The 288,358-nt window shown below is 43.7% G+C and overlaps 1 protein-coding gene across 1 annotated transcript; it reads right to left on the bottom strand.

Annotated features, from left to right (window-relative positions):
- Positions 1-195,927: 195,927 nt before the first annotated feature.
- LOC122926203 (leptin) lies at positions 195,928-198,398 on the bottom strand. Its single transcript, XM_044277584.1, has 2 exons — positions 198,249-198,398; positions 195,928-196,651 (listed from the first exon to the last, which is right to left on the bottom strand). Exons 1-2 carry the CDS (start codon positions 198,396-198,398, stop codon positions 196,292-196,294), a joined length of 510 nt encoding a protein of 169 aa, XP_044133519.1. The 3' UTR covers positions 195,928-196,291.
- Positions 198,399-288,358: the final 89,960 nt, after the last annotated feature.

Consider the following 288,358-nt stretch of genomic DNA (forward strand, 5'->3'; position numbering starts at 1 on the left):
TCGGTATGTTGTGTATGTTTGCTTGTTCTGTATGTTGTTTGTTGTGTATGTTTGCTTGTTCTGTATGTTGTGTATGTTTTCTTGTTCTGTTTGTTGTTTGTTGTGTATGTTTGCTTGTTCTATTTGTTGTATGTTGTGTATGCTTGCCTTTTTATATGTATGTTGTATGTTATGTATGTTTGCTTGTTCTGTATGTTGTATATTGTGTATGTTTGCTTGTTCTGTATGTTGTATGTTGTGTATGTTTGTTGTGTATGTTGTATATTGTGTATGTTTGCTTGTTCTATATGTTGTGTATCTTTGCATGTTCTGTATGTTGTATGTTGTGTATGTTTGTTCTGTATGTTGTATATTGTGTACATTTGCTTATTCTGTATGTTGTATATGTTTGCTTGTTCTGTATGTTGTGTATGTTTACTTGTTCTGTATGTTGCATGTTGTGTATGTTTGCTTGTTCTGTATGTTGTATGTTGTGTATGTTTGCTTGTTCCATATGTTGTGTATTTTTGCTTGTTCTGTTTGTTGTGTATGTTTGCTTGTTGTGTATGTTGTGTATGTTTGCTTGTTGTGTATGTTGTGTATGTTTCCTTGTTCTGTATGTTGTGTATGTTTGCTTGTTCTGTTTGTGTATGTTTGCTTGTTGTGTATGTTGTGTATGTTTCCTTGTTCTGTATGTTGTATATTGTTTTTGTTTGTTGTGTATGTTTGCTTGTTATGTATGTTGTGTATGTTTGCTTGTTCTGTATGTTGTGTATGTTTGCTTGTTCTGTTTGTGTGTGTTTGCTTGTTGTGTATGTTGTGTATGTTTCCTTGTTCTGTATGTTGTATATTGTTTTTGTTTGTTGTGTATGTTTGCTTGTTATGTATGTTGTGTATGTTTGCTTGTTATGTATGTTGTGTATGTTTGCTTGTTCTGTATGTTGTGTATGATTGCTAGTTCTGTATGTTGTATCTTGTGCATGTTTGCTTGTTCTGTATGTTGTGTATGTTTGCTAGTTCTGTATGTTGTATCTTGTGCATGTTTGCTTGTTCTGTATGTTGTGTATGTTTGCTTGTTGTGTATTTTGTATTTTGTTTGTTTGCTTGTTCCTTATGCTGTATATTGTGTATGTTTGCTTGTTCTGTATGCTGTATATTGTGTATGTTTGCTTGTTAGGGTCTTTTCACACTTCCCTGTTTTGTCTGTTTATTGTATGCACCAGGAGGACTTACAGCGCATGTGTTAAACAGACCCATAAAACAGATGTCACCGAGTGGAATCTGTCTCCCATTGGAGCCTTTGTTAATTATAAAACCTCACTATAGACTTCTGAAAGGAGGGCATAAAAATACTCTTTTGGCCTTCATTGGTATAATGAAAGACTATGGATCCATTTAAGACCTCATGCACCTAATCATATGTATCTTCAAGTCCACAAATTGCAGATGCACAAAATACCAATATCATCCATGTTGCATCTGCCTTTTATGCGGACCCATTGATTTCAATAGGTCCATTGTCTGCATGGTTCTATCTCTTTGTGGAACTGACATACGGATACGGATAACACACAGGTCATTTGTGTGCTTTCTGCATGGGTATGTCTATTCCGCCAAAAAATAGAAAATGTCTGCAAAGTGCTTATGACTTAATAGGATGGAAGAATCTCCTCCGGCTACACAACCTACCCTGTTACCCCTTTAAAATAACCACTCCAACACTTACTTGCTTGGTAAAATGACCATGGTGGCCAACTTTATTATTCCACGCATAACAAACCACATCGTACACCATATAATCATTAATAATAATAATAATAACAATAATAACAATAACCATAATAACATACGGCATTTCCACACATAACAAGGATCCTGGAGGGCAACCCTCACGAGCCGTATCCTCCTTCACCGCCTCACTTCAAGACTTACCCTTGGCCACACTCACCGACCCAAGGGCACCAACTCCTTGAAGTATACTAGTATCCCCCCCTGTAGGCCTTGTAGCCCAACAGGGGACCCATCCTCGGCATTAACAAACCATCTGAGATGCAGGCTCCAACATGTCCTGCACCTCTTAACCATTGAATTGCTCCCCAGGATCCTATTTCCTTCAGCCATACTAATACCACCAATCTTCAAACGATCGCCAACAAAAAAGGGGTGGGAGGGAGGGAAATTTCACTCTGAAGAGGCTGCAACTGACCCAAAGCTCCACCTCCCCTTCTTTTAACTTCCCGCCGTAAAACCAACTCCTCCCCACCTAACTCCAACCCAGCCCCTAACATACCCAGCAATTTAACCCTCTCCTAGCCTGCGGTCTTCCCCCTAAGTCAGCTCGCCCTGCGCTATGGCTGCGCCCCCGCTCCGTTGCTTTTATGACTTAATAGGATGGAAGAATCTCCTCCGGCTACACAACCTACCCTGTTACCCCTTTAAAATAACCACTCCAACACTTACTTGCTTGGTAAAATGACCATGGTGGCCAACTTTATTATTCCACGCATAACAAACCACATCGTACACCATATAATCATTAATAATAATAATAATAATAATAACAATAATAACAATAACCATAATAACATACGGCATTTCCACACATAACAAGGATCCTGGAGGGCAACCCTCACGAGCCGTATCCTCCTTCACCGCCTCACTTCAAGACTTACCCTTGGCCGCACTCACCGACCCAAGGGCACCAACTCCTTGAAGTATACTAGTATCCCCCCCTGTAGGCCTTGTAGCCCAACAGGGGACCCATCCTCGGCATTAACAAACCATCTGAGATGCAGGCTCCAACATGTCCTGCACCTCTTAACCATTGAATTGCTCCCCAGGATCCTATTTCCTTCAGCCACAGACAACCACCGGTGACACCTCACCTGTGGGCGTCACGCCACACCCTAAAGGCAGTCTCCAAACCCTCCTGGATACCCAAAGCCCACATATCTATGCCCACATCATTCAGGTGTACACCATCATCCCTTAAGAACTGAGGCGACGCCGCCTCCAATTCCCGATGACGAACCACAATCCCACCTTGCCTGCGCACAAAACGCCCCACCTCCTTATTCAACTTAGCCCGGGCTTTGTTAATCCGCTCCACCGACCTCGCAAAACGCCAGCAACGCCGCGCAACCACCTCCGACCAGACCAACAACAAATCCGGAAATTCCGACAATAGGCGTAGCACATCCAATTTTACATCCCGAATAACATCCCGGGAACGCCGCACCCCCAAATCATTGCCGCCAACGTGAAGCACCAATATATCAGGAGGCCGATCCAAAGTGGCATTCATGTGAATTTCAGGAAGAACCCGCCCCCACAGAAGCCCCCTCAAACCGATCCAACGAACTAGCAATTCCTCCACCGGGAAACCCAACTGGCGTCCATTCCTTCTAACATCTGCGCGTAAGGCCCCCCAGTAGACGTAGGAATGCCCGAAGATCCATGCGAGACACGGAGCCGCCCCTAAAACAAGATAAAATAATTATGACAACACGTCCAAATACACCGAATTCCGCCAACCAACACCACCCACCAACCCTCACAACAGATGAGGCCGAATATAAGAATGAAAACAATCCGACTCCCAACGCCCAATACGTTTTATAACCTCCTCCCCGAGCCCCCACTTAGACGCCTCCGTGGCGGCCCCTATCCGGAAAGAATGAGACGCATACTCATTAACAGGGAGACCAGCTGCACCCAGACATTTCCTAAATACCGCAATAAATTGAAAACGCGACAACCGCGAACCGTCCTGGTGAATCAACAAAGAACCCCTACCATCAGGCCGCACCTCCAAATACTCCTCAACACAACGCACCGGACAAAGCACCGACCCAACCAAAGGCCTAAGCCACAAAACTGCACCCTTACCTGACTGATCCGTTTTCGACCTGCGGATCACACACCGTAAACCGCCATCCCCCAACCAAACATCCTCCCTCAACAAACCGCCATCCCCCGCACGACTAGCAGAAACCAATTCAGAAATCCGAAAGGCTCCGAAAAAGGCCAACGAAAAAGCCGTCCTAAACAACAGCGCTTCAAATCCAGACACACAAACCATACCTGCCTTTTCCCACAGGACTCGTAACACCTCAAAAGAAACCGGCCGTCTGCCATCCCTACGAATCGAACCCCGCCTGTAACCTTTCAGCGCCTGCCGAACCATAAAACATGAGACACATCTGCAATTCCCCGCAAACGCAACCAGAAGGCAACAGCCGCCACCCTCCTAGATGCCACAGAAAAAGACAAACCATCCGCATAACAGGAACCTACCCAAAAAACCAATAACGTCCGAAGTTCCTCAACCGAACTATACCCCCCAACACGCTCTATCAGCTCCTCCCACAACAACCATACTGACGAATAGGCCGACCACGTACCTCTACTGAGCGACTGCCCAATCAGACCCGCCGACACCCCAAGGCCACGCTCCAGAGCCACTGGGGACAAGGTAAGCCCTGAACTTCGGCGCCCGGCGCCAGGCTGCGGAAGCGATCCCACTGAAAACGAGAAAGGGAATCCGCGAGTGAGTTATCCACACCTGGCACATGCACCGCAACAAAACATGCATTCAAACGCAGCCCCCGCAACACCAAATGCCTGAGTAAATTCAACACCGGCGGAGAATTAGCTGTCTGGCTATTAATCGCCTGCACTACCCCCATGTTGTCACAATAAAAACGAACCCGCCGATTCCTGAGCCAATCCCCCCACAACTCCGTAGCCAAAACTATGGGAAAAAGCTCCAGCAAAACCAAGTTGCTAAGGAAAACAGCACGCTCCCACTCCACCGGCCACGCCCCCGCGCTCCATTGCCCCTGGCAAAAAACACCATAACCACACAAACCCGCAGCATCAGAAAACAACTCCAGATCCACACTACTGATCGCTTCCTCCATCCATATCGACCGCCCATTATACTCCCCCAAAAAACTCTCCCACACCGCCAAATCCTCTTTCACCGCAACAGGTAAACGTAAATAATGAAAAGGGGCCACCACCCCCGCCGTTGATAACGCCAAACGCCGACAAAAAACCCTCCCCATCGGCAAAATCCGACAAGCGAAATTCAATTTACCCAATACAGACTGAACCCGCTTAAGCTGAACCTTCTTAGCTTTGCGCAGAAAAACAACCTCTCCCAACAGATCAGACACCTAAGGCTGGGTTCACACGGGCGTGTCCGGATTAGGTCCGGATGCGTCCCGGTGTATTGCGGCAAACCCGCGCGATTAGGTACGCAATTGCAGTCAGTTTTGACTGCGATTGCGTTCCGATGTTCAGTTTTTATCACGCGGGTGCAATGTGTTTTGCACTCGCGTGATAAAAAACCGACTGTGGTACCCAGACCCGAACTTCTTCACAGAAGTTCAGGTTTGGGTTAGTTGTAGTGTAGATTGTATTATTTTCCCTTATAACATGGTTATAAGGGAAAATAATAGCATTCTGAATACAGAATGCTTAGTACAAGGTCAATTGAGGGTTAAAAAAAATAAAAGAAATTAACTCACCTTGTCCTCTTCATCGCGCAGTTCCCGGTCTCTTCTGATGAGCTGTCGGCTAAAGGACCTTTGGTGACGTCAGATCACATGCTCCAATCACATGGTACATCACCACGGTGATGTACCATGTGATTGGAGCATGTGATCTGACGTCACCAAAGGTCCTTTAGCCGACAGCTCATCAGAAGAGACCGGGAACTGCGCGATGAAGAGGACAAGGTGAGTTAATTTCTTTTATTTTTTTTAACCCTCAATTGACCTTGTACTAAGCATTCTGTATTCAGAATGCTATTATTTTCCCTTATAACCATGTTAGAAGGGAAAATAATACAGTGAATAGACTGTCACCTAGCAACCATGAGTGAAAATCGCACCGCATCCGCACTTGCTTGCGGATGCTTGCGATTTTCACTCAGCCCCATTCATTTCTATGGGGCCTGTCCTGCGTTACAAACGCAGAATATAGAGCATGCTGCGATTTTAAAGCATTGCAGAAGTGATGCGTGAAAAAAATCGCTCATGTGCACAGCCCCATAGAAATGAATGGTGCCGGATTCAGTGCGGGTGCAATACGTTCACCTACCGCATTGCACCCGCGCGGAAATCTCGCCCGTGTGAACTCAGCCTTATCGTCCGGTAACCGACACTCCATGGCCATGCTGTCAATTTCAATCCCCAGAAACGTAATGACCGTGGAAGGCCCTTCCGTTTTTTCCGCCGCTAAAGGAACACCAAACCTCGCCGCCACACGCTCCATCGTGTGCAACAACACAGGACACACCTTAGATCCGGCCGGACCTAAGAACAAGAAATCGTCCAAATAATGTAGCACCGAGTTCCATCCCGACTCCTGCTTCACCACCCACTCCAGAAAAGAACTGAACGACTCAAACAGTGAACAAGAAATTGCACAGCCCATAGGCAAACAACAATCCACATAATAACAACCGTCCCATTGAAATCCCAGCAAATGCAAACTATCTGGGTGAATGGGCAACAACCGAAAAGCAGCCTCAATGTCCGTCTTAGCAAGCAAGGCCCCCTGCCCAAAACGCCTAACCCAACGCACCGCCGCATCAAAGGACGTGTAAGACACAGAACACAACTCATCAGCTATTCCATCATTCAACGACCCCCCTTCCGGATATGACAAATGATGAATAAGTCTAAACTTATTGGGTTCTTTCTTAGGCACCAATCCCAATGGGGACACCCACAAGTCAGGCAAGGGGCGCTCACTAAAGGGACCTACCACTCTGCCTGCCGCAACCTCCTTCTCAATCTTATCTCTCACCACCTCCGGATGACGCAATGCCGAGGACAAGTTCCGCACCGACAAACACGGCACAACCGAACTACACGGGATCACAAAACCGTCAGTAAACCCCGCCAACAAAAAACGCCCAACCTCCCTATTTGGATAAATCTTTAAATAGGGCTCCATCTCTTCCACCCTCACCGGAGTCACCCCTCTTCTGCACAGCCTCGGGTCCCTTACCTTTCCCCCGTTTGAAGCAGCGCGACAAACTATGGGAGCCACCGCAACCGGAAAACTCGTGCTTGTACCGGCAATCGGACAAGAACCTGCAATGTCCCTCATTGTATTGCCAACAACAGCCCTTCCTACCTCCTCCCTGCGATTCAGAAGCCGAGGAACCCCCGGCCGATCCCCGAAAGGGCTGGGGGCCACCCCTAGGAGCCGCCATCAATCTCATCCATAGACCTATGTCTTTATGGTCCCACCGTATGGTAGGCCTGACCGCCTTCCGTTGCCGGAACTGCTCATCATACCTGAGCCACGCCACGCCCCCATACGTCCGATGCGCCTCCCCCACCGCATCCATATAACAGAACAGAGCTGAGCAATGTTCAGGCGCTTTCTCCCCAACCACGCTGGCCAAAATCGCAAATGCCTGAAGCCAATTCTGAAAAGTACGTGGGATCAACCTGTACCGCCTCCTCTCCTCATCCTCCTTTTTACTGTCATCAGGCCTCCCACGATCCAAATTAAATTTCTCCAAAGGAAGCAAGGAAAATATTTCCACATATTCATCCCTCCATATCTTTTCCCTGACTTCTTGCTTTAAATGAGACCCCAGTGGCCCTTCAAAGCACACATAAATTTCCCCTTTAGCTGCATCCGACAGTCGAACGCCATCCCCCACCTCACTCCTGCCTCCGGTCCCAGACCCAGAAGCCTGCACACCACCCGTAACCCCGCCATCACCAACACCCACCGCACCTTGCACCGTCCCCTGCTCCAAGGTCCCGCCAGCCTGCCCAGGCGCCCAGACCGCCGCCGGTGATGAAGGCGCTCCTGACCCCAACCGTGACAGCAAGGACAACATCCCCGACAGAACTTCCCGGGCCAACACATCAGAACCCCCCCCACTACCCTGAACAGCCCCCCCAGATGGCGTCTGACACGTCGTCACCTCACCTGGCCGTCCCCGGACAGATCCTCCGGCAGCCGCCTCTTCCCTCCTGGATGTCCGCACCGGCGAGCTAGGTCCACATGGCACGGCCTCCTCCAGAATCGCGTTGTCCCTTCCGCCTGCCACGACGTCCTCTCCCGACTCCAACTCCCCTTCCTCCAGAAGCGCCACCTCCCCCTCAGGACACCGACGTGAGGAGAGGGTAACAGTCCGCACCCCAGCCGGGCGGGCCTCACACTCCGGCCGCGATTCCACCATACCTCCTGCTCCACTAGGCCCCGACTCAGCTGCCGTCCGACAGCCAGCCGCCACACCACGCCTCCGGTCCGGGTACACAGCCACCACCTCTTCCCCTTCAGTCCTCTGGCCGCCATGTCGCCGACCCGCCACACGAGGGCGCGACGCACCAACATCACGTCCCGCCGCAGCGCTCCGATCCTCTTCACACTGCAGCTGCCGGCCCGAATCCCCCAGCCGCAGCGCCAGACACTCCAGCTCCTCCCGAACAGGTAGGCCCGAGCCGGAAGACGACCCGGCCGCCCCACTCCTTCTCTCCACCGGCGACCCCGGCGCGGAGCATCTCACGGGGCCGTCGCCGCCCGGGAACGGTCCCTCCCCCATGCTGCAAGGGAGACGGGTCTAGGGGAAGCCTGACCCTCTCCCGCCGGCCCGCCACGCGGTGCGGAATTCCTCCCGCTGCGTCTGGGGACCCGGGAGGCCAAGGACACCACAGACCGCAGCGGAGGGTCCCGGACGGGGCTTCCAACGCGCCGGCGGACCCGGGGAGTAGCTTCTGGGCTCAACCGCTCAGGGGGGACAGATCTCCTGGCCCTGACCGCGCGAGCTACAGCAACTGGAGGGGCGGGAGGGAGAAGGGCAGCCTGGATAGATTGCTGCATGAAATCCACCCCATGTACCTGCACCGCGTCCCTCACCGCCGCCAGCAACTCATCTAAGGAGGCCATGTCGCCACAAATTTCACTCTGAAGAGGCTGCAACTGACCAAAAGCTCCACCTCCCCTTCTTTTAACTTCCCGCCGTAAAACCAACTCCTCCCCACCTAACTCCAACCCAGCCCCTAACATACCCAGCAATTTAACCCTCTCCTAGCCTGCGGTCTTCCCCCTAAGTCAGCTCGCCCTGCGCTATGGCTGCGCCCCCGCTCCGTTGCTTTTATTTTGCGGATCTGCGATTTTAGGACCACAAAACAAATACGGTTGTGTATATGACGCTGAATGCATGCACCAGGAGCTTTTCCAGAGCATCTGTTACACAGACACTGCAGATGCACTGCAAAAGGATCATTAGAGAATTCTATACTTTCTATAAAAAAAGGTGGCTACATTACGTAGGCAGAAGGAATAGGGCGGCAACTTTACATCTAACACTTGGAGACAGTCTAGTGACGTACCTGGCAACCTTTTCTATATGACTATATGACCACATGTAGAGAGAAGACCTTATTACTGAGTGAGAGAAATAGACCTAAGAGACACCAGCAATGCCAGCTATCTGCTACATCACTTTCTATAAAACAATATATCAAAGTGTTCAGCTTCTCCTGCGCTGTCAAATACTGCTCATAAACAGCACAGCAGAATCTGGATGATAAGTGACCTTTAATAGCTTATATCTATACTGACTTATCAGCGATTGATGTTACAGGCCCAGAGCCTGTGACTGGTGATTAAGATGCATAGATGTCATGAAGTTACACAAGCACTGCAGCCTCAGGCTTCTGGACTACTTAACACAGCACTGGGGAAAATAGATAGATATGGTTTATAAGATAGATAGATAGATAGATAGATAGATAGATAGATAGATATTACACCTACAAGAGCTTTTAGGATAATTAGAGATGAGCAAAGTTTGATTTGGATGTTTTGCCGAATTTTTTCAAGAAATTAAAATCAGCTCTTTAGATAGAATGGAACTTACCATTCCATTCTCCTCCTTTTGAGCAGAAGTGGGCTAGTCCTGCTTCTTACCAAGGGAGGGGCAGCAGGAAGTATTCAGTCAGTCTAAGGCCTATTGCACACGGCCGTTTTTTTTTCCAGTTTACTGGCCGTTTTTTGCGTTCCGTATACGGTCCGTATACGGAACCATTCATTTCAATGGTTCCGCAAAAAAAACGGAATGTACTCCGTATGCATTCCGTTTCCGTATTTCCGTTTTTCCGTTCCGTTTTAACATAGAACATGTCCTATTATTGCCCGCAAATCACAGTCCGTGGCTCCATTCAAGTCAATGGATCCGCAAAAAAAACGGAACACATACGGAAATGCATCCGTATGTCTTCCGTTTCCGTTCCGTTTTTTCCTGAACCATCTATTGAAAATGTTATGCCCAGCCCAATTTTATCTATGTAATTACTGTATACTAAATATGCCATACGGAAAAACGGAACGGAAAAACGGAACAGAAACGGAAACACAACGGAAACAAAAAACGGAACAACGGATCCATGAAAAACGGACTGCAAAACACTGAAAAAGCCATACGGTCGTGTGCAATAGGCCTAAGCCAGGGTAGAATCTGATGCAGATGTGCCAAGATGTACAGATGTAGCAGGGTTAACACACAAACTCTTAACTCAAATTTCTTAACTCATCGTGTTATCTTGAAACAAAGCCATTGAAAAACTTAACGCATTTAAAGGGAACCTGTCACCGGGATTTTGTGTATAGAGCTGAGGACATGGGTTGCTAGATGGTCGCTAGCAAATCCGCAATACCCTGTCCCCATAGCTCTGTGTGCTTTTATTGTGTCAAAAAAAACTATTTGATACATATGCTAATTAACCTGAGATGAGTCCTGTCCCTAAGATCAGTCAGGGACAGGACTCATCTCAGGTTCATTTGCATATGTATCAAATATTTTTTTTAATAAAAGCACACAGAGCTATGGGGGCTGGGTATTGCGGATGTGCTAGCGGCCATCTAGCAACTCATGTCCTCAGCTCTATACACAAAATCCTGGTGACAGGTTCCCTTTAAGTTTAGATAACACGTCTCAGAAAGCATGTGTGTTAACTCTACTACATCTGTAGCAGCGAGGGGGCGAGGCCCCCCTCCTGCAGCAGAAGTCTCTTCAGAGGGAAGCAGTTCATAGAGCACCATGACTCCTTACAGATTTACAGACATAATATTGTGAGGGGGTCAATGGCCAAAGGCACCCGACTACAGTGATACCAGAACAGTCCTAAAGTCCAGCTGCTAGACTAAAGCAGAGTTTAGCACAGTAGAGAGAGAGACAAAGCAGAATATTCAAGTTTTCCTGCCAGTTTATGCCAAAACCTGCTAGAACCAAGAGAGAGACCGAATATTGTCTGGATGCAAGTTTATTCAAGTAAAGCTGTAGAACATTATAAAGTCTGGACTCAACTTATTTCTACACCTCCACTATTACTCTCCCCTTAATTGCTTCGGAGTCTAATCCCAGGGAGTGACGGTATCCTGGTAGGAGCATCGTGACACACAGAAAACTATTGAGGATGCACCACACCACTTTGCATTCCAATAAACCTGGGACAAGATCGGCCCTGGGGGGCGGCTGGTTGCAAAAGCTTTTAGCAACACTGTCCCTAGCACTTGTCACGTCTCTCCCTATGCTCAGCTCACAGTGAAATGGCAGAGACCGCACGGGATGATGTTTTAAAGGGCTTTGATATCACAGGGGATGGCTAACTGCTGATGACTACACGGCATTATTGGTGATCTTGTGTTCCCCGGCTTCTTACTTTCACTTTGTAACACATGTACTCGCCATTTTAGGGAAAAAAACAATTAGTTACCACGAAGCGCAAGGAAATTCAGATTTGTTGTTAATCAAATATTTCTAAAATTCGGATTCAATTCCACTTTGGATGCTTCGATTCGCTCAACACTAATGATAATTATATGGAGTTGGCCCCCCTTTACAGTTAAACAACGTCCACTCTGGGAAGACAAAAACTTTCTACAAGAGTGTCACAGCCTTTGCAAAACCAAGTACCACATTGCAGTACAAAATACTGCAGTCAGCGCCACAGGATAAAACTGTTTCTTTGTCCTGAGAATGGCAATACAGTTTAATTCAGGTGGGACCTGCAGGTTATACCTGATGCTCCTACATCAATGATAAGAGAATCAGATCTTTATGTACCTGGCTGGCGGCCATGAGGAGACCTAGGATGGTGCCCTGGTTATCGGCACACCAGGAAATTTCCCTGTAGTATCTATGGTCAGTCCGCCCCTGTGCACTGGGCACAGTCATGCTGGGACAGAAAAGGACCTTTGAAGCATACAAATTTCCAACATGTCTTGATATTTTTGGGGTCTAATGTGGCCCCTCGGTATGCAAATGCCTATATGATGGCCTACGAAGAAGATCACGTATGTACACACCCTTTATTCCACCAATTCTCTGTCACATGGCTTCGCTTCATTGATGACATTTTTTGCATATGAAGGGGCCCCACCTTCACTATTGAGGAATTTGTCCAGAACCTCAATAAAAACTACCCAGAATTGTTTCACTATGCATGTTAACCATGTTAATCAGCTTCCTGGACACGATGGTCAAATTTGACCCAATGGGCAACAGAACACTGGATCTCTTCAACAAACCTACAGACTACAATAGTCTCCTCCATTACAATAGTTGCCACACCAGGGCCACCAAAAATTCCCTCCCTAAGTCACAATTCATACGAGTTAACCGTATCGTCTCCAGTAGCGACGTGAAAGAAATCAGACTTAAAGAAACAACTGGCATGCGTAACGACATATCATCCCCTCATCCCCAAAATTCATCAGGCACTGAGGAAACATTGGCCACTACTAACAAAAGCTTACCTTAATATCGTGGAATTTAGCCAACACCCTCTCACCTTCTACAAAAGACCCCACAACATCAGAGACAAACTCGTTCTTGAGGAGCCAGTGACAAGGAACATGCCCCTGTCTACATTGCGCAGAATGTTTTAGTGTCATCAGAGGTGAACATGTCACTCACCCAAGAACAGGACGACTATATCCTATTAAGGGATTCTATACGTGTGACTCCAGTTTTGTGATTTATTTACTGAAGTTCCTATGCGGCCTGGCATATGTGGGCGAGACAACATATCGAGTTAGGAAACATAAATCCACAATCAGACTTGGACACACCATGTTATCCGTTCCACACCTCTTCAGTGAAAAAAAGCACCGGGTATCGCAACTACGATTTCAAGTGTTGGAACAAATCGATTCCCCAAGACGCGGCGGTAACCGGATCCTACACTTAAAACAAAGAGAGGCATTCTGGATCCACACATTGGGAACTTTATCACCACACGGTCTCAACCGGGAATGCGACTTCTTTATAAATGTTTAATGTGACTGTCAAAAGTTATTGACTCAATGAGACTAACACATTTTCTATTTCCTTTTCAGACTCGTTGAAATCACAACTTGTAAGGGTGAGATAACATTTTCCCCCCTCTTCTCCCACCTCCCCCTGTTCCCCCAAACCCCCCCCCCCCCCCTTTTCCACCCAACCCCCCTCATCCCCCTCCCCTTCTCTCTTTCCTTTATAACCATAGTTTAGGGATATGATCCAATTATTTATTTCTTAATGGGTCAATGAATATTATCAGTTTAATGATTACACATTCCTTCTTAATGTACTAATTATTCTATCTCTTGATGTATTACATAAGATGATTTATTATTTGATAATTTAATTATGCACTGAGATGCTGATTATCCCAAATATTTAACATTCATAACATGCGTTTCTTTATTGGTTACCAAATATTAATTATGTTATTATCTGATCATGCACCTGTACCAAATGTATATACCGATCATTCCGATATGCATAGGTATATACGCATCATCCAAATATGGTATTTATATTTCCATATCTCATACAATGTCTGTCATGTAGCCCAAATCCCATCGCACTAAGACATGCTGGCTAGGTGACAATAGAACTTCCCCTGAGACATGTGACGTAAACATTACATGACCCGACATTTCCCTGCTTCTTAAGACCAGGTAGCACGACGCACGTCCGGCTTGAGCGCTTGACACGCAGGTGGAACGCATGCCGGCTCCGACCGTGTCACGTGACTCACGCCACACGTGACCAGCATCCCCGGCGGCCCTCACTGTTATACGGGGGCGCGCTTTCAAAGACATGGCCCAGCATCCAGCGCCACCCACTATAGGAAGCCAGCTACAGGTAAATGCCAGCAGTGTGTTAACCCTTTGCCGCCCGAGCAATTTCTCCACCACTTTAATATATGCATAATAAGATTGTCTCTACCTGTACATGTTTCCATGATATGTCTACCTAGCTGCTCTTCCTGTTAGCTCTGTTATTTGCATCAGACTACCACTGGACATGCAGGCATATGTGTATACCACCACTATATTTATATTGGCCCAACTGTGAGATGAGTCAGTAAGGTCTCTCGACTTACCATGATAAAACCAGACCGCGTTAATATATATCACCATTTCATTATTGAAACACCAATACCATACACTTCTGGACTCTAACGAGCTGTCCCTTGTTTTTAGTTCCTTTACCCCTCTGTATTTGTTCACTATGTCCTCTACAAAAAATTGTTGTTGATTTTCATTCTTTTGATCTCAATGCATGTACCCTACTGTTCACGGAAGTACGTATTGCTTTATTCTAGATTATAGACCGCTGAAGAAGGCCCTGACAGGCCGAAACGTCCGGTCGCCACATTGATTTGTACATGACTGCCTTATATACCCTGTATTTGCACTGGATCATGATAATCATATGATGATATACGATTAAAACATAACCTAACTGCAAAGAATAATACTGTGTGCTGCAATTTTCTACTACTTGATATTTTGAAGCATTAAGATTCCTTGTACAAAGGGACCTAGACCAAACCCCTGACAAAGAAACAACCTTAGCATTCTGCCTCCTCCACAACTTTACAGTTGGCACAATGCAGTCCTGCAGGTAACATTCTCCTGGCATTCTCCAGAGCCAGACTTATCCATCAGGTTGCCAGATATAGAAGTGTGATTCGTCACTCCATGTTTATCTCTCCCCATTGACAACTCATATGTACTTCTTATGCATGTCCATGAAAATGCAAATGTAGCAGAGTTAACACACAGACTTGGTGAGTTACCACATCTAGTTAACATGTTATGACTGCGACTGTTAACTCCCAACTGCCCAACTGAACATGTATGTGTAAATGGGAGTCGAGGAAGATAGCTATCAACGAAGGATCATTCGGTCAACAGCTATTAAATGTGTATAGCCGGCTTAAAGGGTTTGTTTCACTTCAGTAAGTGGCATTTATCATGTAGAGAAAGTTAATACAAGGCACTTACTAATATATTGTGATTGTCCATATTGCTTCCTTTGCTGGCTGGATTAATTTTTCCATCAATTGTACACTGCTCGTTTCCATGGTTACGACCACCCTGCAATCCATCAGTGGTGGTCGTGCTTGCACAATATAGGAAAAAGCACCAGTTTATGTGCGCTCCCATGGTCCCACCAGAGCACAACCACCAATGATAGATCGCAGGATGGTCATAACCATGGAAACAAGCAGTGTACAATGTGATGGAAAAGTAAATCCAGCCAGCAAAGGAGGAAGTATGGATAATAACAATACATTAGTAAGTGCCTTGAATTAACTTTATCTACATGGTAAATGCCATTTGCTGAAGTGATAAAACCCCTTTAACTCTCCTTGAGCTCCCATGTCAATGGTAACCTTTTAGTGCAGGGTCACCTCTCACAGATAGACACTCTGACATAAGGGAGACAAGTAAATTAGTTTGTAACTGCTAACTTTAGACTGGTGTTAACCACAGCAGCACTGGTATGCAGTGGCATATATAGGGAGGTAAGGGCCCCATAACAAAGATTAAACCAGGCCCCCCACACAGGACAGAAGGGTTTCTGCCTAAACCCCTTTCAATGACCCGTGGGCCATTTTTCCACTGCTGCATTTGCTAAAAGTTGTTCCTTTAGAGCAGGGATGCTCAACCTGCGGCCCTCCAGCTGTTGCAAAACTATAACTTCCAGCATGTGCTAATAGCTGTAGGCTGTGCAGGCAAGCTGGGAGTTGTAGTTTTACAACAACTGGATGACTGCAAGTTGGGCATCCCTGCTCTAAAGGAACAACTTTCAGCAAATGAGGCAGTGGAAAAAATGGCCCAAGGGTCATTGAAAAGGGTTTAGACAGAAACCCTTCTGTCCTATGTGGGGGGCCTGGATTGATCTGTGCGTTACAGGGTAGAGGCCTGACCAAGTTTTCAGCCCCAGTAGAAGAGGGAATGATCCCAACTGGGCCGCCTCTTGCCCTGGGCCCCAGGGAAGCTCCTTAACTGACCTGCACCTCCCCTGCTCTGCTGCTCTATGCACCACATGGGAGCTCTGCATCTTTAGCTAGTTATCTGGCTGTGTCTTTGGACGTCAGCAGCTGATCATTGGCTGACCTAGTAAATTAGATACAGTAAGTGGTTCACATACTACAATATAATCGAATATACTTAAGCCAATCTAGAAAATATGTATTTTTTCAAAAATGTGACACATTTAATTTAAGAATCATAGTTCATTAACTTGTATTCGTGCCATTTCAAATGAACTGGTGCAAAACACTGAAACTGTATATAAGTAAGTGTCAGAGATGACAGATTTCTCCAGACTGGCATTTATAGAAGAAAATTACATATTGTGCCATCACCTAAATCTAGAACAGTGGACAGCAGCAGCGTTCTGAAACCGACCTACATAACTGTCATGTAGTTTCTTTGCAGATCCAGCAGCAGAATACGGACAGTGTGTAGTCTCTTGGAGATGTGCAGAATACAGGCTTTTATACAATAGGCTGTAGCTTTTTATGAGTCTGCAGGCCAACCATTTTTATTCGAATGCTGCCACGCCTCAGTAATAAGATTATTTTAGATAAATACTATAGCGTATTTCCCAACCAAATTCTCTAAATTCTCTTTTCATATTTTTTTAAATGCAGAATATTAGTCATCTTAAAAAATACACTACTATCGAACCTGACATGTAAGGATGGAACAATTGCTTTGGTTACTGAGCCACAAAATTTGTGTGATGATTATAGGTTGGATTTTACAAAGATAATGATAAGAAACATATTGTATGGTGAATAAAACTGTCAGATTGATATAGACGGATGAATGAGAAATTACAGAATATTGAAATATCAGTGTTGTTGTTTATTAGAAAGAATAGTCATTACTTTTATCATCACAGTAATTCCTAGCTGGCATAGTATATACACACGTCCATGATATATATTTGTCACAGATGGTGTTGCAGAAAGCTGGAACTTATAAATAAACATCCGACTGTCTTGATCCCAAACTAAGGAGCATATAGGTGAGCCCTATAAAACCCCTAGAGCTCTCCCTGACTGCTATGCCCATGCAAAGGTCTTTATGGTAGACGATTGCATGTCCACGTACCTAATACTATGTGACACCTGAAAACCCTATAATAGTGAGGGGACACGACCACCGGCTCCCTGCACTAAATACAGACGGAGTCAGGGTCACCCAGAATCAAGCCAGCAAGGAAACACAAATAAAGGAAACAGTCTTATCTGAGGAATCAGCAGAAGCAGGCTCCAGCAGTGAACAACTCATCCAGGAAGAAGTATAAACCGCAAAGTGAGGCAGTATGGGAGGGAATATAAAGGGAGACAATTAGTGTAAATAGGTGACAGCTGGGAGAAGGAAAGGAGATGACAAAGTGAAACCAAAACAAAGAACGTCATGCAAGAGGTATAGAAGAATGTATAACAGACCTTCTCACAGACCTGGCGGTGACAATATTATAGATATAAGGCTTTATACCTGTAAACAGCACACCACTTATTATACATCATTGCATTGACGGGCTTTCAAGGATTTCGATATTGATGACTTTTGATACTCATATTGATACTCAGAGTAGGCCCTCAATATCTGATCAGCGGGTGCCAACACCCACCAGTCTGATATTTCCTTGTAGTTCCTGGCCAGAAATTGGTGCTGGAACTACACTGCTCCATCCATTGTGTAGTGGATGGAGACGGTTACTGCAGTGCTGCTACCAATGAAGGGAAAGAGAAATCCAGCACAGTAAAGAACTGTTTCATAAAAATCTTTTCTTGAAAACGTTCATAAAATCCATTCAAAAGTACAAGATCTCCCCAAGAACAGGTCTACGCATTTTGTGTTTACTCAAGACATAACAAAATCATTATACCCATCCCCTTTATATATATTAAACATCAGCTAACACACCTGAGCCATATGGCTTAAAATTTAAAAGGGCAACACAACATGATATAACAGGAGAAACAGACAAATCTAAAGAGGCTACAATCTATAGTGTGTGGCTCTCTCCCTTTAAACCCGTAGCTCTATTTTTTTTGCTTTTTAATCAATGTACTTGTATGAGGTCTTATTTTTTGCAGGACAAGTTATAGTTTTTAATGCACCATTTTGGGTACATGTAATGATTGATTAAGACCAGGAAATTTCCACATATTCAGGAGACACAATCAAGAGCTTATTGTTTCTTCTAGTATTCATAATACTGGAATAATGATAAATGAGAAATTGATATTTATTCAATCCTAATGGCTTGCTAGTCTGCAATAAAAAAAAATAATCTAGTATGTGTCCTGGTTAGGGTTGAGAGTACCCGAACTGTAAAGTTCGGTTTTGTACTGAACTTTAGGATTTTTGGACCCCGGACCCGAACCGAACATTTTCAATAAAAGTTTAGGTTCGGTGTTCGGCTATTTTATGGTGCTTTTTGAAAGGCCAATCAACAAGCGTTTAACTCTGTGCCCTTAGAAGCCATCACAGCCATGCCTACTAATGTGAAATTCAAGCGTTATGAAATTCAAGCGTTATGCCCTTCAGTGTGAAATTCAAGCGTTATGCCCTGCAGCCGGTGTATTGTCTGAACATGTGTTTAGCACGACTGGAGGGGGTTATCACAGGTTATATTTTCCAGTGTTTTGGGGTGTACCCTAATTTAAAAAAATCTAAATAAAACCAAAAAAAACAGTGTAGGCTCCTCCTCCACCGCCGCTTCCACCTACAGTACACCGCCACATCCACTGCCTCCTCAACCTCCTACTCCATATGATGTACCTCATCCTCCTAGATCAAGATTATTATTTTTTATTTTTATGTATTTTATGTTATTTAAAGTCATTTCCCTATCCACATTTGTTTGCAGAGCACTTGCTATGCTCTTAACCACATGTTGATGCTATTTGCAGCTCTCGACCCCTTTCCATGACATTTTTAGAGCCATTTTAGTGCTCAAAAGTTCGGGTCCCCATTGACTTCAATGGGATTCGGGTTCGAGGTCAAGTTCGGGTCAAGTCTGGGTCCTGAACTCGAACTTCTTTTTGAAGTTTGGCCGAACCCCATTATCCAGGTGTCCGCTTAACTCTACTACTGGTATAAAAGTTTTGTGGCATGATCTCTTCCCTTGCAGGGACAGAAAACCTTCTTTGTCCCCTGATAAGAAAAACTTTAAAAATCACTGTTATGTACATCTCTGAAATGTTTCGTTTATTATTGCATGTGTGGGGATTCGCTCTGGTAGACAGGACAAGTGGACACAGTATAGAGGCAAAGACCAGTTTGTAACCCCAAAACTTCAGTGTTTTATTAACACTTATGGCTTTGGCAACAAAACAGTACAACAGTCTATTTGCAGTTTTGGTGTTCGTTCACACCTAGACAGTTCATACAGCAAAAGAGTCACCTGTTATCCTAGGTGTTAGTTCACACCAGATCGGCATTGCTCATGACAGAGCAGACCTCCCAAACTCAGGCCTCCAGCCTAGCACACGGCTCAGATCCCAATCCAGCAATTGTCAGAGCTCCTCTATCAGAGAGAGAGGTAATTACCACCAGCTGACACAGCTTTTTTTTTTTTATATAGGCCAGTCAAGACCCGGCCTGGAACATAGGGAGCAGTCACCCACCCAGCACTTTGACTACTCCCAGTAAGAGCCGCCATGGATCAGCTATTACAGCTATACTAAACATCAAGGTGTCAATCAGCAACTGCTGCTGACACATGAAAACTGGCTCTTACTCCACAGAGGCCAGGAACATCGGTGCCACGTACCTTCTTTCAACAACGGTCCCTTGCGCTTTCTTACATACCTCCCACCTTTGTTCAACCCTAAAGGGGGTGAACACTTGCCAGATAGTGTACCTGGGACAGGGCATCCACGTTTCCCTGCATGTGGCCTGCCCTGTGTTCCACTGAGAACTTGAAGTTCTGTAATGACAAGAACCATCTGGTGACCCGAGCATTCCTCTCTTTGGCCTGGCTTATCCACTTAAGAGGGGAGTGGTCAGTCACCAGACGGAACTTTCTCCCCAACAGATAATAGCGGAGATACTTGAGTGCCCACTTGATGGCCAGGCACTCTTTCTCCACTATACTGTACCTGGTCTTGGCTGGGGTGAATTTGCGGCTCAGGAAAACAACAGGATGTTCCTCGCTATTGATTTCCTGATAGAGTACAGCTCCGAGGCCTACTTCAGAGCTATCGGACTGTACCACAAACTCCCTCTTGAAGTCAGGCATCACCAAAAGCGGTGATTCGCACAGGACCGACTTCAACGCGGAAAAAGACTCTTCCGCCTGGTCATTCCAGCGGACCATCACGGACTTACGTCCCTTCAAGAGCCCTGTCAATGGAGCCGCTAAAGTGGCAAAATGGGGAACGAACCTCATATAATAGCCCACCTTTCCCAGGAACGGCTTTACTTGCCTCGTGGTGACAGGTTGGGGCCAATTCCGAATCGCCTCAATTTAGTCACTTGGGGTTTGATAACTCCACGTCCAAATACATACCCCAGGTACTTAGTCCCCTTTAACCCTATCGCACATTTTTATTTGGGTTAGCGGTCAGTCCAGCCTGCAATTTGGGTAGATGACTTTCCCAGTCGGTACTGTGGATGACAATATCGTCCAGGTGAGCCAAAGACCTCAGACCTCAGATCAGCCCAGAGACCCCCACTCAGCCCCCATTCAGACCTCATATAAGCCCCCCAAAAAAAACACTCAGCCCCCAATGCCCCCTATCAAAACTTAAATCATCGAGGCAGGCAGAACTAACTACATACTACAATACTTATCTAGAATACCGCAGCTCCTCTTCCTCGTGCTACCATCTTCCCGCAGGTGCTACACTGTCACCTGACAGCGTGCAGCATCAGGTCATAGTGCGCACACTACGTCCTGACGCTGTACGCACTCAGGAGAGTAGTGCAGCGCCGGGGCCGCCACCACCAGGGAGCTGGGACATTGTACGTTTAAAGGGCTGGGCTGGCTGCGCAGACGTGCGTGTTGGGTCCGGACCGGGATCATCCCATCAGACATGTCACTCGGTGCGGCCCACACTCATTGCACACCCCTCGCAATGCCACTGCTAGTAGCAGTCCGCTACTGTTACTTCTATTGTCGCCATACTCCAGAGCTTCGGCGCCCCCAGCAAGAGTGCACTCTATGCAGTGGCCAACTCTGCTTATGGGTGGCGCTGGCCCTGGGCGCCATGCAACCCAAAGGGTAAAACCTTATATTGGTACAGCCCCTCTGGTTTGATGAAGGCAGTTTTCTCTTTGGCAGCCTCCGTCAAGGGTACCTGCCAGTACCCTTTGGTGAGGTCCAAAACAGAAAAATATTGGGCTTGGCCTAACCTCTCAACAAGCTCATCCACCCGATGCATGGGATATGCATCAAACAGAGATCTCGTTTAGTTTTTGGAAATCGTTACAAAACCGGAGTGTCCCATCTGGCTTGGGTAATAGGGAGATCCGAAAACACATCCGTGTTCCAGCTAATAAACTCCCTGGCCTCCTGAATCTGCTTAGAGGAGAGGCTGTCAGCAATTCTTACTGTGGCAGCCACTTCCCTTGCTTCAGACAGAGGGGCCGAAACCGCTTTCCCTAGAAAACCTGTCCGCGGGCTGTCTTCAGTACAGGTTTCCCTATCTTTCCACGGTTTGAGTAGATTCACATGGTACACCTGCTCCGGCTTTCGCTTCCCTGGCTGGTGTACCGCGTAATTTAACACTCCAATTTTTTCAAGTACCTCATAGGGCCCCTGCCACTTGGCCAGGAACTTACTGTCCACTGTGGGCACCAGAACCAAAACCCGATCACCCAGGTTAAAGATCCGGACCTGAGCCTGCCGATTATAGATTCGTCTCAGGGCTAGCTGAGCTCCCTGACAAGAGGCAAAATGGTCTATATCCGCTGTTGCATCTTGGTAACATACTCAAGGACACTTTTATGCAGAGTGGGTTGCTGTTTCCACTCCTCTTTGCCTACAAACCACAAGGATGACTGCCATATAGCAATTCGAAGGGCAAGAACCCAGTAAAGGCCAGGAGCAGCTTTGGCACAGCAAGCATGAGATAGGGCAGAAGAAAGTCCCAGTCCTTCCCATCTTTAGACACCACCCTTTTTAACATGGTTTTTAGTGTTTTGCTAAACCTTTCAACTGTTTGCGGATGGTAAATGGACGTCCGTAACAGTTTGATATGCAGCAACTTACAGAGTTCCCTGATGGCCTTGGAGATAAAAGGGGTCCCCTGGTCATTCAGAACCTCTTTAGATAGCCCCACTTGGATGAACATCTCCATTAGCTCCATAGCTATAAGTTTAGCCGATGTATGTCACAGTGGCACCGCCTCCGGGTACCGAGTGGCATAGTCTAGGACGACCAAGATGTGTTGGTGTCCTCTAGCGGACTTCGGTACTGCGCCTATGAGGTCCAAAGAGATTCGCTCAAACTGAACCTCGATGATCGGGAGAGGTACCAAGGGACTGCGGAAAAGGTGCTGTGAGCTAGTTGCATGGCAGGTCGGGCAAGACTTACAGAATTTAAAAACACAGAAATATAGTGGCAAATCTGGGGGAGCTGTTCAACCCCTAACACTGTAGCGTGTTTTTCATTGGGGGAGCAGCCCCACCGCATGTGGACCGCAGCAAACGACTATCCCCAGCAAATAAATTTTTGCATACGGTGGAGGATGTCGGCGCGGTCCACATGCACCACAAAGGCATCCTACACAAAACGGAGCATTGTGCGGATGAAAGTATAATCATATAAATCACAGAAGAAATGCACCAAACGGATATGCCACTGACTATACTGGCTAGTCATAAATGCAGATATTAAAAGCTGAGACTTTTGCCAATATATTCCTGTCAGGAAGATATCGGAGCCCACATGCACCACGTCACGGTTCTCAGCATGGCAAGGGGTCCTACCACTAAGCTACCTATGGTGTGAACAAGGTCTGAAGGTGATGTAATCCAGCTCACAGCCAAGCTTCCACACAACCGCCCAGCAGGACAACTAGTGCAATGTGAACAAAGCCAGACTGTGAGCCACACCCATATCAGACCATGTGATGGAGGTTACCAGGTGCAAAGGAGAGTGTTTGAATGCCAGGTAAAGGCACATACACTACATATAAAACAAGACAAAAACACAGAAATATAGTGGCAAATCTGGGGGAGCTGTTCAACCCCTAACACTGTAGCGTGTTTTTCATTGGGGGAGCAGCCCCACCGCATGTGGACCGCAGCAAACGACTATCCCCAGCAAAAAAAATTTTGCATACAGTGGAGGATGTCGGCGCGGTCCACATGCACCACAAAGGCATCCTACACAAAACGGAGCATTGTGCGGATGAAAGTATAATCATATAAATCACAGAAGAAATGCACCAAACGGATATGCCACTGACTATACTGGCTAGTCATAAATGCAGATATTAAAAGCTGAGACTTTTGCCAATATATTCCTGTCAGGAAGACTTACAGAATTTGTCCACCTCCCTAAACACACTGGGCCAGTAAAACCGTTGTAGAATCCAGTCCTGTGTTTTCTGCATTCCCAGATGACTCCCGAGAACATGTTGGTGGGCTAACTTTAACACGAGTTTGCGATAAGCCTGAGGCACCACCACCTTTTTAATGGGTTCACCCCGCATCTGGTTTACCCAATACAACATATTCTGATGAACCACAAAACGGGGGAACACCGACTCTGCCCCAGCTTGTTGTGGTTCACCATCTACTATTAGTACATTTTCCCAGGCTCGGGATAGGGTTGGGTCCCAGTGTTGTGCAGTACCAAAATTATCCCCGGAGACATTGATGTCTGCCAGCTCAGGCCCCGGAGGCAAGTCCTCCACATCTCCCACCATTACACTCAGCGGGGTTGTCTCCCCCTCTTCCAAAGAAGTGGCGGTCACCCCTACCACTGGCCCTTCGGCCTCAGGTTCCCAGGGTTCTGGCCTCCCCCCGGAGCAAGACCACTCTGCTGGGGTTACTCCTGTCTCATGGGTATCAGTCACCTTCGTAGCAGGCCACAGCGCTGTTGTGAGTTCGTATTGTAACCTGCCAGACCCCGTAGTTAGAGACAACAGGGCAGTGGGATAGTCTTTTAAGTCCCCATGAATGCACATGCCCTCAACTTTCTGGCTAGTATACTCAGCAGACTGTACCACGGGAGCACTTACTAGGGACAACAGACTCCCTAAGTCCTGCAGGGCCTCCGCTGGAGTGTCTCCCACCACCGCCTAGCGCAAGTGATTTAGAGTTTCTGGGGTACTCACTGCACACAGCTTCCTGGCATATAACAACTGACAGAAGCCATAGGTTGTGTCCATGGGTTCCACCTGATGTGGACAGTCAGCTCATACATGGCCAGGTTCCTGAAACCGCAAGCAGAGCCGGGTCCACAGGTGGCACATCCCGGCGGGTTTGGATGGTACAAGTCACCGGGTCTGGGGTGGAGATTTACAGAAAATTGACTGCCCCCTCCTAAAAGAACCCCCCTGTAAATTCCGGGTAGCCTCATAGCGTTTTACCAGGTCGACCATCTCAAGGCCATTACCTGGAAAGACCTGACCGATCCATTGCTGGAGAGGGAGTGGCAAACATATCAGCCGATATTCTGTCCAGCATAGCCATGGGACTCAGCACATCGGGCTGTAGCCACTTTTGCAAAAGGTAAGTGTCAGAGTCAGAGTAAGTCATAATACTGGGGTCTTGTGGGCTCAGTCGGCTTAAACCAGCACTGATGTACCCGCTGGGTGCGGACCAACACATTCACCCCCAGTCTTGCTAAAATCTCACCCTTTACTTTGTGGTAGTTGGCCGATTGATCCTCCGGCAAGTTGAAATACACCCGCTGGGAATTGGATGCCAGAAACGGAGTGACAACCTCAGCCCACTGGTCTCGGGGTATCTTCTCCCTTGTGGACACTTTCTCGTACATTGCCAGGTAGGTTTCGATGTCGTCTGCGGGTGTCATCTTAGAAATCGCTGCACGAACTGCCTTCCGGGCATTGTGGACGATCAGGGGTGCTTCTGCTGTCTGCAAAGCCATCACATGTTGTAACAGCAACTGGTTGGTCTCTTGCTGCTGCTTGTTAGCCTCCCATTTCAGGTTTGTCTCTCACTACTGCAGATTAGCCTCCATGAGGGCCTTCACAACAGCCTCCATTTTGTCGTGGGACACGGGTTGTAATACCACTGGTTTGATGTAGGACATACAACCAGGGCCCAAAAATGCAAACCAAAATATATTTCGGCGTTCACGCCAGCCTCACTGCTCTTGCCCGCATCCTCCACCAATTGTGGGCATTCGCTCTGGTAAACAAGACAAGCGGACGCAGTATAGAGTCAAAGACCAGTTTGTAAATCAGAAACTTCAGTGTTTTATTCACACTTATAGCAACAAAACAGTACGACAGTCCATTTGCAGTTTTGGTGTTCGTTCACACCTAGACAGTTCATACAGAAAGAGTCACCTGTTATCCTAGGTGTTAGTTCACACCTGATTGGAATTGCTTAGGACAGAGCAGACGTCCCAAACTCAGGCCTCCAGCCCAGAACACGGCTCAGATCCCAATCCAGCAATTGCCAGACCTCCTCTGTCAGAGGGAGAGTTAATTACCACCAGCTGACACTGCTGGCTAGGTTTTTTATATAGGCCAGTCAAGACCCGGCCTGGAACATAGGGAGTAGTCACCCACCCAGCACTTTGATTACTCCCAGTAAGAGCCGTCCCGGATCAGCTATTACAGCTATACTAAATAGCAAGGTGTCAAACAGCAACTGCTGCTGACACATGAAAACTGGCTCTTACTCCACCAAGGAGTCAACGATGGTCCCTTGCGCCTTCCTACACATCTTACTAATTTTTGGTTAAAAATAATATTTTCAATTGGCCTTTAATAAAAATATTCAGCCATTCTGTTACAAACTGAGCTATAATCAGTGTTTATAATATGAGAAAGCAGAGATAAGGAGTCCAAAGAGTCCTACTAAAGCATCTCAGCTATGTAAAAGGGGCTCCGTTTTTTTTTTATAAAGGCCATGTGAAAAAATGATTTTTAGCTCAAAATAAGTACAATGCAAAACTTTAAAAAAAATGTCTCTAAAGGTGTACATAGCCTTTAAGCTTATTAGAAGTGGAATCTGACATATGGCATCTGATACGTGCTTTCAGGAGTCTGTCCCATATATTAGAGATTGCAGGAATTGCAGGTAGACAAATACACATTGTTTCTTTGACAGTTAATATAAGTACGTATATTATATTTCTGAAGGGTGACACTAGATTGAAAGAATCAGACACTTTGGTATAACTACTGTACATCCCTTACATATGTGGTGACTGCACCTATATGAACGCAGATACGTCAACCAGGTTTTTTACATTCCTTTTTCAGACACAAACAAGCTAGGGAAAGGGATATTGCCTAGTGTGTGTGCCTTACGGGATGTAAAGTAAACTCCATTTTTCACAATATTGCCCAACACGTCATCATACAATAGTTAGATATTCACTTATGATTTTAGTGATTTGATGGAAGTAGTGGTGAAAGTAACTGATTGTGTAAACCGTGCTATTGCATAATCCCCATTGCTCTCTGTCAAGAGGACATCCTCAGTTAAATCCTGAACTCTAGATACAGTTTCTTTTAGGGTCCCTTCACAAGACCGTAGTCCGTAGAGTTACCGACAGTTTTCTTTCTAAAGTCCACATTGATCACTTCTATGATATACATTTTAGATATAAGGCTTTATACTGTAAACAGCATGCCAGTATTATACATCATTGCTGGGTGCTAAAATAGCACAGAGGGGTTGTCAGGGATTTTTATATTAATGACCTATACTCAGTAGGTAATCAAGAGCAGATCAGCAATGGGCCAACACCCCACCAGTCTGATGTTTACTTGTAGTTCCTGGCTAAAAATTCCTACTGGATCTACACCGCTCCATCCATTAGTAGTGGGTGGAGACGGTTACTGCAGTCCTGGTGTCAATAAAGCAGTGCTACAGTAACCAGCTCCATCCAATATACAATGGACTTACCTGTGTAGTTGTAGAGCCAACTTCCAGCAGCAGAGCTATAAAGAAGTAGCTGATCACCAGTGGTGCAGGATCTCAGGCCCCACAGATCTGACATCTGAGGATAACTCAAAAATGGACTGATATCAGCACCGCTATCCCATTGGAGTACAGATACGTTGTATTGCAGTAAATTCATTTATTGTCAGTGTATAAAAGCAATGTGTTTCAGGACAGTATTATGTCCTTCTTCAGGCATAAAGGTGAGTAACCACTGAAAACTAAGTACCTGAATAGCTTGGTTTTCTATGAAAGCTATTTCTCCCTGCTATCTTCTCAAGCATTTCTCTATTACTGCATGCCACCTGCTCCCCGCTGTGGAGACCCTCTGTATCTCCCCTTTCCATGACAAATTGTGTCCCCTCCACCTTGTGTCACCACACTGCTTTCCTCCCCCAGACTCCCTAAAGATGTTAATAATATCTTATATATTATATATCTTAGTGGATTGTGTAGAATACTCGCAGCTTCTCATTCTTACCTGCTTCCGTTGTTCCGGACTAAGTCCTGATGTATATGGTGGGCCAATGCTGGGAAGAATTATATGATAAGGACACCATTGAGAGCGACTTGAATAATTCTTCTCTGTCACTAGTTGGTGTATTTAAAAACACAAAAACAAAATTGCTACTTTATCTTTTAACCTCTTCTTTACAATAAAGCAGTGCATCCACTTGAATAATTTCAAATCTCAGAGGAAACACATGATGACTAATACTATGCACTTTTCAAGCATGTATACATGTTTATGACTTCTCGCAGGTTAACTCAGCCACTTTATTTCTGACATACTTTGATTGTCCATGTCACCTCTCCTTTTTCTCTAGACAACTGATCCATCTCTCTTCTGTAGGCTGTCCCTATATCAAAGACAATCCTTCTGTCTGACTGCCATCTTTTTAAGTGACTCTCTCTCTCTCTTCGCTGTCACTTTTCTCTCCCTGACTGTTAGTCTCTCTCTTAACACTCACCCACTTCCTCTATGTGGTTGCTTCCACACATCCTCAGCTGTGCTCCTGCACCCCCTACACCCAACCTCACCCAGGTGGTTCTAGGGTGACAAAAATACTTTAGTCCAGGCAGTGGCGTACATAGAGAAGTAAGAGCCGCATAGCAAGGATCAAATGCCCCCCCTCCGGGAAAGAAGAGTTTCTGCCTAAACCCTTTTCAATGACCCTTGGGCCATTTTTCCACTGCCTCATGTTAAGCATCCCTGCTTTAGAGGGTAGAGTCCTGACCAAGTTTTCACCTCCAATAGAAGAGGAGATGATTCCAACTAAGACTGGCACTCCTCTTGCCCTGGGCCCTGCCGCTATTGGTAGTTACGCCCCTGAGTCCAGGCTAGGTGCTATCTCTATCCAAGCTCCTCTGTACATACACACACACACACACACACACACACGAATGTACAGGTCCAGTCACAACCATACAAACAATAAATGTACTCTGCCCTCTTGTAGAACTACAACATGGGGTCACTTTTAGATTATTTTTTCCCCCCGGACCAATTAAAGGGGTTATCCATGCAACAGATACGAATCAGTATCAGATCTGTGGGGGTCTGAAATACAGCATCCCTACAATCAGCCATTTCAGGCAGCCATGGCACAGAAAACAGTATAGTGTATGAGTGTATGTAGCAGAAGCATAAAGTACCATACGCCAGTCTTTATCCCCTGTGCGCCAGAGTGAGATGTGCCTAATTTATTAGGTAGATGCCTCTTAATAAATTAGGTGCATATCTACCACTCTGTGCACCACAAACTCTAACCTATGCCTACCGGGTACTGGCGTAGACTTCAGCTATACCTTACACCAGTTTCTGGCGTAAGCAATAGTCAATAAGGCAGACCTCGATAAGCTGCATCCTGCCCCTTTTCTTGACACTTCAGAAAAGTGGTGAGAAGCTCCAAAAGCAGAACTTATGGTGCAAATATGGTATAGACCAATTTATTACTTTTTTTAATCCACAATAGTGGCATATCCAATACAAAAAAGAGAATCCATCTTCTTGTGGAGTAAAAAATAGTTATTTATTGGCTCATCGTATAAAATCCACCAAAATCACAGGAAAAATTTGTACAGCAACATGTTTCGGGCTACAGAATCCAGCCCTTCAGGGCTGTACACCTTTTTCCTGTGATTTTAGTGGATTTTATGCGATAAGCCAATAAAGAACTATTTTTTACTCCACAAGAAGCTGGATTCTCTTTTTCTATTGGATATTCTATTTGGCCCAGTTCTAGCCTTTTTCCGTGCTTTGTGGATTAAAGTCAGAGGTGAGAGCTGCAGCTATTTCTCTCATTGTTTTGGACAATAGTGGCATAAAACTTTAATAAATGTCCCCTACCGTGTAGTTTCTGGAGTCTCTTCAGAAGGGAAGATGTATGATAAGTATACTAAACTAAATCAAAACCTTTAATATTGGAAGAGTGAATCTTCTATTTATCAAGCTCTGTTCACATTTTTTTTTGTGCATATGTTGTGTTATGTTTGTCCGAGGATGTGAAATTATGTTCCTAGTTTTGGAGTTTATGCAATAATAATAACACCAAAATGCCATACACAGGGACAATATTTATCAAGGTAGTACGGCAGAGCCATGCCCATGGCACCTGTACAGCAGCACACATGGTCCCTACAGCTCTGTAGTATGGAGCCATGCCTCCAAAGAAAGTGGTACCTCATGATTAGCACCATATTTTGTAGATATTCTCCACCAGAAGAAATACTTCAAAGAAAGAATGCCTCCAAAGCAAGTGGCGCCTCACTATTGGCACCACATTTTGTAGATATTCTCCACCAGAAGAAATACTTCAAGGAAAGAATGCCTCCAAAGCAAGTGGCGCCTCACTATTGGCACCACACATTTTGTAGATATTCTCCCCCAGAAGCAATGCTTCTAGGACCGATTACCTCTATAAGGTGAAGAATGGCACATTTTTTTTCTGTTGTATGCATACAGAATGCATAAAAAACATCCATATAACTTCTAATAAATTTGAGGTCTACATATGTATAGCAGGGTCCTATAAGACACTGAGGATACTATGTTATGATTTGGTACTGAATTTGTAAGGGATGTAATTCCAGCACTTTAGGTGGATTCTGGACTGAGAATGTATTGCACTCTGTACAATAACATGAAACATTATACTATATTTGCTATGGTTTCACTCAAAAATGTATTTCAAACTTTAACTTTTCCAGCAGGTTAATTTCCATGCAGATATGAACAGTGCTGTTTATTATTTCAGCACCACAAGCAGGGACAACTCTTCTTCTTGATGTTGCTGCCAAAATGACAGGTGCTGGTAGTAACATATATTTAACCCCATAAAGGGAATGTGTCATCAGAAAATTACCTGCTGTATAAATCACTTTTTTATGTTTAAAAACATATTTTAAATAATGTTTGATAATATTATTTTAAATTTTCCATGTCACTTTTTATATTTAAACAAAAATAAAAAAATCCAGCAGTTTTTGCACTGGCCACCAGTGATGGCCGGTTTGCATGGTTCGCCCGCGAACATATGTGGGCTGCCATCTTTTTTCACAAGTCCAGCGAGTCACAGGTAAGCCCTTAAGTCTGAAAACAAATGCGGTCACCAGGAGCAGGCAGTTCCGAGAACAGCCCGATTAAGGCCCCCGGTGGCTGTTCTCAGAACTGTCTGCTCCCGGTGACCGCATTTGTTTTCAGACCGGCTCGCGCCTAGGTAGGACTTGTGAAAAAAGATGGCAGCCTGCATGTGTTCGCGGGCGAACCATGCGAACTGGCCATCACTGTTAGCCACTATATCTAATAATTGGCGCCACTTCTTGGTCTGTACAGATCACTTTACTGCAGTATTCTAATCCTGCCTGTAATGATACCACCTCAGTGTATAGATAATACAGGATCCACCATTCACAATAGGTGATTGTCAGAGCTTATCTATTCTTCCCTTGTACAATGCACAGGTCACAGAGCATGCCTAGAAAACTCTCCCATAGAAGTCACTGAGGTCAGCTCCAGACCATTGTGTAGTGCTGTTAAGAACAGCTCAGGCAAGATGTCCGCCTCCATAATAATGTTCAGGAAATAGAATTTAAAAAATCTACAATCAGAAAATAAAAACAGATTAGAAAAAAAATATATTTGTTACTATATGGTTTTAACACGCAGATACAAATTTTGGTGATACATTTCCTTTAATGATAGAGCCAATTTTATTTTCAATTTTCGTTCTTTCCTGTCCCCTTCACCTTCCAAGGTCCATGTGTTTTGAATGGGACTATGGCCCACATTTTGAAGACATATTCTATCTTTTGCCGGACTGGACGTATGGATGCAGAAAGCTCATGAATGACCTGTTTGCATCCGTATATCCATCCGGCAAATGATAAAACCTGTGCTATACATGTCTGCAAAATGAGGACAAAGGACCCATTGAAATCAATGGGTCTGCTTTGCCATGCAAATGTTTGTTCGGAAATGTAATTATTTGATGCCATATTTGTTATCGTTGATATCTCTGGTATCTTAGTTGATTTCCAAAGTTTGGTTATCGATATTCTCGTAGTAATACAATCTTTTCAACATAAAATTTGAAAAACCCAATAAAAATAATTTGGATGGAAATCAATGGGTCTGCAAAATATGTGTCTGTGTTAGACAGCATCCATATTTTGCAGATCCACAAGTTGCATGAAAAAAATTCTCTGTGGGAATTCTTGAAATTGAGAAAAAATCCAATTCCTTCATGGCTTTTGGGGTTCAGTGTTTACGGAGTTCACTGTGCACTAAAAATAACTTGAGAACTTTATTTTGTAAGTTAGTGGTACAATTACAGCAATACCAAATTTATGTAGTTTCTACTACGTTTTACTACAAAAAAATAAATAAAAACCTTTAGCATTTTTTCTTTGCATCACCATATTCAGACAGTCGTTTATATTTTTCCATCTACAGAGCTCTGTGAGGGCTAATTTTTTGTGCTGTAATTTCTATTGGTACCATTTTGATGTGTTTCATTCAAAACGCATAGCTTTTTTAGGTCTTTTTATTTATTTTTTTGTATTGCAAAAAAAAATGCAATTATGCTTTTGAAATAAAATTTTTAGTTTTTAACCACAAGTGCCAGAAGAGGTGCGGTACTGCTGTAAAAGAGTGAGCGAATAAATATCTATTTACGTTTTTTACTTTAATATTTTTGGGTTCATATGACTTTTTATTAAATTTTTACCTGACAAAAAACAGCAGATTAGCTATTTTTATTTTTCTCGTTCTTGTTCCCCGTTCTGATGCTGTCCATGCATCATCGATAGCATCAGAGCAGCCTGCTGCAGCAAACTGTTCCCATATTTTAATATGGTGACAGGTTCTCTTTAATGTCACAGTGCTAAAGATTTCCAGTGTTGACACAGAATACTTCAGAAACGCTCATCGTGCACAGCTAATATGACTAGAGAAGAGCCAGGCTCTAATAATTTCCCCAATATGCTCTATGGATGTTTTCTCTATTATAATTCTCTTCCTCCTTCTATCTTCCTGATCAAAAACTAATGCACAGGAGATACACACCGCTGTAATATCACTTGATAACACTGAAAATAAGAAAATGTCTCATTTTCTTACCAGCAATTTAAAGGCAAAATGAATATGATCTATCAGGATGATGATCAGAGCCAGCCTCACTGATTACTGTGTAAGCAGATCTTCCTTGCTTTGATATTGTTTTCATAATTTATTAAAGAAGGATGTAGGAGGCAGGCTTGCCGTTTAGCTCCACAGTGCACATGTAGTCAGGGAACTAACTCATTTACAAATGTCAGACTTTATCATGAGACTGCCTGCTGTTTTTACAAGACATCCAGACCATCAGATTACAAATCAACTAGAATACCTTTTCTATTTGTTTTTGCAACAAGAACATTTTATTGCACATACGGTATATGGACATCAGAGAAAAGCAAATTTGTTGAAATTCATTTTGTGTCCAGTAAATTTGACTTGGGTCCGAATCAATTCTACCCAAATCGAAGGGTCTCCAATTAACCTGAAAATGTGTGTATGGCACTCTGAACTCTGGATTTTTTTTTCTCTTGTCTTTGGCCCCTTTTACATGGGCGAATTTTCCACGCGGGTGCAATGCGTGACGTGAACTCATTGCACCCGCACTGAATCCTGACCCATTCATTTCAATGGGGCTGTGCAGATAAGGGATGATTTTCACGCATCACTTGTGCGTTGCGTGAAAATCGCAGCATGTTCTATATTCTGTGTTTTTTACGCAACGCAGGACCCATAGAAATGAATGTCAGGAAGTATTACTTTACTGAGAGAGTAGTGGATGCATGGAATAGCCTTCCTGTAGAAGCAATAGCTGCAAATAAAGTGGAGGAGTTTAAGCATGCATGGGATAGGCATAAGGCCATCCTTCATATAAGATAGGGCCAGGGGCTATTCATAGTATTCAGTATATTGGGCAGACTAGATGGGCCAAATGGTTCTTATCTGCCGATACATTCTATGTTTCTTTGAATGGGGCTGCGTGAAAAAAACAAGCATCCGCAAGCAAGTGCGGATGAGCAACCCCATTAAAGTCTAATCACGGATCTTCTATCTTCATTCAGCAGGACCTGCGCTGGTGAGCGCAATTACATCACCAAAGGTCCTTTTGCTGCGCGATCAATTGGATGAGGAGAGTTAATAATTGTTTTATTTTTAATCCCCTCAAGGCACATTTTAGTAAGCATTCTGTATTCAGAATGCTATTATTTTCCCTTATAACCATGTTATAAGGGAAAATAATTAAATCTACACAACACCTAAACCAAACCCGAACTTCAGTGAAGAAGTCCGGGATCGGGTCTGGGTACCACATTCAGTTGTTTATCACGCGCGTGCAAAATGCATTGCACCCACCTGATAAAAACTGAACAACGCAACGCAATCGCAGTCAAAACTGACTGAAACTGTGTGCGCACTCGCGCGGGTTTCCCGCAATGCACACGCGACGCATCTGGAGCAAATCCGGGAAGCCCATGTGAAAGAGGCCTTTCTCTTTTTTTTTTTTTTTTTTTTTCACTGCCTCTCCCCTTTAAGCTCTAGTAAATATGGGTGAACACATGGTTCATCTTGTTAACAAAAAGCCTGTTTAAAAACACATCTCCTGGCTGTGATCAAACTATTCACTGATTCTTATTTGTATTTATAAACTATGGACGGTCAAAAAATTGCAACAGGTTTTTGGGAACAGCAAAAGGCTCAATTGAACATCCCCTGAGTGCGACAAAAATATACACTATTACGCTGCAGTTGATGCATTAAAATGCAGGACTTTTTTTTCCGTCTTACATAACGGAACAAGACGGAACCGTTATTTGTGCCCACAGAACTGTATTAAGACGGATCAAAACAAAATGCCTTTAAAGGGTTCCATTTTGCATTCCACCCTTCAATTCCGTTATATTCCTTTATAACCCTGTTATAACAGAACGGTATAACGGAATATACAATGCATATGTGAACCCACCCTAAAACATGCTGCAAAAAATAACCCAGTATGCTTACACATTTCAATGCACACAATTTTTAACCCCTTAAAGCAAAATGTCATGTATGTACAGCGTTAGCATGTAGGAGATGTATAGAGCAGGCACCCACCAGTACCTGCCGGCAGATAATGCTGTCAATAGCAACCATGGCATCTGTTGGATTAGACAGAGAAAGAGGGCTTTCTCTGTCCTTTGATCGGAGCCCCTGCGGCAAAATTGTGGGGCTCTGATTGTTTGCCATGACAGCCCGGGGATTTCTGAAGGTTCCTAGAACTGTCATCACTAGCTACCTGAAAAGTTTTAGGCATGGCAGCCTGTCAGAATTCCATAGACTGCAATATCATTGTATTGCTATTATGGCAGGCAGGAACGCTGCGCAGAGCTATTATTGCTGTAAAAATGGATATACTGTAGCTAGGTTCGCTTCCTCATATGCATTTTAATTCCTCTGTTCCATCACAGGAATAAAACAAAATAAAAGTGATGGCAGTGTCAGATCCATGGCATAACGGACACCAGTGGCACACAACAGATTACATTGACTTATGATGGGTTCAGTACAGGGGTCGAGTCCAGGGGGAACGCGTGGGAACGGCGTTCCTGCACTTTTTTCATGGCAGGAACGCCGTTCCCTTTCATCTGTGTGCGGCGGGGCAGGCACTGAGATGAGCGCTTCCATTGTGGATGGGAAATGCTCATCTCCATGGTGATCTGTTTCTGTTTATATCGCTGTCCTCAGGTCAGCGATTCAAACAGAAGGGTAGTGTCTAAATTCCATACACCAAACGGACCTTCTGACGTCACACTATCATGTGACATTTCTAGGTCACGTGGGTCGGCAGCCAGCGCGCGCTTCAGAACTTCTATTACAGCAGGAAGGTCAGGCATGGCTGCTCTGCGCACCAGCGTCTTTAGCACTGACAGGGGAGAGTGTCTGCCTGGGAGGGACATGTGAAGCCTGTGGAGGGGGCTGACAATTCTCTGAGGTGTGCCATATGTGGACTATGGTGTGGGATTGTTTGATGGGGGGACTATGGTGTGGGATTGTATGATGGGGGGGGACTATGTGTGGGATTGTATGATGGGGGGGACTATGGTGTGGGATTGTATGATGGGGGGGGACTATGGTGTGGGATTGTATGCGGGGGGGGCTATGGTGTGGGATTGTATGATGGGGTGGGGGGACTATGGTGTGGGATTGTATGATGGGGGGGGACTATGTTGTGGGATTGTATGATGGGGGGGACTATGGTGTGGGATTGTATGATGGGGGGGGGACTATGGTGTGGGATTGTATGATGGGGGGGGACTATGTGTGGGATTGTATGATGGGGGGGACTATGGTGTGGGATTGTATGATGGGGGGGGACTATGGTGTTGGATTGTATGATGGGGGGGACTATGGTGTGGGATTGTATGATGGGGTGGGGGAACTATGGTGTGGGATTGTATGATGGGGGGACTATGGTGTGGGATTGTATGATGGGGGGACTATGGTGTGGGATTGTATGATGGGGGGGCTATGGTGTGGGATTGTATGCGGGGGGGGCGCTGCTGTGTGGGATTGTATGCGGGGGGAGCGCTGCTGTGTGGGATTGTATGGGGGGGGTGCTGCTGTGTGGGATTGTATGCGGGGGGGGGCGCTGCTGTGTGGGATTGTATGGGGGGGGCGCTGCTGTGTGGGATTGTATGCGGGGGGGGGGGTTTGCATTGCATCTTGGGTGAGTTCCCACACTTTTTTTCCCAGGACTTGACCCCTGGTTCAGTAGTGGTGTTGCAGCAAATTTGACAGACTGCTATGGAGGCAGATCATAACTTACAGTACAGACCAAAAGTTTGGACACACCTTCTCATTCAAAGAGTTTTCTTTATTTTCATGACTATGAAAATTGTAGATTCACACTGAAGGCATCAAAACTATGAAGTAACACATGTGGAATTATATACATAACAAAAAAGTGTGAAAGAACAGAAAATATGTCATATTCTAGGTTCTTCAAAGTAGCCACCTTTTGCTTTGATTACTGCTTGGCACACTCTTGGCATTCTCTTGATGAGCTTCAAGAGGTAGTCACCTGAAATGGTCTTCCAACAGTCTTGAAGGAGTTCCCAGAGATGCTTAGCACTTGTTGGCCCTTTTGCCTTCACTCTGCGGTCCAACTCACCCCAAACCATCTCGATTGGGTTCAGGTCCGGTGAATGTGGACGCCAGGTCATCTGGCGCAGCACCCTATCACTCTCCTTCATGGTCAAATAGCCCTTACACAGCCTAGAGGTGTGTTTGGGGTCATTGTCCTGTTGAAAAATAAATGATGGTCCAACTAAACGCAAACCGGATGGAATAGCATGCTGCTGCAAGATGCTGTGGTAGCCATGCTGGTTCAGTATGCCTTCAATTTTGAATAAATGCCAAACAGTGTCACCAGCAAAGCACCCTCACACCATCACACCTCCTCCTCCATGCTTCACGGTAGGAACCAGGCATGTAGAGTCCATCCGTTCACCTTTTCTGCGTCGCACAAAGAACGGTGGTTGGAACCAAAGATCTCAAATTTAGACTCATCAGACCAAAGCACAGATTTCCACTGGTCTAATGTCCATTCCTTGTGTTCTTGTCACCACCAGACATCTGAGAAGCTCTAACAGATGCCTTTCAGAACCTCCTCCTTGAGCTTCCTTTGTTTTGGTTTTCAGTTCCTCATCTCGTTAGCCTCTCTCAGCTGTCATGTAGTTGGACTGATTGCATCCCTTTAAATTCCTCCCCATAATGCATTAGTGTGTGGTTTATACAACTTCCTGGAGTGTGTGTGCATGCTGATCCTATTTCCCAGTCTTCTACAAGATAAGTGTACATTCATTTGTGATTATCTGTTTGCTGGATCCCAGGTGACCCTGACTCCCTCCGTGTCTAGTGTAGGGAGACGGTGGTTGTGTCCCCTCACTATTATAGGGTATTCAGGTGTTATACAGTCGAGGTACGAGGATATGCGATCATCTACCATTGGGATTTCCGCATAGGCTGAGCAGTCAGGGAGAGTGCCAGGTCTGATGCAGGGGCCTCCCTTTTTGTTCCTTAGTTTTGGATCCAGTGAGTCATATATTCATTTTGTGTTGTCTTGTTTCCTGTACACCTTCCGTGACAGTTCTTTAGCCCAAACAAGTCTCTTCTGCTTGTTGCCTGTCCTTAGCAGTGGTTTCCTAGCAGATATTCTACCATGAAGGCCTGATTCACACAGTCTCCTCCTAACAGTTGTTCTAGAGATGTGTCTGCTGCTAGAACTCTGTGTGGCATTGACCTGGTCTCTAATCTGAGCTGCTGTTAACCTGCGATTTCTGAGGCTGGTGACTCTGATGAACTTATCCTCCGCAGCAGAGGTGACTCTTGGTCTTCCTTTCCTGGGGCGGTCCGAATGTGAGCCAGTTTCTTTGTAGCGCTTGATGGTTTTTGTGACTGCACTTGGGGACACTTTCAAAGTTTTCCCAATTTTTCGGACTGACTGACCTTCATTTCAAGTAATGATGGTCACTCGTTTTTCTTTACTTAGCTGCTTTATTCTTGCCATAATACAAATTCTAACAGTCTATTCAGTAGGACTATCAGCTGTGTATCCACCTGACTTCTCCACAACGCAACTGATGGTCCCAACCCCATTTATAAGGCAAGAAATCCCACTTATTAAACCTGACAGGGCACACCTGTGAAGTGAAAACCATTTTAGGTGACTACCTCTTGAAGCTCATCAAGAGAATGCCAAGAGTGTGCAAAGCAGTAATCAAAGCAAAAGGTGGCTACTTTGAAGAACCTAGAATATGACATATTTTCAGTTTTCACACTTTTTTGTTATGTATATAATTCCACATGTGTTAATTCATAGTTTTGATGCCTTCAGTGTGAATCTACAATTTGCATAGTCATGAAAATAAAGTAAACTCTTTGAATGAGAAGGTGAGTCCAAACTTTTGGTCTGCACTGTATCTTTCATATATTCAATCTGTTTCACAATGGAAAAGATGGCAAGGCTTCATTAATAACAAAGGCTAATATGCTAGTGTGAACAAAGCCTTAGAATAACTGTACCAAGTGGCTATAAGTGAAAGCGTCCGTAGTTCTGGGTCCGTATCCGTTCCTCAATTTTGCGTTTATCCGTTCCTCAACGGTTGCAAACCCATTCATTTCAATGGGGCCACAAAAGATGCGGACAGCTGTGTGCTGTCCGCATCCCTAGTTCCGTTCCGCAGCTCCGCAAAAAAGATAGAGCATGTCCTGTTTTTGTCTGCAATTGTGGACAAGAATAGGCATTTCTATCATAGGGCCGGTCATATGCGGTCTATGCTCTCTGACCTGTGCAGAGGTCATTGTATAAGGAAAAAATAGATAAGGTTTGATAATTAGTGATGAGCGGCAGGGGCAATATTCGAATTCTCAATATTTCGTGAATATTTTGTAGAATATTTGTCATATATTCGCATATTCGAGATTATATTCTTGATTGCGAAAATGCGTAATGGGCGTGAAATACAGGTGTGGGTCACTTAAGCAACATTTTTCAAGCTGGTATAAGTTTCCTGAGACTGGAGAAAATGGTTTGCACGGCAGAACATTAGAATAGCTTTATATGCAGATAGAGGGCTCCAATATATTTGCGCTCGCGAATTTCTTGTCAATTAATGATGCGCTTATTTTTTCGCAATACGTGCAACTTGTGACATCACAGCACTATGTCTGTAGCAGGTATGTATGGACAGCAGAACCTATCAGCTGCACTATAGATCAAGCTAAGCTACACTGACTATCTCCTCCTAACTATCTGAATTATATATATAAGTTAACTGTCTAATGTAATAACACAAAGCACAGAGCACAGCAATGACACTGCTGTCCCTTTATAACTGCAATAAACTTTCGAAAAAAGCTGCTGGGGAGGTTCTTATATAGTAAGGGGTAGGCAACTTTTCTATTGGTTGCTGAGCTGTAACAAAGCCTTCTCATTGGCCCACAAGCTAGAAGAAGGGAGGGATGATCACACGATGTGTTAAAAGAAAAAAAAAAAAAAGAATATTCATCTTATGAATATATAGCACTATATTCTAAATATTCGCAAATTCTCAAAGTGCCGATATTCGCAATAAAAATTTGCTTTTCAAATATTTGTGCTCAACACTATTGACAATCACCTATTCTAAACGAGGGATCCCGTGTTATCTATGTATATATATGATATTTGTCATTGCTATCCGACCTGTAATGATAAGCAGATAACTGCAGTAAAGTGATCTGTACAAACCAAGAAGTGGCTCATTATTAGGCTCAGTGGTCAGTGCAGAATTTTATGGTTTTTGTTTAAATATATGTAGATATTGGCATGGAAATGTAAGAATAATATCACAAATTCTTTAACAATTTGTTTAACATAAAAACATGATTTAAACAATAGGTCATTTTCTGGTGACACATTTCCCTTTAAACTCATAGTTTACTATTACATGATAATGCTATCATTTTCTGCATGTAGATATATAGTACATTTTACATAAATATACTGTGAAGGCAAAATGTATGCAATTATTATTTCATATATATGAGTGCCTAAATGTGCTCCGACAAAGAGGTTATCCCACAAAAAATATTGTACAATTTTCAAACCATCTTTTTGCTTGTAATTACGTGTATTTAAAAAATTATTAAATTATTCACTGAAATGTGTCTGTATAGTGACACTTGCTGTTTGTTTATTTCTTTGTCCTGCTCACTGAGAAGGCCACACATGCTCAGTTTCATTCTTCATCCTGAGCTGTGATAGGAAGAGCTGCAGCAGAATGGACACGCCCCCTTAGCTGCAGCAGAATGGACACGCCCCCTTAGCTGCAGCAGAATGGACACGCCCTTTAGCTGCAGCAGAATGGACATGCCCCCTTAGCTGCAGCAGAAAAGACACTCCCATTGAGCTTTCAGCTTGATATAAATCCAGCAGAGCAATGAATGGGGAGATCTCTGGATCCATGGGAGGTACAGGGCTGGTTCTAGCTTTGTTGGAAATATGTTGTCATGTACTATATGATGTTGGTCTTTTTTCTTTTTACATTAGTCATGGGATAACCCCTTTAATTAGAACTGACCATCTCTCTCACAATCAGCTGATATGACCTTGGACCCTAATTGTAATCTCTTGGTTCCTCTGCAATGCCACTGCAAGAAAACTAAAGACAGTAGACCATACCCTTACCAAACCCTGGCATATTATTACAAGCAATGTTTCATTACGGCAGGGGATAGAGCCAACTCTGTATGTCTGAAAGGTGCAAATGATGGTCTTTAGCCCAACCCCTTTAATCTAGTATTTTTTCCTTTTAACTCCTTTATTATAAGTGATATCTTAGTCATGTATGTAATCCTATTCTGTTTTTAGAAGAAATTTCCATATAGAATAATAATCACATGGAAGAACAATGCAGATCCGAACCCAGTAACCTCAGGTAGTGGGAACTAAATGCTCAGCATAGGCTGCATGTAATACTGCAATATTAACCTACTTACAGCTTTGTTACCACTCCATCAGATATGATTTCCTAAAAGTGTTACAATGTTTCTTATGCTATAGTAAAAGCAAACCATGTGCACGTCTGCTACATTGAACTTTATAAGCTGTGACTCTACATTATGGTGCCATAGTAATGGTTACTTTAATAAATGACTCAGTACTAAAACATAACATTGCACAACAAATTGAGCTTGAAATACTAGCCAGGAGCTTCAAAAGCTTCAAAAGCTGGCTAGGTTTAAAAAAAGAATTTCCCTCAGCCTGAAACGCAGACGCATAGCTGAGCCCACAGAAGCCATATTGTTTTATAACATGCACTTAACCAATGCTTAGAAAAGGCTTTGTAATAAAAAGGAACAAATCTAATTAATTTTATATATATACATGCCCAATATTCACAGAACTTTACAGTCGAACAGCAATTTATAATTTTTTTCAAGTTGAAGAAAATATGAATAGGTTAAAGGGTTGTCTTAACACAGTAACATAGTATATAAGGCCGAAAAAAGAAATTTGTCCATCCAGTTCGGCCTGTTATCCTGCAAGTTGATCCAGAGGAAGGCAACAAAAAAAAGCCTGTGAGGTAGAAGCCAATTTTCCCCACTTAAAGGGAACCTGTCATGTGGATATTTGATTATAATCTAACTAATTATATACAATCATTAAGTACTAAAAAGTACCTTAGATGTATTCACTTACTGGTGTGACAGATGGTTACCTCATAATATACACACAAAGATGCCGCATGCTAATGAGCTGATTCGAGTCCAGCGTGATGTCATTGAGTCCAGCGTATATTTAATTCAGAGCTATAGCCACTCCCCTGCCCACCTGCTGCTGATTCATAGAGAAAAAAAACTGTCAATCTGCAGCCAGTAGGCGGGGAGAGTCAGCTCATGAATATTCATGACTCATCATTATCAGCTGGAGCTTTTCAATACAAGATGTTGGCAGATTGACTGGGTCATTTAAAGAAAGTGACCCAGCATTTCGCTAAGAGAATCAGTCACTTATTTATGTTGCTCTTAGTTAGGACACCACAAAACTGGTGACAGGTTCCCTTTAAGGGGGGAAAAATTCCTTCCCGACTCCAATCAGGCAATCAGAATAATTCCCTTGATCAACGACCCCTCTCTAGTAGCTATAGCCTGTAATATTATTACGCTCCAGAAATACATCCAGGCCCCTCTTGAACTCTTTTAGTGAACTCACCATCACCACCTCCTCAGGCAGAGAGTTCCATAGTCTCACTGCTCTTACCGTAAAGAATCCTCTTCTATGTTTGTGTACAAACCTTCTTACTTCAGCAAATGACATTTGCCATGTAGAGAAAGTTACTACAAGCCACTTACTAATGTATTGTTATTATCCATATTGCTTCCTTTGCTGGCTGGATTCATTTTTCTATCACATTATTCACTGCTCGTTTCTATGGTTACGACCACCCTGCAATCCAGCAGAGGTGTTCATGCTTGTTCGATATAGGAAAATGCGCTCCCATGGTCCTGGTCTCCAGAGAGGACCATTCCTTTCCTATAATATGCAAGCACGGCCACCGCTGATGCATTGCAGGGTGGTTGTAAGCCCTAGAAACGAGCAGTGTATAATGTGATGGAAAGATTAATCCAGCCAGCAAAGGAAGCAATATGGACAATCACAATACATTAGTAAGTGCCTTGTAGTAACTTTCTCTACATGATTAATGCCATTTGCTGAAGTGAGACAGCTCCTTTAAAGGGACATGTTGACAAAGCCAGCAGAATAGATAAACACTAGTGTTCAGCTAATCGAAGCACCCAATGTGGAATTCGAGCCGAAGTTCAGGACAAATTTTATTCTCCACGAAGCTGAATTTCCTGGCGCTTCGTGGTAACATAGTAACATAGTATATAAGGCCAAAAAAAATACATTTGCCATCCAGTTCAGCCTGTTATCCTGCAAGTTGATCCAGAGGAAGGCAAAAAAAAACTGAGGTAGAAGCCAATTTTCCCCACTTTAGGGGAATAAAAAATTCATTCCCGACTCCAATCGGGCAATAAGAATAACTCCCTGGATCAACGACCCCTCTCTAGTAGCTATAGCCTGTAATATTATTACACTCCAGAAATACATCCAGGCCCCTCTTGAATTCCTTTATTGTACTCACCATCACCACCTCCTCAGGCAGAGAGTTCCATAGTCTCACTGCTCTTACCGTAAAGAATCCTCTTCTATGTTTGTGTACAAATCTTCTTTCCTCCAGACGCAGAGGATGTCCCCTCGTCACAGGTAATTAATCATTTATCCTAAAATAGCGGTTAGAGTTGTCTTGGAAGGAACGGAAAAAAAATACTTGATCCACTTGCTCGTGCAGAGGCACTCCGCTCTTCTCTTCAGTGGAAAAGTCCTGCCGACGGACTTTCGTTGAGCGTGATGACGTCACCGTGCTCTCCCAGGACAAGCAAGCAGAGCAAAATGTTATAACTATAGTCATAGAACACAATAGACCATTTATTGTAGCGTACAACATGGTGTTGTCCCATTTCTCCTAAAAACAAAGTGGCTTCCATCCAGACATCATGGGGGAGATTTATCAGTGTTCTAAAGGAAAACTGACTTAGCTTCCTGTAGCAACCAACCAGATTCCACCTTTCATGTTTCAGAGCTCCTTTAGAAAATGAAAGGTAGAATCGGATTGGTTGGTATGGGCAGTTTTTCTTTACGCCCCCTTGTCTCCCCCTATATTTGCATGTACGTCTGTCCTGTTTTGCTCTCCATTTTCACCGCCTTTGCTTAACCTAGTTTCACACTAGCGCTAAAAAGATCCAGCCTGTTGGTTCGGCAGCCTGCCGGTGTTCATTGCATCAGGCATAGCGCGAAGAGCACCACCAGACCCTATTGACTAGATTGGGACCCAGCGGGGATCAGGCCTGTTTCCGGCATTAGTGCCCAGATGGATGCAACTGCAAGCAGCAGTTTTTGCCCGGCCGGGTCCCATTATAGTCAATGGGCTCTGGCTGGGAAAGTTTGGCTCTGGCATTGCTGATTACAGGCTGTACCTCTAGCGGAACAAATTGCCGGATCATTTTAGTGCTAGTGTGAAACTAACTATGTGCACTGACATATCACATATGTTTGTAGTACAGATCAGTATGGAACCAACTGAAATACCCATCATTGTGCCCATCTACCCCCAGCCTGCCGATGACGTATAAAAAGACTGAGCTACTTGACGGCTCCTATTTGTTTTCTGAAGATACAGTTCTAGTAAATGATATCAAATATTCATCCAGAAATACAGGTATGTAACATGCAATAATATTACGCCCCACTCAATCTGCTGCTAATTAGCCTAATACATATTTGATGCTTGTGAAAAGAAATCTTGATGTCATTTTACGTATTATCCTTAATTCCTAATTCATTTCCTGCTGGATGCGATATTGGATGGAGAAATTCCCTGGGCACGAACGCTCTACAGAACCAAGCGCCTTCCTCGTCGCCTTCATTCCTGACAGCTAGCTGCTAAGCATCTTCTATTTTTAGGTCTATGGCTCTGTTCCTACACAGGGAAAGACTAGAGTCTGGAAAAACAAAAGTGAAATCCCAACGCCATGTACCTTTCTGTATTTCATCTCCACGTACGTACGTATAGAGAGCTCTAAATATAGATATATAGATATACACAGGACTTGTTTGTGTTCTGAGAATAGCCTGCACAGAGAAGATAAAGCAGTTCCTGGCAGGGAAGTGGAAGAAGGGGGCGTTCAAATCAGAGTTTAATGCTGAGCTTCAGATAGATCCTTCACTGGCAGAATTAATGTGCTGCTATATATAGAAGCCTAGTGTTCCTGGGGGGAAACTTAATGATGCAATGACGTCACTGCAGGTCAGCTCCAGACTGGTGGAAGTCAGTTGCATGCATCTGGCTGCAGAATATTAGCAGGATGGGAAGGCACTGGGAAGGAATCACAGCCTGTACACCTAGAAACAAGCAGCTTTGCTATGCAATGCCCTGCAGCAAGACCCAGAAAGCACAGATTTGCCTTCACTATGCTCCTATTAATCATACGCTTTCTTTATTTGGATACAGGAGCTTGAAAAGGAGAAGGGATCCCATCTGCACACATCAATACTATCCTTTTTTTCCGGATGATCTTTTAACGTAAGGTATGTAGGATGTGTTATTATTTATTGCATTTGTTATGGGTGATGTGATTGTGTGATCTGGCCCTTGACAAGTACAGCAACCCTGTCTTTAAATGACATTCCATCTTCGTTTCTTAATGTATAGTCCTCAGGTTGATCATAAGTAGAACCATATCATAGGTGAATACTGCCATACGGCGTTTTCAGCTTGACCTGTTGTTTTTCACACTACAGTTTTCCACCAGTTGCAACATCAACACTGTTATCAAATAAAGGCAAACATCACAAGGGCTTTTAACCCGTCTCCCATGATGCCACACCAAACAGATTGCTTCCAAAGGGATATTTCCCTTTGATAAATCAGAAGCTCTTCATAAAAGCTCTCATCGTATTTTAGAAATCTGCTACCGGCCATAATGAAAAAAACATAAAGTAACACGAGTTGTTAGTAAACCTCACATATGGGTTCACCAGAAACCCAGGACAGTTAAAAAATTGGGTGATTTTATTTTATTTTTTATCTACTCTCGATGGAAAAAAATATAAATGTATTGTTACGATAAGGGACTTCACTGCAACATTCAGTGTCTACACCTTAATGTCTGCAGAATGAAAGCTACATTTTTGTACCGAGCCCACTTGTTCCTGTTCTATGGCTGACATGTTAGTCTCGTCCTTTGCATATTTCATATATTAAGTTGTGTTTTTCCCATGAATGAACAGCTGGGCTTCCTACCTCATGCCTGGCTCTACAGACCCTGGACAGCTCTCTTTGCTATTTATGGTGTCGTTAATGATAAGCGATGACACAGTTGTCACCCTGATAGAAAATTATCTTTTTAAGCTTTGCGGGAACAAAAAAAACAAAAAAAAAAAATATAGAATCTGTGTGCTGTAAAATATATCGTGCAGCAGTTAATGAGCTTCACGTCCCACTGGGTATAATTCAGATATGTTCATATTTTTTTTTAGCCATTATTCATGAAGACGTGTCTTGAACTTTGATATAAACCAGTTCTTAATGTAGGAATCATCAACGTGCTTGGCGCAATATCTCCATGTTTTGTAGCTGACGGAGATGAGAGAATGCGTTCTAATTCTGACTCCGATTCTTCTCGGATTTCCCAAGAATTTAGATTCCAGCTGAATCAGATTTTTTAGCGATTAACTTCGGACAAATTTCTCAAAATGGTGGCCTCCAGAAGACAGGGAAGTAAGAGTCTGTCGCCAAAAAGGGATAATTTGTGGCCCATGTTTGAAATTAAAAATAAAATCTGACAGTGCAGTGTGTTTTTAAACCTGCTGTTTGTTACCACCCACTACCGCTTACGGTCACCCATAGCCAAATATCGCTGTCATTTTTACATTACTAATGCTGTCTTGGTGTCTGAGTGAATGTCACCCTGAGTTTGGACCATTATCTACAGTAATATATGAGTCGCTCTGCAAATAAGGAGTCCAGATCAATACTTTTTATCCTCCTACTGCCCCTTGTTCCCCCCACTGTCAGCGCTTAGAGCTGTATTGAAATACATTGTCAGGACTGCAGTGCATGCACACAAGAGTCCTCTCCTTTATGTTACAGCAGCTCAGCAGTCTGGACTGTGCATTTCACTGCAGCTTTGAGTGCTGACAGCGGAGGAACTGGAGGCAGTGGGAAAATAAAAAAATAGTGATCACATGACTTACTGTAGATAATAGTCCAAAATCGGGTGACAGATTCCCTTCAAAAAGCTTGGAAGTTGTTGCATACAGTCCTATGAGACCTCAGAGTGTCCTTCACAACTTTACAGAGCAATTTATGCACTTTCGAGAATTCATGCAAATGAAACCCAAAATGAATTTCAAAAGATTTACTCATCTCTTTTCACTGACGTCCGGCAATGTCACCCCAGATATTACAAGTTTATTGTGTTTATTAATTTTTTGAGGGATGTTTTGGAAATCCTTTGAACATCTTTAGAGAATTTTGGCAGCCATTACTAATTAAGAGATTGTTTTGCAAGTGTAAACAAAAAATAAATAAACCAAAAAAATAAATAAATAAACACCAGCATTATATAAGTCAGGGGATGAAGTTCTGAGGGCATTTTGACTCCTCTAGTATAGCTGTGATTTGTGACCGTCACCCTGTGTTTAAATCCCAGCACTTTGCTCAATAGTAGCATCAGGTCTTTATCCCCTCTAAAGCTGGAACATCACAGATCCAAGCCTGCTTGAAGCCCTACTGCAAAAACCGTGCCCTAAGGCATGGCATCATTGCTGAAATCACATCAATAGGGCAGGGCCCAGGAAAATGAACAGAACACCACCCTCATAGTCAAAGTCATTGCTGATGTTGCGTTGACAGGGCAGAGACTTACGTACAAGCCTCGCCATCAGGACAGGGAACCAACAGAGTGTAAAACGTCACGTGACTGCGATGGAGTGTAGGGAAATGGAGCATTATAGCTATACAATCACTATTATAAGTGAAAAAGTATTTTTTTCAGTAAAATTTGCAAAACTGGAATACCCCTTTAACTTATTCATGATGTGCCTTTAAAGAGGACCAGTCAGGGCATATTTAGTTTTGATACATCAATTGTCCTACAAAAAAAAAATGATATTTTTCTAAATACATATTATTAATAAATACCATTAAAGAAAATGGAATTCGATTTGCAAAATACCTGTGCTCTATTTGAAAATACCCTAACTACCAGGGTAGGTGATTTCTGGCCTGTTCAGCTTCCCACAGCCCAAATTGGGAGCATATGGAGTCAAAATGCGTGATTTCACTGGTTATCACCATTGACCCATAGAAGTAAATAGAGTGGTGGACTGATATGCACTACCACTCCATTCAAAGATGGGACTTGGGAAACCCTCGTTCTCAGGACTGAGGAGGGTCCCTGCAGTTAGACCCCCACAATATACTGTACAAACTTAAAGAAAGGTAAAGTTATACATGCCATGCACACAGTTACATGTAAAACCTAGGATAAAATGGACATGAAATGTATCTGTCGATATTAGAATTAGTAGGCATTAGTGGACAGTATTAACTGTAGAGATCAATGCCAGACAGCTGCTGCCAAGACAAATGAATGGAATCCACCAAAAGAAGCCTAGATGTGTGTGATGAGAATACTAGAATCCGTAGTCAAGGTTTGGCAAGAAAGCTGGGCGCTGTTATCAGTAAAGGGGTTTACGCAGTTTTTCCCCTATTTGGAGAAATCCGCTTCTCACCCTGGGAGCGCAAAGGAGTGAGATATTTATGTCAACTTCAGAGTGCTGCTGTTTTCAAGACCTTTGAACAGTTGAGAAATGAATTTGGTCTCCCGCACACGGCCTTCTATCAATTTTTACAACTTCGTCATGCCTTTCAGACACAGGCTAAATCTGTGTCGTTGAAATGCACTGTGGTCCCGTTGTTTCAGCAACTTCTCACAAACAGCTCCTCGAGCGGTCTGATATCCTCTATCTACAGGAACTTGTATGTGAAGTCACTGAAGCAAGAGGTCTTAGCAGTCAAATCTAAATGGGAAAGGGAGGTCGGGCTGATCTCAGAAGAGCAGTGGAAATCGCTTTTGGCGCTCACTCCACAACTGTCAGTTTGCGAGGGGCAGCGTATGTCCCAGCTGTTTTTAATACACCGGGTGTATAGGACGCCAGAGTTTTTATGCCGGTTAGGTTTTCGGGAAGATGCGGATTGTCCTAGATGTGGCAGGGGCCCTGCATCCTTGTTACACATGTTCTGGGATTGTGCGGAGCTCCAGAACTTTTGGTCCGCGGTTTTGGCCCTAATAAAAGACGCATAACTGGGCTTTTTATTTGGGTAGGGAGGGTTGGTTTCCTGTTTATAAATTATTGGATGGGAAATGTGGTTCTGGACCAGGTATACTTTGTAACTAGAATACGTGATTTTATGTGCTTCTTGTACCATGGTTTATGCTACTTGAGATAATCATGTAAGTAACTATTTGTCCGATCGTGTAATGCTATGGTATTTTTGTCATCAACTGCTGCATGTATGCTGTACAGACTGTCTTCCTTTGTTTTTTTGTGATTTTCGGAAAAATCAAATAAAAATTATCTGATTTAAAAGAATCCGTAGTCAGACATTACATGTGTCGCAGATGCTATCATACTATAGCATCTGTCAGCTTTTTCATGCTATCCTATAACTGAAAAATGTTTCTGAGTAAATACAGAGACTATCAGGTTGTCAATTTAGGAGTTATCAAGAGCTTGAGGGTGACCTAATCACAATATATGAATATATCAAGAGCCTTTCCTAATGTAACTTTAATACCCAGACATAGGTCTTCAATTATGTCTAAAGATGTTTTTATTTTACTATAAGAGTAGTTAGAACATAGACAGAGGTGTAACTTGAACACAAAATCTGTCATAGAGTCCCATTTACCATTAATCAGTAATAATATTGGTTACTAGTGTTGGGCAAGCATGCTCGGCCGAACACTAATTTTACTCGGGCCAAACACCACGTGTGCTCGAGTCTCCTCCCCGCTTATTTGTTGGCTGCTACGCTGCCAATAAACGTGCACGTAAGTACTGCCATTCACTGTAATTCCATAGCCATGTAGCACCTAACACATACATACCTTCTCCCTCTGAAGAAGCTTTGCGTGAAACGCGCGTTGGGGTTTCGGTTCACCACTCAGGTACTTATGCCACGGCTCCATTGTGGGCAGTTTTTCTGATGAATTTACCAGTCTGGATATTCCTAACTATATGTACATACGTGTATATTAGTGGTGCCGTGCTTATATATATATTTTTTTTTTCCAGTGTGCTCTATATCCACCTCAATATTGTTTCTTACCTGTATTCTGTTTTTATTGTCTCGTGTTGAGACCTCAATAAAGTTTATATTTATCTATATTCTTTTGTGCCACCCTTTTTTCCCTTTCTTTTGGTGTTCTACTTAGTCAGGGAGAGTTGTGCTCAAGAAGGGACAGATAGTGTAGAGAGTGAAATACTAATATTTTTTATTGAAAAAATTGTTAGAGGCCCAAAAGTCCTTTTAAGGACTATTGTTGTATCTGGCAGCAATATAAATTTTTAGCGCAACCTTCGCTAAATAGATTGCAATTGTTTGGCCGCTGTAGACAGCGACATTATCTGCGCTATATCTCTAACGTGTCTAACGTGTGCGCAGCCTAAAAATATCTGACATCCAGTGTACTTTTCCGTAGACGATGTCCGCTGTGGACAGTTACATTAGCTGCGTTACATCTCCTGTATAACGTTTGCGTATCCGAAATATCAGTGACATTCAGTGTAATTTTTTTCGCAGCTGGTGACAGCGACGTTATCTGGCTACATCTCCTGTGTAACTTGTGCGCAGCCTAAAAATATCAGTGACATTCAGTGTACTTTTTCTGTAGACGGTGTCGGCTGTGGACAGTTACATTATCTGCTCTACATCTCCTCTATAACGTTTGCGTATTCGAAATATCAGTGACATTCAGTCAAATTTTTTTGCTGCTGGTGACATCGACATTACTTGCGCTATACCTCCTGTATAACATTTGTGCATCCTAAAATTATCTGTGACATTTAGTGTCCTTTGTTCATAGAGGCTGCGGACAGCGACATTATCTGTGCTACATCTCCTGTTTAACATGTGCGCATCCTAAAAATATCTGCGATATTCTGTGTACTTTATTTGCGCATACACTTACAAAACCTGCCCTACTGTACGTGTGACATACTTGCAAGCTTATATACCATTTATTATGTGCAAAGGCGAGCAGTAAGGAACGGGGAAGTGGCCATGCTGCTGATGGTGCACGCAGAGGCCGTGGCCCTGGGCACGGTGAAACTGTGCCTGCTACCAGAGCACAAGAAACGCAATCATCCACGATACCTAGTTTCATGTCCCAGTTTGCAAGACGGCGCAGACACCACTCTCGAAGTCAGATCAGTGCGACCAGGTGGACAGTTGGATTGCAGCACATAATGCTTCCAGTCGGTTAAGTACCACCCTGTCTTCCACAAAGACCAGTCTCAGTAGCCAAGACTCTGGTCAACAGAATCCTCAACCCTGATCCTCCTTCCTCCCACCATGGAGAGTCTTGCCAAACAATTGATCCCACACATATTCCGAGGAGCTCTTTTCATCACCATTCCTTAATTTGGGCCTCTAGCCAAGCCCGCTTGAAGAGAAAAATGAGGAGATCTTGTGCCCTGATTCCCAAATTCTGGAGAATCCACAGTCAGAAGAAGATCATGGTGGGGAACGGCAATTAGTGTTTCACGAGGTGGATAATGATGATGAGATACAGCTGCCAATAAGTCAACTGCAATTAGTGTCTCAATAGGTTCATGATGAGGATGAGACACAGTTGTCAATAACTGAGGTTGTTGTTAGGTCAACAAGTCAGAAGGATGACCAGAGTGAGGAAGTGGAAGAGGAGGTGCTGGACGATGAAATCACTGACCCAACTTGGGAAGGTGGCAAGCCGAGCGAGGACAGCAGTACAGAGGGGTAGGGATCTGCAGCACCACAACAGCCTGGAAGAGGCAGTGGGGTGGCAAAAGGGAGAAGGTGGGCAACACCAAACAGGCCTGCAACTGTTCCCCGGAGCACCCCCTTGCGGCAATCTTCCCTTGCCAAGGGGTAGGTGTTCCACAGTCTGGTGCTTTTTTGAGGAAAGTGCGGACAATAAAAGAATTGTCATTCGCAATCTGTGCTGTTTGTGTTGCTGAGCTCACCTATGCGTTCCTACTTTTTAAGAATGTTTGAAACAGCTGTTTTGGTCACGCCTAATGTTTTTGCTATCTCTCTGATGGGTTTGTTTTGTTTTTTTCAGCCTAATGATGGCTTGCTTCACTGATTGTGACAGCTCTTTGGATCTCATCTTGAGAGTTGACAGCAACAGATACCAAATGCAAATAGCACACTTGAAATGAACTCTGGACCTTTTATCTGCTCATTGCAATTGGGACAATGAGGGAATAACACACACCTGGCCATGGAACAGCTGAGAAGCCAATTGTCCCATTACTTTCGGTCCTTTAACAAGTGGGAGGCACATATACAAACTGTTGTAATTCCTACACCTGATTTGGATGTAAATACCCTTAAATTAAAGCTGACAGTCTGCAGTTAAAGCAAATCTTGTTTGTTTAATTTCAAATCCATTGTGGTGGTGTATATAGCCAACAATGTTAGAATTGTGTAGATGTCCCAATATTTATGGACCTGACTGTATGTATGTATGTATGTATGTATATATAGAATATGGGGGACATTTATCATTTTAAGCTCTGGTCTTCATTATTCTGTGCTGTCAGAGGATGTAACAAATTGATGTTGAGGCCTTTTATGAATTTGTTACATCCTCCGGCAGTCCATGTTACACAATTATAGGGGTTGTGCAGCCTGTTTGTATTGATGATATCAGTACTTATAATTTACTCTGCGCTTCCGAGACAACATGCAGTGTAATGAAGAGGAAGCAGCATCAGCATGGATCGCCACCTCCTATTCAAGCAACTGATCGGCAGGGGTGGGGGGAGTCAGACCCCCACCAATCAGATAGTGATTACCTATTCAGAGGATAGGGGGCGTTATTTCGGTTATCGCCTCAGGCAGCAGAAAGGCTAGGTGCAGCCCTTGGAAGCAAAGGAACATAAAGATACATTAGGGCCCCTTCACATATATTCTGCAATCGGACTCACTTTTCCTCCAGTTTGCTGCCAAAAACACTAGAGGAAAGCTGAAGATACAGCTGATCCCATAGTTTTTATGGGATTATTACTATTCATCAGGTGCATCAGTTGAGATCCCGGATGTCAAATAGCAATGGACAAAACAATGCTGCATGCTATGTTTTTACATCTGGAGCTATCAGTGTATAGTCCCTGTAGTATCCCCCTCGCCTTCCAAAAATCATAAAATCAAGCAACCAAAAAGTCTTATCCACCCCAAAATAGTACTAATTAAAAAATCTACTTAACCCACAAAACAGCCCTCACACAAGAGAAAAAAAAACAATAGCACCATGACATGGTGTGTCTCAAATGGCACCAGCTGGGCACAACATATTGGGCACTGAAATGCGATATTTGTAGAAAACTTGCAATCTTCACTTTGCACGGTCCACTTCGTATTAATTTCTGTGAAATACTTGTTGCTTCAAAATTCTCACTCTACCAATTAATACCTTGAGGGGCAAAGTTTCCAAAATGGGGTCAGTTCTCAGGGGTTCACTTTATTATTTCACCCCAGGGCCTGTACAGTTGTCAGCACAAGTTGTGTCAAAACATTGGGCCTCAAAATGTGCATTGTGCTCTTTTAGTCCTGAGCCCCCTCATATGTTCAGACAACAGTTGGTGTTATATTGGGTGTTTTTAAAACCAGTAAACACAGCATAGAAAAAAGAGGGCTGACTTTCACACTGAAATGGTATATCAGTGGAAAAAAAAAATCAATTTTCACTTCTGCTGTGCATTACTTTTTGTAAAAAACCTGTGCTAATTATACCCCTTTAAAAATTCCTTGGGAGTGTAGTTTCCAAAATAGGGATACTTTTTGGGGTTTTACTTTCAATAAGTTTTTATTATCAGAGAGAGTGTTCACATCCGTAATATACAATTAACATGTACCAAGAATATGGGTCAACACACTTCTCCAACATTTTCCATTAGATTAAATGATGACATAAATCATTAATACAGCAAATAATGTGTAACCAAATCAAATCAAATCATATTAAATCAAATAAAAACAAAGTCATGTCTATACTGAGTCAATTCAGTGTTGAGATGCTTTCAGAGCATTAAGTGGTCGGAGCTCAACATGCAAATTCAGAGAATCCCGCTCACTTAAGCCCCCCAAGACCCCCACACAATCCTAATCTTTCCGGAACCGTTGGACTCAGACCCCTCCAGACCCCCCACACCTGAAGGTGATGTTTCACCTGGAACCTTTGGTGTGCCAAGATATATTCATACGATCTGGTTGTATCCACAGACCTGACTATTTCTTGTACATCAGGAATAGATGCACTCTTCCAGTTTCTTGTAATTGCTAACTTGGTATGTATCAATAGATGGGCTACCATCACCCTAAATTTGCCAGGCAATTTGTCAAGATCAATCAGCAATAAGGCCAAGGCCGGGTCTGGAGTAATCCTATGCCCAACTATCCCAGAAATCTCATGAAACACTTGGTTCCAAAGGGAACAAACCCGCTGGCATGACCATAGGATATGAAAAAGTGTCCCACGTCCGCCACATCCTCTCCAGCAATGTACGCTTGTGCTGGGGAAAAACATATGTAACCTGACTGGGGTGTAATACCACCTAAGTGTCGTCTTTATGAATGCTTCCAAATGTGAGGAACATCTAAAGGTGGCAATTGCTGTCTTGTATGCGGATAACCACTGTGCCAAAGTAAACGTCCTATCTAGGTCTTTTTCCCAAGATATAAGTGGAGCCGTTTTCGCAAACTTATCCTTTTCCCCTAAGTACATATATAAGAATCTAATCCCAGTATGTACCTGATTTGCTGCCGACCAGCGGATTAATAACTGAATATGTCCAGTCAGTCTGAAGGATGGATTATTCCCCAACGCATGTTTTATTTTAATATAAGAAAAGGCTTCTTTTGGGGAAATGTCAAAATTCTGCTTAAGGATGTCAAAGGGTTTTAATGCTGATCCTACCACTAAGTCCGCTACCGTGTTTACACCCTTGTCTTTCCAAGCTTTTAGATTCAGGCCATCAGATAGGTGTTGGAGAGAATCAATTGGCACTAGGTGTGCCATTGAAGTAGGTGATTCCTTTCCTCTATCATGGTATATCTTCCATAAAGCCAGAGACGTAGAGACATAATAAGCAGGATGTATATTTGAGTAGTCATCATGTAGTGCGGCCATGAGTAAGGCGCGTAAGCTATGACCTGCCGTTTGTGACTGTTCAATATGCACCCAATGCTTCTCTGTCTCCTCTTTCCACCAATCTCTCAGCTGATTAACTCTAGAAGCTAGATAATAGTCATATAGGTTTGGCAGTCCTACCCCTCCACTCCTCTTATGTCTATACATTATACTTTTCGCCACTCTTGGCCTGGACCTATGCCAAATGAAAGCATTTAACATTTTATTTGCCAAGTTAAAAAAGGAACTCGGAATGGGAATAGGGATAGTGCAGAATAAGTACAATAGTTTAGGGAGCGTATGTTGCTGAAAGGCAGCGATACGGCCTAGCCAGGACAGTTCTGCTTTTGCCATGTTATCAATCTCGGGTTGTATTGAGGATAGTAAAGATGGAAAATTTGCCTTATATAACTCCTGGGGGGTAGCAGTCACATTAAACCCTAAGTATTGAATCTTAGATTTCTGCCAGTCTAAAGTGAAATCCTCCTTCAATTTTGATAGGGTTTTCTCTGGAATTCCCAATGGGAGAGCTTGAGATTTACTCTCATTTATTTTATAATACGAGACAGCCCCGTAAGAACGGATAATATCCATTACCGTCATCAAGGACACCTGGGGGTTAGATAGGGACAGAATTATGTCGTCTGCATACAAAGATATGCAGTGTTGCCTATTCCCTATACTGACTCCACTTATTGCTTCCTCTTGACGTATCGCCTGCGCCAAAGGTTCTAAAGATAGAATAAATATTAAAGGCGACAAAGGACAGCCCTGTCTAGTGCCGTTGGATAAGGCAAATGGGTCAGATAGCACTCCATTTGCTAATACTCGGGCTGAGGGGTTTGAGTAGAGAACCTTTATGGCTTGCACAATAAAGTCAGGGAATTCCATTTTACGGAGTACTGAGAAGACCCACTCCCAATTAACTCGGTCGAAGGCCTTCTCGGCATCCAAAGTAACCAAAACTGTTGGGGTTCTTGATCTGTTGGCGAAGTCAATTATATTCAACACTCTTCTGGAGTTATCAGTAATCTGGCGTCCTTTCACAAACCCTACTTGGTCAGGGGCTATTAAAGTGGGGATTATGTCAGCAAGCCGCGTTGCTAGAATCTTCGCGTAGATCTTTAGATCAGTATTGAGTAGGGAAATGGGACGGAAATTTTGCGGGATGGAGGGTTCTTTACCAGGTTTAGGCAGGGTGACAATGACCGCCTCCAACATTTCCTTAGGCAGTATACCATTTGTCATGGCACTAGACAGGGCTGCATGAAGATGAGGGAGCAAAGTATCGGAAAATATTTTATAGTAAGAGTTTGATAGACCGTCTGGACCAGGGCTCTTTTGATTCGGCAAGTCTCTTATTATTCTAGAGATTTCTTCCTGCGATATGGGGTTACAAAGGGATTCCTTCTGGGACGAGTCCAAGGAAGGGATGTTTAAGGACCTCAGGAAGTTTTCCATAGCGTCTGGGGATGCAGGAGAAAAACCAGGATCCTCCTTCAGGTTATACAATTGCGAATAATAGGTCATAAACCTATTTGCAATATCTTTAGGGTCATATAACTTGTGTGATTTAGAAGGGTTCCACAGATAAGGGATCTTGGATTTAAGAGCTCTTGCTTTCACCCTATTTGCTAGGAGTTTTCCTGCCTTATTGGCTTGAGAATAGTATTTGGCTTTAACCTGCTTAAGGGAAAGTTCATACGAGTGTAAAAAGCTTTCTCTAAGCTGGTTCCTAAGCAATCTAATCTTTTCAGACAGCTCTGCCATAGGTGTGAGTTTGTTTTGCGCTTCTAATTTTTGAATTTGCGTTATAAGATCATTCTGATGTTTGTCCCTTAACTTTTTATGCCTGTGCCCTAGTTTTAGTAGGATACCTCTTATGTATGCCTTGTGGGCGGTCCAGACAATGGTGGAGTCTGGTCCAGACTTAGCATTAAATTTGAAATATTCCACCAAAGCTGCGGATATCTCTTCCTGGTACTTGTTATTAGCTAATATAAATTCGTTAGCTCTCCACAGAGAATTTGGAGGGGAGACAAACTCTTCTACCAATTCTAACGATACCGGAGCATGGTCCGACCACGTGATTGTCCCAATAGAGGAGCTTTTACACGCTGTCAGTGAGGCTCTATCTGCTAAGAACATATCAATGCGAGAATAGGAATTATGTGCTGGAGAAAAATAAGAAAAATCCCTTTTCCGAAGCATGATGAATACGCCATACATCAAATAGGGAATTCGCCAATAGGGATTGGGCAAGGGCATTGGAACCAGACCTTGATGTAGAAGATGAATCCTGATGCGGATCAGGAACCATGTTAAAATCCCCGCAAATAATAAGTCTGCCTTCCTTCAGGGACTGTACTTTTTTAAAAACTTTGTTTAAGAACTTTATAGGTCTAACATTTGGGGCATACACCACCACTAGTGTGTATGTAATATTGTTTATGGAGCAGATGTGTATAATATATCGACCCCCTGAATCTATCACTGTCTTTTTCTCTGTATGAGCCACCGAGTTCCTAACTGCTAGTAGTACCCCTCTCTTCTTCTTTGGACCATGTGACTGAAAAATAACTGGAAAAGCTGGGTTTTTCAACCTTTCTGCCTCCCCACTTATAACATGGGTCTCCTGTGCACAAAAAACATCACATTTGGTTGAGACCGCTTCCCTCCACATCATCCGCCTCTTGTATGGGCTGTTAAGGCCTCGAACATTTAGTGAGACTATTTTAAGTACCATCTTTCTAGTAATAGAGTAGCCAGAAAATAATCACACGGATGACATGGAGGGACGACCACAACATCTTTTCGTACCATATTTGTACCTATTATTCGAAAGTGACATGACATATAAAAGAAAAAATAGAAAAAATAAAATGAGAACAAAAACAATTGAAATCTAAACTGTCTGCCCATTATACGGGGCAGTAGTGAGAAAATACAAGGGTTAGAGCTCACACCCTTGTGAACAATGCAGGGGAAAAAACAGTCCTGCCTACCACCAGGAGACTCCTGTTAAATGAACAAATTCCTGCTCCATCTGTATGCAGGAAAGATTGAAGAGTCCTCTCATCGGTGCTTCTTCTGTTTTCTGCTTTCCACCCGGTGCCACTCTCCCTCCTCGGACAAGTGGCGGTGTTGCTTTGATTGAAGGGTGTCCTCCACAGCAATATTCCATGTGGCTAGTATCGCCTTCCCTTCTTCCACTGTGAGGATAACCGTTAGAGTTCCATTCTTTTGGATCAATAATTTCACCGGGTATCCCCACCGGTACTGAATGGAGTGTGACCTCAATGCTGAAGTAATAGATCCTAGCGTGCGACGCTGCTGAAGAGTAGCCACGGACAGGTCCGCAAACAGCTTCACTTGTTGGTATGGGTCTGGTAGCGCGTCCATCTTTCTCGCCGCCGCCAAAGTATCCTCCTTAGCCTGAAAAAAATGTAAGCGGGCTAGCACGTCCCTCGGGACGTCATCTGGCAGGTGCTTGGGTTTCGCAATTCTATGCGCCCGGTCTATTATCAGGTCTTGCTCGGTGCAGTTAGGCAGGAGGAGTCTGATAAGTTGTTTAATGTATGACTGTAGATCTACAGCTTGAACGGATTCCGGCACCCCACGCAATTTCAGATTATTTCTGCGGGATCGATCCTCCAGATCAGCTACTTTAGCCCTCAGATATGCGATTTCTTCTGCTTGCCCATCATGCAAATCTAATAGGCTGTTGTGCGACTCGGCGAATTCACCCATCTTGTTTTCCACATGATCGATCCTATTCCCCAAATCGGAAACCGACGAGTGGATGGGTATTAGGAGCTGCGAAATGTGTGAGGTAACTGAATGATTAAATGCCAGGAACATTTCTTTTAGCATAATACTGGACGCAGGTTTATCGTCCGTTGGGAAGCTATGTAACACCTCTTGTAGAGTGTCTGCTGCATGCCGGCCAAGACTGTCACCCGCTACAGTTTCCCCTGTTGCCGGATCTTGGAGTCTAGGCCTTTGCTTCGCGGGGCTTGTGGACGGGGATCTCAGTGCTGCGAAGCCAGCAGAGGCCGTTTTGTCTTGCTTCGCCCTCTCCCCCCTATCGTTGTACTCACTCGCTTCGGAGTTATGCGGTGACCCCCGAGGGCTCTGGTGTTGTGAGCTTCCATCATCCGATGCTCGAGGGGATCCTGCGCTGGCCATAGATGGCGGACAGGGGGAGGACTCGTGCGGGACACGCGCGCCAGCGCCATCTTTGTCCCGATCCTGACCGAAGAAAAACTCCAGTTTCCCTTGTTTTTTCATGCTGCGTTTTCCTCTGGTCATCATCAGGGATGATTCCGGTACCAGATGGCACCAAGAGTTACACTTTAGAGCCCGATGTGAGGAATCTGCTTGTCTGAGACGCTATGCTGGAGCAGGAGCTCAGGGATCAAGCGGCCATACTCCTCGGCTTCACGCCACGCCCCTACTTTTTGGGGTTTTCACTGTGGGGGGACCTCAGGGTCTCAAATGCAACATGGTGCCCAAAAAGTATTAAGAAAACTCTGCCTTCCAAAAACCATATGTCATTCCTTCCATTCTGAGCCCTTCAGTGTGCCTATACGGCAGTTTATGACCATATATGGGGTGTTTTATAAACTTCAGAATCAGGGTAATAAATATTGAGGTTTATTTTGCTGTTAAACCTTGATATGTTACAGGAAAAATGGATTCAAATAGAAAATCTGCAAAAAAGAAATGACATTTTTCATTTTCACCTCCATTTTGCTTTAATTACTGTGGCACACCTAAAGGGTTCACAAAGTTTCTAAAATCATTTTTAATAACTTGAGGGGTGTCGTTTCTAAAATGGGGTCATTTTTGGAAGGTTTCTGTTATGTATGCGAATCAAAGTGACTTCACAACTGAATTGATCCTGAAAAAAGGTGCTATTAGAAATTTACTGGAAAATTTGAAAAATTGCTTCTTAAATTCTTATACTTCTAATGTCTTAAAAAATAAAATGATATTTACAAAATGATGCCAACATAAAGTAGATATATGGGGAATAAGGGGTTTCCCAAGACTTAAATACTGATGACCTATCCAGATAAACTATCCTGGTCATCTGATTGTGGGGTTCCGACACCTGGTAAACCCGCCAATCAACTGTTCGAGAAGGTAGTGATTCTTGCAGTGAATGGGGCTGCACTGCGATAAAAAGCACAACCACTATACAAGGACAGGACATCAGTATTTACATTTTTAAAAGCAGAGAAATTTAGAGAATAATAAATTTTTAAAAATTTTCTCAAATTTGGGGATTTTTTTTATAAATGAAGGTAAAACATTGATTCAAATGTATCACTAACATGCAGTACAATATGTCACAAGAAGCATGTCATAAAAGCATTCCAAAGTTATTACCACATAAAGGGACACAAAAAAAATTGATAGGACCCTTAACCTCTTCAGGACACATGATGTACCAGTACGGCATGTTGTCCCGGTACTTAAGGAAAGGACACATGACGTAGGCACTTTGGCTAAATGCGTAGGGGGTCCTGTAAGCCTAAGGAAGGCATTGCGCTGCCTTCCGGTGACGAGCCTGTGAGACCCAGCCCCCTGGATCTCACAGGCCAGAAGATGTATGAGTAATACACACAGTATTACTTATACAGCCAATGCATTCCAATACAGAAGTATTGGAATGCATTGTAAAGGATTAGATCCCCAAAAGTTTAAGTCCCAAAGTGAAACAAAAAAAAGTGAAAAAAAGTGAAAAAAATAAAGTTTCCCCCCCAAAAAAATTTAAAGTTTCAAGTTAAAATAAACAAAAACGTAATTTTCCCTAAATAAAGTTAAAAAAATTATGATTTATTATTAGGTATTGCCGCGTCCATATCGACCAGCTCTATAAACATATCACATGACCTATCCCCTCATATAAACAAAGTAAAAAATAAAAACTGTGCTAAATACAAAATGTTTTGGTCACCTTACATCACAAAAAGTACGACAACAAGCGATTAAAAAGGGGTATGCTCACCAAAATAGTACCAATCTAACAGTCACCTCATCCCACAAAAAATTAGCCCCTACCTGAGAAAATCGCACAACAAATAAAAAAACTATGGCTCAGAATATGGAGACACTAAAACATCATTTTTTTTTGTTTTAAAAAAGCTGCTAATGTGTAAAACTTACATAAATTTAAAAAAGTATACATATTAGGTATCGCTACGTCCGTATCAACTGGCTCTATAAAAATTTGACCTAACCCCTGAAACTGTGCTAAACAAACAATTTTTTGTCATCTTACATCATAAAAAGTGTAATAGCAAGCGATCAAAAAGTCATATGTACCCCAAAATAGTGCCAATCTAATCATCATTAGTGTTGATCACGAATATTCGAATTGCGAATTTTAATCGCGAATATCCGCACCTCGAGAATTTGCGAATATTTCAAATATCGCAAAATATATTTGTAATTGCGAATATTCGATTTTTGGGAAAATACCAGTTCATGCAAATTTTTATGCGAAGATTTAAATGCGAATTTTATGCGAATTTTCGCAATCAAGAAATTAATGCTTGGAGATCATGAAGTCGCGAATTCTCGAATATATGGCGAATATTCGCCCAAATATTTGCGAAATATCGCGAATTCGAATATTGCCCCTGCCGCTCATCACTAATCATCATCTAATCCCGAAAAAATCATACCCTACCCAAGATAATCGCCCAAAAACTGAAAACAACTATGGCTCTCAGACTATGGAAACACTAAAACATGATTTTTATTTTTTTTCAAAAATGTATTATGTGTATTACAGAAGTAGAGAAATTGAAACTTTTTTACCAATTTTTGGTAAATTTGGTATTTTTTTATAAATAAAAATTAATTATTTTTTACTTCATTTTACCAGTGTCATGAAGTACAATATGTGATGAAAAAACTGTCTCAGAATGGCCTGGATAAGTCAAAGCGTTTTAAAGTTATCACCACTTAAAGTGACACTGGTCAGATTTGCAAAAAGTGGTCTGGTTCTTAAGGTGAAATAAGGCTATGTCCTAATGGGGTTAAGCTACATGCACACAACTGCACCATGTTTTACTGTCCGCAAATTGCAGATCCGCAAAACACTGATGGCCCCCGTGTGCGCTCTGCAATTTGCGTAACTGGCCACCCATTATAGAAATGCCTATTCTTGTCCGCAAAACAGACGAAAATTTGACATGTTCTATTATTTTTTTGTGGGGCCACGGAATGGACATACGGATGTGGCTTGGATGCGAACCCAAACAATGTGTCGTGTGCATGAGGCCTTAAAGTGAAAAACGTCTGGGTCCTGAAGGGGTTAACACAAAATAAGTTTTTGTTTCTTTTATACAGTTTTACATCTGTTTTTGCATTACATGTGTTGTTTTTTTTTTTTTTTTAAGACATGAAGCAGAACCTGCTCTCTTGCTCATTGATTTACGTTAAGTGAGAGACAGGAGATACGCAGGCATTGTCTCCACTGCACTATGTATCCCAAAAGAAGAAATGCTATTGCTTATGCTTCTGTACATGTCCTGTGCTGTAAAACTTATCATGAATATAATGAATAAATAAGCAGGAGAGGCATAAACAAGGTTTTACTTTGCCAACGTATCTGAAATAAAATATGACTTCAAAAATAGTTGTCAAGTTATGTCTGTAGCTGCTATGCAAATCTATGCATCTCCATGGTAACAGACAAGCATCCTGCAGCCATATTCACTTCCATTTGTTGCCTATTTCTAGGTAATCTACCAATATATGGTAGAAGTCAAGGACATCTGTAAGCAAATATGACTTCAGAATCAGATTATACAGAGTATAAAAAATGTTTTTCAAACAAAAACCTCTACACATACACTGTCTGTCCAAAAGAAAGGTCGCCACCTGAATTAAGCAAATAGTTCTGAGCCTCCTATTGTATTATTACTGCATGGGCGATTATCTTTCAGCTAGCAGCAAGTTATTTAACCCCAACTGGTGCAACGAGTTGCTTCTCATTTATTAAACAACCATGTCGAAAGACGCATCTCATGGTCATGGAAAAGAGGTTAGTCTGTTTGAGAAGGGTCAAATCATTGGCATGCATCAAGCAGAGAAAACATCTAAGGAGATTGCAGAAACTACTAAAATTTGGTTAAAAACTGTCCAACGCATTATTCAAAACTGGAAAGGATGGTGGGGACCCATCGTATTCAAGGAAGAGATGTGGCGGGAAAAAAATCCTGAATGATAGTGATCGGCGATAACTTAAACGTTGGTGAAATCAAATCGAAGAAAAGCAACTGTAGAACTCAGGGCTATGTTTAATAGTGAAAGTAAGAGCATTTCCACACGCACAATGTGACGGGAACTCAAGGGATTGGGACTGAACAGCTGTGTAGCCGTAAGAAAACCAGTAATCAGTGAGGCAAACCAGAAAAAAAGGCTTCAATTTGCTAGGGAGCAAAAATCTATGCCAGAATAAAAAAAGGGATACAAAACTGTACCCTGCACTGCTGTGTACCCCAAAATTATACCAATAAAACCTACAAGTCCTCCCATAAAAATCAAGCCCACACACAGCTCTGTAAAAGGAAAAATAAAAAAAGTTTAGGGTCTTAAGATGCTGAAAGAACATTTGTTTAAAGTGTTTTCATTTTGCATTTAAATTTAGAAAAATTATTTAGCTTAACTAGAGGGTGTAGCTTATAGGAAAATAGACGAGACTTTGTGAGAAAGGGAGTATGGTTTAAAATGAAACAGCGCAAAAAATTGTGCAACGATTCTACCATAAAATCCTTTCTCCAAGTAAGCTATCCAATAGTTGTTATAGAGCTAAGGCTGTATTACACTGTCCGATAATCACTAACGAGCGTTTGCATGAATGCTCATTAGCGATCCTCCAGCAGTGCAATACTGCGGTCGATTGCCCAATGAACATAGCTCATTCATCATTCAATTTAGATTTTTTTTAAATCAGCACAAATCGCGCTGTCTAATAGCAATCTGACGCGGGCAAACCAGTAGACAGTATGGGAATGAGTGATGGCATAGTGTTCACTCCTCCCCCATGCTGCGGAGGAAATCACTGTATGTAATAGCAGTGGTGTCCTCTGCTAGTGAGCAGGCAATTGTCGGGAAGGAACGCTTCCCTCCCGACAATCATCTGCCTGATCTGCCTGTCTAATACAGGCTTCAGACAAAAGTGTCTATTCCTACATAGATTTCTCCTCCAGTGTGAGCCACAGTGATAAATCTGGTGCAGGTCTAGACAACCGGTCTAAAAGTGGATTTAGATGAGCAGATAACCAGTTACTAAACGACTAAGTGTTAGCAGACAACTTGCAGTTAAATGAAACTATTATCGTGCATTTCATTAACGACAACCGATGATTGTACTTTTTCACACTAACGATTTCACAGACGTTGAGCGAGCATTTTTGGTCAGATCGCTCAATCGTTAGAAAGATTTACATGAAGTGATAATCGCTCATCTTCCATCGCTAGCTCGTCTAAATCCACCTTAAGTTTACACCATCTACAGGCTTTGTAAATCTTCCCCACTGTTTGTCGGGTAAAGGAGCCAAATTTCCATTTGGAAAACACATGAAATGATAACGACATTAGCTTTTTTACCTTTATAAACTATCTCTTCCCCCGTCCAATAAGGGTAGTGGGATTCTCAGTTAGCAGGCTATTAGCTTACTAAGAAGTAATGCTCATTTAGGATTTATTCATTTACATGCTGTAAACACCGGCCCAGAGAAATGTAATCATTTACCTCCAAGTGTTTCAGTTTTACTGTTTTATGGTTTTCTCCTGAAATCAAATTCCCAGCATCCCCAGGCCAGACACATGTAAAATATATTATTTTATTATTCACGGTTCTACGTGACTGAAATATGCAAAGAACAGGTCTATGTGCTACAGCTAAGAGTATGTTACTCCTAATTTACCATCTGTTCTGTTATTCTTTGTTTGACAATAGATGACGAATGTGTAAAAAATAAATGCAACTGACAAAAGCTATGGGTTTGAAGAGTCTACGCATTTGTCTTCCCGTTTTCTTTTAAAGGTAATATACAAAGTTTCCATAGTTTTTACATGTTATATCTATCTAATATTTATTCTTAAATCTTTCTCTAGAGGTGACTATATCAGAGAAACACATGTCCTTCTGGTATTGTCTGTATGTGCTTTACCACAGTTGCACCAAATTTTATTTCTCCTGGCATGTCGGTTTTAGCAACTTTTTGCATCCCCCTTATAATAACAATTCTGAAGTATCTATTCTCATGATTCTATTATGTACCATTCCTCTATTACTCCTGCTAGAAGTTAGGAATAAATTGCCAATAGTCCAGCTGGGTGGTACCAGTGCTGAAGGGTGTGTCCCTACACAGTCATAAGAATTGATGCTCCACAACTGTTATTACAAGGAGGACACAAGTATTTGGTAAAACAAACACGTCAGGAGAGATTACTGGTCCTCTTTAATATCTAAAAAAAAATAATATTAATAGACCCAAGGGCGGACAAAGACTGTATTGGGCTTTTGGGCAAAGAATTTCCCTCCCACCTCCACAGCTGTAAATGTCACCAAGAACTGGCCACAGAGTTAATTCGAATATTTATTGAGAATAGCAGGATTCTTACAGTCTATAGTCCAGCAATATCCATTGCTAGTCAAACGTTCTCCTGGCATCAGCACTTGGAATTAAAAAGCATCCCTGCACCAGGTCACTTATAATATGCATTCTGTGGCAAAATGCTCTACTAAGTTGCATCCTTCATCACTCCCTTAAAACGGTTCTCCAGGAATTAAAAATATGAAAATACTTAAGAATTTTTGATAATAAATATATTCACAAATACCTTTCATTAGTTATAATGGCTCATTTTGTCTGGGGAGAAATCATTAGGAGAAATAAAATGGCCGCCATCCTATCAGTACACACATAACCTGTTCTAATTACACAAGAGGACAAGTTACTTCACCACAATGAGCCATAATGCTGCCTCCTCCTCATTTATTCTCTACTTGTCAGGAATCATGATCCTGAATACAGGTGAATCTCTGTGGGAATGGAGAAGATGAGGAGGCATGAGAGGAAGGTGAGGTGTGGCTTATGAGCAGCAGCTCTTTGTTTACAATCCCCATTACCATGGCCCCACATCACCACAGTCTGTCCTGTCCATCCTCTCTGTACTTCATGTCTCCTCATGAACTAAATTTCCCAGAGAGTCAGCTAAAGTTCTTATCATCTGTATTCAGGATCATAATCCCTGACAAATAGAGAGGAGGATAAGGCATCTCTTTACCTCAGTGTTGTAAAGTAACTTGTCCTCATGTGTGATCAGGACAGGTTTTGTGTGAACTAATAGGACAGCGGCCATTTTGTTTCCCCTGATTGCTCTCCAGACAAAACGAGCCATTATAAATAATGAAACATTTATCCAGGTCATGGTATATCTGTAAAGAATAAATCAAGGCAACTGGACTTACTGTAGATTTCTTAATAAAGTTTCACTCGTTCTTCCAACAAACTTTCTCAATTCTCAATTCCTCAGAATTGAGAAAGCTCGTTGGAAGAACGAGTGAAACGTTTTCAAGAAATCTACAGTAAGTCCAGGTGCCTTGATTTATTCTTTACAGATATTTCTAATAAAGTAATATTTAAGCATTTTAATTTTCTTAATTCCCAGAGAACCCCTTTAAATATGTAAACCCCATATTCAACACAACAAGGAAAATCAATGGGGGACACAGAAACTTCTAAGCATATGGTCAAAGACAACCATTACTTCCCCAACAGCAGTATATACCACAATAAAGCACAGAATACCTCCCAAGAAGCACCAGATACCATAGTACAAATAGCTACCTTTCAGTGACAAGCAAATAGTACAATGTAACACAAACTACCCCCCCTGCAGCACCAAACAAATACCGTAGTGCTGCATAAAATACATACCCACCCTGATCTTCTCCAGCTCCCAACGCAATAGCCTTTCTATTCATTGTTCTTGAAGTGGTCCCATTTCGGAGGGCATACAGGGGTGTGACTATATTGGCAAAGTATTTTTGAATTGCTGTCAGTTCAAGGTCCCAAGAAGACTTAGTCACATTGTTAGGCCTCATGCGTCCTCTAAAAAAAACAAATGTGGCATCCGTTTTTTTGGGAGGATCTGTTTTTTTTCCACAGATCCCTTGTAATAAATGCCTATCCTTGTCGCCAAATGTGCAAAAAGTAGGACATGCACTATTTTTTGGGCTGAAGGGAAACACGGACAACGGATGCGGAACACAAACGGATGAACTATCAGCATTTTTTTGCTGACCCATTGAAATGAATGGGTCCCCATCCTATCCGCAAAAAAAAAACGGAACGGAGGCCGAGAAAAACAACTGTGCATGAGGCCTTAGGCAAAGTTTCGACCTTTAAATTCATGGACTCTAATTCCTCTTTGATCACTGTGTCCAAGGTACCTTTGTTATCTTTAAACATATGACACTTACTTGCCTTAAACCCATGCTCCTCCAGCCAGGGTAAAGCGAAGTCCAACCTCTCAAGGCATTTGGAAAAGGTAGCCAAGAAGATTATGATGTCATATAGGTAGAGCAGTAATTCAGCTTCCCCAGGAACAGCACCTCACGAAAGTTGTTGGGGTGATGGGGAGATCAAAGTGCATACTCAGGAATTTGAACAGGCCCCTTGGTTTAATCCTCAGCAACAAGTATATGCCAGTATCAATTGGCTAAGTCCAGGTTGGGCAAGTACTTTGCATTGTCTAGAGCCAAAAGTCATACTTATTAGCTTTCTGTTTTTATTCTGTTTGGAGATTTTGAATCAAGAAGACATTTTTCTCCTAAGGCAAAAAAATCTACTGTGCCTCTGTGTCAACTTTGCAGCATAATGGGTTAAACTGGAGGAACGTATGCCTTTCCTCAACCTTAGAAAATATGTTGAAATTTATGGGAGCTGGAAGACATCCTGTACTGTGCATGCATTCAGTTCCTTACATTAAAAACATAACTGTAAGCTCCCATCCTACTTCTTTAGTAACACGATGAAAAATGTCCGTGGGCTCTTGCTCTGTCTAATGACTTTTTAATATCCATTTCAGTAGCGCCTTGGCCTCTTGAAGAGAAAGCAGCAGGATGCAATCATAGATTTTCACCTACTCTATTCAATTCGCCAGCAGATTTGCTCTTTCTAGCTGTATCTTCAGGAGTTGCTCCCTCAAAGTCTTTCTTGACCTAGAGCTGAATTTGATCACTGTGAGGGCAGTGCCAGAATCACATTATGCTTGGAGACATTTACGATTCTCAGTACCACTTCTCCAACCTGGACAGTTCACAGGTTCCTGACTCTAACTATTCTTTATTTTATGAAATTCCAGTTCTATTAGAATGGGGCCTGGTGCTGACTGGTAAGGGAAGCTGCACTTTATGACCCACCATAACATTTAGTAATCTAGAAAGGGACATCTTCATACAGGTCCAGAAGCACCCTCTGATGCTGCTATTGTTTTGGGCTTCTCTGCCATGCTCTCTGTGAGAGTTTCTGACAACATTTAAATGCCAAGAATCACTGGAATGTTAGCATCCTTTGCTTCTCTTTTACTTATAGTTTTCGCCTCAACCATAGATCAATCTACTGTAGATACCTATTGCTGGTGGTGAAAGTGTAGGTTGGGCCATCTCGGGCAAACTTTCACTTACCACAGTCTCAGTTCTTCCTTATACCTGGCTGGCCTTTTTCTCCATCTTGCCTGCCGTTATGTTGAGGTCCTTCTTTGATTTATCAGGCACCACTTTATCTATTTTAACCACCAGCACATATTTTAGCTCCCCCATCATCCCCTCAAGATATGCCATTTTGGCTTTCATGCACTTGTTCCTCCTTTTCTAAAGTTATTGCTTCTTTTAGTATCTGTTGTATAGTCAGTTTAGGTTTTCGCTGGAGCATCTCCCGCAGGACTCTCTGAAATGGCAGATTTCTAAGACAGAAAAAACTTGTCACACAACACAGGTTCAGCACTTCCTTCCACTTTAATATTGCCATGAATTTTAGGCTGTTCACATAGTGGGGCAGTCTTCTTCAGATGCCAGGCAAAGAGTCTCAATGCATGACTTCAGATGGTGTATCTCCATAAATGACCTCCATGACAAGAGAAGTCTGCTGAAATATCTCTTGCTGGTTTAATAGCACTGCTTTCCTCGCTTCTTGCTTCCAACTAGCTTAGAGTTAGTTCTGCTTGTAAGAATCGGGCTCCTCACTCTAGCCTTTCTAGTCTTCTTGCAACAATTTACATCCATTTCACTTTATTAGGTTGTTAAACAAGGCTCCCCCAATAAGGTGCCATTGGATGTGTTGGGCTGGTGGTGGACAATGCTGCGCCTTAAAGGAGTTGTCCCATGAAAAATATTCTACAGTTTTCATACCAGCACCTGGATCTGAATTATTTTGTAATTGCATGAAATAAAAATGTAGCACGGTCACAGTTATTCAATAAAATGCATGTATAGCGCCACCTGCAGTTTGCTTTTTTTCTTATTTAATTGACCTGCTTACTGAGAAGGCCACATATACTCCGTTTCATTTTTCAACTACCTCCAGAGTTATGATAGGGGAGCTGCAGCAGAATGGACACGCCCCCCTGAGCTGCAGCAGAAAAGACACTCCCCTTGAGATGACAGATTCCCTTTAAAGAAATCGAGCAGAGCAATTAATGAGGAGATCTCTGGATCCATGCGAGGTACAAGGCTGGTTCTAGCTTTGTTAGAAAGATATTGTCATGTACTATATGATTTTTTACATTAGTAATAGCATAACCCACTTGAAGTCATCATATTTACATCCATCCAACTGCACCAAAATGTAAAGTGCAGGTGGCCAATGGACAGAAGTGACTGGGCCCCACAGCAAATTTTTGCAAGGGCCCTCCCTGGCCCCCGCCCAATTTTCGATATTGAGCTGTTGATATCATCAACATCATATTAGTCTCCATGATCTAATTAAACATATGCTATATTTACTCCCACCTGTCCTTTCATTTTTGATAAAAAATAATAATATGCAAATTACCTTCCTAACGTGCCCAAGGGGCTGTCCCTCTAGCCGTTTGTGCCCAGTCGTGCCCATTATCACCAAGCCCAGTGCCGTCCTGCTGTTAATTATTCACTGATGTCCTTGTCTTTTTTTTTTTCTCTAAGTGTGCCGTAGTCTCGCGCACCCGCCGATGTTACTCATGTCCGGGCCCACGCGGTGTCCTGGCAGCAGCCTTAAGTAATGTAATCGCGCATGCGCCAGAAAGCAGAGAAAGCTGGCGCATGCGTGATTACTCTACTTGAGGCTGCTGCCAGGACACTACGCGGGCCCGGACGTGAGTAACATCAGTGCATGCGCGAGACTACGGCGCACTTAGAAAAAAAAAAAGACGAGGACAGCAGTGAATAATTAACAGCGGGGCAGCGCTGGGCTTGGCGATAATGGGCGCGGCTGGGCACAAACGGCTAGAGGGACAGCCCCTTGGGCACGTTAGGAAGGTAATTTGCATATATATTTTTTTTTATCAAAAATGAAAGGACAGGTGGGAGTAAATATAGCATATGTTTAATTAGATCATGGAGACTAATGTGATGTTGATGATATCAACAGCTGAATATCGAAAATTGGGCGGGGGCCAGGGAGGGCCCTTGCAAAAATTTGCTGTGGGGCCCAGTCACTTCTAGCTACGCCGCTGGTGTTGCCTACAGAATGTCATCAGATATAGTGGTATAAATGAGCAGCAATCTTTCTTCCTAGAAATCTAACATTCCACATACTAGTGTTGAGCAAAGCAAAGCATTTGAAGCGGAATTCGGTTTGAAGTTTAGGAAAACTTCGATTAGAAATGAAAACAAATGTCCTCGTGCTTCATGGTAACAAATCAGATTTTCCTAAAATGGTGGCTGCATGTGTTACAAAGGAAAAGTTAGAAGCCTGGTAAAGTGAGATCACCCATTATGCTGTGCAGCCAGCCAATCCGTAGATAGCCATACCCTGTGATATCACAGCCCTAAAACCCCACATCCTATCCAATAAAGAAACTGCTGCCTCAGTCTGAGTGTCCATTGGCCACCTGCACTTTACATTTTGGTGCAGTTGGATGGATGTAAATATGATGACTTCAAGTGGGTTATGCCATTACTAATGTAAAAAATCATATAGTACATGACAATATCTTTCTAACAAAGCTAGAACCAGCCCTGTACCCTGCATGGATCCAGAGATCTCCTCATTAATTGCTCTGCTCGATTTTTTTAAAGGGGACGCTTCTAGTTAGAATATACAACGAACTGTGTACATGACTGCCCCCTGCTGCCTGGCAGCACCCGATCTCTTACAGGGGGCTGTGATCCGTACAATTAACCCCTCAGGTGCAGACCCCCCTCCCTCCCCAGTTTAAATTTCATTGGTGGCCAGTGCATCCCCCCCTCACTCCCTCTATTGTAATAATAACATTGGTGGCACAGTGTGCGCCCCTCCCTCTATTGTATTATTATGTTGGTGGCACAGTGTGCGGCCTCCCCCGGCCCCCCCCCCTCCCTCCCTCTATTGCATTAATAACATTGGTGGCAGTGTGCGGCCTCCCCTCTCCCCAAGCCCCCCCCCCCCGATCATTGGTGGCAGCGGAGTTCCGATCAGAGTCCCAGTTTAATCACTGGGGCTCTGAACGGTAACCATGGCAACCCCAGGATGCTACTGCAGTCCTGGTTGCCATGGTTACTTAGCAATAGTAGAAGCATCATACTTACCTGCTGGCTGCTGCGATGTCTGTGTCCGGCCGGGAGCTCCTCCTAGTGGTAAGTGACAGCAATGCGCCAGCAGTCATGTACACAGTTTGTAGTATATTCTAACTAGAAGCGTCCCCATCACCATGGGAACGCCTCTGTGTTAGAATATACTGTCGGATATGAGTTTTCACGATGTAACTCATATCCGACAGTATATTCTAACATAGAGGCGTTCCCATGGCGATGGGGACGCTTCAAGTTAAAATATACCATCGGATTGGAGAAAACTCAACTCAGATCCGATGGTATAAAAGAGACTCTAGACTTTACATTGAAAGTCAGTGGGGACGGATCCGTTTGCAATTGCACCATATTGTGTCAACGTCAAACGGATCCGTCCCCATTGACTTGCATTGTAATTCAGGACGGATCCATTTGGCTCCGCACGGCCAGGCGGACACCAAAACGACTTTTTTTTCATGTCCGTGGATCCTCCAAAAATCAAGGAAGACCCACGGACGAAAAAACGGTCACGGATCACGGACCTACGGACCCTGTTTTTGTGGACAGTGAAAAAAAACTGTCGTGTGCATGAGGCCTTATCCTGCTGCTCGCTGTGCCCCCAATACCCCCAAATACTACCCTGAAGAAAAAATACTGCCATACAAATAGTCCCACCATATTAATAGAGCTCCTCCAAGTCCCACCAATAGGAATTCCCTTCTAGAATGCCCTCATTAGTAATACTGCCCCCACAGTGCCCCCAATTGTGATAACTCTCCGCCAAGAGTGACTCCATTAGTAGAAGAGCCCTCCAGTATTAATAATGCCCTCACACAGCCCCCAGTAGAAATAACATGTAGTAATGAATCACAGCAGCTGTGTCTTTGCAAATTCAGTTTATTCCAGAATATATCCTAATATGCCCTAAAACCAGGACGCGTTTTGGCAAACATGCCTTTATCAACAGGTACATCCTAATAGGAATACAAGTAATATATATACAGAAAATACCGCCTCCAACACCCATTATGAAAACATCAAAAAAGAAAAACAATAGTGGATTCTACCTTATAATTGAATATAATGTTTCAGTCAATATCATATTCAAGGGTCACATATTATCAGTTCGAAGTCCTTCACTGAAAAGCTGAGGTCTAAAAAAGATATACATAAAACAAGGAGTTAGTCATATGAAAAAAAAAATACTTCTAGATGCATAATCTCATAATCCCTATTAAGACCTCAGGGATGTAATGTATCCAACGTGTGAATCTAGTATACCTTCCTACGTAGCAGAAGCTTTTTAATATCTCCCCCTCTCCTTGGTCTTCTTATTTGTTCCAATACCTGAAATCTCAATTGGGCTATGATGTGCTTCTATTTATCAAAGTGATTAGGGATAGGTAGCATCAGATTATTTGTCCTAATGTTTGATTTATGCTTATTAATGTGATCCCTGACTGTCTGCATTATCTCCCCAATGTAAAATAAACCACATGGGCATTTTATCAAATAAAATACATTCGCAGATTCACATGTGAAAAAACCTTTCACCTTAAATGTACGTCCTGTGTGAGGCCTCATGCACACGGCCGTGCTCTCGGCCGCGGAACACGGCCGTGTGCATGAGGCCTGAGGGTGATAAAAATCGGGGCTTTAATTATATGAGAACATTGGAGACAGGGGAAAGTCCTCTTACATGGTGTTGATAACACCTTTTGCTGTACTGTCTGTTTCTTGCTACCTAAATCAGCATGGACCAATTTGTCTCTATAGTTCCGATTCTTCTTGTTGCATATCAACGGTGGATTTTTAAACTCATTTACCTGTGGATATGCCTTCTCCAACAAGTGCCAATGTTTCCGGATTACATTGTCAAAACCTGCATTGTAAGGATGGTATTTATGTACGAATGCTATTCTAGACGGTTGACTTCCAGTATCAGAGTGTATAGTTCTCACTGATCCTTCTTTAGCTCCTTCCAAAATAGACAAAGGATATCCTCTCTCCTGAAATCTCTTCGTCATTTTTCCAAGCCTCATCTTATGTGTCTCAGGATCAGTGGCTATACATCTAACCCTTTGGTATTTTGAATTAGGTATAGCTCTCTTAACCACCTCAGCTCCCCTAGCTTAAACACCCTTAATGACCAGACCACTTTTTACAATTCTGCACTACACTACTTTCACCGTTTATTGCTCGGTCATGCAACTTACCACCCAAATGAATTGTAACTCCTTTTCTTCTCACTAATAGAGCTTTCATTTGGTGGTATTTCATTGCTGCTGACATTTTTACTTTTTTTGTTATTAATCGAAATTTACAGAAATTTTTGCAAAAAAAAGACATTTTTCACTTTCAGTTGTAATAAAAAAATAAAAAAAAATTCTAGGTAAATTTTTCTCTAAATTTATTATTCTACATGTTCTTTGATAAAAAAAAGTTTGGGTAAAAAAAAAATGGTTTGGGTAAAAGTTATAGCGTTTACAAACTATGGTACAGAAATGTGAATTTCCGCTTTTTGAAGCAGCTCTGACTTTCTGAGCACCTGTCATGTTTCCTGAGGTTCTACAATGCCCAGACAGAAGAAAAACCACACAAATGACCCCATTTCGGAAAGTAGACACCCTAAGGTATTCGCTGATGGGCATAGTGAGTTCATGGAAAAAAAAATTTTTTGTCACAAGTTAGTGGAAAATGATTATTTATTTTTTATTTATTTTTTCCCATTTTTTTTATACAAAGTTGGCATTTGACCGAGATATTTATTCACCCAGCATGGGTATATGTAAAATGACACCCCAAAACACATTGCCGAACTTCTCCTGAGTACGGCGATACCACATGTGTGACACTTTTTTGCAGCCTAGGTGGGCAAAGGGGCCCACATTCCAAAGAGCACCTTTAGGATTTCACAGGGCATTTTTTACACATTTTGATTTCAATCTACTTCTCACGCATTAGGGCCCCTAAAATGCCAGGGCACTATAACTACCCCACAAGTGACCCCATTTTGGAAAGAAGACACCCCAAGGTATTCCGTGAGGGGCATGGCGAGTTCCTAGAATTTATTTTTTGTCACAAGTTAGTGGAATATGAGACTTTGTGAGAAAAAAAAATTAAATCATCATTTTCCGCTAACTTGTGACAAAAAATAAAAAATTCTAGGAACTCACCATGCCCCTCACGGAATACCTTGGGGTGTCTTCTTTCACCTTGGGGGGATAAGGGAGTCTATATGGGGTGATCACCCCCCTGTAAGGCTTCATTCAGACGTCCGTATGTGTTTTGCAGATCCGCGTCTGAATGGAGCCTTACAGGGGGGTGATCAATGACAGGGGGGTGATCACCCCATATAGACTCCCTGATCACCCCCATGTCATTGATCACCCCCCTGTAAGGCTCCATTCAGACGTCCGTATGTGTTTTGCGGATCTGATCCATGGATCCGTGGATCCGTAAAACACATGCGGACGTCTAAATGGAGCCTTACAGGGGGGTGATCGATGACAGGGGGGTGATCAATGACAGGGGGGTGATCACCCCATATAGACTCCCTGATCACCCCCATGTCATTGATCACCCCCCTGTAAGGCTCCATTCAGACGTCCGTATGTGTTTTGCGGATCTGATCCATGGATCCGTGGATCCGTAAAACACATGCGGACGTCTAAATGGAGCCTTACAGGGGGGTGATCGATGACAGGGGGGTGATCAATGACAGGGGGGTGATCAGGGAGTCTATATGGGGTGATCACCCCCCTGTCATTGATCACCCCCCTGTAAGGCTCCATTCAGACGTCCGTATGTGTTTTGCGGATCCACGGATCCATGGATCGGATCCGCAAAACACATACGGACGTCTAAATGGAGCCTTACAGGGCTGTGATCAATGACAGGGGGGGGTGATCAGGGAGTGTATATGGGGTGATCACCCCCCCTGTAAGGCTCCATTCAGACGTCCATATATGTGTTTTGCGGATCCGATCCATGGATCCGTGGATCCGTAAAACACATACGGACGTCTGAATGGAGCCTTACAGGGGGGTGATCAGGGAGTCTATATGGGATGATCACCCCCCTGTAAGGCTCCATTCAGACGTCCGTAAGAGTTTTACGGATCCACGGATCCATGGATCGGATCCGCAAAACACATACGGACGTCTGAATGGAGCCTTACAGGGGGGTGATCAATGACAGGGGGGTGATCAGGGAGTCTATATGGGGTGATCAGGGGTTAATAAGTGACAGGGGGGGTAGTGTAGTGTGGTGATTGGTGCTACTTATTACTGAGCTGCCTGTGTCCTCTGGTAGTCGATCCAAACAAAAGGGACCACCAGAGGACCAGGTAGCAGGTATATTAGACGCTGTTATCAAAACAGCGTCTAATATACCTGTTAGGGGTTAAAAAAACGCATCTACAGCCTGCCAGCGAACGATCGTCGCTGGCAGCCTGTAGATCCATTCGCTTACCTGCCGATCCTGTGAACACGCGCGCCTGTGTGCGCGCGTTCACAGGAAGTCTGGCGTCTCGCGAGATGACGCCCCGGCGCATCCAGGAGGAATAACAGGGCCGCCACCAGGACGCAATCCTGCGTTAGGCAGTCCGGAGGCGGTTAAGGGATCGGGGATGGGCACTAGCATAGTGTAAAATGCTATTTCTGTCTGTTTCTTTCCTATAGAGATCAGTAAATAAATGGCCCTGCTGATCCTTAATCACTTGGGTGTCCAAAAAACTCACCACATCTTTATCATAGACCAATGTGAACTGTAGACCATCACAAGCTGTATTTAAATGATCAATGAAAGACAATAGGGTCTCACGTGACCCCACCCATATGCAAAAAATTAATATTCTGGAATAAACTGAATTTGCAAAGACACAGCTGCTGGGATTCATTACTACATGTTGACTGTGGAGGTGGCTCCTTTTACTGTGCAGCGTGCATTGAGCGAGTGCTGACTGGCTTTGCTACCCAGTAGAAATAAGGCCCCCTATTGTTCCCCCAGTGGTAATAAAGCTCTCTACAGCCCCGATGTATAAACACTCCTATAGAGCCCCCTGTAGCAATCAGGACCCCAATAATGTCCTCTGTATTTATAATGCTGCCCCCCCCCCCCCCCCGCAGTGCCCCTATAGTTATAATCATCCCTGTAGTGCCCTCAGAAATTATAATGCCTAAGCCATTCCAACATACAGACCCAATAGCATAATTTCACTCCCTCCACCATTTAGTCCCATGTAAATAACATCGCGCCATCTCTCCTGTCTCCTCCAACATAGAGTCCCATGTACAAAACATCATTCCCACCCTTCAGCCTCATCCAACACACAGTCCCATGTACAAAACATCATTCCCTCCCAAACCGCCTCCATCATACAGTTCCATGTAAGGCTACATGCACACGAATGTAAAAATAAAAATAAAAAAATAAATAAAAAAATAAAATAAAAAAATAGGCGTTTAGAAGCAGATGCTCTGTCATAACCATTTTCTAACCCTTGTTTTCTCGCCATCTGGCTGTTTAAAATTTTTTAAATGGATAAATTCCATTGGCCCCAATTGTAAATAATGCCCAAATATTTGCCCCCAGCATTAATAATGTCCCTCATAGTGGCTGCCAGCATTAATAATATGGCCCACAGCATTTATTTGACTGCAAAAAAAAAACATACCTCATCCACTTTCACGCGCTGGGACACTCGCTCCTCACTGGATGCAGCAGAACCTGATGTGATCGTATGATGTCACCACGCTGGGAGCGCAGGTCCTTCTGCATCCAATGAGGAGTCTGTGTCCCTGTGCTTTGGATAAGGTGAGTATTTAAAAAAATATTTTAACTCCTGAAATATCATTTATCCCCATCAGCTGTTAAACGGGCACACTCCTGTCTAGGCGGCTGTTAAAAATAGCCCTATTGATTTCAAGGCCAAAAATTTACTAGACCTTTAAAAAACAAACAAAAAAAAACAGCCGTGTGAGCAGCCACATAGACTGCATATGGTTATAATTGGTTATATATGGACGCTACCTAAACTGCTGTCACATGACCTAAATAACATCACTCTCCTCCAAGATACAGTCCCATGTAAATTACATCATTCCCCGCCCTCCAGCGCCCCAACATACAGTCCCATGTAAATAGTATCACTCCCTTCCCTTCAGCCCCTCCAACATACAGTCCCATGTAAATAAGATCAGCCCCCTCCCTTCAGCCCTAGCATACAGTCCCTTGTAAATAACATCACTCTCTCAACCAAGCAGAACTACAACTCCCAGCATTCCTCTGGCTCTCACATTGTATCCATCCCTTCACTTACCTCTCCTCAGTCACAGAAGCCATCTGTGATGGCCTATGGTGTACACTGTGACACTGTTGCCACGCTTGCGGTTGCACGCGGCAACGTGTTGCTGTGAGAGCATGCGGTGGCATTGTCTCGGCCTTCTGGGTGATTGCCGTGACATGGTTGCCACACATGCACTTCCCCTTTAAGTGGCTTCCTTCCCCTGTCTGGTGATGTAAGGGTTAACTACCTTGCTGGGTGTGGTCACTTGTGCTTCTTATACCTGTGGCTTTAGGTCAGGAGTCAGTGGTACTCCAGCCTTGGTGTGTGCTGGAGTTAAGCTCCTTGTCTGGTTGTTCCATCTGTCCAGTGAGGGCCACCCTTGCGGTCATCAATGTTATCCCGGTGTCTCCTTCCCTTCCTGTCCCTATTTGTGGTGTGTGCTGTGTCCTTTACGCTGGGTTCACACCTGAGCGTTTTACAGCGCGTTCAAACGCGCTGTAAAACGCTCAACACATGAGAAACCAATGCTTCCCTATGGCCCTGATTCACACTTGAGCGTTCAAACGCGCTTAAAAAACGCCCTACGCTCAAAAAAGTTCTTGAGCTTCTTTGGAGCGTTTTGTCGCACGTTCGCGTACATAGACTTTCGGGAACGCGCGACAATGGGCGTTCGCTTGTCTCTGTATGCGCGATTGCAAACGCCCGTACAATCGCGCATACAGAGCGCTCCTTTCAGAACGCTCAGGTGTGAACCCAGCGTAAATGTTGGTGTGGACACCAGCACTTGTGCACGGGTTCCAGTCAGTGTGTCTGTGGCAGGTAAGTGTGTTATGGGTTTCGCTTACCTGCCATCTCCATATGCTGTATGTGTTCCTTTCTCCTTGCAGCCTGGCTTCAGATAGAGACTCCTGTTCCTCCATGGCTGGGATAAACAGGTTGTCTCTTCCCTGCTCCTTGGTGAGGGATTACCAGGGCGACTTAGGGTCTCTAGGAATCCTGAGTATGAGTCGTCCTACCATCCGGGTCCGCTCATACGGTGAGGAGTCAGGGAGAGGATTAGGGATGCTGTAGGAGGTGACCTGCTCCCTTATTACTCCTTTTGGCCAGGCTGATCCCCTTTTACCCCTTGACACCGCACGGTGGGGGGGTTTCCCCCACTGCCCGCCGTGACACCATCACAGTCAGGGTCTTCTCCACTAGCTCAACTCCGCCCCCTCCCGCACTTATCACATGACGGTGATATCATCAAAGGTCCTTCTCCACCACTGAGATCTGGCTCTAGCACAGATCACCTGACTGTGATGTCATCACAGGTCTTTCAGCTCCTGGTGTGCGTCCGTGGTTAGTAGTCACGCTTTTCTTCATTAGCAGTACATTCGGGGCCTGGGACAAAACATCTGGGGCCCAGGCCCCGAATGTTTTATCCTAGTGACGCCCATGACTAACACGCTGCCGGGCGCCAGGCCCCTTGTCAGCCTGGCCTCGAAGCAGCAACTTCCCCTGATTCCCCGGTAGTTACGCCACTGGGCAACACCAGTCTTAGATTGTACAGAAACAATCAAACCATGGCACAGCAAATATTTGAAATGAAATAAAAGGAAAATAAAGCTATTTAGTCTTATGTTACTTGCTTAGTCTGTCACCATTAAGATAAGTGCTCAAAGTGTTTTTATGGACTTAAACCCTGCTTGGTATAACAAACTTAATGCATAGAAACCATCTGCTATGCATCACTTTAATGGGAGTCTGGTTTATGGATGCCTTTGCAAGTGGAATATTGCTAAAATATATATTTTTTTGCACTGTTCTATTTGTAATAAAGCAATCTACATAAATATTACTACTATTGATTATCAATAGAGATGAGCGAATTTTTCAAAAATTGTATTTGTACGGTTCGCCGTATTTTTATATAAAATTTGGTTCAATCCGAATTTATTCGCAGCGAATCATGTTAAAAAACAGCTATTTCCTGGCTGCTGAGAGCCTTTATAGTGGTGTAGAACTTTGTGCCTTGCAGTAACACGCATAGGGAGTCTGCTGTGCTAGTGAGCCAGTATGACATGCAGATAACAGGCGTCGCTCTTAAAATCACTGCACACTTCACTTATTTGGGCAGTTGCGGGGCCAAAACTGACCAAATAACTCAAGTATGAACTCAGCCCTACAGGTCAATGTTAGCGCAAAGAAGAAGTGCACTCCTTTTACACCATCATGAGATGATTCCACATAGATGTCTACAGAACCTGTTCTATTAAACGCTTATACAAGTAGAGCCCCCCGGACAGAGTGGAGAGGGTGTCAGCAGTAAGTTTGTGTTGAAAGTTTGTGTTGACGGCACTGATTATTTTGCCCTTTCTCTGATCCGTCAGAACAATAACCCCCCAAAAATGGATCCTGTCTGTTGAGCATGCGCCTTCACTCGGTCAGCATTTGGTCAGTAATCCATCAGTATTGCTAATGCCAAAAGAAAACAGGAGTAGATCCAAAACAGAGATGACACATGAATGGAATATTTGCATGTGTTCTGTGTTTTGTACCCACTCCTGCTTTTGGCTACCAAATCCCAAGCCAATTCTGATGGGACCATATAGGCATTACAGCTGCTACACAGACAGGATCCGTTGTGTGTCTCATTTTTACTTCCTTCTGACAGATCAGAAGAAGGGTCAAATAAATGATGATGTCAGTCAGGCCGAAAGGCAAAATAGTGGCCCAGTCATGAAGAAGGGAGGGTGGGAACAGCATAAGAAGTCCACAGAGTGGCCCTATAACATAGTGCTGAGGTGGAAGCAGCATGAGGAGACCACAGAGCGGCCCAATGACAGAGTCTGGAGGTGGCGGCAGCATCAGGAGGAGGCCACAGAGGGGCACACTGACAGTGTGAAGGTGGTGGCAGCATCAGGAGGCCACAGAGCAGCACAATGACAATGTGGAGGTGGCAGCAGCAGCATCAGGAGACCACAGAGTGACAAGGTGACATAGTGTGGAGGTGACAGCAGCATCAGGATGATCTAGACTGATGCATCAAGTCATTGGTGGGTGGAAATCCTGGCTGATCCACACCTGAATCATCTTGACAAAGGTCAGTCTCTCCACATTTTAAGTTCTTCTTGGGGTAACTATGGCCCCTGCCGCACTAAACACCCACTCTGATGCCACACTACTGGCCGGGCAGGACTGCTTTTCCAGGGCAAACTCTGCTAGTTGCGGCCACAAATACAGTTTGGCTGCCCAGTAGTCCAGTGGATCTTTAATGTGGGGTGGCAGGGTACTCTCCAAATATGCCACCACCTGCTGGTTCAGGTCTTGCTCCAGGTCTAGCTGCTGTTGCTGGTGAGTAGTTTCTTCACTAGGCAGGTTAAGAAAGCTGCTCATCAGCGACTCTAGACTCAAGTTGCTGCTAATGGAGCTGGAACTGCTCTTACTTCCCCACCCTGCCACAGCAACCATGGCAGAGGAACTTAAGCGCAGATGGCCCCCCTGGTCAGACCTGCGAGAGGATGGATGATGGCGCAGATAGGCAGCGGCCAACTCACTACATAGGATGTCTCTATAGTAGTTCAGTTTTTCCTCCCTCTCAGCGGGATGGCTCAGCCCTCCTTGACGCAGCATAAACGCCATGTTCTTCCCGTTATTGGCCACCATGGTTCCGATTTTGAGTTCTTGCGGAGAAAACCAGGATTCAATTTCTTGATGAAGGACACAGAGCAGTTCCTCCCCTGTGTGACTCCATTCGCCCAGGCAAATGAGGTGCAGAACAGCTCCACATGTCGACGCTGCCGAGCACATTGGCAGACACCGACAGGCTCAAGGACTAGACAATCTTTTGTTCTACATATGGTGCAGGGCAGGTACTGCCTTTTTGGCAAAGAAGGGACTCTCCACCTCGGCTCGGCACAAGCCATCAGTTCTCTGAAAGATGCAGAGTCCACCACTTGAAAAGTGAGGGACTGCAGCACCAGCAACTTGGACAGGAGCACATTCCGCTTCTGCACCGTTGGATGAGTGCACCCATACTGTTGTCTCTTGGCAATTGCTTTGGTGATCAATTGCTGATGGAATGACTGACGAGGAGTAGGAGGAGGAGCAGGAGCATCAGGACCAGCAGATGATGAGAAGAACAGACAGCTCCCTTCGGCTTAGGTGGTGGAGCCTTGACTGCCTAAAATCGGGTGCGTGCCACTGGGTGATGCAGCAGTTGCTGTGACAGGCTAGACAACCACATCGGCGCAACGGTTCTCCTGGGCCACTTTATTGTGATGCTGCATATGTTGACTCAGGGCCGTGGTGCTAACATTGGCACCCTGGCTACGCTTCACCTTCTGCCCACAGATTTTACATCTGGCCATGTTCAGCTCCTCCGGCGGCTTAACAAAAAACTGCGACACCGCCGAGTAGGTGATTTTACCCCCAAAACTACGCATTGACTAACAGCTACAGCCGCTGCTTCCGTGAACCCATGCAACACTACTTTCTGGGCAGGTAGGCTCCTGAGAAGCGGGAGGTCTACCCTGGGCACGTTTAGCTCCTGATCTCCCACTGCTGCCACCCTGCAGAATACCGGCCACGCTAGTGACTTGCTGGCTTCACCGCTGCCTCACGGGCAATCTGCCTCCCTTCTCTCCCGATGATGATGAAGTCCCTAATTCACCCATGTGCAATCAGCTACATCATCATAGAGTATTGTCTGCATGTCACTGATGTCCTCCTCAACAGTCTCTGGGTCAGGAGCCTCACCGCTCGCAACACCAGCTCCCACGCCACTCTCCACATCACTACTTGCCCGTCTAGCAGCAGAGGAAGCAGCAGACATCTCCTCCACATCTTGGCTGGCCAGAAACTGCTGATTCTCCTCTAGGAGCTCGTCCTCACTGTATAGTGGGGCTGAGCTTACAACATATAATACTTCTCTGGCTGAGGGAACAGAAAAAGACAGAGGCAGGTTGGGGACAGGTGAAGGCACAGGGCCTGCTCCAGGACCATGCCAACTGACGGTTGTGTCTGACGAACCCACCGACTCTTGGCTGGGGGTGTCTGATGTTACTTGGGATGAAGTGGATGATCTAGTCAACCATTCAAAACAATGATAGAAATGGCTGCAGCTCTCACCTCTGACTTTAATCCACGAAGCACGGAAAAAAGGCCAGAACTGGGCCTAATAGAATATCCAATAGAAAAAGTGAATCCAGCTTCTTGTGGAGTAAAAATTGTTTTTTATTGGCTCATCGTATAAATGTAGCGGTCAGAGGAGGGAGAGACCGCAAAGCAGGATTTAAGTACAGTACAGCGGACAAGGAGACTGAAGCAAAAACCAGCTTTATTAAAGAACCAGATGTAACTGCTGGAAAATCGGATTAACAGTATAAACATGTCAAACACATAGTGCAAGAGCACTCTACAAACCAAATAAAGTACAAAGGTATATTGTATTGCCAATGCTATGCTAATAAATTAGAGATGCTTAGCAAATACATTTTGTACAAAATTATTTGAGCCCGTCTGCCGCACGCCAAGGCGATCTCTATAAGACGAGTCCTAACACTAAACCTCACCTATGGAGGGGGAGAAATGTGCCATAGGGGGCTGGGGGGAAGGAAGAGATGTGCTGCTGCCACTGGCCAATGGAGGGAGAGAAATGTGCCATGGGGAAGTGTGCTGCCATGATAGGGGGGGAAATAATTTGACGCGAAGGGGATGATGTAAAAAGGAGGGGGTGATGAAATGGCATGAAGGGGGAGAAATGTGACATTTAGGCCGGGGGGCATCATTGGGCGCACTTTTTCCTGGCACATTATTAGGTTGCACTATGGGGGCACTTACTACTGGCACATTATTGGGGGCACTTTTTCCTGTCACATTATTAGGTGGCACTATTATATAAGAAGTTTTTACTTGTACATGTTGCTTTGCCACTTGCATTTGCTTACAATACTGGACGCTAAAGTCAGCAAGTGTCATGTGGGGGGCGGGGGGGGCGGGGGTTATTGTTTTTTGCCCCAGGGCCCCATTTCACCTACAACTGGCCCTGGGTGTATGCTGACTCATATTTAACATGATTTTGAATTTGATTGCTTAATTCTGAACACAGCTACATCCCCAGTTATAAGAGGGGGTGCACACTTATGCAACCACATTATTTTAGTTTTTGTTTTGTTTTCTTCCCTCCACCTAAAATATTTCAGTTTGTTGAGTGGTACAGTTTATAGGCCATATCTTTGTCTAATTTTTTTTACATCACAGAAATCTGACATTTTAACAGGGGTGTGTAGACTTTTTATATCCACTGTATATTTTTCTTTTTTTCCTCTTTTACACTCCACAAAAGGCTTTAGAACATATAACTGCACTGCTGAACGGTAAATATATTTTTCTTTTTTCCACTTATTCACTCCACAAAAGGCTTTAGAACATATAACTGCACTGCTGAATGGCAAATAGGCCCTTATTTTTTTCTACTTATACACGACGCAAAAGGATTTGGAATATATAACTACATCACTAAATGGCAAATATATTTTCCTTTTTTCTACTTAAACACGCCACAAAAGGCTTTAGAACAGTGGTGCCCAACCATTTGTTGTCTGAGGGCCGCACTAGACATGGTATAAATTTCACGGGCCAGAACCAGGTAGCTTTGCCAGAAAGAAAAGCAAACAATGTGAGGGGGCACGAGTGAGCATTACAACTCTGAAAGGGCAAATATCTGGGCATTTTTTCTCTGAAGGGGTTCATCTTGGCATTTTTACTGTAGAGGGGGCGCATTTGGGCATTTTTACCATGAAGGGGGCACGTGTGAGCATTACTGCTGTGAAGAGGACACATATCTGGCCATTATTACTGTGAGGGGGCACATATGAGCATTACTACTGTGAAGAGGACACATATCTGGGCATTACGACAGTGAAGGGGTCACATGTGAGCATAGAAAGACTAAGGAGTGGAATGCAGGAAACTCTCTCTACAAATGCCTTTGGGTGCAGCATTACAAGTTCTCTCTCCCTCATTTATATTACTAAGCTGGTGAGATGCGCTTCCTGAGAAGCAACACAGATGGCCCACACGGGCACCAGACAAAGTAAAAGACACTTCCCACCACTACCACACCTTGCCAGTCACATCCTCCATAGAACTTCTGCTCCCTTCCGACTAGTTCTCAACTTCTCTGACGTTCTCTGATGCCTGACTGAGAGTCCAGATGAGGTCTGTACCAACCAGTGTGGGGAAATGGGCTCTGCAGTCGCTGCAGAAAATAATTGTATTGCAACACTGCAGCAGGCCAGGCGTTTCCTTTCTTCTTCTTCAACTGAGCGCAAGCACTGCCTCTGGTCACTGCGCAGGCCGAATGACTGTGAAGGGGCACATGTGACCATTACTACTGTGAAGGGGGCATGTGTGAGCATTATTACTGTGAAGGGTCCACTCTCTCTACTGCCAGCCACAGCGCAGACTACCACTACCAGTGTCACAATTCCAACCAAGACCAATGAAACACCACTCATTTCCTGGCCTTCCCAAACAACAAGAAGGGGTTCCCTTCTTACCCCTCAAAGGCAAGCCATGTACTGCCGGATCTATGCCACATGGACTCCACTGGCCCTTCAGGATATCCCAACTCTCCTCACTAAGGTACCAGCCACACTCACAGGGAGCAGCTGTCCTGAAACCACACTGCTCACACACAGACCACTGTCTCCTGTGCCCACCATTAAGAGTCAGCCCTTCCTTCCTCGGTACAGTCTGGTCACTAGGAACAGCACAGTGCACGCATCCAGACACAGCCACCCAGACGTGTACCTTCTTCTTTACAGGGCGCAAGCTCCGCCTCCGGTCTCTGCACGGGCCGCATCAAACAGCTTCACACAGGACGTAGGTTGGGCATCACTACTTTAGAACAGTATATGCTGAACAGCAAATATACTTTTCTTTTGCCACTAATACACGACAAAGAAGGCTTTCTGCACCGCTGAATGGTAGTTTTCGCACTTCACCATACAAGGGCTAATAAGCCCTTTTTCCCACTAATACAAGCCAAAAAATGCTTTAGAATTGCACCGCACAAGGGCAAATAAGACAGAAATATTTCCTTGTAATAAACCCTGTTAATGGCTGTATCAAACAGCACTTGCAGCCCAATAACAAGAACGGTTTGCTGGAATTACAAAGCTGTATAATGGCAATTTGGATCCGCAGTCAGTGCAGCAAGGTGTAATAGGATTGTTCCTATTATCCAGGCTGTAACCTCCTCCTACTGAACCCTGTTCAACATAAATGCTGTGGAATGATCCCTCCCTATCCATTCCCTAAACCTTAAATAATCTTTCCCTGCTAAATCATTTTTTTAGCACAATGAAGTCTTCCCTACCACTGTCCCTAGTGCCTGCTGACGTCTCTCCCTGCACAAAGTACACTAGAAAATGGCTGAGGCTATTTTTAGGGCTGTGACATAATAGGGCTGGCTGGCTGCTGATTGCCTCCTTGCATGGCATTATGGGTGATCCTGGCTTCCCAGAGTTCCTTGCTCCAGGTCCTCACATGTGCAGCAGCCATTTTAGGAAAAAATGTGATTCGTTACCACAAAGCGTGAGGAAATTTGGATTCGGTGCGAATCAAATTTTTCCTGAAATTCGGATCGAATTCCACTTCGTCAACTTTAATTCGTTCATCTCTAGTTATCAACCAAACACTGCTTGTTTTCTCTCTTCACTGTGTGTCCTTCAAAACCTGCTTTTTATTATACCATTCCATCTCCAGGCATATCTATTTTATGTACAGAGTTCAACAGCTGAAAAAGCCAAAAGGCAATCCTTGACATGTGCAAAATGTGATCTCCTCTGTTTGCTGTTTGATTGATTGCAACATAAATGTGCTAAAAGATACATTCTGATTACAGTGAATGGTGATGACATCTTCAGATGGAGCAGCAGACAAGTGTGAGGAATGATTTAGTTATCTAGAACACTAAGAAGAGTCTCATTCCTAGTATCCTGGATGTTTCAGGCAGCAATTCTTCTGATAATGATATGGGCATTTCTTATAGCCAAAGTACAGCGAATGAGTAAAGAATAGGATGATGTGGGCTTGTCTTGATAGAATCATCGGCTACCACTGTAGCATTTATCCGTCATGCAGACATAGATTTGTGGCTAAGGACCAGCACCTCATACTTTTGTTTCCTTAAAGGGAATGTGTCATAAGAAAATGACCTATTGTTGAAATCACATTTTAAATTGAACATATTTTGATGATGTTATTTTTCATTTTCCATGTCAATATCTATATTTTAAATAAACCATAAAATCTTGCAGTTTTCGCACTGCCTACTAAGCCTAATAATAGTGGTAATTTATTGGTCTGTACAGATCACTTTACTGTAGTTACCTGCTTATCTGTCATTCTAATCCTGCCTGTAATGATATCACCTCTGTGCATACAAAAGACAGGATCCACCATTTACAATAGACGATTGTTATAGCTTATCTATTCTTCCCTTATACAATTACCTCTGCACAGGTTACAGAACATGCCTAGAAAACTCTCCCATAGAAGTCAGTGAGGTCCCCTCCTGACCATTGTGTTTATGACATCTGGGGATGCCATAAAGCAATTTTTTTAAATGCTTTCTAAATTCCTTTAAGAACAGGTCAGGCAAGATGGCAGCCCCCATAATAATGTTCAGGAAATAGAAAATATAATTCTGCAATCAGAAAATAAAATGAGATTAGAAAAACAGGATATGTGTCGCTATCTGGTGTTAACTGGCAGATAACATTTTTTGTGACACATTTTCTTTAAATACATAGAGCATCACAGAGTTTTTAATGGCTGGATGCTAGAAATAGAAATCCCACTATTATTTTAGGTTGAGTTTCACATTAATCTGAAAATCACAACCTGTATTACTGCAGTTTCTTCACACATTCCGACAGCAAGAAAATTCATTCTGACAAAATATGTCACATTACAGATTACATTAGTGGAATCAGTGTGTTGCCTTTACCAGATTTTTTATCTTTCAAATAGTGAAGCTCTTTAGCCCTAGATATGAATTGTATGTCATGTTAGAGGATTACTACTGTGTAGATTTCCTGTATAAAACATATCATATATAGGCTTAGCCTTAGACACCAATGGAGACTCAATTCGCATAAAGTCAATACTTTCAATACTCCGTCAGACTTCAATATGGGCCAACTGTAAAATACCAAAATTTTCAATATTGCATGAAAATGCATAGGTAAAATTCTAAATCTGACAGTGCAAGGTTGATCCTAAAGGGCTGTCCAATAGAAGGAATGATTCTAATCAGTGTATATGACAAGTGGAAGGCTATTATGGCAATGGAACCGCTGTGTCAACCAACAGATGTGGCTTTGGGCTACTCCAGTGGGTGTTATCCTGGCATTCGCCTCGTTTTCACCCTTTAACCACTGTACAGGTATAAAAACTACCACTCAACAATCCCAAATTCCTAAGCAGTTCAGGTGCCCACTCTGTACAGTGGACACCCTGTGGACCCTCAGTAATGTGAGTACCTCTGTAAACTACTTAAACACTATGTTACAGCTTACAGTACCTTTTTTTCATGGTGAATTATTTAATGCCTTTTCTAATATCTAAGGAATTAACTTTTTTTATAATCTAACTCTTCATTCACAAGAGCCAAAAGGTCAATACAGGTCATGCGGAAAGCTATTGCATAATAAATATGTTTCTGTACATAATTTTTTATGTGTATTTAATAACAGATTCTCTACTTGCTTTACAGTGCCAAATTTGTATGGTGTGGACCTAAATTGCCACTTTGCCAGGACATCTATAAGAACTGTAAATTGGATGCACAGAAAAACAAGGTGAACAAGGTTTTAGATTTTTGCTTTTTACTTTTACTATTACTTTGCATTTTCAAGAATAATAATCTGTAAATTGAATTAATTTTCATTGATTTTAAAATACACATATACAAAGAACAATTTAAAAATATTATTACTTCAACTGAGGTACAACTTTTATTTAAAGACTGGTCATAACTTTATTTGTGACCATTTTACTTATATCCTCAACCTGGATATAGAAATAACCCCAACATACACTACTCCACACACTACCGTTATATTATATCATGAAAGTAGTCCATGTAGGTAGAAGCAGCAATGGTGATTTCCTCATCTCAAACAATTTATTGAAACAAAAGTCCACACCAGTGGTGGGTATACCCCCACAAAAAATGTCAGTGTCTCAATAACTTGTCATGTGGCCTTGAGCATCAATTACAGCTTGACAAAAACGTCTCATGCTGTTCAAAAATTGACTTATTGTCTGCTGAGGCATGGCATCCTACTCTTCTTGAAGGGAAGCCTTCAGGTTATTGAGGTTCTGGGGTACAGAGCTACCAGTCTCTACATGGCGACTCAGCTGATTCCATAGGTTTTCAGTGGGATTCAGGTCATGAAGAAAATGCAGGCCACTCCATTTGAGGTACCCAGTCTCCAACAGCTGTTCCCTAATGATGTGACCTCGATGAGTTGGTGCATTGTCATCCATGAAGATGAAATTAGGCCTGTGTTGTTCATGCAGAGGCACAATGACTGAATTAATGATGTTATTCAAGTAGTATGGGCTTGTCACTGTACCATTCACAAAGTATAGGGTAGTTCTTTATTGACTAGACACACCTGCCCACACTCTAACACCACAACCACCAAAGGCTCATAAGTGTCTAATGCATAGCACTCTCCTTGATGTCTCCAACATCGTTGGCGACCATAATTTCTGTTCAGCATGAATCGACTTTCATAGTGACTAATTCCCACTGGTCCCTCGTCCAGTGCAGATGCTCGCTGACCCATGCAAGATGCCTGTGCCTGGTGGTGTGGTCAGGTACCCTTTCAAGTGATCTAGCACGCAGACCACGCTGATGTAAACAAATGGTCTGACATGACACTTAGGTGCCTCTCACCTCCCTTAAGTGTGCCTGGAGTTGTGTGGCATACATCATCCGATTCAGCAAGGCATTGTTCACAATAAAGTGGTCATCAGTGTGGGATGTGGCCAAAGGACATCCACTTCTATGCATTTCTGTGACTCTTGCAGTGTCTCTGTATCTCTGTTGCAACCTGCTGATGACACTTTAACACTGTAAGCTCAGTAGCCACTTCCGGCTGAGAACAGCTTGATGAGAAGGACTGTTTAAATACCAATTCTAATTGAACCAGGAAATGTATTGGGTGATTCATGGATGAACCACCTGTGGTGAATTTTGCAGTTAAGCTTCATTGTTAGAGAACAGCAAGTTATTCAAAAAATATTGAAACATTGAAAAGTTTGACCTGTGCATTCAAAAGGTTAGAGAAGGTCACATTAAGTCCACCTATAAAGGTTAGAGTGCATTTTAGGTTCATCCTGAAATTTCCCTAACCTTTTGTGAGTAGTGTATATCTAAGATTGCTATTACTTAACGCAGCAAAATGGTCCGTTCTATTATTTAATATTATGTGAATCTACCCTTTGGTTTAGGAAAAAACAAAAAAATCACATAAACTGGAGAAAGAACTGAATACTTACATAGTTCCCTCCTTTTCATCCTTTCAGCTGTAGATCTGCCAGTTTGCGTACTGCTCTTCTGACATCCAAGATGACCACACTGTTTATCAGACTACCTGATGCATATTGTGACTTCCTGTTGCCCTCAGATTGACCAGCACTGCTCTTGTGATCTAAAAGCAGGACTGGAAAAGCAAGAAGTGCCTTGGGCTACCTAATCCACAGTGTGTATCAGGTAGTCTGACAGCATTGCAGCCATCTTGAATGATAGAAGGGGAGCCCAGGAATCAGCATATCAATAATTTTTTGTTATTTGATATAGGGACATACTGTACTTGATGAAGAAGAAATGTTTTTTTGTTTCATTATAGTAATTCCATTGAAGAATACTACATTCCCCACAGGTAGAAATAGCCACTAAAAAGGACCATGTCCAGATAGACTATATGAATTTAGGGATTAGGGATGCCTCTTTAAATACAGTATAAATTCTCACAGCAATATTATTTTCAAAGTATGAAAATATTGTCTTTTCAGGTACGTGAACTGGACTTTGGCCCAAACTGTGCTCCTTTCAGTTCATCTCTGTCTCTCTCTTAAAGCTTTTTGCGGTCTGGGCTTGCTGTTTGTAATCAAAGTAGCCAGGAAGCCCTTATCCCAAAAAGAATTTGCGAGGGAGGATTGTCTTCACAAGAAAGGTCAGAAGACAAGCTGAGATCAGAATCAGATGGACAACGCAGTACCAAATGAGAGACAGACAGTGCTCAGAAGACAAGCTGGGGTCAGAGGAAAGAACAATCCAATATTCACAGGAACCAGGAACACAACTAGTGAGTCAGAGACTATTACTGGCACTGGTATATGGCCAGGAAGGGGTTTAAGTAGAGCACTGAGTTTCAGGATCAGAACCTGATCGATCATCACTGGATGCTCCATTAGTCAGAACATTAGCACACAGGAATAGAGCAACTGAGTAATCAGCCCACTGCTAGTCTCCTTCAGCACACACCTGCTGTGGGGAGAAACAGAGCATTGCATCCTGTTGCTAATGATGCTGTCGCGTCTCCAGGGCTGTGCCTTAGCAGTGCATCTCTCCCGGCGTGGGCGCGCCTAAGACAGAGTTTGTGCCACTGGAAACTGGACAGGTGAGTTTGTGACGGGAGTTATCCCACAAAAAGCATGAATAGGGCATTTCAAATTAAGAATTCTTGCAATATACATGTAATAAAATATTATACGTTTTTTTAAGTACAATTTCCTCTCTGGTAGCACCCCCTGCAGTTCCTCTTGTGGCTGAAATTCTAGTCAACCTTATCCTGCATTCAGTGGTGCACTAATGCTTCCCTGCTCCTTTCCTTTCCCATCAGTGATGGAGTAGTGATCTCATAGAGAAGCAGACACATGTCTTTGTCTGTTATAATGTACTAATTACTATTGTAATTACTTTTGTAGTTTAAATTTGTATTATGCCTTTACAGTAATTTTATTCCAATAACTGATTTTTTAGGACGGTTATCCATGTGATGATGTACACACTTAATGAGCTAATTGCTCTGAATGGGGCCCATTGTCACTATTGCCCGCACAAACAACAAGGGAATTGACCACACATCATTTGTGGAAATCCGCCATCTTGCCAAAAACCTATAGGCATTTAAGAAGAAGGAAAAGCTTCCCGAAAAAGATTACACCTTCAGGGCCGATTCCAATTCAGAACCAGCATTTGCTGAAAGGGGCACTTCTAAACTGACGTTCTGCGGTTAAGAATGCAGCCAACATTTACGATTTGATTTTATCTAATAATCTAGACTCTTTGTGCCTAACTGAAACGTGGTTTTCGGAGTGGGTGGATCCTATGTTGGATGAATTGGTCCCCCCCCTTGTACAAAATTCTTCACATAGACAGGGCCACTAGAGGTGGAGGTGTCGCAGTGGTCTTTCGTGAGCATCTAGTGATGACAGCCCTTAAGAATGGCCCAATTTTCAAAACCTTCAAACATCTAGCTATTAAATGCCAGAAGAGTCCAGAAGAGGCCTTCTCAATCTATATTGTCTACCACCCCCCAGATTTAAAAACAGGATTTGATGATGAACTGCTTGAATTGGCCAAATCGGCCTTCCTAGATAGTCAGAAGAATATAAATTGTGGGTGACATAAATTGCTGGGCCGATGATGTGTCCAACATCCAAACCCAGCAATTATTGACATCCCCTGAGACCATTGGCTTCATGCAGGAGGTGACCTCCCCGACTCACAGGGGCGGTCACATCCTGGACTGGATTCTGACATCCGGGGTGGAGATACAGGTCCACTTTTTACTCAAACTATCCCCCCTTTAAAAAAAAGCTCTCACCCAACAAAAGTGACAGATAAGACTCTCACCCAACAAAGAAATTTGAAAATTCTTAATTTGGAGGAATTTGGCAATAGCTTTAAGGAGAATCTCTGAATATAGATTTTTTTCCGCTCCATAGAATCCACGGAAGCAAAGCTAACAGCTTTTAATGATTGTATAGAGGCCACACTAAACACCTTAGCACCTATGAGACATAAACAGCAACCTTGTCCCCCTAATAAAAACCCGCCTTGGTTCACTGCTGAATTAAGAGAGGATAAAAAGACTACCAGAGCCTTTGAAAATGACTGGAGAAAAATCCCATAGAAGACACCAAAATGAAATACAAAATAAGTATGACAAAAGAACATAGTAGTCAAATAAAGTCGGCAATGCGGCTAACAACACCAGAGAACTTTTCAAAGTTGCTAAAAAACTAGCCAATCCTAAATGTAAGATTGCAACAACGGAGCACTCTCAAGCACTGTGCCAGCAAATGGCCGACTACTTTGCTGAAAAAATCCAGAAACTTAGGGACAATATCCATATGGTTCATAGGACGGACGAGACACTTTCTTCTTCACTCTCAACCTTACCCTATTCCCTCAGAGAATTTCAACCCATCTCTGAGGAGAGAATGAGTGAAATCATTGGAGCTCTTAGATCCTCTTCCTCGCCTCTAGACCCAGGCCGTGGTGAAGTCCGCCGCGGTTGCAATGGCACCATACATTCAAGACATTATAAATAGTTCCTTTTCCAGCGGTCAGGTACTGGCTATTCTGAAGCAGGCAGTGGTAACACCCCTGCCTAAGAAACCGGCGCTACCTGTGACCGATCTGAGTAACCTTAGACCGATTTCGGGACTGCCGTTCGCTGCAAAGACAGGCGATAGGGAGGTTGTTGCACAACTACAGGGACGACTGACGACTTCCAGTCGGGATTCCGACCCGGAAGGGGTACTGAGACCGCTCTGGTCAATGTCCAGGATGATCTACTGATGGCATTAGACCAGAACGACTCTATGGTCCTAGTCCTTCTGGACCTATCATCCGCTTTTGACACTATTGACCATCAAGTGTTACTGAACCGATTGAAAGTGGTAGCCGGATTAGATGGAAAGGCCTTGGCATGGATGGTCTCATTTCTCCAGGACAGGGTACAACAAGTGAAGCTGGGGGTATTTCACTCAGCCGATCGCCCACTGTCCTGTGGAGTACCACAAGGATCGACATTATCCCCAGTCTTGTTCAACATCTATCTGAGACCATTGGCTGACATCATCAGGAGCCACAATCTTCAGTTTCATGTTTATGCGGATGATACACAACTGTACTTTAGGCTTGCCAAAGGAACAGTTGATCAAGTCGAATGTATTACATTAAGTGACCATAAAATTACACCCTCAGCACCCTTTGTCTTTTGGACATCTCCCTGAGACAGCCATCCAGGTCAGGGACTTGGGAGTGGGCTTGGACTCCAGATTAACCCTGGCTCCTCAGATAAATCAGGTGGTTAGTACCTGTCACTACCAGCTGAAACTTCTGAGGAGGATCTTAAAATACATCGAATCCCCTCTCAGGAAAGCTTTTGTCAGAGCAGCGATCATCAGTCGGTTGGACTATTGTAATGCCTTGTACATGGGACTCCCTAAGAAAAACTTGCATAGACTTCAACTTGTGCAGAATGCCGCAGCAAGGCTACTAACGGGTATTGCCCGTCGAGAGCATATTGGGTATTCCATAGTGTAGGGCCCCTGTACCTGCGACGTAAATTCACCAGGTACGCCCTGTTGAGGACATTGAGGTCTAGTCCCGCAAGTTAACAAGATCAGACGTGGAGGTAGATCCTTTTCGGCTCAAGGGGCCAGATTTTGGAACCACCTACCTCTGGCCCTGAAAATGATTCCCAGTCTTCTCTCATTCAGACGTGCACTGAAAACCTTACTTTTCAAACAGGCGTTTGATCTTCCTATATAACACTTATTTTTGGTTCATATAATTTTGGGGGTTTTCCTAAATTTTAGTCTATAAATTCATGGTTGGTAATGTCCCTTCTATTTTAAAGATACTTTTTCCTCACGTTTATTAAATTTGTTCTCTTCACATTCTCTATATCTCGTCCGAACCCTTTGAACCTTGAGATGCCCCTACCTTTCCTGACTTTTTCTTGATTCTCCATTTGATAAGTGCTAGGAAATTGGTCTCTGGAATAGGTGCCTTATTCTCTAGGCCTTTGTGCCCCATGGCAAAGTGTCATGCCTTCTTCTTGAATCAGCCAGCTAAGCGCATCGAGGCCCTAAGGGTAAGACTGTGTGTACATAAGACTATACATCATCATTAACATGTCATTGATCCCTACTTCTAAATTCATAGAAATACTGTATATAGCTATGTGTCTCCCTAGACACTTCAGAAAGGCATTACATGCCATATGTGAGGGACTATTTTTGCATGCAGAAGAGGAAGTGGTTAACAAGACCTAATTGCAATGAATACTGGCAGATGCAGGTGCTTTATTGTCTAATCTTAGCTGCTGCCCACTAACAGAAAGGAAAGCAAGCTCTAGGTAAGTGAGTAAAAAAACTGTTGAAATTTTACCACTTAACGACATTACTTTAATGATTGAATCAATAAATTATTAGGAATAAATGAGGCAAATAGTATTACTAAACAATACCCCAGTATTAGAATAAATTATTTAATGATGGCTACTATTACTCTGTCAGGCCAGGGAATTTGGATGCAAAGCTAAGGAAAGGTAATAAAGAATAAAAAAATATTAAAAAAAATAAATGTCCCTCTCCACACCACAAAGGCTGAAGGGTGTGCTAAACTGAATTTTTGCCTCAGATGAATGAGTATCTCTGCCAGTGAGCAACCATAGCTCATAACATTCAACATGCAACAGTATGATGTTACAGTATTCACCCTTTAAACGCTATGCAGGGATCTGGACTTTGCTAAAGGATACCACCATGCAGCTACCTCTTGAAGTAGTATCTGTGGAAGAGGCCAAGATCATAGCAGACAGAGTTCAGACAATCCGAAGAACAATCTGAGGTGAGGGAAGACAGCAAAGTGTCAATACTGTAATAAGGCCCAGGTCAGGCATCAGAGAATCAGAGTCATGAATCAGACAGAAGTCAGTACAGGAGAAGACAAATGGAACAGCACATGCCTTACATGGAAAGGACTAGCTGGTAAGTGCAGGCCGTAGCCTGCTGAAACAGACAGAGAGGAAGATTTTGATGGCCGGACCTACCACAAGGAAGTTGCAGGAGGTCAGCGGGTCCAAGCCATTGAAGAAGACTGTACAGGGTGAGTGGAGCAGCACTTGTGCCAACTTGGTAGACCCGGATAGTGGCGGTCATGGGTTGCTGACATAATACATAAGTCTGTGGCCAGAGCCGCTGTACAGCATATGCACCTCTGGTCTCCAGATTTGGGGACTGTTCCTTTATAAATCAGATCAGTGATATAGTGTGTAAAATTATTATATCTCTAGTCTTACAAATGTTTCTGGATTTACATGCTTGCTGTACTGCTAATTTGGTACAGGTCTGCTTTATGATCACATGTAGATTAAAACAAGCCTCCTTTTTATGTACATTTGTCTCAGTATGTTTTCTTGCTTCTAGGGGACAGCTAATTTGCATACCTTTTCCCAGGGATCCTTTCCTGTAAGACTTTTTGGACCAGCTGTTGTCTCCAGACGGAGTTCCAGTGTCCCTCGAGATATATTAAGTAGGGACATTAATCTTCATAATGGTAATTTTTAAAGAATTCCAGGGTCCATTACAGCTGAAAACATTTGTCTTTGAACATATGTGTTCCAAGGTCCAAAAACTAGAACTCTAATAAACCTAGTCACCTAAAAATCATAACGTAACAGTAAAATAATACAGAAAGACATTATTTTACAGAATAGTAATCCTAAGGCCTCATGCACACTGGAGGATCACCAGACCAGAAAAGTGAAAAAAAAAAAATGTAAGTCAAATTTGCCTTGAAAATGATAGGAAAAAAACAGACACGGATCACGGACGCGGATGACAATCTTGTGTGCCTCCATGTTTTTTCACAGACCCATTGACTTGAATGGGTCCGCGAACCATTGTCCGTCAAAAAAAATAGGACAGGTCCTATTTTTTTGACGGACAGGAAACATGGATCACGGACGCGGATGACAAACAGTGCATTTTCCGAGTTTTCAACGGACCCATTGAAAGTCAATGGGTCAGCAGAAAATCACGGAAAACGGAACAACGGACACACACAACGGTCGTGTGCATGAGGCCTTAGTAAAAATCAGAAATCTACGGCTCCGACTTACTAATGTGTCTGTGCCTAGAACCTAAACAGTAAATTGACACAATTTGGTGCAGCTAGAATTTCGACACTTTTCTAACTTCCTTGAAAAGGGGGTGTGGCTTATAGAAAATGTCATGGTTTAGCAGGATACGGGCCTTGGCCTAAGACGTAACATTTTGTGCTAAAATGTAACCACATATCTAACTTAAAACTTTGTCTCAAAGAAGCCAACCAATAGTTAGTATAAAAGTCAACAAGTGTGTCATTCAGCCTCATCCCCTGAGATGAATCTGGTGCAGGTCTAGACAACCTGCCTTAGTTTCCACCATCTACAGATTAGTAAATCTGGGTCCAGTGGTTATATTTTTTAGGCCTCATGCACACGGCCATTCCGTGCATTGGAGACCGGAATTTGCAGTCCCCAATGCAGGGGCAACATCTGTGTGGCTCCCATGACTGATCCGGACCCAACTTGATTGGGTCCGTAATCTGTCCACACTGCAAAAAAATAGAACATGTTATTTTTTCTGCAGTGCTGAGGCACGGAGAGAAACCCTACGGAAGCACTCCATAGCACTTCTGTCAGGTTCTTCTGCAATTAGCAGCAATATTTACATTTTTAACGAACTGTACTTACAAAACAATTCTAAGAAACGGTAACTAATACTTCAAGCAGGAGTTTCCCATAGCTAACTACTTGAGAGGTTTGGTCCTGCGGCTTACATCACAGTAACAGTTCCAGAGCCAGAGCAGAACTACATTTATTTTACTGTCACTCCAAGCCTAAGGCTGTCAGGCAGCATGTATAGTGCTGGACAGGCATGTATCCACTGAGGCACTAGTTTGGCATAAGAGGTAAACTATCTGTCACATTTATATATTTCCTTCTACTGGGTACAACGCACTTTAGCTTTAAGAAAAAATTCAATAACGATGACTGCCCAAGCAAAAAACTGAATACAGTAAAAATTTTCTGTTTTGACAAAAAATATTAGTGGATTTTCTAACTACTGAAATGACTGCCTGCAAAAGTTAAATTTCCAGAAGCAATCTAACAGCGCTTTCTATGAGTCCTATTCTTTTCACTGAGGAAATACTGCACATGGGCAGCTTACTCTACTTTCCTATTTTCAGGATTGGTAGGGGATCAAGGGGTTGCACCCATCAATCAGTGAGCTTCTACCTATCATATCAATATATTATGAATCACTATTGGAGAAAATATAGGTTTAATTTGGTGAGCTACTAAAGCTATGTGCATTGTAAAACATTGGGGGGTAGCTTTTATCCCCTGTAAACCATAAAAATTGTGCTAAAAAGTTGGTTTTTGAAGCCCTGCCCTTAGTTTTCCCAGAAGCAGGTGGTACAGGGCCAGCTTAGTTGGTTCCTCAAATTTTTTTTGTTATCTGGAATCAGGAAAATGACATAGATTATAGTGAAAATCTCCAACATTCCACACCAGCTCCGTCCTGGTGTAGATTTCTATTATGGCCAGCAGGGAACAGGTTAAGACCGGGATGTAATATTCCGCCCGTAGTAAAAGTTCCCCAATATGTTGAAAATTAAAGGGATATATTTGTAGGCTTAAATCAAACATTACCACATTGCAAATGCCACCATGCCAGTGCTGTATGTGCACAGAGTTTATATATGTTTTCAGTATTAAGGTGCAGTCTGTGATATATGTGCACTGACTGGGTTTGGGGTAGCCCCAACGATACTTTGGGTCCACCAGACACCATTAAGGTGTCACCATTTGTTGCTGCTCTTCTGAAGGGTTGGTAAGGTGTGGTGCATCCCAATGACAAATATGTCCAGGGAGTCAAGGTCTGCAGTAAACCAGTGTGCTTCTTTACTGGAAGAACTCAAGTGCAAATCAATACAGGCAAGGCACTGAGCTGATTTCTACAGTCTCCTCCCTGGCAGAAGAAGGTTTCCTGCTGAGGAAAGGCCTGGGCTAGCTGTTCCTTTCTCTCAGAAGGCTGGTACCCTGGCCAAAGGCTGGTGGCCCCTGGGTCTGTGGCTCAGTCGTCTGGCTTGCTCCCTGGTATTGATGAGCGAATCGAAGTTGACAAAGTGGAATTCGATCAAAATTTCAGGAAAAATTTGATTCGCACGGAATCCGAATTTCCTCACAGCCAATTTGGTAACGAATCACATTTTTTCCTAAAATGGCTGCTGCACATGTTAGTGCATGGAGCAAGGAACTCTGGGAACGAGAGATCACCAACAATGCCAAGCATGCAGCCAATCAGTAGCAAGCCAGCCCTGTGATGTCACAGCCCTATAAATAGCCTCAGCCATCTTGGATACAGTCATTTTCCTGTGTACTTAGTGCAGGGAGAAACATCAGCAGGAGCTAGGGACAGTACTGGGAAAGACTTTAAAACTCTTATTTTGATGTATAGAAGTTCAGGGAAAGGATAGGGAGGAATCATTCCACAGTACTGAAGTAGAAAAGGGTTCAGTAGGGAGAGGTCACAGCCTGGGTAATAGGAATAATCCTATTACACCTTGCTGCACTGCGGCGGATCCCAATTGCCATTATACAGCTCTGTAATTCCAGCAAACCGTTCTTGTTATTGGGGTGCAAGTGCTGTATGATATAGCCATTAACAGGGTTTATTACAAGGTAATATTTATATGTCTTATTTGCCCCTGTGCGGTGCAGTTACATGTTCTAAAGCATTTTTTGGCTTGTATTAGTGGGAAAAAATGGATTATTAGCCGTTGTGTGGTGGTGAAGTGAGAAAATTACAGCCCTTTTTGGCGTGTATCAGTGGCAAAAAAATACATATATTTGCCATTCAGCTATGCAGTTATATGTTCTAAAGCCCTTTTTGGCATGTATTACTGGCAAAAATATATATATTTGCCATTCAGCCGTGCAGTTATATGTTCTAAAGCCCTTTTTGCCGTGTATAAGTGGCGAAAAAAAATCTATACGGTATTTTTCGCTTTATAAGACGCACCTGATAAGACCCACCTAGGTTTTTGAGGAGGAAAATAAGAAATAAATATTTTGAAACAAAAGGTGTGCTTTTGGTGGGTTTTGAATTAATTTTGGTCTGTGGATGACACTGTTATGGGGGATCTGTGGCTGATGCATTGTTATGGGAGATCTGTGGATGATACTGTTATGGGGGATCTGTAACGCCATTTTGGACCTTTTTGGCATGTATTAGTGGCAAAAAAATATATATATTATTTGCCTTCAGCGGTGCAGTTATATGTTCTAAAGCCATTTTTTGCGTGTATTAGTGGCACAAAAAAAGAATTTGCAGTTGTGTGGTGAAGTGAGAAAATTACAGCCCTTTTTGGCGTGTATTCGTGTCCAAAAAATATATTTCCCGCTCAGCTGTCAAGTTATATGTTCTAAAGTCCATTTTGGCATGTATTGGTGGCAAAAATATATATATTATTTGCTGCTCAGTGGTGCAGTTATATGTTCTAAAGCCATTTTTTGCGTGTATTAGTCTGATAAAAAAAAGAATTTGCCGTTGTGTGGTGAAGTGAGAAAATTACAGCCCTTTTTGGCGTGTATTCGTGTCAAAAAAATATATTTCCCGCTCAGCTGTCCAGTTATATGTTCTAAAGCCCATTTTGGCATGTATTGGTGGCAAAAATATATATATTATTTGCCGTTCAGCGGTGCAGTTATATGTTCTAAAGCCATTTTTGCGTGTATTAGTGGCACAAAAAAAGAATTTGCAGTTGTGTGGTGAAGTGAGAAACGGACAGCCCTTTTTGGCGTGTATTAGTGTAAAAATAAATAAAAAATTCCCGCTCAGCTGTCCAGTTATATGTTCTAAAGCCTATTTTGGCATGTATTGGTGGCAAAAATATATATATTATTTGCCGTTCAGCGGTGCAGTTATATGTTCTAAAGCCCTTTTTGGCGTGTATTAGTGGCAAAAATATATATTTTATCTGCCGTTCAGCGGTGCAGTTATATGTTCTAAAGGCCTTTTTGGCATGTATAAGTGACAAATAAATATATATTATTTGTCGTTCAGCGGTGCAGTTATATGTTCTAAAGCCTTTTGTGGAGTGTATAAGTGGAAAAAAGTAAGGCCCTGTTAGCCGTTCAGCGGTGCAGTTATATGTTCTAAAGCCCTTTTTGGCATGTATTAGTGGCAAAAATATATATTTTATCTGCCATTCAGCGGTGCAGTTATATGTTCTAAAGCCCTTTTTGGCGTGTATTAGTGGCAAAAAAATATATATATTTGCCGTTCAGCGGTGCAGTTATATGTTCTAAGGCACTTTTTGTCGTGTATTAGAGGCAAAAAATATATATATTTGCCGTTCAGCAGTGCAGTTATATGTGCTAAAGCCCCTTTTGGCGTGAATTAGTGGCAGAAATATATATTTTATTTGGAGTTCAGCGGTGCAGTTATATGTTCTAAAGCCCTTTTTGGCGTGTATTAGTGGCAAAACAATATATATTATTTGCCGTTCAGCGGTGCAGTTATATGTTCTAAAGCCTTTTTGTGGAGTGTATAAGTAGAAAAAAGTAAGGGCCTGTTATCCGTTCAGCGGTGCAGTTATATGTTCTAAAGCCTTTTTGGCGTGTATTAGTGGCAAAAAAATATATATATTTGCCGTTCAGCTGTGCAGTTATATGTTTTAAAGCCCTTTTGGGTGTGTATTAGTGGAAAAAATATATAAATTTGCCGTTCAGCGGTGCAGTTATATGTTCTAAAGCACTTTTTAGCATGTATTAGAGGCAAAAAATATATATATTTGCTGTTCAGCGGTGCAGTTTATGTTCTAAGGCACTTTTTGTCGCGTATTAGAGGCAAAAAATATATATATTTGCCGTTCAGCAAATATAGCCTTTTGTGGCGTGCATAAGTGGAAAATATAAGGGCGTATTTGCCATTCAGCAGTGCAGTTATCTGTTCTAAAGCCCTTTTTGGCGTGTATTAGTGGGGGGGGGGGGGAAGAGCTTATTAGCCGTTCTGTGGTGAAGTGAGAAAATTACAGACTTTTTTGGGGTGTTTTAATTTCCTTTTTATTTATTTGATCTAACAGTATGTCAGACAGAGAAGTGCCAGACCCTGCACAGGGGAGTGACAGAGGACTAAACGTTTCTGGTGCAGGCACAGGTCGCAGCAGAGTAGGGGGGCGTGGCAGCAGAAGTCGCAGCAAGAGGCGCGAGCTCCCTGTGTCATCTAGCGTTCGTATCTTGCCCAGCAACCCAGCGGTTCTTGAATGGTTGACTCGGTCATCCACTTCGTCCCGCGTGACATCAGACTCCCCCAGTAGTGATGATTGATTGAGCATGATCGGCCGAACACCAGTTTGGCTCAAGCATCTCGATGCTCGGCACATGGCGGTATTCAGCCAAATACCGCATGTGCTTGAGCGCAATGCTTGAGTCTCCGCTCCGCATGTTTCTTGGCTGCTGCGTAGTCAATAAACGCGCAGGTTAGAACTGCCCTTACTGTAATGCCGTATCTATGTTGCCTGCTGCCATTACAGTGATTGGCTGTCCGGAACACGTCATATATAGCACCCGATGATGCATGCTTGGCTCATTCTTTGTTGGGGAGAGCTGTGCTGAGGAAGGGACAGACAGTGTAGGGAGTGATTTAAGAATACTTTTACCACCAAAACTTTTCCTTTTAAGGACTAATGTGTGTGGCGACAGCAATATCTTTTTTTAGCGCAAACTGCGCTAAATAGCTAAGGACTATTGTATGTGGCAGCAATATCTATTTTTAGCGCATCCTGCACTAAATAGCGTACAATAGTTAGGCCGCTGCAGACAGCGACATTAGCTGCGCCACATCTCCAGTGTAAAGAGTTCAGAGTGTCATTAGCTGTGCGCATTTCTAGTGTAAAGTGTGCACATCCCAAAAAGATCTGTGACATCCAGTGTACTTTTTCAATAGAAGGTGTCTGCTGCGGACAGTGACATTAGCTGGACCAAATCTCCAGTGTAAAGTGTGCGCATTCCCAAAAATATCTGTGACATCCAGTGTACTTTCTCTGTAGACGGTGTCCGCTGCAGACAGTCCGCTGTGGTCTTCTCATGCTGCTGCTGCTGCCACCTTCACAATCTGTCATTGTGCCACTCTGTGGCCTCCTGATGCTGCCCCCACCTCCACACTGTCATTATGCCACCCTGTGGCCTCCTCCTGATGCGGCTGCTGCCGCCACAGCCACACTCTGTCATTATGCCACTCTGTGGCCTCCTGATGCTGCTGCTGCTACCCCCATACTGTCATTGTGCCACTCTGTGTCCTCCTCCTTTTTCTGCCGCCAACTCCGCAAACTGTCATTGTGCCACTCTGTGGCGTCCTGATACTGTCACTCTGTGGCCTCCTCCTGATGCTGCTGCCACCTCCAGACTCTGTCATTGGGACACTCTGTGGTCTCCTCATGCTGCTTCCACCTCACCACTATGTCATAGGGACACTCTGTGGACTTCTCATGCTGTTCCTACCCTCCCCACTTCATGACCGGGCCACTATTTTGCCTTTCGGCCTGGCTGACATCATCATTTATGTAATCTTTCTTCTGATCTGTCAGAAGGAAGGGAAAATGAGCCGCACAACAGATCCTGTCTATGTAACAGCTGTAAGGCCTGCAAGACATGGTCCCTATTTTGCATCAGAATTGGCTTATGATTTGGTAGCCAAAAGTAGGAAGACATGCAAATATTCCATTCACATGTCATCTCTGTTTTGGATCCACTCCTGTTTTTTGGGGCTTTAGCAATACTGATGGATTACTGGCCAAATTTTGACAGAGTAAAGGCGGATGCTCCACAGACAGAATTCATTTTTGGGGGGTTATTGTTCTGACCGATCAGAGGAAGGGCAAAATAATCACTGACGTCAACACAAACTTTCTGCTGACACCCTCTCCACTCTGTCCGGGGGGCTCTACTTGCATAAGTGTTTAATAGAACAGGTTATGTAGACATCTATGTGGAATCAGCGTCCGAAAGTGTAAAAGGAGTGTGCTTCTTCTTGGCGCTAACATTGACCTGTAAGGCTAAGTTCATACTTGAGTTATTTGATCAGTTTTAGCCCCGTGACTGCCCAAATAAGTAAAGTGTGCAGTGAATACACAGTATTTTTTCACTACCACAGTCTCCCTATGCGTGTTACTGCAAGGCACAGTGTTCTACACCACCATAAAGGCTCTCTGCAGCCAGGATGTTGGCAATTTTTTTACGCTATTTGCCACAAGTAAATTATATGGCCTGTGATTGTCCATAACAAAAACCTAAGGATTTAACAACCAAGGCATTTCTGCCTCACCATAATTGTATGTGTCCCCTACCTTCTGAGATTTCTTAGTATGTGAATATCACATATCACAGTGTTTGTACACTTCTTGTATGTGCTTTTACCTGCAATCTTTGCTTTGTGTTGCCAGAAAGGAAGACACCTGCTATAAGACATCACATGAAGAAGAAGAAGTAATTCAAATATGTTATATCAACATGGATTATAATACATGTCAACCTATGAGAACAATAAATGTACCAGATTGTGGACAGCATCAATGAAATAGTACTATAAATTAGTCATGCAACAGAACAAGACACCAGGCCCCTGTCATGTGTGCAGGCGCGGACTGGGAACTTAAAGTGGCCCTGGAAAATATACTAATAGTGGCCCCATTTTGTAGTCGGGTCCAAATTGATGGAAGGCAGCGCCAACACAAGTAGGCGGGGCCAGCAATACCATATTGCGGCACATTATGCCACCCCAACAGAGCCAAATACCACAGTCCATCAGAAAATACTGCCACCAGCAGCACAAAATATCTCTCCAAAAACTTCCACTGGCCGGCCATGAGGAGGGCTCAGGTGGCCCTTTGGGCATCGGCCCTCCGGGAAATTTCCCTATAAGGCTACTTTCACACCTGCATTCGGTGCGGATCCGTCCTGTATCTGCACAGACGGATCCGCACCGATAATGCAAACGCTTGTATCCATTCAGATCCGAACCATTTGCATTATTCTTCAAAAAAAAAGTCTAAGTCAAAACGGGCCCGTCCTGACTTACATTGAAAGTCAATGGGGGACGGATACCTTTTTTAATTGCAAGATATTGTGTCAGTGAAAACGGATCCATCCCCATTGACTTACATTGTAAGTCAGGACGGATACGTTTGGCTCCGTATCGTCAGGTGGACATCAAAACGCTGCAAGCAGCATTTTGGTGTCCTCCTCCAGAGCTGAATACAGGCGCAACGGAGCCAAACTGAGGCATTCTGAACGGATCCTTAGCCATTCAGAATGCATTGGGGCTGAACTGATCCGTTTTGGGCCTCTTGTGAGAGCCCTGAAACGGATCTCACAAGCGAACCCAGAAACAACCGTGTGAAAGTAGCCTGAGGTCTATGGCCAATGTGCCCCTGCATGTGTGTATATATACAAAGTATCATGTCGAGTGTGAAAGGTCAAAGAACTAACCTTTGTAGCTTCAAATACACCGAATAATTCTAGACACAGTGCTGGGGTCCATGTAACAAAAGCTGATGTGAAAAATGCTTCTATATGGCAATAATGTCTTAGAATAGAATTTAGCTTGACTAGATCTTCTCCCTACTGTCTGATGACCTCTAGGAAGTCCTTGAAATAACAAAAGATCGCTTTCTATAGTATGTATTGAAAACACTTTGTTATACTTTGGATGTGTTTTAAAGAAAAATAATCATGGACATTTAAAAGGGTTTTCCCAGAGCCTTCACTTTTCCCCAGTGTTTCACCAATCTCTCTGCCACAGATGGGAAGACGGTATGCAAATGAGCTCTTAGCAAACTCCGCCTCTAATGCCACAAGATGTAAGGCAACTATCCTATAAGTTAATGTCTAACCCTTTAAATAGGCATTGAGATATGACTCTGATATTAAATAGGCCAGCATCTCATCTGAAGACAGCTGTTTCAGGGTGATTGCCCCTCCTCATGGCAGAGCAGAGAGTACTGGCTTAACTGGGTGAGAGGCCTAAGTCAGGAGGAGCATGTATGGCCTATAAGCCGACACACACCGATTAAGACACTCTCTATAAGGAGAAATGGTACCCCCCCCAAATCCTGACTTAGGCCTCTCACCCAGTTACGCTAGTACTCTCTGCTCTGCATTGATGAGGGGCAATCACCCAAAAACAGCTAGCACAGGATTTGCTGGGCATGTCAGTCACCTTTACAAGGGCGTGCCAAATGGTGAGAGGACGGAGCCTCTAGGTGTTGCAGCAACGCCCCACTAGCACCTAGAGGCTCATTTGCATATTATAAAAGTCATTATTTAGCGCAAACGGAGGCAGGCAGGGAGATATAAGTCATACAGTAATGTTCTGCTGACATAAGCACATCACTAATGTCAGCCAGCTACATAACGATTTTTCTGATGACAGAAACCCTTCAAGCCTGCACTGCACTGATGAGGGGCAATCACCCAGAAACAGCTGTCTGCAGATGAGATGCTTCTTATAAAGCAAATAGTATGATAACTATATTCAGCATAAATGATGATTAATATTTGCTGAATCATATACAGTAAATAAAACATTAAAGTCACAATACAGGACCTACTTGTGGATAAAATTTGGATTTCATTAATTAATAACACTGATAGGCAAACTAAATATTTTTCTGTCAATTTAAAGACTGTTATTGTGAAGAATGCTTCAGACTGGACATCCATTTACCTGGAATGTATTAAAGACTATTGAATTAACAAAGTATTGTTCATTTCATATACTATACATCTGTACCCACTGCATCTATTATACCTCGTATCTCACAAACCAGTACACTGCTTTATATACTATACTAGCTGAAGGAACCCGGCTTCGCTATTTAATCTTTCAATTCTTTTTTTATTGATATTTTTTTTTTAAGTAGACATAAAAATTAAACAGGAGGTACAAAGTTGCCAGACTGGACAGGTGGCATAAGTAACAGAGACATCATGTAACATAGTATTTTGACATTGCACAACGATCTATACTAGACATATTATACCAAAATGTTGAGGGTTATAACTGTGGTGAAATGAAAAAGGGAGGGAATACTAATAGGGGAGGTAGAAAGAGGACAGAATAGGGAAGGGGAGAAGGAGGGGAGGGCTCATTAAGACTAGAGGTCTTAGACTATTTAATCTTCTGTATCTTGAGGTACATCAGCTAATTGTTAAAGGGCAAATGAGGTTGAGCGGAAAGTAACCCAGCCTTTCCAGATCAATTGGAACTTTGTGTGTGAACGTAGTTCCCACGCCGAAAGATCCTCCATGAGGAATATATAGTTGACTTTTTGTAGCCATTGAGAAATGCTGGGGGGGCTTTGATGATTCCATTGCAGCGGAATTAGAGATTTTGCTGCTGCCGTGAGATGTTGGAATAATACCCGTTTTGTGTGCGGTATATCTTCTAATCTTATATTAAGTAAGATGGAGATAGGGGAGGGATCTTTAGCTAAAGAACAGATACTCTTGATAAGTTTGATCACCTCCGACCAAAAGGGTGTCAGCCCGGGACAAGACCACCACATGTGGAAGTAAGAACCTTGCGAGAGGTTGCATTTCCAACATATGTCAGAACTTAGACAGTTCATCTGTTTAAGCCGCATTGGAGTGTAGTAACACCTGGACGTTAGCTTAAATGAGTTCTCTTGGAGACGGGTGCATCGGGATATACCGTGAGATTTACTGTATATTTGGTTAACCTCTGGTGGTGTCCATGTAGTCCCAAGGTCCCTACCCCATTCCGTGACATATCCTCTGTCTAGAGGTGATTTGACCATTTGTAGGATTTCATAGACTTTTGAAATAAGATGTTTAGGGGTGCTCTGTAAAGCTACCAACTTTTCAAAAGCTGTGAGGTCCCTAGTGACATTTCCTTGACATAAGTAAGGCATTACTAATGAGCGTATGTGTGCCCTCTGTAAAAAGTGGAAGGAGGTATGTGTCAGAGGGTCTTCCAGTGTGTCGGTGTTCAAAAAGGAGTATAGTAGAATGGATTTCATATCTTGTGTTTTAAGGCCCGTCTCAGGTGGTTTTCTTTGGTATAGTTCTGGTATATCAGCTACTGACATTAGAGGAGAGAGGTTAGGGCTAATTTTTTCTGCGTATGTGTGCCAAATCTTCAACGTGGTTTGAGTGATGGCATTTTGTGTAAAGTGGGCAGGAGGTTTACGATCTATATGGTCTTTCTGCCACAGGAGAGAACTTAGTGGGCATTTCGCTAAGTGTTCTTCTAATGGAATCCATAATTTGTTAGTATCTTTGCGTAGCCAGCATATTACTCTAGACAAGTTAGCAGCCTCATAATATTGTTTCCAGTCTGGCAAAGACATACCACCTCTTCGCTTGTGTTAAATCAGAAGGTTATGGCATTGTCTAGGTCTACTGTCACGCCAAAGAAAGTTGCTAATTAATCTCCTGACATTTGTAAAGAATTGTGCCGGGAGGGGGATTGGAAGAGTTTGAAATAGATATAGTAATTTGGGGAGTAGTATTGCTTTTATGAGATTCTTCGTCCCATCCAAGATAAGAAGGGGAGGGACTAGGACTATAGTATTCTTTTAAACAACTGTGGGATGGGGGCATAGTTAAGGGAGTACAGTTCATTCCAGACAGTGCTTAGCTTAAGTCCTAAGTATGTGATGTGCGATTTCGGCCAATGGTATGGATAATGTGACTGTAGGAGGTTTAGTTCTATTTCATCTATATTGAAGCCTATAGCTTCTGATTTAGAAGCATTTATTTTAAAATTTGAGATGGCTCCGTATTTCTTAAGGAGAGATTGCAGCGCAGGGAATGCTGAGGATGGGTTAGATATTATTAGTAAGATGTCATCAGTGTAGGCAGCTGAGTTATGTATGTATTTCCCATCGTCGAACCCAGTGATGTCCAGATGAGCTCTGATCAAGGCTAAGAGGGGGTTCTAATGAGAGGACAAATAGGATCGGTGAAAGGGGGCATCCCTGACGAGTACCATTTTTAATCTGAAAAGGGGTTGATAGGGATTGATGTATGCGTAGTCTAGCCGTGGGGCGTGAATACATGATGAAAATGGCATCTATAAAAGTTTGTGGGAAACCGAAGTGTAGTAAAACCTGTTTCATATAGGTCCAATCTATCCTGTCGAAGGCTTTTTCCGCGTCTGTCCCCAGCAGCACCAGTGGTGATTTCCTGTGTGATGCTTTTTGTATCAGAGACAAGACCCTCATAGTATTGTCTTTTCCCTCTCTGCCAGACACAAATCCTACCTGTTTCGGTGAAATTAATTTAGGAATTAGAGGTTTAAGTCTATCAGCGAGGAGTCCAGCATACAATTTCAAATCTACATTAAGTAGCGAAATAGGTCTGTAGCTGCCACATTGGGCGGGGTCTTTACCCTCTTTATGAATGAGGGTAATATACGCCTCCAGTGATTGTTGTGGTGGTTCAGTGCCTGACAGATAAGCATTATATGTGTCTGTCAATTGAGGGAGGAGAGTTGAAGAGAAAGTCTCATAGTATGAGCATGGTAGGCCATCTGGGCCTGGGGTCTTACTCTTAGGGCTTCTTCACAGGGCAGATCCGACCTCTTCTAATGAGAACGGCTTCAGTAGGGAAGAAAATGTCTCAGGGTGTAGCCTTGGGAGATTTGTTCGTGTTAGAAAGTCTGAGATTGACGAGATGTGTTCTGACGAATCTGGTTTTCGGTCAGGGTGATGTATTTGATAGAGAGAAGAGTAGAATTTAATGAACTCATTTTCAATCTCTGTCGGAACTGATGTGATGTTACCTGAACTTGACCTAATCTCAGTGATATGCATTCAGGGTTTTTTCTTTTTAATGAGCGACATCATTAATTTTGAGGCTTTATCGCCATGTGCATAAAATTAGTGTTTGGCCGACATGAAAATCTTAGCAGAGGATTTGTTTAGAATGTCTTTTAATTGAAGTCGGGCCTCAGTGAGTTGTTGAAGATGGGAAGCGATTAACGATTTCTTGTGGAGTTTCTCTAATCGTAAGATCTCATTTTGTAATAACTGTGTTTGTAATTCCCTTTGTTTTTTATGATATGTGTCTGCCGATATAAATTCGCCCCTTATTGTGGCTTTGTGGGCCTCCCAGACCAATGGAACGGAGACACCATTGTTTACATTTTGTTGAAAGTATGCTTCTAAGCGAGTAGAGATCTTGTTGAGTACAGTGGGGATAGACAAAAGAGTCTCATTTAATCTCCAAGGTGGTTTAGTTGGGGGAGAATCCGAAAGTTGTAGGACCAGTTCTAGTGGAAAGTGGTCTGAGTGGGTGCTTGGGCCGATTGTCACAGATTGAATCTTGTGAAGGGAGGAATGTTGCAGAAAGAAATAATCAATCCTGTGATATGAGTTGTGAGGGGCTGAGAACACCATATAGTCCTTCTCTGAGGGGTGTGCAAAGCGCCAAACATCTCTCAGTGCAAGGAGTTGTAGAGATTCTTTAATATGCCTAAGCGCTCTGTATTAAAGAGCGGATCTGCCGGTAGACGTGTCTAGGAGTGGGTCTAAAGCCACGTTGAAGTCTCCTCCAATCAATAACTCACCTTGCGTAATGCCACTCAATAGCGATATTATGTCGCGGATCCAGGGTGTTTGTTGAGTATTGGGTACGTAGAAGTTAGCTAGTGTGACTAAGGAGCCATTTAGTTTGCCTACTAGAATCAGTATTCTACCCTCACTATCTTTCTGTATATGGTTAAGCTCGAACGAAATATGTTTCGAGAAGGCAATAGCTACTCCTCTAGAGTTTTTAGTGAGGGTGTGAGAGTGGAACCATTTATCGTAGAAGTTTTTACGCAGGGTCGGAGTTTTAGCTTCAAGGAAGTGGGTCTCTTGGAGGAAAGTTATGTCTGCGTGCGCTTTTTTTAATGTGTGTAGTATTTGGCTGCGTTTGATTGCAGAATTAAGGCCTCTGACATTAAGGGAGGTAAATCAGTGTCCAATCTATATGTACCATCATATCTATTGATGGGGGAGAGTGTGGTGAGCCCATGAAGATTAGGTAAAAAAAAGAAAAGTAAGAGGGGGTGGTGGGGCAAGTGCATAAGATAACATTACACAAATGTAAGGACTGGTGAGAACCATCAGATAGTAAACACATCCTAAAAAAAAAAAATTCAACGGTGTAACTATCATGAACCGACAGCCTTAAGGGCCGTTTCTCAGCAAAATGTGGGATGTAAATAGAGAGGAGAGCTGAAGAAACTTCAGTCTGCTTGTCAAACAAAGAGTGATGAGATCACTCCTTATTAGAGTGGAGAGGGGGAGACGGGAAGAACCAGGAGGCGCAGCCACACCCTTGAGGTCAGGGGGGGATGTTGAGATGAGGGTGGAACTGCTGTGTAAGAAAGCAGTGGCACTCCATGCGTCATGGCTCAGCCCGCCAGCAAACTATGTAAATTCCTATTGACCTTAAGTGAAACAAAACCTCAAAACGTCCCAACAAATGGACATAGTGAATTCACCAGTGATGTACCCAGTGATGTCACATTACATGGACAATAAAGTCTGTTATAAATGAGATCACAGTGATGTCATCATTAGTAGTGTTGATTGAGCACCAAAGTGCTCAGGTGCTCGAGTAGAACACCTCGGGATGCTTGGGTCCTCTACAGAGCACCAGAGCACAATGGAAATCAATGGGAGAACCCGAGCATTAAAGCAGGCACCCCCTGCTCTGAAGAGGGAAGGGTGTCTGGTTCCCAGGAAATTGATGGAAATACCACCAAAATGGTTCGGGAACAGCATGGGGAGGATGTCTGGATGCATCTTGGACTCCCATGTCGCTGCTGGGAGCAATGTTGTCCGAGTAGTACACCACAGACTGACATTAAGGCTTTATTCAAACGTCCGCAATTCTGTTCCGCATTTTCAGAACGGAATTGCGGACCCATTCATTTCTATGGGCCACACAATGTGCTGCCCTGATTCGGAAATTCCGGGTCCGCAATTCCAATCCTGAAAAAAATAGAACATGTCCTATTCTTGTTCAATTGCGGACAAGATTAGGCATTTTCTATTAAGTGCCTGGAATCTGCGGTCCGCAAAATGCGGAACGCACATTGCTGGTGTCCTTGTAACGGCCAGCAGAGGAAGAGACCGTAGAGCAGGACTCAAGTACAGTGCAGCAGACAAGGAGGCTGAAGTAGAAACCGGCTTTATTAAAGGAGAACTCTAACTGCCGGAGAAGCAGATTTACAATATGAACAGCTTGAGAATTCACAACAAAGATAATGGAAATTTGCATAAAGAAAACAAATGAATCACAAACACAAGTACAGACAATAGCAGGCTACTCTCTTCTAGGTAGTCCTATCTGACCCCGCTACCCGGGGTGCACCTCTACGGTGCACTAAACTAAATCCTATTCCACTATGTCCTAGCTCCGGTTAGCATCAGTGCACTCACAGTTCGGTGTCCGCACATGCAGGCAGGTACAGTCTGGGTCCCGATCTGGTTGCTTGCTTGCTTCAGCGTGGCTCAGCTCTGGCCTCTCTTTGTGGTCTCTGTAACTCTGGTTAGAGATAATCAGCAGCTCTGGATGTGTAATCAGGCAGGGCCTGGAATTCACTCACAGTTCCTCTGGTAAGTGCCTCACACTACAGCAGTCTCTCTTCTGCACCAGGAAACATCAGCTCAGTCAGGGAGCAAACACACTCCAATGTCTCAGATACTGTGTCACAGCAGGTTGGCAGGGAGAAATCACTCTAATCTTCCCTGTGGATCTCCCTCTCAGTGCACAGCGTCCTTCTTCCTGTGTCCTCAGACACCTGCAGCCCAGGCTCTCTGCTCAGCCCGGGAAAAACACTTAACTCCTTGCCCTCTGGAAACAACTCCTCACACTGTCCTACTCAGCCACAGTGGCCTCTGGTGGCTGGAGGGAAACATGACAGTCTGCTATATATATATGTGTTGGAAATGTTGCTGGATGATCAGGGCTGCCTCTTACATGCCTCCCCACTTAAAGGTGGCCGTCCTCGGCCTTGCTATATAGTCCATAGAAATAATGGTTAATGTAACTTTTTATACAGCAGTACAACATTGTCCACAATACATACAGGTGGACCAAATGAACTCATCAGCAGCGTACCTGTTTGGTGGAACCCCTGCAGTAAGCCTACTGGATCTCCGGAGGTCCTGGCTATCTGTTACGACCTGACTCTCTCCACTAGGAACTGCCAGTCTGGATTCATCCACCACAATAGGAGGTTCGGGTGTGTCCGAGGGCCCCTCTCTATTACGGGCCGGCAATGGTTCTGTGACAGTGCCTTCATCACCTGTAACCTGGGAGGCTCCTTCAGTGTTGGGAGCAGTCCACCAGTCTTCACCATAATCTCCATCAGAGATAACAAGTTCTGAGTATGGGGCAGGAGGAGGTGTCCTCTGAACAGGTGCGGGATCTTTGGACCGGCATGGCCGTAACATATTCCTATGTAGAGTCCGTGAAGCAAATTCCTCATTCTCAACCTGCACTTCGTAGACCGGACCATTAGGGTACACTCTCTTGATCACTTTATACGGCTGTACTTCCCAACGCTCACTCAACTTGCCTCTGGGACGTTTCTCTCGTACCAGTACCCGATCCCCAGGCTGCAATGGAACCTCCTGAACTGGAGGACGGTCTGTATGAGCTCTCTCCTGTAACCGCTGACCTGCCAACCGGCGAATGGTCTGGAGACGCCGACGGTGTTCTTTCACCCATGAGGTGGTTGATCGCTCTATTAGGTCTTCTGGCTGTTCTAGGTTTAATTCCACGATCTCTCGACCAGCCCTACCGAACAGTAACATGTATGGGGTGTAACCGGTGGTGGTGTGGACACGATTATTGTAAGCCCAGACTAATTCTGGCAGGTAGTCAGGCCAGTGTGCCCTCTTGTCTTCCTCTAGTGTCCTCAGCATTTGCAGCAATGTGCGGTTAAAGCGCTCACAGGCTCCGTTTCCTTGGGGATGATAAGGAGTTGTCCTGGATTTTTCAATGCCGTACAGTCGATGTAGCTCTTCCATCACTTTTCCTTGAAAGCACGCCCCTTGATCTGAATGGATCCGCTTTGGACACCCATAGACCCGAATGAAGTCTTGACAAATGGCTCGTGCCGCGGACTCGGCCGTCTGGTCCCGAGTTGGGGTGACTACTGCAAACTTGGAGAAGTGGTCGATCATGACCAGGCAATACTGTGGACCTCTTGACGATTGTCCCACAAGAAGATAGTCTATCATCAACACTTCCAGCGGTTCTGTGGTCTGGATGGACTGTAGGGGTGCTCTCTGTTCTGTACTCTTCGTGAGTTCACACACTCGACACTGTCGGCAAACTTCTTCAACTGTGGCCTCCAGTCGCGGACAATACACATAACGCTGCAGCCACTGGTATGTCTTGACTGGCCCGAAGTGAGCTCCAAACTCATGAGCCTCTTTGGCTATCTCCCGTGCCATTCTTCTGGGTATCACTACCTGCCACCTCGCCTCTAGGTCGGCAGGCTGTTGCCACTTGCGGAACAAAACAGCTCCATGCACTTCCAGTCTGTCCCATTGATGTAGAACGGACTTCATCTCGGCATCCAGATCAGTCCTTTCTTCTTTGTTGGGTTTCCTGCACTGGGTTACCCAGCTTTTCATTTGCTGCAGTCCAATGTCTTCATCTTGCAATCTGCCCCATTCTTCATTAGTTCTCCCCAATGCTTTGGGTAGCTTACGGGCCTCCCCACTTGTCTGGGCCGCGACTGTTGGGGGAGCGAACTTGCGGAAGTCAGGAGTTTCATCTTCTTCCTTTTGTTCATCCATATCCCCTACTGGAGTTTCAAAAGTAACCCTTGAGAGACCATCAGCATTAGTGTTCTCTGTAGCGGAGCGGTAGCGAATTGAGAAGTCATACTTTGCGAGGCGAGCCGCCCAGCGTTGCTCCAGGGCTCCCAACTTGGCAGTACCCAGATGGGCCAGGGGATTGTTATCCGTCCGTACGAAGATCTTAGCTCCTGTCAGATATCCTGCAAATTTCTCCGTCATAGCCCACACCAGGGCAAGGAGTTCCAGCCGGAAGGAACTGTAGTTATGGGGGTTTCGCTCCGTATCTCGCAAGGATCTACTGGCATAAGCGATCACTCTCTCATGTCCATCTTGTACCTGCGACAGGACTGCCCCAAGTCCGTAGAGGCTGCCATCAGTAGCTAAGATGAATGGTTTATCAAAATCGGCATAAGCCAAGATGGGGGCCGATGTCAGGGCTTCTTTCAGGGCCTGGAAGGCCTCTTCCTGTTTCTGTCCCCAGGGAATACTTTGGCCCTTGGGTTGCCCAGCCGTTCCTCTCAACAACTCATTCAGAGGGCCCGCTATTTTTGCGTAGTCTTTGATGAACCGCCGGTAGTACCCAGTCAGTCCCAGGAAGGCCTTCAACTCACGCAGTGTTCTCGGCACTATCCATTGTCGTATTGCAGCCACTTTGTCTTGGGACGGTAGCACTCCGTCTTGGGACACCCTATGGCCCAGGTACTCAATCTCCCTCTTGAAGAGATGACACTTCTTTGGCTTTACCTTCAGGCCATGGGATCGCAGTCGCTCGAGTACCTGCCCTAGCCGATTCAAGTGTTCTTGAAAAGTAGCAGAGTATACGATGATATCGTCTAGGTATATCAGAGTGGCTTCAAAATTCAGGTCTCCCAGGCATCTCTCCATCAGCCGCTGGAAGGTTCCAGGGGCATTAGTCAGTCCGAATGGCATCCTGTTGAATTCAAATAACCCCATGGGGAGTATGAATGCTGTCTTTGCCTTGTCCTGCTCAGCCACTGGTACTTGCCAGTACCCACTTGCTAGATCCAGGGTGGAGAAGTATTTGGCTCGTCCTAGAGCCGTCAGAGACTCCTCGATGCGTGGCAGAGGATATGAGTCTCGCGCAGTGCAAGCATTCAACCGCCGGTAATCCACACAAAATCGAATAGTGCCGTCCTTCTTCTTGACAAGCACCACTGGGGCTGCCCAAGGGCTCTGGCTTCCCCGCACCACTCCGGAATCTATCATCTGTTTCAATAGCGTCTTCACTTCCTGGTACAACTTGGGCGGAATCTGTCGATATCTCTCCCGAATTGGTGGAGTGTCCCCCGTCGGTATATCATGTGTGATAGCATTCGTGCAGCCAAAGTCATCGGCGTGGCGGGCAAACGCAGCCTGATTCTCCCACAGCATGGTTTCAACTGCTCGCTGTTGGTCTAAACTGAGAGCCTTAACATCTATCTCCATTTGATCCAAGATGGTTCCCCCATTCCATTCTGGGGTCGGCGCCTCTTCTGCACTGGCAGTAACTGCCAGGGTCCAACCAGCATCCCCTACCGGAGCTAGAGTCACTTCTCTCTGACTCAGGATTTCTCCCTGATGTAGGTACACACGAGCCAGTTCCACCCCTGGCGTCAAGGGAACTTCTAGATATCCCACATTCACAGCTCTTATGGGTACTCGTCCATTCTGGACCACTCCCAGTGTCCGGGCCACCAGGACGTCCTGACCCAGCTCTCCTAGGCCTGTTGGTTCAACGAACACCTCCATGCCTTCAAGATTACGGAAAGTTCCCACGGGTAACGTCAGCACGGTCTCCCGACCAGGGGGAAGGGTGAAGGTAGCCTTTCCTGGCGCTCGGATCGTTCCCACCGCCTGGTGTGCTGGTACACTTTTCTGTGTTCCACAAAAACGGATTAGCCGTTGAAATGCTTTCTGGGTAGGTTTGTGCGGGGTGGCTTGTTTCCAGTAACCCGGCCCCCGTTTGGTGAACATGATCTGATCCAATTCTCGCAGGATATTCATGCCCATTATCACCGGCACATCTTCTTTGAACGTTTCGGGGACCAACAAGATACCTTTCCGCCCCACTTCCTGTCCACATAGCCGTACATTCATCCACACGACCCCTGTGACAGGAATCTGTTGTTGGTTAGCCGCTGTAACCCGGACCAGTGTCTCTCGTTCTGGCTTGGCCAGCGCTTGAAAGTAACGGTAGAAGAATGACTCGGGCATAGTTGTCACTTGAGACCCAGTATCCACTAAGCAGTCGACAGGAACACCTTCGAACTCAGCTCGTATAGTGGGGCACCCTGCGACCAGGTGTTCGGAGCTTTGCTGGGTAACTTGGCTCTCCACCTCCCCTGCAGTACGCCCCACTACTGCAGGGGTCGGTAGTTTAACGGCGGCTCTTGGCGTCCAGCTGGATTATTCCGACACTCTCTGGCGAAATGTCCTAGATCTCCACACCGCCAACACTGTGCCCCTTGACGGCCCACTTTTTGCCTGCGAGTGGGAGGTGCCCTCAGAGCTTGGCTGGATGGCCCCACTGAAGGGTAATGAGGGGCTTGATGGTATGGTAAACTAGCATAAGGGCATTCGGGTGTAGGAACCCACGGAGTCGCCTGATAGGTTTGTTGTCGGGCTGGATAGGCAGCCTCAGTAGTATGGCGCGACTCTATCCGTTTCTCCAGGTGTGTCAACTTTTCGTGCATGGCACTCAGGGAGCTCTGCAAGTCTTGTACCACTCTGACCAGGGCTTCCTCATTTCTTGTAAGCCCGGGGGGTGTAACGGTCTGGGTCCGTATTACTCCAGAAGCATAGCCGTCTTCTTTGTTTCGCGTCACGGCCTCTGCCAAAATTTGTCGAAAGGTTAGGGTAGGGTCTACTCTGACTCGTTCCCGCAGAGCCTGTTTCAGGGGATTGCTGTAGAGCCCCAGAATAAATTGTTCCCGCAGTATCCGGTCTATGGGTCCCATGCCAGTAACCCCATCTGCCTCTTTTTTTTGTACCTCGGCCAACACTTCCTGTAGGGCTGTAGCGTACTGAGAGACACCTTCGTCTTCCCGTTGAATCCGGTAAAAAAACTTCGCCCGGAGGTGCCCTGCACTGGCTGTTTCCCCATATATTTCTTCCAGGAATCTCACCATCTCTTGCAATGTATTGCGCGTGGCTTCTGGTTGTAGGAGAACATTTCTTCGGGCCTCACCCTCGAGAGCGGCCAAAGCAATTTCTACTTGTAGTTCTGGGCTGACATTGTAAATCCTAACAGCACTCTGTAACCTTGTCACCCAGTCTGACAATGTCATGTTCTGGCCATCAAATTTGGGTAGCAAGTTGAACAACGTGCCAATAGGAAGGGCCCTTGCAAGGGTTCCACCATTGCCTGAGGTACTCACATTAACATCATGCACATTGCCTTCAGCCGCCTCCATCTCTGTGACTGTACCCTGCTCGCAGCGCCACTTGTAACGGTCAGCAGAGGAAGAGACCGTAGAGCAGGACTCAAGTACAGTGCAGCAGACAAGGAGGCTGAAGTAGAAACCGGCTTTATTAAAGGAGAACTCTAACTGCCGGAGAAGCAGATTTACAATATGAACAGCTTGAGAATTCACAACAAAGATAATGGAAATTTGCATAAAGAAAACAAATGAATCACAAACACAAGTACAGACAATAGCAGGCTACTCTCTTCTAGGTAGTCCTATCTGTCCCCGCTACCCGGGGTGCACCTCTACGGTGCACTAAACTAAATCCTATTCCACTATGTCCTAGCTCCGGTTAGCATCAGTGCACTCACAGTTCGGTGTCCGCACATGCAGGCAGGTACAGTCTGGGTCCCGATCTGGTTGCTTGCTTGCTTCAGCGTGGCTCAGCTCTGGCCTCTCTTTGTGGTCTCTGTAACTCTGGTTAGAGATAATCAGCAGCTCTGGATGTGTAATCAGGCAGGGCCTGGAATTCACTCACAGTTCCTCTGGTAAGTGCCTCACACTACAGCAGTCTCTCTTCTGCACCAGGAAACATCAGCTCAGTCAGGGAGCAAACACACTCCAATGTCTCAGATACTGTGTCACAGCAGGTTGGCAGGGAGAAATCACTCTAATCTTCCCTGTGGATCTCCCTCTCAGTGCACAGCGTCCTTCTTCCTGTGTCCTCAGACACCTGCAGCCCAGGCTCTCTGCTCAGCCCGGGAAAAACACTTAACTCCTTGCCCTCTGGAAACAACTCCTCACACTGTCCTACTCAGCCACAGTGGCCTCTGGTGGCTGGAGGGAAACATGACAGTCTGCTATATATATATATGTGTTGGAAATGTTGCTGGATGATCAGGGCTGCCTCTTACATCTGTGTCTTGCAGATCCATGGATCCGTGGATCCGCAAAACACACACGGGTGTGTGAATGGACCTTAATACGCACAAAACTGATGATAAAATCGATTTTAGAGGAAAAATTGTTATGAAACATTCTTTCCTGTATATTTACTTGTATATAAAGTGCAAGTGCTACCAAAAATTACAAGGAAGAGGCACTCCAATACAACCTGTATATCACATAAAGGAGGGCCTCATTCATATTGTGGTACAATTGTTCAGGTAGTGGTACTCCTACACTCATAAAGCCAATGCACTAAGTGAAAGGGCTGCCAAAAATTACAAGATATCGGCACTCAAATACACCCTTTATTACACATAAAAGAGGGCATCACACCCCCTTGAAAAATGATGATTGATGGCCTGCTGGTGACCCTCAAAAACATTAGGAGCAAGGGCCTGCTGGTGACCCTCAAATAAATTAGGAGCAAGGGTCTGCTGGTGACCGTCTAAAACATTAGGGGCAAGGGACTCCTGCTGATCTAGCCATCTAAAACATTATGGGTAAGGGTCTGATGTTGATCTGACCCTCTTAAACATTAGGGGCGAGGGCCTGCTGCTGATATGACCATCTAAAACATTAGGGGTGAGGGTCTGCTGCTGATCTGACCATCCAAAACATTATGGGCGAGGGCCTGCTTGTGACCCTCTATGCGCTTATGAGTTATTATGCCCCCAGCAGCACTAAATACCCCCTCTTACAAAATGTTGGCAGGCCAGCACCTCCAAGGCATAGAGCGCCAGTTTGTGCCATGTGTCCAGCTTGGACACCCAATAGTTGTAAGGTACAGAGGGATCATAGAGGATGCTGACACAGTCTGCTACGTACTCCACCATCTTCCAAAACATTTCCCTTCTTCTGACACCAGGGCGCGCTTTAGGGTAAGAGTGCTGGTGGGGTGTCATGAAACTTTCCCAGGCCCTGGAGAGTGTTGCTCTGCCTCTGTTGGAACTTCTGTGTGCTCCCCTCGTCTCCCCTCCTCAGTTGCCCAAGGAACTATGTACTCTGCCGCCAGCGTTGTCAGCTGGAAATTTTTGGAGAAATTTTTCCACAAGGACCTTCTGGTATTGCATTGCACCATTATGCTAGTCCTCTCCACCACAAGAATTAGAGATGAGTTCTCTTTGTAGCGGGGGTCGAGAACTATTAACAATCAGTAATCAGTGTTGGGCAAAATGCGTATAACGCGAGGGTCACGGGAAGGGCAGCATAACATAAAGTCAGCCATGTGCATCAGAGTCCCAACAGACAAGACTTCACTGTCCTCATCAGGAGGATGACTCTCAATCTCCTCATCCTCTACCTACTCTTCGACCCATCCACTCTAAACAGATGGAATATACATGCTATGGGTACTACCCTCCGTAGCGGAGGCAACCGTCTCTTGCTCCTCCTCATCATCATCATCCAATTTGCGCCGAGAAGACGAACTGAGGGTGGTCTGGCTATCACCCTGTGTACAGTCTTCCCCCATTTCCCCCTCTTCCACATGCAAAGCATCTGCCTTCATTGTGAGCAGCGAGCATTTCAGTAGACGCAGAAGTGGGATGGTTATGCTGATAATAGCGGCATCGGCGCTCACCATCTGTGTTGATTCCTCAAAGTTGCGTAAAACCTCACAGAGGACAGACATCCATGCCCACTCGTCGCTTGTGAAGAGTGGAAGCTCACTGGAAAGGCGACGACAATGTTGCAGCTGGTATTCCACTACTGCCCTCTGCTGCTCACAAAGCCTGGCCAACATGTGGATCGCGGAGTACCAGCGTGTGCTCACGTTGCACTACAGTCGGTGAACTGGCAATTGCAAGCGCTGCTGCAGTGCTGCCAGACCGGCAGAAGCTGTAGATTACTTGCGGAAATGGGCAATCACACGGCGCACCTTGACCAGTAGCTCAGGCAAATTGAGGAAGGTTTTGAGAAACCACTGAACCACTAAGTTTAAGACGTGAGCTAGGCATGAAATGTGTGTGAGCTTGCCGAGCTCCAAAGCCGCCACCAAGTTACGGCCATTATCAGACACAACCATGCCTGGTTCTAGGTTGAGTGGCAAAAGCCACAGCTCAGTCTGGTCTCTTATCCCCTGCCACAGCACTGCTGCGGAGTGCTGTTTGTCAGATCAACTTCAGAACGGCCTGTTGATGCTTCCCCACTGCAGTGCTACACTGCTTCCAGCTACTGACTGATGGCTGACTGGTGCTGCAAGAGGATAATTCTGAGGTGAGAGTGGAGGAGGAGGAGAAAGGGGGGATGTTGCAGCCACTAATGTAGGTAGTGGAGGAAATCCTGATGGAATTAGGGCCCGCAATCCTTGGCGTCGGTAGCTGCTGTTTCTTCCCAGGGTACGACTCGCTCCTGGCATCCACAACGTTCACCCAGTGTGCCGTCAGGGAAATGTAGTGCCCCTGGCCAAAAGCTCTTGTCCATGTGTCAGTCGTTAGATGGACCTTCCCAATAACTGCGTTGGTCAGGGCACGGGTGATGTTTTGGGACACATGCTGGTATAAGAAGGGGACGGCACACCGAGAAAAGTAGTGGCAGCTGGAGACTGAGTAACGAGGGACTGTCTTGGCTACTGAGACTGGACTTTGTGGAAGACAGGGTGGTGCTTAACCGAATAGAAGCATTATCTGCTGCAATCAAACCGACCACCTGGTTGCACTGGTGTGACTTCGAGAGTGGTGTCCTGCGCAGCCCTGCAAACTAGGACATTGTGTAAGCGCTTATTCCCATAGTCGACTGTATCGCCGTCCTCAGCGATACAGATGGATGTGCTGCGGGGCATGGGAGGAAGAGGCGTCTCCTTTCCCTGTTCCTCTGATAGGCTGCAGGCCTAGTGCATCGCGCCGCCTGAGCTGTACAGTGAGGGACGCAGGACGGAAGAGGCCTGCATTTAAACACTGCCATGGAGGTAAGTAAAAGTGTTTATTTTTTCATTACTGGCACACGATTGGGGGCACTTGTTACTGGCACATGATTGGGGGGCCATCTATGCGGGGCACTTCTTACTAGCACATTATTGGGGGGCCATTTATGGAAGGCACTTCTCACTGGCACATGATTGGGGGGCATCTATGGGGGCACATCTTACTGGCACATTATTGGGGGACACTGTGGGGGCATCTATGGGGGCACTTCTTACTGGCACATTATTGGGGGCACTGCGGGGACATCTATGGGGGCACTATTACTGGCACATTATTGGGTGGCACTATGGGGGCACTTCTTACTGGCACATTATTGGGGGCATCTACTGATGCCACAAAGAAGGAGTATTTTATATGGCCGGCTCTGTATAGGGGCATTTTATACTGGGGCACATTATAGTGGGTACTATGGGGAAGGGGAGAGAGGAGTACTATGGGGTCATCTACGAGGGCACTAAGAAGGGTTATTTTATACTTGCAAATGATGGGGGGAACTGAGGACATTTACTGCGTCACTATATATGCTGCATTTTATACTGGTACATTATGGGGGGCACTAGGGGGAAGGGGGGAGAGGAGCACTATGGGGGCATTTTTGTACTGTCACATTATAAGGAGAATTATTATGGTGGGCTTTATTACTACTGGGGGTCTAGAGGGAACATGATTGCTAGTATGGGCACTATGGGAGCATTATTACTTCTGGGGCCCAGTGGGGACATGTTGGGGGCACTGTAGGAGCACTATTACTACCTTGTGTGCTTTAGCAGAGAATTATTCCTATTGTTGGAACTTTTGGGAGCACTATTGCTGTTGGGGGCACCTTGGCACAGTATCAGCTTACCACAATTATTTTTGGGGGATGTTATGCTTACACTATTAGTGTCCGGGGCACTATTTGCTGGGCGCAGTTATTATAGGGCAAATAATTATTAAAGAGCACTATCTACATGGTACTACTATTATCAGGGGGTTTATCTGTTTCTGCAGTATAATATTGGAGAGCACGACAGAGTATTGGGGATGGTAGGATGATTTGTCCAGAAGATGTGAGGATGATGAATAAGTAGATTTACTGGTCTGGTCTGAAAGGAGAAGATGAGGAAAGAGAACATCTACATCAAAGGAGTGTTCTGTAGTGATGGGAGGGTGGATATATAATTTTTTCCACACTGCAGCAGCCTGGCCCCAGACTTCGGGCTTGTTCACACGACCATATGGCTTTTTCAGTGTTTTGCGGGCCGTTTTTAACGGATCTGTCTTTCAGTTTTTTGTTTCAGTAGTATTTCTGGTTCCATTCCATTTTTCCGTATGGTATATACAGTGTACAGTAATTACATAGAAAAGATTGGGCTGGGCATAACATTTTCAATATATGGCTCTGCAAAAATGGATTCATAAGACATACGGAGTATATTCCGTATGTGTTCCATTTTTTTGGCGGACCAATTGACTTGAATGGAGCCACAGAACGTGATTTGCGGGCAATAATAGGACATGTTTTATCTTTGAACGGAACGGAAAAACGGAAATATGGATTCCTTTTTTTTTTTGTGGATCCATTAAAATGAATGGAGTTGAAAAACTTTTGTGTGACCGAGCGCTTCAGGTCACACTGTGCATGTTTTGAATTTTAGGGGCTCACACCTATCTACTAGATTATCTGTACACAGAGTTATGACCGTGTTATCTGTGGTGTTACATAGGACTGCAGGTGATATCTACTACATTATCTGTATAAAAAAGGGGCGTGGCCATAGGTTGGGGAGGGCGCTGTTCATGAGTAGTGTAGATCGCAAATGGTTTTTCAGATTCTGCTCATTTGCATGTCTTTACCATATGACCATGATTATGCAAATTCGTTTTTACATGACAAAACTGTATAGAAAGGTTATTGAATATTATGTTTGGACAATCAGAAAACTTTTTGTCACCCTAGTGATATTGATCTAGGTGTGCAGGTCCACCCAAGCCATCCAACAGATGTGAAGCAACATTGAGGCTTACTGGTACTCAGTCAGATGAGAGCTGGTATGGAATGTCTCATAGTGCACAAGGCTGCCATTGTAAGGTATGCTGACTAAGGCTCCTTTCACACTAGCGTTCGTCGGTCCGCTCGTGAGCTCCGTTTGAAGGAGCTCACGAGCGGACCCGAACGCCTCCGTCCAGCCCTGATGCAGTCTGAATGGAGCGGATCCGCTCAGACTGCATCAGTCTGGCGGCGTTCAGCCTCCGCTCCGCTCGCCTCCGCACGGCCAGGCAGCACAGCTGAACGCTGCTTGCAGCGTTCAGCTGTCCGCCTGGCCGTGCGGAGGCGAGCGGATCCGTTCAGACTTACAATGTAAGTCAATGGGAACGGATCCGCTTGAAGATGAACCCATATGGCTCAATCTTCAAGCGGATCCGTCCCCCATTGACTTTACATTGAAAGTCTGAACGGATCCGCTCAGGCATCTTACGCACTTAGAAATTTTTCTAAGTTATTAATGCAGACGGATCCGTACTGAACGGAGCCTCCGTCTGCATTAATATGATCGGATCCGTTCAGAACGGATCCGATCAAGTGCAAGTGTGAAAGTAGCCTAAGCCTGTCATCTGTCTCATGGATAGATTGATGGCTTCCACATACCTGGCTTTTGGCATATAGTCTTTATGTGGTTGTCTATTGTATGTCGTAGATAATAGGAGTCCAAGACGCATCCAGCTATCCTCTTAATGCTGTTGCCAAACCATTTTGATTGGGTTTCCATCAATTTCTAACCTTTTTTTTTAACCAGACACCCTCTTCTCTTCTGAGCAGCTACAGACGAGCCCACTGTTGCCCAAGTAATGACAGCTGCATAACATTACTATTAAGGCACAGTATCAGAGGACCTGGAAATAAATACACAGATTACATTCTCTGCTAGCCATTAGAGACAGTAGCTAGGTGTACGAATGTAGTGCCCTCACTGGGGTTCTACACTATCACAGGTAGAGCAGTAGAAGAGAGGCTTTAGATGCATGTCAACTGACAAATGCAACTTTCTGTGCCATTCAGGATTCTGTGGAAACCTAGCTGACAACCGCTCTAATTGTAGTAACTGCCAGTTGAATAGTCATCTTTGGATAGCAAGCATCTAGTATGCCAAGATAACTCATTAATTAGCTATATTAGATATAAAAAAAAACTGAAAATAAGACGATATCTCAAGAACATTAATACTCAGAGGAGGGACAAGCTCTTTTAGTGTCCAGTCCAGCATTTTCAGACTGTCCCCCTGCCCTCAGCATGATACAGTACTGTAGCTGTCTGATGAACAACCATGCAATTAATTGCCCCAGCGGTTGTATAGAGATTTTCAACAATAGTTTGCCTATAGTGCTGACTAAAATATGCATATGAGGTGCCAGCAGCACAGTACACAGCAGAAAACTAACCGATAAATCAAGCAAATTGTATATTCCATATAAATTATATTTTACTCTAATCATTAATACAAGAATAAAGTTATTATAGAAATACATGATAAGAACCAAGCTCAGCAGTACATTGAGAATGTCTAGAATAAGTAAATATTGGTTGCTTTCTTCCCAAAACAGTGCCACACTTCCCAATAGGTTATATATGGTATTGCAGATCAGTCTGATTGATTTTTAATGGAGCTGAGTTGGAAAACACAGCATAACCAGTGGATAGGTGTGGCATGGAAGAAATCCTGAAACCCTCTTTAACATACAACCAAGCTCAATAACCAAGCTCTGTACATGACATAGCACTAGAACCAACTCAGTAATTAAATACAGGATGAGAACCAAGATCAATACAGAGATTAATTACAAACTCTATTTTGGCCCTGCTGTGTTAGTTTCCAGCTCCCAGTATAACCTAAACAGTGGCCAGAATAGGCTAGGGGCTCCTGAAAACATGAATGGCGGTAGGTCACCGGTGAGCCACCACAAACCAACAATAACCATGAATGGTGGTACCCATCAACTCTCTGCAGACTACCCTGTGAATCCTGTACTGATCCAACACAGCCAAAGGCAGACATTGTAATGACATTTAGAGACTCACATGTGATTTCTTCATTGTAGTCATTTTTGTGCCTTTTCTTCTCAATGTTTTCAAACCCAAACCACAATGATGACTTCTCAAACTTATGTCTGCAAAGTTTGCCACACAGATGTCCTTGGCCCCTCACTTTTTTCATATCCCTTTTTCAAACCCTTACAACAAACTCCTGCACACACAATGCTCCTTGAAAATAACACTGCCATGTACTGTGTTTCCTGATGATAAGCAATAGTGCCACACACTGTGCCACCTGAGAACAATATTGACACTCACTGTACCCCTGAATTTAACAGTTTCACTGGATTGCACAAGACCACAGAGCTGGACTTTATCTATAGCAGTCACCTTTCCTATGTCCTAACTGTGGTTCATTTTGCTCAGATACCTCCAGGAGTTACAGTAGGACTGAATTACACAACAAGTGGAGGGTCACAACACCACCCACACAAATGACACATGTATTAATACTGGCAGAAAACAAGACACCAGGGGCGTAACAATCGCGGTCGCAGAGGGTGCGACCGGGCGCGGCGGGGAGGGGCGTAGCCCTGCAAGTGCTTTTTTTGTAAGTGTTGCTGCTTTTTTTTAAGTGCGGCAGGGCAGGCCCTCGGGCAGTGCGCTGCGCTCAATTCTAACTTGTCAGTTTGTTTTTCAATTGAGTTGTACAGTTGTCTTTGAAACCTGCATTTTAACAGGGGTGTGTAGACTTTTTATATCCACTGTATATAGGGCAAAATGAAATATAGTGAGAGAGGGGGCCACTGACAAAACTATGAAGGATTTGCTGCCCTCATATGGCCGGTGGGGCACAGCGATGCTCATGGTTATTATTGCCAAGGTTTTGTCAGTGGCCCCTCTCTCACTATATTTCATTTTGCCCCCACTGCCTCTATATATTTCATTTTTTGCCCCTCTCTGTATATACCCGTATTATTTGCCCCATAAGACACATTTTTTCCCAAAAAAGTGGGGGGGGAATGCACCTGCATCTTATGGGGTGAATACTAATGAGCGCTTCCATTATGAAAGCGCTCATTAGTACCGGAGGACCAGGAAGCGGTCAAGGCTCTGTACTCACCGCTTACTGGTCCTCGGCTGTCGGCTGTGCAGTGGCTGCGCTTAACGTGACGGCGCTCTGTGACCTCACACTGTGCGTGCCAGTTCACAGCACAGCCGACAGCAGGAGGAAGACAGAGCACGGGCGCTGAGGAGCAGCGGCATCCAGGAGCAGGGGAGGTAAGTGGTTTATTTATTTTATTAAGCATAATGTGTTGGGGGTAATATGAGGGGCAATGGGAGCTATATGTGGCAATGGGGGCTGCTTGGGGGCAATATGAGAGGCAATGGGGGTGACAGAGGGCTCATATGTGGCAATGGGGGCTGCTTGGGGGCAATATGAGAGGCAATGGGGGGGCTACAGAGGGCTCATATGAGGCATTGGGGGCTGCTTGGGGACAATATGAGAGGCAATGAGGGGTGACAGAGGGCTGATATGAGGCAATGGGGGCTGCTGGGAGCCAATGGGGTATACTGAGAGCTGATATGAGGCAATGGGGGCTGCTGGGGGCTTATATGAGAGGCAGTGGGGCTGCTTGGGGCTGATATATGGTTTGATGGTCATTCACATTGGGGTCTGATTGTGGGTCTGATCTGAGGTCTTGTTAACATTGGGGGTCTGATTGGGGCTGTTAGCTGAGGTCTGATCAGATTTTTTTTTCTTATTGTCCTCCTCTAAAACCTAGGTGGGTCTTATGGGCAGGTGCGTCTTGTAGGGTGAAAAATATGGTATTTAATTTTCATTTTGTCCCCTCATTATTTGCTGCTGCCCTCATATGGCCAGCGCGGGCCCCCCTTTCTGAATTCAGACATTAGTGCCGCACCACTCAATCACCAGTGGATGATAGAAACCAAATGTTGAGGGTCACAAAAGGACGAAAAGGTACAGCAATGGAGTTGATGGTAGATGTATGGCATATAGGTAGATAGCAGATGAATGCTAGGGAACGGAAATAAAGCGAGACTGAACCCACCCTATCTGAATTCCACCAAGGCAGGACAATATAACAGCAAAGCAGCAAATTCGAAACAGAATAATAATAATAATAATAATAATAATGATGATGATTATTATTATTATTATTATTATCATACTAAACTCTCTGGAACTACAAATTCCTAAATACATAGCAAATATGCTAGACTCTATGGAACTACAGATTCTATAATACACACTAAACTAGAAAAAGATCAGAACAACAAGATCTGGGAGGAAATGTAGATAGAAAACACTATACAGTACATTGCAAAAAGGATGAAGGGAGGCCTGGATATAAATAGATTAAACAATCAGCACTCCACCCTAATCAACCTGGCTTAGATGATAACCAAACCGAGATTCAGATGCAAAGCAATTGCATAGCAAATGCCCAAACAAGGTTAGCAACTACCTGTAGTTGAAATTAAAGCAACAGAAAGACCTTTGTTGCGCGTAATATCCATACACTGTGCCCCCCAAATATAGTGCCACAAATTGTGCACTCTGAATATAGTAGTGCCATACACTACTACATACCACCACACACTGTGACCCTGAATGTAACACCTGAAAAAAAAAATTTCCATACACTGTGACACCTGAAAAATAATAGTGAAGCACATGATGCCCCCTGAAAATAGTGCCATAAGGCCCATGAATATATTAGTACCTACATGATGTGTCCTCTGTATATAAGCTCATCACGTACTATAAAATACTACAACTTAAAATCACTGCTATATATGGTGCCCTTCTGAAGTATAAGGGTCCAATATAATGCCTCCTGAAAGATAAGCTCCCCACCCCCACATAGTGCTCTTGAAAGCTAAGCACCTGGCACAGAGAATTGCTTTGTGCAGAGATGCAGGTCATGTCTGTCCTCTTCTGGCCAGACCTGGCTTCTGCAGAATAATGGAGGCTGCGCAATGATGTAATTTCCAAAATCACAGCAGCATCATATTAACTAATTAGAACATTGTTTTTTTTTTATCTTCTTACTGTACATGAAAAGATGATCCAGAATTGTTATTTCATTGGAAATAAAGTCATATACTATACAGACATGTCAGGAGAGGTGACAGGTCCCGTAAATTAAAATAAAAATCCTACCTGCAGAACCAGTATAAGTTATTTACATACATTTTGATGTAATTATTGCACCTATGCTATAAAGTATAAAAATAAACACATATTATTAACATCCCTTCATTTTCTCAACCACATAACATCTATTTCTTGGCCAAGGAGACTTTATTAGATGGGTCATCCAACCTATTGAGTAATCCATCTATCTCTCTGGACAGCTTGCATTATCTTCTTCAAGGTAAACCAAGGGTAAGCAAAAAAAGAGTGTGAAAGACTCAAGGTCAGCATTCACAACAATTCAGTCAATTTCGCGGATCTAATTCTGTGCAGCCCTACTAAATAAAGCTGCACTGTATTGATTATTGGTTTATGTTTAGTGGGTCATCCGACAAAGGTTTATCCATATCATCTCCCCAAATGTATCAGCAGCTAATGCAATCTCATGTCGTATCTTTTTCTTTATCCATTCAAATGTGCCAAGCAGTAATGGACAGTGCTAAGAAGAGGGTCAATGGCCAAACTCAGCCATACCATCCAAGCTCCAGACTCGATGACGTTGATGCAAGCCGTGATTTATGTGCAATAATAAAATATGAAAATTAACGGTGATAGTCAGATGATCTATCAATGGCCAGGCTCAGGGGTCCTGGTGCAAGAGTTCAGCTTGGACCCCCCCTTCCCCCAGTGCTTTGTGGCCAGGGGAGCACCTAACCTTTCTGCTGCCTGAGGCAAAAATTGAAACAAGTTCTTGACCTAACCCCTTCTCTCCAGCCAGTGTGTAGCTTGACCAGGATGCACCTTCTATAATACTGGTGTCTTCTTCTTATCTTCTTATGCACCACAAGGGTCTTTGGGCCCCCTCAGACATCTGGGCCCGATAGTGACTGCTACCTCTGTACCCCCTATAGCTACACCCCTGGCCACATATGGTAGAGCAAGGAGGGAGCTTGTAATAGCAACCTGAATTCACATAAATTCATATTTTCCAGACTTGTTTTTATCATTTATTCTTATATTACCATTTGCACTTCATTTGCTCATCAATTCAAAAGATGCCAAAAAGATCCGCAACGAATGCCCTTCTGAAGATTTTTGCTTTTGGTAGATTTAATTTATTTCTTTTTTTAATGTTTTATAAAGAGAAATCCAACCAGGGATGCTCAACCTTCGGCCCCCCAGCTATTGCGAAACTACAACTCCCAGCATGCCCTAATATCTGTAGGCTGTTCAGGCATGCTGGGAGTTGTAGCTTTACAACAGCTGAAGGCCCGCAGGTTGAACATCCGTGCTCTAAACCGTCGTATTGCTGATGCTCTAATCCCCAGTCACAGCTATCTCATGAGTGTGATCTCTTAATACTAGATTGGGTGATGTCTTTTTTCAGCCTTATAAACTATGCTACTATATTTCTATATGTTACTAATACAATAAAGGAGAGACTGAGAAAATAGTAAGAGAAAAAGAAAGCAAAATTACAAGTACAGAGAAAAAATGCAAAAAAAAACACACAAATAACCGGTGACAAAAATAAATACCTCAATAGTCATGTAAGACTGATAGATCTGGTTAAAAAAAAAAAATGAAAATAGGATCAATCAATACTTTGATACAATCTTGTTAGGCCTCATGCACACGACCGTTTTTTTTTAAGGTCCACAAAAACGGGGTCCGTAGGTCCGTGATCCGTGTCCGTTTTATCTTCCGTGGGTCTTCCTTGATTTTTGGAGGATCCACGGACATGAAGGAAAAAGTCGTTTTGGTGTCCGCCTGGCCGTGCGGAGCCAAACGGATCCGTCCTGACTTACAATGCAAGTCAATGGGGACGGATCCGTTTAACGTTGACACAATATGGTGCAATTGCAAACGGATCAGTCCCCTATTGACTTTCAATGTAAAGTCAGTTGTCCCTATTATACCATCGGATCGGAGTTTTCTCCAATTAGATGGTATATTTTAACCATCACCATGGGAACGCCTCTATGTTAGAATATACCATCGGATTTGAGTTACATCGTGAAAACTCATATCTGACAGTATATTCTAACACAGAGGCGTTCCCATGGTGATGGGGACGCTTCTAGTTAGAATATACTACGAACTGTGTACATGGCTGCCCCTGCTGCCTGGCAGCACCCGATCTCTTACAGGGGGCTGTGATCCGCACAAAAATAAATACCTCAATAGTCATGTAAGGCTGATAGATCTGGTTAAAAAAAAAAATGAAAATAGGATCAATCAATACTTTGATACAATCTTGTTAGGCCTCATGCACACGACCGTTTTTTTTTAAGGTCCACAAAAACGGGGTCCGTAGGTCCGTGATCCGTGTCCGTTTTTCCTTCCGTGGGTCTTCCTTGATTTTTGGAGGATCCACGGACATGAAGGAAAAAGTCGTTTTGGTGTCCGCCTGGCCGTGCGGAGCCAAACGGATCCGTCCTGACTTACAATGCAAGTCAATGGGGACGGATTCGTTTAACGTTGACACAATATGGTGCAATTGCAAACGGATCAGTCCCCTATTGACTTTCAATGTAAAGTCAGTTGTCCCTATTATACCATGGGATCGGAGTTTTCTCCAATTAGATGGTATATTTTAACCATCACCATGGGAACGCCTCTATGTTAGAATATACCATCGGATTTGAGTTACATCGTGAAAACTCATATCTGACAGTATATTCTAACACAGAGGTGTTCCCATGGTGATGGGGACGCTTCTAGTTAGAATATACTACGAACTGTGTACATGGCTGCCCCTGCTGCCTGGCAGCACCCGATCTCTTACAGGGGGCTGTGATCCGCACAATTAACCCCTCAGGTGCCGTACCTGAAGGGGTTAATTGTGCGTATCATATCCCCTGTAAGAGATCAGGGGCTGCCAGGCAGCAGGGGGCAGATCCCCCTCCCTCCCCAGTTTGAATATCATTGGTGGCCAGTGTGCGGCTCCCCCTCCCTCCCTCTATTGTATTATCATTGGTGGCCAGTGTGTGGCCCCCCGGCCCCCCCTCCCTCCCTCTATTGTATTATCATTGGTGGCACAGTGTGCGCCCCCCGGCCCTCTCTCCCTCTATTGTATTTATATCATTGGTGGCACAGTGTTCGGCTCCCCACCGGCCCCCCATCCCTCCCTCTATTGTATTTATATCATTGGTGCCACAGTGTGCGGCCCCCCTGGCCCCCCCCTCCCTCCCTCTATTGTATTTATATCATTGGTGGCACAATGTGCGCTCCCCCCCGGCCCCCCTCCCTCCCTCTATTGTATTTATATCATTGGTGGCACAGTGTGCGGCCTCCCCCCGGCCCCCCCTCCCTCTATTGTATTTATATAATTGGTGGCACAGTGTGCGGCCTCCCCCCTCCCTCCCGATCATTGGTGGCAGCGGAGAGTTCCGATCGGAGTCCCAGTTTAATCGCTGGGGCTCCGATCGGTAACCATGGCAACCAGGACGCTACTGCCGTCCTGGTTGCCATGGTTACTTAGCAATATTAGAAGCATCATACTTACCTGCTGGCTGCTGCGCTGTCTGTGACCGGCCGGGAGCTCCTCCTACTGGTAAGTGACAGGTCTGTGCAGCGCATTGCTTAATGATCTGTCACTTACCAGTAGGAGGAGCTCCGGGCCGGTCACAGACAGCGCAGCAGCCAGCAGGTAAGTATGATGCTTCTAATATTGCTAAGTAACCATGGCAACCAGGACTGCAGTAGCGTCCTGGTTGCCATGGTTACCGATCGGAGCCCCAGCGATTAAACTGGGACTCCGATCGGAACTCTCCGCTGCCACTAATGATCGGGGGGAGAGGGGAGGCCTCACACTGTGCCACCAATGATATAAATACAATAGAGAGAAGGAGGGGGGCCGAGGGGGCCACACACTGGCCACCAATGATATAAATACAATAGAGGGAGGGGGGGCGGGGGACCGCACACTGTTCCACCAATGATATAAATACAATAGAGGGAGGGAGGGGGGGCCGGTTGGGGCGCACACTGTGTCACTAATGATATAAATACAATAGAGGGAGGGAGGGGGGCCGAGGGGGGCCGCACTGGCCTCCAATTATATTAATACAATAGAGGGAGGGGGGTCGGGGGGTGCCGCACCTGAGGGGTTAATTGTACGGATCACAGCCCCCTGTAAGAGATCGGGTGCTGCCAGGCAGCAGGGGTCAGTCATGTACACAGTTCGTAGTATATTCTAACTAGAAGCGTCCCTATGCAGACGGAACTTCGGATCCGTCTTTATGAAAGTAACCTACGGCCACGGATAATGGACACGGATGCCAATCTTGTGTGCATCCGTGTTTTTTCACTGACCCATTGACTTGAATGGGTCCGTGAACCGTTGTCCGTCCAAAAAATAGGACAGGTCATATTTTTTTGTTGACGGACAGGATACACAGATCACGGAGGCGGATGACGAACGGTGCATTTTCCGAGTTTTCAACTGATCCATTGAAAGTCAATGGATCCGCAGAAAATCACGGAAAATGGAACAATGGCCACGGGTGCACACAACGGTCATGTGCATGAGGCCTTATAAGGAGAGTTTAGCCAAATTCTCCATTTGTTGACGAGAAGCCCATATTCAGATAAGCAGTGTTCATTTATGAAACTATAAAGAATTATCATTGAATTCATAGGATAAAAATATATATTTTTTATTATAACTCTGCTATTACAGGCTCTCTAGCACAGTATATTCTATCCTATATAAATTGAAAGATTTTTGGCTGCAACAATCAAAGTGACCACAAGGCGTCAGTATTTCACCTTCCATTAATGTAATTTCATACGTCCAAATGCTAAACTTGCCTACTTAGAACTGACCAATAGGGGGCCCATGCTTCACAAATTGTACGTTGTCACTTTTTTATTCTCAACCGTATGCAATATCATAAACCTAAAATTTGCAGTTCAAGGAGGAGAAATTGATCCAAATGATTAAATTACACCTTGTAGTAAACTTTGAAATGTTAGTATGTGGTTTTGAAGGCATCTTATATAGCTTTTAGAATATTTCAGAAAATAATTGGGTCACCAGACTTACAGTAGAAGTTGTTGCACATGAGAGCTACATGATAGGTTTCTACACTATTATACAATAAGTACTGTGGTATAGAAATAACTGTATTCATATACTATAGAGGACCAACTAGAAAAGGCAAGCCTACGGATACACACAGCCATACAAGAAATAACGCACTTGGTGCATTTGACGGGAATTTAGTCCTGAAATATCCTAATGTAATGTACTGTGTTACTAATGTCTGTACAACACACTGTGAATACACTTTTTTCATTCAGAACATTGTACCCTCCTATTACATATTTTAATTTGAAGGTTATGTGTGCTTTTAGGGGAAATAATAGCCTGTTGAGCCTCTTTCCAATCTAAAAAAGATTACATTTTAAAAATACCTATAGGCCATGAGTTCATAATGGGGTAAGGACCAGAAACTATGAGCTGAAAAAAGCAGGGTCTCCCAGAAACCAGAAAAAAACAACATCCCTCTGCTCATAAGATGACTACAATTCAAGGGTATTGTATGTCCCCACAAGACGGGAAAATCCATTACCTGCAGATTTTACCACTAACCATGGTGATTTCACCTGCTGCACTCAACGGGGGGAAATCCGTGATGAATATCCGCAGCAGAAATTAACATGCTGCAGACTGAAAAATCTACAATGCAAGTGGATTTTTGAAAATTTTCCATAGTATGCAGATGAGATGTACTCCAATCTCATCTACTTTGCTGCTACTGTATTCTGCCGAGAATTTATCTTAGAGGGGTATTCCCAATACATACAATGGGGGTATATCGCGCAGTGTGCCCTCCATTCATTTCCCCGCTCCGTTCTTTTTGTAGGTGCAAGTCTCAGAGGTTTGGCCCGCACCTATCAGACAATGGGGGCATATCCTAGCGATATGCCCCCATTGTATGTAATGGGAAAACCCCTTTAAAGGGTGTCTTTCAGCAGATTTGTATCTATGAAACTGTCTGACCTGTTACATTGAAAAATTATGATTGATGGCCTGCTGGTGCCCCTCAAAAACATAAGGGGCGAGGGCCTGCTGCTGATCTGACCTTCTAAAACATTAGGTGCAAGGGGCTGCTGCTTAGCTAACCCTCTAAAAAGTTAAGGGTGAGTGTCTGCTGCTGAGATGACCCTGTAAAACGTTAGGGGTCAGTGCCTGCTGCTGATCTGACCATCTAAAACATTAGGGGCGAGGGCCTGCTGGTGACTCTCAAAAACATTATGAACAAGGGCCTGCTGGTGACCCTCTAAAACATTATGGGCGATGGCCTGCTGGTGACCCTCAAAAACATTATGGGCGAGGGCCTGCTGGTGACCCTCAAAAACATTATGGGCGAGGGCCTGCTGGTAACCTGCAGGATTATGACTAAGAACTGTATAGTTCGAAATGCGTAAATCTGGGAGAGTGAAGAGGGGTGCCACTGTATATGTGTATACAATTTTGGTGTAATAAAGACCGGGACCTACAAAACTTTACCACGAGTGCTGGAGCCTCTATTTTTCTACACTTCATGATGTCTGGACTGGCTTGGGTCTGCTCCGAACCGTATAACCTTTTTTGTGGTGGAAGGGGTGCATGGGAATACAGTGTATTCAATACACCATAAAAGCCACATTTAAAGTGCATTTATGTTCAGCCGCTTTTCTCTGGTGGAGTAGAGAAGTCAGGGGCAATCCAGGCCTTGTTCATTTTTATAGTCAACCAGTCAGCATTTTCTGGCGGATTTTTGACAGGCGGATGCGCTTATCAGTTATTATGCCCCCAGCAGCACTAAATACACGCTATGACAAAACGCTGGCGTAGAGCGCCAGTTCGTGCCACATGTCCAGCTTGGACACCCAATAGTTGTAAGGCACAGAGGGATCACTGATAGTGTTGGAAACTTGGGCGCGAATATTCGAATCACAAATATTTGAATCGCGAATATTGGCACTTCGAGAATGTGCGAATATTTAGAATATAGTGATATATTTTTGTATTTTCGAATATTCTAGATTTTTTTTCATCTAAACCCATGATCCCACCCTGCTTCTTGCTTGTGGGCCAATGAGAAGGCTGCAATATCTTTGTCTGAGCTTAGCAACATCCCTAGCAACCAAAAGAAAAGTCGCCTACCCCTTACTATATAAGAACCTCCCCAGAAGCCATTTTCTACAGTTTTTTAAAGTTCTGAGAGAGAGAGAGCAGTGTCATTTATGTGCTCTGTGCTTTCCACTCATTACGATAGATAGATAGATAGATAGATAGATAGATAGATAGATAGATAGATAGATAGATAGATAGATAGCTTATATATATAATACAGATAGTTAGTGGGAGATAGTCAGTGTAGGTTATATCCTGATATAGTGTAGCTGTTGCAGTGCAGTGTGTTAGGTAGTGTGATAGGTTCTGCTGTCTATACGACAGTGCTGTAATGTCACAACAATACGTAGTGCACCAATCAGTAATATGTAGTCAGACCTGCTAAAATGTGAAGTTTTATGTATTGCACTAAAATATGCGCATCATTAATTGTCGTTTAGTGCAATTGCGAATATATTGGAGCACTCTATCTGCATATAAAGCCATTTTTAATGTTCTGCTGTGCCAACCATTTTCTCCAGTCTCAGGAAACTTCTAGCAGCTTGGAAAATGCTAAAAAGTGACCGACGACTGTATTGTAAGCGAATTACGCAAATATTACATTGCCGATTTTCGCAATCAAGAAAATAATAATGAATTCTCGAATATATGACGAATATTCTACAAAATATTCGCGAAATATCGCAAATTCAAATATTGACCCGGCTGCTCATCACTAATCACTGAGGACGCTGACACGGTCTGCTACGTACTCCTTCGCTATCTTCCCAAATTTTTCCCTTCTTGTGACACTAGGCGTGCATCAAGTTGAGGGTGCTGACGGGGTGTCATAAAATTGTCCCAGGCCTTGGAGAGTGTTGCCCTGCCTCTGTTGGAACTGCTGGGTGTTCCCCTCGTCTCCCCTCCTCGGGTGGCCAAGGAACTACGTACTGTGCAGCCAACGTTGTCAGTTGGAAATTTTTGGAACAATTTTTCCACAAGGAGATTCTGGTATTGCACCAGTTTGCTCATCCTCTCCACTACAGGAACGAGAGATGAGAAGTTCTCTTTGTAGCCAGGGTCAAGAAGGGTGAGCAACCAGTAATCGGTGTTGGCCAAAATGCGTATAACGCGAGGGTCATCGGAAAGGCAGCATAACATAAAGTCAGCCATGTCTGCCAGAGTCAAAACATACAAGACTTTGCTGTCCTCATCAGGAGGATGACTTTCAATCTCCTCATCCTCTTCCTCCTCTTCTACACATCCACGATGAACAGATGGAATAAACCTGCTATGGGTACTACCCTCTGTAGCGGAGGCAACCAGCTACTGTTCCTTCTCCTCATCATCATCATCATCCATAATCGCGCTGAGAAGACGAACTGAGGGTGGTCTGGCTATCACCCTGTGTACTGTCTTCCCCCATTTCCACCTCTTCCACGCGCAAAGCGTCCGCCTTAACTATGAGCAGCAAGCATTTGAGTAGACACAGAAGTGGGATAATTTAGTTGATAATAGCGCTATCACAGCTCATCATCTGTGTTGATTGCTCAAAGTTGCGTAAAACCTCACAGAGGTCAGACATCAATGCCCACTCGTCGCTTGTGAAGAGTGGAAGCTGACTGGAAAGGCGACGACCAGGTTGCAGCTGGTATTCCACTACTGCCCTCTGCTGCTCACAAAGCCTGGCCAACATGTGGAACATTGTGTTCCAGTGCGTGCTCACGTCGCACAACAGTGGGGGAGCTGGCAATTGCAAACGCTGCTGCAGCATTGCCAGACCGGCGGAAGCTGTCGATGACTTGCAGAAATGGGCACAAACACGGCAAACCTTCACCAGAAGCTCAGGAAAATTGGGGTAGGTTTTGAAAAACCGCTGAACCACTAGGTTAAACATATGAACTAGGCATGGTATGTGCGTGAGCTTGCCGAGCTCCAAAGCCGCCACCAAGTTACGGCCATTGTCAGACACAACCATGCCTGGTTCTAGCTTGAGTGGCGAGAGCCACAGCTCAGTCTGGTCCCTTTTCACATGCCAAAGATCTACGGCGATGTGCTGTTTGTCACCTAAGCAGATCAGTTTAAGCGTGGCCTGTTGCCGCTTCCCCACTGCAGTGCTACACTGCTTCCAGCTACTGACTGATGTCTGACTGGTGCTGCAAGAGGATAATTCAGAGGTGGAAGTGGAGGAGGAGGAGAACAGGGGGTTGCAGCCACTAACGTAGGTGATGGCTGAAACCCTGATGGAAGTAGGGCCCGCAATCCTTGGCGTCAGTAGCACCTGTGCCATCCTAGCCATCCTAGGGTACGACTCGCTCCCGGCCTCCACAATGTTCACCTAGTGTGCCGTCAGGGAAATTTAGTGTCCCTGGACAAAAGCACTTATCCATGTGTCAATTGTTTAGCGGACTTTCCAATAACTGCGTTGGTCAGGGCATGGGTGATGTTACGGGACACATGCTGGTGTAAGGCGGCTTGGGACAGAGTAACGCGGGACGGCCATCAGGCTGCGGAAAGCCTCAGTGTCCACAAGCCTAAATGGCAACATTTCCAGGGTCAGCAATTTCGAAACTTGCACATTTAGTTCTATGGCCTGTGGGTGGGTACCTGGGTATTTTCGCTTTCGTTCAAAGGCCTGGGGTATAGACATTCGTATGCTGCGCTGGGACACATAAGTGAATGAATGTGCTTGCAAAGTCCAGGTGCATGGCGGGAGGCATCTGAGCCTGCGTCTTGGACAGGGGATTGGCCAGCACATAACACAGGGGAAGAGGAGGTAGTGGTGTGACCCACAGACACTGATTGTGGACCCAGGCGTTCGGCCCACCTGTTAGGGTGCGTTGATGCCATGTGGCGGATCATGCTGGTGGTGGTGAGGTTGCTAGTGTTCACGCCCCTGCTCATTTTGGTACGGCACAGGTTGCAATTGACAATTCTTTTATCGTCCGCACTTTCCTCAAAAAATTGCCATACTGCGGAACACCTACCCCTTGGCAAGGGAGATTGCCGCAAGGGGGTGCCCCAGGGAACAGTTGCGGGCCTGTTTGGTGTGGCCCGCCTTCTCCCTTTTGACAACCCACTGCCTCTTCCAGCCTGTTGCAGTACTGTGGATCTCTCCCCCTCTGTACTGCTGTCCTCGATCGGCTTGCCACTTTCCCAGGTTGGGTCAGTGATTTCATCGTCCACCACCTTCTCTTCCCCTTCCTCACTCCGGTTATCCTCCTGACTTATTGACCTAACTACAACCTCAGTTATTTACAACTGTGTCTCATCCTCTTAATGACCCTCTTGAGACACTAATTGCGGTTGACTTATTGGCAACTGTGTCTCATCATCATCATCCACCTCGTGAAACACTAATTGCCGTTCCCCACCGTATTCTTCTTCTTACTGTGGATGCTCAAGAGTTTGGGAATCAGGGCACAATATCTCCTCATGTCCCTCTTCAAGCAGGCTTGGCGAGAGGCCCAAATCAAGGAATGGCTATGAAAAAAGCTCCTCGGAATATCCCAGTGTGGGATCACTTGCTTGCCGAGACTCTCCATGTTGGGAGGAAGGAGGATCAGGGTGAGGATTCTGTTGACCAGACTCTTGGCTACTCAGACTGGACTTTGTAGAAGACAGGGTGGTGCTTAACCGACTGGAAGCATTATCTGCTGCAATCCAACGACCACCTGGTCGCACTGGTCTGACTTCGAGAGTGGTGTCATGTGCCGCCCTGCAAATTGGGACATGAAGCTAGGTATCGTGGATGACTGTGTTTCTTGTGCTTTGGCAGCAGGCACAGTTTCACCCCGCCCAGGGCCACGGCTTCTGCATGCACCATCAGTAGCATGGTCACTTCCCCGTCCCTTACTGCTCGTCTTGCGCATATTAAATGGTATATATGCTTGCAAGTATGTCACATGTACAGTAGCGCAGGTTTTGTAAGTGTATGCGCAAATAAAGTACACAGAATGTCACAAATATTTTTAAGATGCGCACACTTTAAACAGGCATAGATAATGTTGCTGTCTGCAGCGTCTATGAAAAAAGTACACTGAATGTCACAGATAATTTTAGGATGCTCAAACGTTATACAGGAGGTGAAGCGCAAGTAATATCGCTGTCACCAGCAGCTAATAAAAAATGACACTGAATTAATGTCAATGATATTTAGGATGCGCAAACATTATACAGGAGGTATAGCGCAAGTAATGTCGCTGTCACCAGCGGCTAATAAAAGAATTACACTGAATTAATGTCACTGATATTTTAGGATGCGCAAACGTTATACAGGAGATGTAGTGCTAGTAATGTCACTGTCACCAGCGGCCAAGCAATTGCGCTGAATGTCACAGATATTTAGGCTGCGCAAATGTAAAATAAAAGATGTAGCAAAGGTTGTGTCACTAACAGAAGCGGCACTAACAATTGCACGCAATTTAGCGAAGTTTTGCTTATAATATATATTGCAGCCATGAGCCAGATACAAATATAGTCCTTAAAAGAACTTTTGTGTCTCTAACAATTCCACGCAATTTAGCGCAGGTTGCGCTAATAATTATATTGCTGCAAGATACAGCAATAGTCCTTAAAAAAACTTTTGGGTCTCTCTAAAAATGTCACGCAAATTTGCGCAGGTTGCGCTAATAATTATATTGCTGCCAGATACAATGGCCCTTAAAAGGACTTTTGGGTCTCTAACAAGTTTTTTCACTAAAATATTACTATGTCAATCCCTACACTATCTGTCCCTTCTTCAGCATAGCTCTTTCTGACTAAGACTGAGCCGAACACGTGTCATCGGCAGTGATGAGCGGCAGGGGCAATATTTGAATTTGCTATATTTCGCGAATATTTGGGTGAATATTCATCATATATTCACAAATTCAAGAATTTGTGATCTCCAGTCATTATTTTCTTGATCGGCAATTGGAAAATTTGCGATAAAAAAATGTGCGATACGAAAATTTGCGCTAAACATTAATCCTAAAGTCCAAGATATTGCAGCCTTCTCATTGGCCCACAAGAAAGAACCAGAAAGGTATCATGGGTACTGATGAAAAAAATCTAGAATATTCGCGATTACAAAGATATAGCACTATATTCTAAATATTCACGAATTCTCGAAGTGCCAATATTCGGGATGAAAATTCGCAATACGAATATTCGCGCTCAACACTAGTCATCGGGTGCTTTATAACACCCGATGACGCGTTCTGGCCATCCAATCACAGTAATGCCAGTAGTCAACATGGCTACGACATTACAGTGAGTGCCAGTACCTCCGTGCACGTTTATTGGCTGCATAGCAGCCAACAAACGTGCGGGGAGGAGACTCGAGCTTCGCACTCGAGCACACGCAGTGCTCGACTGAGCATGCTCGCCCCCAAGTAAAATTTGTGTTCGGCAGAACATGCTCGCTCAATACTACTGAGCGGTCATTTGCTGTGTCAAGAGCGAAGAAGAAGTAAAGACTTGTAGAGGATTGGTTAGGTAACTATGACTTATTCTATTATTTCACACCATTCAAAGACTTTAAAGATGACAAACAGCCCCTTTAATTTAGTTCAGTCTATCAATTTGTTAAAGAAAAAAAAGGAACCTTGAATGGAGAATCGGGATAAACGACTTAGCCACACTTTGGATTTCCATGTTTCCTATAATTAGTTAATTCTGGAAAACGACGGCGTTGACTACACATTTATAGTTTGATCTTGATTGCTATATGCCAGAAGCAGACATGACAAATGCGTCTTCAGGACATTGATTCACAGGGTACCACCCTTTCTATCAACTTTCACAGCCTTGAGCTACACAGGTAGGAAATTTTAGTTATGTGATTCACTCTATTTCAATTTGCTTCTCTGGAACGATTGACTACCCAGAGACATGTCTAGTCCTGACAGCAAGATACTCCCAAGCTGCTCTCATAAAAGTGCTAAGACTTTCTAAGGTGCTAAATGGTGGATTTGCAGCTAGTAGTTTGTAGTTAACTGTATTTTCTGAAAAAGTTTGATTAAACTGAGATATACAGTTTGGAAAAAGTATCACATTACTATATGACATATTGCTATATCCAGAACTGTTGGCTTCAATAATAGTTTAATCATATTGTACATTCTAGGTTCCCCTGGATGTGCCCTGCAGTGAAATGTGGTGTAGCTGAAAACAAATGGATTTTATGACATATCAATCATCCAGAGAAATAAGATATAGTTTGTACATTATTATTTAAAATAAACTCCAAGCCTTTCATTCTCTGATCACTTCTCCAGACTCTACTGGCATTACAAATCACTGAGGCGTTTGGTTATTACATGCAGTGCCACAAACTACTAAGGTCTCCTGAACACTAATATATTATTAAAGTGTACCTCAAGCTAAAATGAAACATGATTTTCCTACTGAATCTATTGTGCTTGGTTCCTGTGTGCAGTACCCAGCTAGTTGTGATCCAAACTTCTCCTTGCTTAATTGTGTTGGACAGGCAGATGTCTCACAAATACAACCCATCACCTAATTACCATCATTGAGAGAACTTTCCCATCCCTCTTAGTATTGGTGTAGAGAATAGGGATATTAGGTAGACCATAGGACCTGGAATATTATGAAAGTCACTCTTTTGCTAAAAAAAAAAACTGATTGAGGGGTGTAATATACCTATAATATACCTTCTAACATAGAAAGTATATTATAGTGCATTTGCATTGTGCAGCAGTTGTGCGCGGTTCTGCTGAGATACCGCAGCTAGATAGAGGGAATATGCTTTTGGAATAACTAATTGCAACTGCTGTGATATACCTGTTGCAACCAAAGAAACTGATTAAGGGGTTTAATATATCTGCTTCCACAAAATACTGATTAAGGGGTTCGATATACCTGCTTCCACAAAATACTGATTGAGGGGTGCGATACACCAGCTTCCACCAAATATTGATTGAGGCCTATAATACGCCGGCTTCCACCAAATATTGATTAAGGGGTTTGATATACTGGCTTCCAGAAAATACTCATTAAGGGTTTCTATATACCTGTTTCCACAAAATACTGAAAGTGGGGATAGATATACCAGCTTCCACCAAATATTGATTGAGACCTGCGATACACTAGTGATGAGCGGCAGGGGCTATATTCGAATTCTGTCATGGTCTTACCTCCTTGCTGTTCTCCTTCGTTTGACATGTGCTGGCGGCCATCTTGGTTTCTGGGTTTCTTGTAGCCTCCCACCCTGCGGCTCCTCCTTCCCACTGGGAGGAGCTGGATGCCTAGCTCATATATATAGGAGGTCTGTGGCTTCAGTTCCTTGCTTGGTGCTCCTGTGCTCACATGCTTCTAAGACTGCTGCTGCTTCTGGTTCCTGATCCTGGCTTCGTCTGACTACCCTGCTGATTCCTGATCCTGGCTTCGTCTGACTACCCTGCTGGTTCCTGATCCTGGCTTCGTCTGACTACCCTTCTGGTTCCTGATCCCTGGTTTCGCAAGACCCTGCTTCGGTTTAGCCATCCGTTTGGACTTTCGCCTTACAGCTTTATTTTCAATAAAGCCTTCTTATTTCCACTCATCTCTTGTTGTACGTCTGGTTCATGGTTCCATGACATTAGGACCAAGCCATGAATTCTGACGATACAGGGCCATCCTCGCTACCTACGCTGGTTGCCAGACTTGATCAGCAGGATCACCTGTTGGGTCGGTTCGCTGTGGCGTTGCAAACCCTGCTTGAACGCACGGCTCATTTAGCTTCCGTTGCCGATGGGTCGGTTGTCGCTCCTGGGCCCGCTCCTACTGCCGCTCCGGTTGTTGCGCCAGAGTCTACCCCGACACCTGTTGCTGCGCCTGCGGTGTTTCGGGGTATGACCGGTTCTGCCCCCCTTCCACAGCGCTTTGGGGGAGAGCCAACTCAGTGCCGAGGTTTCCTTAACCAGGTGGGCATTTACTTTGAGTTGCTGCCACATGCCTTTCCTACTGAGAGATCAAAGGTGGGCTTCTTGATCTCGCTGCTCTCGGACAAGGCCTTGGCCTGGGCCAGCCCTTTATGGGAGAACAACAATCCGGTGGTTGCCGAGTTTTCTGGTTTTGTTGCTTCTCTTCGGAAGGTATTCGATGTGCCGGCTCGTGCTGCCTCTGCTGCGAAGCTCCTTATGTCCATCAGACAGGGTTCACGATCCGTAGCTGAATACGCCATTGAGTTTCGTACCCTGGCAGCAGAGGTGGGCTGGAATAATGAGGCTCTGGTCGCTGCTTTCTCTCATGGTCTCTCGGATGCCTTGAAGGATGAGGTTGCAGCTAAGGACCTACCAGTGGAGCTCGAGTCTCTTATTTCTTTCCTGATTTTGATTGACACCAGACTCAGGGAGAGACCTTCCTTTAAGGAGAGCCTGCGGAGGCCTTCTAACAGATTGGCGCCTACGTTTGCTGTCCCACCCGTGCCTCCCTCTCCTCCCACGCCTCCTGGGGATGACTTGTCTGGGGGTGAACCCATGCAGCTGGGGTTTGCTCGCCTGTCCGAGGGGGAGAGGGTACTCCGGAGACGCGAGGGCCGATGCATGTACTGTGGTCTCGGTGGGCATTTTCGGTTGGCATGCCCGAACCGTCCGGGAAACGCTCGCACCTGAGATCCTGTCGGGGGCAGATCTTGGGTGGAGTCTCCTCGTCCCCGGTTTCCCGTGTTGACAAACCACTGATTACTGTTGTCCTCTCCTGGGTCGGGGGCTCGGTGACGACCCAGGCGTTGGTGGACTCTGGTGCTGGTGGTTTGTTCATTGATAGTGTGTTCGCTGCCGCCAATTCCATTCCTCTGCAGCCTCGAGGTTCCCCACTGGCTCTTGAGGCGATAGACAGCAGACCCCTTCTGCCGCCACACGTGACTCATGAGACCCTTCCAGTGGGGATGGCCATTGGTGCCGTTCACAGAGAGTCGGTCTGTCTCCAGGTTATTTAGTCTCCACACTACTCGGTGGTCTTGGGGTACCCCTGGCTCCAGAAGCATAATCCGACTTTCGATTGGAAATCGGCCGAGATCCTCTCGTGGTCACCGCAGTGTGGGGCTAATTGCATCCATGGGCCTTTCAAGTTGCTGTGTACTTCCTCGGACTCTCTGTTGCCTCCTGAATACGAGGAGTACCGGGATGTATTCGATAAGGTGCGTGCGGTTGCCCTACCTCCGCACCGCCCATACGATTGTGCCATAGAGTTACAATCTGGTGCCGTTCCGCTTCGTGGCAAAGTCTATCCACTGTCGGTAGCGGAGAATGAGGCCATGGAGGAGTACGTGAGGGAGGCGCTTTCACGCGGACACATTCGCAAATCCTCGTCCCCGGCAGGGGCTGGATTTTTCTTTGTGAAAAAGAAGGGCGGTGAGTTGAGGCCTTGCATCGATTACAGGGGTCTCAATCGCATCACGATCAAGAACGCTTACCCGATACCCTTGATTTCCGAGCTGTTCGATCGCCTCAAAGGGGCCACGGTCTTTACCAAACTCGACCTGAGGGCGGCATATAACCTGGTAAGGATCAAGGCGGGCGATGAGTGGAAGACCTGCGTTTAACACCAGGACCGGTCATTATGAATCCTTGGTTATGCCCTTTGGGTTGTGCAATGCGCCCGCAGTTTTCCAGGAATTCATCAACAATGTTTTCCGTGACCTGTTGCAGCAGTGTGTGGTGGTCTATTTGGATGACATCTTGGTATATTCTGAATCCATGGAGGCCCACATTCTGGATGTCAGACGAGTGTTGCAACGGTTACGAGAGAACAAGCTGTTCAGTAAGCTTGAGAAATGCGAATTTCACCGATCCCAGGTAACCTTCTTAGGTTACATCATTTCCGCTGAGGGGTTCTCCATGGATCCTGAGAAGGTTTCGGCTGTCTTACAGTGGCCCCAGCCCAGTGGTCTTCGTGCCCTGCAGCGCTTTTTGGGCTTCGCCAATTATTATCGGAAGTTCATCAGGGACTTTTCCATGCTAGCCAAGCCTCTCACGGATCTGACCAGGAAGGGCAGCAATCCCCAGGTCTGGCCGCCCGAGGCCATCCGAGCTTTTGAGGCTCTAAAGTCCGCCTTTGTGTCGGCTCCGATTCTGTCGCATCCCAACCCTGGGTTGCCGTTTGTCCTCGAGGTGGACGCGTCTGAGACGGGAGTAGGCGCCCTCCTGTCTCAGCGTAGAACACCAGAGGGTCCTCTGCTTCCTTGTGGGTTTTACTCCCGGAAACTGTCTTCCGCGGAGTGCAACTACCAGATTGGTGACAGGGAGTTATTGGCCATCGTGCAGGCCCTTAAAGAATGGAGGCACTTGCTCGAGGGCTCGGTGGTTCCGGTTCTCATCCTGACGGACCACAAGAATCTGACCTACCTCTCTGAGGCCAAGAGATTGACACCACGTCAGGCCAGATGGGCTCTGTTCTTGTCACGTTTTAATTACGTGGTCTCCTACCTACCCGGTTCCAAGAACATCAGAGCGGATGCCTTATCACGGCAGTACTCCGAGCTGTCCGGGGAGGAGTCGATTCCGACTTCGGTCATACCTCCGAATCAGATCCTGGCCGCCATTCGCACCAGCCTGACCTCTCCCCTGGGTGAGCAGAATTTGGCGGCTCAATCTGGTGCTCCCTCTGGGAGACCCAACGGCAGGTGTTTTGTGCCTGAGGAGTTGCGCACTCGGTTGTTGCGAACCTACCATAACTCCAAGGCCGCGGGGCATCCTGGAAAGAATCAGCTGTCCTGGGCTGTTTCACGTCTGTTCTGGTGGCCTTCTCTACGTTCCGACATCGCCGCATATGTAGCGGCATGCTCCGTTTGTGCCCAGAGTAAGTCCCCTCGGCACCTTCCGTTGGGCCTTTTGCAACCCATAGCCACCGGGGAGCGTCCATGGTCACACCTGGGGATGGATTTCATTGTGGACCTCCCTGCATCCCGAGGCCATACGGTCATTCACATGATAGTGGATCGGTTTTCCAAAATGTGCCACTGTGTTCCTCTCAAGAAGTTACCCTCTGCACAAGAGTTGGCCTCGATTTTTGCCAGGGAGGTCTTCCGGTTGCACGGTTTGCCCAAGGAGATTGTGTCGGATCGGGGGAGTCAGTTTGTGTCCAGGTTCTGGCGCGCCTTTTGCTCCCAGTTGGGGATTCATCTCTCTTTCTCCTCGGCCTACCACCCTCAGTCCAATGGGGCCGCAGAACGATCCAATCAGGCCTTGGAGCAATTCCTTCGTTGCTATGTCTCCGATCACTAAGACAATTGGGTTGACCTCCTGCCTTGGGCTGAGTTTGCCAGGAACACGGCGGTGAACTCTTCCTCTGGGACGTCTCCCTTCATGGCCAATTATGGGTTCCAACCTGCCGTGTTACCGGAGGTATTCTCTCCCCAGGATATTCCGGCTGTGGAGGATCACCTTTCCGTCCTACGTGCTTCTTGGGTACAGATCCAGAGGTCCCTTGAGGTCTCTGCGCAGCGCCAGAGACTCCAGGCTGATCGCAGACGAGCGCCCGCTCCTTCCTACCAGGTCGGAGACCGCGTATGGTTGTCCACCCGCAACCTCAACCTTCGAGTGCCCACTCCCAAGCTGGCGCCTCGCTTTGTTGGTCCCTTCCGAGTGCTTCGCAGGGTAAACCCGGTAGCCTATGCCCTTGCGCTTCCTCCTGGCATGCGGATCTCCAACGTGTTTCATGTCTCCCTGTTGAAGCCACTGGTGTGTAATCGTTTCACTTCCTCGATTCCTCGGCCTCGTCCGGTCCAAGTGGGCAATCGTGAGGAGTATGAGGTGAGCAATATCCTGGACTCACGCCCAGTGTCGGACTGGGGTACCTAGGGCCCACCAGTAAAATGCATTTTGGGGGCCCACCATACGGATACATTCAAATATAATAAATAATCTAGCAAGTTTTTTATATGAACATAGACTGGTTGAGGTGCTGTACATTGAATATATGTATGTAGTGCAGTAAGTCTACTGTGTTATGTGCCACTTGTGCAGGGGGTGGGGGACTAGGGGGTCACTTTGCTCAGGGGCCTACCGGGGGATTCCCCTGTACCCCTGTGGGCCAGTCCGAGCCTGCTCACGCCTGGTCCGCGGCCGGGTGCAGTTTTTGGTCCATTGGCGTGGTTATGGTCCAGAGGAGCGTTCCTGGGTTCCCTCCGCAGATGTCCATGCTCCTGCCTTGCTCCGAGCCTTCCACGCACGCTTCCCTCAGAAACCGTTCCTTACTCCGCGGAGGAGGGGCCCTTGAGGGGGAGGTACTGTCATGGTCTTACCTCCTTGCTGTTCTCCTTCGTTTGACATGTGCTGGCGGCCATGTTGGTTTCTGGGTTTCTTGTAGCCTCCCACCCTGCGGCTCCTCCTTCCCACTGGGAGGAGCTGGATGCCTAGCTCATATATATAGGAGGTCTGTGGCTTCAGTTCCTTGCTTGGTCCTCCAGTGCTTACATGCTTCTAAGACTGCTGCTGCTTCTGGTTCCTGATCCTGGCTTCGTCTGACTACCCTGCTGATTCCTGATCCTGGCTTCGTCTGACTACCCTGCTGGTTCCTGATCCTGGCTTCGTCTGACTACCCTTCTGGTTCCTGATCCCTGGTTTCGCAAGACCCTGCTTCGGTTTAGCCATCCGTTTGGACTTTCGCCTTACAGCTTTATTTTCAATAAAGCCTTCTTATTTCCACTCATCTCTTGTTGTACGTCTGGTTCATGGTTCCATGACAAATTCGCGATATTTCACGAATATTTTGTAGAATATTCGTCATATATTTGCAAATTTCACGAATTCGAGATTAATTTATTGAATGGGAAAAATCGGCAATGAAAAATCGCGTAATGCAAATTCGTAACACAAAATACAGGCGTGGGTCACTTTGGCTACATTTTTCAAGCTGTGGGTGCCCACAAGAGAGGAAAAGGAGGGGAGTTCAGAGGGAGAAACAGAGCAGCAAATAGGGGGTAGAAGGAGGAGAAGCAGGCAGAACTCGCAGTGCACAGGAGGCAAAAAGCAGATGGCACATGTATCTGGAGCGAGCCATCCACCATGCACAGTCACATCTGGTGCTCCCAGGACGCTGGCACATGGCTCTGCAGTGTGGGCTTTTTTTAACGTTTCAGCTGCTGACAATAGTGTTGCCATCTGCAGCCTGTGCTGTCAACGCATAAGTCGCGGTAAGCCCTTTACTTACCTAGGGATGACTGCCTTAAGAAGGCACCTAGCCTTCCATCACCGAGCCCAGTAGGAGCAACACCGTCAGAACCCACAAAGCCACACTCCCGGCGCTCCACGTCCTGCCTCTTCTCCCAAACCTCTCTCCTCCCATTTATCCTCCACTCCACCATGCCATCGTCACGTTCATCTGGCAAAAGGCAGGCTTCCGTGGCCCAAATGTTCGAACGTAAAAGGTTGATGATGCCGGATAACCCTCTTGCCCAACGGCTGACTGCTGGCTTGTCGGAACTGCTAGCCCGCCAACTACTGCCATATAAACTGGTGGACTCGGAGGCCTTTAGAAAATTTTTGGCAGTTGGCACACCGCATTGTAAGGTCCCCGAAAGGAAATATTTCTCCCAGAAGGGCATCCCAGAGCTATATGGCCATGTTCAGCGGCAAGTGTATTACTAGCACACAGTGTCGGTGCCAAGATATATCTGGCACATAACTTTTACTGCCCACTGGGCGAACCTTCTGATGGCTGTCAAGCATGTAAGCTGTGGCACTCCTGTGGATTTGGTGTTACCACCACGGATTGCATGCAGGCCTGCCTATTCTTCTCCTACTACTACTCCATCTCCTCCATCTCCTCCTTGGCTGACTCCTCCTTTTCCACTGCTACCTCTTCTTTCGCTGCACCCCCCAAGCTCCCCAGAACCTTTTTGATGTGCCAGGTGAGACGTTGCCATGCTATGCTGCGGCTGTTGCGGGTACCAATCCTACCGCACATGCAAAAAAAGGGCGGTTTGAAGATGTGTTGGTCACTTCGGATATGAGATCATTCTTGCAGCCAACCCATCGACAGCCGCCCTTCGGATCCAGCCTCAGGGTACGCCTAGACCAACTACATCAGGTTAACGGCCGTTGTGAACGCTTTGAGAAGCGAGGAACCCCTGGACTGCTGGGTGTGCAGGCTTGGCCTGCAGCCAGAGTTGGCATAGTTTGCCATGGAACTCTTGGCTTGCCCCTCGTCAAGTGTCCTGTCTGAAAGGATGTTCATCGCAGCAGGGGGGATAGTAACTGATAAGCGCACTTGCCTAGCTAACGACAGTGTGGACTACCTCACATTTCTAAAAATGAATGAGGCATGGATCTCGGAGGAATTCAACACCTGTGACGACCATGTTTAATTGAATTTCCTCATGACAGTCCACACATATCTGCCACCACCAAGAACAAAGAATGGTCCCTGTCTTATGTAAATACAGCGACATAAAAGGCCTTTTCTGTCCGGTGATTGCCTAATGTTTGGGGCCTGTACTCCACTGGCCTGCAGTAAAATTGGTATCCAATGACCGTCTACTATACCACATAATCACTTGATCTTTTCTATACGATGAATGCCTAATTGTTGGGGCCTCAAAGGAATTCAACACCTGTGACGACCACGTGTTATCGAATTTAACCAATTATTATTTGGGGTTTATTCAAGAGGGGGGATTTCATTTTCCATGTTTTTAATCCAATTTTATATTTTTATTTCTTTTAAACATATGTATTTCACATGTATTTGTACTGGCCTGCAGTAAAATTGATATCCAATGACCGTCTAATATATCTCCAGCCACATAATCACTTGATCTTTTCTGTATGGTGAATGCCTAATGTTTGGGGCCTGCACTCCAGTTGGCTACAGTAAAATTGTTATTCAGTGACTGCATAATGTACCTCAAGCCACATAATCACAATTTCTTTTATGTCAGGTGAATGCCTAATTTTTAGGGCCCGAACTCCCGTGGCCTAAAATACAAATTTTCTAGACTCCAGCAGGACACATTTTTGAGAATTTCCCTTTAAGACGCATAAAAATGGCCCGTGATTAAAATACATATTTTTTGTGGGAATTTTTCGCAGCCTGAAATCGGGTAAGACCCCTTGTGTTCCCCCAGTGCCCCTGATCATGTCTGTGGCCCCCCAGTGCCTCTGATAATTCCCCCCATACGCCTCCAGATGTCCCCATTGCCCTGTGGCCCCCCTGTAGCCGGCTTCACTGTGATGGCAGCGGCAGAGAGTGTTAGCTAAATCTCTGCTGCTAAGGCGGAAATCGATGATGGCACCGATTTCGGCCGTTTAACCCCATAGATGCCACGGTCAGTATAGACTGAGCACTGTATAGCCATCAGGCCCACTGGATCTTCAAAGTATCATGTTACTAATCCTGCCTGGTGAACGCCGTAAAAAAAATTATGTAAAAAACAATGACGTAACTGCTGTTTTTGTCACCTTATCTCCACAAAAAATAAATAACAAGTGATCAAAAAGTCATATGTACCCCAAAATTATACCAATAAAAACTACAGCCCATCCTGCAAAAAGCAAGCCCCCACACAGCTACATTGGTAAAAAAAAATATATATATATGTTGTTTATGTTAGTATACTGTAATGCAAAATATCATTTAAGTGATTTTATTCTAGAAAAGAAGTAAAACATAAAAAACTATATAAATTTGGTATCGCCATAACCGTATGACAGAATAAAATTGTCATATAATTTTTACCGCAAGAGGAACCCCTAAAAAATAAAAATACAAAACACTGACAAAATTTACATTTTTACCCACTTCACCTCTGCAATAAAAGACATATGTACCCCAAAATGATACCAATAAAAACTACAGCCTCTCCCGCAACAAAAAAAGAAGCTCTCACATCTACATTGGTGAAAAAATAAAAATATTATAGCCCCTAAAAATAATTTCAGCAATTATATGTTAGAAAATCCTGATGCCCCTTCTTCCCTTCTGAATGCTGCCATGCCCCCAAACAGCAGTTTATGACCACATGTATGGTGTTGCCATATTCAGGAAAAAATGCATAACAAATTGTGGGGTGCATTTTCTCCTGTTAGCCCTTGTGAAATTAATACATTTGGGGCTAAAGTAACATTATATTGGAAATAAAAGTAAATTTTTCATTTTCACAGCCATGCATTTCTAAATTATACGAAATGCTTGTTGGGGAAAAGCATTCACTTCGCCCCTAGATTTATTCCTTGAGGAGTGTAGTTTCCAAAAAGGTCACTTTTGGGGGTTTTCTCAGGGTTTTTCAAATACGACATGGCACCTGAAAACCATTCCAGCAAAATCTGCCCTCTGTTAACAATATGGCACTCCTTTTCTTCTGCGCCATGCTGTGCACCCATACTGCAGCTTCTGACCACATATTGGGTGCTTCTGTAAACTGCAGAATCTGGGTAATAAATATTGAGGTTTGTTTGGCTGTTAACCCTTGCTGTGGTACAGAATTAAAATAGAAAATCTGCACAAAAAAATTAAATTTTTCAATTTCTATTTTACTCTAATTCTTGTGGAACACCTAAAGGGTTAGCAAAGTTTGTACCATCCGTTTGAATAACTTTAGGGGTGTAGTTTCTAAAGTGGGGTCATTTATGGGTGGTTTCTACTATGTAAGCCCCACAAAGTGACTTCATAACTGAACTGCTCCTTAAAATAGTGGGTTTTTGCAATTTTCTTAAAAATGTTAAAATTTGCTTCTAAACTTCTAAGTCTTCTAACGTCCTGAAAATAAAATGACATTTACAAAATGATGCCAACATAAAGTCTACATACAGGAAATTTAAAGTAATAACTATTTTGTGAAGTATCACTATATCTTAAAAGCGGAGAAATTCTAATTTTCAAAATAGCTACTTTTTTCAAATTTTCTGAAAATGAGGTGTTTTTTAATGCATAAAGGTAAAACATGTAAACTCAAATTCACAACTAACATGTATGATTTGTCATAATGACTTGGATCAGTAAAAACATTCCATAGTTGGGCCTCATACACACGACCGTATGTATTCTGCGGTCCACATAAAACGGATCCGCAAAAAATACGGATGACGTCTGTGTGCATTTCGTATTTTGCGGAACGGAACAACTGGCCCCTAATAGAACAGTACTATCCTTGTCTGTAATTCGGACAATAATAGGACATGTTCTATTTTTTTGTGGAATGGAAATACGGACATTCACTTACGTTTTTTTTGCAGACCCATTGAAATGCATGGTTCCGTATATGGTCCGCAAAAAAAATGGAATAGAGGAATGGACACGGAAAGAAAATACGTTCATGTGCATGAGCCCTTATTACCAAATAAACTGACACATGTCAGATTTGAAAAATGGGGCTCCGACATTTGGTCCAAACTGGCTGTCACCCCAAAGCGAGCAGATTCTATACACCAAACCCTGTAACTAAATACAAACCCAGGAATAAATGCACACCCCTAAACAAATACAGTCCTTATTCTCCTAACATTTGCAGTGTGCAGTGTTCAAGGCAAAAAAATTAACCTCATCCATCTGTGACAAAATCATCATAAATATGCTGTGGGTTTAAAATCTGTACTGCATGTCAGGTTCAACAAATGTTTTTTTTTGCAGCACTTGGATGAGATTTTTGAAATGCTGCAGATTTTCAGTCCCTATTTGCATTTAGTTTTTCAGCAATTGATGCTCAGGCATTTGCTCAAAATACCCATTTTATAGTCAACTGAGCAGCAGTGCACAACGCTTTTTGGTCTGAAGGCCATATTGTTAGGTTCTAACAATTCCAAGGACTGCAGTAAAACAGAAAGAGTATTCTCATCTGAACCATAGTGATAGTATATGCCATAAATAAATATGTGGGGTTACATTTCTGGAACTACCACGTATCTGGACAATGGGGATTTCTTGCCACCATCACTTGACACTCCAGAAAAAAAAAAAAGTCAATATGGTCACAAATATGTAAACCTATGTCCATTGTAGATGGACCACATTCATGCACAACCATGGGGGTGGCAGAAATGGCTAGGGGCCACACAGAATGGAATCACAGGCAGAGTGTACCCACCCCTGAGCCGTAGGTTGTGCAACCCAGTGTGAAACCTGTTGATCAAAGGTTTATTTGTCCATCAAAGATGAGTGTGCTAGAACAGACGTTTTACTTACTGTAGAAGTGCCTGGAGTTTGCTTCCCTGTTCTCCCTACCAGTGGGCCATTTCGTAACCCCTTGTTCTCTGAAAATGCACCTTGTTGGGGAGGAGAGTCCTGCACAGGTCCTTGTCATCTAATATTAAAGGGTTTGGGACCAACCAGTACTGGGCACACTCCACCAATTTCCCATAGCAGCCATTATGTCAGCCTCCATGACATGTACGCTCCTGTTGATTGCCTAGAACATAATTACATGAACAGAAAGCTTAGGCATTGAAATTCTCACAAACAGATTTCACAGTTGTATCATACACTGAGATACATAAAGACACAACAATTTGCATTTGATTCTCTGGAAATTCTCTGGAATTGTTTTGTAATAACATTACTCAGGAAGCTAATAATTGTCCTACTTATGCTTGGTCAGAAGAATATTGAGTACTTGTGGATACTCACCACTTAGATAATTGTTAAGTCCTATTATTTACTTTACTCTTTATTGGTCTTTGTCTCTTTTTGCTCGCCACTTTCATTCATAGTAGCTGCATGTGTTGTCCAATTAAACTTCACATGTCTGGCACTAATGATGTCAATGTCATGTTCCCCGGGTTTCTAAAGGCTTGAGAATGATAGCAGAAGACCAGGTCACTACTCAACTGCTTGGTCCTATTGTACAAAAAAAAAATTGTTCTTACAAAGAAGTCATCAGAAGAAGAGATCTTATCCTCCCTGTTTAATATACAGCATGGCTGCTTTCACGTTGTCCTCTATACTGAATATGTTTAGGTGACTTTATATAGTAAAGATGTAAGGATACCTTGAAAATGTCTATATCCCACAAACCTCAAAGGTATAAAAAGTGTGCACTTCATGAGAAGACCTATAAAGTATGAAAAGTGGGCAATAACACAGCTAATGCAGGCTTGCATGGAGTGCCATGTAAAAGTATAAAAACTTCATTTTAATATACAAGAAGTGTCAAGATTTAAAGACTACCTATAATACTTTTAGATTATTTTTCTAAGCCACCTCCAAACCCTTCTGCCAACGACTTATCACCCCTGAGAACAAAAGGTCAACATGTTGAAATCCACTTCACCCAACCACCCCCCCCCCCCCCCCCCCCCAATACTGTCATTATCAAGACTGTTTAAGGTACAGCCACACGGTCAAGTTTCCTGATTGGGTTTTGGAAGCCAAAATCAGAAGTGGATCATAAAAGAGGATAAAGTATAAAGCACAAATACGACTTTTCTTTTAATTCACCCCTGACTTGGCTTCCAAATCTGAAAGTTCTCATTCATCTATACCCTTGCTTTTAAGCACAGTCTTGTACCCCATTTACATTATATACAATATGGTGCAAACATTTTAGGCAGGTGTGGGAAAAATGCTACAAAGTAAGAATGCTTTAAAAAATTATTGTTATCAATTAACAAAATGGAAAGTGAATGAACAAGAGAAATCTGATTCAAATCAATATCCGGTGTGACCACCTTTTGTTGTCAAAACAGCATCAATTCTTCTAGGTAGACTTGCACACAGTTTTTGAAGTAATTCAGCAGGGAGGTTGTTCCAAGCATATTGGAGAACTAACTGTGGATGTAGACTTGCTTAAATCCTTCTGTCTCTTCATGTAATTCCAACACAGGCTCGATGATGTTGAGATCAGGGTTCTGTGGGGACCATATCATCACTTTCAGGACTCCTTGTTCTTCTTTATACTGAAGATAGTTCTTAATGACATTGGCTGTATGTTTGGGGTTGTTGTCCTGCTGCAGAGTAAATTTGGAGCCAATCAGATACCTCTCCGATGGTATTGCATGATGGATGATAATATTTGAAGTCAGTTTTGCCGGATTCTTTGTTGGCGCACATAGAGCCAAACTTATCAAACAGGCCTCGTTATTTATTAAATTTAGTGCACCTTTAAACTTAACACTTTTATCTAGAAATGCTACTCCGATTATTTTTTTTATGCCTGCCCCTACTGGAGGTAGTTTGAGATTTTTTTTGTAACTTTTAAAAAAAGTCATAGTGATAAATTAAGAGGGAAACTCACTAACATAGCTAAACTTTCTATCTGCAGTATTTTTCAAAACTGGAGCGAGTGGTGTAAAAATGCAAAAAGTGTGCAAATATGGCCAAAAAAGTCACAAAGCCCTATTTTGCGATTTTTTTAAACCAGAATTCTAGTTCAAGTATGTGATAAATTCTGTTCGTAGGGGTTATTTCCTTTTACAAGCAAAGTAATGTTCTTTTATGCACTTGAGCAACATGTATGCCACATAAAACCCCAAATTAAGGGCACTCCCTCTTGGGCAAGCACAATTATCACCCTGAAGAATGCACTTTGAAGTATGAGCTTTCCTGTTTGTAGATGATTCAGCCCAATGTAGAAAGCACAGGAAGGGGTTATAACTCATAAATTATGGTTGCCGTTATTATCCAGGTATTTCTCTCTGGGAAATTTGTCATGTCACATAAAATGAGATGAGCGACAAGGTGAAATAACCTTGAGAGTGGCCATCTACGTGTCCTGTACTAAATTTATTTTAAGAAATTAATAACGCCAGAAGAGTTAGAGATGTTTACACTAGCTAGATGTAGTTCTTAATTAGCCCAAGGGAAAAACAGGTTTTCATGATAATTTTTTATACTTTCTAATGCATTTTTTATTTACTGTATCTCCTAGTTCCACTGGTTAAAGAGGACCTCTCATCAGGGGAGTAATGACCGGGCCCGGCGGGGGCCCACTACACTCACATGTAATGGGAGCGCTCTGACGGGGCACAGTATGAAGTTGTCACTACCAGACATCTGAGAAGCTCTGACAGATGCCTTTCAGAACCTCCTCCTTGAGCTTCCTTTGTTTTGCTTTCAGTTCCTCATCTCGTTAGCCTCTCTCAGCTGTCATATAGTTGTACTGATTGCATCCCTTTAAATTCCTCCCCATAGTGCATCAGTGTGCGGTTTATACTTCTTCCTGGAGTGTGTGTGCATGCTGATCCTACTTCCAAGTCTTCTACAAGATAAGTGTTGTGTATTCATTTGTGTTTTTCTGTTTGCTGGATCCCAGGTGACCCTGACTCCCTCCGTATCTAGTGTAGGGAGCCGGTGGTCGTGTCCCCTCACTATTATAGGGTGTTCAGGTGTTATACAGTCGAGGTACGAGGATATGCGATCATCTACCATTGGGATTTTCGCATAGGCTGAGCAGTCAGGGAGAGTGCCAGGTCTGATGCAGGGGTCTCCCTTTTTGTTCCTTAGTTTTGGATCCAGTGAGTCGTATATTCATTTTGTGTTGTCTTGTTTCCTGTACACCTTCCGTGACAGAAGTACAGTAAGAATGACGGGCCCCGTCAGAGCGCTCTTCAAACATGAGGGGGCCAGTGAAGGCAGGGGGAGTGCAGAGGCAAGGAAGGGGACGGCGCACTCACCCGGCAGTTCAGCACAGCCAGAAGAGCGATGTGAGAGTGGGAGTGCATCATCATGGAAGAGGGTAAGTACGTGGTTTTTTTTGTTTGTTTTTTTCATAAAGCTGCATGCTGGAGGCAAAGGGGGGGCAACAACTAGAGTGAGGGGGCACAAAAGTGGGCATCTTTACTGAGGGGGTGGCCTAATCTGGAATAACTACTGTGAGGGGGAACATATGCGGAGATAACTACTGTGAGGGGGCACATATCTGGCATACTGTAAGGGGGCACATATCTGGCATAACTACTGTGAGGGCACATATCTGGCATAACTACTGTGAGGGGGCACATATCTAGCATAACTACTGTTAGGGGGAACATATCTGGGCATATCTACTGTGAGGGGGCACATATCTAGCATAACTACTGTGAGGGAGGCACATATCTGGCATAACCACTGTGAGGGGGTACATATCTGGATTTAACTACTGTGAGGGGGCACATATCTGGGCATAACTACAGTGAGGAGGCACAAAAGTAGGCATAACTACTGTGACAGGAACAAAATTAGGCATAAGTGCTGTGAGGGGCCACAAGGAGGACATAACTATTTTGAAGGGACCACAAGGTGGGCTTAATTACTGTGATGGGCCACAAGGTGGGCATTAGTACTGTGTGGTAGCACTTAGGGGAAATGTCCTAGATTACCCTGCTATAGATTGGCATGGCTCAGTCCTATAGGCCAGCACAGCGCCGCCCGCTGGTGATTTCACAGGGGCAGTCACCATCCCTTCCTTATGTGATTATTATTTTTTTCTCTATGACCACAGGGACCTTGTTCTGGATCCAGTGGACATCACGCCAGCGACACCCTGGATGAGGTAGGACCAGTTTTTTTTTTTAGGACTGGGTGAGTGCTTCCATGCATTGGGCTTAGGGCTCCTTAACATGAGTGGATCCTGTACAGGTAATCCGCTGCGTGAAAGATTGCCAAGCCCCATTCCAAACAGCAGAGACATGGAGCATTAACATGATTGATAATTCTTCATGCCTCTCTGTGATCTCTTTTTACTACAAAATCAGGGTGACAACTTTATCTCACTGTGATTTTGTAGTAAAAACATCACAGAGACACAGAGAGGCAAAGAGCATTATCAATCATGTTAATGCTCTGTGTCTCTGCTGTCCGGAACGGGACTTGGCTGTCTTTCATGCAGCGGATTACCCGCACGGCATCTGCTCGTGTAAAAGAGCCCTTAGTGTAAAGAAAATCTGCCGCCTCTTTGTAAAAATGGGTGGGGGTGGGGGGGGCGATCCAAAGTTTGCATGCCACTGCCTCTCATGTCCTCTTAGAACTCCAACTAGACTAGCCTCTTTCATAAGCCCAAAACGGAGAACATGCCAGGACAGGCCTTTCTCTATTAAGCTCCACCCTTCATGTTGCAACTGGAAGAAACTTAGTATGTTTACCTCTTAAAGAAGAAGGCATGCAAATACGATCTTAGCATGCTCTGCCTTTAATGCCACTAATGTAAGGTAGCTATTGTATAAGTCAATATTTGACCTTTTAAACAGGCCTTCAGACATGACTTGGATAATAATTAAGCCAGCACCTCAAATGTTTCGGGGTGATTGCTAACCTCTTGCTCTTTAGCAATGACTCGCCAGGTACTGCTCTATAGTTGGAATCCCCCTTTTGAGCTCAGTGCCCACACGTGACAGCCCCCGTCTTTGTGCAGGTAGGCACCAATCTGACATTCTCTCCCTAGTGTGCTGTCCTGAACATTATACAAGCTGGCTTTTGCTTCCCTAATGTCAGTCTATTCACTGGTAAGTCACTGTATATTGATGGATCCCCCAGTTCATTGTGGATCTAGCTGCCGGCTAGCTGCCTTCATCAGAAGTAGGGTGACCGGTTCCTCAGTGCCAGCAAGAGAAAAGAAAAAAGAGGGTGGAGCCAGCACTGTTGAGGCTAACAAGCAATGCAGAGGTCTTCTTCTAGAGCCTTCTGGGCTACAGTGAGAGGAGTCTTAAAGGGAACCTGTCATGTGCTTATCACCCCATGAACAAACTATCCCTTATTATAATTACTAATTTCAATAGTATATTTCTCCCCCTTTTTTTACCTTAGTAATATATTACCTTTGCATCCCCTGTTATTCATTTTCCCTCCAATTATTAAAATGAATGACGTGATAAACCACGCCCCTTTTATCATCTACAGCTCTTTTTTTTATTTTATTTCTGGCCACGAATTCTCATCTGAATTCCGGCACATGCAGTCTGTCTGATCAATGTAATGACTCACATTCATAGCTGAAAGTAAACTGGGCATGCGACGGCTCATCCTCACTTCCAGTGGACCAGTACATTACAACCCAGAGTTATTTGGTGGGCAGAGTGTACATCTCGGGTAAGCCTTTTCCTGCTTGACTTGTACTGTGAAGTGGGCGGGCAGCAGCCAGCCTCACTGTTCACAGAGACTCTCCCTGCTGCCCAACACTTTATTTGGTTTTGCATTTAGAACATCGGGAAGAGGTCTGTACAAACATGTGACATCGCAAGCTGCCGGCCCTGATGCGCTCTCACTATGAAAGTAGATAATGAGATAGGGCTGCAGGGCTGGCAGCTTGCGATGTCACATGTATGTACAGACCTCTTCCCAATGTTCTAAATGCAAAACCAAATAAAGTGTGGGGCAGATAAAGAGAGAGTCTGTGTGAACAGTGAGGCTGGCTGCTGCCCGCCCACTGCACAGTACAAGTCAAGCAGGAGAACGCTTACCCGAGATGTACACTCTGCCCGCCAAATAACTCCTGCTTGTACTGGTCGACCAGAAGTGAGGATGAGCCGACGCATGCCCAGTTTACTTTCAGCTATGAATGTGCGTCATTACAGTGATCAGACAGCGCGCATACGTGGGATTTTGAGCTTCTGAACAAGTGAATAGGGGAGTGGCTACAGCGCTGAATAGAAAAGATGCTGGAATCAAAGTTAGACGTCACGCTGGACTCAAATCAGCTCATTAGCATGCGGCGTGTGGCATATTTGTGTATATATTATAAAGCTAACCATCTGTCACACCAGTAAGTGAATAAACCTAAGGTACTTTTTAATAGTTAATGATTGTATATAATGAGTTATATTATAATCAAAAACCCACATGACAGGTTCCCTTTAAAGGGGTGGTCTCAGTTCAGCAAATGGCATTTATCTAGCAGATAAAGTTAATACGAGGCACTTACTAATGTATTGTGATTGCCCATATTGCCTTCTTTGATTTATTATTCCATCACATTATACACTACTCATTTTCATGGTTATGACCACTCTGTAATCCAGTAGTGGTGGTTGTGCTTGTAGATTATAGGAAAAATCACCAGCCTCTCTGGTGGCCAGGCCCTTGGGAGTGTGCATATGCTACTGCTTTTTCCTATTGTGTGTAAGCACAGCCACCACTGCTGTATTGCAGGGTGGTCATAACCATGGTTATGAGCAGCGGCTACTTTAATACCTATCTCTGGATAGGTAGCAGCTTCATATATGGGCCTGTTGGGTGTGTTTGAAAGCTGACAATCCAGGCTTTAAAACAAGACCAGAATCCACTACATCGGGAGATATAGCTATTAGAAATCGACTTAAGGGTGAAAGCAGCTGAAACCCACTTTCATGTTCAGCTACTTTTATTCCCGACCCGATTTCTAATGGCAATATCTCCCAAGGTAGGGTAGATAGCTGCTACCCAGCCCAAGATATGAAGAGTTAAAGCAGCCCTATTCCTTTGGCCTGGAGGAGGAAAGAGGGAAATGGGGGGAGTCCACAGCCTGCAGGAGGAAATAAAAAAAATATACAAATGTGGCATCAACATCTTTGTGACCCATAGAATAAAGTTATAATGTTAATTATACCACACAGTAAACACTGTGAAAATACATCCATTCTTCTGACCATTTCCTTACAATACAGAGTTCACTAGGGCTCTACTTCAAAAACCCAGAGTCCACAGATAATAAAGGACTGCACTTTAGACTTGTTTTATGTGCAGGTTTTAAAAGTTTTTTGGGGGAAACTCTGTTCAAAATATTTGGGGGTTAGACAGACCTTCATATATAGACCTGTTGGTCAAGATGCTGCGGTACTGTTGATACTGTAACTCAAAATTTCTGCACATGTTACAGGGACTAAGCAACCACCAAATAATATTTAGTAAAAGAATAAAATACTGGGCACTCTCCAAAATATATGTACCTCACAGTTTATTGAAAATTAAAAGTTAATAATTAAAAGCTAACAATACATAAAACATACATGATCTTAGAATAGCTGATAAAACATACAGATAAAAATATATATATATATAAATAGTTAAAAAATATATATCAAGAGTCCTGGGTATTAGTATGATCCAATCTATGGGGATGATAATATTGGAGAAAGTTGTCTATTCCACCTTGGTGGTTATATTCTGTACAGTCTTTGTAGGAAAATGAAATCCACAATGTTAGTATCCTTTGAGTAGGAGACACAGAGGCAGCTGATACAATAGCAGTGAATGATACGTGCGGCGTCCCGCTGTTACTCACTATTCGGTGCTATGCAAGATTCCGCTGCTGTGCCAAAGCCTTTTAGGATCGGTATTTCCTTCGGTCCTTTCCCCACACTGTCCTTTAACACGCCGCTCTATAGATGTAGGTTCCGGCGCTTGTTGCAATCATCGACTCCTTTTTCAGCGCTGGACGGGCGTCATGCGTCCCTCTGGTAAATCAATGTCCGATGCGCCTTGGATCTCCGATTGTGACAGGGTTAACTTGGGGTGTCCGTGGTCTTTAGGCTGGCAGATTCAACGTTCATAGGGGGGTTTTTCTTTACACCAAACGCGTTTCGGGGTCCTTTATCACCCCTTCCTCAGTGGTAGTGAGGCCCCCTTCTGACTTTCTTTTTATAGTGATTGGTGATTGAATTATTGACATCTCCTGTGTGGTTTGGGCTTACTTGGCAAAACTTGGTGTGGATTTCAGAACGCCCATTTTTCCATGTTTTCTCTCTTTATTTACCCCATTGAACTATTTCATGTGTAATGTGGATCTTATCCATTAGTTTGCTGCACAGAGATCATATTCATTATCAATTGACATCATACTGCATTTCATTTCAATATAAATATTTTGTGGCAGTTCCTTTTAATACATATGGTGACAAGTGTATCTTTTTTCTTGTTGCATCTACGCTTTAAAAACAACCGCTAGTTGTTTCCTGCGGCAATCCTGCGGTTTTATCTTTAGTTCGTTATTAGTGCAACAGATACACCTCTCCATATATATTGGCCTGCCCCAACTGTTTGATCAGTTTGAATTCTTTTGTTAAATTGCATACATATAAGTGAACAAACAACATAGGTTTGAGCACTATAAAAAGGTATAGACCATATAGAATACATTAAACTACCGGTGTGCATATAAAAAATCATTAAATAGATGTTATTGCCATTCTAATATAACGGTACATAATACACTTAAAAATTTTTGTTTCAAAATTGAAACAAAAACTTTTAAGTGTATTATGTACCGTTATATTAGAATGGCAATAACATCTATTTAATGATTTTTTATATGCACACCGGTAGTTTAATGTATTCTATATGGTCTATACCTTTTTATAGTGCTCAAACCTATGTTGTTTGTTCACTTATATGTATGCAATTTAACAAAAGAATTCAAACTGATCAAACAGTTGGGGCAGGCCAATATATATGGAGAGGTGTATCTGTTGCACTAATAACGAACTAAAGATAAAACCGCAGGATTGCCGCAGGAAACAACTAGCGGTTGTTTTTAAAGCGTAGATGCAACAAGAAAAAAGATACACTTGTCACCATATGTATTAAAAGGAACTGCCACAAAATATTTATATTGAAATGAAATGCAGTATGATGTCAATTGATAATGAATATGATCTCTGTGCAGCAAACTAATGGATAAGATCCACATTACACATGAAATAGTTCAATGGGGTAAATAAAGAGAGAAAACATGGAAAAATGGGCGTTCTGAAATCCACACCAAGTTTTGCCAAGTAAGCCCAAACCACACAGGAGATGTCAATAATTCAATCACCAATCACTATAAAAAGAAAGTCAGAAGGGGGCCTCACTACCACTGAGGAAGGGGTGATAAAGGACCCCGAAACGCGTTTGGTGTAAAGAAAAACCCCCCTATGAACGTTGAATCTGCCAGCCTAAAGACCACGGACACCCCAAGTTAACCCTGTCACAATCGGAGATCCAAGGCGCATCGGACATTGATTTACCAGAGGGACGCATGACGCCCGTCCAGCGCTGAAAAAGGAGTCGATGATTGCAACAAGCGCCGGAACCTACATCTATAGAGCGGCGTGTTAAAGGACAGTGTGGGGAAAGGACCGAAGGAAATACCGATCCTAAAAGGCTTTGGCACAGCAGCGGAATCTTGCATAGCACCGAATAGTGAATAACAGCGGGACGCCGCACGTATCATTCACTGCTATTGTATCAGCTGCCTCTGTGTCTCCTACTCAAAGGATACTAACATTGTGGATTTCATTTTCCTACAAAGACTGTACAGAATATAACCACCAAGGTGGAATAGACAACTTTCTCCAATATTATCATCCCCATAGATTGGATCATACTAATACCCAGGACTCTTGATATATATTTTTTAACTATTTATATATATATATATATATATATATTTTTTTATCTGTATGTTTTATCAGCTATTCTAAGATCATGTATGTTTTATGTATTGTTAGCTTTTAATTATTAACTTTTAATTTTCAATAAACTGTGAGGTACATATATTTTGGAGAGTGCCCAGTATTTTATTCTTCTACTATTCATTTTCAAAAGGAAGGGTGATTCCTTTTCTACTGAGAGCACCTCCTCCACTGTTTGCACCATTCCTGTGCGTCACTTTCTGCACGTTTAAATAATATTTAGTATCGAATTGTTTTAGCTCAGATTTTTTCAGTTACAAATGTATCCTAAAAAAGGGCAAACTCAATAGTTATGCTCAGTAAGCAAATGAAGATATGTTATCCTGAAATAATACAACACAATAGTAAGCTTTTCTGTATACACCCAAACAGTGTGATAGAGCCTGTGTATACATCATTTCTATACAAGTGTAGGGAGACATATAGAATGACCAAGACCTCTGTAACTTTCCTAAAAGTCCACTCCTAGGGACAGTTGTCCAATGAAAACATCACAGTGCTAGTGAATTAGACTCTCTTCTATCAGCAGAGGCCTCACAGGGATGGACTCTATGTCTGGCTATATTTCTCAGCATTCTATAAGCTATATAGGGATACAATTCTCCACATTACACAGTGAAATAAATAAAATGCTGTCTAAATTGAAAAGCAAAATTGTGCCCAAAATGGCCAAACTGTAGACTGGAAAGTACTGTATATGGATGGACTGCAAATTGCCAAAATAAAGGCCCCTGCAGTTAAGGAATACACTTCAAAGTGCAATAGGCATCTTCTTGCTGGACCCGGTACATGAGCATTGTGTCTTGCATCTTTCCTCCGATAAACATTGCCTTTCAGAAAAGGAAAATTGATAACCCCAATGCAAACTTACTTAAAAGTTCATGTTAAAGCGGTTTTCCAAAATTATATTAACTTGGTATAGAACCAGGGGGTTGTGTGAAATGTACTCACTCCTAAAATGTCCTGCCAGTCTCCCACCAGCTCTCTGGTCCCCAACATTCAGATCCCTACTGGGTCTGTAGTGATGACGTCACAGTCATTGTTCAAATGACACATAAGCATGTAAGGTACGTGACCGGTGAGGCAGTGATCCGCTGTAGTGGTCATATGATCATGTGACCACCGAAGGCCGGTAAGTTTTTTTTTTGTTTGTTTTTTTTATACAACAGTGTCCTCCACTCTCTGCCAAATACCTCTTTTTATACACTTTAATCCAAGATTATCACAAGTGATCTCAATAGTTACCCATAAAATGGATATTATGTTGAATTCTACATGTACAGAGATTCCAGAGAACAAATTTATTAATTCTACACTCTTGTAAATTACAACTAGTAAATTGAAAAACAATATCAATGATATCCATCCATTATGGCCCTAGATGACCCCAACAGACCAGTCGTGTTTTAAGACAATGCAAATAAACAGAAGTAACAGAATTCTATTAATCCATGGCTAAGTGCTGTACTGAATGTCATTCTTAATCTTGTCTAAAGATGGAGAACCTTTTAAGATTTCCAGTTGGACATTAATGTGATTATTATAAAGGACCCCGTGTGTCTGTTCTCTTGTATGTGAGATCAGTTAGAGCAGCAAATGGCTGAAAATAAAAAGAAAAGGACATTCCCAATAATATATAAAATATGTCTAAAACAAAGCTATTTGCTCTTTAATTGATAGTCAGTGCAAAAAACATCAATTTTCAAAGACTTATATGCAAGGTTTAAAGAATATTCTCTATCGCAGGGAACTGTGTGGGACATGGAGCCAGAGCATAAGCAGGGCCGGCACCTGCCATAAGCAGAGTAGGCCACCGCGTAGAGCGCACTCTTGCTGGGGGTGCCGTGGCTCTGGAGTCTGGCAGCAATAGAAGTCACAGAAGCAGACTGCTACTAGCAGTGGTGTTGCGAGGAGGGTACGGTGGGTGCAGGCCACACTGGGTGACATATCTGATGGGCTGATCCCGGTCAACACACGCGCCTGCGCAGCCATCCCTGCCCCTTTAAACTTAGAAGGTCCCAGCTCCCTGGAGGCGGCAGCCCCGGCACTGTACTATCCTCCTGAGCGCGTACAGCGTCATGGCATAGTGTGCTCACTCTGATCTGATGCTGCACGGTGTCAGGTGATAGTGCAGCGCCGGTGGGAAGACGGGAGCGCGAGGAAGAGGAGCTGCAGCATTCTAGGTAAGTACTGTACTATGTAGTTAGTTCTTCCTTTTTATGTTACATTTGGAAATCTTGTTGGTACTTGATATATGTGCAATGCTGCTATTTTATGTTTTGCATATGAGAAAATGTTTGCAATTAAATGTTCTATTTTACTATTTTTATTATTTGGTCAAAAGGCTGATTGGGGAGGGGGAATTGTAATGGGACTGCTGTAGAATATAAAAAATTAGCTGGTCAAGTAAAATGTTGCATGCCACAATCATTAAATAGGTGGCCAACAAAAAGGGCCAGGTCAAAGGGCGTGGTCAATGGGTGGAGTCAAGGGGGCGGCAAAATGAGCTTTTGCCTAGGGTGGCAAAAATCCTTGCACCAGCCCTGAGCATAAGTACATGTGTAAATTTACAGACAGTTGAGTAAAGACAGTTGGAATCACAGAAGAAATATTAAAAATTAGAATACATTTCTTTTAAAGATAGCAAAGGCAGTAAAGAATAAAGAATTAAAAGAATAAAATAAATTTGAAACACCTTCATCACCATGAGGAAAATAAAATGACGAGTGAAATTGTCATTTGTTGTCGTGCAGGCTGGCTGCATGCACTCTGCATACTGGCTGCGGGAGTTTACCCATGTATGCTGGTTGCCTCTAGCCTTGCATACTGGCTGTGGGAGGTCTCCCACGTATGCCGCTTGCCTGGGTGCTGCGTGCTGGCTGTGGCCTTGTGTGAACGTGGGCCTGTGAATGTGTATACTCCTTGCATTTGTATCACAGGGCAGATCACTGTAACACGTGTTTCTGTGTATGCTGGCTGCCTCCGCCTTGCACACTGGCTGTAGGAGGTCTTTCGTGTATGCTGGTTGCTTGTGTGTTGCTGCTGCCCTCTATGTGCTGTGTATTCCTTGTCTTGTATCACAGAACGGTTCACCGTCACACTGTGTTGCTGTGTAGGTTGGCTGCCTGTACTTGCGTACTGGTTACGGTTGACTATTCCTATGAATGCTGGTTGCTTGTGTGGTGCATGCTGGCTTTAATGTTCTGTGGCTATGTCTGAACTGTCTCCTGTGACCTGTATGCTCTGTGTTCGTAGGGTTAATGTTTCCCTGGTCTGTGTGTTCCTGATTACCAGGTGGTCAGGTGCTCTCCTTAACCAGATATTTAGAACTGTGAGCTGCAGTCTATCTTCAGCTTGGTTGTGGGCAGGGTGTATGCTCCTGACCTGAGCGTTTACCATTTTACCCTGATCTGTGTGGTCACCTGGTAATTCATTGATGTCACTATGTCTTTGGCCTTGCCTGACTGGGAACGCCATGCATCCATTCTGCGTGGGTTCCGGTGTCATGTCCGTGCAGCTCTGTCTGTAACCGCCATGCATCCGTTCCACATGGGGTTCAGGCATCTGTCTGGCTCATATGTGAACAGCTCTGTCTATGACCACCATGTATCTGTCTTTCTTTGTCCTGTATTCTGTTCAGTATCTGTTTTCTGTCTGAACTGTGTCCTATGTTTCTGGTGGTTTGGATTCCTCTTTTGTTTTTGTGACTAGACTGCCGGTGTTATGAAGCAGCGTTGGTTATCTTGCAGGTTTCAGCCAAGTGCCCCAGGACCATCTCAGGAGGCAGTGACCTGGTGAACCCTCTGGGAAAGTCTGTCCACACCATCAGGGGTACTATGAAGTTCAAGGGTTCATTTAGACAACACCCTTAGGGTTTGGCCCCAAGTCAAACCAATGCACTTGGTCCAGTGGTGATCCTTCTGCCACTGTTTACCTTGTCTGTTTTGTCCAAGATTATGGGGGTCATTTACTGATATATGCCAGTTTTCTGGCGCATTTGTGTCGCAGATTGCGGCGCAAAGTTTATTTGAGCCGCAATCTGTGACTGTTCTGTCTTCATACACGTTCACACAGTGTGCAGTCTGACATTCAGTATAAACCATTCCGGTCTTCCAAATAAGAGGACTGTTTTCTGTAGTCTAACTTGTTTATTGGTCAACAAGATTGTGAATTGGTAAAACTACAAGAATACAAATGGCTTGTGTAAGTAAAACATATAGAATAGCATGTACAATAATACATTAACAGAGAAAGCAGATGCTCACCAAAAATCTGAACACACTCATATAATATAAATTCATTCTTTATTGTTTAAAAAATATAAATACATAATGTTAGACAAAATACATATAATGGCAGTAATGCAGGACAATACTGCGACAAGAAAGAATCCCCCCCTAAACTCCAGCTATCAATTTTACAACGTCTGAGAAATCTGTGCAAAATCTATGCATCATCATTGTACAAGACCAGTGTAAAAAAATGAAAATTGCACATGGTATATTATGCCATTGAAACAATGGTTATCTCACTATGATAATATAAGTGCTGAGGTTGTTAACTTGTACTGGGAGTCTCTCTAAGAAATACTCCCATGTACACATATAATCACCAGCATAAAAAATAAATAGTGACACATAGACAATAGTACAAAATAGCATACCAAAAACCAGTACAAACCAGGAGTAAGGGAGGGACACCAACCCCGCCACGCGTTTTGCCTTGCTTCCTCTTGGGGGCACATCCCTCCACTGCAAACACCCTACTATACATACCCCAAATACCTGGACTGAATCCTAATAATGAGGCCTCTAATCCTATCATGCCCCGCCTCAAATCGCAACTGATGGCCGCCAACATCTCACAGGATTTCCTGCAGTTACGTGTGCAACTCGTCACGTGACCCCACATCGCCGGCATGCAAAAATCCTGGCGATGGATGTTTTCGCAACAAAGTGTCATAGGAGGCAGATCAGTCATAAGGCCCAGCCTACACCTCGCCCTCAGGAGCGAGGCAGGCAGAAATGTCGAAATAGATCAGTTCCCAAGCAGCCGAATATCGGCGCCGGCGCCATCTTGGTTGAGGGCAACCATGCCCTCAACCCCAATAGAAGACATGTATTTAACAGGATATACTGTATGAGGTTCTAGAGATAGAACGAAAGAAGGTGGAAATAAAAGGAAAAAGAAAAGATCAAATATGAAGGGAATAACAATATTTGGTAATATATACCAGACGCTATTAAGCTACCCACCCAGTTCCTATTGTCAAATATCTAAAATTGGCCCTGCTTCTAATATAAATATAAATCTAATCAACAACATGATAGGTACACGCTTCTTTCGACCATAATTAGTATATGAATATACATACACTAACATGTGATAAAAAATAGCCATTAATGAGTACATAAAAACACATACATAATATATACCCTGATTGTTCATAAAAATCATGATATGAAATAATTGTGTAAATGGTGTAATAATATACATATAAATAAATAAAACTAGTGAATTCATGAGTAAATAAATGCCTATAACTAATAGTGCAAAACAGTGCAGTGAATAAAGTGCTAGTGCAAATTGCAGAAAAGTGACATGCAGTGAAAGTGCAACAAAAGAAATGTTTAATCCTATCAGAGACGACCCAGGCCCATGGCGCGCAAAAGCACTCAAGATATCGGATATTCCCCACTATTCCCCAATGTTTGAATCCAATGGCCACATCATGAGTGGCCCATGAGTGGCCCTCCAATTATATCTGACTGCTCATAGCTGGATAGCTCGCACAAACTTGCCTCAGGCGCTCCTATCTTGACATCACAGGGATGTAATAATAGCGTAAAGCCCAAAATTCTGAAATATAGCAACAGGTGTTAGCTGAAGGGATACAAGAATAATGAAAGAACAGTTAAAATCATAATGCAGTAAATTCATGATAAAAATATAAACTGTTAAGATAAAAATGCCGGGCCTAGACCTGGGTCGGGAGACAACCCCATAGCAGAGCACAGTCAAACAAACAGGAGGATGAGGGCACTATTTGCAGAGGAATGGGGCAAAACTATTGCCCTCATTGAGTCCAAACGGAGCAACTGTATTTAAGACACAGATCCACTTCATCTCTTTTTGGCCCAATAACTTCCTCCAATTTCCTCCTCTAGGAAAAATTATCACACAATCAATTCCTCTAAAGCACAAAAGGGATCCGTCAGAGTTGTGTTTAACTTTGAAATGCCTTGCCACTGTCTGCAGTTGTGTCAGATCCTCCTCATCCTTGGATTATTCAATTGATAAAATGTGTTCTCTAATCCTCAACCTAAACTGTCTTGATGTCAAACCAACATAGATAAGGCTGCATGTGCAAATTGCCAATAAATCACCCCAATTGTGGTACATGTAATTGGGTGCATGACTTTATATTCCCTATCATATGCAGAATTCTAAAAATTTGCAGCCCTATCCATGTTGGCACAAGCCACACATTTACCACACTCCTTGGTTCCAAGGAGGCCCGGTTCATTACAGACATAGTAGCTCTGGACCAAATGATCATGAAGGTTCCTGGCTCTCCAATAGGTGATGGACAGATGCCACGGTATAAATTGTTATAACTGAGGAAAAATTCTTAGGATCTCACAATACTTATTGAGAGCCATGCGCACCTCTTTCCACTTTTTATTAAATCCGGTAATAAACCGTATTTCATCTGTGTCTTACTTTCTTTCTTGTGGAGAAGATCAGATCTCTTAGAGGACCTTGCTCTCTGGTAGGCCCGTTCGATACATTGCGCACCATATTCTCTTTGCTGGAACCTACAACAGAGTTCATCAGCCTGTAATTCAAATGATTCCTCAGTTGAGCAGATTCTCCTAGCCGCAAAAACTGTCCAACTGGTATACTTTTAATGAGGTTACAGCTGGATGTGAGGACTGTGCATATAAAAGGGCGTTTACCGAGTTCTGCTTCCTATATAAGTTAGTTCCAATTCATCCTTGTGAATCCACCCGGAGATCTTTGATAATTCTCCAACAACAAGTTGAACAAAAAGCTCAACATTGGGGTAAAGTGACAGAGAGGAAAGCTTAGTTGATTATGGGGGTAAGTTTTTTAAAACTCACCAGGTAAACTAATTTCCTCCTGTTCCTCCAAGAGTGCGGTAAGTTAAACATATAGAATAGCATGTACAGTAATACATTGACAGAGAAAGCAGATGTCCAAAATTGCGGCCTACACATAGATTGCATGGCTAGCTAACAGAAATAACTCCCTGAGTGACACTTATACTTAGCTAAACAGCTCTGCGTAACATAATGTCTCTGAAACAAGGTAGATCTCACTCACCAGATATACTTGCACAAAGGTGGAGTTTAAGAAGTAGAACTGCAAGGAACAGCTCTGCTGATGTCCTGTAGTCTGTATGTAGACTGAAGACTGGGCTTCTCCTTCCCAGAATGCCTTGCACTACCCATAATGCTTAGCATCTCTCCCACAAAGCAATAATCTTTATTAACAAGAAAACAAGATGCAATATATTTTTACCACCGCTAGATGGTGCTATTACCTAACTAATAACTATATTAATACAGAAATTGCAGCAGAATGAATTAGAAATTAAATAGACTTGAACTGAAATAATGCTCTCTCTGATGGAGGCAAAACAGTCCCTGAGCTGAGGTCTAAGTAGGGCCTCACTAGGGTAAGTGTTCCCCGCCCTCCACATCAGCCATCCCAGCCCTGTCCTTTCTGTTCATTTCCCATTTATTGTTATTATCTGTGTGCATATGGGATACTACATGCATTATGCTAGTTGGGCTATTTTTTTGCCCATGTACATTGTTTACCCTCTGTTGTGATTACAGGGCAATTTTATTGCATCTTTAGTAAAAGTTATGTTTTAAAGGGTCCCCAGTTCCCCCCCCCCCCCCCCCCCCTCTGCCTGATGCGCCTGTGCGGACTTCTCCGTTCGGCTTCATGGAGTGAGTGTGCAGGTCATCGGGAGGTTGAGCGAAATGCCGGCGCATGAGCACTTCGCTCCATTAAGCCGAACGGATAAGTCCGCACGGGCGCATCAGGCACAGGCCTGTGCGCACGCGCGAGATGTTAGAGAAGAAGGAGGGGGGAGTGAGGGAGAGCCGGAGGCGTAACACAGGATTCTGAGGCAGCGCTGATGTCAGAAAAGGAGGAGCAGGGCACGAACGGCGGCGGGTGCGGGCGGCAGCTTGAAGACATTTACATCCCCTTGGGCACCTTAGTTGGATGAATGACAGGTTAGTTATAGCGTTTTTTAGACAAAATGAGCCTACAGATTTCAGTTATAAGACCACATTAGGAATCACTAAAGCTCCCTGAACATAACCATATTTTTATCTGGGGGGGGGGGGAATGGTGACAGAATCCCTTTAAGCAAGATAGCAAGTCAAGAGTGTCATTATTTGCCACTTTGTCAGCCTCCATACTTCGCAATCTGGGAAAAGGATTTGCCTTGTGTATAGATTATTGTTGGATGTACTACAACTACTATTTTGCACTCAAGTAAAAACATGTTTAATCTTATACCTCTGGCCTGGTTTCCTGACTCCTACCGCACAATTCACTGGCCATTGCATAACTACACCTCCTGCCGGGCACCCATACAACTACCAACTTCAAGGGCACCCCAAAGGCAGGAGTCTTAACTACAGGGAGTGCCCCTAAGGATGATAGAGTGCACCCTCCACTCACTGCACCTGCCCTTGGAAGCAACAGCCTGAGGGAAACCACTGTGATACTTCCTATAGTCAGGGCCGCTACCACCGCCATCCTGAAGGGCTCACTGCAAAAGACAGAAATGGTCCATCTTTGCCTTCCCAATGGGGAGTCAGCTGTCACTGACTATGGACTCCTGGCTCTAGCCTCTGCTATTTCTCCAAGAGCATTCAGAAATGTCCCTGCAGATATAAACACACAGATCACCTGGACATGTATAGATATGAGTGTAAGAGTTTAAAACTTTAACCACTTTAATCAGAGGCAAGCACTGACAACCAATGGCTCCTGTGCAAAAAAATGTTTCTGGGCCTCCTCCCTTTAAAGGCAACCAACCTACATCACTCATATCATATACAATCAACTACACACCAGCAACTTACTGCACACAGAGCTGACAGACACCTGCTACACATACTCATTGTGCAACTCTAACATTAGCTGCTGTATACACATCATTCACATGAGATACATGCTACTCACATGTTTTTTGCACATCAGACACATGCACACACATGTCAGCCATACGTTAAAGGGGTTGTCCGGGTTCAGAGCTGAACCTGGACGCAACCTCATCTGCACTCATTCACCATGAAGGACTGGAGAATAGGAGCTTTTCAAGCTCCCATACTGCCCACTTGCCCTGTGCTGAATCGTGCAGGGCAAGGGAATTGTCTTGAGATCCAGTGACATACCAGGCTCTCCATGGGCATCCTAGATGAAGGCTTCCACCTAACAGCGAGCCCGGTGATGTCATCAGCACTAATGGGCGGGATTTAGCGCTGCCCTAGTCTGTTTTTACTCTCAGTGACATCGGTACACATCTGGAGTCTGGACCAAAGATAACTGTTACTAAACTGTGCCTAAATCGGATTTAGTATCAGTGGGAAAATGTTCCCATCAAAAATCTCTCAGTAGAGACAACATGGATGGCAGTAATCCCATGGGTCTCCCTCCTGAAGGTCCAGGGTCCTTCGTGGGATTACATTATATAAACACAACACAGTTCTTGATGGAAAATACATGGTCACGGTCCTTTATTCTGGGGCTCGTTTAGCAGACTCCACTAATTGCCAGACCCACAGAGGGAAGCATACATTACTTCTTCATGTCACTGGGTACCTGCTTTTTCACTCTCCCTCCTCCCCTGCAGAATTCAGGTCCTATAATGTCAGCATCTAGTTTGACCTGCCCCCCTTACATCACTTGATCACAAGGTGGGGTCTGCCAAAAGACCCTCAGAAAATAAACAACTTTAATCTTTAAACTATGACTTTATTAAAACCAATTCTGGCTTAGCCATAAACTCAAGCTCAAAAACATTCAACAAATGTCCACTCATTTACTGAGTGACTAAACCCACCAAGTTAAAAATTCCTAAGCAAATTTCAGCCCCACCCTACCTAAAGCGAACTCTATTGTAACCCCTATGAGTTTAAAATTAAAAATATTCAATCCAACCCTTGACAGGTGCACGACCAGTACAGGCCAGGCACTCCACTTACAAGATCAGTGTGACAAGAAAAACTAAAAGATATCTATTAACCCAGTACTGTCACCTCTGAGAAGTTTGAAATCAGGATTAAAGCTGGGCCCCCTCTTGCCCTGGGCCCCATAACAGTCGCATGGTCTGCTGCTATTGTAGTTACGCCCCTGATCCCTAATACTGTGATCTGCTCCCCAAACCCCTCTTTGGGACACCTAATTATGCCCAATAAACATTATCTAAGGCAGGCTTTAGAATGGGTAACAAATACATCACATGTTCAGGGCTGGTCAGAGACGATACAACACGTGATGTCCCCCTTCGTTCGCCAGACTGCCTCAAAACCGGTGTATGTAGACATCTATACAATCGTTATCTATCAAATGATTCCAGTTCATTCTGTCAGAGCCTTGGTATTTCTCAAGTGGTTAGTGTGGTTATATCACCATCTAGCTGTGTTAAGTTGTATTACACTTTGTTTTTCCTGTTGCAAAGACTACTTCATTGTTGGAGTGCAAAGCATCCTGGGAAAGATAAGACCCCAGTCTCCAGGACACATCAGCAGAGTTGTCCTATGCATGTCTCCTTCTCAAACTCCACCATCCTTGTATAAGCCTATCTGGTGAGAGATCTACCTTTTGTTTCAGGGATATTGTGTTATGCAGAGCTGTTCAGCAAGTTGTAATTGTTACTCAGGGAAGTTGCTACTACTGTTAGCTAGACATGTAATCCTATGTATAGGCATCCATTTTACCATGTGCTTTCTGTGTTAATGCAAATGTTATAGTACATGCTATCTATACTTTATACTTATACTTGCTATTTGTATTCTTATAGTTTTACCAATCAAACAATCCTGTTTTTACCAATAAACAAGTTAGACTACAAAGAACAGTCCTCTAATTTGGAAGACAGGAATGGTTTATGCTGAATGTCAGACTGCACACTGTGTGAATGTGTATGAAGAACAATAGTGTTTTCGGCTTTGGAAGCCGTTAACAGCCTGCTTTGCAATTTCTTTTTACCTTTTTAATAGCAAAAAGTGCTACTTAAATACAGTGCTTTTTGATACAGGGGATATTTAGGGTTATAGTTGTCAACCAGAGATTTTAGAGTGAGAGAGAGATTTAAAGGGATTCTGTCGCCAGTTCCCCCCCCCCCCCCCCCCCCAGATAAAAATATGGTTATGTTCAGGGAGCTTTAGTGGTTCCTAATGTGGTCTTATAACTGAAATCTGTAGGCTCATTTTGTCTAAAAAAAAACGCTACAACTAACCTGTCATTCATCCAACTAAGGTGCCCAAGGGGATGTAAATGTCTTCAAGCTTCCGCCCGCACCCGCCGCCGTTCGTGCCCTGCTCCTCCTTTTCTGACATCAGCACCGCCTCAGAATCCTGTGTTACGCCTCCGGGTCTCCCTCACTCCCCCCTCCTTCTTTTCTAACATCTCGCGCGTGCGCACAGGCCTCTGCCTGATGCGCCTGTGCGGACTTCTCCGTTCGGCTTCATGGAGCGAATGTGCAGGTCATCGGGAGGTTGAGCGAAATGCCGGCGCATGCGCACTTCGCTCCATTAAGCCGAACGGAGAAGTCCGCACGGGCGCATCAGGCACAGGCCTGTGCACACGCGCGAGATGTTAGAGAAGAAGGAGGGGGGAGTGAAGGAGAGCCGGAGGCGTAACACAGGATTCTGAGGCGGCGCTGATGTCAGAAAAGGAGGAGCAGGGCACAAACGGCAGCGGGTGCGTGCGGCAGCTTGAAGACATTTACATCCCCTTGGGCACCTTAGTTGGATGAATGACAGGTTAGTTATAGGGTTTTTTAGACAAAATGAGCCTACAGATTTCAGTTATAAGACCACATTACGAATCACTAAAGCTCCCTGAACATAACCATATTTTTATCTGGGGGGGGGGAACTGGTGACAGAATCCCTTTAAGCAAGATAGCATGTCATTATTTGCCACTTTGCCAGCCTCCATACTTCGCAATCTGGGAAAAGGATTTGCCTTGTGTATAGATTATTGTTGGATGTACTACAACTACTATTTTGCACTCAAGTAAAAACATGTTTAACCTTATACCTCTGGCCTGGTTTCCTGACTCCTACCACACAATTCACTGGCCATTGCATAACTACACCTCCTGCCGGGCACCCATACAACTACCAACTTCAAGGGCACCCCAAAGTACCTACAGGCGGGAGTCTTAACTACAGGGAGTGCCCCTAAGGAAGAAAGAGTGCACCCTCCACTCACTGCATCTGCCCTAGGAAGCAACAGCCTGAGGGAAACCACTGTGATACTTCCTATAGTCAGGGCCGCTACCACCCCCATCCTGAAGGGCTCACTGCAAAAGACAGAAATGGTCCATCTTTGCCTTCCCAATGGGGAGCCAGCTGTCACTGACTATGGACTCCTGGCTCTAGCCTCTGCTATTTCTCCAAGAACATTCAGAAATGTCCCTGCAGATATAAACACACAGATCACCTGGACATGTATAGATATGAGTGGTCTGTAAGAGTTTAAAACTTTAACCACTTTAATCAGAGGCAAGCACTGACAACCAATGGCTCCTGTGCAAAAAAATGTTTCTGGGCCTCCTCCCTTTAACCACTTAAGGACCACAGGTTTATACCCCCCTAGTGACCAGGCCCTTTTTTACAAATCGGCACTCCACAACTTTAGCGGTTTATTGCTCGGTCATGCAACTTACCACCCAAATGAATTTTACCTCCTTTTCTTCTCACTAATAGAGCTTTCATTTGGTGGTATTTCATTTGCCTTTCACTTTGGAATATGTGCCCCTTTGCCCACCTTGGCTGCAAAAAAGTGTCACACATCTGGTATCGCCGTACTCAGGAGAAGTTGGGCAATGTGTTTTGGGGTGTCATTTTACATATACCCATGCTGGGTGAGAGAAATATCTTGGCAAAAGACAACTTTTCCCATTTTTTTATACAAAGTTGGCATTTGACCAAGATATTTTTCTCACCCAGCATGGGTATATGTAAAATGACACCCCAAAACACATTCCCCAACTTTTCCTGAGTACGGCGATACCACATGTGTGACACTTTTTTGCAGCCTAGATGCGCAAAGAGGCCCAAATTCCTTTTAGGAGGGCATTTTTAGACATTTGGATCCCAGACTTCTTCTCACACTTTCGGGCCCCTAAAAAGCCAGGGCAGTATAAATACCCCACATGTGACCCCACTTTGGAAAGAAGACACCCCAAGGTATTCAATGAGGGGCATGGCGAGTTCCTAGAATTTTTTATTTTTTTTGCATAAGTTAGCGGATATTGATTTTTTTTTGTTTTTTTCTCACAAAGTCTCACTTTCCGCTAACTTAGGACAAAAATTTCAATCTTTCATGGACTCAATATGCCCCTCACGGAATACCTTGGGGTGTCTTCTTTCCGAAATGGGGTCACATGTGGGATATTTATACTGCCCTGGCTTTTTAGGGGCCCTAAAGCGTGAGAAGAAGTCTGGAATATAAATGTCTAAAAATGTTTACGCATTTGGATTCCGTGAGGGGTATGGTGCGTCCATGTGAGATTTTATTTTTTGACACAAGTTAGTGGAATATGAGACTTAGTAAGAAAAAACAAAAACAAACAAAAAATTTCCGCTAACTTGTGCCAAAAAAAATGTCTGAATGGAGCCTTACCAGGGGGGGGTGATCAATGACAAGGGGGTGATCAATGACAGGGGGGTGATCACCCATATAGACTCCCTGATCACCCCCCTGTCATTGATCACCCCCCCTGTAAGGCTCCATTCAGACATCCGCATGATTTTTTACGGATCCATGGATACATGTATCGGATCCACAGAACGCATGCGGACGTCTGAATGGAGCCTTACAGGGGGGTTATCAATGACAGGGGGTGATCAGGGTAATCAGGGTGATCACCCCCCTGTCACTGATCACCCCCCCTGTAAGGCTCCATTCAGACATCCGCATGATTTTTTACGGATCCATGGATACATGTATCGGATCCACAGAACGCATGCGGACGTCTGAATGGAGCCTTACAGGGGGGTTATCAATGACAGGGGGTGATCAGGGTAATCAGGGTGATCACCCCCCTGTCACTGATCACCCCCCCTGTAAGGCTCCATTCAGACATCCGCATGATTTTTTACGGATCCATGGATACATGTATCGGATCCACAAAACGCATGCGGACGTCTGAATGGAGCCTTACAGGGGGGTTATCAATGACAGGGGGTGATCAGGGTAATCAGGGTGATCACCCCCCTGTCACTGATCACCCCCCCTGTAAGGCTCCATTCAGACATCCGCATGATTTTTTACGGATCCATGGATACATGTATCGGATCCACAGAACGCATGCGGACATCTGAATGGAGCCTTACAGGGGGGTTATCAATGACAGGGGGTGATCAGGGTAATCAGGGTGATCACCCCCCTGTCACTGATCACCCCCCCTGTAAGGCTCCATTCAGACATCCGCATGATTTTTTACGGATCCATGGATACATGGATCGGATCCACAAAACGCATGCGGACGTCTGAATGGAGCCTTACAGGGGGGTTATCAATGACAGGGGGTGATCAGGGTAATCAGGGTGATCACCCCCCTGTCACTGATCACCCCCCCTGTAAGGCTCCATTCAGACATCCGCATGATTTTTTACGGATCCATGGATACATGGATCGGATCCACAAAACGCATGCGGACGTCTGAATGGAGCCTTACAGGGGGGTTATCAATGACAGGGGGTGATCAGGGTAATCAGGGTGATCACCCGCCTGTCACTGATCACCCCCCCTGTAAGGCTCCATTCAGACATCCGCATGATTTTTTACGGATCCATGGATACATGGATCGGATCCACAAAACGCATGCGGACGTCTGAATGGAGCCTTACAGGGGGGTTATCAATGACAGGGGTGATCAGGGTAATCAGGGTGATCACCCCCCTGTCACTGATCACCCCCCCTGTAAGGCTCCATTCAGACATCCGCATGATTTTTTACGGATCCATGGATACAATGATCGGATCCACAAAACGCATGCGGACGTCTGAATGGAGCCTTACAGGGGGGTTATCAATGACAGGGGGTGATCAGGGTAATCACCCCCCTGTCACTGATCACCCCCCCTGTAAGGCTCCATTCAGACATCCGCATGATTTTTTACGGATACATGGATACATGGATCGGATCCACAAAACGCATGCTGACGTCTGAATGGAGCCTTACAGGGGGGTTATCAATGACAGGGGGTGATCAGGGTAATCAGGGTGATCACCCCCCTGTCACTGATCACCCCCCCTGTAAGGCTCCATTCAGACATCCGCATGATTTTTTACGGATCCATGGATACATGGATCGGATCCACAAAACGCATGCGGACGTCTGAATGGAGCCTTACAGGGGGGTTATCAATGACAGGGGGGTGATCAGGGAGTGTATATGGGTGATCACCCGCCTGTCATTGATCACCCCCTGTAAGGCTCCATTCAGACGTCCGCATGTGTTTTGCGGATCCGATCCATGTATCCATGGATCCGTAAAAATCATGCGGACGCCTGAATGGAGCCTTACAGGGGAGTGATCAATGACAGGGGGGTGATCAATGACAGGGGGTGATCAGGGAGTGTATATGGGTGATCACCCGCCTGTCATTGATCACCCCCCTGTAAGGCTCCATTCAGACGTCTGTATGCTTTTTGCGGATCCGATCCATGTATCCGTGGATCCGTAAAAATCATACGGACGTCTGAACGGAGCCTGACAGGGGGGTGATCAATGACAGGGCGGTGATCAATGACAGGGGGGTGATCAGGGAGTTTATATGGGGTGATCATGGGTGATCAGGGGTTTATAAGGGGTTAATAAGTGACGGGGGGGTGTAGTGTAGTGTAGTGTGGTGTTTGGTGCGACTGTACTGACCTACCTGAGTCCTCTGGTGGTCGATCCTAACAAAAGGGACCACCAGAGGACCAGGTAGGAGGTATATTAGACGCTGTTATGAAAACAGCGTCTAATATACCTGTTAGGGGTTAAAAAATTCGGATCTCCAGCCTGCCAGCGAACAATCGCCGCTGGCATGCTGGAGATCCACTCGCTTACCTTCCGTTCCTGTGAGCGCGCGCGCCTGTGTGCGCGCGTTCACAGGAAATCTCGCGTCTCGCGAGATGACGCCTATTGGCGTTAGTGTGACCTGGGAGAGCCGCCGCGATGACGCCTTTTGGCGTTAGCGTGGCGGCAAGCGGTTAAAGGCAACCAACCTACATCACTCATATCATATACAATCAACTACACACCAGCAACTTACTGCACACAGAGCTGACATTAGACACCTGCTACACATACTCATTGTGCAACTCTAACATTAGCTGCTGTATACACATCATTCACATGAGATACATGCTACTCACATGTTTTTTGCACATCAGACACATGCACACACATGTCAGCCATACGTTAAAGGGGTTGTCCGGGTTCAGAGCTGAACCTGGACGCAACCTCATCTTCACTCATTCACCATGAAGGACTGGAGAATAGGAGCTTTTCAAGCTCCCATACTGCCCACTTGCCCTGTGCTGAATCGTGCAGGGCAAGGGAATTGTCTTGAGATCCAGGGACATACCAGGCTCTCCATGGGCATCCTAGATGAAGGCTTCCACCTAACAGCGAGCCCGGTGATGTCATCAGCACTAATGGGCGGCATTTAGCGCTGCCCTAGTCTGTTTTTACTCTCAGTGAGATCGGTACACATCTGGAGTCTGGACCAAAGATAACTGTTACTAAACTGTGCCTAAATCGGATTTAGTATCAGTGGGAAAATGTTCCCATCAAAAATCTCTCAGTAGAGACAACATGGATGGCAGTAATCCCATGGGTCTCCCTCCTGAAGGTCCAGGGTCCTTCGTGGGATTACATTATATAAACACAACACAGTTCTTGATGGAAAATACATAGTCACGGTCCTTTATTCTGGGGCTCGTTTAGCAGACTCCACTAATTGCCAGACCCACAGAGGGAAGCATACATTACTTCTTCATGCCACTGGGTACCTGCTTTTTCACTCTCCCTCCTGACCTGCAGAATTCAGGTCCTATAATGTCAGCATCTAGTTTGACCTGCCCCCCTTACATCACTTGATCACAAGGTGGGGTCTGCCGAAAGACCCTCAGAAAATAAACAACTTTAATCTTTAAACTATGACTTTATTAAAACCAATTCTGGATTAGCCATAAACTCAAGCTCAAAAACATTCAACAAATGTCCACTCATTTACTGAGTGACTAAACCCACCAAGTTAAAAATGCCTAAGCGAATTTCAGCCCCACCCTACCTAAATCGAACTCTATTTCGAACTCTAACCCCTAGGAGTTTAAAATTAAAAATATTCAATCCAACCCTTGACAGATGCACGACCAGTACAGGCCAGGCACTCCACTTACAAGATCAGTGTGACAAGAAAAACTACCTAAAGATGGCATGAACCTAAAAAGATATCTATTAACTCTTTTTGTGATTTCTTCACAAAAAATTGTCCATCCCTCTCAGCCACCAATGTCTAGGAATAGCTTCTGAAGAGATTCGTTTTTCATCCAGGACAACGTGACAGATGCGTAACAGGACCTTTTTCATCTAAAACACTGAATCGATGGTACTCATCTTGCCTATGTCTTAGCTTCCAAAATGGATGATGATAACTTTAGGATCCTGTAAACGATCACTCATCCAGAGAATTCTAACCTTCTCAATTTTGGCCGTGCACGTCCATTCACAGAACTTGCACTTTGTCAATTGCCACTCTCCTTTCAGCCCAGTAGACAAATGAATGTCCCGTAATTTATTTAGTTAAACCTGTGAAAAGTCTGAAAGAAATGTGACCAAAACATATTTTCTCACATAAGGCTATAAGCATTTAGAATCCCATCTGCCCAAAGACTTTTTTACTGAAGCCTAGCCTAGCAGTCTCAGCTCCTTTCCTAAAAGAATAAGTAGAAAAATATTTAGCCCCGACCATAAAGTAAACATTCACATAAGACTGCATGAAATTAAGGGTCCATTCACACGTCCGTATGTGTTTTGCAGATCCGCAAATTGCGGATCCAAAAAACACGGACACGGCCTTGTGAGTTCCGCATTTTGCGGACCGCACATCGCTGGCACTCTCATAGAAAATGCATTTTCTTATCCGCAATTGCAGACAAAAATAGGATTTTTTTTTGCAGAACGGAAGTGCAGATCCGGAACTGCGGATCTGCAAATGAGTCAACACTTACAGTACCAGAAACAAACCATCACAAAATCCCTTATTTCGTGGTAACTCCCCAACCCTTAGAGCCCCAGAAAACATGTTCAGAAAAGCAACAATCAGGAGCAGAAGTACACAGTTGGCCCAAAATAGAAGGTGAAATGGGACACTTGCCATCACGGATACAATAAAATTTTCTGTAATCTTCTACAAGTTGCTTAATACTATATAAAATAGCTATTGACAGGTGATTCACCAAGTAAGCAAAGCCCTCTCTCTATTAAATAGAAATAAGCAAAACTTCAAAGCGGCTTTCTCACGACTCTGGAACACATTCAAGGCATTAACTGCAGCAAATACTAACCATTCCTGCCAAACAGATACCAAGCCTGCCCAGGTTTCTGCAGCCACTGACTGCTTTAATTGATCTATAATCTTGACCATATTATACCCCATAAATACTCTGGGCATCCATTTCCAACTGGCCTGAAACCTAATAACCTGAATCCAAGAGCAGGAGTCAGCCATAGAATTACAGAATCAATTCCCAGAACATGCACAACTTTTCATCAAATGTTGAGCTTCAAGCCTAATAAACCTAAGTCTTAAAAACTTTATTACTAGTCAACAATTAACCACATACAGAACCCCCTTCTAATCACTGTTAATGGTATCCTAACCAGCTCCAGCCCCCTATTATAGACAACCTCTATTTCTAATATTCAAGGGTACTATAATGACAGGTTCTGTTCAACAGGACTAGTAGAAGCCAAACTTGGCATCAATATTTATGTAGGAGTCAAAAAGAGAGCCTGAAACTATAGGCTGATAAATTTGAGGATTTGTGGGTGGATTATATAACACAGCATCAATGTGGGTTTATGAGGGATCAGTTATGCCAAACTAATATGGTCAGCCTCTATGAGAAGGTAAGAGGGGATGTAATATGTACTGGCACTGTGGAAACTGAAACATTGAGTAATTGTCCTTGGCATGGTGATGACATAACTCTGTTTATTTTCCAAAGGTTGGTATCTGATTGGTTTCCATGGTCAACTTCTCTACATTTCCTTTGCACCAGTTCTGAGATATCGCTCTCTTTTAATGAGATCAAGGAACTGTCTGCCAGAGGATGTGATATTGTTAAATGGGGCCTGGGTGTCTATCTTGAATGTTATATTTTACTAGTTTTATGTACCATATTAAAGGAAGGGTTATTTATCTAGGGATTTATTCTATTCTTATTTGAGGCCAAATTTAAACAAATTCACAACCAATATCATAGACAATCATGCTTATACCAGAAGAAGATATATGTAAACCAATGTAACTTTTAATAGATCAAATAACTACTTATTACTGCCTATGCCTTAGAGGTGGGTTTCCAGTCCAATTTTCCTATAATTAGCCAATCCTTAGGATAGGTCATCAATATCTGATTAGCGGGGGTCATGAGGACACTTGGTCTAGATTGTTCATAGTGTCAAAATAGTTCCCTATGTCCTCCCCCCTCCTTTTTTAGGAAAGCGTTATTTGGACATAGTTAGAGAAGTTCAACCCTTAAGATAAACACACCTGACACATAATTACGTTCCCTTGGTGATTTGTCCATGGTGCACCTTTTCTCATATATATACACCATGATTAAGATCTTTCTGATTGAAACACGTCGGCCTTAAATGTACACTGGATTTGTGGAGATGGATTTTTATTTTTCCAATAAAGCATCAAGATTTTATTTTCCTGTGCTGGACATTTACCTTTGTTTCTTGAATTAAACCACACTAGCTGGAGTGAGTCCGTGCACAGAGAGCAATACAGATGGTGCTGGTGTAAGTATTGTTCTTTACTTCCTTGTATTATGTTACCTTGGTTGGTTCCATCTATGTTCTTTAGATGAATTGTTTCCTGAGAATTAACTTCCTGACATTAAAGTCCTGGAGCTAGCAGAGTACCAAGATACAAACTAAAGTCATGGGGAAGAGGGTATCAGGAGTAATGTGAACATTAACCTTTGTTCTGCCAGACACTACTACTGCAAGTGCCCAGGAAGTGGTGCTACAATGTGAAGTTCTCTCTGATCTCTGCACTGAGATTTTTCACAGACCCTCCCTTCTGCTCTGAGTGAAACTTGTAATACCCAATCACTATCCCGGACAGGGGTGTGCAGAGGTAGCAGTTGCTTCCAAGGCCAGGATCTCATCTGTCACATTAGAAAACACCAGTATTATAGAAAGCGCATGGTATATGGGGGCTCTGTTACAGATCTTGCACTAGGGACCAGGAACTTCAAGTTACACCTCTGATTCTTCAAAAGGTATGTTTGTTGTGCTCTCTCTGGCACCTAACTAGCACATTCAGCAGTTTAGTGAAAACTGCTGACAGACTCCCTTTAAGCGTGGGCAGTTGTAAATTACCTGGTTCAGAGAGGACGGGCTGTTAAGCACCACAATGCAGAGAGCACATCACAGTGAAGCACTGCTTCCAGTGCACTTGCCGGAGCAGAACCTGGCAGAATAAAACTTCATATTCATATTACTTGTGATAATAAAAGCCCTGTAAAAAGTGTGTTTGTCCCGCACTCCCCAACACGTGTCGAGTATCTGTCAGGAGTTGCCTTTAAAGAGCAACTGTGGGGGCGTGGCTAGCTAGGCATGTGAGCGGTCGCACGCAGTGAGAGCTCCCGCATCTGCCCGGCTATTTATCATGTGATTACCCTGAGATTTATAAAGATTTACGGCCTGAACAGTTGGGGAGCAGTGTGGTGACAGAACTAAGGGCGCTGGAGTGCGGAGACAGCTACCATGTCGAGGAAAAGAGAAGGCAGAGGCACGGACAAGGAGCTCCAAGATGGCGCCGGGATCAGCACGCCGAAGCGGCGGGAACGCGCTGCAGAGATACAGAAGGAAGCGGCAGTGAAGCTGAGCCAATTTGTAAGGTCCTCGCAAGCAAGTAACAGCAAACAGCGCAGGGAGATCCAGGACAATGGGTCAGTGGACCAAGGAGATGAATCGGAACCTGAAGGTCCGGTGACTGGCATAAGCGCGCATCAGAGCGCCAACAGGTATGAGGCTCTGAGAGGGAATGGAGAGGAGCTGGAGCACGAGACTTGTGAATCAGACTCCGGGGAACCCACTCTTAAGGGCGTACTGCATGCCATTTCCAAATGTGGCAAGTCCTTGAGTGCACTAATGGTCCAGGTAGGTGCTATTAAAGAGGACATTTCTATTATTAGACACGACTTTAGAAAGTTGGCGGAGCGCACTACTGCACTGGAGGATAGAGTGGGGGAGGTGGAGGATGAGGTACAGCCTCTGAAAAGAGATGCCGCAGAGCATACCAGAATGTTGAGCGTTTTGGCGGCAAAACAAGATGATATGGAAAACCGCTTACGCCGCAATAACGTGCGGATTGTTGGAGTGCCTGAGAAAGTAGAGGGAAGAAATCCCACAGAATATTTTGAGGCATGGCTGAAAGAGCATGTGGGACAGGATACTCTAACTCCGCTGTGCGCTGTGGAAAGCGCCCATAGGGTGCCGACTAGGCCTCTACCTCCCGGTGCACCCCCGAGAACGGTCCTGGCTAAGTTGCTACATTATAGAGATCGGGACATTCTTCTACGCAAGGCTAGAGAGCTGCAGGATTTATCCATTGACGGTCATAGAATCTCTCTATTCCCGGACTATTCTATGGAAGTCCAGAAAAAGAGGGCTCGTTTTTTGGGAATCAAGAAAAGGCTGAAGAGCCTGGAGGTTCCCTATTCTATGCTATACCCAGCCAGGCTGCGTGTTGTGGCTTTAAATACCACCAGCTTCTTTGAGGATCCAAGAGAGGCGACAAGATGGCTGGACAGAAATGAACGTCAAATTAGGATGGATCTCCAGCCTCCTGCTTGAAGAGACTTTGCCTTTGTCTTGCAGATATCGGCACCACTGCCTTAGTTGCATACTGTTTTATTTTGCAGGATGTATATTTGTCTATGATGGAGTATTATGTGCCCCAGTTAAGGGAGTCGTGAAAGTGGGGGAGTAACTGTGCTAGGTCATGGGTACCGTATAATGCATTGAATGTACATGAATATATAGCCATCATAGGTATAGAAAAGGATGTTTTCAACTGTTTACTAATCGGATATGGGTCAGGATACTATGGGTGAATTAATGGATTATCTTGAATTTCACTGAGGGTGATCTATGTCTGCTCTAAACAAAATATATACACCCGGGTGAGATGTGGGAAGCTAAATGGAGACTAGCTATTTCTAAAAGGTGTGAGTGACAGTTTCCTGGTTGTCACTGAAAAGTTAGGTAGCTAGTTTAGGCTACGTCCCTCCGGCTGATATTATCTGTTAGTTGGGGAATACTGCTGGACTTACCGATTGGTGCAGTATACTCCCACGGGCCTAATAGTTGGGTGAGGTGTGGGGCCAATCGGTTAGCCCAGTGAATTGTAGGTTGCTGTTGAGTTGCTGCCACCTAATGGCAGATTTACAGTTTGGGGAAGTTCTGGGACGGGGTTCGGGACAAGACATGTTGTGGTATGAGTGGATGCATGAAGGGATGAGTGTGGAATGGATGTGGGAGTGCCGTCCTCCAGAGCATACTGTCAGAAGTGTCAGTGTAAAGGTTGAGGTTCTTATTATGGATAAGAGATTGTGCTATATTACTAATGGCTGATTGTATTAAAATCTTTAGCTGGAACGTACGAGGGATCAAAGAAAAGACTAAAAGGAAGGCGATTTTGGAAAGCATTCGTCCGCTACATCCTCTCATATGCTGCCTTCAGGAGTGCCAACAATCGTGCTGGGAGATTTTAATAATGTGATTAGTCCTGAAATAGATAGGTTGGGGATGCAGACGAGGGATTCGGGACAATGTACGGCATTTGGGAGACTCTTGCGGGAGGTTTCTTTAGTGGATATTTGGAGGTAGCAGAATCCTCAGGTCAGGCAATATTCATGCTGTTCTAGTACATTTAACTCGCTGTCTAGAATTGATCTGGCGTTAGTTAATGCAGAAATGGGAAAAGTAATACAAGACATTGCATACCTTCCTCGACAGCTGACGGATCACTCTCCTCTTTTAGTTTCTGCAGCCTTTCGGCCAGCTAGAATAGGTAAAGGTACGTTATGGTCATTTAACCCTTTCTGGTTGTCTATTTTGCCGGAGATAGGTGATATCAAAGGACAATTGGAGGAGTTTTTTAGGATTAATTTGCCTACAAATACGCGGTTAATAGTCTGGGACACCATGAAGGCCTTCTTGAGAGGGATACTTATAGCACAGGTTAACAGGAAGAAGAGTGAGACTAGAGCTAAGGTGCAGGCGTTAACACGAGCAGTGGAGGCAGCGGAAGCTAACTATATAAAAGAACCAATTGATAGACACAGAGAATTATGGAAGGGGGCGCAGAAAGAATTGAATGATAGGTTATTACTTAATGCTAGGAACAAGCAGTTCTTCCAGAAACAACTGTATGAGGAAGGAGAAAGGACAGGAAGGATGCTGGCTCTGATTTCAAGGGCGCAGCGTCCATCTAATTATATAGCAGCTCTTAGGGACTCAGCTGGAGATCTATGTACTGCTCAGGAGCGCATACTGGAGATTATGAGGGGATTTTACTCTGATCTATATGTATCTCATTTATCCGCTTCTGATGAGGACATGGACTCCTTCCTTGAAGGATTGCATATGCCTACACTCACTTCAGAACAGTGTGGTAAGTTAGACTCCCCTATAACAATCACTGAGGTGGAATTGGCACTGACGAGTATGTCTAATAATAAGGCCCCGGGGGGAGATGGCTTGCCAGTGGAGATCTACAGACGTTTTGCCTCAGTTATGCTACCTCAACTAGTGGAAGTTTTTAAGGAGGCAATGGCGCAGAAAACACTACCTTCTAGTATGACTGAGGCAACAATTGTGGTTCTTCCGAAGCCGGTCTGGAGGCTAAATCATATAGGCCAATCTCATTACTTCAGGTGGACATTAAATTACTTGCTAAAGTTCTGGCGAACCGTTTGAACTCGGTTATAGCTACTCTTATTCACCCGGATCAGGCTGGCTTTATGCCGAATATGTCTACTGCGGTCAATATTAGGCACTTATACCTAAATATTCAAAGCCAGAGGCAGGCCTCGGAGGCGGCGGTCGCATCCCTACATGCGGCCAAAGCCTTTGATAGTGTAGAATGGAGGTATTTGTGGAAGGTATTAAAGAAGTTAGGGTTTGGCCAGTCATTTATAGGGTGGATTCAGCTCTTATATAGTAAACCATCAGCTAGGATTAGGGTAAATGGCAATTTGTCAGATAGCTTCACACTCCATAGGGGGACGAGGCAGGGTTGTCCTCGGTCACCTTTGCTGTTTGCGATAGCCATTGAGCCTCTAGCGGAGGCCATTAGATCTTCGGTGGGGATAAAAGGCTTCCAATATGGTTCCTTAGAGGAGAAAGTGGCACTATATGCAGATGATGTTATTATTTATGGATAATTGGAAGGAGTCTCTGCCGGTGGCAATGGAAGTGATCAATGGGTTTGGGAAAATGTCAGGCCTGTGCATCAATTGGACTAAGCCAGTGCTGATGCCATTGAAGGAAAATGTTACTAACACCAGTGCGTGTGTGGAAGGTTTACAGGTGGTCCAATCTTTTAAATATCTGGGTATGCAGGTTTCACGCAGTGAGCTAGAGTTTGAGAAATTGAACATTACCCTGCTGCTACAGACGGTTAATGCTTGGACAAAACTGACACTATCAATCATAGGCAGGACGAATCTGATAAAAATGATACTGATGCCACAACTTCTTTATGTGCTACATAATGCCCCTGTATGGCTTCCTCTTAGGATATTCTACGTAGTTAATGCAATATTTAGGGACCTTATCTGGAAGAAAGGCACTCCTCGCATTAAATTGGAAACGTTGTGCAGACCAAAGACTGGGGGAGGTTTGGGTGTTCCAGATCCAAGGATGTAGTACCTGGCGGCACAATTGCAGCATATGAGAGGATGGGAGTCAACGGATGGCTTGGGAACGGCTAGCAAAATTATTCAGTCTCTCGTGGGCTGTCAAAACCTGAGATCTGCTCTGGAGGAGGGTACTTTTCATGCGAAGGGTAATGCATTCAAGACACTTCATTCCATTCATAACACATGGTGGAAGGCCAGAGAAATCATAGGTATTCAGGGCTACTCAGATATCACTCCTATTTGGCCGAATTTTATGTATACTGAGGTAAACAAGGTTAGTGGGGTAAAGGTATGGAATACTTTAGGACTGAAGTATATGGGTCAATTGTTTGATAATAACGTACTTAAAGAATTCTCTAGTCTGCAGCAGGATTTTGGGCTGCAGAAGTCCCAATTCTATTTATATCTACAACTTAGACACGCGATACACGCTCAGGACCAAGTGATAGCGGTCTGCCCTGCGCAGAAAAATTTGGTAGTAGATCTGGTAAAATCAAGTGGAGGTACAAAAGGAGTGATATCTTTAAATTACTCGTGTCTTATGGAAGCGCAGTTTAAGAAGCAAGAATTTCAGTTGTATGATAAATGGAAGAGGGATGCCCCTGACTTAACGGAGGAACAATGGGATGCTGTCCTGGAGGATTTTACTCAAGTTGCGGTTAGTGAGGCTCAAAGGGTGTCTCAGCTCTTGTTACTACACAGAGTATATAAAACTCCGGTTCTGATGAAAAAGATGGGGTACAGGAGTGATGATTGCTGCCCAAGGTGCGATGTAGCGAACGCAGATCTCATTCACTTGATGTGGAACTGCCCTAGGCTGAGGAGATACTGGGTGGGGTAGGTAAATTGGTGAAAACAGTTTTTGATGTGGAACTTAGTATGAAAGTGACGGAATGTATGTTAGGATGTGTGGATGTTCCAAATTCAATGCCGGAGAAAAGATTAGCTATCATTAGAGTATTGTATCAGGCTAGGAAAGTAATAGCATTTCACTGGTTAAGTAGACAACCGCCATCAGTGGAAGAATTGGAGAAAAGAATACACGTGCTGATTAGTTTGGAGAACTATGTATACCAAAAAAGGAACTGCTTAAAGAAGTTTGAGAAGATATGGTCACTATGGATTCAACATTACAATCTACAAATGTAAAGGAATGAGAGAGAGAGTGAATGAATGTGGGAGTGAATGAGGGATGATTAGTAAAGAATGGAATGGGGGGGCGGAGAGGATTCATAAAAGTACGTGGGATAATTTACGTTTGGGATCTCAGGGAAAAAGGAGGATCTTTTGTATACTTTTATATATCCACATACTCATCTAGAAGGTAACACCTTGTTCACGGCTGCACGTATATGAGTTAAAGTACTGTGATATGTTCAATAACGGTAATGATTTGTTGCATCTTACATTTTGATGATGTACAATTGCTCTTGTCCCATGGGTTATGGTGGGGGGAGGGGGGAAGGGAATGGGGGGGGGGGGACAGTGTTCTGTCTTTTGTTGTTAAAATGGAAAATCTTTAATAAAAATAATCTGATAAAAAAAAAAAAGAGCAACTGTCAGCAACATCATCCCTATTAAACCAGGCGTATTAAAGGGTTTGTCCCATGATTAATGAAAAAAATTAAGATCAGACATCATATACTACATGACAATCTCTTTCTAACAAAGCTAGAACCACCTCTGTACCTCACATGGATCCAGAGAACTCCTCATTCATTGCCCAATTATCTTTCTTTTGTAGCTCTCTCCTTATCACAGCTCGGGAGGCAATTGAAGGATGAAACTGAGCGCGTGCGGCCTTCTCAGTGAGCGGGACAGAGAAATAACAAAAAAGAAATAAGCAGCAGGTGGCGCTATACAGATAGATTTTATTGAATAACTCAGTAGGTATGCAAAATTTTTAATAACATACTATTACAAAAGTATTCAGATCCAGGTACTGGTTTGAAAACTGGAGAATATTTTCAATGGGACAAACACTTTAATAAAAAAGGTTATTTTTCTCAGAAACAGGACATTGGGTAAATAAATGAGGTATCATTTTACTCAGCAGGATCCACCCTACCAGGCATTAAGCCCAATTTAAGAAGGCTGATCCTGCAGACAAATGCTCTTTAAGGTGGGTTTTATGCTATATGTATTAACCACTTAGTGACCAGCAATACACCTTTTTATGGTCACTAAGGAGCCTTAGGCTGGGCCGCCGCCTTGTTACGTCAGCCCAGTCTAAGCCTGCACAGGTCTCCTGTGAAATCCCGCTCCTGCTCTAACGTCCTGAACCACCAGGATCACCGAGCGGGGCTATTTAACCCCTTACATGCCACAGGCAATAGCGCTCACGACATGAATGTAGTTACAGAGGGAGTGGACTCTCTCTGTCTCCCATTTGCACCCTGGAAATGAGATTGTGGGGAGTCAATGTCAGTACAGGCAGGCCGGGGCCTAGTGACTCCGGCCTCTACATAACTTAGGCACTCCCTTATTGGCAGAGATTTAGACCATTTTCTGTGCCTAAAACAAGAGATAAATGATTAATTAGACAGACTGGCCCATCCCCTTCCCCGCCCACACCATGCCCCCTTTTTTAGACCTGGTGTGAGCGGGGAAAAGTCACAGATTAAGGCGCAAATAACCTTTATGCCGCAATCTGCAACAGATATACACCAAAAAGTGCCGTATATCTGTTTGTAAATTACCCCCTATATGTATTTGGTATCGCTGTAATCATACTGACCCAGAAAATAAAGTTATCTTGTTATTTATGCTGAAAAATCAATGCTGTAAAATTTATAACATAAAAACTCATGCTGTTTTTTCCTATCCCCCACCCAGAAAGAGTTAATAAAAGTTAATCAGTAAGTGATGTGTAACCCAAAAGGGCACCATTAAAAACTACAACTTGTCCTGCAAAAAACAAGCCCTCATATGGCTACATAGCCTAAAAAAATTTAAAATGTTATAGCTTTTGGGAGGTGACAATGAAAAAAATAAAAATAAAAAATCGCTTGGTTAGTGAGACCCAAAACAGGCTTGTCATTAAGGGGTTAAACTAGATTACTGAGGAAAATTTGCATAATGTTTTTGGATGAATAATTATAAGAGCAGCAAAATTTTGCAAATATCCGTGCGGTATTGTGTGTTATGTTGTGTGTAATATATAAATCATGTGACCCGGTGTAGTAGGCCCTTGGATTGATTAATTAATCATATGATAGAATGGATGGGTATAATCCAGTGTCAGAGCTGAAAATCAGTATTCCGTTACTTAACTTTACAGCTGTATCTAATCCCATTTTGGGCGATGTAACACGATGAATGAACCAGGAGACATCTTAGTTTATGTATAAAATTATTTTAATTTAGGAAAAAGTGTTTTGACATAAATAAATAAATATACAGCATTGCAGATTGCATAGCAAATATATAAAATTGTAAACTTTGAGTTTTAAATAACAAACAATATAAAATATATTAAAGGAAATCTATCTTAATATCTAATGTAAGGCAGTTAATAAATACACGGTTTATAAATTAATACGTTAACACTATAAAACATGTAAGAAATGTAGTAGTAGACTCAGCTACGTGATATTTACAGGAGAATTCTCTCACTACTATGAAATACATCAATAAAGCCTTATTGTAGGTGCACAAGGGGCCAGCCCCAATGGTAAAAGAAAGGAGTATTATTTTGGAAATGTGTGGCAGAATTACTAAATTACTTACCCAAGCCATTATTTGACTTTGTGACTAATACAAATGACGTTGCTTTAAGTATAAATCAAATAAATGTGCCTTATTGCTACACATTTGCTCTATTGGAGTGGTGAAGAAGTCGTTTTGATCAGTAGGTGGATATGGGCCTACACATTCAGATGCCGTTTTGGAAGCCAAACTCAGGAGAGGATCATAGAAGGAGTGAAAGTATTAAAAACAGGTGCTACCTCTTTTCGTAATACCCTCCTGGTTTTGGTTTCCAAAACTGCAGCAGAAAAACCTGAACATGTGTCCGTACCCTCAGGCTCATTGCACGCGGCAGAGCTTCTAAGGAGCCATAGGCGTTCCACATGCTACTGTATGCATGAGAGATATTTGTTCTAGGAGCAATTTGTTTTTTTCTGTCAAATTCCATATGACTCATACAAGAAAATAACCCTCTGTTTCCCTCGGTATAAAAATTGGAAGCATACGAAGGTACAGCATGGCCCAATAGCATGCAATGCTATCAAGTTCAGAGGCTGAACATAGCCAACATATGGCTGTGTGCACGAGCACCATGTTCATAAATTTGGCATAGCAAATACATACAGTATATAGATATTGTAAGGGATCGCTCTCTCTCAGGGGGTCGCAATCACTTCTCCTCTGACAACGGGGTTCATGTCCAAAAGGTGCATTATTTCGGCTCTTCAGCGCCATCACACACATAAACATCGAAAATAAACACCTGCCCGTCTGGGCTCTACCGAATACACGTGTTGTCTCTACCTCACCTATAAAGCGCCATTCTCACACAGGATTAGATCCAGCTTCCTCAGCCATATAAGGTCCAGCAGCCTCCAGGCTGTGACCACACCAGCACCCTTGGGGGGAGATAGTCCAGAAGTCCTCCTGACTCTGATCGTGCGACCCTCTTTCTGTAGACGTTGCTGGGTCCCCCCCCAAACTTCAGGCTTTACAAAGCCTTGTGGCCCCTAAGCCCTCCTGGCTGAGACCACACAGAGCCTCTCAGGCTTCCTCAGCCTATCTCCCTCCCAAGTCATACAGAGGGTTGTTTTATCCCTCCATGATTACAACAGCAGGCCTCACCTGCGATCACCTCTGGCAAAAGACAATACATGTAGTGTAAGGGTGTGGATTGGCAAATCCCACTACCAAAACTATCCCCCAGTCCACATGAAATCCAGCCCAGAACAACATCTACACAAAACTGTCTCAGCAAACTACACTTTGCTGAAACCACAGCAGCTTTCTGGATTTCAGAAAGGTATCTGCCGAGGTATCTGGGTGGGATATACATGCCTTCCAGCACTTATACTGTACCTATCAGCACAATATAAATGGTGCAAATAACTGTAACGCACATAAAAAAGATGACTTCACATTGAGCCATTATTAGATACCAAATAGTAACCTAGGAAAGTTGTCAGAGGGCTAAAGTAATTAGTGCAATTCATCTGGAAGTCTAAAAGTAAGGCTGCTTGTCATGTTTCTCTGGTCCCAAATGAAAGCGGAAGTCAAGATTGATTTCAAAATGCCACTTCTCTGTTTGCCATTCCTTCATTTAGGTTGGGAAGACGTGATGTGGAAATTTAAGGAAATTTAAGGATTTTGGTCTGTAGCTTAAGGAATAAAAATAATAGACATGTGTGGAAGAGTGGAGATGTTCCAGCCTTGTCAACCACACCGCTAGATAGCCTGGTGTTCACCACAGTCTGTAAACGGTCTCAACAGCTTGTGACATAGTCTAGATGTTTGACAATGCCATCTAATGTTTTCTCCAGACGTTCAAGTGTCACCTTTTCCATTGTATACGAAGCGTTTTCGTGCTGCTCTTTGAAGTATTCCAATGAGTTGGTCTGCCTAGGTTCTCTGGCTACACAACCCATCATAAAGTTCAGAATCTTTAACAGGCTGCGGAGGTTATCGATATCACTCAGCATTTGTTCCACCTGCTCCATTGGGATACTGGAGAGGATATTCTGGAATATTTCAAGAGTTTCATCCATCTTCTGCATACTCATCAATATCTCTTCATCTGGAATAAAGTCTAAACCACTGCTTTTCAAACTGCTGGGGTAATTGAGCTAATTTGGAGAAAGGAATAAAAAATAAATGTAAGTGATGAGCGCACATGCATCCAGTTTCCTAAAGTTACATTAAAAAGGACCTGTTCCCTCTCCTAACGAGGGGTGTCCCTGAGAAGACTTTCACAGACCAAATTCCAATACACACAGAGCTCCACCTCTCCGTATCAACCTCCAGGACAATACACTTATGTTTTATTCTTTTCTTCTTTTTTAGAACGTATCATAAATTTATATAATCCGATTTGATTTATGCTATAATAACTATATATCATAAACATCCTGATTACAGGCACACTATCTTTCTAGTCCTTCTCAATCATATAGATTATTTTTATATTACAGTGCACTGAAATAACCACCTTAGAACAATTAGCAATGATAATTTACTAGGTCTATTTAATACATGTACTCAGCATATATGATAAACCTAATGTCTATCATTTTTTATCTGAACAGGTCTACAATTATATGCACGTGCCTGCAGTCCCTCCTAGAGAAGCTTCCCATGGTGATGACTGTAGGGGGACAGATCTTTATCAGTTAAGCATGTCTATAAGGGCTTGTTCACACGACCGTGTGAAGCCTGTATCCGGTCTGTGGACCGAAAATTGCGGTCCGCAATGCACGGGCACCGACCGTGGCCTAGCCGCATGGGGATCGCTGACCCATTCACTTGAATGGGTCCGTGATCCGTCCGTTCTGCAAAAATATAGAGCATGTTCTATCTTTTTGCGTTGCGGAGGCACGGAACCCCAGGAAGCACTCCGTACGGTTCCATTCCGTGCTTCCGTTCCGCACCGTTCCGGATCTCTGGATTTGCGGACCCATTGAAGTAAAGGGGTCCGCATCTGTGATGCAGAATGCACACAGAACGGTGCCCATGTATTGTAGATCCGCAAATGCGGGCCGCAATACGGCAACGGGCAGCACACGTTCGTGTGAAATGATCCCTAATGTCTAGGTCACATAGGGGGTAATTTATTAGACTGGCATTTTAGACGCTGGTCTCTACATAACTTCGGCGGATCTACCGCCAGTTCTAAATCTATGCCAGATCCCTTGCTGGTGTAGATTTAGACCTCCGCAAAAAAAAATAGAACATGTCCTATTATTGTCCGCATATCGGACAAGGATAGGACTGTTCTATTCTGGCCAAGCTGTTCCGTTCCACGAAATGCGGACCGCAAAATACTTAGGGTCGTGTGCATTTGCCTTAACACAGAATATTGCACCAAAAAAGTCATGATAAAAAAAAAGGACACCCAAACTTTAGGTCAGACAATCTGTATAGGATAGTTGGAGGACCTAGTCCCAGCACCAACCCCAATCACTGACTGGCCACAGAGCTCAGTACAGCATGGCACATTTGGTAGCAGCTCTCTGCAATACCAGGCACAGCAATTACCAAATGTAGAAAAAGCGGGACAGGTGCTGATTGGTTAGACCATCAATATCTCAATCACAGAAAAACCCCTTAAATGAATGCTTCTTGTTCATTTTACAGAGCATCTGTCAGCAGGATCAACCCCATTAACAATATTGTCTAGTAGGATTGATCCCGCTGACATTGTTCACATGTCACCAACTCCTTTACCTGAATTGGATGTTCCTGAATCCTTGTTATTAAAATTTTTGAGAGCAGCTTGGCATCCGCCTTCAGTCGAACTGTTTTTAATGCCCTCCCATGGCACAGAGGTAGTCTTATCCAGAGGAGCCAACATAAAGCGAGTAGGATGTATTGCATTTTTCTTGTATATGGCCCTACAATGATGAGAAAAAGTATGTGAGTTAAAGCTTCAAGGGTATTTCCACCTTCAGTGAGATTTGTCACATGCTTTAAAAATTATGTCAGCTTCTAACTACAAACTGTCACTCATAGCACGTAGCGGCCATTTTGTAGTCAGATTGTAAATGGTCACTAACTTTTCACACAACTTTGCATAAATCAATAGTACAGGCGATCACAAGAAGCTTAGTAATATGTTTGTGGGTGAGAAATGTCGAGTTCTCCTGTTCTCAGCTGTTTATCAGCCCCGCCCCCCCCCCCCCCTCGCGCCAATGGCTTCTCACTTTATAAAAACCCATCCAGCAGAGGATCATTTCTGCAGGAGAATCATATTACACATGTCAACGCAAGTCTATGGAGATAGACCATCTCGCCAGCGCTATCTTTTGGGAGAGTCAAGATCTGACTTTTTAACAAGCCTTGGGATTTGATAAGGGAATATAGTCAGGCTGGGTTTTTGGATGCTTGCCCGTGAACAGTAGGTAGTAGGATTCTGCCTAAGCCAAGACTGCAGCAGCGGACAGGAAGAGAGAAGGGAGGCGGCATGTGCGCACTGTGTGCGCTGTCTCCTCATACAGCAGATCGGTGGGGTTGCGAGATGTTGGACCCCCGCTGATCTGATATTGATGACCTATCCTAAAAGCTTGGACAACACCTTTAAAGAAAATGTCTGCTTTGTACACTCGTGGGGTGTAAAGTAGAACTGGCTCGGTTGCCCATAGCAACCAATCAGATTCCACCTTTCATTTTTGACTGCTCCTTTGGAAAATGAAAAGAGGAATCTTATTGGCTGCTATGGACAACTAAGCCAGTTGTACTTTTCACCAGTTTGATAAATGACCTCATCGATTTTTGTTACACAGGACTTTGAAGGATAGCTGATCACAGAGACTTCCTGTCACTTTGACCCCCGCCTCCCCAGCAATCAGCTGTAATATATGAGTGGACATGATGAAATCCCTGGCCGTGGTGGCACAGCAGTAATAATGAGAATGCACTAATATGCCAGGGCAGTGCAAGGAGGGGATTACATAAAATGTACAATGGACTGTTAGACATGAAAGTAGTCTCCAGCCTGTATGTGCAGAAGGTTCAGTGTGATGGAGAAACATAGGCTGAGTCATTCTCCATGGATTAGGTCTTTATGGAACATAACGGAATCTATGATGATTTCAGCAGTGTGGTATTACGTGTGCTCAGGGGGTAGGGCAGGCTGTAAATTCTTCTCACTATGGATAGTGACCAAGAAACTGTCACTAAACTCACTATCAGTGTAAGGTGACAGCATTGCCATGTCATTGGGCTGATCACTCATGGTCCCTAAGCAGAAGACCTGCAGCAGATCACAATATGTTTGCATCTTTCTGCATTTCAAATACATTTCTAATTAAGGGTGGGTTCTCATCACGTTATTCCCATCCGATTAACGTATACGTTAACGGATACCACAGTCACCATAAAGTTCCATAAAAATAAAAAAATTATATGTTAACGAATGTCACAGACAGATGCCATACAGTGGAATCTGTCACCATAGAGTTCCATTGTAAAAAGAAAAATTATACGTTAACGGATGTCACAGACAGATGCCTTATAGTGGAATCAGTCACCATAGAGTTCTATTGAAAAAAAAAAGTGTATTTTTTTTGCCAGACTCTGCAAAATAGAAAGCGTGGTGTGCTACGCTTTTGTATCTCTTTTTTTTTCCGAACATATACACTAAACAGCTGGCAAAAATGTGATGTGAACCCAGACTAAGGCCTCTTTCACACTGGCGTGTGTGGCCCGTTGCCATATTGCGGCCAGCAAAATGCGGGCCGCAATACACGGGCGCCGTTCCGTGGGCATTCCGCATTGTGGATGCAGACCCATTCACTTGAATGGGTCCACAAATCCGGAGATGCGGAATGGTGCAGAACGGAACCACGGAACGGAACCCTACGGAAGCACTACGGAGGGCTTCCGTGGGGTTTCGTCCCATACTTCCGTTCTGTTCCGTTGCGCAACAGCCGGATCGCGGACCCATTTAAGTGAATGGGTCCGCTATCCGCTGCGGCTGCCCCACGGACTGTGACCGTGCATTGCGGCCCGCATTTTGCGGGCCGCAGCACGACCACAGGCCACACACACCAGTGTGAGAGGCTTAAATCTGCTAGAAAATCATGCCCCCAAGGAGTCTTGTCTTGTGGGAATAAAGTTATGTTTATAATGAAATCGTATGCGACATTCTATCAAACTATGAACCGCATTTATGACTGATTCAGAATTTTGCCATAATTCCAAAATTTTTCACACAGAATTATTTTGCTAAGTTAAGCCTCTTTCACACATCAGTGTTTGGTCAGTGATTTCCATCAGTGATTGTGAGCGAAAACCGGGAGCGGAGCCTCCATTGACATAAGGTATAAGGGAAAGAGCTGCACCTGTTCTGGAGCATCTTTTCTTATGACTCTAAGTTGTGCCTCTATTATTTCTCCTAGAAGTTAATGAATTAATTGGTAACTGGGTATTATCAGTTTGGAGGGGGGGGGGGTCCCTGCATAGACTGACTCTATCCAATCAGACTCAGCAGGGACACACCCTCAACTAGTAACGTCTAGTTGGCAATTCATTCATACATTTTTAGTATGGATTATAGAGGAATGGCCAACATACAATTATATGAAAAGATGCTCCAGATTTTTTATGGCATGGGGAAAGCCATGTCAGTAGAGGAGACAGGTCCTGTTTATGGCACATTCACACGACCGTAGTTGTTCGCGGATCTGCAAATTGCGAATCCGCCAAACACAGATACCGTCCCGTGTGCGTTCCGCAATTTACAGACCGCACATGGCCACAACTCTAATAGAAAATGCCTATTCTTCTCTGCGATTGTGGACAAGAATAGGACATGCTCTATCATGTTTTGCAGGGCTGCGGAACGGAACCACGGATGTGGACAGTTCTTTAGATTGTAGGAGGTTCCATTCCGCAAAACGCAGAACGCACATGGCCGGTATCTGTGTTTTGCGGATCTGCAATTTGCGGACCACAAAAGCGGCTACAGCCATGTGCATGAGCCCATACCCTGACATGTATTTATTATAGAATTTGCTGGCCGGCACTCAGACTTCTGCGATGGATGCACAATGTCCGTTAGCTCTATTGTGAGTCACAGGGACAAATCCTCACTTTTTCATGCGAGTTCCGTGGAAATACATTTAGATACTTCTTTAGATACATTATAAAGAATTATTAATGTGACTTAATACATGTTATTCGCAGCTGAGTACAGAACTGTAACCACTGCATTGTATTCTCTGGTGAAGAACAGTAACTACTTGCACGTCTCACAATTGTTATTCATTTCTTGCAGAAATGCCAAGGCTGCATCTTTTTGGCCAGTAATGTAGATATATAGAATTTACATCTAATGCTCCCATCATAGTACTGAACATCTTTGCTGGAAGCAGGGGCGTAATTACCATGCGACTGCTATGGGGCCCAGGGCAAGAGGGGGCTCAATCTTAGTTGGGATTATCTCCTCTTCTACTGGAGGTGAAAACTTGGTCAGGACTCTACCCTCTAAAGGAGCAACTTTTAGCAATTGAGGCAGTGGAAAAATGGCCCAAGGGGCAGTGAAAAGAGTTTAGGCAGTAAATGCATACTGTAGGTAGTCAGATACTGGCTTATCCTCGGTTCACCTCAAAATATCAAAACTTACTTATTTTAATACTCAGAAAATCAACTACTTGTTTCTCAAATTCAACGAGAAGATTTATAGAACAGTGATCTGTAAAAGTACTAAACAGAACATAGACATGAATGATCTAAAGGTGGGTAATTGTCATGTTCACTGATTGGTGGTAAAAGCAGAAAGAGCGTGATGTGATACTTACAGTATATCGTCTATCTTCCCTTGTAAGGCCTCATGCCACGGCCATTGTTTGGGTCCGCATCCGAGCCGTCGTTTTAGCAGCTCGGATGCGGACCCATTCACTTCAATGGGGCCGCAAAAGATGCGGACAGCACTCCGTATGCTGTCTGCATCCGTTGCACCGTTCTGTGGCCCCGCAAAAAAAATATAGCATGTCCTATTCTTGTCCGTTTTGTCGTGACATGGCCATTAACAATTTCGGCTGCACGGTACTCAGCTGCGTCTCAACCACAACATGATCACGACATGTGGTCTTATTTTTACAGCAGGCAACTTAAAATGGGTCTACTTTTTATAACGTTTGATTAAATACCAGCAATATTCTGGAGAATAGCCACAAGCAAATAATATGTCCTGAGCCTCCCATTCTGTCAATGTCAGGTGAGAACAGACACCATTTACAGCAGCCAGTATTCTGTCCATGGAGACAGCAGAGACACTCTAGCAATGTGCTTACAGCCTCACAACTGCCATGCTTTCCCATTTACAGCAATTGTCTTCTACTTGTGGCTTTATACTGATTACGACTCCCAGTTCCCTTCATGGAAGATCTAGTAGGACACTACAGATTTACAGAATACAGGCTACTGCAGACAACATAAATCCATGAAAGCCATGGATTTATGTTTGATGTCCCTGTCCCTGCTTTTACGTATCAGCCTATTTGTCAGTGCAAGTAAGCAGTTTAGGTGACAGATATGTATTAGGATATGGTTCTGTTCCTCATTGTTTGCATTGTCATTGAGGACTGTTTTACAGTATGCTGGCTGCACATTACAGTGAGTAATAGAGCTGATATTCACTATGACCTCATGGCTACAGGGCTCTCTCTGAGCTTGAATGAGTCACACAAAACCTATGCCTTCCTATGCTGGGAAGTGCCTGCCTCTCGCCATTCATGCTTCTATGAATTGCACAGTTGACTAATATTTAGAAAGTTACTCTGAAGGCAACTCTCTGCCTTGGGGAACAGACGGAGACTTCCAAAATGTGAATTGTTAACCCAGAACCCCATCTGGCGGTTTCCGAGGCTTTGTCACCCTTTCTACTATATGCACGTACAATAAAGGTATCATTTATTCTGCATTATATATTATTATCACATGTATGTTTTTGAGAGGGGGGTTAGCTGCTAAATAGTTTTTTTCTCTGTATTAAGAATTCATTTCCTAGTGTGTTGACTCCTGAGTGGAGAGATCACATGCCGAGATAAAATTAGAAAAAAAAAAATGTCTTGTTTCCCAAAAAATGAAGATGTGATTCCAAGAAAAATCCCATAGGGATTCATTCTTTGCAAAGTGGACGGCAGCCATATATCTTCTCATCTTAGCACCGGAAACAGTTGACAACTTTTCCTGTGTATAGAAATTCTCTGCCTCCTATGAACCAGCAGCAGCAATGCATTGGAAAAAAATCAAGATCAACCCATGTAAAATCTCTGAGCATTGGCATAAATTCTAACTAGCGTAACGATAGAGTTACAGCTGGCGTACATTTCATGCCAAATGTGCCCTCTTCTGTTTTTAAGCAAGATACATTGAAACATAACCTGCATTCAATGTGAGCACTTAAACTTAATAGAACATTTATATCAATATATATTATATCAATATATTATATTAGGTATTTTTTAAAATAATGCTCAAAATATTAAATCAACAAATGTATTCTAACTTTCCGATTATGATTTGACTTCTGAACTCGGGAAGCACGCCTGGAAGCAAGGGATTGTTGATATGTTTTGTCCCTAAGGATGCCTCATGAGCAGGATATGTATGTAGACTTGTACTGACATGTTTAATGCCTTGTATATAATCACTGTTCACTACGGTACTCCCTACCAACAGAATTCTGGGACCAAACATGCTCTGATATCTGGCGCATATTAATAAAAATATATATCCAGTGGTATGCCGCATGTTGTGCCCTCCTTGAATATGGCATAGTACTGACCTAAAAGAGCACACACATTGATACAATGATGTATTAAAACATAAAAAACAGCCAATGGCTGCATTATGATTACACAACATCCTATATAGAATGGATAAAAATCTTCAGTGAATAGGACATCCTGTGCTGCAAAAGACTTGCAGTCAATGTATATAATAACGTCATGGCAATGATAAGGGTGCATGTCCAAGACAGGGTTTCACTTTATTGTCATGTGTGTAAGTGCCAGTGTTTGATATGTTAGATGATAGAGTTGATCTTAGGCTTCTAAATTAAAATGATCTCCATTACTAAGTCTACCAAAGTATCAGGTACTAAAGTATATAAACATAAGGAAAAGCATAAAAACGATATTACCTTAAGGCATAAGAATGACAAAATATATAAACATAAGGAATAAGAATACCAAAATTAATAAACATAAGAAATAATTATACCAAACTATATTAACATAAGAAATAAGCATACCAAGTATATTAACAGAAGGAATAATCATATCAAATTATATAAACATAAGGAATAAGCATACCAAATTATATAAACATAAGGACTCCAATCACAGGAGTATAACCCACAAAGTTGTATGAATGACTTCACACAAAGTCCTCATTAAAATCTGTGAATCTGGGTGAATCTGTTTGCCAAATTCTAGGATAAAAGAATAATCTTGACAGAGCAAAACTTTATTCAAGAAATAAGAATGCAAAATCCTCCTTACCTTTTCAAGTTTGTCTTAGTTTGAATGAAGTGTGATGGATAGCCCATCTTTTCCTGTCTTTATATAGACAGCTCAGACATATTACTCATCAGTTGCTAATGCAACTTACGCTGTCACACTTGTCACTTCATTTTTTTATACTTACTCTACTTATTCCCTAAAGACGTTAACTCTTTTTAAGGATCACATTCATGTTTGTTATTACTTTTTTATACACTGCTTTTCACAATCCCAGTATTAAGTCATCTCTCAGGAGAAGTAACATAATAAACTGCGTACTATGATATCCGTTATGCATGTTATCTAACTGAAGTTACAAAACTTCTGTACAGAGTATTTTTAAGTATAATCCAGGGATGACTGTGAGCTTTGTGACTTTGTGATCTTTATCTCCTATGGGACACAACTCATGCTGAATTTCAGATTGCATATTAATTAGAGATGAGCAAACTAGTCGAGATTCATTTCCGGACCGGTTTGCAGAATTTTTCAAAAAGTTCGGTTCAGGCCAAACCAAAGTTGCTCCATTTGCCCTGAAAGTTGGTATATAACCCCATCTAGCCTCCTAGGATTTTTATTTTTTCGGAAAATTTTAATCACTTGCAGCAGCCATACACAACGTGATGGTAGGCAGACAGACAGCAAGAGTGGGTCACCGGCAGCAAGGAGAGGTCTATTGGTCGCATTCAGCCTGCCTGGACTGTGAGATAATATCCATGTTGATGCAGTAATATCCATGTTGATGCAGTAATATCCATGTTGATGCAGTAATCATATACATACATTAACCCCCCCCAAAAAAAAAAAAAAACTTGGGAAAAGTAAGTACATGGAAAGTGACAGTTGAGGCATTAGTGGCATGATGCAGGCCCCAGCATTGCCTGACTGTGAAAAATTTCAGTATTAATACAGTAATCCTTAAATAAATGTAACACCCCCCCCCCCCCCCAAAAAAAAATATATATATTTTTTTTATCTGTAGGCAATGACATACAGACTTTTTTTTGTCATATCCACTAAACATTTAACCCAGTCCTGAAAATGTTACTATAAAATACCATAAAAAATTCTTAGGCAATAGCGAAACAAACACTTCAATGGTTTTTAATTAGTTTTTGAGCGAACTGAATCCAAACGAATTGACTTCTATCCGAATTTCAGGAAGAAGTAGAATTTCCTCACACTTCGTTGTAACAAATCTATTTTTCCCGAAATGGTTGTGGGTTGTGAAAGACATGTACTGTCCCTGCCTGTAAGAGCTACTCCAGATGTCCACCATGGCAATGAACCTTGCTGCACAATGAGAATCACAGGGAGCGGTCCACGTTGTCTGCCACGTGAGAGTACGAGGCAGGGATGGCCTTTTGGGAGAGATAATGCCAGCTAGGAATCTTCCAGCTAGGCTAAGTGCATGCCATTAGCTCCCTAAAGGCAGAAGACTCGACTGAATCATTCAGTAGCAACTGCACCGCCAGCAACTTGGCCAGGTGGGAATTAAGCTTGTGCACCCACGGATTGCTGGGCACGTACAGTTGTTTCCTGGCCAAACATTCCGTTATCAATGGCTGACAATATAGTAGAAGAGGAGTCTGACCTGGAGAAGTAGAAAGGGATGTTGTTGATTGAAAGACACCATACTGCACTTGGCTGTGCCTGGGTGCCACAAGGGGGACCAGGAGAAGGAGGGAAATCCTGCCGCGGTAGCTTGCTGCCACTTCTGTTTGCCCAGGAGACGGGGTGATGCCGCTTCATGTGGTTTAACAGAGCTGGTGTCTACATTTGTGTTTGCCTGCCCACTTTTTAGTTTGCTCTTACACAGCTTGCACAAGGCAATGCTTTTGTCTTCTGGTCTGGAGGGGAAGGTATTCTCTTCCCAGCATGTGCTGCTGGACTGATTGCCAGCCAGGTGAGGTCAAGCACCGGACTGGATCTTAGGTGCCGGTCCGGGCTTTGCTGACACCTAGCTGTCTTAAAAGCCAATTGGACGGCAGCAGAGGGTGGAGACATGTGCCTGGATAAATGCTTGCAACCTGGGAAGACAGGTCGACTACATCCTGGACTTAAGCTTTGGTGTGGACCTGTTGGCTAATTGTGAATGCATGCCTGTTCTGGGACTCTTTAAGCAGAAACTGCAGCATAGTGTGAATGAACACCAGGACTTTCACCTAAGGTGAAGTTGGTTACTGAGTTGTTAAACCTGCTTGTGTGAATAAAACACTGCAGTTTGATCAAGAACTGTTTTTGGTGCCTACCAGAGCAAATCCCCACACAGCGTGGAGAAAAACTGCCAGACAAGAGATACTCATGCAGAGGTAGAGGCAGCCAAGATGGGCTTAGCTCTGGCAGGTTTTGGGCTTAACGTACCCACTGCATCAGCGGCATCACCAGATCTCAAAGCAAATATGGTCCTGGCTGTTCTTAGGGAGGTAGGTGGCCTCTTCTCTTTATTGCTGCCATCATCCTCCTCTGATGTTACTTCCTCCTCAGCACTGAGATCCGGCTCCCAGGTCTGTCCAGAACGCAATCGTCATCGGAGTCTTCACACTTTCTTTCGCTCGTATCAGATCATGGTATATCATGGTGGGTTCTTTGCCCCACCTGCTCTTTCCCGACTGCCACTCTCGCTGCCCCAATAGTACTGCTGCAGCATTGATTGGCTCATCCAGGCTGTCTGTAAGCCTGGGAGCCAATCAGGGCAAGCCCTGCCCCTCCCACTTCCTCTCTGGGTAATGTGAGAACCCTTCTTTTTCCTCCCTGGCTTTTTTCCTGCCAATATGAGCCTTAAAATGACGCTAAGCACCATTTTCGTGGATTCGTCCAATACAAACCCCCAAAAATTCGGGTTTGTCTGCAGGCCGAAAAAAATTGCAAAGTTTGGACTGAACTCAGTTTGGTCCAAACTGGTTCGCTCATCCTTAGTATTAATATATGATAGGGTTTGCTATGTACAGGTCCTTCTAAAAAAATTAGCATATTGTGATAAAGTTCATTATTTTCTGTAATGTACTGATAAACATTAGACTTTCATATATTTTAGATTCATTACACACCAACTGAAGTAGTTCAAGCCTTTTATTGTTTTAATATTGATGATTTTGGCATACAGCTCATGAAAACCCAAATTTCCTATCTAAAAAAATTAGCATATTTCATCCGACCAATCAAATAAAAGTGTTTTTAATACAAAAAAAGTCAACCTTCAAATAATTATGTTCTGTTATGCACTCAATACTTGGTCGGGAATCCTTTTGCAGAAATGACTGCTTCAATGCGGCGTGGCATGGAGGCAATCAGCCTGTGGCACTGCTGAGGTGTTATGGAGGCCCAGGATGCTTCGATAGCAGCCTTAAGCTCATCCAGAGTGTTGGGTCTCGCGTCTCTCAACTTTCTCTTCCCAATATTCCACAGATTCTCTATGCGGTTCAGGTCAGGAGAGTTGGCAGGCCAATTGAGCACAGTAATACCATGGTCAGTAAACCATTTACCAGTGGTTTTGGCACTGTGAGCAGGTGCCAGGTCGTGCTGAAAAATGAAATCTTCATCTCCATAAAGCTTTTCAGCAGATGGAAGCATGAAGTGCTCCAAAATCTCCTGATAGCTAGCTGCATTGACCCTGCCCTTGATAAAACACAGTGGACCAACACCAGCAGCTGACATGGCACCCCAGACCATCACTGACTGTGGGTACTTGACACTGGACTTCAGGCATTTTGGCATTTCCCTCTCCCCAGTCTTCCTCCAGACTCTGGCACCTTGATTTCCGAATGACATGCAACAGTCCAGTGCTGCTTCTCTGTAGCCCAGGTCAGGCGCTTCTGCCGCTGTTTCTGGGGAATGCGGCACCTGTAGCCCATTTCCTGCACACGCCTGTACACGGTGGCTCTGGATGTTTCTACTCCAGACTCAGTCCACTGCTTCCGCAGGTCCCCCAAGGTCTGGAATCGGTCCTTCTCCACAATCTTCCTCAGGGTCCGGTCACCTCTTCTCGTTGTGCAGTGTTTTCTGCCACACTTTTTCCTTCCCACAGACTTCCGACTGAGGTGCCTTGATACAGCACTCTGGGAACAGCCTATTCGTTCAGAAATTTCTTTCTGTGTCTTATCCTTTGCTTGAGGGTGTCAATGATTGCCTTCTGGACAGCAGTCAGGTCGGCAGTCTTACCCATGATTGCGGTTTTGAGTAATGAACCAGGCTGGGAGTTTTTAAAAGCCTCAGGAATCTTTTGCAGGTGTTTAGAGTTAATTAGTTGATTCAGATGATTAGGTTAATAGCTCGTTTAGAAAACCTTTTCATGATATGCTAATTTTTTTAGATAGGAATTTTGGGTTTTCATGAGCTGTATGCCAAAATCATCAATATTAAAACAATAAAAGGCTTGAACTACTTCAGTTGGTGTGTAATGAATCGAAAATATATGAAAGTCTAATGTTTATCAGTACATTACAGAAAATAATGAACTTTATCACAATATGCAAATTTTTTGAGAAGGACCTGTATATGTAAAAAACAGTAAAATTAAGGAATTATAGTGTGATGAAGTACATTGAATAACATTTTACCTGTCTTTATAAAGAATTGGTTAATAATCTTATGAATAAATAAGAAACTTGATTTGCTATAAAATGAGTCCAAGTTTGTGTATGAATGCATATGCATATGTATACTGGCTGATCTGCAAGTGGAGACAACCTAGACCTGCTCAAATTATATGACATGTTGCTTGCAGTCATTGTAAATCATTCCCGGAGAACCCCTTTAAAGGGAACCTGTCACCTCTACTATGCTACCCTCACTGTTACCCTAAACATATAAATTACACTTTTAATTTCATTTGCAGAGGAATTCAATAAGTATTATGCATTTTTGTACTTTCCGCCTTTTATGCAAATTAACATAGAAGAGTCATTTCTTACTTGTGTGACCAGAGAAGAGTCATATTTTCAAGCTCTGACTCATCTCAGGTTAATTTGCATATCTATCAAATCGTTTTTTTTTACACAATAAAAGCACACAGAGCTATGGGGACTGGGTATTGCGGATGTGCTAGCGGCCATCTAGCAATCCAGGTGACAGGTTCCCTTTAAAGGGGTTCTCCAGGAATTAAGAAAATAAAATGACTGAAAATACTTAAATATCACTTTATTATAAACATATTCCCAAATACCTTTCATTAGTTATAATGGCTTGTTTTGTTAGGAGAAATAAAATGTCCGCTGTCCTATTAGTGCACACAGAACCTGTACTAATAACACAGGAGGACAAGTTACTTCAGAGCACTGAGCTTAAAGGGCTTCTGTCACCCCATTAAACCGTTTTTTTTTTTTTCTTTACTAATAATCCCTACACTGCGATCTCATCATACATAAGCTAATTAATGATTTTGGTTCAGTAGTATTTCTTAAAAATCGATTTTTATAATATGTAAATTACCTTGCTACCAGCAAGTAGGGCGGCTACTTGCTGGTAGCAGGCGAATCCTCCGATGGTAATGACGCCCCCTTTGCTTGTTGATTGACAGGGCCAGGGAATGGGATAGTTCTCTGCTGGCCCTGCCTGTTTTGATTCAATATCTTGCGCCTGCGCCGCTGCCGTACCTCTCTTCAATCTGCGCAGGCGCACTGAGAGGCGGCCACTCACTCGGCCGCTCCATCCTCAATGCGCCTGCGCCGATGACGTCACATCTACACCCGGCGCAGGCGCATTGAGGAGCGAGCGGCCGAGTGAGTGGCCGCCTCTCAGTGCGCCTGCGCAGATTGAAGAGAGGTACGGCAGCGGCGCAGGCGCAAGATATTGAATCAAAACAGGCAGGGCCAGCAGAGAACTATCCCGTTCCCTGGCCCTGTCAATCAACAAGCAAAGGGGGCGTCATTACCATCGGAGGATTCGCCTGCTACCAGCAAGTAGCCGCCCTACTTGCTGGTAGCAAGGTAATTTACATATTATAAAAATCGATTTTTAAGAAATTCTACTGAACCAAAATCATTAATTAGCTTATGTATGATGAGATCGCAGTGTAGGGATTATTAGTAAAGAAAAAAAAAAAAAAAGGTTTAATGGGGTGACAGAAGCCCTTTAAAGAGCTGCCTCATCCTCCTCCTCTCTGTTCGTTAGGGATTATGAACCTGAATACAGCTGATAAGATCTTCAGCTGAATCTCTGTAGGAATGGAGTTCATGAGGAGACATGAAGTACAGAGAGGGGGTGGGGGTGACTGATGAGTAGCAGCACTTGTATGCAGTCTCCATTACCACAGCCCCACATTACCACAGTCTGTCCTGTCCATCCTCTATGTACTTCATATCTCCTCATAAACTCCATTTCTACACAGATTCAGCTCAAGATCATATTATAAACTGTATTCAGGATCATAATCCTTGACAAGCAAAGCAGAGAGGAGGACGAGGCAGCTCTCTGTGAAGTAACTTGTCCTGCTGCGTGATTAGGACAGGTTCTGTGTGCACTAATATGACAGCGGCCATTTTATTTCTCCTAATGATTTATCCCCAGACAAAAAGGAGCCATTATAACTAATGAAATGTATTTGGGAATATATTTATAATAAAGTAATATTTAAGTATTTACATTTTCCTAATTCCCAGAGAACCCCTTTAAGGACTTTTTCCCATGTGAATCTAATGATGTAATTTATCTTATTAAGTGTCCATGTGGACCAGTATATGAGGGAGAGACTACCCAGCCTATGAGACACCGGATTAGTCAACATAAATCTCCCATTAGATGACACAAGGATCTCCTCCACATTCCATTTCAATTCAGCTCTAGCAGTCACAGAATAATTTAGATTTTAAGTCACTTGAAATATTCCAGACCCAAGAAGGGGAAGCAAGAGGATGGCTCTTCTTACAAGAATAGAGGCATGCTGGATCAATACACTACTTACATTGGAACCCCTTGGCATGACCAGGGAATAAGAACATGTGTGCATGATTTAAACCTATGGGATATAGGACTAGTCTCATATAAGAGTCTTATTTTTTTGTACTTATACTTACTTGGTTATGTATTTTATGCTTTAACATTCATACATTATTCTCTCTTCTTTTCCAGACACAGGAATCTCCATCAAGGCGTGCAAATTAGGTATGATTATGTAGGCCCTTTAGTATATTCCATACATATAAATATGTATAATATTTCCTTTGCACTGTTTGCTCTCTTCCATATCAATTCACTTAAGTACATTCTCCCTTTGCCCAACATCACTGACATGGCCAATCCATATTTATTGCATCTTTTATTGCATCCATATAGGTGTACCGCTGATTTTCCTTTATAGTATTTTGCATTGAAGAATCCTTCCAGTGGCACCTTGGTGAGACTCAAGAGCGTGGCTCTACTTTTCCCATCATATATTTTAAACGCTACCCAAGTTCTCTAAGGTAAGTAACCTTTGAATCACTGAGGAAACTTGATGTATTCAACATTCACTGGTGTCATACCCAAACCATTTAATAAATATCACATATTTAAAAGAGTAAAAAGAAGCAGTCCATGGAATAGAAGATTATTTGTCCCTTATATCTGAAAAAGTGAAATAACCAATGATTCATACAAGACATGCCAAGACCATCTCAACTGTGGACACATTCTCTTGGCCTGATGCCTACATTCTTTCATGGTTAAAACTGAGACTCTCCCAGTAAAAGGTTTCTTTTTAAGAGATATGCAATTACTGAATAGGCCTTACTCAATTTAATTGCAATAACGTTTTTTTACGAGGCTCAAGAGCAAACAGAAGGTGTTATCAGAGTAGTTACACCTTCAACCATTATTGTTTCACTTAAGCCATTGTTAATGTATAAACCAGGATGTGGGGTAGTATAGAGATGCAACCTCTGTTACGGTGGTATCACACACAGCTTTTGATTTATTGTTACATATCAAGTGTGGACCCAGTGTGGTAAATGGACACATTTGCCCTGAAGCTACTCCCAAGGGCAATATCAAAGTGTCCCCCAACAGGGATTTGAGCTTCACAGCAGGGGAACCACCAGGCTCCTGAAGTAGTCTCTGTTCAAGTGACTGCTGACCCACTGGGGTCAAGAGACACTGATGCAGAGGACAGAGGTATCAGGCATAGCTGTAGTCCAGGTACAGACCGTGGTCAGGGCAGGCAGAATTTGTGCAATCCAATTAACAGTCTGAGCTCAAGGCAGGCAGCTCAGGGTCAGGACAGAAAAAAGATAAAGGTTATGTCAGGCAGAAAATTTGGTAAATAGGCAGAAATGGGTACTGTACACATGCAAATGTATAACAGCATCTTTGCAGGACACTAGAGGACTAGAGTCTATTGCTCATGCAACCTTCCCACACAGGAAGGTGCCTTAAGTACACCAAGGTGGCCAACCATTGGCTGGTGAAGATTTAGGTGTGTGCTAGCCCTTCAAGAGCCCGAGGGAGCATGCGGTCACCCTTTGGGCAGAGTAAGAGGGGCTTAGCCAGCAAGCAGGTCACAGCTTGTGTTGCTGTGATGGCTACATTCACTGCATTAAGGCAACATAATCAGAAATATTACATTTTGGCCTCTATTTGACCTAATTTTTGTTAGAATCTGTTTAGTTTGCTGGACAGAATAGCGTGGTGACTATGCAATTCTGCCCAGCAAAACAAAAAGAGGTAAACAGACATATACAGTTAGGTCCATATATATTTGGACACCGACACAAATTTAGTTTTTATTACCTGTTCACTAAAACATATTCAAGTTATAGTTATATAATGGATATAAAGTCCAGACTTTTAGCTTTCATTTGAGGGTATCCACATTAAAATTGGATTAAGGGTTTAGGAGTTTCAGCTCCTTTACATGTGGCACCCTGTTTTTAAAGGGACCAAACGTAATTGGACATTTGACTCAAAGGCTGTTTTATGGGCAGGTGTGGGCAACTCCTTCATTATTTCATTCTCAATTAAGCACATAAAAGGCCTGGAGTTGATTTGAGGTGGGGTGCTTGCATTTTGAAGATTTTGTTGAGAAGTAAACATGCGGTCAAAGGAGAGCTCCATGCACTTGAAACAAGCCATCCTTCATCTGCGAAAACAGAAAAAAAACATCCTAGAAATTGCTACACTATTAGGAGTTTGGTACATCCTGAGAAAGAAAGAAAGATAGAAAGCACTGGTGACCTCAACAATGCAAAAAGACCTGGGTGCCCGTGGAAGACAACAGTGGTGGATGATCGCAGAATAATTACCATAGTGAAGAGAAACCCCTTCACAACAGCCAACCAGGGGTGTATCTATCACAAGGCAAACAAGGCATTTGCCTAGGGCGGCACTTGAAAAGGGGACGGCAAAATGCCTTGTTTGCTTAGTTATAGTTACACAATATGCAAAATATATTTTTTGCCCCTTGTCCAAGCCTTCACTATGCGAGCGGCATCGACGGCGCCGCATAGTGAAGGAGTTGAAAAACTTACTTGCTCCCCCTCCTGACTTCCTCCCGACCTCCCCTGCCTTTTGCGTCCTCACATTGCCGTTGTGACGTCACACGGAGGTGGAGTCACGGGCCGGCACCGCTAGGGTGAGCCTTATCTCCTCCAAGTGCAGAGCGGATCTTGCACACGGTCACCGTGAACACTGAGGCCAGGCCCCGGCCACCAATGCACTGATCTCTGAGCCTGCTGTCTTCAAAAACTGTAAGTACTTAAATTACAGTAATTCACAAAAAATGAATTACTTAGTTGTTTTATGGGGTAAGGGGGTTGGGACCCGTTGGGTGGTTAGAGGGGGGAGAATGAGGGAGGGATTAATACTGTACTAACTCTAGCTGCACGTTGTTTTTTAACAAGGAAGGGGTGGGACAAATTTATATTAGGGGGGTGCCCGAGTTTAGTTTCGCCTAGGGCAGCACAAAACCAAGATACACCACTGCAGCCAACCAAGGGAACAATACTCTCCAGGATATAGGCGTATCAATATCCAAATCTACCATAAAGAGAAGACTGCATGAAAGTAAATACAGAGGGTTCACTGCACGGTGCAAAATCTTAAAAAACCAGCACACTTCTGAAAGAACATTCTTTCGGCAGATGAAACCAAGATCAACCTCTTCCAGAATGATGGTAAAAAAAAAGTATAGTGAAGGCATGGTACAGCTCATGATCCAAAGCATACCACATCATCTGTAAAACACGACGGAGGCAGTGTGATGGCTTGGGCATGCATGGCTGCTGGTGGCACCAGGTGCCTAGTCTTTATTGATGATGTGACACAGGACAGAAGCAGCCGGATGAATTCTGGGGTGATCAAATCCAGCCAAATCCAGCCAAACTGATTGGTCAGTGTTTCATAATACAGTTGGACAATGACCCAAAACATAAAGCCAAAGCAACCCAGGAGTTTATTAAAGCAAAGAAGTGGAATATTCTTGAATGGCCAAGTCAGTCACCTGATCTGAACCCAGTAGAGCATGCATTTCACTTGTTAAAGGGAACCTGTCACCGGGATTTTGTGTATAGAGCTGAGGACACGGGTTGCTAGATGGCCGCTAGCACATCCCCAATACTCAGTCCCCATAGCTCTGTGTGCTTTTATTGTGTAAAAAAAATGATTTGATACATATGCAAATTAACCTGAGATGAGTCCTGTCCCTGACTCATCTCACATACAGGACTCATCTCAGGTTAATTTGCATATGTATTAAATCGTTTTTTTACACAATAAAAGCACACAGAGCTATGGGGACTGGGTATGATGGATGTGCTAGCGGCCATCTAGCAACCTATATCCTCAGCTCTATGCACAAAATCCCGGTGACAGGTTCCCTTTAAAATGCTTCTGTCACCCCCCAACCCCCAATTTTCAGTTTTTGACTTATTATATTTGTTAATGTAAGCAGATTCCATATATGCCCCTCTTACCTCGGGCAGTGCAGTAATTACAGTAAAAAATGCACTTTTATTATATGTAAATTTCTTCACTACCAGCAAGTTGGGCGGACTTCCTGGTAGCCGCAGCATCCTCTGTTTGAAAAAACGCCCCCTCCTCCACTTTATTGACAGGGCCAGCGAGCGCTCTCCTCCTCTCACTGGCCCTGCCTGCAGCCTCAAATCCCGTGCCTGCGCCGTACCGGTCATCATTCGGCGCAGGCGCTCTGAGAGAACGACGGCCGCTTGGCCGCCCCTTCGCCGATTACGTCAGACCTACACCCGGAAGAGAGGTCTTCTCTTCCGGGTGTAAAGCTGATGTCATCGGCGCAGGAGCACTGAGGAAGGAGTGGCCGTCCTTCTCTCAGAGCACCTGCACCGAATAACGAGCGGTACGGCGCAGGCACAGGATTTGAGGCTGCAGGCAGGGCCAGCGAGAGGAGGAGAGCGCTCGCTGGCCCTGTCAATCAAGTGGAAGAGGGGGCGTCTTTTCAAGTCCGCCCAACTTGCTGGTAGTGATGAAATTTACATATAATAAAAGTACGTTTTTTACTGTAATTACTGCACTGCCCGAGGTAAGAGGGGCATATATGGAATCTACTTACATTAACAAATTTAATAAGTCAAAAACTGAAAATTGGGGGTTGGGGGGTGACAGAAGCCCTTTAAAGACTAAACGTCAGACAGAAAGACCCACAAACAAACAGCAACTGAAAACTGCTGAAGTAACGGCCTGGCAGAGCATTAAAGGGGTTGTCCAGGTTCAGAGCTGAACCCGGACATACCCTTATTTTCACCCCGGCAGCCCCCCTGAGCCTAGCATCGGAGCATCTCATGCTCCGATGCGCTCCAGTGCCCTGCGCTAGATCGCGCAGGGCACGGGCTCTTTGTTTTTAATAACACACTGCCGGGCGGTAACTTCCGCTCAGCAGTGTGTTCGGTGACGTCACCGGCTCTGAGGGGCGGGCTTTAGCTCTGCCCTAGCCGTTTTACTGGCTAGGGCAGAGCCAAATCCCGCCCATCAGTGCCGGTGACGTCACCGGGGTTCCTGTCAGCCCCATGGAGAGCCCGGTACGTCACCGGAACTCTGAAAAATGCCTTTGCCCTGCGCGATTTAGCTCATGTCAGGGGGGCTGCCGGGGTGAAAATGGAGGGCTGTCCAGGTTCAGCTCTGAACCTGGACAACCCCTTTAAAAGGGTTTCAACCATGTATTAGAAATTAACATTTTATTAACAATTATTTAATTTGTCCAATTACTTTTGAGTCCCTTAAATGAAGGGATTGATTTAAAAAATGCTTTAGTTCCTCACATTTTTATGCAATCATTTTGTTCAACCCACTGAATTAAAGCTGAAAGTCTGAACTTCAACTGCATCTGAATTGTTTTGTTCGAAGTCCATTGTGGTAATGTACAGAACAAAAAATAGAAAAATGTTGTCTCTGTCCAAATATATATGGACCTAAGTGTACCCCGAACGTGAAGGGCAGCAGAGGATTAACATCTGGTGTGAATTCGCACTAAGACACATACAGAGAAAAACCTCTCTATATGCAGCATGTAACTCTAGCTGACCTCCAATGTCAAGGATTCTCTTTGAGCCAAATAGATGAAACTCAAGTGTCAAATAAACCACCAGACCCTAGAGAACAATATACGTCACCCATGTCATGTCCCAAGGGAAACAAATCTCATTCTTTCTTATAAAGTAAACTATTTCCTTACAATGAGCACATTGCCAGGAAGAGATGTGTGTAAGATAATAATCAATTGGAGACTTGCTTTGCTCACTCCACTTTTACAAGCCTGAAATTAAAAAGCAATCAATCCATGGTGACAACAAAGCTTTTGTTATAGTTGTATGTGGCAAGTACAATAGATTGCAGGCTACACATCCTTGAAATTATTAAAGCTACTTTCACACTGGCGTTTCTAGGTCCACTTGTGAGATCCGTTTCAAGCTCTCACAAGTAGCCCAAAACGGATCAGTTCAGCCCCAATGCATTCTGAATGGATCAGAATCTGTTCAGAATGCATCAATTTGGCTGCGTTTGGTCTCCATTGTGTTTTTGAGGTGGTTACTAAAACGCAGCTTGCAGCGTTTTGGTGTCCGTCTGACGAAGTGGAGCCAAACGTATCCGTCCTGACTTACAATGTAAGTCAACGGGGACGGATCCGTTTTTCACTGACACAATATGGTGCAATTGAAAACGGATCCGTCCCCCATTGACTTTCAATGTAAGTCAAGACGGATCCGTTTTGACTTAGACTTTTTTTGAATGAATAATGCAAACGGATACGATATAAACAGATACAAGCGTTTGCATTATCGGTGCGGATCCGTCTGTGCAGATACAAGATGGATCCGCACTGAACGCAAGTGTGAAAGTAACCTAAAACCTAAATGGTATAACATAGTAAAAAAAACTGTCATCATTGACCATTGTAAAGAAATGTATAGAATACACCAGGGGCCCAACCTTTTCTAGTTGATGAGTCTCCCAGTTTATTCTACTTGAACAAAACCTTTATGACATGTATTACCTTTTAGCAACATTTAATGATCAGTTATGTAAACTTTACTGATATGCAAATGAACAACCCATTTTCTGGTAGCTAGAGCTATATCTTGCCAAAGTCAAATGTATTGTTTTACATTAGAGATGAGTGATTTGATTGTAAATGAATCAGATCCGTCATGAATTTCACAAATATTCATCCACCAAATGAACCCAAAGCGTAAAAACGGTGCCCAGGACTATTTTACAGTATATATTGGCAAGGAAAACCACGAGGGAGAAAGAATATGGAGGATCACATGACACTGGGAGGACGTGGGGGGGGGGAAGGCTTCCCTTGATTAGCTTAGAAGCTGAAAGGCATCCTCATCACTGATATGGGACACTGTAGGGAGAGAATAGACAGATATGATTGCGCACATGTTTGATCAGGAAAGGCTTTGAGTGAGTGAGGAGCTGGTCACACTGTGTTTAATATAGCTGCAGGCAACTAGTTCTGCATTACAAAACCCCATTCAAGAAAATGGAACTCATTTTTTTCTGTATATGATTAGACAGACAGCTTTTATTTTCAAAACCTCAAGTTTCTACAGTTCATATGTGTATTGCCAGTACAGCACCCCAATAGCATTCTGCTGCAAACGCTCAGCAATTGCACTTTTTTTTCTAAAAACCATTTAGAAAACATTGCATTGTTATTTCCATGTTAGAGGATGCATTACTGCATCACACCATGTAGTTCAAAAGACATTCTACTTCAAAATTGCAGTTACAACTGTGCTATTGAATGTATAGTTCAAAGACATTTAAATGCAAAAATCGCATTATTACCTAAGTAAATTGTCCTATCATATGTTTAAAATGAAGTGTTGCCATTTTAACATAGTACTCACAGCAATCTGATAATTACTGGATATTCATGCTTCATACCCTCATTATCAAAGCAAAATGGGGGATTGTTTTCCTAGTGCTCAAAGGAAGGCCAAATTGCTTTATTACCATAATACAATATGTATGCCGCTTGCCACAGCTTTTGGCGAGGAGACGCCACTCTCTGCCCCCCATCAAGTCACTCACCTCCTGCCCTCTCCGCTACCAAAAGCAGCAGAAGCCTCAGAAGCAGCCAGTTCAGGATCATCAACATGATGGAGACATTTTTTTCACCAGGCTGATGCAACAGACCACCTCAACACTCAGGTTCAGTCCTATCTGGACTCTGGTCCTTCTCCGGGGCATAACGCTTTCCCTGACCCAATGGACTTTTGGGAAGGCAAATTGAAAGTGTGGCCCGAACTGGCCCAGTATGCACTCTCTCTTCTGTGTTGTCCAGCCTCCACTTTGTCTCAGAGAGGGTTTTCAAGGTGGCATGGGGCCAGGGGCATACACAGAAATCATTGGGCCCCATAGCAAGAATTTAGATTGGGCCCCCATGCCCGTTCCTAGTCCCTCCTACTATGCACCCTGGCTCCTCTCACTACCCTCCCTAACTTCTCCCCTGCCCCACCTCATGCAGAAGTATTTTGTTCTACAAAATGGCAGTACTCATGCCGGAACCCAACAGACCCATTAGGGTACTTTCACACTTGCGGCAGGACGGATCCAACAGGCTGTTCACCATGTCGGATCCGTCCTGCGGCTATTTCGCTCCGGCACAGCACGGCGGTGCACGGCGAAAGCTGCCGGAATAAAAAGTCAGACATGCAGTACCTTTTAGTCCGGCGGCTTTCGCCGTGCACCGCCATGCTGCGCCAGAGCTCCACCCCCGTTATAGTCAATGGGGACGGAGCGGCCGTCCGGCGGCACGGCGAAATAGCCGCAGGACGGATCCGACATGGTGAACAGCCTGTCGGATCCGTCCTGCCGCAAGTGTGAAAGTAGCCTTATAGAGAATGGGATCTGGTAGGTTCTGGCGGTGTTCAGCATATATTGACAAGAATCTGGGGCGTTACATGATGTAATAGCACCCAACTTTCCTGCTGTCCAGCATGGCACATGCGCATAGACATGAGAAAAGTTTGAGGAAGCGAGTGCCCCCCTCCCCCATCCTCTGTGTCATGCAGGACAGCTGGGAGACACTGTCATTACTCGCTATCCTGCAGGACACATGTGCAGAGACAGGAGTCTCTGGGAAAGCTGGGTGAACCCCTCCCCCCTGCCTTTCCCTGTTCTTATTATCTGCATTTATGCCTTGCAGGATAGCAGGAAATCTGAGGGACATTGCATGATGTAATAGCACCCAGCTTTTCTGCTGTCCTGCATGGCACACGTGGAGAGACATGAGAATAGTCTGAGAAAGCTGAGTGACACAGCTCCCACCTCCCCCCATATCTTCTCCTGCCTCTGCACTTGTGCCATGCAGGACATCAGGAAAACTGAGTCACATTACATAATAGCACCCAGCTTTCCTCCTGTTCTGAATGGCATATGTGCAGAGGAATAGTCTGGGAAAGCTGAGTGACCCCCCCCCCCTCCCCCACTGTCCTCATCTACAAGTGGTCACTTACTTCATTACTGGTGGGGTAGTGGCAATCCAGAGGAAATAGGAATCAGGCATAATGGAGCTAACAGACGGGAGGCGGGGCTAGCCGACTGGAGGCGGGGCTAGGAGGCGGGGCTAGCAGACGGGAGACAGGAAGATAGATGGGGGCGGGGACTCTCCTCCACTGCGGGCCCCCCTTCCTCACGGGCCCCATAGCAGCTGCGTGGTCTGCCTATATGGTAGGTACGCCACTGCATGGGGCATAGTGACACTTAAACAGACAAATTGTCCTCCGTCCTTGTGCAAAATATCATTTTTGTCAAAATAAATGAGGCATGAAATCGTAAGGATTTAATTACTCCTCTGACTGAGGCAAATGAATAGATCTGCCCTCTCTGATGCCGCTCCATCTTGTCACTGCCGCTGTCTGCCTGCCTACCATCATGGTCTGTACCGTGTCGCTGCTGTCTCTGCCATGCCACTGACACTATATGCCAGTCTACCATAATTTTCCATACTGTGTAATTGCTTCTGCTGCTGCCATCATGGTACTGCTGCTGTTTGCCTGCCTTACATGATGTTTTGTACCATATGGCTGCTGCCACCACAGCTGCTACTCCATGCTGCTAATTCTCTTGCTGTCACTTCCATTACCCCTAGTGCCACTGCCACTACACAGCTGCTGCCAATACTACTGCCCCTAAAAAGGTACACACATCTACTGTCTTGTCTATTCCATGCTATCCTCTTTCTAAAAGGAAAAAACATAACACATGCGATAGCGGAGTGCGTGTTCTAAACATGCTATTTGCTAACACCATCAACCTTGCATTTACCCATAGCTATGTATGCCATTGTCACTCTGACATTATTTTCTATTGCTGTCATTGTGTTCAACAGTTTAAAAGGGGGAGCAAAAATTCATAATAAAATAAAAAAATAAAAAAGATAACAAAAAGATTTAAAAATGTGAGTCCTAGGAGACCTCAAAGTGTTATATAACCTATTTCAGGCCAAATGGAGCAACTTTGATTCATGACAAATCAATCCAGACATAAATTGAGTTTTTTTTTAAATTTGACAATTCAGACTCGAAACTAATTTCAACTAGCTAACTAGCTAAGCTAACTAGCTAATGGGACAGCCCTTGTAAGAGAAGTCTCATGTGCATGCCTAGTTTGATGGGACTTCACAATCCTGCAGACAGTGCCACGGGCAGGACACAGTCTTTTAGAGAGACAGCCTGATCCTGTAAAGTGAAAGGAAACTACAGGTCCTTCTCATAAAATTAGCATATTGTGATAAAGTTCATTATTTTCTGTAATGTACTGATAAACATTAGACTTTCATATATTTTAGATTCATTACACACAACTGAAGTAGTTCAAGCCTTTTATTGTTTTAATATTGATGATTTTGGCATACAGCTCATGAAAACCCAAAATTCCTATCTCAAAAAATTAGCATATCATGAAAAGGTTCTCTAAACGAGCTATTAACCTAATCATCTGAATCAACTAATTAACTCTAAACACCTGCAAAAGATTCCTGAGGCTTTTAAAAACTCCCAGCCTGGTTTATTACTCAAAACCGCAATCATGGGTAAGACTGCCGACCTGACTGCTGTCCAGAAGGCCATCATTGACACCCTCAAGCAAGAGGGTAAGACACAGAAAGAAATTTCTGAACGAATAGGCTGTTCCCAGAGTGCTGTATCAAGGCACCTCAGTGGGAAGTCTGTGGGAAGGAAAAAGTGTGGCAGAAAACACTGCACAACGAGAAGAGGTAACCGGACCCTGAGGAAGATTGTGGAGAAGGACCAATTCCAGACCTTGGGGGACCTGCGGAAGCAGTGGACTGAGTCTGGAGTAGAAACATCCAGAGCCACCGTGTACAGGCGTGTGCAGGAAATGAGCTACAGGTGCCGCATTCCCCAGGTCAAGCCACTTTTGAACCAGAAACAGCGGCAGAAGCGCCTGACCTGGGCTACAGAGAAGCAGCACTGGACTGTTGCTCAGTGGTCCAAAGTACTTTTTTCGGATGAAAGCAAATTTTGCATGTCATTCGGAAATCAAGGTGCCAGAGTCTGGAGGAAGACTGGGGAGAGGGAAATGCCAAAATGCCTGAAGTCCAGTGTCAAGTACCCACAGACAGTGATGGTCTGGGGTGCCATGTCAGCTGCTGGTGTTGGTCCACTGTGTTTTATCAAGGGCAGGGTCAATGCAGCTAGCTATCAGGAGATTTTGGAGCACTTCATGCTTCCATCTGCTGAAAAGCTTTATGGAGATGAAGATTTCATTTTTCAGCACGACCTGGCACCTGCTCACAGTGCCAAACCCACTGGTAAATGGTTTACTGACCATGGTATTACTGTGCTCAATTGGCCTGCCAACTCTCCTGACCTGAACCCCATAGAGAATCTGTGGGATATTGGGAAGAGAAAGTTGAGAGATGCAAGACCCAACACTCTGGATGAGCTTAAGGCCGCTATCGAAGCATCATGGGCCTCCATAACACCTCAGCAGTGCCACAGGCTCATTGCCTCCATGCCACGCCGCATTGAAGCTGTCATTTCTGCAAAAGGATTCCCGACCAAGTATTGAGTGCATAACTGAACATAATTATTTGAAGGTTGACTTTTTTTGTATTAAAAACACTTTTCTTTTATTGGTCGGATGAAATATGCTAATTTTTTTAGATAGGAATTTGGGGTTTTCATGAGCTGTATGCCAAAATCATCAATATTAAAACAATAAAAGGCTTGAACTACTTCAGTTGGTGTGTAATGAATCTAAAATATATGAAAGTCTAATGTTTATCAGTACATTACAGAAAATAATGAACTTTATCACAATATGCTAATTTTTTGAGAAGGACCTGTAAATTAATAAGCTCCCGATCATGAAAACACTGAACACATATTGAACCTTTGTATTATCTTTGTGCATGGTTTTTGGGTCTGAGTTACACTTTTTTGTTGCATTCTTTTGCCTATTATTCTTTTGCGCCAAAAGAATGATAATTCTGACACACTCGCCACTATTGTTGTCACCTTCAAATATGGGCATGGTTATGGTGGGTCTAACATCAAGCCACATTTAAAAAAGCTTAGAATTTGCTTCTGGTGCAAATAGGTGGCGCAATGTGTGCTGGCACCAACTTTTTCTAAGCTTAGACCATCAAGTGAGACACCATTCTCCGTGTCTTCCCATATTCCGCTATATAAGCATCTATAAATGAATAAATAATATAAAGGGGGATTATGTATTATACTCTTGACTCCACTTTAGAAGGTTATTTGTAGAGATGAGCAAATTTTTAAAAAATTAGATTCGACCGGTTTGCTGAATTTTCAGCAAAAATTTATTTCGATCCAAATTTATTTGCAGCGAATCAAGTTAAAAAACTGCTAATTCCCAGCTGCAGAAAACCATTATAGTAGTGTAGAATACTGTGCAGTAACAAGTGACTGCCCACTTCATTTATTTGGGCAGTCACGGGGCCCAGTAGTCCAGCAGATCTTCAAGGTGACGGCTGGCAGGGTGCACTCCAAGTATGCCAGCATCTGCTGAATCAGGTTCAGCTCTATGTCAAAAAGGGCTTTAGAACATATATTTTACTTTTGCCACAAATACATAGAAAAAAGGGCTTTAGAACATATAACTGCACCGCTGAAAGACAAATAGGCCCTTATTTTTCTCCACTTAAACATGCCACAAAAGGCTTTAAAACATATAACTGCACCACTGCTATTATCGTCTATTTTGGATCATGTCCAATAAATTGTAATATGTATTCGAATTCTCCGATTTCAATGTGACTCCTTATGTTGAGTCACTTCAACATACTCCAATCCTGTCATTTTAGAACATAGAACTGCACCGCTGAATGGCAAATATATTTTACTTTTGCCACTAATACACGGCAAAAGGGGCTTTAGAACATATAACTGCACCGCTGAATGGCAAATATATTTTTCTTTTGCCACTAATACACAACAAAAAGGGCTTTAGAACATATAACTGCACAGCTGAATGGCAAATAGGCCCTTATTTTTTCCCACTTATACAAGCCACAAAAGGCTTTAGAACATATAACTGCACCGCTGATTGGCAAATATATTTTACTTTTGCCACTAATACATGGCAAAAAGGGATTTAAAACATATAACTGCACCGCTGAACGGCAAATATATTTTTATTTTGCCACTAATACATGACTAAAAGGGTTTTAGAACATATAACTGCACCGCTGAAGGGCTAATAGGCCCTTATTTTTTTCCACTTATACTCAACACAAAAGGCTTTAGAAGATATAACTGCACCGCTGAACTGCAAATACATTTTTCTTTTGCCACAAATTCATGACAAAAATCTTTGCACTTCACCACACAATGGCTAATAAGCCCTTTTTTCCACTAATACAAGCCAAAATAATGCTTTAAAACATATAACTGCACCGCACAAGGGCAAATAAGACATAGAAATATTTCTTTGTAATAAACCCTATTAATGGCTCTATCAAACAGCACATGCACCCCAATAGCAAAAATGGTTTGCTGGAATTACAGAGCTGTATAATGGCAATTTGGATTCCCAGTCAGTGCAGCAAGGTGTAATAAGATTGTTCCTATTACCCAGGCTGTAACATCCCCTACTGAACCCTGTTCAACATAAATACTGTGGAATGATTCCTCCCTATCCTTTCCCTACACCTTGAATAATCTTTCCCTGTACTTGTAAATTATTTTTTTTAGCACACTTAAGTTTTTTCTAGCACTGTCCCTAGCGTTTGCGTATGTCTCTCCCTGCACTAAGTACACTGGAAAATGGCAGAATCCAAGATGGCTAAGGCTATTCACAGGGCTGTGACATCACAGGGCTGACCGGCTGCTGATCGGCTGCATGAATGTCAGTATGTGTGATCCCGCATTTCCCAGAGTTCCTTGCTCCATGTCCTCACACGTGCAGAAGCCATTTTAGGAAGAACTGCTATTAGTTACCACGAAGCATGAGGAAATTCAGATTCGGTGCCAATCAAATTTTTACTCAAATTTGGATTGAATTCCACTTTGTCAACTTCTATTTGCTCATCTCTAGTTATTTGCTTACGAATTTTTTTTAAAATATATATCTTTTGGGACACATTTTTATTATGCCATTCTACGGCATAAGATAATGGGTTGCATCAAAAGGGGCATAGATGCCCGTGATGAGAACATAGTCCTACCACTTTACAAATCATTAGTCAGACCACACATGGAGGATTGTGTACAGTTCTGGGCTCCAGTGAACAAAGCAGACATAGCAGAGCTGGAGAGGGTCCAGAGGAGGGCAACTAAAGTAATAACTGGAATGGGGCAACTACAGTACCCTGAAAGATTATCAAAATTAGGGTTATTCACTTTAGAAAAAAGACGACTGAGAGGAGATCTAATTAATATGTATAAATATATCAGGGGTCAGTACAGAGATCTATCCCATCATCTATTTATCCCCAGGACTGTGACTGTGACAAGGGGACATCCTCTGCTTCTGGAGGAAAGAAGGTTTGTACACAAACATAGAAGAGGATTCTTTACGGTAGAGCAGTGAGACTATGGAACTCTCTGCCTGAGGAGGTAGTGATGGTGAGTACAATAAAGGAATTCAAGAGGGGCCTGGATGTATTTCTGGAGCGTAATAATATTACAGGCTATAGCTACTAGAGAGATATCGTTGATCCAGGGATTTATTCTGATTGCCTGATTGGAGTCGGGAAGGAATTTTTTTTTTTATGATTGCATTTAACTAATTTATTGCTAACCATCATATTTTCAATTGGCCTTTAAAATATTGAGCTGTTCAGTCACAAAGGGTTAACTGTTTTCTAAAGGTGTGACTGGTACTTTCATTTTCACTTTGTGCCCGTCATCTAATAAACCTTATCTCTAAACTACTGAGAGGTCATAAGCACTTATTTAAACCACATTCTTATCAGTAAGATAAGGATTTAATGAGTGTTTATAATGTCAGAGAGCAGAGATAAGGAGCCTGTCTGCTCCTTGTCTGACGGAAAAGACAGAAAATCCACAGTCAGCTAGTAGAGCATGTCAGCTCTGTACACAAAAAAGGATTCCATATTGTCAATAAAGACCAATTTAAAAAATGATTTTTAGCTCAAAATAAGTACAATGCAATAATTAAAAAAATTGCCCCCAAAGGTATATACAGGGAGTGCAGAATTATTAGGCAAGTTGTATTTTTGAGGATTAATTTTATTATTGAACAACAACCATGTTCTCAATGAACCCAAAAAACTCATTAATATCAAAGCTGAATATTTTTGGAAGTAGTTTTTAGTTTGTTTTTAGTTTTAGCTATTTTAGGGGGATATCTGTGTGTGCAGGTGACTATTACTGTGCATAATTATTAGGCAACTTAACAAAAAACAAATATATACCCATTTCAATTATTTATTTTTACCAGTGAAACCAATATAACATCTCAATATTCACAAATATAAATTTCTGACATTCAAAAACAAAACAAAAACAAATCAGTGACCAATATAGCCACCTTTCTTTGCAAGGACACTCAAAAGCCTGCCATCCATGGATTCTGTCAGTGTTTTGATCTGTTCACCATCAACATTGCATGCAGCAGCAACCACAGCCTCCCAGACACTGTTCAGAGAGGTGTACTGTTTTGCCTCCTTGTAAATCTCACATTTGATGATGGACCACAGGTTCTCAATGGGGTTCAGATCAGGTGAACAAGGAGGCCATGTCATTAGATTTTCTTCTTTTATACCCTTTCTTGCCAGCCACGCTGTGGAGTACTTGGACGCGTGTGATGGAGCATTGTCCTGCATGAAAATCATGTTTTTCTTGAAGGATGCAGACTTCTTCCTGTACCACTGCTTGAAGAAGGTGTCTTCCAGAAACTGGCAGTAGGACTGGGAGTTGAGCTTGACTCCATCCTCAACCCAAAAAGGCCCCACAAGCTCATCTTTGATGATACCAGCCCAAACCAGTACTCCACCTCCACCTTGCTAGTGTCTGAGTCGGACTGGAGCTCTCTGCCCTTTACCAATCCAGCCACGGGCCCATCCATCTGGCCCATCAAGACTCCCTCTCATTTCATCAGTCCATAAAACCTTAGAAAAATCAGTCTTGAGCTATTTCTTGGCCCAGTCTTGACGTTTTAGGCTACTTTCACACTAATCGGATCCGCTCATATTAATGCAGACGGTGGCTCCGTTCAGAACGGATCCGTTTGCATTACCATGAACAAAAAAAAAAACAAAAAAAAATTTTTTTTTTTTTGTTCATGATAGTGCAAAAGGATCCGTTTTGACTTTACATTGAAAGTCAATGGGGGACGGATCCGTTTGAAAATTCAGCCATACTGTGTCAACTTCAAACGGATCCGTCCCCATTGACTTACATTGTAAGTCTGGACGGATCCGTTTGCCTCCGCACAGCGTTCAGGTGTCCGCCTGCTGAGCGGAGCGGAGGACAAACTGTGCCAGACTGATGCATTCTGAGCGGATCCGTATCCACTCAGAATGCATTAGGGCTGGACGGATCCGTTCGGGGACGCTTGTGAGAGCCTTCAAACGGAACTCACAAGCGGAGCCCCGAACGCAAGTGTGAAAGTAGCCTTAGCTTGTGTGTCTTGTTCAGTGGTGGTCGTCTTTCAGCCTTTCTTACCTTGGCCATGTCTCTGAGTATCGCACACCTTGTGCTTTTGGGCACTCCAGTGATGTTGCAGCTCTGAAATATGGCCAAACTGGTGGCAAGTGGCATCTTGGCAGCTGCACGCTTGACTTTTCTCAGTTCATGGGCAGTTATTTTGCGCCTTGGTTTTTCCACACGCTTCTTGCGACGCTGTTGACTATTTTGAATGAAACGCTTGATTGTTCGATGATCATGCTTCAGAAGCTTTGCAATTTTAAGAGTGCTGCATCCCTCTGCAAGATATCTCACTATTTTTGACTTTTCTGAGCCCGTCAAGTCCTTCTTTTGACCCATTTTGCCAAAGGAAAGGAAGTTGCCTAATAATTATGCACACCTGATATAGGGTGTTGATGTCATTAGACCACACCCCTTCTCATTACAGAGATGCACATCACCTAATATGCTTAATTGGTAGTAGGCTTTCGAGCCTATACAGCTTGGAGTAAGACAACATGCATAAAGAGGATGATGTGGTCAAAATACTCATTTGCCTAATAATTCTGCACTCCCTGTATAGCCTTTAAGCTAAATCCTTATCAGACTGATAAAAATTAAGCTCTATTTAGGCTTAGCCTGACAGCAATGGTGTTGCTGGGCTGCTGGGTTTGAGATGCCTGCAGGTTTCTTATTGTAGCAGTCATGGTCACTGTGTGGCATCCTCTATTTTAGGTAAAGGACCCACTTAAAAAAGGTCACCTTGATGTGGTGAGTGGGCTTATGCATTTTGATCAAAAATTATACAAAGTACCTCATGTACTGTTATTACTGTTAAATTATGCTGATATCAATGCATAGCATGCGAAAGTGTGATCCATCTTTTTTGCTTTTAATCAGAATATCAGCTATAATTAGTTATTATGAGCTGTTAAGGAAAGTACAGACAATGGATACTGATTAAGCGACACAAGAGATCCCTGTGAAGCAGAAACAACAGTCTGCAGATACACTGCAAATCAAAACTGTAGAGGAAAAACAGTTGTACACCAAATAAAATAAAAAAAGCCTAAAATTGGTAGAATGCAATGGGAAAAAAATACCCATAGCCTTTAAATGAAAATGGTTTGGTTGCCCATAGTAGCCAATCAGAATGCAATGTAAGAACCGAAAGATGATCATTGTTTGGAAGCAACGAGCAGTGAGGTCAGACTTCCTGCTAGAAATATTTGATAACTGATCTCTACTTTCTAGGACTGTTTCAGAATCAGGCATGACTCAGACTATATTAGATGTGGTCAGCCATTCAAAGCCAAATGCTGACATGCGATGGATTAATGAGTAACCTTATGAATCCCTGATGTAACCACACATGATTATGAATATATAAAATTAGATTCAAATACTTTTTAGCCAATGGCAGCTCATTTATGCATTAAACAATGACTACAGGTCCTTCTCAAAAAATTAGCATATTGTGATAAAGTTCATTATTTTCTGTAATGTACTGATAAACATTAGACTTTCATATATTTTAGATTCATTACACACCAACTGAGGTGGTTCAAGCCTTTTATTGTTTTAATATTGATGATTTTGGCATACAGCTCATGAAAACCCAAAATTCCTATCTCAAAAAATTAGCATATCATGAAAAGGTTCTCTAAACGAGCTCTTAACCTAATTATCTGAATCAACTAATTAACTCTAAACACCTGCAAAAGATTCCTGAGACTTTTAAAAACTCCTAGCCTGGTTCATTACTCAAAACCGCAATCATGGGTAAGACTGCCGACCTGACTGCTGTCCAGAAGGCCATCATTGACACCCTCAAGCAAGAGGGTAAGACACAGAAAGACATTTCTGAACGAATAGGCTGTTCCCAGAGTGCTGTATCAAGGCACCTCAGTGGGAAGTCTGTGGGAAGGAAAAAGTGTGGCAGAAAACGCTGCACAACGAGAAGAGATGACCGGACCCTGAGGAAGATTGTGGAGAGGACCGATTCCAGACCTTGGGGGACCTGCGGAAGCAGTGGACTGAGTCTGGAGTAGAAACATCCAGAGCCCCCGTGTACAGGCGTGTGCAGGAAATGGGCTACAGGTGCCGCATTCCCCAGGTCAAGCCACTTTTGGAGCAGAAACAGCGGCAGAAGCGCCTGACCTGGGCTACAGAGAAGCAGCACTGGACTGTTGCTCAGTGGTCCAAAGTACTTTTTTCGGATGAAAGCAAATTTTGCATGTCATTCGGAAATCAAGGTGCCAGAGTCTGGAGGAAGACTGGGGAGAGGGAAATGCCAAAATGCCTGAAGTCCAGTGTCAAGTCCCCACAGTCAGTGATGGTCTGGGGTGCCATGTCAGCTGCTGGTGTTGGTCCACTGTGTTTTATCAAGGGCAGGGTCAATGCAGCTAGCTATCAGGAGATTTTGGAGCACTTCATGCTTCCATCTGCTGAAAAGCTTTATGGAGATGAAGATTTCATTTTTCAGCACGACCTGGCACCTGCTCACAGTGCCAAAACCACTGGTAAATGGTTTACTGACCATGGTATTACTGGGCTCAATTGGCCTGCCAACTCTCCTGACCTGAACCCCATAGAGAATCTGTGGGATATTGGGAAGAGAAAGTTGAGAGACGCAAGACCCAACACTCTGGATGAGCTTAAGGCCGCTATCGAAGCATTCTGGGCCTCCATAACACCTCAGCAGTGCCACAGGCTGATTGCCTCCATGCCACGCCGCATTGAAGCAGTCATTTCTGCAAAAGGATTCCCCACCAAGTATTGAGCGCATAACTGAACATAATTATTTGAAGGTTGACTTTTTTTGTATTAAAAACACTTTTCTTTTATTGGTCGGATGAAATATGCTAATTTTTTGAGATAGGAATTTTGGGTTTTCATGAGCTGTATGCCAAAATCATCAATATTAAAACAATAAAAGGCTTGAACTACTTCAGTTGGTGTGTAATGAATCTAAAATATATGAAAGTCTAATGTTTATCAGTACATTACAGAAAATAATGAACTTTATCACAATATGCTAATTTTTTGAGAAGGACCTGTACAAGTCTACTCCAGAAGGATCTATTGAAGGTCATTTTTCAAGTGCTCAGGCAATGCTCGCAGAATAAATGGACTCCATGGACTTGGAGTACAAAAAAATGCATTTCTGTGTATTTTTTCATAACTGTATTTTAAATAAAAATTTTCACTCAAACTTTATCTCTTTACTTTTTTGGTATTGCTAGACATTTATGTTTTTAATACCACATTCTCACTGAAGTGCTTTATCGTCTTTCAAACACAACTTTTATCACATATTTAAAAAAAGAGATAAAACAGAAACAAATAATTTACCTGGAAAATTTGCAAAAAGACTACATCAAAAAAAGTTACTCCAAGCTGCATGATTGGAGTATGCAGAAAATTAAAGGTAGTTGAAGTAGATCCAGTAACCCAATACACTGACCAGTAAAACTGGAGGATGTTAATATGTATGATTGTCTCAGATAAACATAGACGAACTCTCTGCCTGGGGAGGTGGTGATGGTGAGTACAATAAAGGAATTCAAGAGGGGCCTGGATGTATTTCTGGAGCGTAATAATATTACAGGCTATAGCTACTAGAGAGGGGTCATTGATCCAGGGAGGTATTCTGATTGCCTGATTGGAGTCGGGAAGGATTTTTTTCCCCCTAAAGTGAGGAAAATTGGCTTCTACCTCACAGGTTATTTTTTTGCCTTCCTCTGGATCAACTTGCAGGACAACAGGCAGAACTGAATGGACAGATTACTTTTTTCAGCCTTATAAACTATGTTACTATATTACTATGTTTCATCTTTAGGTTTTCCAGAGCAGTGCATTGAATGTAAATCTATATACTGTGATTCCTGAAGACCAAGTGTGGCTTCAGAGCCACCGATAGGGATCACTGACGTAGGTAGATAATGCAAATATTGGACAAGTTCACATACATATGAAGAGAGTTTAAAGGGATTATCCACCCCTTTACTATTGATGGTCTATCCTCAAGATAGGCCATCAGTATTTGTTTGGGGGTGTCCAACACCCTGCAGATGTTTCAGAGTACAACAGCTCCGACACCGGAAGTTGGCACCAGAAATACACAGCTCCATCCTTTGTCCGGTGGACAAAGCTTCGTAACTGCAGTACTACTCCCATTAACTTCAGTGTGAGCAGCACTGCACTAACCAGCTCCATGCACTACAGAATATAAGAGGCTGTGTAGTTCTGTTGCTGACTACAAAGAAAAAAGGGGGTAGTCAGCACATCCCAGTGCGCAGTGCACGTCGCCATGGCTGTAAGAACAAAAGCAAAAACAAACACAATGCAACAGCACTCTGCAAGTACAAATAACAAAGTACAATAGTGCCATTCTCACTATAGAAAATGTACTAGTGCTAATGCTACACTCATAATAATAGTAACGATGCTGACGTCCAGCTCTGATGCTACCCCGAAGCAAGTGATCGGTTGGGGTGTGGGGTGTGAAAGCCCTGTCGATTAGATATTGATTGCCTATCCGGTGGATACAAAACAGACACGACCAAGTTCCAGTAGTCAAGGCCGAATTTGTAAGCGGTATTGACAATATTGACAACTCTTTTCACATGAACGATTCACCGCAATTAAAACATAACATTTATTAATATTGTTAAAGGGCTTCTGTCACCCCACTAAAGTGATTTTTTTTTTTGGGCTAGTGAAATTAGTTATATTGCGATATATGACAATATAATTGTGTTACTTACTTTGATCCAGCAGTTTCTGCAAAAAACGAAGTTTTAATATATGTAAATTCAGTCTCTACCAGCAAGTAGGGCGTCTACTTGCTGGTAGCTGCTGCAGAAATCCGCCCCCTCGTCGTGTTGATTGACAGGGCCAGCCGGGATCTCCTCCTCCGGCCAGCCCTGTCGGCATTTCAAAAATCGCGCGCCTGTGTTCATTCGGCGCAGGCGCTCTGAGATGAGGAGGCTCGTCTCCTCAGCACTCCCTCAGTGCGCCTGCGCCGATGACGTCTTCTATTTCGGTGATGTCATCGGCGCAGGCGCACTGAGGGAGTTCTGAGGAGACGAGCCTCGTCATCTCAGAGCGCCTGCGCCGAATCAACACAGGCGAGCGATTTTTGAAATGCCGACAGGGCTGGCCGGAGGAGGAGATCCCGGCTGGCCCTGTCAATCAACACGACGAGGGGGCGGATTTCTGCAGCAGCTACCAGCAAGTAGCCGCCCTACTTGCTGGTAGAGACCGAATTTACATATTATAAAACTTCGTTTTTTGCAGAAACTGCTGGATCAAAGTAAGTAACACAATTATATTGTCATATATCGCAATATAACTAATTTCACTAGCCCAAAAAAAAAAATCACTTTAGTGGGGTGACAGAAGCCCTTTAAAAGGCCCACAAATATTTATAAAATAAGGCAAGCACACAAAAAAATAATCTTAAATCAATGCGACCTCTGACTGCCTTCAGAACAGTGCAAAATCCAATAGGCAAAGAACAGGAGGGAGGATAGAGTGGAGAGACAGGGATAATGGGACGCTGCCCCTATGTATCCCTAGAGACTCTCACTAGTAGTACTACCTCTCTAGACTTCCCCTTACTGTCCCTAAATTAGTCAACAGTGACTTCCCAGTTTCGTCAAGAAAGAAGGAAACAGAAAGGGAAAAATATAGTAATCCAAAAAATGACAATGGTCCCAGGTGCAATTATGCTATATTGTCCCGACGCGTTTCATTGGCATCCCCCAAATCATCAGGAGACCAGTTTGCAGATTAACAAAACTTCCTCTAAATGCCTAATAAAGCTCCTGAAAAAAATGTGTGGTGGTCACATCGAAAATATATCAAGAGTACACATAAAACTACTTAGCTTACTTAGCTTTCCATAGTACATTATTGTGGTCCAGCTGTAGTCCTATCCACGGTCCTATATACAACATCCTGCAGTGCCACTGTTTTCTCTGACACAATAAAGAACGGATCCGTCCCCCATTGACTTTCAATGAATTCATGATGGATCTGTCTTGGCAATGTTAAAGATAATACAACCTGATCCGTTAATAACGGATTCAGATGGTTGTATTATCACTAACGGAAGCGTTTTTAGCAAAAACACTAGGTGTGAAAGTAGCTTAGGCCAGCACCTTATATGCAGACAGCTGTTATGGGGTGACTGCCCCTCATCAGTGCAGAACATACTAGCCTAACAGGTGAGAGGCTTAAGTCAGGATTTGGGGGGTTACTATCTCACCTTGGGGAGAGAACGCCTTAATCGGTGTGAGGAGACTTATAGGCCACGCTGCTCTGGAATTCTGGGAAGAAAGGGAAACAAATGAGCTCCTAACAAGCTCTGCCTCTAATGCCACCAGATGTAAGGAAGCTATCCTATAAGTCAGTGTTTTGCCCGAATCATGTCTCAAGGCCTATTTAATGGTTTGAACATTGACTTATAGGATAGCTGCCTTACATCTGGTGGAATTAGAGGCGGAGCTTGTTAAGAGCTAATTTGCATCCCTTTTTTCCCAGAATTCCAGAGGAGCATGCATGGCCTATAAGTTTCCTCATGCAGATTAAGGCGCTCTCCCCAAGGAGAAAGAGTACACCCTCAAATCCTGATCTAGGCCTCTCACCCAGTTAAGCCAGTACTCTCTGCTCTGCACTGATGAGGGACAATCACCCCAAAACAGCTGTCTGCGGATAAGGTGCTGGCTTATTTAATATCTGTGTCATGTCTCAAGGCCAATTTAAAGGGTCAAACATTGACTTATAGCAGGGCTGGACAATCTGCGGCTCTCCAGCTGTTGCAAAACTACAACACCCAGCATGCCCAGTCTGCCTACAGCTGGGCATGGTGGGAGTTATAGTTTTGCAGACCTTGTTTAGAGCTTATTTGCATCACTTTCTTCCCTATTTTTTTGTGTGGAATGGCTATGTGGACATATAGACACGAAATGCGCATGGAGTAATTTCTGTTTTTATTTAGGCCCCATTGAAATGAATGGATCTGCATATGGGCCGCAAAAAAAAATGGAATGAAAAAAAAAAACTTTTGTGTGCATGAGCCCTTATATCTTATATTAACTAAAGAGCTTTTCTTGCTAATTTAACAACCAAATTCATAGTGCTTTTTTGTGCAGGATGCAATAGATTGGAGACAACAGAAAGCGACTCATCTGGCTTTCTTTCCGAGAGAGTCACTCTAATGTCATTACATTGTATGTCCTCTGCCCGTATTGTTCTTACCGCATGTTGTATGTAGTAATATAGTATAGAATTAAACATCCCTTTCTCTTTCAAACCAGTCTTTTGAGTGTGACTATTGTAGGAGGCCAATAAATTTGGCTTCAGGCATCAGTATATAAATGCATTGACAGTTTGAGTAGAAGGAAGGCTTGTAATTTCTGGAGTGCTGAATAACCAACTAGAAGGCACATTATGAGGAGGCTTTACTGGAACCCATGCTTTTAGAAGGGATTTCCTGGAAACCCTGAATACTGACCACCTGCTTCTTAGTCCTATCCATTGCCCTGTTTCATCTGTTTAACACATTGCTGAGTCAGTGTCATTGGCGACAAAGGGATTTAAGAAATATTTGCTGCTCTATTGCCAGCCATAAATTAAGCCTGCGTTCAGGACCTGAATCTGAGTTGTTTCCTGCAGGCAATAAAACACATGGACCTAAGGAATGCATCTGATGGATCTACCTGCAAGAATAATAAGAAGAGTATCTTTCCATTAGGCGCTAATGCATGTAACATGTTAGGCTCGATGCACACCATGTTGAGCTACTGCTTTTGTGGGTGGCTTTTCCAATGATCTGCTTCTGACTACCAAACAGAAGACCCTTGGATTTATGTTTCAGTATTATATAGAAATTGCAGTGGACTACATTTTTCAATATAATTCTCCTGACGTTTGCACTCTTTTTGGTTGTGCGTAATTACCTAATAAAGTTCACCAGCCTACACATCAGAAATATCTTCTCAGAATGTTCTCCGAACCTGCAACCCACAATCCAGTCTAAATCATTACAGTTAATTCGCTTTTACACAACCTTATCTTTCCCCTTTTCAAACATGTCACGTTAACCTAACCCAACCGCAAATTTTGAAAACTATGCTATTAAGAAATGCCAATTTGTAAGCATGTACTTGTAAATTATTCCATGCCTCCTTCCTAATTATGAAACAATGTAACAATTAGTGGCAGCTGAAGTTCTATTCACTGCATGCAACTGATGGACAATTCACAATGAGTCAGCCATAGTGCCACATTCTTCAGGTGACACATAACTTCTGGAATTACGATAAAGTGTGAACATCCTGGATTATGTTTATTTATTGAAGCAAAATGCACATTAAATAATTATTCATCATGGTTTGTGTAGAAACCTAGGCTTTGGAACAGTGTTCCTGGAAGTACATCCAATCACTGCCATAGATTTATTGAGGACGTGATGAGGGGCGTACAATCCAGTATTTAACATACTTTAATTACCTTCCTTTTGCCTGAGGCACATGGATGTACATTTTGATTCATCAAGGTGCATTTTAATATTATGATTAATAGATTGCGGTTATATATTTTTATAGGGTGCATTTGTTGTTAGGGAGTCTTTGTACTTATTGATATAAAACCAGAATGTATTAATCTCTCATTTCTATCATTATTTATTTGAAAGTGCCATTAATTCCATGGCGCTGTACATCAGGAGAGGGTCACACATACGTAATATACAAATACCATAAACATTAAGCTATTAACAAACTGGTACTATTAAAATGTAGCAAAGTGCGAAAAAAAGGATAATTGATTCAAATTAAAAAGAAACTATCTTGAGCAATGTTACACTGGAGAATGTGATGATATCTTTTATTCAAGAAATAATTGGAATACTGTTTAGTAATTTGTATGAAGAGTATTTTTAATAGACAGTTTATTAAGCCGGCATATTTACAAGGAATTCCAAATAATGAAATCTGAATAAATGAATAATTTTTGCCCAAAGAGAATTAGTAACTGATGCAAATCTTTTTCATATTTTAGACTTTTGTTTTCATTAAAATAATTATGTTAAAGTGGAGATACTGGAGAGAAAATGGCAAATGAGTAGAAATCTTACCCTGCATTTACTGATTTTCCCCATAATTTCCTGAAACCTTCAATTTATTTCCTCTGGGTCCAAAACATGGCAGAGTACAGACCTTTCCATGGTACTCTTTCTCCGTGTCTTTGACAGATGAACTATTCCTTAACTATTATACTTCTGGTTTCAGCTTAATTTTGAATAGAGATGAGCGAATCAAGGCTGACAAAGTGGAATTTGATCCGAATTTCAAGAAAAAATCAATTCGCAAAGAATGTGAATTTCCTCACACTTTGTGGTAACGAATCGTTAATTTCTAACGATAATTTGTTTTCCCTTAGTCCTAACAGTGGCACAGACGGGGTATTCTGCCCCTGTGGACTGGTTAGGACAGGTGGAAGTTTAATGAACAAATAAAAAACACTGGCATGTACACGCCCTCCCTGCCCCCAATAAAGAGGGGTGTAGCCCTCATGCAGTTGTGTAATAACAAGTAGACAAAAAATACTAATAAGAATAATAATAATAATAAACAAGGGGGGGAAATTTGTGTGCCACTGTTAGGACTAAGGGAAAACAAATTATCGTTAGAAATTAACGATTCCCTTACGTCCTAACCAGTGGCACAGATGGGGATTTAGCAAGTAGAAACCCCCATGGGAGGGTCCTCATGCCTGGCGGAAGATAACACTGTCCGGCAAAATGAGGAATAACCATGTATTCTAGTATCCACTCTATAGTGTGAGATAAAAGTGGAGTGAGAACTCCAAGAAGCTGACTTACAGATCACATCCAATGGGATCGAGCTTCTCTCTGCAAAAGAAGTGGCCACTGCTCGAGTAGAGTGGGCCCTTACAAATTCAGGGGGCTCCGAGCCCTGAGACATATAGGACTCCCGAATTGCCTCTTTAATCCAGCGACTGATGGAGGGCTTAGAGGCTTTCCTCCCCTTATAGGTACCGGAAAAAAGGATAAGGAGGTTTTCATCCTTCCTAAATACCTTGGAGCGTTCCAGGTAAATCCTAAGACATCTCGCAATGTCGAGGGTATGGAGCCCTCTTTCCTCAGAGGAGGGGGATGGAGCCAATGTTGGTAGGGAGATCACCTGGTTAATATTGTCAAAGGAGGGAACCTTTGGGATGAAGGTAGGTAAAAATTTGAGGAGTACCCGATCCTGCAGGAACTTTGTATAAGGCTCAAAGGCAGAAAAAGCCTGGAGTTCCCCAACTCGCTTTGCAGAGGTAACAGCCAACAAGAAGGTGATCTTCCAGGTTAGAAACCTGAATCCCGCCTCCTCTAGGGGCTCAAAGGGGGGAGATGATAACCCCCTGAGCACGACCGATAAATCCCAAACCGGGATGGGTCTGATTACTGTAGGCTTTAATCTTGAGGCTCCCTTCAGGAATCTCTTGATAAGGGGGTCTTGAGAAACAGCTCTGTTGAGACAAGCAGAGATTGCTGAGATCTGCACTTTAAGGGTAGCGGGTGATAGCCCCCTGTCCAGACCGTCCTGTAGAAACTGTAGGATCATTGGGATGGAAGCTTCAGCGGATGTTTGCTGATGCCTAGCACACCAGGACGAAAAAATCTTCCAGATTCTGGAGTAGGCCTTGTTGGTTGCTTCTGATCTGGAGTGCTCCAGGGTTCTCAAGACAGACCCCGATAGCCCTTCTATCCTTGGAAGGGACTGATCAACCTCCAGGCTGTCAGGTTGAACATTTGAAGATTTGAGGAGACCTGGGTGCCCCCCGACACCAGTACTCTCTCTGGGGGAAGCCTCAGAAATTGACCCCGACTCATCTGTAGGAGTTGGGTAAACCAAGCTCTTTTCGGCCAGTATGGGATAATGGCGATAACTGACGCTTGGTCCTGCCTGATTTTCATCAAGACCCTTGGTATCAAGGAAATTGGAGGGAAGATGTAGGCCAGCCTGAACCTCCATGGGATTGACAGTGCATCTATTGCCACCGGGTTGTCCTCCCTGTAAAGGGAGCAATACCTCTCCACCTTGGTGTTGAACCTCGTTGCCATGAGATCGATCTCTGGCATGCCCCACCTGAGTGTTATCTCCTTGAAGACCTCTGGATGAAGTGACCATTCTCCGGTTGGAAGACCTCGGCTCAGGCGATCCGCAATCACATTGTGAACTCCGCGAATGTGAACGGCTGATAAGTGGGTGAGGTTCAGTTCTGCCCAATCCAAAATCACCCCTATCTCTCTCAGGAGACTTTGTGACCTCGTGCCTCCCTGCTTGTTGATATACAACACAGCGGTCATGCTGTCTGACTGTACCTTCACTGCCTTCCCTCGGATGATGGGAGCAAAATGAAGAAGAGCTAGTCTGATTGCTCTGATCTCCAGGAGATTCGATGACAATAACCTCTCCTGAGGTGTCCAAGTTCCCTGGACTGTTTTGTCCTGAAGATGCGCACCCCAGCCTACTAGGGATGCGTCTGAAGTAAGTATGATCCAAGAGGGCTGGATCAGGGACTTGCCGTCCATGAGGTGGGACCACCACCTCAGAGAGGATCGGACTTTGTAAGGCAGGGAGAGCACGGAATTGAGTCCTACCGGACTGTGATTCCACTTGGCTAATACTTCCGACTGGAGCGGACGTAGATGCCATAATGCCCAAGGTACCGCCTCTGCGGTTGAAGACATTAGTCCCAACATCCTCATCCACGTTCGGATTGTTACCTGTTTTGGTACAGAGAGGGAACGGGCTGTCTGTTGTACGGTTTGCCTTCTTTCGGGAGTGAGATGAATCGTCATCCTGACTGAATCCACCATGAACCCCAGGAACCTTACTGAGGTGGCTGGTTGGAGTTGGGATTTGTCCCAATTGATTATCCATCCTAACAGATGTAGGAATGTAACAGCCTGTTGGATGTGTTGGGACAGGATCGCTTGGGAAGGAGCTCTGAGGAGCCAGTCGTCCAGGTATGGAACTATGCTCAAGCCTTGAAGTCTTAGTGCGGCCACCACAGAGACCACCACTTTGGTGAAAGTGTGTGGGGCTGAAGAAATCCCAAACGGGAGGGCCACAAACTGAAAATGCTTTAGGACCCCCCCGATGTTTACCGCGATCCTTAAGAATCTTCTGGACCCAGGATGGATGGGAATATGGAGATAAGCATCCTTGAGGTCCAAGGTTGCCAGGAAATCTCCCGGCATAAGAAGATTGGTCACTGACTGGATAGTTTCCATACGGAACTTCTTTTGTCTTATGAAACGGTTGAAGAACCTCAGATCTATAATCATTCTCCACCCTCCGGTACTCTTGGGTACCAGGAAAACTGGGGAGTAGATACCTGTTCCCCTCTCTTGGAGAGGAACCTCCTCTAAGGCCCCCTTCTGGAAGTATTCTAGTACGTAACTTTCTAGAATCTTCTGCTTGTTGCTGGGAAGAAGCCTTGTCTGGACAAATTTGTCCAGAGGCCGACTGCTCAAGTCTACCAGGTAGCCCTGAGAAATTACACGCAGGACCCAACTGTCCTGGATATGATCCTGCCAACAAGGTAGAAAATGTTGTAGGCGACCGCCTACGGGAATGTGGGGAGAAGGGGGCCCGAGATTTCCAGTCAGACCGGCTAAATACCAAGAGCCTCGAGGAGGCCCGCAATCAGAGCGCCGAGGACTTCTTGGGGGGTCTAGAACCCCGAGAGGATTTTCCTCCTCTACGGGAACCCCAATTCCTCTGGGGTCTGGGTTGCGGTTCCGCTCTGGAACCATACCCCCTGCCCCGACCACGAAAGGACTGCTGGGGAAGGGACTTGCCCTTCTTGTCCGACAGCCCCTCCATTATTTGGTCCAGCTCTGCACCAAAAAGCTTGCCGGGTTCGTACGCCATGGCACACAGATTGTGCTTTGAGGTCGTATCGGCCTTCCAGGGTTTTAACCACAGCGGACGCCTGCCCGCGGTTGAAAGGGCCATCGACTTAGATGCCAGCTTCAGTTGTTGTGGAGCTGCGTCGCACAAGTAATCAATGGCAAGGCTGGCCGTCTTGCATGAGGCCAGAATGTCGTCCCTAGAGACCCCATGGTCCAGGTCAGACTCAATTTGGGAGAACCTTGTTTTCAGAAAATTCGCCACTTCGGACGACGCAATCGCGACTGAGGCGGAGGCCGAGGAATAGGCGCGCCTAAGGGCGCAGTCCGCCTTCCGGTCCATCGGATCCAACAAAGTTGACCCGTCGTCTGAAGGGATCAGGGTCCTCCTGGATAATTTTGCAATTGCCATGTCCACCTTCGGGACAGGCCCCCAGGAAGATACCTGATCCTCCCTGACCGGGAACACGGCCTTGAACCTTTTGGTCAACACTGGACCCTTCTCTGGCTTTCTCCACTCTGTTTTCATCAGAGATAGGAGAGAATCATCCGCTTTAAAGGCCCTAGGCCCCCTAGAGGCAGAGGATGAGGCTTCCCCCGGGTCAACGTCCTGGTCCCCCGACCGGACGGACTTTAGTAGCCGCTGGGCCTTCTCCAGCGGGAAAAAATAGGAAAATCCATCCTCCTCGTCCGAGGAGGAGGCGGAACCTTCCCTCGCCTCCTGACCCCCCGAGACCTCCATCGCACGATGGGGGGAGGAGGGACGATGACGCTTGGCGACCAGGGCATTCTTCAATTCCTGGATGGAGGCGTTGACCTGGGTCATGTTGGACTCCATGTATCCCTTCACCCAATCAACCACGTCGTGGACAGATGGCTCCAACTGGGGGATTGACTTGGCCCTACAGGGTGGGCAGCGGGAGAAGTCGTAAGAGTCCTCCAGGACAATCTGGCAGTCATGGCACTGCAGATGGCGCCTCTTGCCCGCGGATTTCCTGCCGGGGTCTCGCTCTCCGTCACCGGTCGACGACATGGCTGAAAATTAAAGAAACATGAATTTAGCAAAATTCAAGGAAACAAAGCTTAATCGCAAGTTTCAGGATCTTTACCCAGAAGATCCTAACAAGCTTTTTTATAGAAATAACGATTTTCAGCACAGAGGTAGCAAGACTCTCTAGCACCAAACACCAAACCACACTCAAGGTTAACAGCAAGCTGCGCTCCAGGAGACTGAACTTGGAGCTTCACCAAGTTTAAATAGGTCGTTTTGGCGCCAAAAAGAAAGTCCCGCCCACAAAGGGGGCGGGGTAATCTTAAGGGTTTATAACTTGGTCTACAATGACCAAAATATAACTATGTGCCCCAGAGAGGGAACTTAAACATTCAAAAGGGCCCCCCACGGCCCTAAATAATCAAAAAGAACAATCCCGGCAGCGCAGCAGCGCTCCGGAGACAGACCCGGAAGTGACGTCACCCGACGTCACTTCCGCAAGATGGCGGCGCCCAGCAGAACATGCGGACGCCGCTACCGCCGCTACCGCCGCTCCAGCAGCTCCCGCTCCTGCCCCGGCCACACCACCTGGCAAAGAGGTAAGCCCAAGCGTGATAGGGCTCAGTGCAGGAGCGGAAACTTAGCCAAGGCCAGAGACACGTCCTCCGGCCGCATAGAAGGAGCGGCTTAGTTCCCAAAGGGAACAAAAATATCAAAAAAGGGGAAAATAATACACTCTCCCCCCCGAGGGGGGGGGGAGTGCACCACCCGTCCCGTCCTGTCCGCAGGACAGAAAAAAACACAACTGCATGAGGGCTACACCCCTCTTTATTGGGGGCAGGGAGGGCGTGTACATGCCAGTGTTTTTTATTTGTTCATTAAACTTCCACCTGTCCTAACCAGTCCACAGGGGCAGAATACCCCGTCTGTGCCACTGGTTAGGACGTAAGGGAATCACATTTTTCCTAAAATGGGTGCTGTACCTGTGAGGACATGGAGAAAGGAAGTATGGGAAGGCGTGATCACCCAGACTGACATGCATGATGCAGCCAATCAGCAGCCAGCCAGCCCTGTGATGTCACAGCCCTATAAATACGGCGGCCATCTTAGATTTAGACATTTTCCAGCGTTCTGACTGCAGGGACAGATGTGAGAAGACGCTAGGGACAGCATTGTGAAAAAAAAACCCGGAAAAAATTATTTATAAGTGCAGGGAAAGGATAAGGAGTAATCATTTCACAGCATCTTACTGCAGGGAGAGACTTCAGAAGGTGCTAGGGACAGTGCTAGAAAAGTGATTTACAAGTGCAGGGAAAGATAATTTGGGGAATCAAATAGCCATAATACAGCTCTGTCATTCCAGCAATTTGCTCTTGGAATGCAAGTGCTATGTTGAAAAGCCTTTAGTGGCTTATATCTGTGGAAAAATAAAAATATATATGCAGTTCACTTCTGCAGTTATATGTGGTGAAAGCGTTTAGTGGCGTATTTCAGTCGAAAAAGAAAAATATATACGGAGTTCACTGTTGCAGTTATTTGCAGTAAAAGCGTTTAGTGGCCTATTTCATTACAAAAAGAAAAATATATTCCAGTTCACTACTGCAGCTATATGTGGTGAAAGCATTTAGTGGTGTATTTAATTACAAAAAGAAAAATATACACGCAGTTTCACTTCTGCAGTTATATGTGGTGAAAGCGTTTCGTGGCATATTTCAGTTGAAAAAGAAAAATATATACGGAGTTCACTGTTGCAGTTATTTGCAGTAAAAGCGTTTAGTGGCCTATTGCATTACAAAAAGAAAAATATATTCCAGTTCACTACTGCAGCTATATGTGGTGAAAGCATTTAGTGGCGTATTTCATTACAGAAAGAAAAATATACACGCAGTTCACTTCTGCAGTTATATGCGGTGAAAGCATTTAGTGGCGTATTTCATTACAAAAAGAAAAATATATTCTCAGTTTACTTCTGCAGTTATTTGCGGTAAAAGTGTTTAGTGACGTATTTCAGTACAAAAAGAAAAATATATACGCAGTTCACTTCTGCAGTTATTTGTGGAAAAAAGCGTTTAGTGGCGTATTTCAGTAGAAAAATAAAAATATATTCTCAGTTCACTTCTGCAGCTATATGTGGTGAAAATGTTTAGTGGCATATTTCATTATAAAAAGTAGGTGGGACGAATCCAATTTTTTTCAAATCCGAAAAGGTTCAGCCATTTTTCGTCTCTGCAGTTTGACAAAAAAAAAATCTTAGTTTACTACTTTTCCATCATCCTCCCATCTTCTGAACAAATCATCCTACCACCCCCAATACTGTGCTGCTGTGCTCCCCAATACTATACTGCAGAAACAGATAATACCCCTGATAATACTAGTACCACACAGAGCCCGCCATATAAAATACCCCTTCTTTGTGGCCTCAGTAGATGCCCCCATGTAGATGCCCCCATAGTGCCACTCAAAAATGTGCCAGTAAGTGTCCCCATAGATGCCCCCCTAGTCATGTGCCAGTATCAAGTGCCTCTCTCCTCCCCCCATGTGCCAGTATCAAGTGCCTTTCTCCTCCCTCCCACATGTGCCAGTACCAAGTGCGGAGTGCCTCTCTCCTCCCCCCCATGTGCCGGTATCATAGTGCCATCTCCCCCCCATAATGTGCCAGTGTCATAGTGTCATCTCCCCCCAATGTGCCAGTATCACAGTGCCATCTCCCCCCATAATGTGCCAGTATCATAGTGCCATCTCCCCCCAATGTGCCAGTATCATAGTGCCATCTCCCCCATAATGTGCCAGTATCATAGTGTCATCTCCCCCCAATGTGCCAGTATCGTGCCAGTTCCATAGTGCCATCTCCCCCCCAATGTGCCAGTATCATAGTGCCATCTCCCCCCATAATGTGCCAGTATCATAGTGCCATCTCCCCCCCAATGTGCCAGTATTATAGTGCCATCTCCCCCCATAATGTGCCAGTATCATTGTGCCATCTCCCCCCATAATGTGCCAGTATCATTGTGCCATCTCCTCCCATCTGCCAGTATCATAGTGCCATCTCCCCCCATAATGTGCCAGTATCATAGTGCCATCTCCCCCCATAATTTGGCAGTATCATAGTGCCATCTCCCCCCAATGTGCCAGTATTATAGTGCCATCTCCCCCCAATGTGCCAGTATTATAGTGCCATCTCCCCATAATGTGCCAGTATTATAGTGCCATCTCCCCCCAATGTGCCAGTATCATAGTGCCTTCTCCCCCCCCCAATGTTCCAGTATCATAGTCCCATCTCCCCCCCAATGTGCCAGTATCATAGTCCCATCTCCCCCCCAATGTGCCAGTATTATAGTGCCATCTCCCCCATAATGTGCCAGTATCATAGTGCCTCCCCCCAATGTGCCAGTAGTATCATAGTGCCTCTCACCTCCTCCCACAATGTGCCAGTAAGAGATTTAAAAAAAACACTTTTACTTACCTCCGCTGCAATGCAGGCCTCTTCTGGCCTGTGTCCCGCGCTGGACGGCTCAGGCGGCGTGATTACATCATCGTGCCGCCTGCAATGGCCTCTGATAGGCTGCAGGCCTTGTGCCGGCAGCCTATCAGAGGAACAGGGAAAGGAGACGTCTCTCCCTCCCCTGCCACAGCAGCGAAGTGCTCATCTCCTGCTGTGCCCTGCCGCCGCCGCCACCAGTCTGGGCCCCACCGGGATTAGTTGGATTCGTATCCGGTAAATTACGTCAGGATTCGAGTCCACGAATCCCATGAATCCAGCAAGATTCGAGGGATTTGTGGATTCGACGAATCCCCGTCCCATCTCTAATAAAAAGAAAAATATGCACAGTTCACTTCTGCAGTTATATGCAGTGAAAGCGTTTAGTGATGTATTTCTGTACAAAAAGATAAAAATATATGCAGTTCACTGTTGCAGTTACTTGCGGTAAAAGCGTTTAGTGACGTATTTCAGTGCAAAAAGAAAAATATATACGCACTTCATTGGTGCATTTATTTCTGTTAAAAGCGTTTAGTGGCCTATTTCAGTACAAAAATAAAAAATATATTCTCAGTTCACTTCTGCAGTTAAATGTGGTGAAAGCGTTTAGTGACGTATTTCAGTACAAAAATATATATATATACACTGTCATTGTGCCATTCGGTGGCCTTCTCATACTGCTGCCAACTCCAGACTCTGTCATTGTGCTACTCGGCGGCCTTTTCCTGATGCTGCTGCCGCCACTTCCGGACTCTGTTATAGTGCCACTCTGTGGCCTCCTCATACTGCTGCAAACTCCGGACTCTGTCATTGTGCCACTCGGTGGCCTCCTCATACTGCTGCCAACTTCAGACTCTGTCATTGTGCTACTCGGTGGCCTCCTCATACTGCTGCCAACTCCAGACTTAGTCATTGTGTCACTCAGTGGCATCCTCATACTGTTGCCAACTCCAGACTCTGTCATTGTGCCACTCGGTGGCCTCATCATACTGTTGCCAAATCCAGACTCTGTCATTGTGCCACTCAGTGGCCTCCTCATACTGCTTTCACCTCCAGAAACTGTCATTGGGCCAATCTGTGGTCTCCTCATGCTGCTTCCACCTTACAACTATGTCATAGGTCCACTCTGTGAACTTCTCATGCTGTTCCCTCCCTCCCCACTTCATGACTTTTCCACTATTTTGGCTTTCGGCCTGACTGACATCATAATTTATTTGACTTTTCTTCTGATCTGTCAGAAGGAAGGAAAAATTATACGCACAACAAATCCTGTCTGTGTAGCAGCTGTAAGGCCTATATGGTCCCATCAGAATTGGCTTATGATTTGGTAGCCAAAAGCAGGAGTGGGTACAAAACACAGAAGACATGCAAATATTCCATTTACGTGTCATCTCTGTTTTAGATCCACTCCTGGTTTTTTTTGGCATTAGCAATACTGATGGATTATTGAGCAAATGCTGAACGAGTGAAGGCGCTCCTGCCCCTGCTCGTTGCCTAGGAGATGGAGGACGCAGGGTACGCTGAGGAAGCATGTGCCGCCGGGTCCTCCCTACCCCCTTGTTCACAGGGAGTTGAGGACGTCGGCCGCGTCCAACGCTGGCTCCTCCTCCCTCTTTATCCGCGAGACGCCAGCTGTGCTGCAGGGAGGGAGCGCACCGCTGGTTCCATGTTACACAGACTCCCTATGCATGTTACTGCAAGGCACAGTGTTCTACACCACTATAAAGGTTCTCTGCAGCCTGGAAATAGCTCTTTTTATGTAATTCACCACAAATATATTCGGATCAAACCGAATTTCCCAAAAATTCGCTCATCTCTATTTACAAAAAAGCAAACTATGGTGATATTCTACTAAGCTAAATGTGCCAAATTCTTTCTTAATTTATACCAATAAACTGGCCCTGCTTTGCATCACATTTATTATGTGCTTAGATACTTTTTGCACCTTGCCCAACAAGAAGGCATGGTTAGTGGGAAATGAGAGCAACTTAATAAGAATGTATGGCTTAAGATATGCAAAACACGTGCCAAAATGGAGCCAAACTAAGCCAAGCAGTAGGTGGTATAAAAATAATACAGTGGTCCCTCAAGTTACAATATTAATTGGTTCCAGGATGATTATTTTATGTTGAAACTATTGAAAGTTGAGTAATTGGTTCCAAAGCCCCAAAATATCATCCAAAATAACATCAAATGAAGATTTAAGAAGAATAAGCAGATAACTAAGACAGATAAAACAAGTCCTCACATATAACAGTCAGGAATAGCTGCTAAATAGCAACTAATAAGCTATTTTACCAGAAAAGTGACCTTTATTGGTTACATATGGGTCTGAGGCATTGTATGTTGAGCCTAGTTTCAACTTACAATGGGTCAGAAAAGACCAATGTATGTTGAAAATACTGTATCTTCAGGCCATTGTATCTTGAGGGATCACTGTACTGTTTATTTATATAGTGTCAAAATATGCCACAGCACTTTTTTTTTTTATCAGATAATTTTTATTAATTAAAAGATTTCTTTTGAAAACATGTACAAAACACGTGCACTTCAGATCACACGATACAAGTTATTTGGATTCAAATAAAACATCGTATAGAAAAGCAATGAAAGATAAACTTTTGAGATGGCTCCTTTTACAGACCATATTGCCACCACAACATCAAGCGTCTGATTAGTCATGTACTGTAGTGAGGAGAGTTTGGATTGTGCATCCAATGCATGCCTCAGCTGCAAATATTTATAGAAGTACGTGGCGGGTAGGCCAAACTCAGAACACAATGCCACAGCACTTTACAAATCAGAAGATTTATGTACAAACAAAATCAGACATTACATAGTAACAAACAAGATAACATTTAAAATAAGAGGAGTGAGAGCCCTGCTCACAAATACTTACAATCTATCCTGGCTATGTCTGTATGTCTCTGAGTTTGTCCTGTCTGTCAGTGAGCCCCATGCTCCTTGCATCCAGTTCCACACGAGTTCCTGATTATGTGGCTTGTCTATGTTCCTGTTACTGAACAGAGTCCTATGATGTATGTTGGTTTGGATTCCTGTTTGTTTGCTTGTGTTCCTGGTTTTGCTACTTGCCGGGACCGCTGGTGTTATGTTACCAGCATGTTTTTCCTTGCAGGTTTTTGCCTAGTGTACCGGGACCATCCCAGGAGGTAGCGGTCTGGTGTCTCCCCTGTGGCAAAGACCACATCTCTGTATAGGGGTTAAAGGGTGAAAACCAGAAGAGCACCAGAATAACGCCCATAGGGTTTAGTCCTAAGTCAACCCGGTCACTTGGCACAGTGGTTCTACATCTGCCACTGGATTATTTTGGTTGTTTTGGTGTTTGTTTGTTTTTTCATTTTATTGTTTGACTTTTCTGTGAACAATGGAGATTTCTCGATTGTGAAATGTTCAGGGGTTCTAGTGACCCTAGAACATGACAGTGACTGACTGTTTCCTATGCCATTGAATTAACAATACATAGATATAAATTAAATGAAATAAAAATGCGTAAATAATAAATACATACACTGTATATACTGAAATAAAAGATTGGGAGTCTATGTTTACTGTTTGTACTGTTTGTTTAAAAGGTAGAATCCAAACTCATGTATTCTTAAAAATAATAAATTTTTCAGCACCTTTTTATGTATTCTTTGTATCAGAAACTGCAGCTGAATCTTACTGCATGCTCTATAAGAGCACCTATTTGTTTCAAAATGATGGGAGATACTGGTAACAGAAGTGACACAACTACATCCAACAAAGACATCAAAACAGCATTAGGCTGGCCAAACACGAGATAGGCTACTTTCACACCAGTGTTTTTGCTGAATCCGTCATGGATCAGCAAAAACGCTTCCGTCATAATAATACAACCATCTGCATCTGTTCTGATGCTATGACGGATCTCAATAGCGGAAAGGGAAAGTGCAGATGTGAAAGTAGCCATAGCTGTCAGCTGAATCAGCCAAAAGCTATCTCCCCCTATCACCCCATACCCAAGTGTGACCAAGTGTGCATGTGCTGTGAATGGGGAGAAAGCACCTCCAGCAGCAGCAGCTTATCTCCCCAATGTCAAAAGGGTTGGGCAACTGAAATCCAACTGTTTGCTCCTTATGCCCTCCGACATCTGCCATTGAGGAAGAGTCAGGAGTCCCCCATGCACATTCCACCTACATGGGCAGGTTGAGCTGAAATTGGTGTTATACTGTATGCACAGAATGCTTAATGCACCAAGGTCTGAAATATTCAGAGAGGGTCAGATATACAACGGGGAAGCAAAAGATTTCTTGCAAAAACATGCCTACGATTTTTAACATGGAACTGCAAGAAACAGAATCACCTCTAAATAAAAGTTTTTTATGCAATTATTTTCAATGAATTGTCTGCTATATAGGGGAGTTCTGTACTCGTTCCAGGACAGTAGTGCTTCTAGTACTGCATTCATTCTTTAGAAAATATAACATAATAAAAAATGCATTTCAAAAAATATTTTGAATCACTTTTAAAGTGAATTGCTTTATATCCTACTGGCTGATTCACAAAACCACAAATTCTCCCTAAGGTTGACATTTTTATTTTGTGGCTAGATTAATTTGGTTACTTTGATGCCTTTGGAAATGAAGTCATCATGGCATGTCTCCTAGGAAGGAAAGAGAGATTTACCCATGGCTCTGAAATGCCTCTTTCATACCCCTGTATACTGCTAACTTTTTTATCCCATTTATTCTGCAGCTTAACACTTTCAGAACCAAGCCAAATTTGGCCATTATTTTTTATATTTCCTCCTTGCCTTTCAAGAGTCACAACTTTTTTATTTATTTTTTAGCTTGTTTTCTGCAGGACAAGTTGTACTTTACAATAGAATCATTTACTCCTCCATATAATATTATATATTTTTAAACTGTAAAAAAATGATTTGTGGGTTGGAATAGATAAAGCAATTCTGCTATTTTAGTTTGGGCTTAGTTTTTACTGCTTTCACTTTGTAGTAATAGTGACTGGCAACTTTATTTCTGCAGGTCTGTACAATTATGGTGATACCAAATTTATATAGTTTTTACACTTTACTACTTAAAGGAACACTGACAGGCCCGATAAACATATTTAGTTATTCCTATGCAGTCATAAGTCTATTAAAGTGTATTCCAATAACATAAGAGTACCCCCTGTCCGCATTTCAAACCATGTAAAAACAACTTTATAATCATCTGTCAATCACCTTCCTTTATGCCCAAGGGGCGTTTTTTTTTCACATTTCTTTATGCCCAAGGGGCGTTTTTTTCACATTTCTTTATGCCCAAGGGGCGTTTTTACTCCTACCTTTGTGCCCAGCCGTGCCCCAACTGTCGCTTCCTAGCGCCGCCCAGCTCATTATTATTCACTGCGCTGGGCGGCTTTTACAGTCCCCAATCCTCCCGAGCCGGCGCAGGCGCAGCAGGAGACCCTGGCACCTCCAATCTCATCTCATTGATTGGACTTCAGTTGGCTAGCACCTCACTCCAATTAGCTCTTGGAGATGTCATTAGTCTAGGGGTTCACATACATTTTCCACCTGCACTGTGAATGTTTACATGGTGTGTTCAATAAAAACATGGTAACATTTAATGCTTTGTGTGTTATTAGTTTAAGCAGACTGTGATTGTCTATTGTTGTGACTTAGATGAAGATCAGATCACATTTTATGACCAATTTGTGCAGAAATCCATATCATTCCAAAGGGTTCACATACTTTTTCTTGCAACTGTATATTAATATATATATATATATAAATATATGTATATATATATATATATATATATACACGGCGACCTCAATTATTTATGTGTATGTTATATTGTTTTTTTCTTTTCTTATATGATAAGAAAAGGGGTGTTTTAAATTTTTTATGAAGTTATTGGTTACTGATGTATTTGCTTGCCATACAACTCATAGCTGAATACCCAGTCACAACTCTTAGGCACTTGAAGACTAGCTAACATATAAGGGTAGGTTTTGTGATGTGGCTTTTAACTACTTGCCTTTCACACAGATATGTTAAAGGGGTTATCCCAGGACTGATGTAAAAAATAGTTAGAGATGAGCAAATCAAAGTTGACGAAGTGGAATTCAATCTGAATTTCAGAAAAAATTTGATTCTCACCGAATCCGAATTTCCTTACGCTTCGTGGTAACAAATCGCATTTTTTCCTAAAATGGCTCCTGCACATGTGAGGACATGGAACAAGGAACTCTGGGAACGCGGGATCAATCATAATGCCATGCATGCAGCCAATCAGCAGCCAGCCAGTCCTGTGATGTCACAGCCCTGTAAATAGCCTCAGCCATCTTGGATTCTGACATTTTCCAGTGTACTTAGTGCAGGGAGATACATCAGCAGGCACTAGGGACAGTGCTAGGAAAGACTTTATTGTGCTAAAAAAAGGATTTACAAGTTCAGGGAAAGATTATTCAAGGTGTAGGGAAAGGATAGGGAGGAATCATTCCACAGCATTTATGTAGAACAGGGTTCAGTGGGGGAGGTTACAGCCTGGGTAATAGGAACAATCCTATTACACCTTGCTGCACTGACTGGGGATCCAAATTGCCATTATACAGCTCTGTAATTCCAGCAAACCGTTCTTGTTATTGGGGTGCAAGTGCTGTTTGATACAGCCATTAACAGGGTTTATTACAAGGAAATATTTATATGCCTTATTTGCCCTTGTGTGGTGCTGTTATATGTTCTAAAGCATTTTTTTGCTTGTAGTACTGGAAAAAAGGGTTTATTAGCCGTTGTGTGGTGAAGTGCGAAAATTACAGCCCTTTTTGGCGTGTATTAGTGGCACAAAAAGACATTTTATTTGCCGTTCAGCGGTGCAGTTATATGTTATAAATGCCCTTTTTGGCGTGTATTAGTGGCAAAAGAAAAATATATTTGCCGTTCAGTGGTGCATTTATATGTTCTAAAGCCCTTTTTGCCATGTATTAGTGGCAAAAGAAAAATATATTTGCTGTTCCGCAGTGCAGTTATATGTTCTAAAGCCTTTTGTGGAGTGTATAAGTGGAAAAAAGATAAATATATTTGCCATTCAGCGGTGCAGTTATATGTTCTAAAGCCTTTTGTGGAGTGTATAAGTGGAAAAAAGAAAAATATATTTGCCGTTCAGCGGTGCAGTTATATGTTCTAAAGCCTTTTGTGGAGTGTATAAGGGGAAAAAAATAAGGGCCTATTTGCCATTCAGCTGTACAATTATACAGATGCAGCAGGGGTAACACACACACACTTAACTAAAATTTCTTAACTCATCACGTTTTCTTGAAACAAAAGCCATTGAAAAGCAATTGAAAAAGCAATTGAAAAGTGTAGATAACATGTCTCAAAAAGCATGTGTGTTAACCCTGTTACATCCGTATGTTTTAAAGCCCCTTTTGTCGTGTATTAGTGGCAAAATAAAAATATATTTTCCGTTCAGCAGTGCAGTTATATGTTATAAAGCCTTTTATGGCATGTATATCTGAAAAAAAGAAAAATAAATTTGCCGTTTAGCGGTGCAGTTATATGTTCTAAAGCCAATTGTGGTGTGTATTAATGGAAAAAAGAAAAATATATTTGCCGTTCAAAGGTGCAGTTATATGGTCTAAAGCCCTTTTTGTCGTGTATTAGTGGCAATATAAAAATATATTTGCCTTTCAGCGGTACAGTTATATGTTCTAAAACCCTGTTTTTCATGTATTAGTGGCAAAAGAAAAATGTATTTGCAGTTCAGCGGTGCAGTTATATGTTCTGAAGCATTTAGTGGAGTATATAAGTGGAAAAAAATAAGGTCCTATTTGCCATTCAGTGGTGCAGTTATATGTTCTAAAGCCATTTTTGTCGTGTATTGGTGGAAAAAGAAAAATCTATTTGACGTTCAGCGGTGTAGTTATATGTTCTAAAGCCTTTTGTGTAGTGTATAAGTGGAAAAAAAATAAGGGCCTATTTGCCGTCCAGCGGTGCAGTTATATCTTCTAAAGCCGTTTTTGTCGTGTATTAGTGGCAAAAGGAAAATATATTTGCAGTTCAGCGGTGCAGTTATATATTCTAAAGCCCTATTTGGCGTGTATAATAGAAAAAAAATATATATATTTATATATATATATATATATATATACAGTAATACAGTACAGACCAAAAGTTTGGACACACCTTCTCAGTCAAAGAGTTTTCTTTATTTTCATGACTCTGAAAATTGTAGATTCACACTGAAGGCATCAAAACTATGAATTTACACATGTGGAATTATTTACATAACAAAAAAGTGTGAAACAACTGAAAATATGTCATATTCTAGGTTCTTCAAAGTAGCCACCTTTTGCTTTGATTACTGCTTTGCACACTCTTGGCATTCTCTTGATGAGCTTCAAGAGGTAGTCACCTGAAATGGTCTTCCAACAGTCTTGAAGGAGTTCCCAGAGATGCTTAGCACTTGTTGGCCCTTTTGCCTTCACTCTGCGGTCCAGCTCAACCCAAACCATCTCGATTGGGTTCAGGTCCGGTGACTGTGGAGGCCAGGTCATCTGGCGCAGCACCCCATCACTCTCCTTCATGGTCAAATAGCCCTTACACAGCCTGGAGGTGTGTTTGGGGTCATTGTCCTGTTGAAAAATAAATGATGGTCTAACTAAACGCAAACCGGATGGAATAGAATGCCACTGCAAGATGCTGTGGTAGCCATGCTAGTTCAGTATGCCTTCAATTTTGAATACATCCCCAACAGTGTCACCAGCAAAGCAACCCCACACCATCACACCTCCTCCTCCATGCTTCACGGTGGGAATCAGGCATGTAGAGTCCATCCGTTCACCTTTTCTGCGTCCCACAAAGACACGGTGGTTGGAACCAAAGATCTCACATTTGGACTCATCAGACCAAAGCACAGATTTCCACTGGTCTAATGTCCATTCCTTGTGTTCTTTAGCCCAAACAAGTCTCTTCTGCTTGTTGCCTGTCCTTAGCAGTGGTTTCCTAGCAGATATTCTACCATGAAGGCCTGATTCACACAGTCTCCTCTTAACAGTTGTTCTAGAGATGTGTCTGCTGCTAGAACTCTGTGTGGCATTAACCTGGTCTCTAATCTGAGCTGCTGTTAACCTGCGATTTCTGAGGCTGGTGACTCGGATGAACTTATCCTCCGCAGCAGAGGTGACTCTTGGTCTTCCTTTCCTGGGGCGGTCCGCATGTGAGACAGTTTCTTTGTAGCGCTTGATGGTTTTTGTGACTGCACTTGGGGACACTTTCAAAGTTTTCCCAATTTTTCGGACTGACTGACCTTCATTTCTTAAAGTAATGATGGCCACTAGTTTTTCTTTACTTAGCTGCTTTTTTCTTTCCATAATACAAATTCTAACAGCCTATTCAGTAGGACTATCAGCTGTGTATCCACCTGACTTCTCCACAACACAACTGATGGTCCCAACCCCATTTATAAGGCAAGAATACCCACTTATTAAACCTGACAGGGCACATCTGTGAAGTGAAAACCATTTCAGGTGACTACCTCTTGAAGCTAATCAAGAGAATGCCAAGAGTGTGCAAAGCAGTAACCAAAGCAAAAGGTGGCTACTTTGAAGAACCTAGAATATTACATATTTTCAGTTGTTTCAAACTTTTTTGTTATGTATATAATTCCATATGTGTTAATTCATAGTTTTGATGCCTTCAGTGTGAATCTACAATTTTGATAGTCATGAAAATAAAGAAAACTCTTTGAATGAGAAGGTGTTTCCAAACTTTTGGTCTGTACTGTATATATTTGCCATTCTGCAAATATGTTCTAAAGCCCTTTTTGGCATTTATTAGGGGGGAAAAAGAAAAAGTGCTTATTAGACGTTGTGTGTTGAAGTGAGAAAATGACAGCTCTTTTGGTGTGTATTAGTGGCAAAAAAAAAATTGCCGTTCAGCAGTGAAGTTCCATTGTACTACAGCCATTTACAGGATGTAATAATAGGATAGATATGTACAGTATGTCCTATTAGCCGTTCTGATGTGAATTGTGATTGTTAGATTTATTTTTTGGGGGTGTATTAATAGGAAAAAGAATACGGAAAAATTGATGGGTGATTGTAGACTTTCTTCTGTATAAACTGAATTACATCGATTAGCCATTCATTGGTGAAATTTTTTTGTGAAACAGCTTTTATGGGGAAAATTGATGGGTGATTGTAGACTTTATTCTGTATGAACCGAATTACGTCAATTAGCCATTCAAAGGTGACTTTTTTTGTTAAACGGCCTTTATGGGGAAAATTGATGGGTGATTGTAGACCTTCTTCTGTATGAACCGAATTACGTTGATTAGCCATTCAGTGGTGAAATTAGTTTGGGATACAGCCTTTTTGGGGAAAATTGGTTGGTAGCTATAACTATGGTCAAGGGCAATAAATGTCCTTTACGGTCCACTGGGTAAATGTGGTTTCTGCCCAGCCACTATAGCAACTTAGCCAGGCGACAATGTCCACCTCTACCTCCTCATCCTCCACCGTGTTCTCAGCCTCCACTGCAGGGACAATTCACAGTGCTCTTCCAGCATACCACATGTGCAGGGCACGGCAGTGTCCTGCTGTTCTACACCTCGTTTGGGTGAACTGAGTCACACAGGGGAGAAACAGATCTGTGTCTTTCATCAAGAAATCGAATCCTGGCTTTCTCCGGGACAACTCAAAATCGGAACCATGGTGACCGACAACGGGAGAACATGGTGTCGGTGCTGCGCCAAGGAGGACTGAGCCATGCGCCCTGCATGGCAGACATGTTCAATCTGGTTGCGAAGTGGTTCATGAAGTCTTCCATCAATCTGCAAGACATCCTAAAAATGGTCAGGAAACTTTGCATGCACTTCAGCCACTTGTACATCACGAAGCACACCCTCCATGAGCTGCAGCAGCAGAATGGCATCCCCAACATAGGCTGTTATGCGATGTTTCCACCCGTTGGAATTCCACCCTCCGTATGTTGGACCGACTATACAAACAGAGAAAAGCTATAAACAATTTCTTGATGAACCATGCGGACAGGAGTACTCCTCTGTGTAACTTTGATGTCAGCCAGTGGCAGCTCATGCGTGACACCTGCCATCTGCTCAGGCCCTTTGAGGAGGCCTTGTTATTTATCAGTCGCCAGGACTATGGGATGAACAAAGTCATTCCACTGCTTCATGTCCTGGAACAGATGCTAGTAAATATGGCTGGTCAGGGGACTGGAGATGTGGCACCTAGATCTTACAGCCACATGAGCCCTGTGGGGGCTGAACTGGAGGAGGAAGAGGACATTGAAGCACAAGCAATGTGTAGCGAAATGGTTTTTTATTCTACACAAGTGACAGGAAAGGAGGAGCAGGCAGAAGAGCTACATGGCGATGAGGTAAGATGAGGCAGAGGACTCAGACACACCGTGGCAGTATGCAGTGGAGATGGAGGCAGGGAGTTCCTCCGAGTCACTTGCACAAATGGCCTGATGCATGCTCACTTGCTTGCGTAGTGACAGCCGAATTGTCACCAATCGGCAGAGGGATGACTTCTGGATCTCCACCTTGTTGGACCCTCGCTACCGGTCCAAAATGGGGGCCTTTTTTACACCCGCTGAGAGGAAGGACAAACTGAACTACTATATCCTTTGTAGTCAGTTGGCCGCTGCCTATCTGCGTCATCATCCATCCTCACGCAGGTCTGACCAGGGGGGCCCTCTGCGCTCACGTTTCTCTGCCAGGGCTGCTGTGGCAGGGTGGGGGGTAGGAGCAGTTCCAGCTCCATCAGCAGCAACTTGAGTATAGAGTCGCTGATGAGCAGCTTTCTTCACCCACCTAGTGAAGAAACTACTCACCAGCAGCAGCTAGACCTGGAGCAGGACCTGAACCAGCAGGTGGTCTACTTGTATAAGCGTTTAATAGAACGGGTTCTGTAGACATCTATGTGGAATTAGCTGATGACGGTGTAAAAGGAGTGCGCTTCTTCTTAGCGCTAACATCAACCTGTAAGGCTGAGTTCATACTTGAGTTATTTGGTCAGTTTTGGCCCGTGACTGCCCAAATAAGTGAAGTGTGCAGTGATTCTAAGAGCGACGTCTGTCATCTGCATGTCATACTGACTCACAGTATTGTTTCACTACCACATCAGACTCCATATGCGTGTTACTGCAAGGCACATGGATCCAGAGATATCCCCATTCAGCAGGGTTAGCACTCCAGCTCTTAACTCAAATTTCTTAACTCATCGCGTTATCTTGAGACAAAAGCCATTGAAAAGCAATTGAAGGTGTTTGCTTAGATTAGATAACACAACTGGAAATCTCAGAAAAAAGGAATGTTAACTCTACTTCATCCGTAAGGTAAGAGAAAGCCATGTGAATGAGACATAGCATTTCTTTAAAGTTCTCTTTGATAATAGGATAATTATACAGCAGCTACATAAACATTGCTTGCCACTGAAAGCTGATGGATCCTTCTCAGTTCGGGAGGTCCCTGTAGGAAATTATTAATCATAAACCCATAAGGCATCACTGCAGCAAGTATACCATAGTTTATAGAACTTTTTTTTTATCTCTAGTTGTATGTAAATTCTAGCATACTTAGTTTCTGACATATGCGTCTATTGATATTGTAAAAAAAATGACTAAATCCCAATGAGCTGCAGATGTCTCCAAAAAATTCCTATATTCTGAAAACAGCACAGTCATCTCTTGCAAGAACGGAAAATATTTAATTTCATCCAGAGATTGAAGAAGCTGAGAAAAGAATCCACGTGATATGGCTGCGCCGTTGTGGTACTTTTCCAGGGCAGTGACCTTTGTGACCTTAAGACGTGTTATATGTGAGTCTCACACCAGACACATGGCAGACTAAGCCCTTCCGAGAAGCCAACATCGCTGAAGTCTGTATGCCCAGAGGTGACGTAAGAACTTTTAATAAATACAGCCTGGTTAACCAAAATGAGGATTACATTTTTTTATTTTATTTTTAGCAAAAGTGCTCAGACTCCATTACTGATACATTGTAGCAAACTATCACAGAGATTTGCTCATTGGATGCATTTAGCTATAGAGCATTGCCTAGACTTTATCCAATGGTGTCCACTTCCCAGCTGAGAGCAGGATTTTCTATCATATGTACAAGTGTCTAGCTTATGAATATAGAGAATATACTCAGTCACATATACCGTGAACATGATGAGGAACTGAAACACAAAGTATATAACAAAGTTGTAGAATTGTCCATCGATAAATGTATTAATCTTTTTTTCCATGAAAGCGGAAACCCCCCTTTAAAGGAGTTCTGCACTTTGTTTAAACTGATGATCTATCCTCTAGATAGATCATCAGCATCTGATCGGCGGGGGTCCGACACCCGGGAGATCTTGTGCCCAAATGTCGAGAGGCCCAAATGAAGGAATGGCGCTGAAAAGAGCTCCTCGGAATATCCGAGTGTGGGATCACTTATTTGGCAAGACTCTCCATGGTGGAAAGAAGGAGGATCAGGGTAAGGATTGTGTTGACCAGACTCTTGGCTACAGAGACTGGACTTGGTGGAAGACAGGGTCGTGCTTAACCGACTGGAAGCATTATCTGCTGCAATCCAATCGACCACCTGGTCGCACTGGTCTGACCTGCGCAGCTCTGCAAACTGGGACATAAAGCTAGGTATCATGGATGATTGTTTTTCTTGTGCTCTGGCAGCAGGCACAGTTATAACGCGCCCAGGGCCACGGCCTCTGCGTGCACCATCAGCATCACAGCCTCTTCCCTGTCCCTTACTGCTTGCTTTCTTCATATGAAATGTTATATATGCTTGAAAGTGTGTCACACGTACAGTAGCGTAGGATTTGTAAATGTATGCGCAAAAAAAATTAAAAAAGGTATTTGGGATGTGGAAATGTCACACAGAAGATATACCACAGATAAAATTAAAGGGAATGTCACAGGTCAGTGGCGTACTAAGGGGGGAGTGGGAAACGGTCCGCCCCGGGTGCCAGGCTCTGAGGGGGGTGCCAAAAGCAATGAAGCAGGGAAGCAGGAAGACTTCTCCATTCTCCACCATTCAGCCTACAGGCACAGATCGCGCTGCCAGCCTGTGTGGGTGGGGCCTGCAGCCCGATACTCTGCATAAGCTCTGCCCACACAGTGCTGCAGAGCGATCTGTGCCTGCAGGGAAGAGAGGTATGTGAGCTTTAGGAACGGGACAAGGTGAGTAGTTACTGTGTTTAGTTTTTTAGTTTTTAATACAGAGGAGGCACATGGGGCATTATTACAATAGAGAGGGCACAGAGGGCATTACTAATGAGAAAGGAGCGCAATGGGCATTTCTACTATGGAAATAGTCACTGTCACAGGTATTTGGGATGTGGAAACCTCACACAGGAGATATACCGCAGATAATGTCAATGCTGTCACCAGCAGCTAATATAAAATTACAGAGAATGTCACAGGTATTTTGGATGTGGGAACGTTACACAGGAGAAATACCGCAGATAATGTTGCTGATGTCAGCAGCAGCTAATATAAAATTACAAGAAATGTCACAGGTATTTGGGATGTGGAAACGTTACACAAGAGAAATACTGCAGATAATGTCGCTGATGTCATCAGCGGCTAATATAAAATTACAGGGAATGGCACAGGCATTTGGGATGTGGAAACGTCACACAGGAGAAATACCGCAGATATTTTTTGGATGTGCACACGTTACACAGGAGATGTAGCGCAGCTAATGTCTACAGCGGACACCGTCTACGGAAAAACTACACTGCATGTCACAGATATTTTTAGGATGCGCACACATTACACAGGAGCTGTAGCACAGATAATGTTGCTGTCTGCAGCGGCCTAACTATTGCATGCTATTTAGCGAAGGATGCGCTAAAAATAGATATCGCTGCCACACACAATAGTGCTTGAAAGGACTTTTGGGTCTGTAAAGTTTTAGCAATTTAGCGCAGTTTGTGCTAAAAATATATATTGCTGATGCCACACACGCAATAGCCCTTAAAAGGACTTTTGGGTCTCTGACCAGTTTTTCAACTTAAAAAAAAAAAACTTTCACTCCCTAAACTATCTTTCCCTTCTTCAGCCCAGCTCTCCATGACTAACACTGAGCCGAACACTTGACATTGGGTGCTATATAGCACCCAATGACGCGTTCCGGCCAGCCAATCACTGTAAGGCCAGTAACCAACATGGTTACGGCATTACAGTGAAGGGCAGTACTTACAGCCAATAAGCGTGCGTGGAGGAGACTCGAGCATTGCACTTGAGCACATGTGGTATTTGGCCGAATACCGCCATGTGCCGAGCATCAAGATGCTCAAGCCGAACTGGCTGAGCATGCTCGATCAACACTAGTTAGCATACATGACAGTAGATATCAACACTGAGATATCTAGACAGCTTAGAGAGAGCTCTGTAGATTTCATCAGAATAGTGGAATAGAATAAGAAACTACTGGAGACCGTAAAGGAGTTGTCTGAGTAAATAAAATACCCCTGAAACCTGCAATTGTAATAAAATAATAAAGGAAGGTATACTGTGTATTTAATCCCCTGCAACTTTCAGCACTGCTCCACTGCTCCTCACCGCTGCTGTCGCCATGACATCATCTTCCCGGCTGAAGCAATAATGTGCCTGTATACAACGGACACCACTGCAGCCAATCACTGGCCTCAGCGGTATACGGAATTGTAACAACCTGTTTTTTTGCAAAACTGCAGAGCTTGACTTCACCTATAGCAGTGATCGCTAACCTCCGGCACTCCAACTGTGGTTAAACTACAAAGCCCAGCATGCTCCATTAATTTCTATGAAGTTCTGGGAATAGCCAAGCAGTGTGCATCTTTGGAGTCGTAGTTTTACCACAGCTGGAGTGCCGGAGGTTAGCCATCACAGGCCTATAGCAATCACTTTTCCCAAATCCCAATTAATGTCTCTTGATACCCGGATACCACCAGTACTTGAATAGAGCAGGACTACCAAACACAAATGGTTGGTTGCAAGGAAAGATATATGAAGTAGTACATATCAGACAACAAATACAGAATCAGCAAACTGGATGAGGATGGCAACGAATGGCAGAAGTGTAGTTTGGCAATGGAATGGATGGCAGAAAGCAATGGCATACAGGTGGAGAGTGGTGAATGTAGGTAAGAGGAACAAATCCTAGCAGATACTGACCCTTAACTGCTAAGGACAATTAGTTAGCAAGAAAATCCCAAATCCCAAAAAGTAACTGAATGCTGAGCCCACAGCAACTACAATACAGACAATAAAAAGACCGTGGAGCTGCAAATCCCAGGATGCACTCAAACAGAGCCCACAAACAAGGAATCATGATTTTGGAAACAATTGCACATTGGTTTTGCTATACCTAAAAATGAGACAGAGAAACAAAAGGTATTTAAAGCATTAATAGTCAAAAATTATCCTTCAGCAAACACCATACAGAACCAGAATCATGTGCAAGGCAATTGCATAGTGACTACTTCTACAAAGTTAGTGAGCAAACGGTACCAGATTCCTGTGGCTTGTAACAGGCACAAGACTGATGAGGCCTGTGATTGGCTGCAGTGGTCATATAGAGTATAGGGACATGCCAATAATAAAACAAAGCAAATAAAGTCCAGCAGAGAGGATTGGCGCTAGTGGATTAGTATACTGTCACGGTACCTCCCATGAAAGGGGTCAGAAGATCTAAGAGACTGGCTGCACGTGATGTGATCTCACAGCCTCTTTAATTTCACTTTAATTTCACTTTGGTTTCACTTGTTTCTGTGTTGTTGCTGGTTATGACCACACCTCTTGTCTCAGGTGTAGCTTAGGTGGTCATTCTAACTCTTCTATTTAGTCTGGTGTCGCCCATCATGCTATGTGGTTGATAGCTCCTTTCTAGTTGTGGAAGTGTTGTTGTTTGGTTCTATGAGTTAAGTGTCTTTTTCCTATTTCTAGTTTGTTGTAAATCCCCTATCTTTTGGTATTAGGCCTGAGGGAGTCACCTGTTTCTTCAGCTTGGAAGGAAGAGGTCATATTTTGTCCTTACACTATTTCCAGGGCCTTTTAGGGTCAGATAGGCATCTATGTTCCTGCGTATGAACATTCCTACCATCGAGGTCTGTTCATACTGATAGTAGTCAGGGCTCGGTTTATGGATTCACTAGATGGTGACCTTTCCATTTTTCCTAGTTTCCAGGCCTAGTAACTCTTCCCTTCCCTTCTGTGTTCGGTGTGGAGTTTACCACCCACACCGTGCCGTGACATATACCTTCTTCTGATGGCTGGTTGGTGGCTTGGAGGGCAATTTGTTAATAAGTTGTACAACCCCATAAACATCTCATGCCCCAATATCAGCTCCAGGAAGCTGATATATCAAGAGTTGCTTGGTGGGGACTTGACTTCACTCTAGAGAGCTAGTTACAGTGTCCATGTCCCTGTGTGTAACAAGATGAAAACATTGTGGTCACTAGTGACTTATTTCCCACCAGACTGCAAGACTGCTAAAGAAGTTCTAGACATTTCTAAACAATATTTTCCACAATGCTAGGCAATTTAAGTGGCTTAGCCAGGTACTCTTGAAGACTGGCAGTGCATAGATCCTATGGTTTTCCTCCTTCGCCTCAGAGCAACTAACATTAAAATACATACAAATAGTATAAAATACATTAAAATACAAAAGTTATTTAAAAATAATATTAATTTATTTACAAACATAGTAGTTGTTAAATTCAAGGCATGAAAGCCCTACTATAGGGAATGCCCCAAAATCCCCCAGAACATCCACACATTTACAGCCCGAATTAGCCCGGACAGTCCTTGAAAATTCGAAACTGTTGCCAACTATGCATTTTATCATTGTGCAAGTATCTTAAGGTTACTACAAATCAGAATGGAAACCGAGATACAGATTTTACATTCAGTGAAGCTTTTACATACAGTAGGAAACACAGATCCCACTGAGGAATAAATGAAGACATTACTGGAATCTGGAAGGCACGTTTCATCTCTATATTGTGTGGTTTTAAACATGTTGTGGATTTCCATCTTACCTAAATTTACTACTTTTGGTAGATTTGGCTTGTTGGAGCTGGCCCAGACTCTCACACACATGACACATATGTATTATGCCTAACTGGGTGGCACATTTTGTCATAAAACAGAGGCTGCTTGTGTTTCATCCAAGTCTAGGGTTGTTAGCTACTGTCTATGATATGCCTATAAATAAGTCAATTATTGTCTAAAGGTCTGCACTTATGGTGTGTGGCCAACCACAACTCAAGATTTTGTCATTGCATAGAGTGGAATTTTACAATAATTATCCCAAGTACAGTGATCTACTATGTTTATCTTATTTTCATCTATGCCAATTTTGCACACTAGTTCCATGCACTCATAAGTATACTGGTCTTACACTATATTTTACATCTTAAAGGGGTTTTGCACATTTGGAGGGGATTTGGCTAACTCCTTCTCCCTTGGCATACCTGCGAAAGGAAGCATAGGTACACGCTTCCCCTCAATAGCTCCCGACTCCTTTTTTTCCTAGCCTCACCTTCTCCTCTTGCACCTTGCACTGGTCACAGCAGTGACTTGCTCCCCTTGCGTCATGTCACATGGTCACGTAATACCAGGTGGGTAGGTCACCTGTACAGCCAGTACTTGGCTGCAGCCGTGTCAAAATGTAGCTTTACATCCTGGGAGCCGAGTGAAGAAGCTGTGCCAGGTAAGCATGCCTTCCATCTCAGGCCTGCCAAAAAGGGGTGGGGGGGTTAAGAGTACAGTCAACCATTCAGGTTCTGTAATGCAGTTTTTGAAGCCAAAGTCAGGAGTGTCCCTCTAGCAGTATGTGAGTCAGTCACTGATGCAGCAGCACACATGACCACCGTTCACTCCGAAAGTTGACAGCAGGAAATCAGAGCACAACAGAGTAAAGGAGCCATACCCAGGAAGCAGGTAAGAATGCTTTCCTCCACAGGTCCAGCAAAGAGGGAGAGCTGCTTAAAACTATATTAACGTTGGAGAATTCCTTATAAAGGTGGCATACACCATTACAATAGAAAAATATGTTTATTTATATCAAACAAATGGCTTTTAGCTTCCTGGCTGCAGATCAGTACATAAATAGCGGTGGGTTTAAGAGTCTTGTCTTTTAATGATGGCCTACCCCCAAAATGGCTTACTGCATATCATTTTGAACATGAATGCTGGTAGAAAAATGTCATATTACAGGTGAAACTCGAAAAATTTGAATATTGTGCAAAAGTTCATTTATTTCAGCAATGCAACTTAAAAGGAATTGCATTAATGCAACTTAAAATTAGAATATTGTGAAAAGGTTCAATATTCTAGGCTCAAAGTTTCACACTCTAGTCCGCTAATTAATCCATACCCCCTGAGCAAAGGGTACCTCAGATTGTGACTTTTGGGGTTTCGTAAGCCATAATCATCCAAATTATAACAAATAAAGGCTTGAAATATCTTGCTTTGCATGTAATGAGTCTCATATGTTAGTTTCAACTTTTAAGTTGCATTACTGAAATAAATTAACTTTGCGCGATATTCAAATTTTTCGAGTTTCACCTGTATATAAGTATGTGGCGTGGACCAATCATAAAGACATCCAGATAACCCTTATTATTCCTTATTATACACAGAAAACATGAATAAACCACAAGCTTGTTGTTAAGTTAAGATCAATGGCCATGTCTTAAGCAAGTTAGCAACTCTAAGAGCAAGCCACCAGTCTAAGCAATGGTAACTGGTTAAAAGAGTCATCTGGAACCTAAATAAGATAAGTCATCAATATCTGATCAGCGAGGGGTCCAAATCTCAACACCAGGCCAATGAGCTATTTCAAGAGGCCATGGTGCTCAGGTCAGTGCCACGACCTCTTCCTCTGTATTTTGTCACGTCCATCAGTAACATGGGATGGAGCTGCAATTCCAGGCACAGTAGCCATACCGTACAATGTATACTGCTGTGCTTGGTATAATATGAAGAGTGATGCAACTCCTTCTGTTATCAGTAAGAGTGCCTGGGACGGGTGATCAGTGAGAGTGACTGGAATGGGAACCACACCAATCAATTATTGGTCAATTATGAAGTCATCAATATTTAAATCCTGGAAAACCACCTTTAAACCATTATTACTTACAGATGCAAGAAAAAGTATGTGAATCCTTTGGAATGATATTGATTTCTGCACAAATTGGTCATAAAATGTGATCTGATCTTCATCTAAGTCACAACAATAGACAATCACAGTCTGCCTAAACTAATAACACACAAAAAATTAAATGTTACCATGTTTTTATTGAACACACCAAGTAAACATTCACAGTGCAGGTGGAAAAAGTATGTGAACCCTTGAATTTAATAATTGGTTGAACCTCCTTTGGCAGCAATATCTTCAACCAAACGTTTCCTGTAGTTGCAGATCAGATGTGCACAACGGTCAGGAGTAATTCTTGACCATTCCTCTTTACAGAACTGTTTCAGTTCAGCAATATTCTTGGCATGTCTGGTGTGAATCGCTTTCTTGAGGTCATGCCACAGCATCTCAATCGGGTTGAGGTCAGGACTCTGACTGGGCCACTCTAGAAGGCGTATTTTCTTCTGTTTAAGCCATTCTGTTGTTGATTTACTTCTATGCTTTGGGTCGTTGTCCTGTTGCAACACCCATCTTCTGTTGAGCTTCAGCTGGTGGACAGATGGCTTTAAGTTCTTCTGCAAAATGTCTTGATAAACTTGGGAATTCATTTTTCCTTCGATGATAGCAATCTGTCTAGGCCCTGACGCAGCAAAGCAGCCCCAAACCATAATGCCCCCACCACTATACTTCACAGTTGGGATGAGGTTTTGATGTTGGTGTGCTGTGCCCCTTTTTCTCCACACATAGTGTTGTGTGTTTCTTCCAAACAGCTCAACTTTGGTTTCATCTGTCCACAGAATATTTAGCCAGTACTGCTGTGGAACATCTAGGTGCTCTTGTGCAAACTGTAAACATGCAGCAATGTTTTTTTTGGATAGCAGTGGCTTCCTCTGTGGTATGCTCCTATGAAATCCATTCTTGTTTAGTGTTTTACGTTTCGTAGATTTGCTAACAGGGATGTTAGCATATGCCAGAGACTTTTGTAAGTCTATAGCTGACACTCTAGGATTCTTCTTCACCTCATTGAGCAGTCTGGCTGTGCTCTTGCAGTCATCTTTACAGGATGGCCACTCCTAAGGAGAGTAGCAGCAGTGCTGAACTTTCTCCATTTATAGACAATTTGTCTTACCGTGGACTGATGAACAGCAAGGCTTTTGGAGATACTTTTATAACCCTTTCCAGCTTTATGCAAGTCAACAATTCTTAATCGTAGGTCTTCTGAGAGCTCTTTTGTGCAAGGCATCATTCACATCAGGCAATGCTTCTTGTGAAAAGCAAACCCAGAACTGGTGTGTGTTCTTTATAGTGCAGGGCAGCTGTAACCAACACCTCCAAACTCATCTCATTGATTGGACTCCAGTTGGCTGACACCTCACTCCAATTAGCTCTTGGAGATGTCATTAGTCTAGGGGTTCACATACTTTTTCCACCTGAACTGTGAATGTTTACATGGTGTGTTCAATAAAAACATGGTAACATTTAATTATTTGTGTGTTATTAGTTTAGGCAGACTGTGATTGTCTATTGTTGTGACTTAGATGAAGATCAGATCACATTTTATGACCAATTTGTGCAGAAATCCATATCATTCCAAAGGGCTCACATACTTTTTCTTGCAACTGTATGTGCTGTGAGTAGCAATGATATACAGTTGTGTTCAAAATAATAGCAGTGTGTTTAAAAAAGTGAATAAAGCTCAAAATCCTTCTAATAGCTTTTATTTCCATACACACAAATGCATTGGAAACACTACACATTCTATTCCAAATGAAAACATGAAGAAAAATATATCAAATTTGTGTTGTTCTTGTAACAAAATTTAAGAAAAGTGAATATAAGACTGTTCAAAGAAATAGCAGTGTTTGTATTCTTCTTTACAAACTCAAACATTCATTATATAAACTGAAACATGTTTGAAGATTTTGCTTTCCTTTGAGTCACTTAACTAATATTTAGTGTATAACCACTGTTTCTGAGAACTGCTGTACATCCGTGTTGCATGGAGTCAACCAACTTCTGGCACCTATGAACAGGTATCCCAGCCCAGGATGATTGGACTACATTCCACAGTTCTTCTCTATTTCTTGGTTTTGCCTCAGAAACTGCATTTTTTTATGTCACCCACAAGTTTTCTATTGGATTAAGATCCGGGGATTGAGCTGGCCACTCCATAACGTCAATCTTGTTGGTCTAGAACCAAGATGTTGCATGTTTAATGGTGTGTTTGGGGTCGTTGTCTTGTTGGAACACCCATTTCAAGGGCATTTCCTCTTCACCATAAGGCAGCATGACCTCTTCAAGTATTCTGATGTATTTAAACTGATCCATGATCCCTGGTATGCGATAAATAGGCCCAACACCGTAGTATGAGAAACATTCTCATATCATGATGCTTTTGCCACCATGCTTCACTATCTTCACAGTGCACTGTGGCTTGAATTCAGTGTTTGGGGGTCGTCTGACAAACTGTCTCCAGCCACTAGACCCAAAAAGAACAATCTTACTTTCATCACAATGTCTCTTTAGGCCAGTCATTGTGCTCTCTGACAAATTGTAACCTCTTCAGCACGTCTTTTTTACAACAGTGGGACTTTGAGGGGGCTTCTTGCAGATAGCTTGGCTTCACATAGGCATCTTCTAATTGTAACAGTACTCATAGGTAACTTTAGACCTTCTTTGATCTTCCTGGAGCTGATTGTTGGCTGAGTCCTTGCCATTTGGGCTATTCTATCTATTCGAATATAAGTTTTTTGCTTTCTTCCACGTCTTTCAGGTTTTGGTTGCCATTTTAAAGCATTTGTGATCATTTTAGCTGAGCAGCCTATCATTTTCTGCACTTCTTTATATGTTTTCCTCTTTCCAATTAACTTTTTAATCAAGGTACGCTGTTTTTCTGAACAATGTCTGGGACGACCCATTTTCCTCAGAATTTCTGAGAGAAATGCACTGTAACCAGCATGTACAACATTTGCTGCCTTCCTTCCTTAAATAAGGGCAATAATTGCCACCTGTTTTTCAAAGAATGAATGACCTCACTAATTGAACTCCACACTGCTATTATTTTGAACATGCCCCTTTCAATAAGTGATTGAATTACAGAGAATAAGCAGCATGCATGTCATGACTGTTGGGTCTGTTGGGTTTCTATTACTCTACTACACCTGCTAGTAAATTATTTGCCATGTAGAAATATCATTTCTATCAAAAACAGTAATTGATCAGGTTAGTGATGTCTGGCATGACTTGGAATACTGTAGGTTGAGATCTTTAGCAAGATTCCAATTTTCTGTTTTCAGTAAAGCAACAGAAAAATAGAATCACTAGATCCAATATATGATAGACACCACCTGTCCCAGTAGATAGTTCCTATAATGGAATCCGATCTCATTGGGATGGATGCTGTTTTTAGCCAGGATCTGCAAAGAAGAGTCTTGCTAGAACATCCACCACAGATCAATGAATTCAGCTTCAATTAATTAAAAATTTTTGTCATAAGCTTTTAAAGTTCTTATAAAAATAAGTACATCTATATGTGTTATCTCAACAGCTCACAAGTATCCATCTCTAAAAAACAGGCTCATTAACTTCAGTGATTTAGAGTTTTCTTACTCTCAGACATAAGGCTTTTTTCCACTTAAGTGAATTTGTTAAGGTCACCACAATTTATTTCTGCAGAATCATACTTACTGAACATGATAACTGAGATTCATTGCACTGATGAATATGAAACGCACATTAGAAGACTGCATAACTATACATTTTTTAACTATTTCTCTAAATGATGTGGAAGATTTACTTACAAAGGCGTGACAGAAACAATTTATTAGAACAATAAGGTTTGCTGTGGTTCCTACTAAGAGGTCAACTTAGGCAAAAAAACATTTCCAATCTACAAGCTATGATCAAAGCCCAATGATGGCAATAAAAAATATTTCAAGCAATGGCTGTTATATGCAGAGAATACATAGAGCAAAAGAGACCACCGGCATTCACAGAAACAATAAATAATGACTGGAAAACTCTATCCAAAAGAATCAGGTATCCCATTCCTAGCATAGATTGCGTAAAGAACTACTGACATACACTTTATCACCCAGACACCCCTCCTAGTTAATACCATAAGTTGCTTTAGCCACAAGCAATGCAAACAGGTACATAAAATCAAGCACACAGCCATGCACTCTCCATAAACAAACTGCTAATAGAATGGTGAACTGAGTAAATAAGTGTTGCTAAAATGTAACTTTTATTTAAGGGCTGAACCCGGACCTACCTCCATTTTCACCCAGACAGCACCCGTGACTTGATCATAGGAGCAGTTCATGCTCCGATGCACTAAATCGGGCAGGCGATTGATGGGTGTGATTTAGCGCTGCCCTAGCCAGTAAAATGGCTAGGGCAGCGCTAAAGCCCGCCCATCAGAGCCAGTGACGTCACCGAACACACTGCTGGGCGGAAGTGTGTTATGTGTGTTAGCATGACATGCTCCGATGCTAGCCTCAGGGGGGCTGCCTGGGTGAAAATAAGGGTATGTCCGGATTCAGCTCTGAACCCGGACAACCCCTTTAAGTATATCTTAAAATAATTGGGGGGGAAATTATTCTCTGAAAATGTAGTCCAATCCCCCTTGTTGCTTGGGGATAATTCACCAGGGGGATAGCTAGCCAAACTGCAGGCACCGCTATCTCCCTGGGAACAATGTTGATGTGGGGGAGGAGGAATGTATGATCAGAACAGACGGCAGGGGTGACTAGTGATTCCTCACCACATTGTGTGTATAATAACACTATTGCATAATGTGTGCAGCTGGACCTCAGTGTTGTCACTAATACTATTGACAAACAATCAGTAACCAATGGTCTCTCACATACACTTCCTTTCCATTGTTCACCTCCAATACTCTACCCCACCAACTTGCTAATACTGGCTATAAAAACATTGACTCTAGTTGTCTCATCTGCACTGTTATAAACTCAGACTGTATTGCTGTGATACACTCATACACTCGATGCGTTTTTTGAGGCAACTAATGGACAGTTATGTGATCGCACGGTGTATGAGAGACTCACCAATGATCCTGACGCTACTATACAGTTACGCCTGAGAGAATTATTGCAAAGATATTGTCACTGTCATGCCTATGACCGTGACTCCTGCACCGCATGCGGTTGTCAGCAGTGTTGGTTTCGTTGTTCATCACAGGTGAGGGCTTTGGTTTTTGCCTCACCTGTGGTTGCCGCTGGCAACAGTTTTTATGTGGCAGCGATGCAGCCTGAGTTGTTTCGTGGCTGCTTGCTGTGTGGTGCGTGCGGTTGCATCTGGCAACTTGTGTGTTTGGTGTGCACTTCCCATGTCTGGTGTGCACGGGGTTTATTTGCCTGTATTCCCCTTTAAGTTGCTGTCTTCCCTTCCCTGTTGGTGGAAGGGTTAATTCCCTTCCCAGTGTGTGTGTGTCTCACTGGGTGTGTCCGACTGTGGGGTGTGGCTTCTTGGCCTATTAAGTCTCACTGTTTTCTCAGGTCTGGAGGTTGCTTCAGCCATGCTTTGCTGGAGCAGCCTCCTGTGTTTTCCACCTGCCAGTGAGAGCCACTCCTGTGGTCATAACCATTATTGTCATTATGTTTATGTCTTCTTGTGTGTGATGTTGTATGTGATGTTCTGTTGGGACCTTCCTTGTGATTTTGTGCAGCTTACGGTTCTGGATTCCTGTTTGCACAGGGATCCAGTCAGCAAGGCTGTGGCAGGTTGGTGGAACTACTAGTTCGCCTGCCATACCCGTAAGGCTGTATGTGTTCCCCTTTTCCCAGCAGCTTGGCCATTGAGACTCCTGCTCCTCCGTGCCTAGGAGGAGTAGGTTGTCTTACCCTGACTCCTAGCAAGGGACCGGATGGAGGGTAAGTCGGGGCTCCTAGGTTCCTGCGCATGGGTCCTCCTACCTTTAAGGTCGGCCCATGCAGGTAGGAGTTAGGGTCAGGTTAGGGACGCTGTAGGAGGTGACCTGCTCCCTAATCCTGTTGTCCTGGCCGAGCAGCCATAACATCATCAGGCATCGCACGGCTGAGGATTTTCCCCCATCCTCAGCCGTGACAGTATGACCACAGAGGCTTCTCACGTGGCCTCCCTCGAAAGAGGGTGAAGCATGTACCGCCGTCTGCAGAAGGGGTACATGCGCGCTCTTCGGAGGGAGAGCGTTCTGGGGGTTTCACCTCTGACGGCGCGGTGAGTGTTAGCATGACATGCTCCGATGCTAGCCTCAGGGGGGCTGCCTGGGTGAAAATAAGGGTATGTCCGGATTCAGCTCTGAACCCGGACAACCCCTTTAAGTATATCTTAAAATAATTGGGGGGGAAATTATTCTCTGAAAATGTAGTCCAATCCCCCTTGTTGCTTGGGGATAATTCACCAGGGGGATAGCTAGCCAAACTGCAGGCACCGCTATCTCCCTGGGAACAATGTTGATGTGGGGGAGGAGGAATGTATGATCAGAACAGACGGCAGGGGTGACTAGTGATTCCTCACCACATTGTGTGTATAATAACACTATTGCATAATGTGTGCAGCTGGACCTCAGTGTTGTCACTAATACTATTGACAAACAATCAGTAACCAATGGTCTCTCACATACACTTCCTTTCCATTGTTCACCTCCAATACTCTACCCCACCAACTTGCTAATACTGGCTATAAAAACATTGACTCTAGTTGTCTCATCTGCACTGTTATAAACTCAGACTGTATTGCTGTCATACACTCATACACTCGATGCGTTTTTTGAGGCAACTAATGGACAGTTATGTGATCGCACAGTGTATGAGAGACTCACCAATGATCCTGACGCTACTATACAGTTACGCCTGAGAGAATTATTGCAAAGATATTGTCACTGTCATGCCTATGACCGTGACTCCTGCACCGCATGCGGTTGTCAGCAGTGTTGGTTTCGTTGTTCATCACAGGTGAGGGCTTTGGTTTTTGCCTCACCTGTGGTTGCCGCTGGCAACAGTTTTTATGTGGCAGCGATGCAGCCTGAGTTGTTTCGTGGCTGCTTGCTGTGTGGTGCGTGCGGTTGCATCTGGCAACTTGTGTGTTTGGTGTGCACTTCCCATGTCTGGTGTGCACGGGGTTTATTTGCCTGTATTCCCCTTTAAGTTGCTGTCTTCCCTTCCCTGGTGGTGGAAGGGTTAATTCCCTTCCCAGTGTGTGTGTGTCTCACTGGGTGTGTCCGACTGTGGGGTGTGGCTTCTTGGCCTATTAAGTCTCACTGTTTTCTCAGGTCTGGAGGTTGCTTCAGCCATGCTTTGCTGGAGCAGCCTCCTGTGTTTTCCACCTGCCAGTGAGAGCCACTCCTGTGGTCATAACCATTATTGTCATTATGTTTATGTCTTCTTGTGTGTGATGTTGTATGTGATGTTCTGTTGGGACCTTCCTTGTGATTTTGTGCAGCTTACGGTTCTGGATTCCTGTTTGCACAGGGATCCAGTCAGCAAGGCTGTGGCAGGTTGGTGGAACTACTAGTTCGCCTGCCATACCCGTAAGGCTGTATGTGTTCCCCTTTTCCCAGCAGCTTGGCCATTGAGACTCCTGCTCCTCCGTGCCTAGGAGGAGTAGGTTGTCTTACCCTGACTCCTAGCAAGGGACCGGATGGAGGGTAAGTCAGGGCTCCTAGGTTCCTGCGCATGGGTCCTCCTACCTTTAAGGTCGGCCCATGCAGGTAGGAGTTAGGGTCAGGTTAGGGACGCTGTAGGAGGTGACCTGCTCCCTAATCCTGTTGTCCTGGCCGAGCAGCCATAACATCATCAGGCATCGCACGGCTGAGGATTTTCCCCCATCCTCAGCCGTGACAGTATGACCACAGAGGCTTCTCACGTGGCCTCCCTCGAAAGAGGGTGAAGCATGTACCGCCGTCTGCAGAAGGGGTACATGCGCGCTCTTCGGAGGGAGAGCGTTCTGGGGGTTTCACCTCTGACGGCGCGGTGAGTGGCGTTGCTCGTCATCCCTTCACCGTTGTCTCGTTTGGCGTCCCCCTGATTTTATTGCACGGCAGTGTTTCTTTGGTGTGCGGTAAGCATACCTTCGGAAGAGGGTGCAGCATGCAGTGCCATCCCCTTGTGGCCTGCATGCGTGTTCTCCGGAGGGAGAACGTCCCGGGGGGATCACCGTTAACGGCACGGTTGGTGGCTTATTCCCCGCCACCTTACCTTCCGTGTCCGTGTTGGTGATCCCTCGTCCCTCTCCATGTTCCCATCTCTGGTCGTTTGCTGGCAGCACTGCGTAAGTGGTCCAGCTGCGTGCTGGTTAGGAGTGTCTGCTGGCAGCGACTGGAGTGGGGACGTGAGTGGAGAGTCCCCTCGTCCACTCTCTGTGGTTCCATTCCCATGTCGCTGTGTCGGGCTGCAGGCCTCGCTGGACTGGCTGAGTGAGTGCTGGGAGAGGATGCAGCTGCCAGCGACTTCCTGGGAACCATGTCCTGAGAGTGGACGTTCCCTTCTCCTATCCCCTTGTGTTAGTCTCTCACCAGTTTCCCATTTTTTTTGGTGGGGGGGCTTTGAGGGGTGGGAGTGTCACGGCCATGCCTATGACCGTGACTCCTGCACTGCATGCGGTTGTCAGCGGTGTTGGTTTCGTTGTCAATCACAGGTGAGGGCTTTGGTTTTTGCCTCACCTGTGGTTGCCGCTGGCAACAGTTTTTATGTGGCAGCGATGCAGCCTGAGTTGTTTTGTGGCTGCTTGCTGTGTGGTGCGTGTGGTTGCATCTGGCAACTTGTGTGTTTGGTGTGCACTTCCCATGTCTGGTGTGCACGGGGTTTATTTGCCTGTATTCCCCTTTAAGTTGCTGTCTTCCCTTCCCTGGTGGTGGAAGGGTTAATTCCCTTCCCAGTGTGTGTGTGTGTGTCTCACTGGGTGTGTCCGACTGTGGGGTGTGGCTTCTTGGCCTATAAAGTCTCACTGTTTTCTCAGGTCTGGAGGTTGCTTCAGCCATGCTTTGCTGGAGCAGCCTCCTGTGTTTTCCACCTGCCAGTGAGGGCCACTCCTGTGGTCATAACCATTATTGTCATTATGTTTATGTCTTCTTGTGTGTGATGTTGTATGTGATGTTCTGTTGGGACCTTCCTTGTGATTTTGTGCAGCTTACGGTTCTGGATTCCTGTTTCCACAGGGATCCAGTCAGCAAGGCTGTGGCAGGATGGTGGAACTACTAGTTCGCCTGCCATACCCGTAAGGCTGTATGTGTTCCCCTTTTCCCAGCAGCTTGGCCATTGAGATTCCTGCTCCTCCGTGCCTAGGAGGAGTAGGTTGTCTTACCCTGACTCCTAGCAAGGAACCGGATGGAGGGTAAGTCAGGACTCCTAGGTTCCTGCGCATGGGTCCTCCTACCTTTAAGGTCAGCCCATGCAGGTAGGAGTTAGGGTCAGGTTAGGGACGCTGTAGGAGGTGACCTGCTCCCTAATCCTGTTGTCCTGGCCGAGCAGCCATAACATCATCAGGCATCGCACGGCTGAGGATTTTCCCCCATCCTCAGCCGTGACAGATATGTAGACATTGATTTCTTTTCTAAGAACATCATTGACAAATTGGTACCTATGCACCCATGTAAACCGATTTGGTACTTTGTTCCCAAGGTGCATAAGTCGCTGACCCAGCCTCCTGGCAGCCCCATTGTGGCAGGGATTGGGTCAGTGACTGAGCCCCTATCCAAATACCTGGACTGGTTATTGAGACCATTACTTAAGTCCTCACGTACTCACCTCACCTACTCACTCACCAATGACTTTCTCCTTGCCCTAAAGGATTTTTTGTGGCAGGAGGGTTGGAGTCTGGTCTCACTTTACGTTGAGAATTATATACCCGCATCCCTCATGGAGTGGGCATTGAGGCGGTCTCTGAAGTCCTGGGTAATACTAACAAGGATGCTACTTTTTGCCAGTTTGTGAGTGAAGGTCTATCATTTGTGTTAGCTAATAACACCTTTAAATTTTGCTCCCAGTGGTTCAGGCAAGTGTATGGTCCTGCGATGGGTACTCCGGTGTCCTGCACATTTGGCAATATATATCTCAATAGGTTCAAGGACAGGTATATTTTTTCTGTGGACAACCCCTACCTTATTTATACCCAACTATTTATACGCTACGTGGATGACTTTTTTATGGTGTGGCTGGGTACTGAGGTGCAATGTAAGGAGTTTGTTTCCTTTTTGAATTGCACCAATGACATGAACATGAAGTTCACCCTCAATTTTGGAGGGGAGTCTCTTGAGTTTCTTGATGTTCATGTCATGGTGCGTAATAATATTTTGATCACCGAAGGGTATCGTAAGCCTACTGCCTCTAACACCTTCCTGCACCACGAGAGATTTCATCCCCGTAGCGTAAAGGAATCTGTCCCTTATGGACAGTTTATTAGGCTTAGAAGAATTAATAGTACCTATGATGGGTATATTAACCAGACTACTGAATTGAAGGAGAGATTTTTGAGAAGGGGTTATATACCCAGGGATCTTAATTCAGCCATGACTAGAGCATACCAACATACGCAAGAGCAGTTTTTTACCAGGAGTAAATCAGAAAGGGATAACAAGGATAGTGGTGAAAGGTTTGTTTTTTCGTTTAAGTTTAGTCCGGTTTTAGATCTCATAAAACGGGTGATTCACAACAATTGGGATATTTTAAGAAACAAGCAGAGTCTTAAGGAGTATGCAGAGAGTAAACCCCTTTTGGCCTTTAAGAGGTGTCATACAATCAGGGACACTTTAGTCATCAGCCACTTCACCGAAGATTGGACAGCAAACTGGCTAACAAGTAGCAAGCCTGTAGGTAATTTTAAATGCGGGGACTGCTCGTTCTGCAAGTATAACCACCAGAAGAAATACCTTGTGGTCGGAGGGGTTGGAGCAGGATTAACCAGTTCATTACCTGCAAGACTTCTCAAGTGGTGTACATGGTCTTATGCTGGTGTGGGTCTTTCTATGCGGGTAAAAACATCAGACCCACGTTTGAAAGGTTCAGGGAACACCTTAAGTCAGTGAAAACAGGTAGGGGATGTCCCCGGCTTATTGACCACATGCACCATATGCATGGAGGTAAAGTTAATTGCCTTAGTTTTGCAGGTTTGGAACTGGTTTCTACACTGGTTAGAGGAGGCGATAGGCATTGTCTACTTCTCCAAAAGGAGTCCAGGTGGATAATCTGTACTGATGCTATGGGTACCCTGGTTCTGAACGAAAAGGAATGATCTTAGTGTCTACATATGACAATTTATCCTCTGTTTATTGTTTTAATTGTATGTCTTGCACTTTAAGGAGGTGAGAGCGTTGGTGGTTGCTATGACAACCATGCGGGATGACGCCTTTAAGTAGGTGTGTACCGACACCATGACCTCAGTAGCCGGAAGAAGCGCGGTTGCGCGAAACGGTCGTCGCTACATTATAGCGTTCCGAGATATGTGTGTTCGCCCCAGCCCTATGTATGTTTGAACCTCTATGAAGGAATAAAAAAGAAACTTCTAACAGTGGTGAGTGCCGTCTACTTTTATTTTTTACAATCAAGAGTTAATGGACATTAGCCTCTTCATCAGGAGCGGTATTTTTGACAACAGACAAACATACAAACATGCTGCACGCTGTTAGCATCATGCGTGCAGCACACAGAGACATAGCCTACGGCACTGGGACGGCCGTAGCGCAGCCGCTCGATGTGCCTGTTTATGAAGACCTATTCCTGCCCCCTCTGGGCTGTGCCGGCATCGCAGGATCCAATCAGCTTGGGGGAGTGCCAGGTCAGGCACTCCCCTGTCCCGCCTCTTCATCGCTGGAGCGCCGGAGGGTAAGTGATAATTAAAGTGATTAAGGCAGCTCAGATACCCCATACAACTAGCCGGAGAATTATCAGGGGGCACAATATAAGCAGTCAGTTCTCACTACAGTAGCAGCTGATCCATATGAGATTGAAAGATCTATGCTGCATTACAATGTCATATGAATGCCAGGTGCAGGCACTACAGATGCATTCAGAGACAAGATTGACATAGAAAAAAATGTCAGCAATTGACACCGTCAGGAAAAATGTTGCATAGTGTATGTGTTGGTCCCTTGCTAGAGGAATACCTTTACACATACACAGCAGGCCGGGGGAACAACACACAGGTATAAAGATTACAAACAAATGGATATCTTAATATGTATCTCAGACGGCGAATTCTCGGCCTCCTGCGACACACACGTCAGAGCGGTCCTATTTTACACAGGACCACTGCAGGCAAAGTCTGCATCCTTAGATAAAACAGGCATAGGAGATAAATTCATTGAACCCCAGAGGTTTCCCAGTTTGAAGGGTGAACATCCACTGGGTCTCCTTACATAAGAGGAGATTATCAGTGTCCTCCGCTCTAGGAGACGCTCTAATGTGTTCTATGCCCTGAAAACTGATACAGTTTGCCGTATCCTGATGACATGAGGCCACATGCTTTGTGGCCAGGGAAGCACAAAGCCTGAGGCAAAAATTGAAACGGCTTCTGGATGGTGGGAAGGGGTTAGGTCAAGAATTTGGCATGGGAAGGGGGGGGCCAAATTCTTCACCTAACCCCTTCCCTCCATCCAGAAGTGTAACTTGAAGATTCTGGGCCCAATGCAAAATCTATAACAGAGCTCTCCCAGCATGCACTTCCTATAATACCCGTGTTTTCTTATACAGTACAGGGGTCTTTGGGTCCCCCCAGGCACCTGAGCCTGGTAGCGACTGCTACCTCTGCACCCCCTATAGCCAATAACAGAATGGTCTAAGACTAGCTTTATACTAGCGTTATTAATTAAGACTAATACCCAGAGCTCTCTGGGTATTTGCTGGGTAGCAGTCAGATCTCTGCTAGACCGCATTATAGTCAATGAGGCTGGCGGGCATTGTGGTAAAATCCGGCAATGCTGGATCCAGAGAGCACCGTCAGCCGGCTGAATGGGGTACCGCCATGAATGGTGAGGTAACCTCACATTTGTGGCTTTCTCCATTCCCTTCTTTAGGGCTTACTTGGTTATTTTCTGTGGATATGCTATAAATGTCCAGAATGGACAACCTCTTTAAAAGGGTTATCCTGGAGAAGTTAATGATGACTTATCCTCAGGATAGGTCATCATTATCACATCACCGGGGGTCCAAGTCCCTGGCACCCTGGCTTATCAGCTGTTTCAGGGCACCACTGTGCTTGCCCAAGCTTTGGTGAGTGATGCAGGCTCCCAGCAGCTTTCCAAGGACAGCGCTGTGCATCGTATAGTGGCAGTGCTTGGTATTGCAGTTCAGCCCTATTGACTTGCATGGGGCTGAGCTGCACCTAGACCATGTGACCGACGTACAGTGATGTCACTGACCTAGGAAGAGGCTGCAGTGCCCAAGGCCCCTAATAACAGCAGATCAACGGGGGTCCTGGGTGTCGCACCCTCATAGGGCTGATACTGAAGACCTATCCTCAGGATAAGTCATAAATATCTTTTCCTCTGTAACCCCTTTAAATATAAAAAATATCAGTCTGTCTATCAAATGACTTGATTCCTTCAGTATATGGGGGTGTATGCCATCTGGACCTAAAAATGTGTCTATTTTAACTTTTCTAAGGTGGCACTGCACTTCTTCTGGGATCAGACCGGCGACATTTAACTTGGCTCAGTGTGGATAAACGTGTTTAATATATTTGCTTTCTCCTCATCGTCATTGCATGTAACTAAAATTTTGCATAGTCAGTGAGATTTTTTAGAAAATGTATCTGTATTACCGCCACCTGCTGTTTTTTTCTTATTTATTTGTCCTGCTCACTGAGAAGGCCGCACATGCTCAGTTTCATCCTTCACCTGCCTCCTGAGCTGTTATAGGGAATGCTGTGACACGCCTCCTGAGCTGTGATAGGGAGAGCATGGACACACCCACTTGCAGCAGAAAAGACACTCCCCTTGAGTTGACAAATTCCCTTTAAAAAATCCAGCAGAGCAATGAATGAGGAGATCTCTGGACTTATGTGAGGTACAGGGCTGGTTCTAGCTTTGTTAGAAAGAATTTGTCACTATATGAAGTCTGATTTTCAATCATGGGATAATCTCTTTCACCTTCATGAAGTTCAGTATCGTTGTGGTTTCCTGACAAAATACCCTATTAAAAGACAACTGGAAATATATTATACAGTTTTGTGGTCACAGTTTCCTAGGTGCCTCCCAGCCTGAACGTCTGCTAGTCCGTCAAGTCTATTGGTTAAGTCCAGTATGGCCGGCGCTCTAGTTGGGTCCTGCATAAGATGGGAAAGGTAATTATATTTAGTTATTGAAAAAACTTGTCGTGTTCTTTATTAGATCCACAGGACTTATTAATTCATAAAATTGACCTCATGATCTGCCGCCTCGTCTATCTCGTTTAGTAGCAGATTTTCTGTGGACTCTGGTATATTAGGTGGCTTATAATAAACTCCTATTAGTATTTTATTATAGTTTTTTGCCTCCATGTATTTCTACCCACAGTGACTCCACATGTTTATGTCCCTCACTTATATCTTCTCGGACTGTGGGCTTTAGACAGGACTTTACATAAAGGCAGACCCCTCTCCCTCTCTTTTTTTTACGATTTTACTATGTAAAATGTTTCCTCAGCTTTTATTAATTCCCGTTTATGAATGTTATTGGTTAGGCTTCTGGCATTAGCATGCAGTGTAGAAGTTTTTAGTTATTATTATTTAAACTTATCAGACTTACCAAGGCTTCCTCCTTCTGTTCCACCCAGATTTCATTACTTAGCTCCATGTCATTGTATTGCATTGTATTGTCCTCCTGTAATTGACCTGGGATGAATTGGAAAACTGATTTCCTGTCAGACATTCTTGTTCAACATCAGATCCTGACTTACCAAATGCCCGTAGATACACCCCAAAATCTTAAAGAAAGAGAAAAGCGTGTTATAGACGCAAAAGGGAGCTCATCTCAATATTAACATCCATGATTTTAGACTGTCCAACACCCTCGGGTAGGTTCGATGGTCAGGGGTCCACATGCAGGTGCATATCAATAAATTAGAATATCCATGGGGTACTGTCATAAGGAAGATGAGATACCAGGCCCAATAATGAAGGCTGCTATCAAAGCAACCTGGGCTCAGCAGTGCCACAGGCTAATCGCCTCCATGCTACGCCGCATTGATGCAGTAATTGATGCAAAAGGAGCTCCAACCAAGTATTAAGTGTATATACTGTACACACTTTTCAGTAGGCCAACATTTCTGTATTAAAAATCTTTTTTTAATTGTTCTTGTATAATATTAGAATTTTCTGAGATACTGACTTTTGGGCTTTCATTAGCTATAATTATTAACATTAAAAGAAATAAACGCTTGAAATAGATCACTCTGTAATTGAATTACTAACATAAATAAACTTTTTGATAATATTCAAATTTTTTTGAGATGCACCCATACCTACTGCAGAAGGAAAAAAATAATCACATATCCCTTTACTGGTTACTTTACCCACCTCCAGACTGACCCCCCAAAAAACATGCTAATCCAGTGTTCAAATGTAATAACAGTTCCTAGTTGTTTGCCTATTGTTATGGTAAAAAGTAAAGTACTAAACTGCATTATCTTGTAGCATTACAGATGTTAGACTCAAGATCAGTGATAGGTTTAATGGTCAATGCAGTGTGGTAAGGTGTCTAATGCTGGAAGGTGTGTTGTCCCAATCGGGTACCTCAGATGGGTGAGACAGATAAAATCCAGAGAGTGTCAGTGGTCTCAGCAAAAGCATAGTTTGCTGAGACAGTTTTGTAAACATTTTCTGGGCTGGATTTTACTTGGACTGGCAGTTAGGCTTGGTAGAGGGAGCTGCCAGTCCACACTCTTCCGACACAGGTATTTCCTTTCACCTGAGGTGATCGCAGCTGAGGCCTGCTCTAATCAGGCTGCGATAAAGCACCTCCCAGTGTGTCAGTCAGAGCAGTGTGTGTTATCAGAGATTCATTGTGCAACAGAGGCCTGCTGGAGTCTCTGGGAGAGTGGTCTCAGCCGGGCTGGCTGAGGGGCCACAGGGCTATGTGTTAGCCGGAACGTTATGGGACTCCGTAAAGTCCGGGAAGTGACTGTCGCAAGGCTAGAGACAGGCGGACTTCTGGGCAACAATCCCCCAAAAGGACTGGACTTTGTTACAGCCTAGGAAATACTGGAGCACAGGCTGGAAAAGCCGCATGGTCGTACCGTGTGTGAACGGTGTTATAAGTGAGGTAGGAATACTCCTGTTTTGTTGTTTTGTTCTGTGAAAATAAACCTCACGTTTGAACCTGCAACCCGGCTGTTGTGGAGATGACTGTGTGAATGACCCCCGAGAAAGAGCTAATCCCTCACAGCAGTCAGACTAAAACGTATAAACCATAAGCATTCGTTTCTGACAAACAGAAACAAAAAGCAACTAATGAGTCACACTTAGGAAATGTTTTTGGCTTGCTTCCAGTGTTTCTACAGATGTAGCAGGGTTAACACACAAACTCTTAACTTCAATTTCTTAACTCATCGTGTTATCTTGAATCAAAAGCCATTGAAAAGCAATTGAAGGTGTTTACTTAACGCATTTAGTTTAGATAACACGTCTCATAAAGCATGTGTGTTAACTCTACTTACATCTGTAGATAAACAGGTGAAACTCGAAAAATTTGAATATCATGCAAAGTTCATTTATTTCAGTAATGCAACTTAAACGGTGAAACCAATGTATTAGATAGACTCATTACATGCAAAGCGAGATATTTCAAGCCTTTAGTTGTTATAATTTGGATGATTATGGCTTACAGCTTATGAAAGCCCCAAAATCACAATCTCAGGTATCCTTTGCTCTGGGTGCATGGATTAATTAGCTGACTAGAGTGTGACACTTTGAGCCTAGAATATTGAACCTTTTTACAATATTCTAATTTTAAGTTGCATTACTGAAATAAATGAACTTTTGCACAATATTCTAAGTTTTGCCTTTCACCTGTACTGTATATGATATATTTTGTCTATATACCAGATAGAAATCTTTGGTTAACAAAGCAAATTGTAGATCATTAAAGGAAACCTGTCACATTGTACAGATGTAGTAGAGTTAACACACATACTTTATGAGATGTGTTATCTAAACTAAATGCGTTAAGCAAACACCTTCAATTGCTTTTCAATGGCTTTTGTTTCGAGATAACGTGATGAGTTAAGAAATTTGAGTTAATAGTTTGTTTGTTAACCCTGCTACATCTGTACATGCAGTCTTATCTGTAGGCAGGATGTTATAGAGCAGATTGGTATACAGTTGCAAGAAAAAGTATGTGAACCCTTTGGTATGATATGGATTTCTGCACAAATTGGTCATAAAATGTGATCTAATCTTCATCTAAGCCACAACAATAGACAATCACAGTCTGCTTAAACTAATAACACACAAATAATTCAAGGTTACCATGTTTTAATTGAACACACCATGTAAACATTCACAGTGCAGGTGGAAAAAATTATGTGAACCCCTAGACTAATGACATCTCCAAGAGCTAATTGGAGTGAGGTGTCAGCCAACTGGAGTCCAATCAATGAGATGAGATTGGAGGTGTTGGTTATAGCTGCCCTGCCCTACAAAAAAATAAAAACACTAGTTCTGGGTTTGCTTTTCACAAGACGCATTGTCTGATGTGAATGATGTCTCGCACAAAAGAGCTCTCAGAAGACCTACGATTAAGAATTTTTGACTTGCATAAAGCTGGAAAGGGTTATAAAAGTATCTCCAAAACCCTTGCTGTTCATCAGTCCAGGGTAAGACAAATTGTCTATAAATGGAGAAAGTTCAGCACTGCTGCTACACTCCCTAGGAGTGGCAGTCCTGTAAAGATGACTGCAAGAGCTCTGCTCAATGAGGTGAAGAAGAATCCTAGAGTGTCAGCTAAAGACTTACAAAAGTCTCTGGCATATGCTAACATCCCTGTTAGCGAATCTACGATACGTAAAACACTAAACAAGAATGGATTTTATGGGAGGATACCACAGAGAAAGCCACTGCTGTCCAAAAAAAATATTGCTGCACGTTTACAGTTTGCACAAGAGCACCTCGATGTTCCATAGCAGTACTGGCAAAATATTCTGTGGACAGATGAAACCAAAGTTGAGTTGTTTGGAAGAAACACACAACGCTATGTGTGGAGAAAAAGAGGCACAGCACACCAATGTCAAAACCTCATCCCAACTGTGAAGTATGGTGGTGGGGGCATCATGGTTTGGGACTGCTTTGCTGCGTCAGGCCCTGGACGGATTTCTATCATCGAAGGAAAATAGAATTCCCAAGTTTATCAAGACATTTTGCAGGAGAACTTAAGGCCATCTGTCCACCAGCTGAAGCTCAACAGAAGATGGGTGTTGCAACAGGACAATGACCCAAAGCATAGAAGTAAATCAGAATGGCTTAAACAGAAGAAAATACGCCTTCTGGAGTTGCCGAGTCCTGACCTCAACCCGATTGAGATGCTGTGGCATGACCTCAAGAAAGTGATTCCCACCAGACATCCCAAGAATATTGCTGAACTGACAGTTCTGTAAAGAGGAATGGTCAAGAATTACTCCTGACCGTTGTGCATGTCTGATCTGCAACTACAGGAAATGTTTGGTTGAAGTTATTGTTGCAAAATTAAGTTCAACCAGTTATTAAATCCAAGGCTTCACATACTTTTTCCACCTGCACTGTGAACGTTTACATGGTGTGTTCAATAAAAACAGTAATATTTAATTATTTGTGTGTTATTAGTTTAAGCAGACTGTGATTGTCTATTGTTCTGACTTAGATGAAGATCAGATCACATTTTATGACCAATTTGTGCAGAAATCTATATCATTACAAAGAGTTCACATACTTATTCTTGCAACTGTATAGCTTTATGGGGAAAAAATCTGTATAACTTTTATTTTATTCATTTTTGGGGTCATTTATGAAAGTTGTATAAAGTAGAACTGGCTTAGTTGCCCATATCAATCAATCAAATTCCTCCTTTTATTTTCCAAAGGAGCAGTCAAAAATGCAAGGTGGAATCTGATTGGTTGCCATGGGCAACTAAGCCAATTCTACTTTACACCAGTTTGATAAATTATCCCATTAATCAAATAATTAATCCATCTTTTTTATGTTTAATAGTCCAATAATTGATCTTATTTAGTAATTGACAGCTATCTAGGACTAAGTAGGACAACCTACCAGACTCCTAGGTCTAGAAAGTATAGGATTTTAATTAATAAAATTATTGTAAGAATACAGTGGTCAGGAAGAAATACAGGTTCACCGTCCATGACCACTCCTAACAAACCCTAAATATACTATCGTCCGTCACCATTCCAGTTATTAGATCTAAGGCTACCCTTGTGTGTTTACCAGAGCCTACCGCAAAACCAGGCAGATTTGGCTACTACGGAGTCTGGTTATGTAAGTGAGACAGCAGAAAACAGGAGCGAGTTTATTGGTAGCAGATGCAGCAACCCAGAGGGGAAGCACAGGACAAAGAGGATGGGAATTGTGGTTGTGGCCCAGTGAGGGATAATAGTACTCACAGTTCACAGTAGCAGTCCTCCCTCTGGTGCTCCCTGGGGCCATGTAGTGAATGAAAGGCACACCTATTCTTTCTTCGGGGCACACCCTGGTATTACGGATTCTGCCTGGTGACAGTTGGGGTTCTCTTGATGGTAGGTATTTGGGGCAGGATGATACATGCAGGACCAGCAAAGTATGGAGACAATGATGAGGCCTGTGGGTTGCAATAGAGTCTTTACTGTGTGTACTGAGTGGATGATGAGAGGAGTTGTAGTATAAGTAGCAGCAAACTCACCATTCAAAAGTATGTTACATGGCAGCAATTTCCACAGACAACACAATGATGGAGGTAGTGGCACTTCCGATTCCCCTCACTCTATACTCTTTACAGTCTTTCAAGCAATGCTAGGCATGTAATTAGGTTCTTAACTCCTACTGCAGTTTTCGAACTGAGGGATGAAGTTGAAGACCTGAATGGTCCGTCCTTGTCAAAGTGTGGCAGGTGCCTCAGAATTTTATGCCTCCCACAGCAGTAAGGTGCCTTGCCATAAACAGTGTGCACCTTACTGGCATTATCTCACACGGTCTTGCAGTTTCTAGATCGTCTCAAGATATCTGTTCTACTTCTTTCAGAAGTACTTAGAGCTGTTCTTTGGTAAATTGTCTCAAAGAAAGCAATTCTCTGGAACTGTCAATGACGGAAAGCAACAATATTATGTCTCCTTTTGTTCACACTACCTGGTACTGCAACAAGGACCTAATTGGGACTTTAGGGACTCTTCGACAACATAACTTGACTAAAGGAAAAAACGACACTTAGGGTGTGGATGCAGGATTTAGACAAACCAGAAAAAATTATTATTATATGTGACCCTGATCTATAGTCTGCAAATTTCTAATATACTATGTGGCACATTTATAATGACCAGCGTTTTAGACACCGGTCTTAATAAAGCCCTGCACTGGCGGTGGATCCGCCAGCCTCTCCATAACTTTGGCGCATCCAGCACCAGTTCTAAATGTAAGACAGCTTCCTAGCTGTCTTACATATAGACCATTTTCTATGCCTAAAACAGGCGTAGAAAATGATGAATAAGATGGGCCTTACAGCCCCTCTCCTTCCCCACCCCTGCCACGCCCACAATTTTAGAACTGGCGTGAGCGGGGAGAAGTTGCAGATAGGGGCGCAACTAACTGCTGTGCCACCATCTGCGCCTGAAATATGCCTAATTTAGGGTACTTTCACACTAGTGTTTTTCTTTTCCGGCATTGAGTCCTGCACAGGGGCTCTATACCGGAAAAGAACTGATCAGGTATATCCCAATGCATTCTGAATGGAGAGTAATCCGTTCAGGATGCATCAGGATGTCTTCAGTTCAGTCATTTTGACTGATCAGGCAAAAGAGAAAACCGTAGCATGCTATGTTTTTATCTCCGGCAAAAGAAACTGAAGACTTGCCTGATTTTTTTTCCATAGGAATGTATAAGCGCCGGATACGGCATTCAAAATACCGGAACGCCGGATCCGTCCTTCCGGTCTGCACATGCACAGACCCAAAAAAAAGTGAAAAAAGTAAATGCCGGATCCGTTTTGCCGGATGACACCGGAAAGACGGATCCAGCATTTCAATGCATTTTTTGGACTGATCAGGCATTTTTAAGACTGATCAGGATCCTGATCAGTCTTACTAATGCCATCAGTTGGCATACGTTTTGCCGGATTACTCTGCCGCAAGTGTGAAAGTAGCCTTAGGCATATTTCAGTATAATAAATGAGCCCCTATGTCACCCAATGTAAGGATAAGGAATTAAAGATTTTTTTTTTCTCTGCAGAAAAACTGGAATTTTAGTATAATGTGCATAGTTTTTTTTAAATCTCTATGAATAGCGTTTTATAAAGAATCACTTAATGACCGCCAATAACTGTTTTATGGCAGCCTAGTCTAAGCACAGCAGGGGTCTCCCTTGTAGTGTAGAGCAGGAGTGTGGCTCTCACATCAGAGCCGGGTTCCTTCTCTAATGGCCCAGACTGTCAAAAGCACATATCCGGGCTGTTTAACCCCTCAGATGCCATGACAAATAGTGATCACGGAATCTAAGTGGTTTAGACATTGCGGGGTGTTGATGCCTTAGCATGGCAGCCAGGGGCCTATTTAAGGCAGCCCCCTTGCTTGCAGTGTATGCCCATCAAGCTTTGCCTTTTTGGTGTTAAAGTTTTATTAAATTAGAAAAAAATTTAAAATAAAACTTTTTTTCAAGGCATAAAATGGTTTTCAATGGAAAAAAATTGGAAATATAAAATCCCCTCCACATATTTGGTATCGCCGTGTGCTTAGTGACCCCCACTATACAATTATCCCAAAATGTATCCCGCATGGTGAGCGCCATTAAAAAAAAATACAAAAAATGCCAGAATTGCTGTTTTTTTGCTTATTCACCATCAAAAAATTTAGTAAAAAAACATCAAAAAGTGTTATATACCCCAATAGGGTACCAAATAAAACTACAAGTCATCCTGTAAAAATCAAGCTATCACACAGCTACTGTATGTACACTGAACAATAATATAACTGCAACACTTTCGGTTTTGCTCCCATTTTGCATGAGCTGAACTCAAAGATCTGAAACATCTTCTACATACACAAAAGACCCATTACTCTCAAATATTGTTCACAAATCTGTCTAAATCTGTGTTA

This window comes from Bufo gargarizans, chromosome 2 (genome assembly GCF_014858855.1).
Source record: "Bufo gargarizans isolate SCDJY-AF-19 chromosome 2, ASM1485885v1, whole genome shotgun sequence".
NCBI classification, from domain to species: Eukaryota; Metazoa; Chordata; class Amphibia; order Anura; family Bufonidae; genus Bufo; species Bufo gargarizans.

Bases quoted from the DNA above. Each gene is read 5' to 3' on its own strand.
- LOC122926203 (XM_044277584.1), bottom strand. From the start codon at position 198,398: ATGCAATACATCCTACTCGCTTTATGTTGGCTCCTCTGGATAAGACTA. The intron at 196,652-198,248 runs GTAAAGGAGTTG...TCTCCAAATTAG, and splicing joins TTCAGGAACATCCAATTCAG to CTCAATTACCCCAGCAGTTT.